The 288,358-nt window shown below is 41.4% G+C and overlaps 2 protein-coding genes, 1 long non-coding RNA gene and 3 other non-coding genes across 10 annotated transcripts; 3 read left to right on the top strand and 3 right to left on the bottom strand.

The window, feature by feature from the left end:
- Positions 1 to 14,164: 14,164 nt before the first annotated feature.
- On the top strand, positions 14,165 to 24,458 carry LOC123574078 (uncharacterized). Its single transcript, XR_006698941.3, has 3 exons — positions 14,165 to 14,328; positions 23,583 to 23,667; positions 23,786 to 24,458. It is a non-coding gene; the product is annotated as an uncharacterized lncRNA (long non-coding RNA).
- A 28,993-nt stretch (positions 24,459 to 53,451) lies between these two features.
- LOC102120535 (cyclin-Q-like) lies at positions 53,452 to 54,246 on the bottom strand. Its single transcript, XM_065541698.2, has 2 exons — positions 53,680 to 54,246; positions 53,452 to 53,619 (listed from the first exon to the last, which is right to left on the bottom strand). The coding sequence occupies exons 1-2, from the start codon at positions 54,229 to 54,231 to the stop codon at positions 53,452 to 53,454; spliced, it is 720 nt and encodes a 239-aa protein (XP_065397770.1). The 5' UTR covers positions 54,232 to 54,246.
- A 29,878-nt stretch (positions 54,247 to 84,124) lies between these two features.
- Positions 84,125 to 232,085, bottom strand: NR5A2 (nuclear receptor subfamily 5 group A member 2). 5 transcript variants are annotated; one of them, XM_005540335.5, is made up of 8 exons: positions 231,806 to 231,975; positions 219,931 to 220,068; positions 215,824 to 215,942; positions 214,108 to 214,249; positions 210,832 to 211,478; positions 149,937 to 150,056; positions 140,284 to 140,431; positions 84,125 to 87,568 (listed from the first exon to the last, which is right to left on the bottom strand). In XM_005540335.5, the coding sequence occupies exons 1-8, from the start codon at positions 231,867 to 231,869 to the stop codon at positions 87,321 to 87,323; spliced, it is 1,626 nt and encodes a 541-aa protein (XP_005540392.1). In that variant the 5' UTR covers positions 231,870 to 231,975; the 3' UTR covers positions 84,125 to 87,320. The 5 variants fall into 5 exon arrangements, with proteins under 5 accessions (XP_005540392.1, XP_045250421.1, XP_015303086.1 ...); XM_045394486.3 differs by lacking the exon at positions 231,806 to 231,975 and adding an exon at positions 220,955 to 221,002; XM_015447600.4 differs by lacking the exon at positions 231,806 to 231,975 and adding an exon at positions 220,627 to 220,790.
- LOC123570942 (U6 spliceosomal RNA) lies at positions 206,070 to 206,172 on the bottom strand. The gene has a single exon (XR_006695171.2). It is a non-coding gene; the product is annotated as a U6 spliceosomal RNA (small nuclear RNA).
- Positions 232,086 to 245,762: 13,677 nt separating the features above from the next.
- LOC123570834 (U6 spliceosomal RNA) lies at positions 245,763 to 245,869 on the top strand. Its single transcript, XR_006695048.1, has one exon. It is a non-coding gene; the product is annotated as a U6 spliceosomal RNA (small nuclear RNA).
- A 6,112-nt stretch (positions 245,870 to 251,981) lies between these two features.
- On the top strand, positions 251,982 to 252,091 carry LOC123570898 (U6 spliceosomal RNA). Its single transcript, XR_006695112.2, has one exon. It is a non-coding gene; the product is annotated as a U6 spliceosomal RNA (small nuclear RNA).
- Positions 252,092 to 288,358: the final 36,267 nt, after the last annotated feature.

Raw genomic sequence — 288,358 nt, 5'->3', positions numbered from 1 at the left:
ATGTTGATATATTATTCTGTTCATGAGATCTAGACACTGTTTTTAAAAAAATGTCTCTAGCTGTAGATGTGCAGACGTCATATGAGCTTTCTTACTAATGTCAAATTTATTGAGCTCTGTGTGTGTGTGAGAGACTAATGTCTCAACCTTTCTTTTAAAGTTTTTACTTGTTACAATGTTAGCTGTGGCCTTGTAAAAAATAAAATAAAATAAAATGTTTACATATCTGAAGCACCGAGTGGCTGTTTCAAACTCACAAGAGTGGTTGGGGATCAAAAAAGTATACAAGATAACGTATCCCTTTGCCAAGTCCAGTCCATTTCATTCTGTGTCCCTAGTACTCATGTGAAGGCAGCAGCCATCAGTTAAATAAACAAGCATTTCTACTGATGGCAGCAGCCTTAGTATGTTTACATCCACCATGTTACTCTCTATTGAGGGTCTTTTGCTGACGGAGCCTTAGTTGAGATTATCTAGAGAGGTTTTTCTTCTGTGTGGAGCCAATTACCATGTAACACATATGAAACTGCAACAAACAGGCATTGAAATATATTAACAAAGATCTATTTTAAATAAAAGGATGGGAAATGGTGGACAATGTCCTTGTTACTGATGCCTTTCTCACAATTTTTTTTTTACCACCACTTTAAATTAGAGTGTTTAATATGGATGGATGCAAGTCCATCACGTTTGTTTTGTATTTGTTCCAGCTTCTTTGTTTCTTTCTTCCTCCTTTCTTGCCTTCTTTTGAGTAAATTGAACATTTCTTAATATTCCATTTTATCTCTTCTATTGAGTTTTTAGCTATACACACTCACTGTGTGTGCATTCAAATTGTTGCTCTAGACATTACAATATGCATCTTTAACTTATTACAAGCCACCTTCAAATAATAATATGTTACTTCTTTACCATTACTGTAGATAGTTAATTTTACATATGATCACAAGGGAAAAAAATCAATACTATACCTATGATATTTATGTGAAGATTAGCTGTATTCAGATTTGCATTTTACAATCAATGTGGGTGCAGAGCTCTCCTCTGCCTAATCACAGAATTGATTATGCAATTCACAGACGTTTGTGTGGTTGTTGGTTGCCTGCTTACCTGAGTATTTCATTTCTTCAGAGAGAATTACTCTTTTGTTTTTCCCTTTTGAAATAACTAGTGCAAATACGAAGAAGAAAATGAGAAATGTTAAGGAGAAATCTTTTCTTTTTTTAAAGGGAAGTTGAATCAGGGCTGGTGAAGTAGCAGCCACAGTTCAATGGCCCTTTTAACAATGAAGGTGATGAGAGATTTTTACCTTTAAGTCACTGGTACCATTTTATTGAGGTTTGAGTTGACTTAACTCATAGTCTGAGAATGTGAATGGAGTTGAGAGGCTCAGCTTAGGGGTTGACTTCCCTTGGCATAGATCTGCGTGTCTTCTGCAAATAAATCCCTTCTTGCCGTCCTACATGACACATGTGCTATGTCCTATTTAGTCCCTGTGTGTCTATCACAGAAGTCAATGTTGTATGGATCAGGGGGCATAGGTGACTACTGGCCCAGTGTCATGTAGCTAACTGATTAGTACATATTAGTAATCAAAGGTGGATCTTAATGAATCCACTATTTTATTTGGATATATTGAATGCTGTCTTTGCAGACCGGTTCTCTATGGAAACCAGTTCTCTTGAGTACCAAAGGAACAAATTAAAAAAAAAAAACAAACTTTTGGTACCTATACAAACAGCATGGTGAAATACTGCCCTTGCTCATAAAAGGCTTGTTTGGAACCTCATGTTGAATCTTGTAAAATTGTATTTATTATTATTTTACAACGCACAGGAGTTCATGTTACATATCACTGTGTGTGCATTTCATTTTCAAAGTTGCATTTTAGTGGCCTGTCATATCTTATGGGAGGTTAGACATGAGTAGTTATTTTAGCTGATTAGCAGAATTAAAGGTAGGAAAAGCTGTAATTGGGATGACTAAGAAAGGAAAGAAGGGTATGCCTTATGATTCAGAACTGACTGTTAAAGCAGTTTAACACATGTGCACATGCAGGGTCCTAATGTCATCTGATTACTGTTTTGCTTTTAACTGGCTACCTGGTATAGTTGCTTTCCAGGTTCTTATCAGGAAATACAATCTCACACTCACTGCCATTAATACCTTTCAAAAGCTCTGCAGAGAGAAACAATATTTACGGAGGATTGCCTGAAGTATTTGTTGTCCATCCATTTTTTAGATAAGTCATCATCAACCTGTTGTCTTATAGACCCCTGAGAGAATGCGGAGTTATTGCCAGGTCGTCTGCAAATCCTCTACTGAAGGTATTATTATTTCTGTCATAGTTATCTTTAAGGACACAACAGTGACATTGAATATTTTGTTTAAGGGAACAGTCTTTTCCAACACCCAGGTCTTTACTTAAAAGGAGAAAATCATGTGATAAATGCATCAATAATGGGATCTGGAACGGGAGTTGCCAGGCTTTGAACTTAACTACTTGTGCTTTGAGCCTCACGTTAGCATCATAGGACCATGGAACATTAAGTGCTGGAAAGGACCCCATGGGGTCTGTTAGGCCACTGATGGCACGTCTGCATTGTGAGTGTGGGCAGTGTGGCATTGCCTACTGGTGGTGGTGCATTTTCTGGGATGCTCAAAGCTGTTTTTTGTAGTTGACAACAATAGTGATGGCAAAAACATTTGCTTTAAGCGTCGATTTTTACAACATCAGTAAGGAAAGTAATTTTGTTATTTTATTTTGCTTTGTGTTTTGAGATGGGGCCTCACTCTGTTGCCCGTGCTGGGGCTCACTTCTTCCTGTTCAGTGCCACTCACATTGGGTCCTGATGATCATCATTGCCACCAGCTAATCTAGAATTCAAGATCTTAGAATCCAAGATTGGATTATTGTTCTTTCTTCCAGCTATTCATCCTGCCTCCAGATTCTTTCCTCACTAGTCCACTCTACACTCATCTTCCAGAATAATCTTCTTTCTCTTTTTCTTTCTTGCTTTTTTTTTTTTTTTTTTTTGAGACGGAATTTCACTCTTCTTGCCCAGGCTGGAGTACAATAGCGTGATCTCGGCTCACCGCAACCTCCGCCTCCTGGCTTCAAGCAATTCCCCTGCCTCAGCCTCCCATGTAGCTGGGATTACAGGCAAGCACCACCATGCCCGGCTAAGAATAATCTTCTCAAACACATCTTTGTATGTGTTCTTTCCCATCTTGCCATCCCCTGTATGAGATAAATTCAATACCAAGATATCTGTTTTTTACTGTTTTCAAAATTGTACACTAACCTTTCCACTTTATCCCTACATGTGTGCATTCCAACTCATTCCGCTGTTTTGAAGAACTGACATTTTAGTTATTGGTTGTTGAATATGCCAATTGCATTTCAGCTGCTTAGGCTTTGCAAACGCCATTGCCCTGATGTAAATTTTTTACTCCACGTGACTGCTTACTTGCAACCTGTTCTTTCTGTATGAATCATATCAAATTCTAAATACTCCAAAAACCATTGTTGAAATGAAACTTTCTCTCTGAACACTTGTACCATTTTTAGGCATATATCGTCTAATAGTCTTGTATATTTCCACTCTCACATCTAGGTCAGTATGTGCCATGGTGCCCTAATGAAAGCCTTAACTTCTTGGGGCCAGGGATGGTAGATATTTGGCAAATATTTCTTGCTGATGACCAGAGCGTGATGTACTTTAGAGTGGGGCACTCCCTGATGGGGTTGTGTTGTTTGACCCATTAGTTTCAATACATTTCTTTCCCTTACTGTTTATTTCTTCATCCTTAGCTTCTCTTTGTAATGGATGGAAATATGAGGCTTCTTTGCACAGTGCCCTTTGTATCAGTCTACTTGGGCTGCCCTAACAAGAGACCATGGACTGGGTGGCTTAAACAACAGACATTTATTTTCTCACAGTTCCAGAGGCTGGAAGTCCAAGGTCAGGGTGTTGATGGGGTTGGTATCTGGTAAGGGCTCTCTTACTGGCTTGCAGACAGCTGCCTTCTCACTCTGTCCTCACATGGCCTTTCTTCTGTATTTGTGAAGAGAGAGAAGTCCCTGGTGTCTCTCCCTCTATTTTTGTTGTTGTTGTTCATTTTTTTCCTGTTTTTTTTTTTTCTCTCTTAGCAGAATCAACTTCCTCTTTTTATAAGGACACCCATCCTATCAACTTAGGCCCACTCTTTTGACCTCATTTAAACCTAACTACCTCCTTAAAGTCCCTCTCTCCAAATACAGTCACACTGGAGGCTAGGGCTTCAACATACGTATTTTAGGGGGGTATTATTTAGTCCATAACACCTTTAAAATTGAGTTTGTATTTTTTCAAAATAGCATTTTATTTCCCTTTGATTATAAAATGATACTGTATCTTCCTCTCTTCTACCCTCGAAACATAAACCAAACAACTGAGTGAATTTATTATTAAAATCAAGAACAGAAAGGCCCTGGTTGTGGGGGCAGCTGCTGTGCACCAGTAGCAGCAGGGAGGCAGTCACATGGTGGTTTGGAGCACAGGCCTCCAAGCCGCACTGCTGTGGTTTCAACCTGACTCTGCCATTTGGCAGCTGTGTGACTTGGAGCATGTTACTTAACCTCTCTTTGTTTCTGTTTCCTTCTGTCCAAAATGGGAATGATAACAATGGTTCTACCTCATAGAAAAGTGTTGCGTGTTGTAGGGGAGATTAAATGAGTTAATATGCGTAAAGCCCCTGCAACATTAGCTATTGTTATATTTACCTTAGATCTCTCTTCATTTTAAATGCCTGTAGAAGTATGTGTCTCTATAGCACCCCAGTCAGGCAAGCAATAGTAAGGGAACATCAATGAATGCTTGTGTTGATTCAAGGGTACCATATTGCTTTCAAAAAAGAGCCAGTCTAAATCAGTAGAAGCCCTATGAAGAGGATTCTGGCCAAGGTCACACAGGCTTCGCCTGCCATGTGTGCCCAATTCCCCTGAGTTCAACAACTGTTTATTTATAACTAACATGAAAGACTATGGCCAGTGCAAACAAACAAACAAACAAACAAAAAGGGTATGTACAGTTATTGCTGTGAGCACAAAAGAGGGGCTCTTGGGCTTAGGTTGAAGGTGCTGGTGGCATCTGGAAGGACTTTCTGGAAGTGGTGGTGTCCGAGCTGAAGTTTGAAGAATGAGTAGAAATTGGGATTAAAGTATCCATTACCAATAATATGCTGAGTTGATACTGTTTTCAGAAAAAAATTCAACAGTAAAAAATTCAACAGTATTTCTTTGCAGTGAAAATTCTTATATTAGAATTAGCAGTTGTTTAGAAGTAGACAGCAGAAGATCCCAGCAAAAATAGCAGACACCATGACTTTAAAAATATTCCTAATTTTGGCCGGGCACGGTGGCTCACGCCTGTAACCCCAGTACTTTGGGAGGCTGAGGTGGGCGGATCATGAGGTCAGGAGTTTGAGACCAGCCTGGCCAATATGGTGAAACCCTGTCTCTACTAAAAATACAAAAATTAGCTGGGCGTGGTGACGCGTGCCTGTAATCCCAGCTACTTGGGAGGCTGAGGCAGAAGAATCGCTTGAACTCAGGAGGTGGAGGTTGCAGTGAGCCGAGATCGCGCCACTGAACTCAACCCTGGGCAACAGAGCAAGACTCCATCTCAAAAAAAAAAAAAAAAAAAAAAATCCTAATTTTAAAATTGATTTATTAAAAATGAGTCAAAATCCTATTTTTACAGGACAAACAGGAGAAAGTAATCCATTATTTAGTTGATAATTTTAGATGTCATCCAACTATGAATTTCATTTATTCATTCCATGAATATTTTTGGCCACCTACTGTGTGCCAAGGGACTGAGGATAGAGTGGGGACTGCATCAGACTTGTGGTCTTTGCCTTCATGAGTATATAGGAACTAGAAGAAGACAGATTTAAAAAAAAAAAAAAAGTATGACAGGAGAAGCAGAGGACATAGCAGGAGAAGGTCCTGGAAGCCTTCAAAACATATAAAAATGACTCATAATTCTGTTGCTCTAACTGCACTTAATTTCTTCTCTATCCCTTCTTTTTTGCATTTTTTTTTCCTCTTTACATGCTCACTTTTTACACTCTTCCAGTAATGGTGTAAGGCTTCCTTGGCATTCATTACCGTGGTTTCATTACTATGGCTAAATAAATCCCAGCTGTTACTCACCCTGGAGCATGTTACAGAGTTGCCAAAGCGAGAAGCATCTCCATTGTACGTCAATTTTCAGTGGTGGCTCTTATTTGTGACTTTGAATTTGGGGCTTACATTTGATACCATTGTTTGTTGCCTCTGTTCACAGTGACTACATAATTGCCACTTGTCTCCCCAAGCTGGCAGTGGCTCTGGCATCTCATTTTGCCTCAGATTCAATTGCTTTGGAGCTTGACCGTCTGTGATCATTTAAATTATTGTTCAGCAAATAATCCCTCCTATCCCCTCCCACCACAGGCAGTGTATACTTCTCTGTCTTGTTGACTTTGGACTTGGCCATGTGACTTGCCTTGGCCAAAAGACTGATAGCAGATGTACCATAAGCTGATGCCGTAAATGTGCTTGCACATTGCTCTTGGATCTTGGGCTCTGGGGATCCAACCTGGGAAGCGATTGTCCCAGGTAGCCATTGGTCTAGGGAGGTTGAGAGACATGTGGAACAGGTCTCTACTCAACCCATACGCAAGTCCAGTTGATCTTACCCAGAGTGGAGTCACTTAGGGGAGCTCAACTCAGTCAGTGTTTTGCTGTAGTTTGGACAGTTTGTTCTGCAGCACTGTGTTGGCAAGAGCTGACTAAATTCAGTATCTCTTTGATGCCCCTCTCCGGGGCACCTCTCAGTGAATTTTGTATATACCATAAGGTCTGCATATTAACACTATATTTTAAATGAGTCTAACCATTTTTATATTATGTAGTACTACAAATTTATTCAACAATCATCATTTTAAACCTTTACTAGAGACAGGCACCATGGAAACAAGAGAGATGAAGAGTACAGCCCCTGATCTCTTGGACTTTAAAGTCCAGTAAGGGAGATGGGCTTAAGTGACCACAAACATAAATACATAATTACAAAGTGAGATCAACCCCCTGAACACTGTTCTGTGCGTTAACAAGGAAACCTGACCTAGACTAGAGAGTCTGAAGGTTTGCTATGGAAATCTATGGGACTAAGTTTCATATTTATCCATATGGATAAGGAATAATACTAATATTAGTAATAATAATTAATTTTAAAAATACTTTAGTTGTTGCTAGATGCTGCTCTAAGGGCTTTAAAAATATTGACTGGCTTAGTCCTCAGAACTCCTTTGTTACTGGCAATTAGTCCAGCAAAGAGCAAGGGTGGTGTCTGAGGCTACATCCTGGGCCTGAAGAAACCACAAAAGGAAAGGCCTTGGAATATGTGGGACCTCTGCACATTTGGGGCACTGAAAGATACTCAGTGTTGCTGAGGGCAGAGAGCCTGAGGGAGAAGATGAAATGGTGAGGATGGCAGGGTTAGCCTTGGAGAGCCTTTGTTTGCCTTAGCAAGGATTTTGATCTTCCTCAGAACAAGGAGAAACCACTGCAGGGTTTTAAGTAGGACTCGGAATAAGTGGTGTGATAAGATTAACGTTTAGTACAGATAGTTTAGGCTGTTCATTGGAGAATGAATCAGAGAAACTCAAGGAGGGATGAAGGGAGATCAGTAAAGGGGATCTTGCAATAAACCAGGTGTGAAATAATGATACTTACATTAGGGTGATGGACATGGAAATGAAGACAAGACAAATTTGAGTGGTATTAGAAGATGACGTTTGCAAATTTAATCATCATCATCATCATCATCCTCACTCTGTTGCCCAGGCTGGAGTGCAGTGATGTGATCATAGCCCATGTATTCTAAAACTCCTGAGCTCAAGTGATCCTTCCACCTCAGCCTCGTGAGTAGTTCAGACTACAAGTGCATGCCACCATACCCAGCTAATTTTTAATTTAGTCTATTTATTTATTTTTTGTAGAGACAGGGTCTCACTTTGTTGACCAGGCTAGTCTCAAACTCCTGGCTTCAAGTGATCCTACTGCCTTGGCCTCGCAATGTCCTGGGATTACAAGCATGAACCATCGTGCCCAGCCGGAGTTTAATTATTTACTAGAAAGTCTCAGTATTATTTGTTAGATTCTCTGTTGAATGTCAACATTTTGCACATATCTGTGTAATCTCCATGTTAGACTTCCCATGGGAGGCACAGAGCTTGGAGAAAGAAGTGGTTTTCTGGTTGCTCTTCAGAGGATGGAGAGGAGACCTGCCTGCAGTGAAGGTCGATGCTGGTGGCATTGAAGGTAGTGAATCTCTGACTGGAGAGAACATGTTCTGTGTTTGCCCCTAGTGGTCACCACTTGGAAATGATACAAACCAGACATACAGAAGTGCATAACATTTCCACAATTCAGTATTGAAAGCTCCATCTGTGTTTTTTTTTTTTTTTTTTTTTTTGAGACAGAGTCTCGTGCTGTCACCCAGGCTGGAGTGCAAAGGCTCAATCTCAGCTCACTGCAACCTCTGCCTCCCGGGTTCACGCGATTCTCCTGTTTCAGCCTCCCAAGTAGCTGACATTACAGACGCCCGCCACCACGCTCAGCTAATTTTTGTATTTTTAGTAGAGATGGGGGTTTCATCATGTTGCCCAGGCTGGTCTCAAACTCCTGACCTCAAGTGATCCACCTGCCTCGGCCTCTCAGAGTGCTGGGATTACAGGTGTGAGCCACCGTACCTGGCCTGTTCTTGAAATATTATCATTTTAGATTTTGGTGAAGGAATCAAAGGCTTAAGTGAAGAATACTGAATAATCTTGAAGGATGTTTTCAGTGCTGAGGCTTCCCACAGTGATTTAGGATGGACTTCACGTTGCTTTTCCAAGGTTTGGGAGGGTATTCAGCTTTTCTGTGGGAGCTAAGTGTTTGTCCACTTCGTGTTCCCTAGTCTTAAAAGTGTTCTTACCTGAGCGTAAGCGCTAAACCTAAAATAAATGCAAATTTAAGGGCATTTAACTCCATTCTGTTTGCCTTCTCCATCTAAAAAGAAATCTGATTTTGGATTAAAAGGCATTTTGGAGTATATTAGAATATTTTAGGTGATACATAGGTTATGAATAGCTTGCTTCTGGTAGGTTTTTCCTGAGCATTTAAAAATTGAACTTCCAAGTAGAGTTATTTGATTATAATTCCGAGATACCAATACCATGTCATATAACACCTTTAATACAAAGCTTTCTACGAAAAAAATGGGAATGTACCTAATATACTAGGCATTTTGTATCAAAAACATAGTTTTAATACTGAAATATGATATTTGTTCTATAAATAGATGAGCATCATGTATGTATTAGTTTCCTGTTTCTACGACAACACATTCCTGCACGTTTGGTGGCTTAAAACTAATACACATTTGTTCTTTTACAGTTCTGGAGGTCATAAGTCTGAGGTCAGTTTCCCTGGGCCAAGATCAAGGTGTCGGCAGGGCTGCACTGGCTCCGGAGGCTAAGGGGAAGCATCCATTTCTTGCCTTTTCCGGCTTCTAGACCCACATTCCTTGCATTCCCTGGCGCTGTCCCCGTTCTCCATCTTCAAAGCCAGCAGCGTGGAACCCATTCTCTCTGACTGCACTTCCGCTGGCTGGCATCTCACAGCTTTCTTCTCTTCTGTGTCAAATCTCCTGCCACCTCTCTTATAAGGACACTTGGATTGCAATTAGGTCCCAGCGAGATTATCCTGGATCATCTTCCCACTTCAAGATCCCTAATCACATCTGCTAACTGTATTCCACGATGAATGGTAACATTCACACGTTCCGGGGATCGGGACGGGATGCTTTTGCAGGCCATTACTCAGCCTGCTGCAAGGTCTGAAGGCAGTGCTGTCCGATTCCATTGGCTAGTTTATGACTCTGTGCACTGAGGCAGACTCGACAACTAGATGCCTTTTTATAAAAATGTGGTAACATGCACACAAAATTTCCTATTTTTATTGTTTTTAGGTGTAAATTCAGTGGCATTAAGTGCTTTCACATTGTCGTGTAACCATCACCACCATCCACCTCCACAACTTTCTCACCATCTCAGACTGACACTCTGTACCGATTAAACAACCATTCTCCGTTCTCCCCTCCCCCAGCCGCTGGCAACCACCATTCTACTTTCTGTTTCCATGAATTTGCCTATTCTAGGTACCACATATAAGAGGAATCATAATATTTAGCCTCTTGTAGACACATTTTTAAAAGATTTTTTTGAACTTTGTTCCCTAGTCTTAGAAGTGTTCTTACCTGAGTGTAGGTGTTAAACCTAAAATCTATATGTAGATCTTTTTTTTTTTTTTTTTGAGACGGAGTCTCGCTCTGTCGCCCAGCCCAGGCTGGAGTGCAGTGGCGCGATCTCGGCTCACTGCAAGCTCCGCCTCCCGGGTTCACGCCATTCTCCTGCCTCAGCCTCCCGAGTAGCTGGGACTACAGGCGCCCACAACCGCGCCCGGCTAATTTTTTGTAATTTTTAGTAGAGACGGGGTTTCACCGTGGTCTCGATCTCCTGACCTTGTGATCCGCCCGCCTCGGCCTCCCAAAGTATATGTAGATCTATACTACAAATATTCTCAAATCATTTCATTTGTGACATGCCTGTGGTTCAGGGCAACATCTAATGTAAAAGTTAGATGCAACTGAAAAGAGCCACCAACATTCCTGCCTATTGGAATTTCCAAGGATAGGCAGGGTGTGGTGGCTCATGTCTGTAATCCCAGCACTTTGGGAGGCCAAGGCAGGCAGATTACCTGAGGTCAGGAGTTCGAGACCAGCCTGGCCACATGGTGAAACCCTCGTTTCTACTAAAAATACAAAAATTAGCCGAGTGTGGTGGCACGTGTCTGTAGTCCCAGCTACATGGGAGGCTGAGGCAAGAGAATTGCTTGAATCCAGGAGGTGGAGGTTGCAATGAGCAGAGATCGTGCCACTGCATTCCAGCCTGGGTGACACAGCAAGACTCCGTCTAAAAAAAAAAAAAAAAAAAAAAAAGAATTTCCAAGGATAATTTCTAGAATCCACAGGAGGCCCTGACTTTTATTATCCCAAAAAAGAGAAGGAATGTCAAAATTTCCTTTCCTTTTATTTTATTTTTTGAGAGTCTCGCTCTGTCACCCAGGCTGGAGTACAGTGGCTTGATATCGGCTCACTGCTACCTCCACCTCCTGGGTTCAAGTGATTCTCCTGCCTCAGCCTCCCAGTAGCTGGGATTACAGGCACTCACAGCCATTCCTAGCTAATTTTCCTATTTCTAGTTAAAGCTAGGGTTTCGCCATGTTGGCCAGGCTGGTCTCGAACTCCTGACCTCAAATGATTCACCCACCTCGGCCTCCCAAAGTGTTGGGATTACAGGCATGAGCCAACATGCCAGGCCCAAATTTCCTTTTAAAGACAGGATTGATGACAATGGCAAATACTATTTGTGAAAACATTGCCAGGTTTCCCGTAATCTACTTTTGCTTTCTCTGTTAAAAGAATTGGATGAGGATGGGATTGGCCTACAGCACAGGTGCAAAACAAGTAGCTCCAAAATAAACACAAACTATTTCAGTATTCTTCACACTCAGTAGAAGTGTGGAATAATGATGTAAGCATAGGTGGTAATGAAAACTCTTGACAACTGTTTATCTGGTGAAAGGAGAGATAGGCAAAATTTCCTCACCTTTTGACTACACAATTTACACAACTAGAGAGAACACGTTCCATCTACCCTCACCAATAAAAAAGTTATTAGTGGTGAATTTGTTGAACTAGAACGTCACATTGTAGGTTATTTAAAAATAAAAAGTGGGTATCAATAGATTGATTGGCTGCTCATCCATTCATTGATTCTTTTATCACACATGTATTGAGAGTCCACTCTGCCAGGTTTTCTGTTCTAGCTCTGAGGATTCAGCAGTAGAGAGACAGGCAAGGTCATGGCCCTCATGGAGCTTACATCCTTTTAAGGTAGAGAAAGATAGATAAATAAGTAGGCAATAATTGAACATATTATGCCAGACTGAGATAAGAGCGGTGAAGGAAGTAGGGTAGAATACCAGGAACCGTGTGGGTTGAGAGGTGAGGGATTCTGTTATAAAAAGAACAGTCCCACATCATCCAAAGGAACCAGCCAAGCATGAGGAGAAACAGCAACCCCAATGGCCATGAAATGGGAGGAGCTTGGTGTGTTGGAAGAACCAGGGCAGCGTGTCTGGAGCAGTGAGAAAAGAGTGGCATAAGACAAGTTGGAGAGGTTGGCTGCAGTCAGATCCATCTATTCATCTGTCCATCTGCCTATATTTAGCCCCCGTCCATTTATTTATCGACTCCCCCCATCAAAAATCATTTGGGACAACTTATAAAAATACACAAGATAAAACAGACAAATGAGAGAAGGGGAGGCCAACTGGAAAAATAAAGTTCGGAGAAGATTAACATGTAAACACGTCATGATACCTGTAGTTACGAAAAGTAGTCTGAAAATTCAGTTCTGAGTTTCTCAGCGGTCAAAACAAAAGAAAAATGCCATCAGATATGTGATTCACAGTGTTCATGAGATAAAAATAAACTATTTTCTTGGAAGAAACATTTCACCCCGTCCTGAGAGTTGAGAGAAACTTCTTTACAGCATCCGTGGTGGTTTTGTATTGTGTCAGCTTGGCTAAGTGGAACCACTGTTCCCAGGACCCCCTTCCCTCTGTGGCTCTGGGCAGAATTGGCTGAAAGAGAAAATGGTGGAAGATTGAGAAGGTAGAAGTGAATCAACAGTGATTTTCTGTAGGTTAACAGAGATAGATGTAGTTGAGAAAGAGACACAGAGATGCCAGTAGGTTCCAACTTATTTTTGCTCTCCTCTCTCTCTGCATCTGGCTCTTCGTGTCTGAAGACAAGAGCAAACCCATCTTACCACCAGGTGCAGCAGCAACAGCCTTCTGTAGTGTCTCCATGCCAACCTCTAGCATCTAGATGTTCCCAGCTTTCTACAGTGCCCTGTAAGCTCCCACTCTCCCCCTCTGCTAGTGTCACAGGAGGGTCGGTTAGTGACACATCCCTGATCTTTCAACCTCCTGCCTCCCTCATCCGTGTAATGTCCAAATCCTATAATAGATCCCTCAATCTATGATGCTTATCATGGTTTTGCTTCCCATTTCAAATCCTGACTGAGACGTGGTCTCATGAGGGGACATTGCGTGGTGTGGTGAAAGTCACCCCACAATATCCCCATGGTAAACATAAAATAGCTGTGAATTTCTCTTAGAGAGCCGAGGACACGAGCAAAACTGGATTGTCTGCCAGGCTGAAGAGACCCCAAGGTGAACAGAAAAGGATGGAAGCTGTTCTCTGGCCTGCCAGCCTTTTACATATTCCTTTAGGACTACCTACCATGACAGTTCCGAACTCAGCCGTAGGCAGCCATCAGGTACTTACAAAGTAGCTGTCATGACTAGGGAACTGAATTTTAAATTTTAATTAAGTTTAAATGTAAAAACTGATAACTTGAGTCTGTTATTGAAAAACCTTTAGGTATGGTTCAGAACAACTTGGGTATATTTTCAACTTGCAATTTTATGAAACTTAAATCGGCTGGGTGCAGTGGCTCACGCCTGTAATCCCAGCACTCTGGGAGGCCAAGGCAGGTGGATCACTTGAGGTCGGGAGTTCAAGACCAGTCTGGGCAACATGGTGAAACCCCATCTCCACCAAAAAATAAAAAAATTAGCCAGGCATGGTGGTGTGTGCCTGTATTCTCAGCTACTCAGGAGGCTGAGGCAGGAGAATTGCTTGAACCCGGGAGGCAGAGTTGCAGTGAGCTGAGATCATGCCATTGCACTCCAGCCTAGGCAACAGAGTGCGACTCTGTCTCAAAAAAAAAAAAAAAAAAAAAAAGAAAGAAAGAAACCTAAATCGATATCAACTATTTCTGATGAAAAAGTTGAGATGGCCTGTGAGTGTAAAATAAATTCTGTATTTTGAAAACTTTGCATGAAAAAATATTATAAAATATCTAATTCATAATTTTGTATATACATACTTTTAATTAAATAAAATATATTGGTAAAAATTCAACAGTTTCTTTTTACCTTTTTACAAGAAAACTTACATTATGTACATGGCTGGCATTGTATTTCTACCGGACAGACCTACTGTGGAACTCAAGGCACCCTGGGTGAGATGACTCGTTATTTGTACATCTTTCTGTCATCCGTGGGGACTGACTCGCCTCCTGAAAATATGGCTGGAATGAGTCTGACACCGTAAAGAGGTACTGTAACTATGGGCTATCCAGTTTGGGTCAGACCTTATCTGCACACTGTGGGTAATATTTTCGCTGAACCTAAGACATGAGTGAGAGACAAAAATACAAGCTAATAGACACATTCACGATGGAGGCAAAAAAAAAAAAAAAAAAAAGAAAAAAGATAGCTCACTTTTTTTTTCCTAGGAAAATTTTTTTGGGGAACTTAAATCTCTGTATTCATTGCTATTTGAGAGTGATCAGGCCTCTATGGGGACATCTCAAAATTCTGGTATAAAAAGCCCTTCTTTGTTGAAAAGGAGACAGAGGACATTTTTATAATTGCTGACATTAAGTAAGCACAAATTATATGCAAATAGAATTCCTTCGGGTATGTAATATTGAGTCTAGAGTTGAAATAGCTTTGGTAACGTGGCTACATTAATTGGTGCTTGTGAGGGGCAAACTGAGGTACTTTTGGATAAGAACACAGCTGATGTGACTTCTAAAACTTTCTGCATTCATCAACAGACTTTTCTGGTCCATTAGGCCCAGGTCCCGGCAGGGTGGTTGGAGGAGGGGCTTAGGGGAACCACCCTGATCATTGATTGCTCTGATTTTTTACCATACTTACCTGTGAGCTCTTTTTTTTTTTTTTCTTTTTGGGATGGACTCTTGCTCTGTGGCCCAGGCTGGAGTGCAGTGGCCTGATCTTGGCTCACTGCAATCTCTACTTTCCGGGTTCATGTGATTCTCCTGCCTCAGCCTCCCAAGTAGCTGGGATTACAGGTGTCCGCCACCATGCCCGGCTAATTTTTATATTTTTAGTGGAGACAGGGTTTCCCCATGTTGGCTAGGCTGGTCTCGAACGCATGACCTGATGATCTGCCCGCCTCGGCCTCCCAAAGTGCTGGGAGCCACCACACTCGACTTCTCCTCTTTCTTCCCAAATATCTGTGCGAGTGTACCTATAAAGGCATTGCACACCCCTAAGGAGTTACGGGGTGGCAGGGCTGGCTTGGGTCTTGGCTCTTAACTGTAGATAATTTGTAGTTTTGTGTTTTCTGTAAGAGGAGAGAAGGGTACTATGAAGTCTGATTCTGTGTCTGACCCAAACTGGATGGCCCATAGTTACGGGATAGGAATGAGTGAGGAGGGGTGGGTGGTCAGGGCATCTGTTCTGCTTGGGTTTCTGGCATTGTCACTGGGAGAGCAATCAATGATCAGAAAAGCACCACCCATCTCTTCTACGTGAGCCAAAATAAATATAAGCCAAAGGAAAAATTTAGAGAAAAGGAAATTATAACACTTAGGAATAGTCTAGGTGTTCCCTGACATCATTAATCATTTATTTGGCTTCCTTATGGTTCTTCTCACTTTAAAAAAACAAGTGAGTGAGAGTGAACAAGGAACTGGCCATCGGGGTTGAAGGAAGAGCCACTTATGATGAATGGTGGCTCCTTGTGGAAAGTGCTTTATGTTACAATTTTAAACTTATTTCACTGAAGATTTCAAGCAAAAAATACACCCTTTATCAATGTGCTTCAGCCTCTTTTGCTTCTTTATTCACCTGGCTCCTTGGGGGTAACAGAGGTCACTCTGGGAAATAGATTATTGACTTGTACTAAAATGTTACTACCAGAAATGGTAAGGCTGGGTCAATTCTAGTGAATGCTGGTCACTCGGAAGAGTTTTAACAAACACAAAATGTAAACTTTGTGAGTGTAGTCCCCTAGGTGATTCATCAACAATCAGTTTGGCAAAGGAATTGTTTTCTTCAATTCATCGTATTTACCTGCAAGTCATGATATCCTCTTCTCTTTCTTCCCAATTATGGGTGTGAGTCTACTTATAAAGGCATTGCACACCCTAAGGAGTTAGGGGGCTGGCAGGGCTGCCTTGGGTATTGGCTCTTCACTGTAGACAATTTGCAGTTTTGTGTTTTCTGTAAGAGGAGGAAGGGGAACTATGAAGTCTGGCTCTGTGGCACTGCCTCCTGAATGGCACTGCTCATTCTGCTCGGGGCAGATTTAAACTGTGCTTACACCTCTTGTAGCCTTGCTTAGGAATTAGCGTGGAGTAGTTTCTGAAATACAATGTCTGCACTGTGGGCATACAAGAGGAAAATGTTAGAATTTCCTTTTCTATTTTTATCTCATTCCCTTTTTTTTTTTTTTTTAGCAAATGTTTTATGCTGTACCTAATCTAGTAGAGTACAGGTTCACAATCCCTTATCCACAATCCCGGTGTTTAAAAAGCTCTGAAAATCTGAAGCTATTTTGTAATTCATTTGGCCATTCAGCCTGAACTGACCTGAACTGAAGTGTGGCAATAGTCTTTATTTAATGCAATTGGTAGGAATAATTAGAATAATCATGCATTTCTTTGTAGAACTCTTAATGTGTTTCATTATGTGACGCTGCCCTGGATCCCCACTGGGGTGTTACATAATGTGTGGTATTTGCACCCTATTATCTTGCTAAAATTGGAAAAATCTGAAGCATATTTTGTTCTAAGGATTTTGGGTAATTATTGTGGACATGCAGTTGAATATAACTTATAGATGAAAAAATAGACATATGTTGTGGATGCAAGCTCAAGGGTTTTTTGTTTGTTTGTTTGTTTTTTACTAACACGGCATGTGAATCTTGGAGCCCACTGCACCAGACCACGGTGACTCTGACATTAACCTCATCAGGACCCAGGTCTCCTAACTCATCTAGCAGGCCAGGCCAGGCAGTGACTCTTACTGCGCGCTCTTTGCTTACCCACCTTGGTTAAAGATGGGTGGGAGAAGGACAGATGTGAGGTGCAAACCAAAGACAAAAAGAATAAAAGGTTCTATGTATCTTTATCAGAAGAGTCTCATGGACTAGAGCCTGACAAGACATTTCTTAGGATGGGGAACTCATGGCTGAATTCTAGAAATTAAGATTTATTTTCTGCCCATGTAAAATATTGTGATACTTTTGGACAATTAATGGAAGCAATTGTTAATATTTTGAATGAGAGAGAGAAAGAGACAGAGAGTGAGAGAACAAGAATATAGGTTTGTAAATTATGAATTATAAATTAGAAATTTCCAGTTCCTTAACTCTCATGATGTAATGATGAAATCATAGTAACAAGAGGAATCAAATGATTTAAAGCAATGTGAACAATTGCTACAGCATCTCAAAAATGTTTTTGTTGTTGTTGCTGTTTTTTTTCTTTTTTTTTTTTTGAGACGGAGTCTTGCTCTGTCACTCAGGCTGGAGTGCAGGGGCACCATTTCGGCTCACTGCAAGCTCTGCCTCCCGGGTTCACACCATTCTCCTGTCTCAGCCTCCCAAGTAGCTGGGACTACAAGCGCCTGCCACCACGCCCGGCTAATTTTTTTGTATTTTTTCTTTTTTTTTTAAGTAGAGACGGGATTTCACCGTGTTAGCCAGGATGGTCTCGATCTCCTGACCTCATGATCTGCCTGCCTTAGCCTCCCACAGTGCTGGGATTACAGGGGTGAGCCACCATGCCCGGTCTCAGAAGTGTTTTTAAGGAGACTTCGTCAGTTTTTTCATAAGTCATCAGAATGTTTATTTTATATTAAGTGCCTAACAAAAGAAACTTGGTACAATTCTGAAGGATTTTGCCTACAAACTTTTGCATTTGCCCTTGTGGCCAGGATGCAAAATCCTTTCTGCTAAGGGGCTTGGACATTTGTCATGGTATTTACTCCATAGTAGCAGAATGCCTGGTGTAGTGTTTGCTCCTGGAGATTTTTGGTTGACTCTGGGGACACCGAGTGTCACTCTGACTCCAGTAAGTAATGCCAATGGCACAGGTAGATGGATCTGACAGGCCTGAGGACTAACAGCATCTCAGCCGCCCTTCTCCAATGAAGGCTATACATCAGCACTTGGAATCTGCTGGAGCCGAAGAGGGTGACAAGGGAATAACATCCCTTTCTCTTCCATCGACAGGGGTAATAACTCCTCACTCCCTAGGGACAGATTGTAAAAGCCAATAGCCAGGAGCTGTGAAGCAGGGAGGGTAGAAGAATTGAAAATTAAAGAGGGAGTGGAAATTTTGCGTAAGGCTTTAGTGAGATGGAATAAACCATCAAACGTCAATCTTTTAATTGCCTTGTTGACACAGGGGTTTGCAAATGTTCCTTTTGATTGCTTATTTTAAGCCGATTGTTAAAAGTCATGTATATTACATAAAGGTGGGTTTATGCTTTATTGTGTATGTTTTACTAGTGAATGTTATAATATCCTGATATTTAATATCTAAATTTCTTCAAGTCATCGTTTTAAAGTCCTTATTGACAATATATTTTAAAATATCTTTCTGAAGATGCACCAAATGCATTAGACTGCTTAATTATTTAATCTGATGTCTTTATTTCCTCTTGCATACCTGTGTATTTATTACAGCTGAACATGAGGGTATTCGGTGTATGCATATTACATACAGTATTTCCTGAAGGTTAATAAGAATTTCTATTTTCAAGTAACCATCACAATGACTTAAATGCCCTGTGGACATCAGTCTTCTGGTGGCAACCAATAGCAAACAGATAGTTCTTAAGGTCTGTAGTGCTAAGGAGAGTTTCACATTCATGGCACCACATGAATAAGTGAGTTTCAGGACCCAAATGTTGCTTTGAATTAAATGTGGTGCAAAGAAAAATTTGACTTTTTAGAATATCATACTGTTTGGAAACAGATGCCTTTGGACACCGCCTGCTTTACAGGAAACACACTTATTTAGTTTTTAAACTAGGACTGGTGTTTAGTTAAATCTCCTGCGGACTCAGTTCACTGAAGGTGACAGAAGTACTCACTCGAGCTCAATGAGAAGTCGACGCGACTGTAAATTTTTCAGGCAGCGACAGGAGATCTTGTTATAGGAGTCAGAACGGGGGTCAGGGCAGAGCCTGTTGATGATTGAGGAAAAGAGAAGTAAATTCATTCTGCTTCAGGCACTTTGTCAAGTGCCAGTAGCTTACCATTGAGAGCTAGTCACCCGTTCTAGTCTTCCAGCCCTAGAGGTCACTCATTTGATATAAATCATAGCACCGCATAGGTGCGGCAACCTATTGCCACTCGGGATGAAATAAAAAAGAGGAATGCTGCTTTCAGAATGGAAATGACTATGAATATCCCACCACATGTTGCTGTTTAATGCAATATGTGGTTAGATATTGATCTCCCGAATCAAGTCATTAAAATGTGCAGTTTTTGTTTATTGGAATGAAGCAATTAAATGGTTCAGTTATGCCAGACCTTACCTTTTCTGATGAAAACTATTGATTTCTTGCCACAGCTTTATAAGCGACAATGTTTTTGATTACTCTTGACAAACCTCCTTGGAGTGTTAATTAAAATCGTACCAGATGAGCAGGTGTGGGAGATCATTAGATCGCCCGGATCACACATCTCCACTTCATATTCTGCAGCCTTGCATAATGAATAGGGCACAAGAGGGGAAAAACAATATCTTCATCAGCAGAATTAGCATCTTCACTTTTTAAAAAACTAGGTGACATTCCATGTTATAGTACAGATGCTGTTGAATCATTGGCTCATTCCTACCACTGCATTTGATCAACATTTGCTTTTTATGTTTTGCTTTAATTTTTTTAAGTATCTAATGAGTTGCTGTTGTTGGTTCTGAGGTAGAAAATATTTAAACACTTATTTATACAGAAAATTGAGGAATCAAATAAAGCTCTTTCATTGCTTATGCAGATAAGGTCATGAATATTAATGCAGTTCATTTAACACTTTAAAAAATCCCCTCAGTAAGATAGCCTAGATGTGATTTTTAAAAATCTTTTACTACTTATTTTTGGGACCTGTATAAAATATGATTATATAGAAATACGCTCTCTTGAAGACTGCAGTCTGTTGATTTATAATAGAGCTTTTTTTGTGTGTGTGGCTATTAAAAGATTGTTACATTTGAAAAATCAAAAATACTTAAATGATAATTTATAAAATCAGAAGCAAATGATATTCAGTTTTTGAGAAATGAATAATCTTTACATTGATGCCGTTTATTATGGAAGATGATTTAATTATTACTTCATTAATATGGGCATTGAAATGGACTTTTTTTCGTTTTTGTATAATGCAAAGAATTTAGATAATTGGAATTAGATTTAAAATCCTCTCTGAACTGGTGTCTATAGATAGCAAGACAGCTTGTATTTCTCAGATTCATAGGACCTGAAGAGAACTTTAAGAGGTCATCTAATCCAATCCCCTGCTGCCAAAGTAGCTGTTTAAAAATGCACTATTTTTCATTAGTCTGGAATTTTAAAAAGGATTAATGAATTTATAAATGTATTATTTACAATGTTCTGATCATGTACGTCTAACTGGAGCTGTTAGATGTTGAAATAATAAGTTGTATGTGTGTGTTTTAAAATATTGACTTCTAGCAGAATGATTTATGGTTTATAAAGTGTTTTTCCATTTATATTCTTTCATTTGATTAATAACCAAGTTTTACATCTCAGGAAATGTCTCATAATTTTTAAAATGAAACTCTGGCTCAGTTTACCCAACTGACTTAGAAATATTTATATAATCAAGTTATTTGATGTTACATTGTTGTTTCATAGCTGCTGTTATGGATAGCTCTAGAAAGCATAAAGAAACCCTAAATTGTTATTTCTATCTTATAGGTGAAGGTTATTTATGTTTTGTAGGTGAAATATAAAGTTCAGATAAAGCTTCAATCCAATTTTTTAGTACTAAAATCTCATTTACTATTTCTAACAAGTCCCACAAGTAGTAATTGTGCTCTACCAACCACTTAAGCAAAATATTACAAATAATATACATATAACTTTGTAGAATCTCAGAATTCTAAGCTTAGAAACTATGTGTGCTTTGTATTTCTGCATAAAAAGCCACCACAAAACATAGCAGTCTATAAGAAAGAAATTGTTTATTTTGCTCATGAATCTTCAGCTTGGAGCTCATCTCTGCCCCATGTGGCATTGGTGGGTCAGCTGACTTGGGGCTAGAGAATCCGTTTTCAAGATGGCTCACTCTGATGGTTGGTGAGTTGGTGCTGAATGTCATCTAGGAACCAAACCAGAGCTGGGGCCAGGGACTTTCCATGTGGGCCTATCTCTGAGGCAGCTTACGTCTCCTCCCAGCCTGATGGCCGGATTCCAACAGAACAAAGCAAAAGTACATGGCATTTAAAAAAATATACCCTTAGAAGGTGCATAGCGTCATTCTCACTATATTGTTGGCTGAGATCATTGTAAATGTCTTCTCAGGTTCAAAGAAAGGGAGCATAGACCCCAGCACTTGAAGAGAGGAGCACCAAGATCAGAGAGTCAGAAGAGCTTCTGGAATGGGCGATGTTATGGCCGTGTTTTGAAGACACAATTTGCCACAGAAACTATTTGTTCACTCCTTTCATATTACATATATTATCTTGGATATGGCTTAATTTGAGAGAAGTAAAAGTAAATGAAAAAAAACCAAACATGATTCTAATAATTCAACTATAGTTATTCTTTAAAACTATATGCTTTAAGTTGTGTTTTATTTCAGAGAAAAGGCATAAAGATAGGTCATTTTAAATAAGTTTTGAGTATAAAAACACTTTGAAATCTACTATGTTAGATACAATGGGCAATAAAGACTATAAATTTTTTTTAAAATCATAATAATTATTTAATCCACATCTACTTCACCATCCTTTGGAAAATCAGTTAAGTTCTGATGAACATTTCTGTTTCAGAAAATTTTAACTATTTTGTCACTTGTTATTGTTGTTGTTTATTGTTATATTAGAAACTCATCGTGGTTTTCTGGTTGTGACAATTGTGTTTGATGTTTGCTAAGACTCAAGATTGCTGTATCGTAGAATTACAGATGTGGAACCCTTACGGGTTTTTTCATTCATTCAGTGAACATTTATTGTGCTTCTATGATGTACTGTTCTAGGTACTTCAAAAGTTATCCTGAGAGTGGTACACAATACATGCAATGATACACATATATATTTTATTTACCAGATGTAATAGAGAATACACTTCCAGTAATCTTCTCTGTTCTCTTTTTCTTTTGAACTGTCGAATAGGGTTTTTTGCTTAATTTGTAATCATGAAAAAATTAGCAGAGAAACGCAATCTTTAGAAACTCTTGGAAAACTTATCTTGCTCTTGATACGTAATTAATCCATAAATGGAACTAAGAATCTTTGGTATAATTTGTTCAATACAACATAGAGATCTCTCTCAAAAATAACTTATCTGTTTATTAATGTATCTTAAAAATATATGGCCATAGATCCTTATTTGCCTATATAATGACTTTATATAATTAAATTTTCAGTAGATTTTTGTCTAGTGACCAATTTTGTTCAACAACCATTTGTTGAAACATTTCACTGTAGCAGGCATCTTTGCATGCACTATCTCGTTTAATCCTTAGATGAAATCTATGATGGAATATTAGTATCCCCATTTCATAGATTAGTCTATCTGGTTCTCAAAATTTCCCCTTTTCCTACAGGCTTTTCCTTACCTGTTTTGTGCCACCTAAGATAAAGAAGGAAAGGGTGACGATTATGGTACTTGTTAGAACCACATGTTATCTAAATCATGTGCCCAGAGTTAAATCACGTGCCCAGAGTTGTATCAATCATAGATTTCACCTATACATAAAATTTCTGCCCTTCATTTAGACTTTTCATTCAGATCCGGCAGGACACCAAACACAAGAGGTATTGTTATGTTTCCAGCATGAACAAGAATCTGAGATCAAGTTGTTAAGGTTGAGCATTCTGAATCTGAAAACCTGAAGTTCAAAATCCTCCAAAATCTGAAACTTTTTGAGCACTGACCTGATGTTGCAACTAGGAAATTTCACACCTGACCTCATGTGACAGGTTGCAATCAAAACTTTTGTTTTATGCACAAAAGTATTAAAAATATTGTATAAAATTGCCTTCAGGCTATCTGTATAAAGTGTATGTGAAACATAAATGAAGTGTGTGTTTAGACTTGGGTCCCATCCCCAAGATATCTCATTATGTATATGAAATATTCCAAAATCCAAAAGAATCTGAAATCCTAAACACCTCTGGTCCCAAATATTTCACATAAGGGATACTCAACTTGGACATTATCTAGTTTCTATGTTTTCTGTAGCGAAGTAAAATGCATTTATTAAATCATTTTTAAATGATGTAGTAAAGAAAAGAAGCCAGGAATATATTTGTTTCTCAAGTGATCCCAGCTCCATCATGCCTCATCTGTGTTTCACCAGGCAGCAGCAACAGCAGTGGATTCGAAGAGCTCCAGAAGTGCAAATTTAGCATTTCACAGATGTTCCAATAAAGGCAAACTGGCTGGTAAGTGAGTCAGGGCAGATTTTTAAGCCCTTTTTTTGCTCTGCAGGGCACCAACTGTGCTTGTGTAATCTTTATACAAAGTAATGTTGATCTGTTTTGTTCTCTGTCTTTTTTGCAGTGGCATTTTTCACTTGAATGATTCTGCTTCATGCAACATCAGGATGAGCACGCGGAGGCTGCTTTGCATTAGAAAGTAAACATACGTATGCACAATTGCACACCACACAGTGGTTTGTGCGGGTGGAGGAGAATGTGCTTTTAAGGAATAATCTCTCCTCTTCAGAAAACCAACCGCTTTATGTGTTTATTGGCCAGATTTTCTTTGGTGGTGTTTTAATGGCTTGTTTGTCAGACATGTCGCATATTAAACTAGCAAAGCCTGGATTCTCTTAGGATCCAAGGTCCTCTTTATTCTCTCCTCCATATTGGAAATCATTCCTGTCAGCTCGTGCTCTCCAAGCTGCCTGGAAGAACTTTGGCATAGTTTTCCTAACCTTTCAAACAGTAAAAGCAAAACTCTCCTTTGATAAAAAAGCCGGAGGACTTTGGCATGTAGCCATAAAGGATGCAGGCGACTCGGCTGCGATCTGATAGAATAATCCACAAAACACTGAAAAGTTCTCGTTAAGGTCCCCAGAGTGGGCTGAGGCACTTTGCTTGTACTTAACATATATCAACTGTCACCCGGCGGCAGTCAGTGTTGAACTGAACACAATGGAACATCCAGATGGTCTAAACAAAGCGAACAAATGTTCACTGCTATTAAAAGCTGTTTACATCAACTTCCAGGATTTCATGTAGTGAAGTTTATATTGTGTCACTACTGAGGTGCTTAGCTCTGTCTGCATCGAAGACCGGCCTTTTAAAAACTCCTGTTGCTTGTATGCTCATGCTCTCAGCACCTAGTGGAAAGCGAAGTTGAATAATAAATTAGGAAATTCATAATGTCAACTAGTCATGCAATTTCAGACATTTTAAGTGATTTGCCCCCATTCTGTTATATTGGTTGTCTATTGCAGCCTCAGCTCCAGACCCAATAAACACAAAGCAGACCCTCTTCTCTGATGGGGGTGTGTCACGGATGGATGGATAGAAGGGGTGACCGCTATCTGCCTCTGCAGGCAGGGCCTCCGAGTCTTGTTGGCTCCGCACTGGGGATGTTTACGCAGTAATGGTCTTGTTTTCTTCCTCCAAGATGCGGCGATATCAGGTCCTGTCTTTTTGGGGATTAATATACATGAGCGATAAACCCACACTTTTTCTGTCTTCTTCCTTTGACCTCTTTATGGCATCTCTTTTACAAATTCCAGACACACTGCCTACATTGTTAAAGATTTGTTGTTGCCATTAATAACAATACTCATATAAAAGGTGTCCAGCTTATTTATTGTTAAAGAAAAACCTACAAAAGCTGTCCTTCTTTATTAATCACTACCAATTCCTCTTGGCATAACATAGCTAAACAAATAAGTAAATACTAAGAGAATACTATTTATTAATTTGCTCTACAATTCATAGTATAACAAAATAGAAAAGACCCTCATACATGCAAGTTCATTACTTAATTAAAATAATTATTTTCTATATAAACATCATTTTAACTCAATTTTATATTACATTTGTGTTAAATTTTACACATACGGCCGGACGCGGTGGCTCACGCCTGTAATCCCAGCACTTTGGGAGGCCGAGGCGGGTGGATCATGAGGTCAGGAAATCGAGACCATCCTGGCGAACACGGTGAAACCCCGTCTCTACTAAAAATACAAAAAAATTAGCCGGGCGTGGTGGTGGGCGCCTGTAGTCCCAGCTACTGGGGAGGCTGAGGCAGGAGAATGGCATGAATCCAGGTGGCAGAGCTTGCAGTGAGCTGAGATGGCGCCACTGTACTCCAGCCTGGGCAACAGAGCAAGACTCCATCTCAAAAAAAAAAAAAAAATTTTACACACACACCCCAAAATAATTGTATATCATTTGTTGTGTCATTTTTGTTGTTACCATACTTTTTTGTTACCAAGAAGACTTTTTAAAGAGAGATCTCGTAAATGATTAAACTCAAATGTTTAAGAAAATATGATTTGTTGGCCTTATTTTCTCCAGAAATGAACTTCTGTTTTAAGATCAAATTGGATATTGAATAATGTCGTATGCCATGACACAGAGCTGAATTTTAGTGATGATATGTATGTCCTCAAAGAAAGATTGATGCGGGCCTTATGAGCCCAGTAAAAGTGGGTTGATCTCTAATGCATGGGGAAACTTCTGTCTTCACAGTTGTTCTGGGAAATGGGATCCTTTCAATACATTTGGTAAGGAACAGGTTTGGATCTATATTTTTTATAGGGTTATAAGCCTTCTTCCTTGCATAATCACATGAGATTCAAAGTTACAGATCCCTTGTTTAAGTTTAGAGAAAAATACATTGTCTATAAAAAGCCAACCTAGTATAGTAAGCTGCATGTACACAATGATACTAATACACAAGGAACAGCACAGCCCTCTCTAAGAAGCTTTTAAGAGTTGGAAACTTTTCGCTGACAGTAATTTTGTTAAATACTGTGTCAAGAGGCAACATGAAAGCTAGGAAAACATCATGTGCACCTCTATAATTTGGATTAGGGAGATACTTTTATTGGTTGTTGGTATGTGTGGTATTTTTCACAGATGTCTCAGAGCAATTGGATAGGATTTTGGAAATATGGATCGTACAGATGTGAAAATAAAATGCAACAAAACAAGAGCTTCAACTTTTGCCAGGGGTCAAGCACTATGCCCACTTCAGACGAGCCCTTCCAAGCCTGTCTGTCAGTCCCAACGCAAGCTGCTCCATTTCCTGTTTATGCCTGTGCAGAGTTCCACATCCGGGCGAGCTTGCCTTCAGCGGCAGGTTTTTCCGCACACCCCAGGAGAGCTCTTCCTTAAAATGGTTCATTATTTATCATCTAAGTAAGCCATTGGAATTTTGTTAATTCCTGTTTTACTTAGCACATGCAAAATGCTATCATTATCTAGGAGAAGATAATGTTAACTTAAAATTGTTACCCAGAGTACTAATTAAGTGACCTTTGCAAAACAAATCTGGTCAGGGAGTCTATGAAGTAGAGAAGATGGATGCCAAGTTTATTGCCTTCCAGGCCTTTGGTTATATAACCTAGGGGTAACAGCAATTAAAACCTGGCTAGTTATTTGACGGAATGCTAACACTTTATCTTTACTAAATTGCTTAAAATGTAGAAATCTCTTTGGCTTTGGCCAAATACTGAATTAGCTGAAATTTACCTGGCATCCTCCTGGTTCATCTAGTCTCTTTCTAACTCATAGGTATCCAGGTTCTTCATTACTTTTGTCCCATCAACACGGGGGGAGAGATTAAGATAAACTAGTTCACACCCTGGTGTAAATGACCCTTGGCTTAATAGCCCTTCCTAGAGATATTTGTATTTTAAAAGAAGACAAAAGTCTAAGCTAAGAAAATAAAATTCTCAAATTTTAGGCTTTAGCTGGCTTGGTAGGAGAGGTATTTCTGAGGGTAAGTAGAAACTTCCTAGCATCCCCTGTATATCAGTCCCCCTGTAGATCAGCCCCTGAAATTAATCCTTAAAGCCAGATCTATATTGTATTGCCTTCCATTCATTAGATGGTATGGCACACTTAAAAAAAAATCAGATTTAGAATTTAGTACTTGTTTATGTAGTGAGAAGCTACACACTTGAGGTTTCTGCTTTTTTCTCCCCTGAAAATCTTCTGATAACCTAATTTCTTATTTATTTATTTATTTAATTTTTTTAGAGATGAGGTCTCCGTATGCTGCCCAGGCTAACTTGAACTCCTAGCCTCAAGCAGTCCTTCTGCGTAGCTGGAACTAGTAGAGGGCACCACCTCACCTGGCTTATTTCTTAATTCTATCCCAACAGAAGGAATACCTTGTTTGCCTTTTTTTTCTTATTCTTTCTAAAACATACTACTTATTTTCAAACAGTTTTTGAATTACATAAAATCATTTTTATGAATGTTACATTTTATTTTAAATTTTATTGACTCTTTAAAAAAAGTACCACAAGAAGCTGAATTATCACCCCAGTTTCCAATTTTTCTCTTTTCACTGATTCCTGTGAGCCAACCATGGGTGTTTTGAGCAACATGTGGCATTCAAAAATTTGGGGAATGAAAAAGTATGAAGTATGTAAAATATTTGCTGATAGGCTATTATTGAAAAGCAGACCAAAATGAACATTCTGATTGAAGATTATTGCTTATTAATGATTTTGATTCTATGACATTTGCAATATTTATTTATAGCTTCTGCCTTAATTATTACACTAAGAAACATTTCTGCTTTGTGGTAATTGATGGAGAAATCTTTCAACACATTGCACTCTGATTTATAAAAGAGCACAAGATTAAAGTTGGGAAGATTGTATTAATCTGACACTAGGTCTCCCTGTAACATACCTGATATATGGTGCGATCACAGTAAACATGTAATAAAAAGTCAAGGGAGTATATCCCAATATAGTTGGAAAAAAAAAAAAACACACCAAAGATTTAGTGGCTTTGCAAAGAATTAAAAATGCAATCCTTACTTATCTTTTTTCTCTTTCTTTCTTAATTTTTTGTTTGTTTTACTTTGCCTTTTTCCACACATTCTAACACTTACTTATTTTATTAGGGCTGAAACACATCGAAGTCCAAATATAAGATTTGATGGAATTAAAAAGCTTGTAGCTAGAATATTATGGTACCTGTTTTTACTGGGCCTTGAGAATGTATTTAGTAATCAAAGGCTTGTGGTCTGTAAGGGGTCTTCTAGTTCTAATACTGTATGATTTGGCCACTTCCCCCATTACTTCCCCGCTCATCTGTAGACCTTTTTTCTGACAGTCCTTATTGTACCAACGTTGCCCCATTATCTACAGCTCAGAACTATTTACACTTAGAACACTGGGCAATATTGCTTACTGTAATATTACTTACTGAGTAATATTGCTTACAATATTACTCTCTGTTTCTTTCAAAAAAATTGTTCATGAATTGTCATGATTCTGTGTTATATGGCTAATTGATTAGAAGGCAGTAAAAATTCAGTATCTCAATGAGTACTCCACAATCAGCCATACTTATAAACATAGTTTCATAAAAATAGCGTAGGAGACTCTGTTGGCCATAGAATGACTAAACACTGAAATCTTTCGAGCATCACACTCATGTTGCGTGACGCATCAGCACACGTTTTATCTATCATCAAAAGGGCATCCCATTTAAGGCTCTTCCCCATGGTAATCAAGGTTAAAGTCAGAGAAAAATTGTATTCCCTTCAGAGGGTACATCAAGATGAGCTGAATAGTTTCAGAAGACTGGCCTACTGGGCCAATTCCTTTTTATGATAATATCATTTTAACTAAATTTGACTTTCCCAACTCACTGCCAAGATGTTTGTTGACTCTTTTTTTTGGAGAAAGCCTTGATTTCTAGTAACTTCAGCATGGAGGCAGGAGTATAATAAATATTTCTCTTATTATTACAATTTCTTTTTTCAATTGCTTGTTAAAAAGATTATCATAAGATTTATTTGGTTCATCGCTCACAGTTTCAACAGATTTTTAGTATTTTAAAATCATTGTAATCAATTCATTCTTTAAATGTTAGAAACTGTAAAATAAGTTGTGGTATTCACAGGTCAATTCTTAGAAATGGCCAATTCTCCTAATTTTGCTTCTGACACTTCACACTTCTTGTCCTTTGGAAAGCCATGAACATTTGTTCAGTCCACGAATAGTTATTTAGACCTATTATGTGTCATTCACTGGGCACACAGTGCACAGTGGAGTAAGTCACAGTTTGGGAGGCTAATGTTTAATTAGGGGAGGCAACAACATCCACATTACAGTGTGGAGTGCAGAGGAGCAAGTAGGTGCTAGGTGCTGGTTTTTAGAGCAGGTTGAGTAGCCCTAATCAGGAAATCCCAAGTCTAAGGCACTCCGTAACTATTTGATCTCCAACATGATCCTCAAAGGAAATGCTCATTGGAGTATAATGAAAACATTCCAGGGGCCAGGCGCGGTGGCTCACTCCTGTAATCCCAGCACTTTGGGAGGTCGAGGCAGGCAGGTCACCTGAGGTCAGGAGTTCGAGACCAGCCTGGCTAACATGGCGAAACCCCGTCTCTTCTAAAAGTACAAAAATTAGCCAGGTGTGGTGGTGGGTGCCTGTAATCCCAGCTACTCGGGGGGATAAGGCAGGAGAATCGCTTGAACCCAGGGGGCAGAGATTGTAGTGAGCTGAGATGGCTCCACTGCACGCCAACCTGGATGACAGAGTAATAAGACTCTGGTCTCAAAAAAAAAAAAAAAAAAAAAAAGATCCTGAAATCAGAATTCTGAAGCACTTCTGATCCCAGGCATTTCAGGTAAGGGATACTCAGCCTGTACCTGGAAGAATCGAGGAGGAAGTGAAACCTGATCGAGTCAGTAAAAATTAGTCATATGAGTGTGCACAATATGGAATAAAATTTTCTGGCGGAAGGAGCAGCCTGTACAAAAGCAAGAAGGTAGAGTGCAATGTAAAGAACTAACTGTGGTGCATGTGGGAGAAGAGGGAGAAAGGGCTTCAGTCAGCAAGTCAGGGCTTTAATTGTGAAGCCTCTTTCAGCAAAATAAGGAGCCCCTGAAGGATTTTAGGTGATCAAGTGATGTGATTAGACAGAGGAAGGTTGTAGTTAAGAATTACACCATGTGGATTTGAATCCTATCCCTGCCTATCACGCTAAATACTTTTGTTTTCCTACTTGTATACAGGGTATAACACTGACTCGAAGGGCTGGTGTGGGGATTAAATGAGTTAATACATGTAAAATACTTTAATAGTGCCTGACACACATGTTCAAGAATTCTGTTGTTATTGTTATAACTCTGGATTGGGTGGCGAGAAGCTAGGGTGGGGCAATGGACTACCCTTTTGTATTAATCCAGGGGAGAAACGATGAGGATATTACTAAGGCAATGGCAGTGAGGATGGGAAGAGATGTTAACGATGGATTAGTGATGTAGGAGGCACAAGCAGCAGGATCTGGTGATCCACTGGACATGGTGGGGGCTGGCAGGGAGAAGATCTACTGCAAGAGAAGAAGGGGTCGCAGCTGGTGCCTAGGATTCTGGCTAGGGTTTCTGGGTGGGTGGTGGTGTTAATTGACTGAGATCGAGAACATAGGAGCAGGAGCAGGTTTTTGAAGAAAGATACTGAGCTCAGTTTCTCTTTGATGTGTTGGTGCTTTGTCACTTAGTATCTGGTATACAGGATTGAAGCTTAGGAAAAAGGTTCTTGCTGGAGATGTAAATTTGAACTCATCAGCTGTAGGTGGCAATTGAAGCCCTGTGCATCAGTCAGAGTACTTTGGACCTCAAGTAATTGCAGAAATACAACTCAAAAAACGGAAGAGATTTATCAACTCAGAAAAGTTAAAGGGCCCAGAGGTAAGGTGCTGGTCAGTCTTATTTCACTGGGGGCTCCAGCCTTGCTTTTCTCATGTCGTCTTGCCTCTGCATGCCTTCTCTGTGTTGCCTTCTCCTCTGGCTGGGGGCTGATCATTCCATTAGCTCCAAGCCTCATCCATGGGTGCATTCAACAATACCCCACAGAAAAGAGACCATATTTTGAAATGTCTCTCTTAAAAGAACAAAGCACAGAAGACTTTTCCAGGACACGCCTATTTATGGGTCCCATGCCTATTTCTGAATCAATTCCCTGGATCACCAGATCACTGCGGTTCCCAAACCCGTCACTGGCAAAGAAGACAAATTAGCCTAAGGCCAGGCCCACCTCCCAAGCTCTGGGTGGGCCCACTGTTCTAGGTACATGAGGGAGAGACGAATGGTTGAATGAGAACTGGCATTCTGTCAGGAAAAGGAACAAGATAGCTAACTCACAAGGCACACCATACTGTGGAAGTGGATGAGTTTCCCAAAGACACCGTGAAGCATGAGAAGAAAAGAAGGGCTAAGACTGAATCCATAAAAGAGTCAAGCTTCAGGGGTGTTTGGAGAAAGAATCTTGGGTCATTTGGAAAACACACCTTAACTTTTGTTTGACTCTCTGGTTATCAAGCAGGGTTATCTTGCATACTACAGAGTGGGTTGAGAAAATTCACACAGGGGCTGGGCGGGGTGGCTTACGTCCATAATCCTAGCACTTTGGGAGGCTGAAGCGGGAGGATTTCTTGAGCCCAGGAGTTGGAGACCAGCCTGGGCAACCTAGGGAGACCGCTTTTCTATGGAAAATTAAAAAAAATTAGCTGGGTGTGGTGGCACATGCCTGTGGTCCCATCTACATGGGAGGCTGAGGTGGGAGGATTCCTTGAGCCCAAGAGTTTGAGGCTCCAGTGAGCCACTGTACTCTAGCATGGGTGACAAAGCAAAATCCTGTCTCAGAAAAAAAAAAGAAGAAGAAAGAAAGAAAAGAAAAGTAACATAAGAAATAGGTCATTGAGAAGAAAGGGTACTATTGAGTACAGTGAATCATGATAACTGCTAGGAAATCTTGTTAGGTCGTGTGCTAGTATATGAGTAATAACTGCATTTATTGAACTTATGTGTTTACAATATTAGTGATACCTGCATTTGTTGAGCTCTCTCTGCTAGGTTTGATGTCAAGTCCTTATTTAGTCTTTCCAGTAACCTTTGTGAATTTTGCACTCTTAGGAACACCGTCATTTACAAGTGACAAGACTAAGACTCACAGATTAAGTAGGTAGCTCAAGGCCTCATACTTAGTAGATGGCAGAGGAGGTCTTGAACCCAGGTCTGACTGCCACCAGCATGTGTTCCTAAGGACTGCTCTTCTGCATTTTGGTAGGAGGAAATTAGCTCGTTATTTAGGATCTGCTGTGTCTTCCTAACTCTTTCATCTCCTTGGAGCATTTGCCTTGGTCACCTGTAGGGTCTTTACGTTGATGCTTACATGTTGGTGGAGTTTCTAGGCATTCTGCTTCTTCCTCTGATAGGTCACTACAGTTCTTAAAGTCAAAAGGGAGGCAGAGACTATTGGCAAAGGAAAGATAGTGTGTAGGTTTCAGAGTTCCTTGCCATTTGTTATATTTTCAATCTGAACTGAAACCAAACTGAAGTCTCCAAATCCCAGGATTCGAGAGGGAGGCATTTTTGCAAGGAGTGCGTGATTCCCTATGTTTGCCAAGCATTTTATGTGGAAAACCAAAAACCCATGGCTTGGTGTATACAGAGCTTTCAGGAAATGGCAGCTATAGGCCCATGACTGAGAAGTTTGACTTCCCACAAAACTAGGCCTTGCCCTGAATGTGACTGATACTGACGGAGTTTCAGAAGGATTGCAGTGGAGAGGAGTGTATGGTCAGAATTACATTTTTTAGCCAGATCATCAGAGTTTATTATGCATTTATATGGCCAAGAAGGGAGGCAGAAAGAACAGTTGGGAAGCAATTTGTGATAGTGTAGGAGAGATTCTGGGGGCTATTGTGTTGATTGTCAAGATGGAATCGGTGATCAGGAGTAGGGTGGGGGGAGAGGGTACAGATTCATGCAACATTTGGAAGGTAAGAGGATTCTAGGCTGGCTTTCAGATTTCTGGCCCAAGTTACCAGGGGAATGGCAGTAATAACACTGAACTATCTGTAGAGAGAGGCTGAGGAGACGACGCCGAGGTCAGGTTTGGACAAACTGAGTGTGAGGAACCCACAGGGCAGCCATGTGTAGGGGTCCGGGCGGAGGTGGTCTCGTGCACAGATCCTGGGCTCAGGGGAGCAGGTGAAAAACAGGGCTGTGCGGAGTGTTTGCCATTCAGTGAATCTGGGCAGGATGAGAAGCTGGGCCTCTAAAACTAGTTCTTGACTCAGTTATTGAATTAACCTGAATTTTCTGTTTAAAAATTTTTGGAAGCCAATCCAGTACCATTCGGAGAGGAAGCAGAGGAAGAGAAGCGTTTACGTTGTTGACAGGCAAAGTGATAAGAGACAGCCTGTCATTTCTTCTTTAAAAATGCGAACCTTTAAAAAAGCCCTCCAGAGGAAGTGGTGGGTAAGGTGGGGAGGTATGTGTCTGAGCTCCTCAGCATGGTGTGTCCCTTAGGCTCCAGGACAGTTTCTTTCTCTTCTTGAAGCAGATCAGCAGGTCTCTCTCTTTTTCTTGAGTGACTCAGCTGTCTCGGCATGTCGGCTTCCTGAGTTCTCTGTGGTCCAGAGAGTACTGCGTTATGCTGGAGAGAGGCCGTGAGCACGTTAAAGAAAGACAGAAGATTGAAAACTGGCTGTTTTTGTTTTCCCTTCAGGCCCATTTTTACAAGGTTGCAATTCTTTAAAATGCTATATTTTAGAAAAATAAAATAATTTCCTACGTAGTGGAGCCTAGCTTGTAAATAAGTACCTCTCCTCCAGATTTGGGGATAAATAGACTTCTCCACTCACACCGACAACTGTGTGAGGAAGAGCCTCGTGAGATGATGGAACTCCATTGATTTTTCATAAAAGTTTAATAAGATGAGACAGGTCAAAAGCTTTGTAAAGTTTGCTATAAATTGTAGTGAGGAATTGAGCAAGATGTAATTGGATAAGAAAATGCAAACGTAACTTGTACAAGTGTGGCAGAGTTGATGGAGAATAATGAGAACAAGGCCCCTCTTGACAATTTCAGTGGTATTTTTCTAAGCAGGTGTCTGACCCTTAAGTGTGGGAGCTTTGACTCCAGTCAGCCCCTTGTCACTGATGGGTTAATATATTGTTACCCATGGGTTTTTTGAATGTCATTGAAATTCATCAGATACAGTTTATGGGTGCAGATCAGATAGGACAGTCAGTGTGTTTGTTTCTGACTCAATTTTCAGGTCGTGCTTGTGGTGATGCTGTTCAATACCATGTTAAAGAATAGTGTAAATGCTCTTTTGTTAACCAGTTACTGCTCAATTCCAGTACCTGTAATTGATGTAGTATTGATTTACTTTAGATTCTCTGAATAAATGCAAATATGTTTCATTTTTATATGATACTATTTCTTTTTTAAATGATTGCTATGCTTTTTGCTTTCATAATGTATGTTTTTAAGATTTTCAAAAGTCTATTTTCTTGCAATGGCATTGAGAGTGATATCAATCCTAGCATTCCTTTTTTTCTTCTTATTAAAAAGTGATGCTGCTCTCTTTAAAGATTGTTGGATAGTGTCTGTCATTGATTTAAATTGTATTGCTCAACTGTGTACACTGTACCTAATCAATGTCTTTATAATCAATTTAACATGAAATGTCATGCACCAACTAATGATATTTCTTACACACACAAACTAATGATATTTCTTACAACTGTGTTTCTGAGGAGGTATGAAAAAGACTTGTTAGAGTCAATTCCATGTGAATTTGTTTGCCATACTCTTTCTCGATTGTCACATAAACTTTCTCTTTCCCTTGTTGGTGAAATTTAGGATATCGTAATATGGATGATTTCAGAATCTGTTCTCTGATCTGTAAAAGGCAGCTAGTTCATATTCTAGTTTAAGAGACCCAGACTTAAGTGAGACTGAGAGGGAAAAATGACTCAGGCAAAAACATTTTCAAATAGCAGCCTTATAATTTAGGCTACCAGTAAATTACTAGGAAGTTGTGCAACTGCTATTTAATGGACATGAACTAATTATAGCCCAAGAGTGGTGAGTCTCATCCTGCGGATATACAATATAATTCCTTTTAGAGAAGCAATAACATATTGTTCATAACATGCCATATTAGCTCATATACCCAAAATTTCAAAGAGATTTCTCAAAAAGGGGTATGGCAAAGAATTAGCATGTAGCAATCTGAGCTTTGGACTTTGAACTATTCGTTGGTAGCTCTTTTGTAAATGGGTTCACATAACTAAAAGTTCCGAGCCACAGTTCTCTAGTCTCTAATATTTGTAGCTCTATAACAACCACTTTTATTAATAAATGACAGCAATAATTACAATAGTCACCAATGATTAAGCCTTTTCCCTTTGCAAAGGGCCTGATACACCTTGGTTCACTTAGCCCTGCCAATAACCGTGAAAGAGTATTATTCCATTATTTTATAACCGATGGAAAAAATAGTAGCTCTGAGAGGTTAAGGAACTTGCCCAAGTTCACACAGTAAGTGGAGGAGTCTGGATTCAAACCCAGGTCAGTCCGTGCAATATCACTCATTTCAGCCTGGGATGGGTAATTGTACCATTACCAGTTCGGGGGTGTGACAGTGACTTTTCCTGTGCCTTGTAACTTTCAAGGGTTTTGGATGATTTCGGAGGGATAGAGGAAGGTTTCCTCTGAAGCTCCAAAAGTGATGTGCTCTGTAATCTTGATCTAAGATTGTCCTCAGAGCAGGAGTTTCATGCCATTGTGTCTCCTGGGTGCTGCTCTAGGTCTTGGAACCTGCGGACAGGTTGCAAGAGGAGAAAGGTTTCCAATGTCTCCCTAGTGGAAGGCGTATGTGTCCAGCCATTGCATTTATGTCTCACAAAATCCAGGAAATACGTAGGAGTACAAGTTTCTGAACCTGTTGGTTGATTTGAGATATTCTGGTAAAACTCAAGTCCTTTTGGCTCTTCTAAGAACTCAACTTCTCCATCGTTCTTCTTGCTAAAAAACTTGTCCATTCTAGACATCAGTCCTTTGCAGAAAATGAGATTCTTTTTTGCTGCTTTGGGTAGACCCTCAGTTCTTTATGTGCTCAGGTACAGGTAGAAGATCCTTTCTCCAAGGAGTGCTCCCCTCTACACCAGGTCAGCTCCTCAGCCATCACCTGGACAGCTGCTGAATGCCCCCTAGAGTTTATTCCTTCCTTTCAGGGTGTAACGGCCTTAGTATACTCCAGGGTGACTTGGATGTAAAAGAATGCAAAGTGAATAATGTTATTATCAATAGCTGTCATGTAAACCTAGTGGTTTTTCTAGCTGATTTTTAAGCATGTCCGGAATTTTTCATGACTTTATATATTTATTATTTTTATTTTTGTAGAAATGGGGTCTTGCTTCACTGTCCTGGTTGGTCTCAAACTCCTGGCCTGAAGTGATCCTCCTGCCTTGGCCTCTCAGACTGCTGGGATTATAGGCAAGAGCCACCACAGCTGGTCTCATGTGTTTTTTTTTTTTTTTTTTTTTTTTTGAGACAGGATGTTACTCTGTCACCCAGACTGGAGTGCAGTGGCATAGTCATAGCTTACTGCAGTCTTGAACTTGGGCTCAGACAAATCTCCCACCTCGGCCTCCAAGTAGTTGGGACTACGGGCACATGCCACCACACCCGGGGGATTTTTTTTTTGTATTTTTAATAGAGATGAGGTTCCTCCATATTGCCCACAATGGTCTCAAACTCCTGAGCTCAAGTGATCCACCTGCCTCGGCCTCCCACAGTGCTGGGTCATGATTTTAATTGTTTACATTTTTAAATATTTTAATCCTTCATTCATTCATTCATCCATTCAGCATCTACTATGTGCCAATGAAGTTTTAGGCTCTGCGGACATGGCTGTGAATAAGAGAAGCCTCCACCCTCATTGAGCTAACATTCGAATGATGGTGGAGTGACACAATAAAGGTAGAAATAAAGATCAGGTAGTAGTATGAGCCATGCAGAGAAGTGTGACAGGCAAAACAACATCCAATGCTTAGGAAGCACGTTTAGACTGAAAGGCCAGGTGAGGCCTCACTGACCTTTAAGCTGAGATATGAATGGCAAGAAGCATCCAGCCATATGAAGACCTGGAGGTTGAAATTTTAGGCAAGAAACAGCCATGTCTCTCTTTTTCTTTTTCTTTTTTTTCTTTTTTTCTTTGAGATGGAGTCTTGCTCTGTCACCCAGGCTGGAGTGCAGTGGCATGATCTCGGCTCACTGCAACCTCTGCCTCCCGGGTTCAAGAGATTCTTCTGCCTCAGCCTCCCGAGTAGCTGGGACTACAGGTGCGTGTGACCATGCCCGGCTAAGTTTTGTATTTTTAGTAGGGACAGGGTTTTATCGTATTGTCCAGACTGGTCTCGAACTCCTGATCTCAGGTGATCTGCCCGCCTTGGCCTCCCAAAGTGCTGGGATGACAGGCGTGAGCCTCCGCACCCGGCCACCCATGTCTCTTTAAGGAATGGAGAGAGGACGGGGAAATGGAACATGCTGGATGACAGGGAGCAGAATTTAATAGAGGTTCAGCTATTTGTGTAGGAATAATTCCCCACTCCTTTAATTGTATGTACCAAAAATTTAGTACATCATGTTCACTTATTCCACAAAAATGCAATGAGTGTGTCTGCTATGTGCCAAGCGCTGTTAAGTGCTGAGTGTATAGTGGTAAGAAAGATGGAGTCCCTGTCCCCAAGAAACCTCAGTCTTGGAAGGGGGCTTGAGAAGGAAGCAGATATTTACAATGAAGGGTGATAGATGGTATGATAAGGAAAAGTGCAGTGGGCTGTAGGAAAAGCATCTACCCTCGTCAAGTGCTGCGCTATCGAGAGAGGCTTCCTGGGGTAAGCAAAGCCTAATCTGAGACTTGAGGTACAAGTAATAGTTGGCCAGGCAAAGGATGGAAAGAGAGTATTTTGGTGAGGAATCACCTAAGCCAGGGTCAGGATTAGAATGAGAACAGAACTTATTTTGGGGATTGCATAGTGCAGTGTGAATGGAGCAAAGTGGGTGGGTTTTACAAGATGTGTTAATTGCACTTAATAATGTAATATATGGATTTTTTTTTTTTCTTTTTGAGGCAGAGCCTCACTCAGTCAGCCAGCTGGAGTGCAGTGGCATCATCTCAGCTCACTGCAACCTCCACCTCCTGGGTTCAAGCGATTCTGGTGCCTCAGCCTCTTGAGTAGCTGGGACTGCAGGCATGTGCCAAGGTTTCACTATGTTGGCCAGGCTGGTCTCAAACTCCTGACCTCAAGTGATCTTGGCCTCCCAAAGTCCCAGGATTATAGGCATGAGCCACCGTGCCCAGCCCATGAATCCATTTTTAAATTCCAGAAACAGTGTGACATCACAAGAGATTACAGAGCTTAAAAGGAGGAAAGAAATTTAAAATATTTGTAGTTTTCATAGCAAAACTTTTACTCTGGGGTAATTCTTGTATCCTAGTGACAGTTCTATAGGCTCAAATTTTCTTCATGATAGAAGTCAATGTTCAGAAAGGAGAGTCTTCTTTAGCTTCTTGCTCGATCCTGGCATTTACTTTTGTAATACACCCCAGGTAAATCATGTGTCACTTGTTTTCAGTAACTGATACAAGCACTTTTATAAACAAGTTATCTTGGTAACAAAGGATATAGCACCAGCAGGAAGGAAGGTCAAGAAGAGACGAGGGTAACTGGGGAAACATATAATGCCTGACCACGTTTTTTTTTTTTTTTTTTCCTTGGGAGAAGTGTTTTGCCTCAGAAAAGCGTCACGTGGGCATCACTTTGTTTCATTTAATGTATGCACTGATGCTGAGATTTCGGAAGTACAGAGTTCTATTGTTTGTATCTGCCTGACACACACAATCATTGGAAAGTGAAAAAGGAAAGGAATCTGTTCACTGCATGTAAAGCAAAAATGCAACATCCTGACCCGGACGGGAAACTCAATTTTCGTGTTGTTCTTGTCAAGCATTTGAGTGCATTGGAATACTCCAAGGGCTGAAGGCACACATTCGGTGTGGTGAATGGAATTAGGTTTAGTGAAACTGATTCATTGTGCAGTCTTGCAGATTGAAAAACCATGGTATTTAGTCTTCTGTTAATATATGCAATACATTAAGAGAGTAGCTGGCAGATCCTTTTTGAAAATGTTGTCTCACAAGGACATGTTTTACAAATTTAAAGATGAATGCTTTGCAGTTAATATGCCTTTTCTTATATAATGAAAATTCAGTTGACTCTGAATGATTATCTGAATGGTTTGCAGAAAAAGTTGGAATTAAGGTAGAGTCTTCTGTTGATGAGTGTGAACTTGTGTTTACTAGAAGTAATTATTAGTTTATGTGTGTACAAAAGGACAAGTCTCCTTATGAGACTGCATATAGAAATATCTGTTTCCTAATAAGAGTTCCAGGCCAGGCGCGGTGGCTCATGCCTGTAATCCCAGCACTATGGGAGGCCGAGATGGGCGGATCATGAGGTCAGGAGATCGAGACCATCCTGGCTAACACGGTGAAACCCCATTTCTACTAAAAATACCAAAAAAAATTAGCCAGGTGTGGTGGCAGGCTCCTGTAATCCCAGCTACTCAGGAGGCTGAGGCAGGAGAATGGCGTGAACCTGGCAATCGGAGCTTGCAGTGAGCTGAGATCATGCCACTGCACTCCAGCTTGGGTGACTGAGCGAGACTCCATCTCAAAAAAAAAAAAAAAAGAGTTCAAAAAAAATCCATTGGTTTGTAATTTTCTATGAAGAGTCCAGACAAACATTACCAAGTATTTTGTAGTCTTTATTTTAGTGTGTATTTTAAACTATTATTTATGGAAGATAAAACTGCAGTTTTGTATATATCTCTATATATCTAACTATAACTACATATATCTGACTATATAAAAAGGTGATACGGTACCAATTCAACCTAGAACTTTAGAAAGAAATGATTATAGTAGAATGATGAAAAGAAGAGCCAGAAGTTCTGGGACTCAAACATTTTCTTTTGCACTCTGATTTCAGGGACTTATGTCAGAGCTTCCTTCATTTGTACAAATAACTAACATAGTCAGGTGGTCCATAAAGTCTGGACCCAGGCAAAAATACAGGACGGCATTAGGAACATCTTCAGTCCTTACTAAGAATTGTATTATATGATTTGTTTCCTGACTTTATGAACACCCTGTATTAAACAGCTGCTTTGTGAAGGTGCTTTGCAAGGGAAGCACACAGCATGCTGCAGGCCTGCTCCTCCAACCCAAAGGCTGTGCCTTCACCCGCTCCCACCACTCTTCTCCCTGCCCGGGGCAGGTGCATGTGCCCTTTCCAAAGTTTCTGAAGTTGAAATTATCAGGCAAATACATCTTAGAAAGGGAAAATGATAATACAAAGTAGCAGATAATGAAAACGAAGGGACAGTCAACTATAGGGAATCAGAGGCAGGGGGAAGTCATCACAGGCTTGGGGGAGTCAGGAAGGCTTCCTGGAGAAGGTGGGACTTAGACTGAGCATTTTGGGCCAAGTGCAGATGATGAGGATGGGGTGGTCCTTCTGGGCAGAGAAAAACGTACGCTCCTGTTTGATCGCCACTGAATGTAATTTGTGAACTTCTCTAAAGGTGCTCCAGGAATCGCAAGTGCTACCCAGCACTTCCTGTGCCTCATTTGTAAAATCAGGGATCGAGTCTAATCTCAGAGGCCCCTTGTAGCTCTGTGGTTAATTGTGATTTATAAGCAGCAAGGCTTCCTGCCTCTGGTTACCTTCAAGAACAGAAACCATTTGACACTTTTTTTTCTTCAGTCTCATCTTATTGCAAACCTCACATTTCTGATGTGAAGATCTTTGTCATTCTTCCCTTTTCCAGGGCGAATCTTCTTGTCCCTTCCCCGGGCCTTTTCTTTATCTGCTGATTGAGACTAAACTGATCATTTAGCACATGGCAGGAAGCCGTGGGTGCTGAATCATCATTTCTCGCCTAATCTATTCTCATGCAGCTGGCTCCCTTGCAGTCCTTCAGCCTAGATGAAGAGAGAAAAGAGGGTGAGAGAATTCAATTCCCAAGTCAGGCACTCGAAATGAGAAAAGGCTTTCCTGCCTGAGAGGTGTTCAGAGGAATCTGGGATGACAGATTTGAGCCAAAGCTGTGAAAAGAATGAACGACACCATGATAGAGAAATCGGGGTGTTGCAGAGTGGTTGATGGGGCGCTTCTAAATTTCACAACGTGAAAAACACTGACAGTATAAAGCTATGTCTTAGAAATTTCAGAAGTAGACTCTCACGTCTGTCTAGAACTGCATTACCCCTCCCTAAATAACACGAATTCTGAATTTTCTGAAGAGTTAAACCTTTTTTTTTTTTTTTTGAGACAAGGTCTCACTCTGTCACCCAGGCTGGAGTGCAGTGGTGCAATCTTGGCTCACTGCAGCCTCGACCTCCTCAGGTGATTCTCCCACCTTAGCCTCCCAAGTAGCTGGGACTATAGGCAAGTGCCACCATGCCTGGCTAATTTTTGTATTTTTTGTAGAGATGAGGTTTTGCCATGGTGCCCAGACTGGAGAATTAAATTTTAAAAGTTGAATCCAAGGGAGTGTGAGTATTTGAATATTAGGGCCTTCTTAAGAAGGCTTGCTTTGGGGTGAGATCTCTGGCCCCAATGTCTTGTTCCCCCATTTTGTGTGTGTGTGTGTGTGCGCGCACACACACAGGAAGCATGTGCTTGCTCTTCAAACCATTTTCAAGTGAGTGGAACTCTTGTTAGACAGTCAGGATTTGTCATGAGGATATGGACTAAAACATTTTCCTGTTTTTATTGATACTGATACTGTTGCAATTGGTGCAACCCCACTAATCTAATTTCTTGGTCAATTTTCATTGTGCTAAAAATAGTGAATGCTCAAGGCTGTCAAACATGGAAGATTTGAGATTTAGGTCTAGCTCTAAATCCGTCTTACATATTGGAAATCTCTCAGAGAGGACATACAATGTGATATACAACACACACACACACACACACACACACACACACACTCTGATATGCCAACAAGGAGGAGAAGTTAGAGATACAGGGGATTCAGACATCTTATTATACAAAAAATCAAACTTGCCCAAGAGTTTCTTGAAGGACATTTTGGCCTGGACAGTGTAGAATCCTTTGGAAAGGTGGGTAGAAAATGCTCAAGCTACCATTGGAAAAACAACTGCTCTATAAATGGGCAGCTGTAACATTCAATTGGAGATCCCTGGGACACTTATAGAATCATAAATTCAGTAGCAATATTACTTTTAGGAGATTTGGATAAAGTAGTTTAAAATGAACTTATGAGCCAGGTACGTAGTACCTGTGGGAGGAGGATGACCAAGGAAGCATCTCGATGCTTACTTATCAGGAGGCCTTGCATCCTCCTATTTCATTTGAACACATATTTTATTGTGGAAACTTAAAAAAAAATTATATTTACTGAGAATAAGTTTTAAAAATACAAAACTTATCTTGATCTTTCTAGCTGTTGCTATGGTTTTGAGTAATACATCATTAAAGCTGTGGCACTCCAATGATGTATTAAAGTAATATATCATAACAATGCCATGGCTTTGATGATATATTAATGTAATACATCGTTAAGGCGCCATTGGCCTCATGATGTATTACTCAAAACACTACCAATTGGTTAGATCAACACACAGAGACCTGTGTGTTAGGAACAGAAGAATGGCAAATGATTTTGGTCCAAAGCACAATTGAACTTCTTAGAGATGTCTCACCCACAAAAGCAGTTCTGTTAAGATTGGATGGGCTTCAAAGGCTTGCTCAAGAATGGCGGGGTTGAATCGCAGTGAAGGGCAACGAAGACATCTGCTCTGACTATATTAGAAACCTGTGCCTGGGGCCAAGTTTTCACGCGGGGGAAGAACATGCCTATGTTTTACCTAGCAACAAACAATGTGGTTTACTTGCATGATTTCAGTAAATCCCCACTGAAATACCATAAACAAACTCTATTTTAGAGATCAGGAAGCTGAGGTGCCGAGAAGTAAAGTGAGGTCTCATAGCTGATAAGTAGTGGAGCCAGGACTTGAGTCTGTGTCTGCCTAACTGTAGAGCTGGGTTGGATGGGGTCATTCTAATTTTGTGCCCCCAATTTAGAAAATTATTTTTTCTATCTTTAAAGAAAAACTTGGGAGTAAGTTGGCCTCCTGTCTTCCCCCATACCCTCCCTCATCCTCCATCCTTTTGTGTATACAATACGCAGAGAAGGTACTTGGAAAAGTAGATCTGGGAAAACATAGGCAATGCTAGACAGGTATTTGGCAGTTGTTTTTGTGTTTTTCTCAGGGTCCTACGAAATGCCTGAAATGTGGTTGAGGGAGGAGTGGCCTCTGGTAGGGGAGGCTCTGCTGGTGACCAAAAGCATACCTTTGCCCCAAGCTCCCCTATTGTTCAATAGAAAGGCCTCCTCCCTAGCTTCCTGGCTTCCACTCTTGCTCCCACTACAAATCCATCCTCTACACAGTAGCCAGAGTGATTACTTAAAAATGTAAAATGTCATGTCATCATATTTTCCTAGTTCTTTTCAGAAACTTCCCACTGCACTTTGAATAAAATCCAAACTCATGACCCTGGCCTCCGAAGCCTGGACTTTCTTGTGGGGCTTCACTGGTCTTCTTTCTGCTCCTTGAACAGGCTCGTTGCTTTTGCACAAATCAACGGACTTTTGCACTAATCTGTTAAACTGACCAGCTTTGTATGGTGTTTCTTTCTTGTCACTAAGGTGCCACTGAAATGCCACCTTTTCAGAGAGGCTGTCCCAGATCACCTGTTCAGTCTTGACCACATTTCCTGCTGTTCCCGTCTTCTCACTTCCTAATATTTGATAGTTTACTTATCTGTTTATTGTCTTTCTCCTGCAACCACCAGTGGAAAGCTTGGACCCTGCCCTTCTTGTTCCTGGCTGTATCCCCAGGGCCTATCGCAGCCTGCTACATAGGAGGGGCTCAACAAAGATGACTAAAACCAGAGACTCTACGTTTATTGTGTGATTGACCATAGTGAAGATAACCAGTGGGTGAGAAGATTCAAACATGAGGTGTTACAGAGCTAAACAAAAATGAGATAGAAAATAATACAAAAGGAGTCTGAAACAGACATTTGACACATCTGTATAAAATAAGAAATGGGCCCCCTCCACAGGAATTAGAAGAGACTGAGAACTGAACTAGGATTTAGTGAATGCCAAAGCAGACTTTGCAGGGCTCCTTCCATGCAGGGCCCATTCGGAGCCTCTGGGGGAAGGGTGTGTGTGTGTCACATGGTTGTATGTGATTACAGTGCGAAATTTGGTGAGAAATTTTACCCATACCACTCCACTCTCATACTTCTTCTCATGTTGGGTGATATTGGGATAGCTGTGGGTATTTTGTACCCGTAACCATCACGGGTATTTTGTATTCGTACTTTTATACATGTTTCTTAAACAAGATCCCTGAATTATACTAGTTTCAGGCCCCCCCAATTTAGATCTATTCCTGGTTGAAAGTACGTTATGGAAAGGTTGGAATGGGAAAAAGGAATATGGTTGCTAACATTTTGATCAACCTATATGGTAGAAACTTAGTTAATTTTAAGTAACTGTTTCATTTTACAGTGAAAAGGAATTATAGCTTATGACTTATTGTAACTATACCTTGCTGGAGAAAAAGCTCAAAGCCTGGAAAATATTGGGAGGTTTCTAGAACTTTCTTCCCCTTTACAACTCACATGTTCTTTGCCTTATTTTCTGGGGGTCTTGTAAAGCAATTGACTTTTTAATCTTGGATAAATTAACTCACATTAAGATGTTATTGATTTAGTGTTTCCTTTCCCAGAGGAATTTGTGGTTAGGGAATACTCGAGGGATGACAATGGAGTATGAGTAATTTAGGGCAAGTTGGTACTTAGAGGCAAGAAACATTTAGACAGTCCTCAAATTAAGATAAGTCCTGACTGAACTGGCCCTTAATTACTAAATGAACTAATTAAGGCAATATATGCTGAGTGTCTTCCCTATGCTAACTGTTGGGGATTCAATGGTGACCTAAATCAGAAGCTGCCCTGTTCTCATGGAGTATCCAGTATAAACTACCATCCCCACCCCCTCACCTCCCCAAGACAAAAACCAAAAACTGTGTGACACAGACCTAGGCCGAGCTTGGGAGGCAGAGCCCAGGCAGGACTTTATTGGACAGTAATCTGGGCCAGGCACCTTTGTGCAGGGCACAAACCCAGTAGGGTTGGCTCTGCCTACAGCCAGCTGTGGGAGACACAAAAATCAGATAATTGCTCATTCAGCCAAAGCTTGGAGCAAAAGGTATAGGGTCCCTACTAGTTTATGACCGAGATCCTTTCCTGGACAAGGGCATCAGCAAAGGGGTCCCTGAGAGGCTGCCCTGGCACGGAGATTTGGGAGATCAGGATGAGAGTCTGAGGAGAGTTCAAGGGGAGGATGTGGTTTAGAGGTGATACCTGGGGGGTATACCAGACAGAGGGAATAGCATGTGCAAAGGCCCAGAGGTGGGAGGGAGCATGACAAACTTGGGGGACTTCCAGAAAGCCTGTAGAGCTGGAGGGCACAGAGAGAACACGGAGGCTGGGGGAGAAGGCAGGGCCACAGTGTGCAGTCCTGAAGCCCTACTCGAGACCTTGGGCTTCATCTGAGGAGCAAGGGAATATTTTTTGAAGGAATGGTGACATTCAGCAGACATTAAAAAGATATATCTGGGCCGGGCGCGGTGGCTCAAGCCTGTAATCCCAGCACTTTGGGAGGCCGAGACGGGCGGATCACGAGGTCAGGAGATCGAGACCATCCTGGCGAACACGGTGAAACCCCGTCTCTACTAAAAAATACAAAAAACTAGCCGGGCGAGGCGGCGGGCGCCTGTAGTCCCAGCTACTCCGGAGGCTGAGGCAGGAGAATGGCGTAAACCCGGGGGGCGGAGCTTGCAGTGAGCTGAGATCCGGCCACCGCACTCCAGCCCGGGCGACAGAGCCAGACTCCGTCTCAAAAATGGAAAAAAAAAAAAAAAAAAAAAAGATATATCTGGACCGGGCACAGTGGCTCATGTCTGTAATCTCAGCACTTTGGGAGGCCAAGATGGAAGGATTGCTTGAGGCCAGGAGTTCGAGACCAGCCTGGTCAACGTAGCAAGAGCCCATCTCTAAAAAATAAAAAAAAAAAATTTAAAAAAGACGTTTCTGGCTTCAGTGTGGACATGTGGGGGCACAGGTTGTGGGGAGACTAGTGGGAGGCTCTTACTGTATCATGGTTTGGGTGAGAACACTGGCTTGGACCAGGGCAGTAATACAGGCAACCCCTTCAGCTTTTTGTGGTTACCTGTCATGGTCATTATGTGTATCCTGGACTCTTTTTGCAAACCAAACAAATCAATAAGACCTCAAATCATGAAGTCTTCAATATTATGTTCTTTTTTTGCTTGAGTTTTAAAGTATTTTTTCATATTTCAGATATAAGTTCACTCAATCCATCTCACTACAAGAAACTCATTTTTCCCTGGTCGTCTTTTCACGAGCCTCTTTGATCTATACTTACAGCATTCTAGTTTGTCATAGAAACTCTCTTTTTATTGTTTACATTAAGTAAATAGTTCTATCTTCAGATGTATTAGTCATATAGTAAAATACAGCAAATTACTCTAAAACTTGGTAGTTTAAAATAACAGTGAACATGCATGATATACAATTCTGTGGGTTAGGAACACAAATGGTTCTGGCTCCAGTTCTTTCAAAGTGATGTTAGTCGGGCACCGTGACTCATGCCTGTAATCCCAGCACTTTGGGAGGCCGAGGCGGGCGGATCACCTGAGGTCAAGAGTTTGAGACCAGCCTGGCCAACATGGCAAAATCCCGTCTCTACTAAAATTACAAAAATGAGCTGGGCGTGGTGGCAGACGCCTGTAATCCCAGCCACTTGGGAGGCTGAGGCAGGAGAATCACTTGAACCCTGGAGGTGGAGGTTATAGTGAGTTGAGATTGTGCCACTGAACTCCAGCCTGGGAGACAGAGCGAGACTCCATCTCAAAAAAAAAAAAAAAAAGTGATGTCAAGTACAGTTGAGGCCACTGACATCCACAGATGTGGAGGGTCAGCTTCCAAGTAGCTTGCTCACACGTTTGGCCATTCAGTGCTGGCTGTTGGGAAGAGGCCTCAGCTTCCTGTCCTGTGGACCCCTTATTTGCATGTCCTCATGACATGGCACCTAGCTCCCCAGAGTGAGTGGCCCAAGAGAGAGTAAGGGAGAAGCTGCAATGTCTTTTCTTTTATGATCTGGCCTTGGAAGTCACACTTCATCATTTGTACGATACCCTATTGGTGATGTAGGCCAGCCCTACTCAATGTGGGAAGAGACTATGGACTACTTGGAGCATGAGTACCAGAAGGCAAGAATCCCTGGGGGCCATCTTGAAGGCCGGCCACCATAAAAAGTGAGACACAAAATAATACATCTTCGTATGCACATGGACAGATATCAAAGACCAATTAGACAGCGTATCTTTCCTAATCTTAGGAATTACATTTCAATTTCTGAATTGTATATAAAGTACTCAATTTAGAAAAAAATTAGTACTATAATTAGCACCATTTATAGTACTACAATTAGTATTATAAATTTAATACTATAAAGTACTAAGTTCAGTACCAAAAGGTCATGTTTCATGTGTCATTCACAATTGCTAAAAGATGTAAAGAAACAGCTTGACTTTCCAGTGTAAAACAATGTGAAGTTACAAAATTCTAGTGTGCAGAAATAAACCTATCTGGTTGTAATTAATAATGAATATCAATTACCTATAATTAAACAATATACATAATTAGAATTAATTTTGGCAAATCATAATGGACGAATATTGTTTGTACTTTTTGTGAGACCTATTTAAGACTTTAGAGATTGAGGTAGGGAAAAAAAATTGTATGGTCCCTGAAGAGATTAGCATAAACCCATAAAAAATAGAAATAACATACCCACAAACATTTTCCATTTTTTTTTTTAAATTTAAAAGGCACAATACAGTAACAAAAGAATGATATCTCATGGTTTGTTGCTGAATGGATTGCACAGCCAATAGGTGCCAGTTCAAAAGAGGAAGGGATCCCTGCAGGTAGGAGGGCGATGAGCTCCTATGGAAGCGATGGACTCTGAACTGTGTCTCACAAGGCTGAAGAGAAGTCATCAATCAGTCAATCCAAGAATTTAATTAATCACCTATTATTCTCAAACATCAAGTTAGATGGGTATAAAATGATTCCTCCCTTCAAGGTGCTTTCAGTTCAGTACTGATGTAAATAAAAAAGAGAAGACTTTCTGGGCAAATGGAGTAGTATGAGCTGCAGTACAGCGGAATGGGGGCTTCATGAGTGATGAGGGAGAATGAGGTAGTGAATTGACAAGGGACTTTGAGATTTTTTTCTGCAGATGCTGAGGAATCAGTTACATAATATGATCAATATATACTTTTTTTTATAATATATATACACACAGACTTTTTATATATATATATGCATACACACACACTCTTTTAAGTGCTCTCACCAGGTGGTGACCTGCTGACCATGATGCTAACATATATTATGTGTTGAGGAGAGTAACATGAATAAATACAGGTCTGCCTGATTCCATGTATTCAGATGAGGGGCTGTTCAGGTAGAGGTGGCGGTGTGCAGGGTGAACCTAAGTAGGGAAGAACTGACAGCACAGAGGGCAGGTGCAACACCGCATGTGAGGGAAGGAGGAGTGGATTCAAGAAACTATATGCAGAGCAGAACTGAGAAAAGCATACCTTTGAGCTAAATAGCGTTAACAAAATAATTTTCAAATCTTGATCCTGAAAACAAGATCAAGGCTCACTTGCCAGTGGCTTTGCCTTGTAGGCCACCATGGCCAATATTTCATCATTATTCTTGGGTTCAATGTTTTCTCCAGCCATCACTGGGAATACACAACTGGAATCCACTGGGCTGCCACCAAGGCCAGGCTTAGCCTTGTATAAGTATCATGGAGAGTTATGGACTGAATGTTTGCGTCCCCCCTCCAATTTCTTTTTTGAAATATTACCCCCAATGTGATAGTATTAAGATGTGGGGCCTTTGAGAGGTAGTTTAAGTCATAAGGGTGCAGCCTTCATGACTGGGATTAGTACCCTTATAAAAGAAATCCCAGAGAGCTCTCTAGCCGCTTACCACCATATGAGGATACAATGAGAAGATGGCTCTCTGCAACCTGGAAGATGGCCCTCCCAGAACCCTACCATGAGGGCACTCTGATCTCAGATTTTCAGCCTCCAGAACTGTGAGAAATCAATTGTTATTCATAAGTCACTCAGTCTGTGGCACTTTGTTACAGCAGCCTGAATGGACTAAGGCGTGGAGCCATAGGAACAGCTGAGTGAAATGTACCAGTGGTATTTTCCTCTTGCGTTTTCCAATTCCCTTTTCTGTCTGCCTTTGATTTTACTGATACCAAAAGATCGAACACTGAAAGGCGAAGCCTACAGCCTTTTTGGTCCCCTGCAAGTCTTGACAGCCAGACAGAGTCAAGGCTGCTGTTACATACTGTATTTGCTGTGGGTCATCGCCAATTTGTCCTGCAGCGAAGGGATGAGAGGCGTGTCCAGAACTAACAGATGCCTCTTCACCGTGCACTGCACACACTACACCCGCTTGTAAGGTGTCTCGTTGTAACTGTCACTTTCTGTTTCAGGTCTTGTTGGATAAATCTGAGTCTGTGGTAGGTGTGGCAAGGAAGTGTGATGTCAACTTAGGGTGGGTCCCAGGTAGACCCCCCAAATCTCCCAAGATTTATGGACAGTTTGAGGAGGCGGCTAGCAGTGAACTTTCACAGTGAGAGAGTGAGCGGGTGCAGGGTGCCCAGAGCCAGCGCTGACCCTGGGCTTGATGAATTAACGTGATGAGCAGTGTGTCACTGAGCTCCTGGCCACTAAGTAGCACGTGTGGTGGTGACATCTGTGAGGAGAAAAACGGGAACATCTTCCAATGAGGGATAAGGGTTCCTCCTGCCAGTCATGTTTCTGGGATGGTTATGTTTGCAAATGGGTTAGAAATTCACATTTGAGGCTGGGTGTAGTGGCTCACGCCTGTAATTCCAGCACCTCTGGGAGGCCAAGGTGAGTGGATTACTTGAGGCCAGGAGTTCAAGACTAGCCTGACCAATATGGTGAAACCCCATTTCTACTAAAAATACAAAAATTAGCCAGGTGTGGTGGTGGCTGCCTGTAATCCCAGCTACTCAAGAGGCTGAGGTGGGAGGATCACTTGAACCTGGGAGGAGGAGGCTGCAGTGAGCTGAGACTGCACCACTGCACTCCAGCCTGAGTGACAGAGTGAGACTCCGTCTCCAAAAAAGAGAAAAAATTCACATTTGAGTGATAAGTAGTGAATATGCTGTTTCAGATGCAATGGACTGATGTGCACCTTGGTTACTGAATTTCCCTGTGACATACAGCAGTTTCTCGGGTAGTAAGAGAATATTTAGTGGGTGTTGATCACTGAAACAGGATCAGGATTTGTACACCTGGCACTAGAGTTATCGTATGGCTAGAAGAAGATGTTGAACAGCTATTACAACTACGAACCAGGAACTTTCAGAGAACAGGCCATTTTCAATTTTTTCCATTTCTAACATATTTTAAATTGCTAATGTTGTTTAAGAATTTGGTAACAAACTAGAAAGAAATCAAGGAGAGAAATAAAAGAAAAAATAAATGGGGCTGCTCATTTAAAGGTTTCTTCTGTCCTTATAATTCTCACCTTAGTATAGTAATTTATAAATATACAGACATCAAGCATTAGAGTAGTAGGTTTGAGTAAGGCTTTGTGTGTTCTGCGGTAGAGGGCTAAGTTTGGTCCTTCAAGTTTTGCAAGAAGAGTTGAGGCTTAGGAATCTATGCTCTGCATCATCTATTCCAAGTTTTAATATTCCAAAATGTAAGAAAAAATGGGCACAAAAAGTATTCATGTCTTGCATATATTTAAGACATATTTGTGTCTTACGCAGAGACAATGTTAGAATATTGAAAATTAGAATGATTGCCCCATGCAACAAACATTTCAAGGAGTTTCTGCTCTCTGCTCGACCTTGTACTAGGACTGGGTGGGAGCATAAGGAAACCACAAGCAAAATGATGAAAAATATTTATGGTAAGTGCTGCTGCTTGGGAGTCCACACTGTTGGGCAAAGGCTTAAAAAGGCACTATGGGCACTGCTAGCTGTAGAAGAAATTACTAAGGTGTTTACATTTATAGAGACTCTTGGATGAAATTAATAGAATAATTCAAACCAGCTCAAGGAAAAACGAGAATTTAACTCATGTAAAGTTTAAGATAACAGAAAAGCAATTAAGAAGGTTTCTTCATGGCTGGATCCAGGTGCTCTGTGTCCACAGGAATCTGTCTCTCATCACATAAGCTCTGCTTTCCTCTGTTTTGCTTTATTTTCAGGAAAATCTCCACCCAGTGGTGGTAACAATGGTCAAAGCATTTCCAGACATTTGTTCTAGTACTCCTGCACTTAGAGGGAAGGGGAGAGCCTTGGTCCAAGAGCACTAGCCGAAGTACTGGAGGATGTTCTTATTGGTCATGTTTGAGCCAATGCCCCTCCTTGAAGCCATTGTGATAGTACTTTGGTGCCCTGGCCAGCCCAAGGTCAAGGCCCACTTTTGGAACTGGAGGTCAAGGTCCAATTCCCAACCTGAAACATGGACTGAGGCATGGAAGAAAAGCAGTTGCAGAAAGGAAAATGGGTCTTGTTACCAAAAGAAGGGGAAAGGAATACTGGGAAGGGAAACCATAAAAGATGTGCACCAGAAGAGAGGTCTTAGTGTGTTTTCTGTTGCTGTAACAGAATGCCTGAGACTAGGTAATTTATAAAGGAGAGTTTACTGGGCTCATAGTTCTGGAGGCTGTAAAGTCCAAGAGCACAGCATTAGCATACCACATGGCAGAAAGGAAGAAGTCAGAGGCAAAACATAGGGACCACCTCACTGTATAACAACATGCTCTTGAGATAACTAATCCAGTCCTGAAAGAGAGTGAGAGCTCACTTACTCTCATGAGAAATAACGCATTCCATGAAGAGTAGCATTAATTCCTCTTAATGACCTAATCACCTCTTAAAGTCCCTACCTTTCCAACTGCCACACTGGGGACCACATTTCCAGCACATGAACTCTGAGGGACATGCTCAAACCACAGTAGTGCTTGTGTTCACAGAGTCCCATCATCTCCTGTATGCCACACTGGCAGCCAGGGTCCAGACTGGCCTTAGGGCCAACATCCCCCACCAAGGCATCAGGGTGCATGTGGTCATTCTGCAACACTTCCCCGCTACCATTTCTCAAGGCTGTTTCATGTTTTCAGTAGGTCTTTTAAAAATTACAAATGTAAATGATCATGGTAAAAAAATTCAAATAGAAAGTAAAATAATATAAAATCAGAAAGAAAAGATGTCTCCCCCATCCTCTAACTACCAGTCCCAAGTCTTTAACATGACCAAAAAGGTATATAGTTCTAGAAAATTTCTCTTTGAAAACAATCATCCATCCATCCATCCATCCATCCATCCATCCATCCATCCATGAATCCTCCTGCTTCAGCCCCCTTAGTAACTGGGATTACAGACACGCACCACCAGACTCTGCTAATTTTTGTATTTTTAGTAGAGACAGGGTTTCACCATGTTGGCTAGGCTGGTCTCAAACTCCTGACCTCAGGTAATCCACCAGCTTCTAGCTCCCAAAGTGCTGGGTTTGCAGGCATGAGCCACCGCACCTGGTCCTTTTCTTTCTTTCTTTCTCTTTTTCTTTTTTTGACTTGCCTCACCTTGTATTACACAAAATAGATTTCAGTCACTTTGCATATTCATTCTTGCTATAAATCTGGCTTAAAAAAATTCCTAGGGATTCAGTGTCGTCGATGTCATGATTTTCCTTTTATTGGCATCATGCCTCTATTGTATTCAGAGTCCTCTCAAAGAACAAAGGCAGATGTGGCTGCCTTGGGTCACCTGCACCCAGTGTGCTCCCAGCCTGCCCGCTGGAGGCGCAGCTCCCATTATCATCTGGACCGCGACTGCTACGGATGGTCAAAGCGGCAGCATGTCATCGCCTTCACCAGCCCTTCTCCAGCAGCACAACCAGTCCTCCCAGCTGGTCCTCTGGGGACCAGCCATCATGGCGATGTGGTGGCAGTGTCCCCAGGCAGCTGACCATCCTGGGCTTCTCTTTGGGCAGGCCTGGCCAGGGCCTTAGGGGAATCTCTGTGTCTATAGTATAAATCTGAATGAGATCAGACACAATATTATCAATGATTGGCCTGGTAAGGTCGTCACTAAACACCTGCCACCACGGCTTCTCAGCCTCGACCTCGGCAGGCACCTCGACTCCACAGGCCTGCAGGGCCAGGTAGAGCACCGCCACGGCGATGTGCTGGGCCTGGAAGCGGAGGCACAGCACCCGGTGGTAGCTGTCCTGCAGCAGGGCCCAGACAGTGACGGCAACGGGGGTCTGCTGCCAGCTGTGGTGGTTCAGCCAATTCGTGAGGGAAACCAGGTAGTGGAGCAGGTACTTGTGTGGATGCTGGAAGACCTGGAAGTGCATACTTCTCAGTATGAGAAGCTCACACTGCACAATGCTGTCCCGGAGCTCCCAGAAGTGGGAGTCCAATTCCAGGGGCTCACCGCTTGGGTTGAAGTACCTGTTGGACACATTGATGATGTCACGAGTCCGCAGGCGCTGCTCTTCCACTTTGCCGGCCAAGTAAATGGAAGACATGGCAATCAGGTAAGAGTCATAGGCGTCCAGATTGGTCTCGCAGAAAAACTTACGGTAAATGGTGCAAGCAGTGGCAATGGGAATGGACCGCGTCCCTAGCTTGATACCTGCCTCCATGATGAACCTCGCCACGTGGAAGTGCACCCTGGCTTCCGGCGCCGGCCGCCCCTCGGGGCCCTGCGCTGCGGCGCCCCCTCTGCGGTCCTCCCCGCCTTCCATGAGGCCCCGCGGCTGCGGCGGGAGAGGCGGTCAGCTGCGCAGACTGGCCGTTCTCTTCCTTTCTTTTGTTTCCTTTTCTTTCTTTCTTTTTTTTTTTAACAAGTTGTATCATATTATGCATATTGCTGTCCAACATAAGTTTTCACTTAATAATATTCTTGGCATCTTTCCCTATCAGCACACAAAGTTTAAAAACAAGCAAACAAACAAAAAACAAACAGCTGCATAATATCCCATAAAATGGGCCAGGCACAGTGGCTCACGCCTGTAATCCCAGCACTTTGGGAGGCCGAGGTGGGCAGATCACGAGGTCAGAAGATCTAGACCATCCTGGCTAACATGGTGAAACCCTGTCTCTACTAAAAATACGAAAAATTAGCCGGGGATGGTGGCGGGCGCCTGCAGTCCCAGCTACTCGGGTGGCTGAGGCGGGAGAATGGCGTGAACCCGGGAGGCGGAGCTTGCAGTGAGCTGAGATCGCGCCCCTGCTCCACGTGGCGGTGCATGCTGTAATCCCAGCTACTCAGGAGGCTGAGACACAAAAATCCCTTGAATTTGGGAGGCAGAGGTTGCAATGAGCCGAGATCGCGCTACTGCACTCCAGCCTGGGTAACAGAGCGAGACCCTGTCTCAAAAAAAAAAAAAAAAAAAAAAAATCATAAAATGGATGTACTATAATTTATTTAATCATTTTTCTGTTAATGAACATTTATGTTATATTCATGGTTGTTTTTCAAACAATTCTGTCCTGTCAATTTATTTTATGGATATACTTGCAAAAACACACTAAGCTATGTGTACAGGAATATAACCACCAGTCCCAAGTCTTTAACATGACCAAAATGATATAAAGCTGTAGACAATTTCTCTTTGAAAATGTACAGGAAGGTACACACAGCTTAGTGTGTTTTTGCAAGTATATCCCTAAGCTAAATTCCCAGAAGTGAAATTGTGTGTTCAAGGATATGTTGCTGTCATGCGCTGCATAACAATGTTTTGGTCAATGACAGTCCTCATATACAATGGTGATCCCACAAGATTATAATGGAGCTAAAAATATTCCTATCGCTGGGTGAAGTCACAGCCTTCGTAATGCCATAGCCCATGATAGACTCACACAAATCTAATATGAAAAAATAAACAAACCACCATGAGCATCTTTCTGAAAAGAGTGATTCCTCCTTAAGAACAGCCTCAGATTGGTCCTTCAGGAGGCATCCAGAAGAAGACATTGTTATCGTAGGAGACGACAGCTCCATGTGTGTTCCTGCCCGCTGAAATTCATCTAGTAGGATAAGATATAAAGGTGGAAGACGGTGATATTGATGAGCCTCACCCCGTGTAGGCATAGGCTAATGTGTGTGTTGGTGTATTCATTTTTAAACAAAAAATTTGGCCAGGCATAGTGGCTCACACCTGTAATCCCAGCACTTCTGGAGGCCGAGGCAGGAGGGTCACTTGAGGACAGCAGCTCAAGACCAGCCTGGGCAACAAAGTGAGACTCTGTCCTTACAATTTTTTTTAAAAAAATCAAGCAGGCATGGTGGCTCATGACTGTAGTCCCAGCTACTGGGGAGGCTGAGGTGAGCGGATTGCTTGAACCTTGGAGGTTGAGGTTACAGTGAGTCTTGATTGTGCCACTTGCATTCCAGCCTGGAAGACAGAGCAGACCCTGTAGCTAAAACAAAACAAAAAAACAAAACAACAAAAAGTTTAAAAAGTAAAAAATAATTAAAATGTCTAAAAACAGAAAAAGGTATATAGAATAAAGATATAGTGAAAGAAAATATTTTTGTATAGCTGTGTAATGTGTTTGTGTTTTAAGCTAAGTGTCATTACAAAGAGTCAAATGTCTGAAAAAAGTAAAATTTATAAAGTAAAAAAGTGATAGTAAGCTAAGGTTAATTTATTATTGAAGAAAGAACATTTAAAAAATTTAGTGTAACCTAAGTATACAGTGTTTATAAAATGTACAGCAATGTACAGTAATGTCCTAGGCCTTCACATTCACTCACCACTCACTCATTGACTCACCCAGGGCAACTTCCAGTCCTGCAAGCTCCACTCCTGGTAAGTGCCCTATACTATACAGATATACCATTTTTAACTTTTTTATTTTATTTTATTTAGATGGAGTCTCACTCTGTCACCCAGGCTGGCGTGCAGTGGCACGATCTTGGCTCACTGCAACCTCCGCCTCCTGGATTCAAGCGATTCTTCTGCCTCAGCGTCCCGAGTAGCTGGGATTACAGGCACCTGCCACCACAGTCAGCTAATTTTTTTTTTGTATTTTTGGTAGAGACAGGGTTTCACCATGTTGGCCAGACTAGTCTTGAACTCCTGACCTCAGGTGATCCACCTGCCTTGGCCTCCCAAAGTGCTGGGATTACAGGCGTGAGCCACCACGCCCGACCTCCATTTTTAATCTTTTACAGGGTATTTTTTATCATATATTTTCTATTTTTAGATATACAAATAATTACCTGCAATATTAGTACAGTAACATGCTGCACAGGTCTGTAGCCTAAGAGGAATAGGTTATACAATACAGCCTATATGTATATAATATATAGTAAGCTGTATCATTTAGGCTTAAGTACACTATGACGTTCACACAATGATGAAATCACACAAGGATGTATCTCTCAGACATATCTTAGTTGTTATGTGAGTGTGACTGTATTTTAACTTTGGATACATATTGATACAAGTTGACCTTTGAGAAGACCACCAATTTCCGTTCATACAAATAGCATTAAAAGTACCAATTTCCCCACACTCAATCACTACTGGATATCTTTAAACTTTATGTTGTTGCTAATTTGATAGGTGAAAATGGTATTTCATTGTTTTTATTTGCATTTTAAAGTTACAAATGAAGTTGAGCTTCTTTTAATATGTCTGGTCTGTTTTGATTTCATTTTTGGTGAACTTAAAATCTGTTCTTTCCCCACATTACAATATTAGCATTTGGATGACTAAATCATGCGTTTTGCCCATTAGAGTTCATTTAATCCTGGTCATGAAATGTATTTGTAGATTTACCAGTGGTTGAATCCCAGAACAGTAGAGTTCTAGACACACTTGAGATGATCCCATGATACATTCTCATTTTCAGATGAAAAAACTGGGGTGTCTAGGGAAGCAAAATTAGCTGTCCAAGGTCACACAAGTAGAGGCTGGGCCAATACCAGAATGTGCACTGCCTGAGGTATTATGTAAGTCTTTTACTCTGCTGTTTACTAAAGCGAGAGGTCTGTCTTGGAAATTTAAACCACTCATCTTAATCTATTAGCATCCCAAGGAGCTACTTATAACTGTAACCGCCGACCCAATGAGCCAGCTTCTCATCCAATGTTTCACTTAATGGTGTAGTTTATTACAGTTCAGCAGTCCCAGAGACTGGACGTCTGAGGCACGTGTTAAACTCCTCTTCAACGGCTGCAGTAAAACTTTCCGTTTTACTGGCGGTGCCCAGTTCAGGGAACGGGAGTTTCTTATGCTCAGTCAACGCGAACTCAGGACAAATCAAGCAAGAAAAATCAGTAGTCTCATCTCTGCCATTACTTACAGTTTTTATGGATTGTTTAATATAATGAAACAGTCACAGGGAAGAAATTCAGTACCTCCATATTACATTCTCATACTTTCAAAGAGCTTTTTCAAATTCCTCATGAAATGATACCCATTTAATTTCAGTCTTGGAATTAGGGTTTTATCTTTCTGACACTCCTTACGGGGCCCTTAAACAATTACTAAAATCCACATTAGTCATTAGGGAACTTTGAAGATGAGAATTGCTCTGTCACAGGCTTTAATCCAGGGAGCCCTAAGTGCAGGGGTCCCAGCCTTCACTGTCTCTACACTATCACCTGGGCTTTTTTTCCCTATGGAAACACTAAGACTTTATTATGCTTATAATTTGGATACATCCATGTCTTTTCAAAATTTAGTTTTTAAGAAAATATTTAAAGAGTATCTAAATGATTTTTCTTCTTCTTCTTCTTCTTGTTTTGAGACAGGGTCTCTCTCTCCCAGGGTGGAGTACAGTGGTGCTGTCACAGCTCACTGCAACCTCGGTCTTTTTGGGCTCAAGTGATCCTCCCACCTCAGCCCCCCGAATAGCTGGGACTACAGGCATGTGCCACGATGCCTGGCTAATTTTTGTATATTTTTTAGAGACAGGGTCTCACTGTGTTACTCAGACTGGTCTCAAACTCCAGGACTCAAGCAATCCTCCCACCTTGGCCTCCCAATGTGTTGGGATTATAGGTGTAAGCCACTGTACCAGGCTCAACTCTAAAGTTATAGTTTGATAGAACTTCCCAAATGATGGAAAAGACATAAGATTTTGAAGAGAAGAATCAAGAGAAACAAAAATAACTGGCAATTTAAGAGTTAACCTACATGTTGCCACATCATCCATGTTAGGAAACCAAAAAAAAACCCAATTACATTAATAAAAATGAAAAATAGGTTTAAATATCAAAATAGGGGACATGTATCTTCTAAACACTGTAATTAATAGAAAATGCTTTAGTACATGGTCTTTATTTTTTTTCTTTTTCAGCCAAGTATATGCAGCTAACTGCAGTTCAGCTGTGAATCTGTTTTGAAGGACCTAAGTGCACTATTTCTGTTTTCCGAGAGAGTTTTAAGAAAATTTTCCCCGCTTTTTCATTTGCAGGTTATGTTCAGTTAATTATTAGAATGCGGAACATTCTGTCCTTACTACGCAAAAGTTCCTGACTTCTGGGTAGGCAAAGGGAAGCATAATGGATCCAAGGGAAATTCTTCCAGCCCTATTTTACTGGCCTTCTCTTCAAGTACATCGTAAGAAATTGTGTTTAAATAAATTGGATTGTACTTTCAATTTCAGGTAAATGCAGTTTGGAACTGGCTTATTAGATTACTCATGAAAATGTTCCGGCTTTCGGAAGTTAACTTTCTGTGAAAATAATAGCAAAAAATGGGTTATGTTAACTATGTGTTTGGGGAGAACTGTTTTCTAACACAGAGGCTCAGGGAGGATGGAGTAAGGGGGTGCACACCACTGTCCTAGGGTGCTGCTTTTGACTGGGGTAGAGCAGCACAGAGCCGACCTGGGAGTTGTGGGAATGCAGAATGTTTTGGCCTAAGACAATGCTTAGTCAAGGTGCTGACAGGGTTGGTTTCCTTCTGAGACACCTCTCTTTGGCTTGCAGATGGCCGCCTTCTTGCTGCTGCTTCACATGGTCATCCCTCTGTGCGTGCACATCCCTCTTGTCTTTCATGTGTTCAAATTTCTTCTTATAAGAATACCAGTCAGAGTGAACTAGGGCCCGCCAAATGACCTTATTTAACCTGAACTATCTCTGTAAAGCCCCTAGCTCCAAATATAGTCATATTCTGAGGTTTTGGCGGTTAGGGCTTCAACATACGAGTCTTGGGGTGATATAATTCAGCCCTTAACAACAGTAAAAGTGATTTTACATGGTGTGTGTCGGATTTCAAAGCCTGTGGTCTTAACAACATTACAGTCACTACTTGCGTATGTGTAAAGCTATTAAGGAGGTTGAAGGAAAGGGAATTTAAGCACATCTTTAATCATCAAGAAAGGTTTAGGCTGGGCGCTGTGCCTGTGATCCCAGCACTTTGGGAGGCTGAGGCGGGCAGATCACCTGAGGTCACGAGTTTGAGACCAGCCTGGCCAACATGGCGAAACCCCGTCTCTATTAAAAATACAAAAACTAGGCGGGTGAGGTGGCACATGCTTGTAATCCCAGCTACTTGGGAGGCTAAGGCAGGAGAATCGCTTGAACCCGGGCGGTGGAGGTTGCAGTCATCCAAGACTGTGCCATTGTACTCCAGTCTGGGCAACAAGAGTGAAACTCCATCTCAGAAAAACAGAAAGGTTTAGCAAAGGAGGTGTACATATGAGTAGAGCTTTGAAGGATGGACATGCTTTTTTTCCATTTAAATTGTAGTTGTTTAAAAACTTAATACAAATTTTTCTTTTTTTTTTTTTTTAACTTTTTAACACTTTTTCTTTTTACTACACTTTGTCCAAAACAAGGAAGAATTTTTCTTACTATAAATGTAAATGTGTTCTTTGTATAAAAATTAGAGAATTAGATAATAAAATGAAAAAAGACACTCAGAATTGTGCCACCAAGAAAAATCTCCTTTTAACAACTTGGTGTATATCTTTTAAAATCCAGTTTTCTTTATTTCAGATAGATTGATGGGTAGACAGATGGAAAAAGCAAGAAAGAAGAAGCGGGATTCTACCATTGTACTCACATATTCATTTTTGTTTTTTGGGTTTTTTTACTCAATGTAACATGATGGAAATAGACCACGGATTTTGAGGGGTGGGGAGGGCAGAGATATTTTTGGCAGAGGATTAGTTTGCACAGGACCATGGACACAGAAGGATTGTAAGGTCTGACTCAGGAGGAGTGGTGCAATTTGGGCTGGCATTTAGGATGAAGGGCCATAAATTCTAGACCACTGACTTGGTTAGTTTAATGCCCTACAAAACATGGAGCCACATTTGTAGGGCTTTAAACTATCCAAGTTAGGGGTCTAGAATTTATTTGGTAGTAAAGATGAAACATAAAACTATTTTTGAACTTTCTAAAGCTCTGCTCTTTGTATAAAAATTAAAGAATTAGAAAATAATTTAAGGTTAATTTGTGGTAGAATGCCCAGTGGATAAGAATGTGACGAGATTCAAGGGTTAAGAGCTTGCCAGAAAACTATTGTTTAGGGGAGAGGAATCAGGAATAAAAACTAGGTAGAGACAGTAGGAAGACAAATGAGTCACAGACAAGGAAGAATTCACACAACTGGGTAACTGACTCGTATGTATGATGGGGAAGGGCAAAATCCAAGATGGGCGAGGGCAACAAGTGACAGGCCAGCAATCACCGTGGGGAGGTCGGAGGAAGAGTTGACCCCTGGTGTAATAGGATAAGGTGTTGTCTTTGAGAGGTCAGTGACACATCCAGAGAAGAGGTGTCTGTCAGGCCATCACAAATATGAGTGTGTGGTAAAATGGCACATGTCTCTCAATTATCCATAAAGAGCCTCTCAAAGCCAATGGTGGACAATATACCAAAACCTTCAGTCCAGATCTTTGATTTTTGTTGAACTTTCTAAGAGACTGCCTCTTACAGCGTGTCCATGCCACCCATCCAATTCACTTGACCCCAGCGAACCCAATAACTGGTCATGTTTAACTGAAATCTACATTCACACTTGGTTCTGGACTATAATTTCATTTTCAGATCCCTTTTTTGGAATAAATAGATCATTTTGCTCTTCTTGAAAGTAGTGAAGGAACTAAATCCCAATTACTTACCTAAATGAGAAAGAAATATTATTTGAGCAAAAAGAGAGCGTGTTAACTTGCTGGCCCTGCGTTAAGCACCAGACGGTCCACTTTCTGGAATGATCATGTCTCTCTCTTACTCTCCCTATCATAACACCCCTCAGCCAACTTTCTGCTTATAAAAATGGCATGAAATCTTATCTCAAGCCATTAAAAAGATTTCATACTATAAACCCCATGTTTAATGAATCACTGTGAGATTTGAGATTATACTGGTGTCAACAAGGAAGATGTCATTAACTCTTTAAGGCCTTAGGGTCTGAACTAGCAAATGACAAGCTGTAAAATGCTTCCACCATATCTCTGGAAAAAGATTCTCAAGGCCTTGTTTCCAGAAACACTGGCTGTGTGCAGCCAGTCCGTTTACAGATTTGGCCACTGAATCTAAAGACCGGAGTTATGCTTTCTGTGGATTCTTAAGACCCAACCTCATATACAAAAGGTTTCTTGAATCTGTTTTTATGTTTTCCAGTGATCACTGCTCTCTAGTTTAATTCAATCCTCTTAACTCTTCTTGACCTTGACTACTGCAATAGCAATAGCTTAACTGGCCTCTCTGCCTCTAGTCTCAGCCCACTTCATTCCATCCTCCATACTGCTGCCAGCATGATCTTTCTAAAACACAGCTCTCAACATGTCCCTTCCCTACTCAAAATCTTTAAAGACTCATGTTGCTTGTAGAGGAGAATGCACATTTGTTAGCATATCAAGGCAAAACTTTCCGTGTCTTTAGTTACCTGTCCAACCTCGTCTCCCCCACTCCCTTGTGGTTTTTCACCCTTGTCATTCCTCTATGCCTTTGTGCACACTGATTTCTGGGTCAGTGATGCCTTCTGCTTGGTGAACTTTTCATTCTTCAAAGTCCAGCTTGCATGTCATTTCCGTGAATCTTTTTGTTTCCTCTTCCTCTCCCTCTCTGTGTTGGCTGAATGAATTCCTCTTTCATCCATGTTCCATTAGCTCTTTATTTACCTTATAATAATACACCTCATGTTGTGGTGTATGGTTAGCTATTTACATGTCTTTTTCTCTGGCTAAGCTCTGAGTTCCTCAGGGGCAAGAACTACATTATATTTAGCCCTTCACCTTTGATTTCACCTTTGATTTCATTTCCTTTTCGGAGACTTAAAGTAAGAGTTGTTAGAAAAGGCAGGAGGATCATATCTTGAGTAAACCTCAATCTGTAGTTTGAAGTTTGTTAGTTACAAGGCAAACTGAATGAAAGGGTTAAGAATTCTGCTTAACAGCAAGCACACATATTTATAATGATCACCTTTCTATAAAACTGAGATTTTTTTTTAGAATTTAGAAAATGGGATATAATCTGAATTTTTTTCTCAACTTAATTCCAAAATCCCCTCTCCAACCATTCATTTAAAAATGTTATTATATTTTTAAAATGAAGATAAAATTTTATTGTGTACATTTAAGTTATACAATATAATGTTATAAGATACAGGAAGGTAGTAAAATGGCTACTATAGTGAAGCAAATTAGCATATCCGTCACGGTTACCTATTTTTTTGTGACAAGAGCAGATAAAATATATTCATTTAGTAAACTTTTAATATAATACAATGTTATCATCCATAGTCCTCATGTTGTACATTAGATTTCTAGACCTACATATCCTACACATGTACTGTTTTGTATCCTTTAACCTACATTTCCCCCATTTCCTCCCTCTCCCTCCCCGTCACCCCAGTTAACCACTGTTTTATTATCTGTTTTTGCGTACTTAACATTTAAAAAATGATTTCACATATAAGTGAGATTATGCAGTATTTTTCCTTCTGTGTCTGGTTTATTTCACTTAGCATCATGTTTTCTAAGTTTACACACTTGGCAAATGGCAGGATCTCCTTTTTAAAGGTTGAATAATATTCCATCATAGATATGTAATATATATATTACATAAATATACATACATATTTCACACATACCCCACAGTTTCTTGTTCATTCATCCATTGATGGACATTTCACCTGTTTCCATATTTTGGCTTCTGTGAATATAGTTGCAATGAACAAGGGAGTGCAGGTACCTTGACATGGTGGTGATTTCATTTCCTTTGGGAATACGCCCTGAAGTAGGATTGCTGGGTCATATGGTACTTTCTATTTGTACTTTCTTTAGGAATCCATACCATTTTCCACCATTTCTACCAATGACCACACTAGTCTACATTGCCACCAACCCCATGCAAGGGTCCCTTTTCTCCACAGGCTTGCCAACACTTGTTACCTGTTGTCTTTTTGATAATAGCCATCCCAACACATGTGAGCCCACCCTTCCTTTTAACTGTCATTTTAAACGTAGCACAGTGGTTGGGTGCGGTGGTTCACGCCTATATTCCCAGCACTTTGGGAAGCCGAGGCAGGCAGATCACCTGAGGTTAAGAATTCAAGACTAGTCTGGCCAATATGGTGAAACCCCATCTCTACTAAAAATACAAAAATTGGCTGGGTGTGGTGGCGGGTGCCTGTAGTCCCAGCTACTTGGGGTGCTGAGGCAAGAGAATCTCTTGAACCTGGGAGATGGAGGTTGCAGTGAGCTAAGATCGCATCACTGCACTCCAGACTAGGCTACAGAACAAAGTAATTTAGTCTTTTGTCAATGATTGAGAATTTTGATCATATGTATTAAGAATCTTTAAAATGTTTCTACATCTTGGTGTAATCTAAGGAATCAACTTTAAACACAGGAAAACATTTTTTTTCAAATAGACACAAAGTTTGAGCTTAGGTCTTGTGGCAGGCATGGAGGTGCCACATGAGAGAACCTGGTGAGGGAAGTGAGTTGGCCGGCAGCCTCCAGCTCCTGCACCTTTGGCATCCAGCACAACATTCACGCCAAGGCCACACGGATGCTCATAGCCATCAACCTGGCTGAGACTTTCTCAAAGCAGTTTGCTGCTCTTTGTATCCAGCCGTCCTTCCTCCCTTCTTTCCTTTCCCAAGCATCAGACCTTCATCATGCTCAAAGGCTCTCTTGGTTTATGCCAGCTCCCTCTCCTTCATCCTTAACAGAAGTTTTCCCTGTTAATTCTCCTGTACTTCTAAATCCATCTTGGCCTCCACTTCCTAGAGGATGTGAACTAGCAGGCCTATAGGATGAATAGGATTTACACAGGCAAAGAGGGGAGTCTGAGAAGTCCACGTAGAGTGGAGCACATGATAACCTCGAGGGACTGAGAGATGCCAGTGTGTTGAAGCGGAGTGAGTGGAGGGAGGGCAGGATGTGAATCAAGCTGGAAAGGGGAGGCAGGGCCACACAAGGATTTTTCACTTTATTCTGTCAGCAAAATCCATTAAGGATATTCATTAGAGATAATCAGACTTGCATTTTGAAAAGATTATTTGGGCACCCATGTAGCAAAGGCGCCATTTTGAGAGGCCAATGAAGTAGTCTAAGTCAGAGTGAATGGTAGCCTATACTAGGTTGTTGGTGGGGAGATGAAGCCATTTAGTTTTATTTGAGAGATATTTATGAAATCAAATCCATGAGATTTGGTGATGAGTCAGAAATAAGGGGATGAGGGAGAGGAAGCTTAAAGGCTTCCATGTTTAGGCTTTCATAGCTTGATAGGTGGATGTGCCATACGCTGAACTTGGGAACCCTTGAAAAGAACTGGGAATAGAGGGAAGACTATGCCCACTGAATCTGAACAAACTGTATTTGAGGTGTTCAAAAGGTAACATTCAAGAAAGGAGTCAAGTAGGCATTTGGTGTTGGACCAGGACTGGTGAACAAAACATGCGCCTGCAAACATAATTGTAGTTTTTGCCATTGAAAGTAATGGCAAAAGCCACAATTATGTTTGCACCAACCTAATACACCTGTAGATCATTGGTGCTGCTGCAGAAGCTTGTGATCCAGGAGCCAGAGTCTTTTTTCCTGAGAGCTGGGGAGTGACCGAGAAGCTGGTAGAGGACAGTAGCTCCTCTGCAAGCAGGTGCATGGCAGGGGTGAAGAACTAGCCCTGGAGGAATAGGTGTTTGTCCTTGATGTGTTTTGTGGCTTGGCAAAAGGATGAATAAGTAAAGGTCTGAAAGTGACTATGAGGAACAGACACTCACACACACACATGCGCACATGCACGCACACCCTAAAAGATTTATTTTAAGGAATTGCTCATGCACTTGGAGCTGGCAAATCCAAAATGTGTAGGGTAGGCCAACAAGCTCAGGCAGGAGTTGATATGACAGTCTTGAGGCAGAATTTCTTATTTTCCTGGGAAACCTCTATTTTTGCTGTTAAGGCCTTCCAACTGATTTGATGAGGCCCGCCCACGTGATTGAGGGTGATTTCTTTACATGAAGTCAATTGATTGTAGATGTTTACCACATCTACAAAATACATTCACAGAAACACTTAGATCAATGTTACTAAGTACCTGGACACTACAGCCTAGCCAAGTTGACACATGAAACTAACCAACACAGGAACTGTGGTGGCTCTGGGGAAGTGGAACTCTTGACCTCAAGGTTCCAGTGAAGGCCAGTGGGAGGGAAGAACATTCTGCTAAGTTTGAGGACTCAGGGAGTGTGCCAGGTAAGGATTAACAGTTCCAGAAAGCCTAGTGCACTGTGAACTCAGTTCTCAGGATCTGTGAACTCAGTGAAAACTGAAGGCTAGGGAAGGAAAAGGGGTCGCAGTGGAACCTCCATTCCAAGCCATCACAATGGCTATGGAGAGAAAAGTGTGTCCAGGCTCCCCACTTCATCTTCATGCCTGCAGGTGGACTGAAGTCCAGCCTGCCTTATCTGAGGTCTGGCCTGTCTTCAGGGGATTCTTCTCTGGACATAGTGAAATGGAGAGTTCCCTGACCCCCCTTGAAAGACATGCAACAGGGGTGTGGCTCACTGTTCAGTTTCTGTGCACGCTCGAACACCTTAGAGGAGAGGAAGCATGCAGATGGGCAGGTGCAGGAACCGGGGAGAGTGCTTTTTGGACTCCGGCCCCACAGTAGTGTCTAGAGGTGGATCCCTGTGACTCCTGAAACCCTAGTGGGTGGGCATGATCCAGTGCTCTTTTAGCTCTGCTGTTCACAGGTGGCTTAAGTGGTAACCAACTCAGTGTCCTCTTGGTACCCGGGTTCTTGTCCAGCATCCAGAAGGAATCAGGTCACATATGGACTTGAAGGATGGTGAATGCAGGGGTTTTACTGAGTGGTGGAGGTGGCTTTCAGTGGGATGGATGGGGAGCTGGAAAGGAGATGGAATGGGAAGATACTCTTCCCCTGAAATTTGGCCGTCCAGTGGCTGATTTCCTCTCTGACTGTCCCCAGCAGAACTCCTCTCAACGTTCAGATGCTCCTTCTCTTCTCTCCTCTCAGTTGCACCGTCTTGCCACTCTTTTGCTCTCCTGTTCATCTGCCCATCTGCTTGTCTGCCCATGGAGCCTGGGGTTTGGGGTTTATATGGGTACAGGATAGGGGGATGTGGCAGGAGAAAAGGCAACTTCTGGGTGCAAAACAGGAATGCCTGTTCCCATTTAGGGCCATGGGTTTCCAGGCTTGAGGGTGGGGCCTTTGCTGAGGAACCGCCCTCTTCTACCCAGTATTTCCGTGTCTCCTGTCTGTATCAATAGTGCCCCATGCCATGCCACCCTCCATCTACTACTGCCCTCATCATGTCTATTAGGCTGGACTCATAATTCTGCCATGCTGATTTTTTAGCACAGACGGCTGTGTTTTTATATGACATTCTAAATTGTTTATTAACTATTGCCAACTATGCTATGATTCATAAAGGAAATGGCTTTCAGGAGTGTGGAAGCCAATCAATCTAAGCAGGAATTGCCACCTGTGGGAATACAGAAGTAAAATCTGCCAATACTTTTGGTGGTATAAATGTTTATACTTGAAAAGCACAAACTTCTTTAGAAGGAATGAAGGTTTGCTCTATAATTTCTCAAGAACTAAATGTCACACAGAGTGGGAAATAAAAAAAGTCTATTAACATGATGGATTTGGTGCAAATTTCTTGTCTTTAAACCCCAACTTTAAATTTTTATTATTTATTTATTTATTTGTTTGTTTGTTTGTTTTTAGAGACAGGGTCCAAGCTGGTCTCGAACTCCTGAGCTCAAGTAATCCTCCTACCTCAGCCTCCTGAGTATCAGTTTTCCTCTCTGTAAAATGGGTGGAGAATCACTCCTGCCTGGATTATTCTAGATTATTCTCCAGAATAGATCAAATTAACTGATAAAATTAATCCATTAGAAGAGTTTAAAATATTAGGTAAATGGGAGCAATGGTTGTTATTACAACGGTTGTTGCTACTCTTATTATTATCCTCCTTATTTTCATAGAATCAAAACGCAATTTGGAATTTTAATGTGACCTCAACACAAGGGAAAACAGAATGCATGGAGTAGTGCTTGGATCTTTCCATATTAAAAATCGCTTATCATTGATTTAGACGTCTGATTTTTTAAATCAGTCTAACGTTTATTTAGATTTTCTCTCCACAGTTTGATTCTCACCCTGTTGGATTAAAGCCCAGGGTGACCAGGCTTTTTGACTCGAGGACCACACAGTGATTTCTGATTGAGCCTCTGGGCCTCCCTGTCCCAAGGCTGCTCCTGTCTGCTGCGGACAAATTGCACTGCCTCAGGATATTGACCATTTGCCTGCCGATTCTTTTTACTCTCTCTTGGTTCAGGAGGCAGAATTTGTCTATCGCTTCCAATTTGGAGGCAAATTTCAGTCTTGGAATTATTAACCCTCATCTAAATTCATTACACTGAAAGTTCACAGGAATTCAAACGGTGACGTAAGTGTTAAAACAGTTTCACTGGCCCCACAGTTACCTGGGCTGCTTGCAATCTTTAGCTGATGCTGCAGGCTCTTAGTGCTAAGAGCAAACCATGCATCCACCCACCCTAGCACCTGCTTATACACAATGTCTCGACACAGCAGTATGAAGGGCAGGCAGGAAGTTATCATTTGCGTCATGCTTGATTTGATTTATCCATTTGGAATTTGTGATTTTTTAGGGCAGAGATTGTATTGAATTTTACTCTTAAAGCTTTACAAAGCAAATTAATTGTGTTGGGTTAAACATTTTTGTCTGTATAGAATAAACCTTTTTTCCTCAAGCACTAGTAGATGACTATTTGGAAATCACTGATACGTTAATTCCATACCAGGTACTGGATGTACTATTCATGCAAGCAAGGTCATTTAAGCTGCTTACTTGTTTTAAAATGTGTACGTTTCATCTCGCGAGTTAGATACAAGCCTCCGGTGTTTCAATAGTTCTTAGAGTATCTGCCCCTCTCCTTTACCCCGTTATCCTAGATTGTGGCCAGAGTGGCCTTTCCAAGATACAAACCTGATTCTCTTCTGGAAGAAAATAGTTCAGGGTTGCTTCACCACCTTCAGGCGCCTCCAGCCTCTCAGTCCTCCTTGCTGCCCACCCTCTGCCTCATTTTCCACCCTCCCCCCAGGCACTTGCCTTCCAGTCTTGCTGAACAACCTGCAATTACAGAGGGATTTATGAGCTATCAGAGCTGTGCCTGCGCTCCTGCAGCTTTCTACATAGGAACATCTTTCCCTTCCGTGGCCTCTTCCTCCTGTGTTTCAAGGCACAACTCACATGCCAGTTTTTCAGGATGGTCTTTCTAGTTACATGCCTCATCCTGCCCCACCCTTTCTTTGGTCCCCAAGAGCCTATCTATCCTGGCACCCATGGCTGCTATAATTGTTTTTTAATGAAGTTTCTCCCCTAGAGGGAGAAAGTCCAGCATCTATCACACTTTGTGACTCTTAACAGGTACTCAACAAATATTCCTTGAATTAGTGGTTCTTAACTATTTACTAAACTTTTTTGTAAAAAAAAAAAGTCTCTTCTTAGCCTTCACTTATACGTATGTCTGCTTATTAAAGCGTAGTTTGAGAACCAGCAGCATCAGCATCACCTGGGAGCTTGTGAAAAATGCAGAAAGTTGGCCCCACCCCAGACCTGCTCATCAGAATCTGCATCTTAATAAGGTCTCCAGATGATCTATGCCCACCTTCAGGTTTGAAAAGCACCACTATAAGTAACTGGAAGGAATGCAATTTTATTTCACTTAAAATAATTTAACCAGGCACAGTGGCTCACGCTTGTAATCCCAGCGCTTTGGGAGGCCAAGGCCGGTAGATCACTTGAGGTCAGGAGTTCGAGACTAGCCTGGCCAACATTGTTCAATCCCATCTCTACCAAAAATACAAAAATTAGCCAGGCATGGTGCCGGGCACTTATAGTCCCAGCTACTCGGGACGCTGAGGCAGGAGAATGGCTTGAACCTGGGAGGCGGATGTTGCAGTGAGCTGAGATCACGCCATTGCACTCCAGCCTGGGCGTCGCAGAGAGACTCCATCTCAAAAAAATAATAATAATAAAAAATAAAATAAATAAAATAATTTAGTCATTCTTTTTTTTTTTTTTTTTAATGCAGATTCTCATTCCATTGCCAATGCCCCATGCCATCGTACAGTGGCATGGTCTCTGCTCACTGCAACTTGTGCCTCCCAAGTTCAAGCAGTTCTCCTGTCTCAGTCTCCCAGGTGGCTAAGATTATAGGTGCTCACCACTATGACCAACTAATTTTTGTATTTTTAGTAGAGATGGGGTTTCGGCCATGTTGGCGAGACTGGTCTCGAAGTCCTGGCCTCAAGTGATCTGCCTGCCTCGGCCTCCCAAAGTGCTGAGATTACAGGCATGAGCCACAGCGACCGACCTAGTCATTCAATTTTTAATGCCTTTTCTGAATATTAACGTATTCTAAGGCAATTTTAAAAGTTTATTAGAACTCTAGTATGCTAATTTTAGGAGTAATTTGTAATGAAAAATACAAATTGTCATTTGCATTTGATACTACTGCAGATACAGGAAACCTTGCTCATAAGAGGGACATAAAGACCATGAGGATGAGTGAAGTATGCCTAATAACAAAATTCCCAGAATTTCCAGGATCTCCAGAATTTCCTCATAGAAGGAAGGGCTTAGGGAAGGCCACGGTTGGAAAAGCAGGCTGAACAATTGGCCTTGAAGTTGTATCTGTATGACAAGCATGCATTTTTGCTTAGATTATGTTACTAAGTTCATATACAATTTTTCTAAACATGAATTTATCCATATCTTATATAGAAACGAGCAAATGTCAATTGCCCATAACAAAGAATGAGTTAACTTCCTCGCCTCTTTAACTGTGAAACTCTACATCCAATTCATTAGCAGATCCTCTAGGCATTACCTTTGGAATATACCCAGAATGTGACTACTTTTTGCCATTTTTCTCATGGTCACTCTACGCCAAGCCACCTTTATCTCTTGCCTGAATTATTACACTAGCCTTCTCTTGTTTTCCTCCTTCCACCCGACTTCCCAACAGTCTCTTCCCCACTCCGTTGCCAGATCATGCCCTCCTCTGCCCAAAACCATCCAATGGCTTCCCCTCTTACACTGAAGGACACTGAGGCCTTTGCTGAGGACTACAAATGTTCCATGGCCTGGCCTCTGACCCCCTCCAACTTTATCCTCTTATTTCCCCATGTTTTCCTTCCTTCTTTCCTTCCCTCCTTCCTTCCTTCCTTCCTTCCTTCCTTCCTTCCTTCCTTCCTTCCTTCCTTCCTTCCTTCTTTCCTTTTTTTGAGATGGAGTCTTGCTTTGTCACCCAGGCTGGAGTGCAGTGGTGCGATCTCGGCTTACTGCAACTTTTGCCTCCTGGATTCAAGTGATTCTCCTGCTTCAGCCTCCAGGAGTAGCTGGGATTACAGGCACCCTCCACCACACCCAGCTAATTTTTGTATTTTTGATAGAGACGGGGTTTCACCGTGTTGGTCAGGCTGATCTTGAACTCCTGACCTCAGGTGATCTGCCCTCCTTGGCGTCCCAAAGTGCCGAGATTATAGGCATGAGCCACTGCGCCTGGCCTGCCTTGCTGTCTTTTACTTTTGTGCTTGCACACAGGCTTCCTGGACGTTTCTCAAGCCTGGCCACAATGCTTCTGCCTCAAGGCCTTTGCATGGATTCATTCCACTGCCAGAAAGCGTTCCAGGTATCCTAATGGCCTAGTCCCTCCTTCTTCAGGTTTCCCTAAAACGGCAGAGAGTCCTTCCCTGGTCTCCTGCCACCCCTTTCACCTACCCCTCCACTGTCACTTTTTGTCTCTTTATCCTGCTTTATGTTTTATCATGGCAGTTATCACCATCATCTGATACAGTACTTAGTTATTTTACCTATTTTTGTATCTTTCCACTAAAATTCAAACTCCGTAAAGTAGGGGATTTGTCTTATTCACTGTTTTATCCCCAGTGCCCAGAACAGCCTTGCATATAGTAATTGCTTAATAAATATTGGTTGTATAAAGCCATGAATGACAGCACGGAGGGTCGGTGTTGAGAGGATGTCACTGATGAAGATTAGTGGAGGATGGCTCAAGTTCATTGTCACTACATCAGATGTTACCTACAAGTGTTCAATTCTTTCTTTGTAAACCTGAATACCGGAGTTGCTAATAAATTGCAATATTGTCAGGTTAACAGATCTTTCTCTCCTTATCAATGTCATGTAATACTCAGAAGACTGTATGTTAGAGGCAAAGAGAAAGAAAGAAAAGGTCTTCAATAATCCCTAGTGCTTAGCCTCTGTATGTCCTATAGTCCTTGTTTATTCTCTTTCCTGCCTAGTTTATCTTTTTATTTTATTATTTTATTTTTATTTTATTTTATGTTTGAGATGGAGTCTTGCTCTTGTCGCCTAGGCTGAAGTGCAGTAGCATGATCTCGGCTCACTGCAACCTCCACCTCCTGAGTTCAAGCGATTCTCCTGCCTCAGCCTTCCCAGTAGCTGGGATTACAGGTGCCCGCCACCATGCCTGGCAAAGTTTTGTACTTTTAGTAGAGATGGGGTTTCACCATGTTGGCCAGGCTGGTCTCGAACTCCTGACCTCAGGTGATCCAGCTGCCTTGGCCTCCCAAAGTGCTGGGATTACAGGCGTGAGCCACTGCACCCAGCCCAGTTTATCTTCTTAAACAGTCTGTGCCACTTTGAATGGATAGGATATTTGTTTTAAATTGAAGGTTGTTAAAGTGACCCAACTATAGTCCCAAACTATTAGCCTACACCAAAGATCAGCAAACTTTTTCTGTAAAAGGTCAGATTGAAAATATTTCAGGCTTTCCAGGCAACATGTAGTTTTTGTGGTGACAACACTGTCATTGCACTAGAAAAGGAGACATAGGCACTACTTAAACATACGGGTGTGGTTTTGTTACAAAAGTTTACAAAAACAGGCCTGCTGGAGTTGGCACATGGCCATGGTTTGCTGATCCCTGGCCTAAACCAAAGTCATGCATTTCTAGACTGTTAACACTTGCGGGTATGACAGTGTCTAACACGTATGCTAGGTACAAAGAAATATCTGTCGAATAAGGAAATAAATAGACACAACCTAAGAAATCCATTGGTAATTTTAGATACTGTTAGTCATGGTTGAAATGGTTGGTGCCTGATCCTGCCATGGCCTAAGCATTCGGGCTTCCGGAACGTGGCTGTGAAGAACCCTTAGCCAGGGAAATAGTGCTTCATCTCACCACTCTTAAGACACATTTTTCACCATTTACCTTCCTTCAAGTCAGGATATATCGTGTATCTTTCAATGATACCAGAAGCACGTTTCCTTTTCAGTGGTGGAGAAGATAATGGTGTGTCTCACAATTGTTGGTATCTTAGATTTGAAGAAATAAGGTATATCTGGTCACTTGGATTTTCAGATTAACAAGTGACCAAACAAAATGTCCAACTAAGAAAGAACTATGTTGTCTGTGATGTAATAATTGCCAGGGCTGATGAAGGTAATAGTGTCTGGATCTAGGTGCAAAGGCTCTTGCTTACTCTCTTTCAAGCAATATAGACTTTCATGGTGAATGGATAGACAATGAAAAGGAGGTTTCCATGTTTTGGACCTTAGTGGTTTTCAGAGTTATTTTTCAAGTCATATCTTCTTTATCCTAGATAATCAAGAATTTACTGACCCAGAAATTATCAGTGAAAGTATAATTTTAAATGATTGCATTATCTTTTAAAGTAGGTATAAGAAAGGTAAAGAGGAAGATTTTAATACAAATCAGATCTTTTCATGGTGACAGAGACCATTAATACTGCTTTTCAAATTATTTGCTTTCAAATACACATTAAAACAGGATAAAAGCAATTAACTATTGGATTTAATCTGAGAAATGTTTTTTGAGCACCTGTTATGAGTAAGCATCGAGTTAAAAGAAGCTAAAGTTGGGAGCAGGTTTCAGATCCCTGGTGGAGCGCCTGGCTCCCCAAAGCTTCACGATGGAAGAAACAGGGGACATTCAGTAGACTTGTAATGCCCTTTTAATTCTTCCCATGCGCTGACACATTACACTACTGAGATGTGCATCTTATTTATGCTAGATTTGTGACGTATTCTGTAAGCTTGGCTCTCTCTCTCTGAAAGCAAAGCAATTCTTAGAAAATAAGGAGGGAGAATGCAGGGGTGAGGGAGGGAAGGAAGGATTACTGCTTTTGGGCATCTGGGCCAGGTGTTCATTTCCTGGCCGTAGATGGATAACTACCTGTTTACTTTCCTCTGACTAAGAAGAGTAGATACCTGAAATTGTCTAAGCGAAGACATAGAGTAGGATTTGGTAACCTGGGAATAGGCAGGGTACTTGATTTTGGGGCATAATAACCTGATTTCAGGATGGCTGGCAACACAGTGGAGGGCAGGGGAAGAGGAGAGCCTTACCTGTTGCCTCTCCTTCCTCTTACCCTCCATCCCTGGGAACCTTATGGTTTCTCTGGGGTGTTCCCAGATATACAAGTGGCAGATGCCCCTCCTCCGTGTTTACAAAGCCACTGCCACTCCCATCTTCCACACTCCCAGCCAACGGCTGAAGGAGGCCTTGACCATCTGAGCTGCTGAGGTCACAACCCACGTCCCACCCCCATGTAGGTACTGATGGGATGGAAGACTGGAGCTGTTTTCCATTCCCAAACACCTGATGGACGGACAGAAGGAAGGGCACATGGCTTTATTCTGTTTGGAGAACTCAAAAGCAAACAGATTATTAATAACAGGTATTTTACTAACCGATAACAAAATTAGTAGATTTTGACTTTCCCTATTCCTATGTAATCATAATGAATTGTGTTCAAACATATAAAAAACGTTTGTAGTCCCACGTTCCCCTGAAGTCTCTTTCTTTTTTTATTTTTATTTATTTATTTTTTGAGACGGAGTTTTGCTCTTGTTGCGCAGGCTGGAGTGCATGACATGATCTCAGCTCACTGTAACCTCTGCCTCCCGGGTTCAAGTGATTCTCCTGCCTCAGCCTCCCGAGTAGCTGGGATTGCAGGTGCCCACCACCACACCCAGCTAATTTTTGTATTTTTAGTAGAGACAGGGTTTTACCATGTTGGCCAGGCTGGTCTCCAACTCCTGACCTCAGGTGTTCTGCCCACCTTGGCCTCCCAAAGTGCTGGGATTATAGGCGTAAGCCACCACGCCCAGCTAGGGTGTTTCAATGTTGCAGCCTCATCTTTTTTTTTTTTTAAGCCCTATATGCTTTCAGCTCATCTTCTTACCCCTTCCAGGCCCTTGTCTTCTAGTATCTTCTTTTCCATATCTGTGGATCGCCCTTGGGTTTCTGGTTCCCACTTCTCATCTCCCAGCAGTCACCTGTTACTCAGTCTTTTATGCCTTTGTCAGCAGCATCCACATTTAAATCTTGTACCTTCTGTAAAATTCTCTTTGGCTAATAACACTTCAGGCACAAATATGGCTGGATAAAGAGGCTGCATGTTGTGTTGAAGACAAATAAGCTCCTCATTTTAGTTTCTTTTATATTAAAATGAAACAAAGCAAAAAACAAACAAACAAACAAAAAACAGAAAAAGAGCACTAAAAGCAGAAACCACTGTCATGCTCCTTTTACTTTTTGCTTAGTTATGCCAAGATGATTATTTTTAAAGACGTGAAATAAACCCACGATAATGGTGTGTTTTATTGCGTTTTCTTTTATTGAGGTTGAAAAAAGGAAGGTTCTTCCCAAAAATCAGATGATGAAACAAAAAGGAAGAGGTGGGGTTTAACAATCCATCTCTTGCATGGTTTGTTTCCTAGATTCTGCATTAATCCATTACATGCCTGCAATCCTCGCACTTTGGGAGGCTGAGGTGGGAGGATCTCTTGAGCAAAGGAGTTTGAGACCAGCCTGGGCAACATAGGGAGACCCTGTCTCTGCAGAAAACAAAACAAAACAAAACATTAGCTGTGCATGGTGGTGCACACCTGTGGTCTTATCTATTCAGGAGGCTAAGGTGGGAGAATTACTTGAGCCTGGGAGGTCAAGGCTGCAGTGAGCCATGATCCTGCTATTGCACTCCAGTCTGGGCAACAGAGCAAGACCTTGTCTCAATTAAAAAAAAAAAGAGAGAGAGAGACACACACACAGATGAGAGGCCTTCTCTCTCTCCCCAGGTGGTTGTGCCACTTTAAGACTTCTTTAAGGGAAGTAGAGAGGATGAGGGAGCACTGATCAGGCATTGCCCAAGGAGCTTGGCTGGAATCCAGGCCACACAATAGTTGCAGGAACATTTGACACTCAAATAACACAAGGCCACAAGGCAAGAGCAGAGGCGAAATAAAACCTGTTACAGCAACACTCAGGGGGAATGTAACACGTGTTTCCACACTTATTTATAGAAGCTTGTTCCACCTCTACAGCAGAGACCTTTTGGCAGTCTTCATTTATTTCTGGGGAAAATCTTTGGTACAAAATTGTTTTAAACAACCAGTACTTTACTAACTGCACTGACGGCAAAGGAATGTGAGCAGAAATGATCAACACAACATGTTTTCTCTTCATAACATGATTGCTTTGTATTTGCATAGTCTCTAATAATCAATGTATAGATAACATGGCTCAAGTGATTTTGTGATAAAATAAACAGGGAAACTATTAATCAAACCAAGGTATAAAAATTAGTATAGTTCTTATAGTTGCAGCATAGTCAGGGCTAATAAGTGGTGGTTATGCCAATGTTTCCCGTTGAGGTGGTATAGAAAATAAAGGTCACCACCTCAAAATTCTCGTTTATGTAAGACTCAAAGAATGTCTGTGTTGTCGATACTCCCACGGCACTGAGCAGCTGACCCTTGTTTTAAATGTCTGTGGTTATAACTGCGCTTGTCTAGGCTCTTGTTAAGATCAAGAAAATTTCTAGTTATTTGGTGTTGCAGTTATTAGAAATGTATCTGTCACTATTGCTTCTTTTCTTTTTAATTTGTTATTACTATTTTTTTGAGACAGAGTCTCACTCTGTTGCCCAGGCTGGAGTGCTGTGGTATGATCTCGGCTCACTGCAACCTCCGTCTCCCGGGTTCAAGTGATTCTCCTGCCTCGGTCTCCCAAGTATCTGGGATTACAGGCATGTGCCACCACACCTGGCTAATTTTTGTGTTTTTAGTAGAGACGGGGTTTTGCCATGTTGGCCAGGCTGGTCTCGAACTCCTGACCTCAGGTCATCTGCCCACAAAGTTCTGGGATTACAGGTGTGAACTACCGTGCCCAGCCTGCTTCTTTTCGGTCCTAAAGAAAATGCTCAGTTGTTGCAGTGAATGTTGACCCTACAGGATACCTTGGTATGTGCTTTCAGGAAGACACTGTAGCTAAGTTGTTCAGGTTCCCAACTCCTGAGGTTTAGAATCAGAACTGTTTTTGAACCCTCCCTCTGTCACTTTCTAGCTGCAGGACTTTGAACAAGTTATGTACCTCTGGAAGTTTCAGTTTTCATAGTCACAAGGAGGGGTTGTTATGAGGATTAAATGAAATCATGTTTGCAGAGTAAGGTAAATGCTAAGCTTTGGAAATAAAAAGAAAGCCCAATATGTAGTGGCTTAAATAAGAGAGGAGTTTATTTGTCTCTCACCTGAGGCTGACCTGTAGGCACTATCAGGCCATTCAGGGATCCAGGTTACACAGCCCTCTTGTTGCTCTTCAATCACTGGTCTTCTTGGATTGCTGTCTGCACCTCGGGTCCGGCCAGGGAAAGGGCTAGGAGCCAAAGACTAAGGAAAGTGACTCGTTTTTACCAATGGAGAAGACTGAGAGGTATGCTTGTCACTTCAGCTCACATCCCATTACTGCAGACCCATCTTACTCACTTGGTCATGCCTCGCTGTAAAGGAAGCTGGAAAATGTAGTCTTCGGCTGGGCGCCATGTGTCCAGGGAAAAAAGAGAAGATACATTTTGGGGAGATAACTGTCTGTCATAGCATATAGCACTCAAAACTCAGCACATAGTGCTTAAACATAGATGCTATTATTTTCATGAATTCTCTCTAGTATGTGTTCTTTGGGTATATTTCCTCAATTAGATCATTGCCTGGAACAATTATTATTTCTTGGATATGGAATAAATTGTTTTTATTCTATTAATTAATAAAAGTAAAATTAATACAAATATTAAGTCATTTTTATGGATGTTCTGGGTTTCTCCAGTGCAACTTTTTCTTTTCTTTCTTTCTTTCTTTTTTTTTTTTTGAGATGGAGTCTCGCTCTGTCGCCCAGGCTGGAGTGCAGTGGCTGGATCTCAGCTCACTGCAAGCTCCGCTTCCCTGGGTTCACGCCATTCTCCTGCCTCAGCCTCCCGAGTAGCTGGGACTACAGGCGCCCGCCAACTCACCCGGCTAGTTTTTTGTATTTTTTAGTAGAGACGGGGTTTCGCCATGTTAGCCAGGATGGTCTTGATCTCCTGACCTTGTGATCCGCCTGTCTCGGCCTCCCAAAGTGCTGGGATTACAGGCTTGAGCCACCATGCCCGGCCTTTCTTTCTTTCTTTCTTTCTTTCTTTCTTTCTTTCTTTCTTTCTTTCTTTCTTTCTTTCTTTCTTTCTTTCTTTCTTTCTTTCTTTCTTTCCTTCCTTCCTTCCTTCCTTCCTTCCTTCCTTCCTTCCTTCCTTCCTTCCTTCCTTCCTTCCTTCCTTCCTTCCTTCCTTCCTTCCTTCCTTCTTTCTTTCTTTCTTTCTTTCTTTCTTTCTTTCTTTCTTTCTTTCTTTCTTTCTTTCTTTCTTTCTTTTTTTAGAAGGAGTCTTGCACTGTTGCCTAGGCTGAAGTACAGTGGTGCTGTCTCGGCTCCCTGTAACCTCTGCCTGCTGGGTTCAAGCAATTCTCCTGTGTCAGCCTCCCCAGTAGCTGGGACTACAGGTGCATACCACCATGCCCGGCTAATTTTTGTATTTTTAGTATAGGCGAGGTTTCACCATATTGGTCAGGCTGGTCTCGAACTCTTGACTCTAGGTAATCTACCTGCCTCAGCCTCCCAAAGTGCTGGAATTACAGGCATAAGCCACTGCACCCAGCCCAGTGCAACTTTTTCAACTGGCTCTCTTTCATCAGATGGTGGGGTGAGCTGTGAGGAAGGGCTGGGAGGACAAGTACCAGCAATGTTCCTAGGTGACATCGTCTAACCAGAGAATGTTTTTGATCCTCACACAGAGGAGGTATATGCATGTGGGAACCAGCACCTTGACCATGAGCTTCTTCCAACTACATACCAGATGCTGGAGAAGCAGAGGCAAAGGGAGAAATGCAATTTTTCCAAAAGGTAGATACATTTTCGGAATGCTAACTCTTGCCTGTTTGTAAGCATGAGTCGGTCTAACATGTTTGGCAGCCTGTGATTTTTCTCCTGCATCATAAAGAAATACCAAAACAAGCTTCATAAATTTCTCTCTTACATACTTAGGTCTCTGGAGTTGGCTGGATTTCTCCTCTCAGTATCTTGTCATTCTAGCAGACTCTAACAGCACAAGCAAATCTTCCCTGTGGGGAGAAGTGAGGAAAGAGGTCCTTCCTGAAGGTGTAGACCTGTCTGTTTGGTTGGCCCTGCTGGAATCCTGGACTGTCAGTTCTGGAGGGTCATTAAAGATTACCCAGCCAGCCATTCCATGTAGGAGTCACATCCCCAAAACTGTTGTCAGGTCCAGCCTTAGGTGGAGCAGTTTCTAGAAGGTCACCAGCCTGTAATATAGTTAGTTCCATTTTTGGACAGCTTTGACCATGAAACTTTTTTTTTTCCCCCACATTGTGTCAAAATCTTCCTCTTCATAATATTTACCTACCTTACTACTACGGGTTTCTACTCTCTGAGCCACAGAGCACAGTTCTAATTCCCTTTGCAGCTCTTTCTTCTGATGTTGGGTAATGACGCTAAACGCCTCATATGAATGGCGTGATGCCACTTTCACTGCCTAGTTCTTGGATGAACAACACACGTAGAGTGGGAGCTGACGTGCGTCACACATGCGAATCACCTCTGAAGCAAACATAAAGTACGTTTGTGTTACGGGATGGCATAGAAGAGCGTATTGGATGGGTACTGGACTATCCCAGTCTGGGCCTGATGAAGATGCACGTGGTCAAGTCAAGGAGACCACTGTGGGGCAATGTGGTCCACAACTCAGGAAACTTTGATTCTTTTGTGGACGTCATGTGCCGTGCCTGCTCTATGCCAGGCACTGGGCCAGTGGTTTATAAATGACTGAGTCACTGCCCTTGCTCTTTCGCTCACAGTTTAGAGGAGCCACCCTGGGAAACAAACACAATGAAACCAGAGCATAATGAACATCAGAGGTCTGGGAGCCCCAGAGATGGGGGTGTGCTGGATGGGGAGGGGCAGCCTCCTTGCCTTGGCTTCTCTAAGCCTGGTTTTTGTTGGCTAGACCATTGGAGAACAGTGAACAGGAAGGAGCAGGCTGTGCTTATGGTGTGGTCGATGCATGAGTGGGCCTGGACAGGAGGCTGGAAAAGCAGGCGGAGGCTGGGAAGGCAGGCATAGGCTGTGCCAGGAAAGACCTGGATGCCATGGTGAGAGTTGACTTTTTCCTGAAGATACCAGGTATTGGAGGACTGTAAGCAAGAGAATGACATGATCAGCTCTGGGTTAGGGAGATGGGTCTGGGTGCTCTATGGAGTGAGATTTGGAGTACGTTCAGACTGATAGCAGATCAGCCCGGAGTCTACTGCATAATTCCAGGCAAGAAATGCCAAAGGCCTGCTCTAAATCTGCAGGGAAGGAAGGGGCAGACTGACAGGGGAGAAAAATAGGAAAAGTAACTGGTGGGGCTTGGATATTGAGGCCACGCGGGGAGGAAGGAGAGGTGAGGAAGAACAGCCTGCGACGGCTTCCACACAGGAGATGCCCATGGTGGCAGGGGAGCTGGAGGGACTTCAATTCCTGTCGCGAAAGTACTGAGAGGCCCCAGCCCAGGCACAGCTCCTGGGCTGGGCTTCTCCCTCTGAGGGGTAGGGTGCCCAAGCCCACTGAGGACAGGGGGCTGCTGCTGGGTCCGCTGAGACCAGAGAGTGGGCGTGCTCTGCAAAGTAAGAAGCACGAATCAGAGTCCACACATTGTCTCCTTGGAAGGACGACTCCTGTCTCCCCTTGGCTCTAACATGATCCTAAGAATAGTCTGGGATCTGATCTAGTGTCTATGGAGCCTGGACCAGGATCCCCAGTGCCTCCTGGGGCCGACTCAGGTCTGATCTGTGCTCACATCAGCTCAGGAAGGGCATGGAGACTCCAGTGCTTTCAAGCCTCCTCCCTTCTTGATAGTTTAGTTTCAAACTCACTCAAGGGAATACTCAACAATTAGTCTAATTTCATCCCCCTTTGCCCCTTTCTCTCTTTTCCAGCAACACACGTACAATGTTTCTTAGATTGGTTCTTAGCTTTTCTACAAACAAAACCACAATCACAGTCTGTTAGTCACCGAATTATTAATTCCTAACTTAACATAAAACAAATGCCTACGTGAAACAGTAATAAAGCATTGCAAGAATATTTATTTTGAGTGACTAAACTATACACTTCCTGTTCAGTGTTAGGGAAAATTGGTCTTTATTATTCCAGGGAAATGTCAAAATCACTAAGTATTGTAGCATTTTGACCTGCATTATATTGAACAAACTTTCCACATGTTTCTCATAAAAATATACATCAGAGATGGCTTCAAACTGAACGTCAAACTTAGTTAAAAGTACAAACCTCTTCAAAGTTATTTTGAAGATCACATATAACAATCAAATCCACATCAGCATGGGCTGGTTTTTCTTAGAGGCTGCCTCATGCTGATGGATTTAGCATCTCAGTGAGTGGAAGGGAGGCCTCTGCACTCATCAGAATGAGCCCTGCCAATCGCCAGGTTGGGCTTTGGAGAAACGCTCTCTCCACCAATTTTTGTTTTAAAGTATATAACTGCTTATAAAAACATTTTTAAAAATCCATATGCTTTATCTTGCTTGACACTGTGTGATGATCACCTGGGTGTATACATATGTAAATATTTATCAAATGCTACACTCTTCTGTATGGTAATTATAGTTCATTTAAATATGAATATATATTTTCATATTTCATGGAATGTCAGCAAGAATAATTTAAAAAGTTCTTTCTAGTTAGAGGTTGAAAAGGGGGATGTATTTTGTAGGCCGCTATTTAGTTGCTTAAAAATCTTAGTTTTGGCCAGGGACAGTGGCTCAGGCCTGTCATCCCAGCACTTTGGGAGGCCAAGGCGGAAGGATCACTTGAGCCCAGGAGTTCGAGACCAACCTGGGCAATATAAGAAGATCTCATCTCTACAAAAAATAAAAAATTAGCTGAGTGTGGTGGCGCATGCCTATGGTTCCAGCTATTTGGGAGGTGGAGGTAGGAGAATTGCTTGAGCTCTGGAGGCAGAGGTTGTTGAACTGAGATCGTGCCACTGCACTCCAGCCTAGGCAAAAATAAAAATAAAAATAATAGTAAGTTTAAGTTTCATACTCACTAGACTCTAAGTGAAGTATTTTGGGTTGGACTCCATGGTATCTTTTTGTAGGATCCTAAGAAAAATTGGCATCTGCTTGGGAAAGAATGAGCACTTCCTGCTTATCTTGGCCCAGGGTAGGGATGGGAAGGGTGGAGTGTGAAGTGGGAGGCTGGACCATAATGTTTCCTAAACACCGTTAAGTGTTTTGTGGCTCTTATACTATTTTGTAATAGAGGTTTTATTAATTTTGAAAATGGATTTCGTAGTTATTTCATTGCCTTAAACATCTGCAAAGCCACAATGGTACTGAAGGAGGCTAATTTCTAGAACATGGGCATCTTACTTTTTAGGATTAACATCCATAAAGTATAAGCGCTTTTATGTTTGGGTTATTGATAAATATCTATATACTTTGAGGTGACCTAATGTCTGATTTTCTCCAATATCTTTGCCCCCCCCCCTTTTTTTTTTTTTGACGGAGTTTCGCTCTTACTGCCCAGGCTAGAGTGCAATGGCGCAATCTCAGCTCACCACAACCTCCGCCTCCCTGGTTCAAGCGATTCTCCTGCCTCAGCCTCCTGAATAGCTGAAACTACAGGCATGTGCCACCACGCCCAGCTAATTTTGTATTTTGAGGAGAGACAGGGTTTCTCCATGTTGGTCAGGCTGGTCTTGAACTCCCGACCTTAGGTGATCCGCCCGCCTCGGCCTCCCAAAGTGCTGGGATTGCCGGCGTGAGCCATTGCGCCTGGCCTGTCTTTGCCTTTTAAAGCAAATCTGAAGTGTCCTCCTGGTCTAGAGACAGAGTGGTATAGTGTTTAAGAGTGTTGATTCTGGAGTCAAACTACCTAGGTTCAAATTCCCGCTCCTCCTCTGACTAGTGTTTCGAATAATTTTGTGCAAGGGGCTTTAAGATGAGAATAATACCTCCTGGATCTGTTCTGAAGACCCAGTGAATTAATAAATCACTTGGGAAAGTTCTCAGGGCACCATAAGCTCTACAAAAAAGTGAGAGGCTATTAAGATTTTTCTGCTCATTGATTATAACAGTAAATGATATAAAATACTTTGTTTCACATGTAGAGATGATGTGCAGATTGAATTTAATGCTTCAGGTATCCATGGAAGGACAGTCAACCACTCTAGAAGATATCTAGAGGGAAAAGTATCTATTCCTATGGGATTCTTTTGCTCTTTCTCAGAAGCTTTAGTTGGCCAGGCGCGGTGGCTCACGCCTGTAATCCCAGCACTTTAGGAGGCTGAGGCGGGTGGATCACGAGGTCAGGAGATCCAGACCGTCCTGGCTAACACAGTGAAACCCCGTCTCTACTAAAGAATACAAAAAATTAGCCAGGCGTAGTGGCGAGCGCCTGTAGTCCCAGCTACTCAGGAGGCTGAGGCAGGAGAATGGTGTGAACCCGGGAGGCGGAGCTTGCAGTGAGCCGAGATTGCGACGCTGCACTCCAGCCTGGGCGACAGAGCAAGACTCCGTCTCAAAAAAAAAAAAAAAAAAAAAAGCAAAACAAAAAAAAAGCTTTAGTACCCAATAGAATGAGGACAACATAAAAACTTTTAAAAATTATCAGGCTGGGCATATCAATATTTATTGAAATACTGAAAAAAAATTCCATTTTGTTGAGAAATTCCTGGCAAGAACTGACATGACAATATGTATTTGATTGATACAGTAAGAAAACATCAACAAGTATCCGACTTCACACTCTAAGCATGGATTCAAGTCCAAGGCAGCTGCAGATCTGTGATACAAATAATCAGACATTACGGATTGTCTGTTTACAAACATAGAGCAACTATAATAAACCAAGTTAAGCCAAAAACTTTTATATTTGAGTCTGCTGTTACCGGTAAATCCTGTAATTGATAAGGCAGTTGCTAAGTAAATGTCAGGTTACAAATTGGCTAACAATTAACACTAGAGAAACTTCACTTGTCAACCTTGGGTGAACAGACGCTGGCTGTGATGCTTTCTTGCTTATCAGCTCCTGTCGTTGGTGTGATCAGCAGTGTGGATGTAACCCGCTGTGTTGCCCATCTTTCTAATCGTTCTCATGATTTAATCTACCAGGTTAACAACATACCAATAAGTGACATTTTTTAGGTTTGATTTTCAGTGGGGAGTACTGTATCTTTAAAATAAGAGAACATAGATTTTAAGAGTCAATGTAGCCAGGCGTGCTGGCGTGCATCCCTAGTCCAGCTACTGGGGAGGCTGAAGTGGGAGGAATGCTTGAGCCCAGGAGTTCGAGGCCAGCCTGGGCAGCATATGAGATCAAGATCTTGCCTCTTAAAATACAAAATAAAATAAAATAAAAATCAACATATTTGGTTTTTTGGCAATGTTAAAGACCCTCCAAATAGTTATAGTCAAATCTTATAATTGTCTCCACCCACATTACATATGCATGATAGGACCGTTTCATTAACTGTTGACAACACCATTCCTCTCCGTGTATCTTCTAGCCAACTTGTTTTTCAGCTGGAGAGGGCAATGATGCTGCTGTTCTCTGTAATGCTTTGGATATGCGCTCTGGTCGGTGATTTTGCATTGTCCTTTGAGCCATGAAGATAACACGGGTGACTGAGATTGTGCATGAGCCAATGCCCAGCTTATCTAATGTGTACCCTTCATGTGGATGAGTATTAGAGGTGATTACTAAAAGTAATAAAATAATCCTCTTTGTACGCACGGAAGTAATAACTAATATCTTTGGTATACAACTTACAATGCTTGGAAAGGAAAACCAGGTAAGACTTCACCTTGTTAAGTTTACTTGAAAACAAGAGGAAGCTACAAGTCACATAATTTACAATAGATATTAAATAAACTACAGTAGGAATGATGAAGATTTACAGACATTTAATGAAGTGAATGATTTAAATTCATTAAGACTCTTCTATGTCCCTGAACTAAGTTCCACTAACTTGAAGACATGCTACAGTAAACACATATATTTGGTTTCTTCAGTCTTGGCTATATCTTATACAAAGTTGAAACCAAGGAACAATAAATTAGCATCATAATTGTCTACAGTTGAAACTATGATATACAATATAAATACACTATTCAAAAGCCAGAAACATTTATGAAAAAATTAAGGGACTAGGAGATACTTTCATTTTTTACAGTTTCTACAAGTGATTGTGCCGCCGATAATCTCAAAAAAATTAAAGTCTAAATGAGATTCCCGTTTTTGATTTTAGTGTCTCACGACATAGAATAATTAAGTACTGTTAAAAATAATTACCAATCAGAAAAATAACATTAAGGAAATAACTGCTTTTGCTATTTTGTTATATCACAGATCCCCCTGCCCCTCAGGACCTAAAGAATGTAAACACTATATCTTATTTGACTTTAAAGTATTAATACTTTATTTTAAACAAATGTTGATCCACATCTGCACAGCTACCTTTTAAAATTGTGAAATAAGGCAAGACTTTCATACCTGTGGCATCGCATGTTAATAATACTGATAATAGTCATTTGAAGAATTTGCGATTCTTTGTCCTCCCATATTTGTTCTACAGCAGACTTTGGTCTATGACTTAGAAAGGTCAGTATCACTCTCTTCCTTTCCCCTTTGGAGAAGATTTGAATTACTTTAATATCTTTCCAGGCCACATGTAAAAATCACCATTTCCATCCAAGTTTTGAGGATGTACAATTGCAGCAAGAATGAACCTTGAGTCAATACATCACCTCATCCTTTCCTTTCTCTTTGCATAGATTAACATGCATCAATTTTGTTTCCAACGACTTAGAACTGTGACTATTTGACATCCTAGCAAAATATGTTTAATGTTTTATTTTTAAATGAACTACAAACTTGGATGATGAAAAAGACTGACGTATCCTAACAAGACTTCCTGCCAGAAATTTTTTATGAAACCCAACAACGCCAAAGCCACATTTCAGCAACAGTAGCAGAAATAAGGTCTAAGTTACTTTAGCTATGGAGCATTTTCTTTGAAAGTTTGTAGTCATTTCCCTTAATATTAATTAACACTTATATAAGATAGAAGAGAGATACTGCCTGCATTTTCTTAACATCATGAACACGTGACAAAACAAACCTCAGAACATATTTAAAATGGCAAGCTAACATATTAATAGAATTTCCTATTAGCTGTTTGCAGGTCTAAGACACAGACACTCAAAATTAGGCTGTTCATGATTTGGTGGAGCTACTACTGGGTGTGGCTGAACATAGGTCCTTAGTACAGATTCGGTGACCACAGGGCAGAGGTGCTGGGGCCTTCAAAGCAGGAGGGAGGGGCTATTGTAGGTACAGCTGATGCATTCTTGAGAATTGTTTCAGTTCAGCTTTACCATGGAGGAATCCTGTAAGCTCAAATCCCCCGCTGTATCAGCCTAATTAATAAGATTAGTTCCTAAATTTCTTCATAGCGGAGATCAGTTTAAATATACAAGAATTGTTCTGTCCGTTTTTATTCTGACGGTGTTGCTATCCATCTGTGAGTTCAATCCACTCCATTACAATGTCTTTTCTATGGAATCCTCTGGGGATGTGAAGCCTTTGATTCACAGTTTGCAATACAAATACCCTGATACATCATTTATTTGCTATTAAGTATTTGATTATTATGCCTTTTTAAATTCAATATCTTTAAAGCAAGTTTTTAATTAGTGTTGCTTGGAGCAGTTCAGAGTACTTTTTTTCTTCCTGTTCTTCCCCCTCCCCACTCCCCCAGTCTCTTTTTGTTTTGAAAGCAGAGCTCCTAGGGGTTGTAACTTATGCTCTTTTTGCATGCAACATTTCAATGAGAAGGTTATTATAGGGCACATCCCCGTTCAGGTGCTTGTAGTAGAGGTATTCTTCAGCCTGCATGCTGATGGCCCGGATTTCGGGTAGTCGAAGAAGTAGCTGTCCAAATTTCTCTGTCTGCTGCGGGTAGTTACACATTGTGTAGTCCAGCAGGGCGGCATTGACTTGTTCCTGGACACCTTCTACCAGCTGGAAGTTTTCAAGGTTTTTGACATCTGCATTAAAAAAAAAAAGCAACATTTCAATAGCATTTTAATTCCTGTTTACTAAAGCAGTGTGTTCAATTAATGGATATATTTTCCTTTTGACATAAAGCATACTTTACGTGCTGCTGAATAACCCCACTCACCGAGCTTCCTGGGAAAAGGATCACAAAAGAGCTTTAGAAGAATGTCTTGTTGAAATTCTGCATATACCTCAAATCAATTAGACACCAATGGATTTTGAGCAAGGTCAACTCTTTTCATATCTTACAAAAGGAAAGGTTTGAGGATTCCTAAAGTAGAGGGATCTTAATATATTGCCAGCAAATGAGTCCCTGGAGAAAGACCTATCTTAACCCAGTATATTACACAATTCATATAATTCTGTATTAATTTTTCTGACCCAAGGTGAAATCTGTGTCCAGGGTATGATGTAGTTAATTCTAATAAAAAGTGACAGGATTCTTGTTTCTGTTTGACATTTTCTAAATGATTCTGAAAGTCTTTGACTTGTCTAGCCTATGCTAATGAACCATCTGGTACACTCCAGTGACTGCCAACGGAATATTCGCTACTGGGAACTCTCTAAAATATATATCTTGGTGACTAATGATCTTTATCAAATGAAAGCCTTGTCCTTTAGGCAGAACACAAGCCAGGATGGTCGGTGCCCTTTAACCTGCATGTGGTTTCTAAAGTCTGATACTTTGTGTTTCTTTTTTTCTTCTGGTCACTCATGTAGAGATGAGCGAAGGCATTTCATTCCGCCTAACTCCTGATGACTATGCAGTTGTTTTTAGACATCTGCCCTAAAGGTCCTTATAAATACTGAATAAGAGAGAAAGCCAGAATAAAAAGACAGACTGACATACAAACACACACACAGACAATAGGCAAGGGAAAATGGTATGCTGGAATTTGTCTTCTGGGGTTGATTTATGTTAACAGTATGACTTTTATACGATGTGTACATAGAAGCCTCTGGAAAAAATAGACAGATACATGTGTGTGTTTACATACACCCATGCTCACAAAGTAAACAGATGCAGCCACCCTGCCCTGCTTTATTTTCTAATTGGATAAAAATAAATGAGAAAGAGATTCAGAAGAAAACCACACAGTACCATGACTAAAAGGATAAAGGTATTAAACTCGGTTAAAGTAACTCATACCCACTATACTGTTTTTGGCATTATATGCTGTTGAACTTAACCTACATATGTGTACATGTCCATCTTGTTATTTCTAAATGGCTTTACACTAGGCTGTCATACATTTGCTGTTGAAGTGTGTTCAGGACGATTTCAGTGTTTACATTTGGGCCATAGCTTTGCATTAAACATGCTTTCCCTTTCAATCCCCAAGTCTCTGACCCAAATTAAAAACAGTGAGGAATTAGTACTGCAATAGCTATGTCGAGAGTTGGTACCACATCTCTTTCAAAGCGAGATGGGAGACTCAAACATATTTGATTATTCATTAATGAGTTTTACAGACAGATAAATACTACAAATAAGGAGCTTTGTGTCTTCTGGTGGCTTTTAAATTGGCAACCACATTGGTGTGCTCTGGACATTTTACACATGCGACACTTTACAGTTAGTAAAGCATTTTCCACCTGTCTTATTTAATATATTTTTAAAATGATTTTAAGTTACTTAAAAATATTTATAAATATGACTATGTATCCAGTCATACTTGGTTCAAAATTACATAATATAAACAATCAGAAATACCTTCAATATGTTGTACCTTGGTACATGATAGAAAAATCTACATTTGTGTTGCATTATAGTGATTAAAACATGACTATTAAAACAATTTGAAATGGAGTATTACTTTACGCTACAGTGAAAAATACTCTCACCAGCAAGCAAAGCTATTAATAGTCACAGAGATTAATAGAGAGGATGTAGAAATTTGCATAGAATTAATATAAAATGTAAGAAAATGAAGAATAGCCTTTTTTTCGAAAGTTGCTTGAAACTTTCCTTTTTTGATAAAAGTATTTTTTTGAGAAGTAGGTTTAACATTCTGTGATAAACTATGCTGCTCTGTTAAGGAAAAAAAAAAAAGGAAAGAAAACTACCAACAGACATAAAACAAAGACTAGATCATAAGTTTTGGTTTATCCACTTACTATTAAAAATTTAGAGTCTTCAGCTCAGCATTTGATGGTTAATTTCCTTCTTTTTTTCTTTCTTTTCTTTTTTTTTTTTTTTGTCGAGACAAAGTCTTGCTCTGTTGCCTAGGCTGTAGTACAGTGGTGCATCTCGGCTCACTGTAACCTCCACCTCCCGGGTTCAAGCAATTCTCCTGCCTCAGCCTCCCGAGTAGCTGGGATTACAGACATGCGCCGCCACGCACAGTTGAGTTTTGTATTTTTAGTAGAGACCAGTTTCACCATGTTGACTAGGGTGGTCTCGAACTTCTGACTTCCAGTGATCCACCCACCTTGGCCTCCCAAAGTGCTGGGATTACAGGCGTGAGCTACTGCGTCCAGCCTCGATGGTTAATTTCTACGAATAGTGGTTCATACTGACACCCTTTTCCCTCAAAAGTTTGGAAATACATGCAATTTTCCTTCTGGCAGGAAAATATATAGGTTTCTCATACTTGGGCTAAATATACTATTTTTTGCTAAAGCTTATCAGAATTGAATCCACATGCCTGAATTAATTATCCCATCAAGCTATTTTGATGAATGTTATCATGAAGTAATAAAATGTATGCTGCTAATTGTCCCAAAGATTCTTACTTGCTGAACATCATTTTGTTTTTACATCTATACACATGGCAGTGATCCTGAAGAAGTTCTGATTGAATTCCTCTCATTTACTGACCATGCTGTTCCAGGATCATTGCTCTGCTGCCTGCCTCGGTGCTGGCTTCTGTCTATTTAATCATCCATTTCCCTATGCAGACTGTAAGCTCCTGGGGATAAGGGATATGCTTTAGTCCAGCCATCCTCAGGGAATCCACCAGTAACTCTTTGCTTCACATTCTTGTTGTATTTGTCCAAGATTGACACAATTGTGAATTTGACCTGTTAAATTATTTCACAAGCCAATTTCCTTTCTTTTTCTAACTAGAAACTGATTTTCAAAAATTTGGCGTATATGTAATGGATCTCTCCCTGAAATAAAATACCATACTTTACATGTAATCGTGTTTTCTATTCAGAAAGTCCTCTGATGAATCCTTTTGTAATCTGAATAATCAAGTTCTAATTTACGTGTTTTGCAAATGAGGATTTTCACTGGTCAGTTTTGTGGTAAGTAAAACCTGCCTATGATCTCATTCGGATTGGAGTCAGTCCCTGGGATGCTGTGGACTGGACCTGACAGACAGGTAGACCCTGGATTTTCCACTATAATCGAGGTAGTTCACAGACAGTTCACAAGGACCTAAAAGCAACGGAAAATATTAAGTGCCAAAATACAAATGATACCACCTCCCAAAGACCTGGAATTTTCACTCGTTTATGTGGTTCACTTGTATTTACTTTTTAGGAAGAGTTTAGAAACTTCAGTGTGTTTCCTCAGTACTCATGGAATTAGTTTTGATGAAAATGCATGCCTTTTCATAAAAATTAAAACATGAATCCCATTAAAATAGAAATTTAAATTCTCAGGACTTGGGGATGGAAAGGGGAAGCATGTTTAATGCAAAGCTATGGCCCAGATGTAAACGCTGAAATCGTCCTGATTTCCATTTTCTCTGTAACGTCCCTCCAATAAAAATCAAGCCCTATTCCATATTAAGTAATGAATGGTAGCTGCAGCTTGGGAATCTGAACTCATCTATAGCAGGAGTCTCTAACAACAGAAATATACAAGTGAATTGATATTAAATTATATGAAGAAAACAAAATCTAGACAAATGATTACATGTTCTGGAGTTCCCAGAAATATGTGTTTTCGAAATGTGCTGTTTGATTCTCATATTAAATAGCATTGTCCCGCATCTGGATTTTAGCAAAAAACCCCCAAGCTGGAGGAAAAGAGATTGATATGAGATCAAAATCCCCACCAGTTTTTCTGTGGCATTTTAGGCTGGATTGCAAAGGCTCCTGCATTTGGCACTCCGTGTGTTCCTTTGAAATTTATACAAGCTTCATTTTCATACAATTTAAAAACACCAGTTTTTACAAACACCAGTCATTACAAATTCTGAGTTGGAAATAGTATGTAAACAGACAGAGGCATCCCCAACCCATTCTCTATAGCCTTTAAATTTTGATGACTGGCAAGAGCATTTTGTGCTTCTCCTCTTAGTATCAATCTCTTATCATCTATTCTACTTTATTCACTCAGGGACTAATTACCAACTTTTTATATGAAGCGCATTACGATAAGCTCACAGTGGGGTGCTCAGATTTTTTTCCATCCTTATTGGAAAGTAAACCCTTAGGTCTTCTTGAATATATTACAGGGCTGACTTTTCAGTCATACACAACATTCACGCTCTCTGAAGAGGAAGATACTCATCTCTGCCTCCCTGGTAGCTGCCATAATGGTGCAGCCTATAAACCTTGTCATTCAACACACTTTTTCAGAAATGGGTCCTCTGCTGAGCCAGGGGGCTGGGGGCTGTGAGGCTCACATGGAATGTGTTGGCTTTTGCTGGTAATGTAATTATATTCGTTAATTTTTCACAAGTGGGAAAAAAATTCCTTAGTCTTTTTTGTCTTTGTAAAGATTTTAATTTTTTAAATTACTAATATTATTGTCTGATTTTTTTTTTTAAATAAATAGGGACAGAGTCTCATTCTGCCACCCAGACAGGAATGCAGTGGTGACATCATAACTCACTGTAGCCTTGAACTCCTGGGCTCGAGTGATCCTCCGGCCTCAGCTACTCCTGGTCCCAGTAACTGGGAATATCTTGGATTAATTATAGTTGCGAGCTGGCTTATCTAATCTTTTAAAAGACATAAAGGTGGAAAAAGAGGTACCATTTTGCACATAGAAAATACTTATTTTCTTTGATGTCTTTAGAGAGATGACAATCTATAAACTGCCGCACGATTTGCCCTCAGAAGGGCCCTTCCTCTAGAAAAGGAGAAGGAAAATAGATTTTCTGTAAAGAGCTAATGTTCAAAATTATTTTTTAAAGGGCCAAATTTGGATAATCTGTATAACTAATTTTGTAAGAACTTCTGGAAGTTGGAGAACATGTTAGTTCTTTTCATAAGAACAAAGTTCACGTTTAAAAAGAAATCAGGGCTGTTTAGGGATTGGGGAGGGGAGGGCAGGATAATTTTGATGCTGACACCTAAACTTAGATTCTATCTCCAGTTTCCAGCAAAATCCAAAACTCAAGGTTTTAAATTCATTCCCATGAGTCCCTTAGAATAATATAGGTGTGTACACACACACACACACACACACACTAACCCAAGAGTTATTTTTACCAACTAGAACATACAATTTTATGCTTTCATGGGCAAATTAATAAGAAAATGCAGCCCTTGGCAGGAGCTATCTACAAAAATGGAGGATCACTTCAGCCCAGGAGTTCGAGACCAGCCTAGGCACCACAGCAAGACTCCTGTCTCCCCAAAAATTAGAAATAAAAAGTTGGCTGGACATGGTGGTGTTTGCCTGTAGTCTCAGTTACTTGAGAGGCTGAAGTAGGAGCATCACTTGAGCCCAGGAGCTCAAGGTTGCAGTAGGCTATAATTGTGCCACTGCACTCCAGCCTGGGCAACAGAGTGAGACCCTGTCTCTTAAAAAAAAAAAAAAAGTGGATATAAAGTGTATATACTATGTATGTACACAGAAATAACAAGCCCTTACAACTGATTGGTGCTTTGTAGTTTGCAAAACATTCTTAACATGCTTTATTTATTATTTCATACCTTTGTGTATACACAATGTATACACATTCATTCATTCAGTCTGTCAGTCAGTCTTACAGCTCTGGTCTGGGTGCTGGAGATATGGAAATAAAGGCACAGTCTCTGTATACAGTAGCTCAATTAACGTGATACAGATAAGCAGTGCCCTCACAGGATGGGCAGCTAACATAGGGTTCAAGAGAAAAGAGGGGTCCCTGGGGGAGGTGACACCTGAGGAGTTTTGAAAGATGAGTTAGAATGAGCTGAGCAACACATGAAAGAGAACGCATATCCTAGCAGACAGTGGCCTATATCTCTCTTTCCTAGAGAAGGAAAGAACAGAGGTCTTTGGTACACTGTTAAACAGCTCAGCCTTTGTGGCGAAGGAATAGGTGGGCCAGATGAAGATGGGCCGTAAGGTTTAAGACTGTGAAGACCATTGCATGTCAGATGGTCTGGATTTTGTTGTGGAATGCAAGGCAGAAACGCCGAATAGTTTTAGGAAACAGGGAAACGATCAGCTTTGTGATTTAAAGAAAGCATTCTGCCAGAAGTGTGTAGAAGGGACTAGTGTGTGCAGGAGGGTGAGGGGAGAGCAGGCTCATGGAGGGAGACCAGCCAGGAGGCTGCTGCAGGAACACAGAAGAGAAATATGGCGGCCAAGGAGGTGGGGAGGGACTTGAAAGGCATCAAGATGGTTGATGTAACAGGCTTTGTTGGCCTTGGGTTAATATAAAGTAGGAGAGACAGAGAGAACGAGTGAGGGTCCTGGATGGCTTCCAGGTGTCTGTTAAGGGAGGAAGGTGGTGGCCACCACCAAGGCAAGAGGAGCAGCAAATTTGAGAAGCAATATTTAAGGAGTCTTGGTATGGCCATGTTGAATTTAAGGGGCACATGGAATATTGGGTGAAGATGTCCAGGAAATGGCCAGACATCAAGGTCCAGACCTCAAGAGAAAGGCTTGAGCTGGGGTATAGATTTGGGACTTATCAATGTACAACTGTTGGGTGATGGGTGAAATCCCAGGAGTTAGTAAGAATGTGTAGAAAACAACTGGCCTAGGAGTGGGATTCAGGAGAAGTTAAATTATAAAGGATTCTATCCTAGAAGGTGTTATAGGTATTAATGAAATTAAGAATCAGAGGGATTCAATGGCTTTCCCAAGATCTCAAAGTTAGTAAGAATGAGGGAGGAAATAACATTTACCAAACACCAATTAATGTGACAAGTGTCTTTAACATATTTAAGCCTCTTAAGAATCTTATGGGGAAGTTATTATTAATACTATTTTCCCGATGAAAAACCAGAGACCTACAGGGGTTGAGAAACTCATCTAGGATTTTAATGCTAGTAAGAAGATCTTGAATTTATGATCAGGCCTGTCTCACTCTAAAGTCTTTGTATCCTCTACCACAAGACTTCTCTCTGGCAGAACAGGAATCTGGACCCTGCAGAGCTCATTACTTTAAAGTCCTGGAGATTTTTTCCCCTTATTGTGTCAATGCCTGCAAGTTTCTGTCACTTGCTGGAGTTGGAGAATGGGACGTGCTGGTTAGTCAAATAGTTCCATTTCTAAAGGATCTCATGATATGCGAATGAATGGTTTTCAGATAATTTGAATGAAATAATATACATTTGACATTTATATTGGCATGTAACACAACTTAATGTTTGAGATTTTGAAGGAAATTTAACATCTTAAGTGCTACAAATCAATATTATAAATAATAGTCTCACGATGGAGACTGAGCACGGTCTAGTGTCATGGGGCACCTTTGTGGGGACTTCTCTGGACAAGCCCCACCCCAACCCCTTCCAATTGTATTGTACAGGTGCCAAGGCTAAGAAATAAGAATTTCTCCATTTTTGCCTCTTTTTGTATACATGGTTTAGAAAAAAGGTCCCACGTGGTGGTGTACACCTGTAATCCCGGCTACTCGGGAGGCTGAGGCAGGAGAATCACTTGAATCCAGGAGGCAGAGGTTGCAGTGAGCTGAGATTGTGCCATTGCACTCCACCCTGGGTGACAAGAATGAGACTCTGTCTTTAAAAAAAAAAAAAAATTGCTATAAAAAAATAAAGTTTGCCAGGTGCAGTGGCTCACGCCTGTAATCCTAGCACTTTGAGAGGCTGAAGTGGGTGAATCACTTGAGGTCAGGTGTTTAAGACCAGCCTGGCCAACATGTGGAAACTCCATCTCTTCTAAAAATACAAAAATTAGCCAGGCATGGTGGCATGCACCTGTAATCCCAGCTACTCAGGAGGCTGAGGCAGGAGAATCACTTGAACACAGGAGACGGAGGTTGCAGTGAGCTGAGATCATGCCACTGTATATGTGCCATACAGATTATACTCAAGCCTGGGCAACAGAGCGAAACTGTCTCAAAAAAAAAAAAAAAAAAAAAAGTCTATTAAAATCGATGGAAAAGTGGTTAAGATGGTAAATTTTACATTTTGCATATTTTACTATAATTAATTTTTTAAATGTAATGTATATTTCAGTTTTTAAACATAGTATAGTGAATACCTATGAATCCACTACTCATCAGGAAAACCAGAACATGGTCAGCACTCTTCAGGCTATCTGTGTGTTCCTCCCAAGAACGAATTCCTGATGCCCCAGAGGTGATCATAATCCAGAATTCTGTATTTCCTCTAGGCTGTTCTTGCACTGCTATAAATACCTAAGACTGGGTAATTTATAAAGAAAGGAGGTTTAATTGGTTCTGAACCTGCAGGTTTTACAGGAAGCATGGTGTTGGCATCTGCTCAGCTTCTGGGGAGGTCTCAAGAAGATTAAAACCATGGCGGAGGGTGATCACAGGGCAGGCATATCACACGGTGAAAGCAGGAGCCAGAGAGAGAGAGAATGTAGGGAGGTGATACACGTTTCTAAATTTACCAGATCTGGCAAGAACTCACCATTACTGAGACAACACCAGGCCCTGAGGAACCTGGTGTTTTGGGTCATGACCCCATGGTCCAAATACATCTTACCAGGCCCCACCTCCAGCATCGGGGATTACAGTTCAACATGAGATTTGGGCAGGGACAAAGATCCAAACAATATCACCATTTTCTTCTATCCCTAAATGATGTATTCTTATTTTTGCTTGTTCATGACTGACCTTACATTATACATACATTTGTCTAATTTTATTTTATTTATTTTATTTATTTTTATTTTTTATTTTTTTTGAGATAGAATCTCATTCTGTCACCCCAGGCTGGAGTGCAGTAGTGCGATCTTGGCTCACTGCCAGCTCCGCCTCCTGGGTTCACGCCATTCTCCTGCCTCGGCCTCCCGAGTAGCTGGGACTACAGGTGCCCGCCACCATGCCTGGCTAATTTTTTGTATTTTTAGCAGAGACGGGGGTTTCACCACGTTAGCCAGGATGGTCTCGATCTCCTGACCCGGTGATCTGCCCGCCTCAGCCTCCCAAAGTGCTGGGATTACAGGCGTGAGCCACGGGGCCCGGCCCATTTGTCTAATTTTAAAAACTGCCAAGCTGAGTGCAGTGGCTCACGCTTGTAATCCCAGCACTTTGGCAGGCCAAGGTTGGAGGACCTCTTGAACCCAGGAGTTCAAGGCCAGCCTGGCCAACATGGCAAAACCCTGTCTCTACAAAAATTAGTGAGTGTGGTGGTCTGCGTCTACAGTTCAGCTACTTGGGACGCTGAGGTGGGAGAATCACTTGACCCCAGGAAGTTGGGGCTGCAGTGAAGCAAGATAGTGCCACTGCACTCCAGCTGGGGAAACAGAGTAAGATCTTGTCTCCAAAAGGAAAAAAAAAAACCAAAAAAACCCCAAAATTGCCCATCACCCCCACTAGAATGAAAGCCGTGTATGCTTGCTTGCTTGCTTGCTTGCTTGCTTGCTTGCTTTCTTTCTTTCTTTCTTTCTTTCTTTCTTTCTTTCTTTCTTTCTTTCTTTCTCTCTCTCTCTCTCTCTCTCTCTCTCTCTCTCTCTCTTTCTTTCTTTCTTTCTTTCTTTCTTTCTTTCTTTCTCTCTCTCTCTCTCTCTCTCTCTCTCTCTCTTTCTTTTTTGGGCTTTGACATGTTGCTATTCTTCCATATAAAATTCATGGCCGACTTTATTTTTATTTTGTGTAGAATTGTTTTATAACAGCAAGTGAAACGCACAAACTCCATTATAGATTGTGCTTTCTCGGGAAATGGATTCAAAGAGGACTTTTTGGCAGGGTCATTTGGCTTGTAATGCCAAGCCTGCTTGTTTTTCTCAAATCCTTTGGACTTTTCCATGTGTCGAACATTTTATTTCAGTGTGTTCAATGCTTTCACCAGCTCACTCAGTGACCCATGTGGAAGATTGCAGAATATAACTTCATTTGGTTCTATCCATATGACTGTTTATTAGATCTCTCACCTGATAGCTAGGGGGCATCTCAAACTCACAGTGTCTAAAATGTAGCTCAATCTGTCTGGTTTTCTAAACCTGCTCCTTCTGCTTTTCTTATACCAGTGATTGGACTGAGAATCCACCCCGTTACCCAATATCTACCTGGGATTTCAAGCCCGAGACCCAGATTCATTCATGACTCCTCCCTCTCCTTTTCGTTTCCAGTCCATTCATCACCAAGTTGCTGCCTCTGCTTTCTAATTGCTTCTTGCATCTCTCCTTTATTCTCCATTGCTGCAACCGTAACTCGCCTCTGTTACTTATAACTGATTCCTCCAATGTTGTCCCCTCCTCCAAATGCATTTTCCTCACAACAGCATGAGTGATAACTTTAAATGTGAATCCAATTATGTCCTCCAGTACCCTCTACTTAAAATCATTCAATGGCCCCCCACTACCCTGGGTTAAAGATTAAAGACATTTATTTGGCCTGTTTATCCCATTTTATTTCACCCCAGCCACCAACTTCTTTCAGTTTTTTGAATGTGCCTGGGCCAGTGCCTGGAACTTTCTTCCCCTAATCTTTATTTGGATAATTTTGACTAATCTCCTGGGCCTCAGCACAGACATTATTACGTCCAGGAAGCCTCCCTGAAGTCCTCTCTGCTGTGATTCTACAGCACATTCTACTTGCCCATCATGCAGGGCACTTGGTATTACATGGTTATTTCACTGTCAATTGTGAGGACAGGGATATGTCTCTCTTGTTAATTATAACCTTTCCCAGGCTTAGCATAACCTCTGGACAAAGGAGGAGCTCAGTTCACATTTGTCGAATAAGAGAATCCTTTTTCTCACTTATTTCACACGCCGGTCTTCCCCATTGTTTGTACATGGAACATCTTCCACATATTTGCAATCGCATCTTCCTGGGCAAGCTTTTCTGGATTCTCTGGTCACTGGTTTATGCCTTGCCTCTCCTGCTAGATTTCATTCTCTCAGAGGGCAGAGATTCTGACTTACGTTTCTTATTTCCCACACCTCACAGGTATAGCACCACACACATAAAAGACAACCAATGCATTTATTATTGAACTGGCTAATTTGTATTCAGTGCCCATGAATACAAAGCATAAGCAAATTAATTCAATAAAAATATATTGAGCACTTTCTATGTGTCAATACCCCCAGCTATTAGACTCTTAAGCAATTTTAAAGTTCTTCACTGTGTTAAATTCCTAACCAATTTCAAATATAACAAAACTCTCTTCCTATAATGTATCTCTAGAAAAGGTGTAATTTGATTCAAAATTGAAGTAATTGAGTTCAATGAGTAGAAGGAAAACATTTGATATGCTTGATGTTGTGAAGTGGTAGTCTGAGCATTTTCAGGAAACCTGTATTTTGGGGCTGTGTGCTGTGTTAGGGACCACATCACGGTGTGGAGCACCTTCATTTTCCCTCTGTATACACATTTGCAATTTGCTTTCTAGAATTCTTAGGGATAAAAATGAAAACAGAATGCTATACCAAAGGAGTTTATGAAACAGACTGTATATTATATCAACTTCTGCATATCAGATGATAGTGAAAACTACATTAAAATACACGGAAAATCAAAGAAAAATGAGGACTCTGGCTGGAAATTGATGGGATATTCTGAGCCAGGAAACAGAATTTAAAGGGATATAGGATGAGGCAATTTCCTAGTTTGCCCCTAAACCTCAAATAAAGTTGTATTTAAAGTAGATTTAACAATAAAGACAAATACATACAGTGTTTGATAAAATAGGTAGCACGCAGCATTCCAAGCCTGAGACACAACTGCAGCTGCCTTGGCTGGTCTTGGGGTCTTAGTCCTTATCCTGCTATAAAGACCATCTGTTCCCAAAGTGTAGGAAATATCCACATTTATAAAGAGCAGCCCTCCCTCAGAGAAAAACTCTTTGCTACATTTTTTTTTTTTTTTTGTACTCACGTCCTGAAACAGTTTTTGAGCCATAACTTTGTATTTGATTTCCATTCAGAAACTTTGGTGGTTTTTGCAAAGTTTTATTCTCTTAGAATAAGATATGAGGTTCAGTTTGTTCAGGTGGCAAGTCAAGACTATGAATAAACCAACGTTATCATATGAAAGAGAATTAAACAGGCAGATCCAAGTGGGGATATATTAAGCCAAATTTAAGCTCCAGTTGTTGAATTTAGCCCATACTAGATGCCTGGTTTGCCTCGGGATAAATTCAGCTTTCCAGCTAATCGAATGAGGAAAACTGCCTCAGGTATGATAAAATTTACAAGAGAGCGCTGTGGAACAGTTCTTGTTAAAAATATTAGCTTAAAGGCATTCTTATCGTCTTTGGGATGAAGACTGTATTTGCATTTAATTATTTGATTTCAAACTTTTATGAACTTGGATCAAATATTAGCTTAGCCAATTAAAATATTATTTTGTGTGAGTGAGGCTAAGAACCTGATTCAGCTCAACTTTCTCAGCTTTGGTAGTGCTTGACATGTTTCTTACTGACTTTTGGAGAGATTATTTCAAAGAGAATTTTTAAAAAGGTAAATTTGAGAATATAAGTGTGCATTTAGTGGGCAAGGTGCTATCTTCAGAATAAACTGTTGACTGGAAACACTTCTCCATGTTAGAGCATTAGTCTAGAAGACAAAAGATGTAGTCTTCTAGATATTTCTACTCACACAATCAATACTCCTTCATAATTCAGCATTTTAAAGAAATCCTCTTCGTGTAAACTATTCATGATACTCCATGGACACAGTGCAGATGGGATTGCCAGGAGCAGCTTCCTGTTTCTAGGTTTTGTTCCCTGCAGAAGGCAGGCTAGAGCCCGTTGTTTTCTATCCCCTAGGTCTTAAGAGGGTAGCAAGGGATACCAGCTCACGGAGAAAAGGGACATGGACGATAGTGAGGAGGGTGCCATGGGGAAAATAAGTTTACATGAAACTAAAGAGCAGCAGAACACTCTTTTAAAAAAATCTTCTCAGACCAGGCGTGGTGGCTCACACCTGTAATTAGGAGTTTGAGACCAGCTTGGGCACATGGTGAAACCCTGTCTCTACTAAAAATACAAAAATTAGCCGGGTGCTGGTGGCTCACACCTGTAATTCCAGCTACTTGGTAGGCTGGGGCATGAGAATTGCTTAAACCTGGGAGGCAGAGGTTGCAGTGAGCCGAGATCACACCCCTGCACTCCAGCCTAGAGGACAGAGCGAGACTCTTTGTCTCAAAAATAATAATAGTAATAACAATAATAGCAAATAATTTAAAAAATCTTTTCAAAATGAAAATGTTGAATGAGAGCATTCAATAATCTCTACAAAATAACCAGTTTATTTGGTATAATGTGTATTACTCAGATCTCAATGCCAGCAGTTGACTGGGCAGGAAACTTTATAAAACGTTTGCTTGAACTTAGTACTCAGGCACCAAGACAAAGTTATGATAGGACTGTCTGGTGCCAGAAAGACACAGGTGAGGTCTCTACTGTCACGTTGTGCTCTCACCAAACCTCAGTATCCCTGGGTGATGTGGCCCTGGGTGACATCTTTGCAATGAGTTGGCTTCATACCCCCTGTGGAGGGGTAGGATTAGATGTGAATGAAAGGAAACATCTGGAGAACCTCTGCTTCCCTGGGCCTCAATTCTTATCTTGAGAAATTGGAAACCAAGACATGACTATAATATATTTGTTGTTTGAAAGAATAAGTAGGCTGGGCGCGGTGGCTCAAGCCTGTAATCCCAGCACTTTGGGAGGCCGAGACGGGCGGATCACGAGGTCAGGAGATCGAGACCATCCTGGCTAACACGGTGAAACCCCGTCTCTACTACAAAATACAAAAAAACTAGCCAGGCGAGGTGGCGGGCGCCTGTAGTCCCAGCTACTCGGGAGGCTGAGGCAGGAGAATGGCATAAACCTGGGAGACAGAGCTTGCAGTGAGCTGAGATCCGGCCACTGTACTCCAGCCTGGGTGACAGAGCGAGACTCCGTCTCAAAAAAAAAAAAAAAAAAAAAAAAAGAATAAGTATTCATGATTTTAAAAGCATCAAATACATGGCCAGACACAGTGAGTGGCTCACACCCGTAATCCCAGCACTTTGGGAAGCTGAGGCAGGAGGATTGCTTGAGGCCAGGAGCTGGAGACCAGTCTGATATAGTGAGATACCATTTTGACAAAAAATTTAAAAATTAAAAAAAAAATTAGCTGGATGTGGTGTCATGCAGCTTCTCAGGAGTCTGAGGCAGGGGGACTGCTTGAGCCCAGGAGTTTGAGGCTGCAATGAACTGTGATCGGGCCATTCTAGCCTGGGTGACAGATACCCTGTCCCTATTAAAGAAAAAAAAAAAGAATCAAACATATTAAGGTCAGGTCAATACCAGAATGCAAAATAAAATAGGGAATTTTGCCTTCCTAACAGCAAGAAATATACTATATGGCAGCACCATGATGTTCTACAGTGTTGGTTGATGGTTCACTAATTAAGACTCGGCAACTTGAACTCTATGCTACTTCAGAAATTGTATTTGGGTTTATTTTGGATAAGAAGTTTAAAGAATGCCTTTCTGTGGAGGTTGCAGGGAGCTGAGATCACGCCGCTGCACTTCAACCTGGGTGACATAGTGAGATTCGGTCTCAAAAAAGAATGCCTTCCTGTTTCAGCCTTTGAGTACACAACTGATGAAAAATAAATTCTATCTAAAGTCAGCAACAGAATCAGAAATTCAAGGAATGAAGAGTATTATTAATGTAGCACCAATTTTAACATACAATTTTTAAATGTTGAAGACATTTTAGAGGTATTTTATAAAATGTAGGCTTATTGTGGATTGTAATTTCTGAGAATAATACTTTATATTTATGTCATTCTTTGAGTTTTTGTCAAACCGCTTGCATCTACTTTATCTCACTTCCGCCAACAACTTTGGCAGGTCTGGTACTATCCTTTCTGAGACAGACACACAAAACAGATTAATCAGATTGGAAAAAAACTAGGTATTTTAATATTATATCTGACGCGCCCAACTCCTTTTAAATTGTGCCCCACTGTGTTAACCATGTTACTTTAGATAAAGCATTAGACTGAGATTACTAAAATTGCATTTCTTTAAGTACATATAAATTCAGCTTTTTGTTGCCAAGTTGAAATGTTCTGAATTAGTGAAGTTTATTGTACTTGGTACATTCTGTTTCTATTTGTGCTAAAAGTAATACATCACAATCAGCAAAATTCTTGCAATTTTATGCCCATATGAGAACTGTTACTATCTACATTCACTCTAAATATCCAAGATTTTATTAGTTTGTAGAGTTAAATTAAAGCTACTCTTTAAGAGCTGACATACTTGTTACTTATTATTACATCATTTCCCTTAGCCTATTAAAATTCTGCTTAGTAAGATCGGAGGTTGAAATGAACGGGGGAAAATCATGCAATGGATCAACACTGATTCTGAATTATTTGCTTGAAAAATGAAAAGAGAGGGTCTTTGGAGTTGAGAACTATAAGGGAAGGGAAACTAGTTACCTAACAAGATCATTAAAGCCAAATATTTATCCATTTTTGGACAAAACAAATTAATAATTCATTCAATTGCTCAGGGATATGTATTTGTATATGAAAGACAGAAAATCCATATTTCCAATTTGTTTTGTATTTGTGTAACCATGTGGCAGAGAAAATAACAAGAAAGATTATTCTAAGAACTTTTGAAGCTTGAAACATTTTGCAAAATAAGCTATCACATTTTTTTTTCAGTGTAATGATAGATTTTGCTAAGACAGTGATAGTAGTGATATTAAGGTATCTTATATCTGATCATATTGGTTTTGTAAGTGCTATGCTCAGTTCTAAGGCTTGCATAGAAGGAAACTAAGAATGTGTGGTCACCATTCCCTTTCACACCCATAAATCATTAATTCAAGTGTGGAAAATTGTTTGGTATTTTGCAGTTTAACTATAGTCAACTCGTGATTATTAAGGGAAATTACTGATACTTGCATTTCCACAGCTCCGAAGAATAAAAAAGAAAGTGATTTTAAATCTGTGAATACTGCACTGGCCATAAGACCTTGAAATTAGTAAATTGCTCTAAGTCTCAGTTTCCTCATGTGTTAAATGTGTTCTAATAGGAATTACCACAAGGTAGAATAGTGCCTGGCTTATAAAGTACCATCTGTTTCATCTTCTTTCAATGACGACTTAGTTGAACAAGAAATATCTCTTCTACCTTCAAAGTCCACCCAATGCTATTCTAAAGGAAAGGTCAGATATGATTTATCCCAAGCCTAATGTATCAGTCAGCTTACACAGAAAGCGGCTCTGTTAAGATGTCAGCAATACAAGTGTTAAGACATCGGCAATACAGGTGTTAAGACGTCGGCAATACAGGTGCTCCGACTTACGATGGGGTTATGCCCCCAATAAGTCCATCATAAGTTGAAAATATTATCACAAATTCATTTAATACACCCAACCTTCTGAACATCATAGCTTAGCGTAGCCTGCCTTAAATGTGCTCAGAACACTTACATTAGCCCACAGATGGACAAAATCATCTAACAAAAGGCTTATTTTATAATAAAGTGTTGAGTATCTCATGTAATTTATTGAATACTGTACTGAAACTAAAAAACAGAATAGGCCAGGCATGGTGGCTCACGCCTGTAATCCCAGCACTTTGGGAGGCCCAGGTGGGTGGATCGTGAGGTCAGGAGTTCAGGACCAGCCTGGCCAAGATGGTGAACCCCCGTCTCTACTAAAAATACAAAAATTAGCCTGGCGTGGTGGTGGGCACCTGTAATCCCAGCTACTTGGGAGGCTGAGGCAGGAGAATTGGTTAAACGCGGGAGGGAGAGGTTGCAGTGAGCAGAGATCGCTCCACTGTACTCCAGCCTGGGTGACAGTGAGAATCCATCTCAAAAAAACCCAGAATGGTTGTATGGATACTTGAAGTATGGTTTCTACTGGATGTGGATTGCTTTGTTCCATCGTAAAGTCAAAAAGTCGTTTCAGTAGTCATAATATTCTGAGTCGCTCTGACCTCTCCCCTGAGGGAGGATGCAGGTTTGTGACATTCCTACAACTCTGGGTGCCACTCCTATGCCCCCTACAGAAGCCCTCTGTGGAGTTTACCCTATAGAACTATTACTGTCTTATGGGGATTTTCAAAACTGAAGTGTTAAGGTTGTAAAACAAAACCCCAGACTCTTCACATGAGCCCTATGGTGGCTCAGTAAATATACCCACAGCAAGTTCAGGGGCAGCCCAGGACCACTCTTAGTTCTCTGTTTCAGTTGGTAATAAAGCTTTCATCTTGGGAAGTAGTGGATTTAAATAACTGTTGAAAATTTGATCTTTGGGCCGGGCCCGGTGGCTCACCTCTGTAATCCCAGCACTTGGGGAGACTGAGAGGGTGGATCACTTGAGGTCAGGAGTTTGAGACCAGCCTGGCCAACACGATGAAACCCCGTCTCTACTAAAAATACAAAAATTAGCTGGACGTGGTGGCTGGCACCTGTAATCCCAGCTACTTGGGAGGCTGAGGCAGGAGAATCGCTTGAACCCAAAAGGTGGAGGTTGCAGTGAGCCAAAATCGCACCACTGTACTGCAGCCTGGGTGACAGAGTGAGACTGTCTCCAAAAAAAAAAAAAATAATAATTTTTGTATTCTCTGTGGATTCAGCATTGTCCCCTTAATCCTCCATAACAGAAGGAAATCGGGAATAGCTTTGTAAGTTCCAAAATAGTGAAATACATCACAAATAGCAAACTGGTAGTCAATCTGGCAGCGGCCAAAGCCAATGATTATTTTACAACATCTCACTTCTACATGAGGCTTTTTCAAGATTTTAAAGCAAACACTTATTTAAGGCATTAGACACATCTCTAAAAACCGATTCTTGAGATGCCTGTCTTTCTCCAAGTCTACTGTATAATTATTAAGTGACAACTCTATCTTTTGAGCTTCACTTTAAACTTTATGAATGTGCCATTTGGATGTAGAAAGGTTTTTTAAAGAAAAAATGCATAAATCTTAGATTGTGTGAACAGAACAACTGTTTATCTGATGTGATTATTATGGGTTGCATCAAAACATTTAATGGTATCTCAGTATTATTAATCTTAATCCCACTTCTGCATTGGTTGGTGGTGGACATGGGATAAGAGCCTAGTACTTACTCTCACTGTCCAGATGACCTTAAGAAGTCCACTGGATTCTAAAGTTTTGCCCTCATAAGCTGCACTTCCACCCTCCCGAAGCTTTACTGAATCTTCGTCCCGGAGTTGTGAACATAGATATTCCTAAATCTCAGTTCCACCCCTCCCTGGAGGCTGGAATGTGTAGAAACTTTGATGGGCAGGTAAAATAAAAGGATCTTTTTAAGCTTCTGAGAGAGCTTCCAGTCACTAAGGCATGTGCCAGAAGAGGAGACATGTGGGTACATAGCAGTCAACATGAACTGGGCATTAGTGTGTGAACAAGCAGCTTACTGTTGTCCATCATCATCATCGTCTCTTAGAAGACCCTTCCTAAATGTTTTGCTGAAACTCTCATAATGCCTTTCTTTTTAAAAATTTACTTATTTATTTATTTTTAGAGTTGGGGGGTCTAACTATGTTGCCCAGGTCAGATTCAAACTCCTGGCCTCAGGTGTTCCTCCCACCTAAGCCTCTGTAGTAGCTGGGGCCACAGGCATGTGCCACTGCATCTGGCTCTTCACAGCTCCTTTAATGACTTTATCTACTTGCAAAGGGTGGACAGTGGTGGGACCACCAGAGACCACCACCATCTCTCTTGTACTTAAGTATCACCCCATTGCTCTCTGGTGACTCACAAGGGCTGGTGATTATTCTTATCAATTGAACCCAATGCACAGCCACAGGTTCCCTCCCACACTGCAAGACTTTGCCTGTTTTTGAACTAGAGGCAGTTAAGAGAGGATGTCAAGTGTGAGCCCAGCTATCAGTGAGTAGGAAGTCTAGCACAGGAAATAACACCATCTGTGAGGCTGGCAATAGCACACTGCCACATAAGTACTCTTACTCATGCTTACACACACACAACTTCAGGACTGCTGAAACAAACTTGAAAGGTACATATATTGAGGAGCTGGAGGAAGCAAGAGCAGACAGGGAACCCCTGTGGAAGGAAAGATACTTCTGGAAATAATGTGGTGAAAGTAAAAAATATATTTGTAAAACAAAAATATCCAAAATCATTTTTCTTACCATAATTTGCATAAATAACAGCAATTTAAGAATGCAACTGGATCACAGAATAACATTTATGTCAGTGCAATTCTAGAATCCTTTTTTTGACATATGAACTTATTTTGTTTTTTTCTTTATTAGAAAGAAAATTCAAATCTTATATGATTAGAGAAGGAAATAATTATAATCATAATTGTTTTCATCTGTGTTTGATTTTCTATCTACTTCTCTTTCCTTTTCTTTTCCCTCCATCCCTCTATCTCCCTCTCCATCCCTTTCCTCCTTCCTTTCATTTTTTTTTCATTTTTTTCTTACTTAAAGTAAGAAACAAAGTAAGTGCTTGCTCATACATTATTGTCTCATTCTTAGTACATTTTCAATTCTTGTTTAAAATGCATTCTTTCACTATACCTGTTTTAAAAAATGTATTAAACACCTACTGGATGTATAGATGTCTAACCAGCAACCTCTCTGGCAGGGAGCCATAAAGTTGATGGCATAATTACTGTCATTCTGGATTTCCCCATTATTTTGACCCTACAGGGCTTGGAACAGCTGGGTTGGAAAGCCCCTACTGTGCATAATATCCTGTTCTGGGTTTTCTGCCAGAGTTCGTACCCTCTGTCGACTGCACATCACAGCAGTGCAGGGATGCTGCGACATTCTCAGAGTGAACATTCTCCTATGTGGCTCAGGGGAAGCACCAGCTTATTTGGTATTAGGGTTCAGTATGTCATGGAAGGATTTTTTTTTCACTATGTGAAAAAAAGCACGTGGAAAGAATATACTTTTAACAGGAGCATGAGTGCTACCCTGAGGAAAGTGTTAGCTGAATTCACAGAGAATCTGTAATCATCCAAATGCTATTCCACTCTACTTAGACTTCCATTTATTGTAAGGACAACTACTCTAAAGTAGGCTTTAGATAAGTACTACTGCATATAAGTAACATGCAAAACACCAGCCAGGAAAGTAGCAAAAAGAATAAATGAAAGCAAGAATGTAATTAAGATTGGCAATGCATGAATTATTTTCACTGTTTTAATTGTCAGGGACACTGGCAAATAGAAAGGCTAACCCTGCAGATGTCATTGCTAATGGGGAAAAGAGGATCTTCCTTTTGGGCTGTGGTGCAGGAGAGAACCTGTTGCTAGCTTCTCAGCATCCTCTAATGAAACCAGTAAAGACTAATTAATCTTTTCACAGTCCTTGCAGAGAAAACCTTTTGGAGCATTAAACTCTCAATGTAGTGACCGTAGCTGAATGGCAGTTCATTCTGTTGTTAGAATGTCAAAGGCAAATACAAAATTCTCACATAATTTTTGGGTGCATAGAAACATGAAATGGAAAAAAAAATCCACAAAAGTTGGGAAAACTATGAAAGAAAATGGGATATTTGAAAATTTTATCATTTAAATATTCCTCCCTCCCCCCCTAAAACAAAACAGACCTCCCCAAAATCAAAGTACTTGTTCAAATTCATCAGTATTTTAAAATGGTATTTTGGGGAAGCTGACCTGGTACTCAAGGTTTTAGTTTGTTTCCTGTTTGTTACTGTAATATTTCAAAACACATTTTTGTAGTTTCTTAACATTCTTATATGAACATAAAAATTATCAGGCACAAATTTTTGCCCTCTTGCTAAATATATTATCTCTAAAGATAAAAAATAACTGGAGTTTGGACTTGGATCATAATAGTAACATATGAAAACCCTTTATGTAGATCATGACTATCAGAAAGTAATGAACTAATTACTTAAATATATAGATCTGAATACATTCATTCCACATGTTAAGATTGGGAATTCCATGGGATTTATTATTGTACATTGTTCAGATTCAGGACTTGTTAGGATTTGCTTTGGAAATCTCCACTTTATGTTGCCCAAATTGATGCTGAAATGCTAGAGAACTTCTGAGGCCTTGAGAGATCCCCCCAGACTATCAGGGCACACGTTCTCTTTTTCAGCATTCTCAATTTACATGCACTAATTGGTAGCTAATGTGCTCCCAAAGGCAAATAAAGGTATTTGTTGCTTTAAAATCCTAAGTCTTTTTCTTTTTCCAACGTGTGTTTGGAAAGAGAATAAAACTTTACATATGTATGTCTGGGACTCCTGGATCTGATTAAGACCCTGGCGATATTACCCTTATATTCACACAGTTCCTAGGGTCCTCATTGCTTGGATGGGTGTTGAGCACATGACTATTGTAGCACACACTTTAGCCAGTGGTGACTTTCTGCTTACGAAGTCAATCTAGTAAATACTAATTTAGTACTTGCTCCCACTATCCTGATGACCTTAAGAAGACAAATGCAAAAGAAAACTGGAAAAAAAACCCACATGGGAATCGCATTAAATACCTTTATAATCATTTTGGAAATGCTGTTCTCATTTTGAAACACGATAATGCCTCCTGTCCATGCCCTTTGAGAGATTTTATAGGGTCTCTGTGCTTCCATGTAGAATATGACACTATTTTAAATTTTTTCTATAGTTGATTTTGCTAATGCAGTCTGGGAAAAAACAGTTGAGTGTTGTGCACCTTCCTCAGTGAGCATCTAACAAGGTGTGCTCTTGCAGCGGGGGGCTCTTTGCTTGATGTACACAGTAATGAAAGCTCGCTATTGATTTTTCTGTAGCTGCTTGTAACTATTATAGTTGATACATCAATAGAAAAGGAAAGCACAATGTTTCACAGGAGGCAGAAAATCAGAGAATACATGATGCTCTGACAGTAAATCATGGCATAATCTTAAGAATTGATAGATGCTTCCTGCTAACTTGAAACCCATGGCTTTCTCTAAAAAGACAGTCCTATAATCGCCCAATATGTCCTAACAGACTGACTGCCCAGAACGATGCTAAAGGACACAAGACAATGTTTCATCTTCTAAAGAAGGCTTTTTTCCCCCTTCCAGTGGCATGAGTGGAGGTCATTTCAGCTAGATGGTTTGCAGTCAGGGGGACCATTTTCCTCCCTGCTCCACCTTTCTAGAATTGAAATGCCTTACACTCCAAGAAAGCTCAGAAAGCAGGTCATTTCTGAGAACAGCAAACAACAGGGAGGAAAAACAAACAAATGAACCAATGAAAAAAATCAACTATCTTTAATTCTTAACTCCCACGGGTCCTGGAATGAAACAGAGCACTCCTGTGGAACCTGGGCATTGCTAGTGAAGAGGTGACTAGGCTGAAAGGACTTGGACTCCAGCGGTTTCTGAGTTCTAAGAGTACCCAGAGTCCTATGACTCACGAGTGATGTTCTTCTTATGTGATTAGAGACATGGTTGGAAAATGCCTGGGGCATTAGAAAGACCTGCATTCTGCCTTTCCAGAGACTTTTTAGAAATCTTAAATCAATAGTGAAGACTTCTAAACTGGTGTGATATCTTATGATCTCTCTTCTCTCTCTCCCAAGCCTCTACCCATCTTCACTGAATAGTTTTTTGACATTTAAATACACAGGGTTAACTCTATAACAATTACACCTACACTGAACTTCTAGCGTTTAAGCCATTTTACAAGCATCTCATAATTAGCCCATTAATTACTGGAGCTTTGAGCATTGTTTGACGCTCTTCTCCATCAAATGTATGAATTATTTAACAAGAAGCTCTAATTCTAAGTGGTACTGATAATCATCCAGAGTCTTACTGTTGTAGCACAGAGGCATTAAATATAGATGATAGTTACTAGAGTTCAAGATTGTTTTTGTCTTTACACCAGGTTGATGCTATAAAAACAAGTTAGTGATGGATAAACTGGTTTATCTATTAACTCCTTGAATGAATAGTACAATTTCATATTTCCTCCACTAAGTGTCTACCAAGGATGACACAAGATTGTTTAGGTTCATCAGTTTTAATTTGATTTTGGTTTCCTTTTATGTGTCATTCTGAGGATTTCATGAATTGGCATAACAAAACAAAAAGTATAGGAGAGAGTGCTTCTTCAGATTGCTCCACCTGACTTCTAAGCAATTAATGTTTATCCATCCATCCATCCATCCATCCATCCATCCATCCATCCATTATATGCTACTTGAACACCTATTGCAAAGCTTTGGAGTTATACACTTTATAAAAGTGATATAAACTCTGGTACGAATGACTTGGATATTATCATTACTGCATGGAGGTAACTACAAAATGCCATAGGGGAGTCAAGCAAATGTCTTCAAAGAAGCAACATTTAGTGAGACCCTAAGTGATGAATAGTAATCCATATGTAGAAATATTGGTTAAATAATTATAGGCAGGGATACCTATTGTATGGTTAGTCTTGTGCTAAGTATAGTTGGGATATAAAAGCAACTCAGGATGAGTTCCCTGTTGATGAGGAGCCCACAATATGTGAACTCCCGGCATTGTGATGCATACACACTGCTGGCGTATGGTTTTCTGAGTGTGTGCTATTACCTCCTACAGTTGGCCTCAGGTGCTACTGCTGACAGCTGTCAGGTTCCTTTATGCATGGGCCTTTCCTGGATCTTACCCTAATTTGCTGTGTGTTGAGGGGAACACGTGGATGTGACAACATAGCTGTGAGTTGCTTCCAAGTACTAGTGAGTCAGTGGCCAACAAGCTAATGTAATGGGTCACAATCAGAATAAAAAAGAGGCTGTTAGCCTCAGCAGCAGTCAAGTAATCCCAGGACCCAGGAAGGGCAAGGCATAACTATACTGTAGCCAGTGCTGAAGATACACAGTGAATCAAAGCCAACTGTTGTGGGAAACACCTTTGGCCACACATCAGTTATTGCAACTCACACTCATCAGCTATGGTCACTCTTTCGAATTATGTGTGCCAGTAAACAGCACCAAGAAGTGCAAAGTAGACCCTGTCTAAAAGTGTACTGCGTGTGGCTGGGCGAGGTGGCTCATGCGTGTAATCCCAGCACTTTGGGAGGCCGAGGCAGATGGATCACCTGAGGTCAGGAGTTGGAGACCAGTCTGGCCAATGTGGTGAAACCCTGTCTCTACTAAAACACAAAAATTAGCTAGGCATGGTGGCAGGTGCCTGTAATCCCAGCTACTCTGGAGGCTGAGGCAGGAGAATCGCTTGAACCCAAGAGTCTTTGGTTGTTGCGAGTCGAGATTGCGCCACTGCGCTCCAGCGTGGAAACAGAGCGAGACTTGGTTTCAAAAAAAAAAAAAAAAAAAAAAAAAAGTGTACTGCATGCCAAAGACTGGGCTAGGAGCTGGAGACAAAAAGATGAAGAAGAAAACACCTTCACCCTTATGAGAACAGAAAATGCTCATAGGATCCTTCATGTTTCCATTTGTCTGGGGGTCCATTTTTAAATCTCATTTGTGTAGATTATTTAGCTACTAAAATATATTAAAAGAGAAAATCATCCACATAGAAATGATTTTAGTGAATTTGAAGTTTACCAGGGAGATTTTTATTTAAAAGTTTTTTTCCCCCCCTCAAATTTGTGCTTCACTTAACTTCTTTATTTTTGACTAATTTTCCCCTACATATCCTTATGTATGTATCCTCTCTGACTCCCTGGCCTGGGGAAAGCCTCCAGACTTAACCGCAAGTCTTATCTAGAGTCCGAGTTTGTGAGATTACTGGGGGAAAAGTGGGCGAGTTGCTGGCAGGCGACCTCCAGGAGGAGGCTGCCTGGGGCTGGTGTCTTCTCCTAGCTGCTGCTTCCAGTGGGCCTGGGCCCAGGACTGGACTCCTGCTGGTAGCCCCTGAGTGCCTCCCTGCCAGGCCATGGAGTAGACCCTAACTGCGTGTCTTCCTGGCCAAGAAAAGCCTGTCCCCAAGAACAGGAGAGCCATGGCCGCCCTCCGAGGGAATGCTGGGGCCAGCTTCCTTTGGATGCTGCTGCTGTGGAGTGGGGGCGGCGGCTGCCAGGCCCAGTGGACAGGTTGCAAAAGTGTCCACTACAATCTGGTCTTCCTCTTGGACACCTCCTCCAGCGTGGGCAAGGAGGACTTTGAGAAGGTGCAGCAGTGGGTGGCCAACCAGGTGGATACCTTTGAGGTGGGCCCCGACTGCATGGGGGTCGTGCATTCCTTTAACCTGCCCAACGTGGCCTTCATACTGGGCGTTTTGGGCTCGCGGGAGGAGGTCAAGGCGGCCGCCTGGTGCATCGCCTACCACCGGCAACACCGACACCGGCGACGCGCTGCACCACATCACAGCCCGCAGCTTCTCCCTGCGCGCCGGCCGCTGCCCCCCGGACTGCGCCTACAAGCAGGTGGCCATACTGCTCACGGATGGCCCCAGCCAGGACCTGGTGCTGGACGCCACGGCGGCTGCCCACCACGCCGGCATCCGCATCTTCACGTGGACATGGGAGAGGCGTTTAAGGAGGAGCTGGAGGAGATCGCCTCGGAGCCCAAGTCCACCCATGTCTTCCACGTGTCCGACTTAAACGCCATCGACAAGATCCAGGGCAAGCTGCGGCGCTGCCTGTGCGAAGATGTGCTCTGCCCTAGCGTTGGTGTAGAGGAGATCGCTTTAAGCACACCAATGGAGGAGCCAAGGAAATCACAGGAACAGCAAAAGCAGCAGACATTTAAAGGATGAAGAAACAGATCAAATCATCCCTTGCCTCAAAGAGCTCTCCGTATACTGGAGGAGGCAACCCCGTAAACAGATAAGCTGCCTGCATCTTGCCCAGATCCATACAGTCTCCTGGGAGGAACTAAGGTGGCCTGGGGAGTCGGCAAACCTCCATGTCGGCCGACCTTTGCTGGATTAGGAGAGGAGCGCATAGTAGGCGCCTGGCACAGCAGGTGCAGCCAATGAACCTGGGCCATTGCTAAGGTCTCCTGACACCACGTGGTCCAGCGGCCTCGCTGGCTTCAGCGAGGTGCCCCCTCTATCTTTTTGCATGAAACAATTGCTTCTTTATCTCACAGTACCTTGCATCACAGTCCACTTTTTTTCGGAAACATTTTTTATTTTCCTTCCCAGTCCTTATTTATTTTGGGCAATTTATCTTTTCTTTTGGTGCCCTTTGCTGCCACCCCAGTTAATTCCTTGTTGTTCCAAGTTTTGTTGTGTTCAACTCTTTGTTTTTATTCACTGAAACCAATAAAAGTGGAACCAGAAAAAAAAAAAGGACACAAGGATAAGGATACAAACGTAAGGATACATTTTCCCTTCTGTATCCTTATGTGTCCTTACAAGGGAATATAAGTCATATTATGTAATTTTTTGATAAGCAAATTGTTATGTAAATTTTTGATAAGTAAAAACTTATTTAGCCTTTGCAACTTTATTGCAGACAAATGTGTAATTTCCAAATAAATTTTTGAAAGTACTAAAAATATTTGGGGTAATTTGTTTATTAATTTTGGCTTCCAGTCCCAGTTTGAGAACCATAGGTCTGGAAACCATGATTCCCAGAGAGCTAGAGAAAGGGCCTAACCTAGTAATTTGCTATTTAATAATTATTTCTGGTTTAATTTTATTTAACGTTTAAAATGCACAAAGACCTTTTGTATTACTTGAAAAGATCTTAAATATGTCTTAAGTTGCTGTACAAAACCTCCAGTACTTTCTAGGGCAGAGATAAAGAATTCCAGGTGGTTTCCATGGTACCTACTGATGGCTATTTATACAGCCTGTTGAAATTACAACTGTATCACGTTAAAAAAACCGACTATCCTGTGATGGCCTCCACAGAAAATTTCTGACAGTGGTCACAGCTGAACAAGTAGAGCAACAGAATCCACTGAGTAGGTGAATTTCTGCAAGTGAATGGCAAATTAGGAACTCAAGAATCTCACGGTTGATATTTAGTAACCTTGTTAATACTTACTAATCTTGTATCTTGTACCTAGTAGTCTTTAATATTTAGGAATCCTATAATTTTATTTCATTTATATTTTATTTTATGCTTTATTAAAGGGAAGAGATTATATATGAGTATCTTCAATATATTTTTGATAAGTAAAATTTTTGAAGAGTAAATTTATATTTGGTAATCAATTTTTAGTAAAGCTTATATCCATTTATCTGGTACCCTTATCTCATATCTGTGTACAGCGTTCTTCTAATATATGAATTTTTCCTTATGTTCAGGCATAAACTGACTGCCCTTCTTGCAGTTACGTTCATTATTAGGGACATAAAAGTATCAAGGCACCTAGAAACCTGCAACATGATAGCCTACAGGTGTGGTGGCATGCACCTGTGGTCCCAGCTACTCAGGAGGCTGAGGCTGATTGCTTGAGCTCAGGGGTTCAGAGCTGCAGTGAGCTACGGCCACTGCCACTGCACTCCAGCCTGGACAACAGAGCAAGACCCTGCCTTTAAAAAATAATCAAACAAACCTGCAACATAAGAACCTAGTGTAACCAGACCTTCTAATTTTTCAGAAAGAACCTGGAATTCATATTTTATGTGGATTCTCTTGATTTTAAATGTTGGGTCACCTTTAAAACACACACACACACACACACAAATTTTATCAATGGACTACCAGTTTATGACATTTACCTAGGTATTTTTCACATAGGAATTGGTGAACCACCTGCTTCATACTCATCTGAGAAACTGTTAAAAAAAAATTGCCATTACTCTGGAAATCCCAATTTGGTAGTTCCAAATTTTTTTTTTTTTTTTTCAGACAGAGTCTTGCTCTGTCACCTAGGCTGGAGTGCAGTGGCTCGATCTCAGCTCACTGCAATCTCTGCCTCCCGGGTTCAGGCGATTCTCCTGCCTCAGCCTCCTGAACGGCTGGGACTACAGACACGTGCCACCACGCCCGGCTAATTTTTGTATTTTTAGTAGAGACCGGGTTTCACCATATTGATCAGGTTGGTCTTGAACTCCTGACCTTGTGATCCGCCTGCCTCAGCCTCCCAAAGTGCTGGGATTACAGGTGTGAGCCACCGCACCCGTCCAGTTCTGAATGTTTTTAAGCCACCTCCCTCCACCCCCAGATGATTCTGATGAGCAAAGAGGTTTAAAGACTAGGAGTGCTAGAGAATCATATAAAGAGGTGGTTAAAAATGCAGATTGCTGGGCCCTGTCCTTAGCAATTCCTATTTAGTAGGTCTCAGTGAGGTCTTAGGAATCTGCTAGTTTCATAAGGACCTGGGTAAGACTCACTCACTCACGCTCAATTTCCTCATCTGTTAAAATAAGCAAATTTCACCTCATATCATAATTGGTGAAGGAATTAAATGAGATAACAATGTATCTAAAAAGGCCTTGGACAGCATCTAGTACATAAGAGTTTCTTAATAAACAGTTAGTATCTTCAATATAAGACTATGTTAAGTGTTTGAGACTGGGTAACATGTTTTAAAATGGTATTTGATCATGGCAAATGTAATAAAAATTGGAAACAATGTGATGGGTTAACAGTAGAGGGAAATTCTTTCACAAATGGCAGATTTGGTAGGGTCTTTCCATGGAGGAGGAGTTTGTCTGAGCTTAAAAGACTGGGGGTTGTTTCAAATGGCATTTCAAGAAGACAGGCAGAACACGAAGTAGCGCCAAGGTAGTAAGACATAGCATACGCTCCAGGAAGATCAAATTGCTCAGTTTACTGGGCAACAGTGTGCTGCCATGGGCAAGGAGAGCAGTGAGACATAAACTTGGAAAGGCAGACTGAAGACCCACGGCACAGGGCTTTAGGAGATCCTGGCCTTGAGTGTTGTTCTGTATACATGTGTGAGTGTGTGTGTGTGTGTGTGTGTGTGTGAGAGAGAGAGAGAGAGAGAGAGAGAACAGTGGTGAGATGGTGATGGCGGTGGTGGTTGGTGGTGGTGGGAGGATTGAAACATTTCAGGCTCTTTGGAAACAGAAGAGTTTTGCTGTGCTTCTAGTCAAAATGTTGCGGTGAATTCTCATTTTGGTGCACCTTTTCTGTTACAAACATATCGATGACAGAAAAATACAAAGGGAGAGAAAATGACATAGCTAGGCTCAATCAATGTCAAGATCTCTGTCAGAAACACAGCAGAAATACAGAGCAGTGGCCAGGACTTAAATGGTGAACAGTAGCCGGGCCCGCGCCTGTAATCCCAGCACTTTGGGAGGCCGAGGTGGGTGGATCATGAGGTCAAGAGTTCAAGACTAGCCTGACCAACATGGTGAAACCCTGTCTCTACTAAAAATACAAAAATTAGCCGGGCCTCATGGTGTGCGCCTGTAATCCCAGCTACTCAGGAGGCTGAGACAGGAGAATCGCTTGAACCCAGGAGGTGGAGGTTGCAGGAGCCAAGATCACACCATTGCACTCCAGCCTGGGCAACAGAGTGAGACTCCGTCTCAAAAACAAACAAACAAACAAACAATCAAACAAAATGGTGAACAACAGCTGGAGTCCAGATTCTGAAGGGTGTTGGGGCCTAAAGTGTGGCAACCATGCATGTGGCAACCAGAGCTGGGTCTTGCTTAAAGAAAAGCATGGTGCAGGACTGGGGCAGGAGTTCCACACTTCCCCTCCTTTTGTAAAAGGAGGCTAATAGAAGGAACGAAAGAAGGAAAAAAAAATAGTAATCCTGATTTACCGCCCAAGCTATAGATTTGGTAAGCTGTGGACCTAGGCAAGGTAGCAGGGCAAAAATATATCCCTAGACTGGGAGCTAAAGCAGGGTCCCTACTGCCTCTGTGACTGGATCTAAAGTATCTTCAATATGACCACAGTGCAGAAGCATAAATATCGTATAGGACCTGCCTCTGGACTCAGGATCTCAGAGTCAGACAGAAGCTAAGACAGAAATGCTAAATACGGAGGAGTGAGCACAAAGTGGGTAGCAAAGCAAACATAAGACAAGAGAAAGAGACAGAAACAAGAGCAGCCACTAAAAGCCACCAAAAGTCTTACTCAAAGTGAGTCTGCAACTAATAATGTGAAAAACCACACACGCACACACGCACGCACACACACACTTTTTACATATAGCATATACAGCAAGATATATATTGCTAAGGAAAAAGTCAGCAAAAATAAAACATCAACTCACTCCAGAAGAAATTATTTCTATGGAAGAATCTGACAAAAACCTCAAAATCAGTTTGCTTGAGGTGTTTAAGAGAGAAATAGAGGTATTATTCATTAAAAAGAAAGATATCAGCACCATAAGACAAGGCAAGAAGAAAAAAATTTTAATAAACAAATAAATTAATTAAAAAGGAAAAAAATGAAGAAAAATTTTAAAAGATGCGTAATGAAACAACAGAGGCCAAATTTAAACATTAATGGGAAAACGGGTCTATTAGAAATATTTAAAGCAAGACAGACATGGTGGCAGGCACTTGCAGTCCCAGCTATGTGGGAGACTGAGGTGGGAGGATTACTTGAGCCCAGAAGTTTGAGGCCGTAGTGAGCCATGATCGTGCCATAGCATTCTAGGCTGGGTGACAGAGTGAGACCCTGTCTCTAAAAATAATAATGATAATAATAATTTTTTTTTAAAAAAGAAGTCTTTAGGCTGGGCGCGGTGGCTCACACCTATAATCCCAGCACTTTGGGAGGCCGTGGCGGGTGGATCATGAGGTCAGGGGTTCGAGACCAACCTGGCCAAGATGGTGAAAGCCCATCTCTATAAAAATACAAAAATTAGCTGGGTGTGGTGGCAGGCATCTGTAATATCAGCTACTCAGGAGGCTGAGGCAGGAGAATCACTTGAACCCGGGAGGCAGAGGTTGCAGTGAGCCGAGATCATGTCACTGCACTCTAGCCTAGGTGACAGAGCAAGGCTCCGACTTTAAAAAAAAAAAAAAAAGAAGAAGAAGCCTTTAAAACAAAAAACAAGTATTCAAATACAAACTAAGTTAATGGAATATGTGCTAAACTGGATATAGTTGAAAAGGGAATTATGCAAAAAGCAGCACAGTGAGATAAAAGGGAGAAAAAGGCTTAAAAACTAGAAGACACAGTAGACCATGAGGCTCCAACATATGCCTGACAGGAGTCAGCAGAGAGATTTGCATAGAAGCGACCTATGAAAAGAGAATAGCAGAATTCTTCAGTTCCCTCTAATTGGATGTGCACTTCCAGTATACTCAGACCCCTTGTAGTAAAATTCTATGAGACATTGGCAATAAAGAAAAACCTTAAAAACTATCAAAAAGAAAAGACGGCTGGGCGCGGTGGCTCAAGCCTGTAATCCCAGCACTTTGGGAGGCCGAGACGGGTGGATCACGAGGTCAGGAGATCGAGACCATCCTGGCTAACACGGTGAAACCCCGTCTCTACTAAAAAAATACAAAAAAATTAGCCGGGCGAGGTGGCGGGCGCCTGTAGTCCCAGCTACTCGGGAGGCTGAGGCAGGAGAATGGCGGGAACCCGGGAGGCGGAGCTTGCACTGAGCCGAGATCACGCCACTGCACTCCAGCCCGGGCGACAGAGCGAGACTCCGTCTCAAAAAAAAAAAAAAAAAAAAAGAAAAGACAGTAGACTTCCAAAAGACTTCCCAAGTGTTAAGAGACTATATTGTCAATTTCAAGTTTTATATTCACCTAAACTATCATCCAAGAAGTGGCCAAATTTAAAACATTTCATACATACAAAAACTATGATGGCTTATTAGTAAATGGATCAAACTCACCTCTTAAAAAGTAGATTATAGACATATGTTTGCCATATGACCCAACAAATGCATTCTTGGGCATTTATCCAAGAGAAATGAAAACGTATATTTACATAAAAAACCCATACATGATATTCATAGCAGCTTTATTTGTAGTACCCCAAAACTGAATGGATACAACTCAAATGTCTTTCAATAAGTGAAGGGTTAAACAAACTGTGGTATATCCATACCAAAGAACACTACACAATCATAAAAATGAACAAACTATTGATACACTTATGGATGAATCTTAGGGGAATATTGCTGAGTGAAAGATGCCAATTCCAAAAGGTTACACACTATATACTTATATAACATTCTTGAAATATCAAAATTACAGAGATGGAGAAGAGATTAGTGATTGTCAGGTATTAAGAATGGAGGGAGGGGTGGGTGCTATAAAAGAGCCAGCACGAAGGAACCTTGTGGTGATGAAAAAGTTCTGTATCTTGATTATGCTGGTAGTAACACAAACCTACATGTGATAAAACTGCCAGAACCCACCCCCTAACCCACACAAACACACAAATGAGTGCATGTAAAACTGGTGGGATTATAAGTGCTGGGATTATAAGTGTTAGCCACTGTGCCCCGCCTTTCCTGGTTTTTATATTGAGGATAGTTATGTGAGATGTTGCCACTGGAGAAATTGGATGAAGGGTACTTGGGACTCCCCTATATGTGTTTTAACATCCAGCTTCCTGTAGATCTAAAATGATCTCAAATTTAAAAGTTAAAAGGGATTGTAGGCTAGATTAAAGAAAAGCAAAATAAAATATAGTCATCTGCTGCTTACAGAAAAACCACCTAAATCACAGAAACACAAGAAACCCCACTAAATCAACTGAACAGGAGAAAACAAAGAGAATGGGAAAAAAGATATCAATCTGAATTTTAAAAAGCTGATAAAACATTCTTAATACCAGACAAAGCAGATTTAAAAGATCAAACCATTAAAAAAAAATAAGTGGCGAGGTGTGGTGGTGCTCGCCTGTGATCCCAGCACTTTGGGAGGCCGAGGTGGGAGGATCACTTGAGCTCAGGAGTTCGAGACCAGCCTGGGCAACAGAGTGAGACCTTGTCTCTACAAAAAGAGAAGAAAGAAAGAAAATAAGCACACGATAATAATAAAAGAAATAATCTACATAGAAGATATAACAAATTTATCAATAATGGTGTAAAGAAGTAAATATTGATACCTAAAATAGAGACTGTGTCATATATGCCATATTTATTAAAATTAACTAAATATCACATCAAAGGAAAGTTTCAGTAATATGCATAACCTCATAGTGAAATTATAACCCAAACATAAAAAGATAATCAAAACCTCCATTTGTTTGGAAATTTTAAAACCCTTTGTGAAATAAATCTCGATCACAATCGAGATCACAAAATATTTAGCACTGGACATAGGCCTACCAGATAGGGCTACTGGTGTTGTGTACCTCACAACTCTTAGGGATGCATTTATGTATACTATAGTGTGAGTGGTGCCCCCTAGAGTTCTGTAGAGTGACTTGCATAACCCCAAAGCAGCCTTGAATGTCAGTCTCCCTCCCACATCAAAACTTCCACAGATACAACTATGGCTGTGCCAAGAGGCAACTTTCTAATACTAAATTCTTTCATCACACGAGAAACAAAACAAAACAAAAAATGAAAGAACAATGAAAATGTATGACTGAAAATTAGGTGAACAAAATCTTCAACTGAAGAAGCTAGAACCAGAACAATAAAATAACAAAAGATAAAGAGGAGAATTTGTTGAAATAAAAGGCAAAGAAAAAAAAGCTGTTGGATCTCTCTCCAAGACCAACAGCTTCTTCTCTTTTTTCTATAAGAAGGTTACTAAAATAGACGACACTTTTCATATCAAGTCATTAGACTTTAGAATGATTCTCATAAAAGACTGAAATAAGGCAAGAGTACCTGTTATCACACCTTCAAGTCAATATTGTCTAACCAACAAAATGAGATCAGAAATGGAATCCAGAAAAGCAAAGATAAATCTGTATTTATTTTCAGACTATGAATGTCTACACAGAAGGTTGAAGATAAACTACAGAAAAGCCATTTCAAATAATAAGGGCATTTAGTAGGTTTGTTAAATAAAAATGTGATTTAAAAATATCCAGTCACATGGATATTAACTACAGAAAAGGTTTGCATTGTAAAAACCAACTCTATAAAATAGCTAGAATAAATTAGTAACAAATGATGTGCAATACCTCTGTGGAGAAAATTGTATGACTTTATTGAAGGGCATCAGAGTACACCTGACTAAAGGAAAGATAAACTATGTTCATGAATGGGAAAGTCTCAATTCTCCCAAGAAAATTATTTTTCTCCAAATTAATCTCTAAATACAATGCAATTTTACTCAAGACCCCACTGGGTTCTTTGTGGAGCAACAGCAAGCCAAACCTAAAATTCATACGGAAAAGCAAAAGCCTAAGACTAATTAAGACTATTTTGAAATAAAAAGTGGAGGGACTACTCAAGCAGATATCAAGATTTATTATAAAAATGCTTAAAACATGTGAGATCAGCACTGAGATAATCAAATAGGCCAAAGGAACAAAGTAGAAATCCAGAAAGAGACCCACACATATACAGATCTTGAATACCTAAGAGAGGTGGCATTAAAAATGGTGGGAAAGACAAGCGATTCAATAAGTAGTGTTGGGACAACTGACTACTCTTAAGAAAAATAAAATAAAATAAAAACTAGATGTCCCCCTCACACCATACACAAAATTAAATTCTGGACATTAAAGATTCATATAAGAAAAGCAACGCTTTAATACACTTGGAAAAAAACTAAAGGAGAATGTACTTTAAGACCTCCAAAGTTGGGAAGGATTTCTTAAAAAAACTGAAAAAGCAGAAGTTATATGGAAAAATATTCATAAACAGGTACTTCAAAGAAACAGATAGAAAGATGTTCAATATCACTGGTAATTAGAAATACAAATTAAAACAATAATGACAGCAACTGTATTATGGTGCTGGTGATGATATGGAAAAATAGGAGCTCTCATTTACTATGCCTAGAAATGTAATTTGGCACAGTTACTTTGGAGAACACTGACAATTTCTAGAGTTGCAAGTGATTGTCCAACAGTATAGTGATTGTCCAACAATATATTACAGGAAGACATGGAGAAAAATGTTCTTTTAACATTGTTTGTAATAAATATCCACCAATTGGAGAATGAATCAATAAACCATGGGGTACATTATATAATGAAATACCATTGATCAGTGAAAATCAAAATAGAATCTAAAATACATAAGTTGGAGGCAAAATGGCACATTAAGCTGTATTTAAATCCTAAAAACCCTATTCTTTTGTAAGATAAGAATAAGTTTCTTAGCTACCTCTTTGAGAAAGGAATTTCCTTGAAGTTATAATTAGAAATGATACTGTTACAGTATCATGGACCCCAATCCCTTTTGATATGGGCTGTCCTGGACAAATGCCAGCACATGTGGTTATCCAATTTGTCCCATAATTTCTTGTAGCAAGTAACAACAATAACCTTTTAAAAAAAATTTAGAAGAAATTGCTAATTACTAAACTCTATCCTGACTGTATCAGAAACATACTAAGAAATTCACGATGACACTTTTATTTTGGTATCCTTAAAATACTTAAAAACATACATAAATTGATGTTTTAGTCTTCATTCTTTTACTCTATTGAGTTTGACGCTGGCAATATTAGGAAAGGGAGAATCTGCTAATAATCTAGGCTAATAATCTGGTAATAATTTTCAATCAATTATCAAATTATGTTCCCAGTAAAAATTTCTAAGAGGATAGGAATTAGACAGCAGATGTTTCTTTACATTAAAAATAAAATCTGGGCCACTTGTGGTGGCTCACGCCTGTAATCTCAGCACTTTGGGAGGCCAAGGTGGGCAGATCATTTCAGGTCAGGAGTTCGAGACCAGTTTGGCCAACATGGTGAACCCTCATCTCTACCAAAAACATTAAAAAAAAAAAATTAGCCAGGTGTGGTGGTGCACATCTGTAATATCAGCTATTTGGGAGGCTGAGGCAGGAGAATTGCCTGAACTTAGGAGACGGAGGTTGCAGTGAGCTGAGATCATGCCACTGTACTCCAGCCTGGGTAACAGAGCAAGACTGTGTCTCAAAAATAAACAAATAAATAAAACTAAAAATAAATAAATAAATAAATAAATAAAATCTGGCCAGGCACAGTGGCTCATGCCTGTAATCCCAGCACTTTGGGTGGCTGAGGCTGGAGGACTGCTTGAGCCAGGGAGGTTGAGGCTGCAGTGAGCCATGATCGTGCCACTGCATTCCAGCCTGGGTAACAGAGTGAGGCTCTGTCTCAAAAAAAGAGAAAAGAAAATCTGCTTAGAGTCAGTAGGCCAGCATAAAGGATTAAATACCCTATAATTTCAGCAGTGCTTCTGACCGTGGTGATAAAAGCCGTGATAATTCTTAAAACCGATCAATAGAAAGCAGCTCTGACTGAAACCATGGCATGTTGATGAGGGAGGGATTATTAAGCATTTAAGAAGGTAGGATTGTTACTCAGTCCTTGTACTTTCAAGTAAAATTAAGATCTAGAAGAATCAGATTTAGAATGGGTTATCTTCATCATAAATGACAAGCACTTGTATAGTGCCTTCTGGTCTACATACTTAATCAATGAACCAGAAAAGTAGCAGTGAATAGTGGAGAAAACCTAGACTTGATGTCTGAAGTATGCAAATCTCAGTTCTACTACTTACTACCTGAGTAATTTTGTATAGCTGTTTGACTTCTCTGATCTCAGGGAAAGACAGTAAAACAGGAATGGCAAATGATACTTTCATCAAAGGCTTGCTTATGAAGATTAGAAACAACAGGTATAATGTACTCTGTTCACACAGGACAATAAGATGTAGTTATTATAATTGAACATACTGAGTATTGTTTTTTAATATGAACTGTATTCCAGGCATGATGTTAAGTGAAATCCATATCTGTGCTCTTTCTTGTGTGTGTTCAAATTGCCTGAACCCAGGAAGCAGAGGTTGTGGTGAGCAGAGATCGCACCACTGCTCTCCAGCCTGGGTGACAGAGTGAGATTCCGTCTCAAAAGAAAAAAAAAAGTTTCCTAGCATAGGCATCCCCCAGAGGGCAGGTGTGAGCCCAGCCATTCCACTTTGTCATCGTCTAGGGCCTGCACCAACCTAGAAAGAGGACTAATTGTTTATTATTAGACTTTGGCTTGATTTTGGGACTTATGATAGATGAATTGAAGTGAAGTGGCTTGAGTTTTCTAACTCTGACATATTTCAAAACATCAAGAATAATAATGATGCCTTTGGTTAGTGGATCAAAGATTTTAAACTATGGCTTGGTACTGAATTAATGTATCAGTTATTGCTGACATGAGAAAGATCTTTTTCGTAGAATCTGTATACCAAAGATTGTATCTGAGAAGAGGCATTTCCCAATAAGCAGCCTTCATGTCTATGACTTTCACAGATGTTTTGAGTAATAATCACTTATTAGCACTATGTGCCAGGCATTATGGTAAGTTCTTCCTAATAATTATTGCATGTAACCATCACAATGATGCTTCAGGTAGATCATTATTATTTCAAGTTTACAGATGGAAAAAAGTGAGGTGATACACGTTCCTAAGGATAGAATAGAACAAGAATCTGAATTCAAGTTTGCAGTCTTTACCACTAGGACATATCACCTCAATAGTAAGAAACTTGTCATGAATGCCTCCCTTTTTCCTCATTCATGCATTCTCCTTCTCCTCCTCCTCCTCCTCCTCCTCTTCCTCCTTCTCCTTCTTCTTCCTTTTTTTTTTGAGACGAAGTTTTGCTCTGTTGCTCAGGCTGGAGTGCAGGGGTGCAATCTTGGCTCACCACAGCCTCCACCTCCCAGGTTCAAGTGATTCTCCTGTCTCAGCCTCCCTAGTAGCTGGGATTACAGGCACACGCCACCACACCCAGCTAATTTTTATATTTTTAGTACAGATGGGGTTTCACCACGTTGGCCAGGCTGGTCTCAAACTCCCGACCTCAGGTGATCCACCTGCCTTGGCCTCCCAAAGTGCTGGGATTACAGGCATGAGCCGCCAAGCCTCATGCTTTATTATTTCAGGCCCAAGTCAAAAGACTTCCTTGCCTGTGAGTGAGGACAACAGATCTGGAATCAGTGGCCCTGGCTTGGAGCATGTGCTCTCTCAGATGACTAGCTGAGTGGTCATGAGCACATTAGTCATGCTCTCTGAGTCCAGTCACATTTTGTATTATAAAATCACTAAACTTTCAGTGTTGTGTTATATGTAAAGGATAATGTTATAAAGAGAGGGTACTTTGTAAATAAAATGTTCTCTACAGAAAACAGAATGGCAACTGCAGGGGCTGAGCAGTGGGTGAATTGGGGATTTACTGTTTCATAAGCACAGTTTTAATTTTGAAAGACAGGAAGTTCTAGAGACAAATGGTGGTAACAGTTGCAATGTGTGTGGACTTAATGCTACTAAACTGCATACTTAAAAATTGTTAAAATGGTAAATTTTGTGTTATGTAGATTTTATCAGAATTTTAAAAATTAAAAATTAAAAAAATCTGCACTTAAAAAAAATTCCTGGCTGGGCGCGGTGGCTCACGCCTGTAATCCCAGCACTTTGGGAGGCCGAGACGGGCAGATCACGAGGTCAGGAGATCGAGACCATCCTGGCTAACACGGTGAAACTCCATCTCTACTAAAATACAAAAAAAAAAAAAAACTTAGCCAGGCGTGGTGGCGGGCGCCTGTAGTCCCAGCTACTCGGGAGGCTGAGGCAGGAGAATGGCGTAAACCCGGGAGGCGGAGCTTGCAGTGAGCCGAGATCGCGCCGCTGCACTCCATCCTGGGCGACAGAGTGAGACTCCGTCTCAAAAAAAAAAAAAATTCCTACATAGATGTTAGTAATATTGATACTACTACAATAATTATTTTCTCTTAGGATAAATAGTACAGAGAAAGGATTATTTCAGGTGTGCTATCAGTTCTTATATATACAGGCACGTATATATAACTTGCTTAATAACAAGGACACATCCTGAGAAGTGCACTGATAGGTGATTTCGTTGCGCGATCATCATAGAGTGTACTTACACAAACTTACTACACACCCAGGATATGTGGTAAAGCCTATTGCTCCTAGGTTACAAACCTATACGGCATGCCACTGTACTGAATATCGAAGGCAGTTGTAACACAGCGAGTATTTGTGCATCTAAACATAGAAAAAAGATACAGTAAAAATACAGTCTACAAGATAAAAAATAGCACACCTGTATGGAACACTTGTCATGTGTGGAGCCTGCAGGACTGGAAGTTGCTCTGGGTGAGTCAGTGAATGAGTGAGTGGTAGGTGAGTGGGAAGGTACAGGACATTCCTGTAGACGACTGCAGACGTCATACACAGTGTACACATAGGCTACATTAAATTTATAAAAAATATTTTTCTTTCTTCAGTAATAAATTAACTATAGCTTACTATACCTTTGTTACTTTATAAACTTTTCAATTTCTTTAAGCTTTTTGACTCTTTTGTAATAACACAGCTTAAAACACAAATACCTTGTACAGCTGTATGAAAATTTTCTTTGTATGCTTATTCGATAAGCTTTTTTCTATTTTTAAGTTTATTTATTTACTTTTTGAACTTTTTTTGTTAAAGATGAAGACACAAACACACACATTAGCCTCTAAGCCTATACAAGGTCAGGATCATCAATATCACTGTCTTCCACCTCCTTATCTTGTCCCATTGGAAGGTCTTCAGGGGCAGTAACACACATAGAGCTGTCACCTCCTATAACAATGCCTTCTTCTGGATACATCCACAGTGACCTGCCTGAGACTACTTTATAGTAAGTTATCTTTTATATACATAGGTACAAAGAATATGCTCTAAAATAACTTCAAAGTGTATAGTAGAGTAAATACTAGGCAATAGGAATTTTTCACCTCCATTATAGTCTTCTATCATATATATGACCATATATATATATACACACAGTCCATATATATATGTGTGTGTGTATATACATATATATATATATATATATATACACAGTCCATCTGTGACCAAAACATCATTATGTAAAGCATGACTATATAACCAAGATAGGACAAAATGAATATGATCATTCCTGCTGAGGGATAAGGCAGAATTATCCAATTTGAGTCCAGCATAGCCACTCAGGACACACTGACCTTTATGGATGGCAGAGAGCCCCATGTACCTAGAGTGAAGTGGAGAGAGCGTGAGTGACTGTAGGAGAGATTCATTCTGCCCTCCAAAGTTCAGGGTAACCAGCATGCAGCATGGACAGCTGAGTCCTAAGGTAGCAAAAGACAATGTACATTCTCCACGTTTCTGGGAAATCACTTTTACACTTCACAATGAAAATTTTAGATTTAGTTGAAAAGGATGGCCAAGAAATAGGAAGGTCTAATTTTGAAACAAATGCAAAAGCACTATTTCTGTAATATGGAAATCCGTATCTGTGCTCTTTTCCTGTGTGTGGAGTTCAAAAATTTCAGTTCAAATCCTGACTCTACATGACTGTGTACAAGTCACTCAACCTCCATTAGCCTAAATTTTCTTACTCAGAAATAAGACGTGTTTGTACTCAGCAACAACATAGGTTCTTTTCCATGCTGATGTTCTGGGACTCAGTTCCTCCAGGACTGAGGCCACATTGGTGCTGTCCAAAATGCAGGTAACTTGGGATGTGGGTGTTAGGGACAGTGCCCCTTGCTAAAGCTCCTAGAGGTGATCCCACACAGTTTCCCAGCTCCTTTCAGAGGAGTTGAACAGAGTGGTTGACACAGTTAAAGCAGCAAGAAGCATCAACCAAGAGCACGTGGCATTCTTACTAGATTTTTCTTGCTGGTTATTCGTAGCTTGCCTGGCCAATATATCTCTGAAAAATCATCTCCTTTCAGAGGAGTTGGGAAATTGAAAAGGCATGAAGTCTCTGATTGCTGTGAGATTTATGTAACATGAGGGTTGACAAAGGCTTTCTGATTGATAAAATATAATCAAGGAGAATAACGTGTGTGGAACATGCGTTAGTTCAGTGAAAACAAGGAACAGAAAGAAAGACAAGAGATGCATGCAGCATTGCTGACAGCATGGCATGTTTTGGACTCTTTGCTTGGTGTACCACGCCTTATTCAGAACAGTGTCCTGGGGATCCAAAGTGCAGCTCTCTATCATAGGAGTTTCCTTCTCTTTGGAAAGACTATATATTGCCAGTTCCGGCTGGGCACATTGGCTCACGCCTGTAATTCCAGCACTTTGGGAGGCCGAGGCGGGCAGATCACTTGAGGTCAGGAGTTCAAGACCAGCCTGGCCAACATGGTGAAATCCTGTCTCTACTAAAAATACAAAAATTAGCCAGGGCTGGTGATGGGCACCTGTAATCCTAGCTACTCAGAAGGCTTAGGCAGGAGAATTGCTCAAACCCAGGAGGTGGAGGTTGCGGTGAGCCAAAATCGCACCACTGTATTCCAGCCTGGGTGACAGAGTGAGACTCCACCTCAAAAAAAAAAAAAAAAAAAAAAAGGACTCTATGTTGTTATTTCATAGCTTGCCTAGTACAATGGTTCTGCATAGTGGCCACTCAATATATTTTGTGTGATTCAATGTTTCAATACCGATCCTTTCACTTCTATTTGTTCATGTCTCCTGGCTTTGGATTGGTCTGTTTGAAATTTAACCTTCTTAACCAAACACAGCCACAACTCAAGATAAGACTCGTCAGATTTTTATCAGTAAACTAGAAAGAAGATCTAATGCAAGACTCAGATGTGAGTCACTGATTTGGTCCATTGTAGAATAGACCTGAGGTCCTGGGGTGTCCACAGTCCACTACAGTGCAGCATCTGGGCTGACCACATTAACCAACTACCCTCTTCTGAGCCAGTACTAAGATAGCCACTCTATTCTCAGGTTTGAACAGAGTAGTTGACACAGTTAAAGCAGCGAGAAACATCAACCAAGAGCACGTGGCATTCTTACTTGATTTTTCTTGCTGGTTATTCCTAGCTTGCCTGGCCAATATGTCTCTGAAAAAAATCATCTTACTAAATAGCAGTAGTTAGCAAAATGACAATATTAGCATTAACAGCTAAACTATGACAAATATTTTTAGGCATAAGGTATTCAGAAATATGCTTAAATAAATGCTATTTAGGCAATTATATTCTTGTGCCAGCAAATAACAAATGATAATCACTTCTTCCATGACTGTAAGTACGTATTGATTAAGCTCAAACTTAGAACTCCAAAATGAATTATATCTGGTCATTGCTAAAATGCTTTGCTCACTGGAAGAAAAAAAAAATTCACAACACCTATTATACTGCATTTAATTAAGACAAGCATCAACTTTATGTGCCATTATTTGCTTCTGCCAAATCTCTATGGTGTAAATATTGAACAGTGGCATCTCTTGAATGCTAATCAATCCTTTCTGAATTTCAAATGATTACATAAATTTTAGGAAATGCTTATTTGCCAGCATTACCCTCAGCTGCATATATATCAGCAAGGCATTAGTATGAAGATATGCACAGTTATTTGACAAGTGTCTAGTGGGTGTTTTTCTAAATTACAATATCACATATGAAAAGGTAAAAACTGAGAGCGAATGCTAATTGTAAGAAGAACCTGGGATATTTCTTTTGCTTATCTGACTTCATAAAGAACAATTTAACCAATGCTCTTGGGTAAAGATGTGAGGTAAATGTTCTGCTTCAGTAGGCTTTGCAGTCCAGCCAGTGGCAGTGTGTGTGTGGGTGAGTGTGTAATCATATTTAGAGGAAGCCAGCAATAAAGCAAATATTGTGACCAGCTTTAGGAAGGAGAATTGCCACATAATAGGAAGATTAGGTTTTGCTGTTTCAAAACCAACTTTTATGCAGCTACCAAGTAAAAAGAATTTTATGACACTTAGACTATCATGCTTATTTCAGAATTAATAGGCATAAATTTTGATGCACAATTGGAAATTTTTTACTGGTTTTCCACCCTTCTGAAGCTCTTACGGCACTTCCAGCGATGAGGTAGTCAAATAAGGGATAAGAACAGGCACTCCTATTTCACTTTCTAGAGTAGCTGTAGATTTGCCATATAGCAAATGGTACGCTTGGTACTGTCATCTTCTGACTTATAGTGAATGAATTGTTCATCTTGCTTTAGGCACTGCAAACACAATTTAAATCAGTAATCAAATTTCTCTGTTGGATTTTTTTTTTCTCTTTCTCCTTCTCCTTCTTATTCCTAGTTAGTTCCTACAAGCAGATCTCTGTTGGATTTGTAAGCTTCTTTTATTAACTGGATGTAATGTTGCAAAAAAAGCAAAATAGGGATTCATTTTTCCCTTTGTTTCAGTTGCTTTACTTATTAATAGATTTGTGCTCTCTTTTTCATCTCCCACACAATAGGAACACCTAGTTTGGTGGCAGAAAAACAACACAACACAACACAAACTCAACAAGTTGCTGTCCATCTTCTAGAGAAGTGGACAAAAAAGTACCTCTTTTTGTAAGCCCTTTGAATTCTCTTCTCCAAAACTGTGTCTACAATATTTCCAGGCTTCTCCAGAAGTACTGAGGGAAGCGAGCACTCAAACTCCAATGGTTCCCCCATACACTTCCTTTCTGGGGGGTTCATCGCTTAGGAAAGGCAAAATGCAGGCATCCCAAACACAGCACAGGTCAGGATAACTTTTCTTTTTCAAAAAGACAACCCCACAATGGCCAATCATCAGGTGATCCTGCAAAACTATTTTCTCTCCACAGGAAGTGGCAGAAAAACCCCTTCATGATTTACACCACAATGTCACACTGACATCACGACTCCGATTAGCTAATGGAACTGCAGTTAAAGCAACCCGTTTATACCCTCCACTGCACAATTAGAATCCCTTGCCAGGGGTAGCAAACAACTGAGCAGTTAGGGTGAAGAGGCTAGGTGAAGTCTCTTCCTTTTATAGGACAGCACACGCCAACCTTGCTGGTAGATTCAGAATAGTACTTCCTATCGAACAAAAAGGAAGCGTCCTCTTTTAAAGAAAAATAGACAAGCAGAAAGAGGTTCTGATTGAAGTGTCGTAGTTTTTTGAACTATGTTAACACAGGAACCTTTTGTAGGCCTCACTTAATGGCTGAATGTTTGCTATTCCTACAAATCTCTGTTGTCTGTTAAGTGAGATATGAGATCAATAGTTGCTCTGCAATTCTTTGCTTACTTATAAAGCCTTCATTTTCAAATGAAGTGTGTGTGTATGTATGTATGTGTGTGTGTATATATATATATGTATATACAGAGAGAGAGAGAGAGAGAGAGAGAGAGAGAGAGAGAGAGTCTCAAAAGTGATGGGACAGAGTTCCCGTATATGATGGCTTGTGCTGGAGTTGTAAGCTCTGTGCAGAAGTCCTGACTGGGCTTGGGGATATGGGGCTAGTCTCCCTATTTGCATTTTGCCTTACCAACCACTCTATGGGGAGCTTTGACAGCAAACCTCTGCCAGGTTCTGATATTGAGTGCCAGAGGACAAATGGCATACACTTAAGGGAAAAGAAGCATTAGATCTTTCTTTAAATGTCAAAGCAGAAGAAATAACGGACAAAATTCAAATAAGAAAAAAATTCCTATTCCAGAAACTAAAGACAATTGGAAAACTAACCACTGCAAATAAATTTCCCTACCTAAAAAACTTTTATCCACATCTTTCAGCTAATAAGCATTTTATTTACTATTAACAATGTCAGCGTCATATCGCAAGAGCAGAGTTATGGTTGAACCCTTCAGGAAAGCAGACGGCTGTACTTGAAAACAGAATGTACAAACTTACTACACTCCTCTCTGCCTGCCCACCACCCACACTCCACCCTGCCCTGCCCCAAGGAGTTCGTCCACCTAAGCCTTAGAGATGCAATTGGCTACTTTAGGATTTTTAATGCCGGTGACTGCCAGAGGGGAAAAGAACGACTATTCGTTTTGTTACTATTTTTCCTTTTACCATCACAAGCAGTTAAAATACATCCTAAAATAGACATATATGTAATGAAAGCTATGATCATTTACCTTTCCTAATGTCTAGTGAATGGTCCAAAGAAAATGTCACACCTAAGAGGTGATAATCGGCTACAAGGAGGAAGTCTTTAAGAAAGAGGTAACGAAGCTGTGAGGTAAATGTGTTCTGGGAGTTCGCTGGAACTCTGAAACCCAGAGTTCACGTAGCGAAAAACAAAACTTACAATATCCAGCTGACCCTTGCACAACACAGGTTTGAACTATGTGGGTCCACATCGCATGCAGACTTTTTTCAGCCAAACACAGATGAGAACACAGTATTCACAGATACAAAACCTGCCTATACGGAGGACCAATGTTTTGGACGCTCGGGTTCTGCAGGGCCCACTGCGGGACTTGAGTGTGTGCAGATTTTAGTATACACAGGGGTCCTGGAACTGATTCCCCGCATATACTGAGGGATGACGGTGTTTAGAAACTGAGTGAATTAAGACCTCCATAATTACTTAGCATATTCAATAAAAATTGGAAATTCAGGTAAAGTATTTCCCTGCTTTTACCAATAGACATTGCTTTTCTTTTTGTCCACATTCTTCAGATGACTGTCCCAATTTCTTATATCATTTTGCCTTAATAAATAAATAAATAGTGTCTTAGTAAGTACAGTCCTCCCTTGGTATACAAGAGGGATCAGCTCCAGGGCACCTGCCTATACTCAAATCTGCAAACACTCAAGTCCTGCCATCTACCCCGTGAAACCTTCAGATCTGAAAAGTCAGCACTCTGTATATGTGGATTTTGCATCCAATGGATACTGTACTTTGTTTTGTTTTGTCTTGTTTTTTTGAGACAGAGTTTCTCTCTGAAGCCCAGGCTGGTGTGCAATGGCACAATCTCGGCTCACTGCAAACTCTGCCTCCTGGGTTCAAGCGATTCTCCTGCCTCAGCCTTCAAAATAGCTGGGATTACAGGCACCCGCCACCATGCCTGGCTAATTTTTGTATTTTTAGTAGAGACGAGGTTTCACCATGTTGGCCAGGCTGGTTTCAAACTCTTGACCTCAGGTGATCCACTCGCCTTGGCCTCTCAAAGCGTTAGGATTACAGGTGTGAGCCACTGCGCCCAGCCTTTTGGATATTGTATTTTGGACTTGCATTTGTACACAGAACCTGCAGATACAGAGGGCTGACTGTATTTATTGAAAAAAAAAAAAAATTTGAGCAGAAGTGGATCTACACAGTTCAAACCTGTCTCTTCAAAGGTTTTCTTTATATAGTATTTTTAATATGCTGATTGATGAGATCAAATGTCTCCAAAGAGGAAAGCAGGCTGAATCAGAGAAAGTACTGACTGGCATTTGGTGTTATTAGTTCTAGACCTGGATCTGAGCCTAAAATGTTGGATAAATCATCTAGTTTTGTTTTTTTAACGACAAAACTGGAGGGGAATGTTCTTTTAGGTCTCTTCATTCTGTAAGAGAGAAGCTAAGTGATTTATTCACCTGAGAACATTTTATTATGAACATTACCGAAGAAAAGCATTACCACCACTTCCTTCTATGGCTCATTTTGGTGTTTGACACTCTTAGTGTTACAACTTCAAATAGAGCCTAAATGCTGATCATCAGTAATTAATTTCATTTATTATTTTATTTGCAAAGAAGAGGGACTCAGTTTAGTCTCTATATTACTTATACTAATCCCCTTCATAGGCTGGGCACAGTGGCTCATGCATGTAATCTCAGCACTTTGGGAGGCTTAGGCAGGCAGATCACTTGAGGTCAGGAGTTCGAGACCAGCCTGACAACATAGCGAGACTCCGTCTGTACTAAAAATTAAAAAAAATTAAAAATCCCCTTCATAATGTGAAGACTTATCTCCCTACTTTCTAAAGGGGAAAAGAAGATGCCAAATCCTCTAATAGTTATCCATAGAATCTATTTTCTAGGCTCTCTTTCTTCAAATTTTGTGCTTGCATTTTTTTAACTAATTCTTTTCAATTCCCATTTTTTTTTTTTTGAATCTAGAAGTTGGGAGGAAAGGCATTCTTTCATTCATGAATGCAATAAATATTTATTAAAAGCCTATATGCCAGGGAGTACATGAGGAGTAAAACATACACTGTGTTCATTGACCTTACAGTTTATAAATTTGACAGATAAAAGACCTTTGCTTCACTAAGAAAACAAGAACATTTCACTTAGCACATACAAAATAAAAGAACAAAAAAAGAAAAGAAAACCAGAACAACCATAGAGCCCTGCCCCCCAGCTTTGTTTAGGGTCAGACTTGTATAGTTTAAAGGAGCCACAACAAAGAGAAAAGTGTTCTGCTGTGCCTTAGAAATACTGTTTTTTTCCTTCCAAATTACGATTTTAAAGGCTTTTCAAGGGAGGGCCAGATGTTATGACTCATGGCTGCAATCCCAGCACTTTGAGAGGCCAAGGAGGGAGGATTGCTTGAGGCCAGGAGTTCGAGACCAGCTTGGGCAACATAGTGAGACTCTGTCTCTATAAAAAAAATTAAAAATTAGCCAGGCAATGGGTGTGACCTGTAGCCCCAGCTACTCAGGAGGCTGAGGCGAGAGGATCATTTGAGTCTAGGAGTTAGAAGCTGCAGAAAGTTATGGTCATGCCACTACACTCCAGCCTGGGCAACAGAGCAGGACCCTGTCTCTAAAATTAAGAAGAAGAAATCATAAAATAAAATTCTTTCAACCCCTGAAGGTCTTACCCATCCATTTTGAAAATCCCTTTCAACTTGTGTTCAAGTCATATTGTTTAATTAATAAACAATACTGTTTATTCTGAGACATTATAGTAATTGCTTAGATGACCTTTTATATTTAAGATAATGTTCTTAATTTTTTTAAGATAAAGAAATCATGACTAGACACTACAGAATGCCTGAACTGAACCTGTGGGTGAAACAAGCAACTCTTCATCCAGTTTTATTCTTGAATTATGCCCGTTGCTTCTCTGCAGATGAGGATCAGGTGACAGGTTGGTGAGGACATTCAGCAGGCAGTAGGTTTTTCTGTCTGGGCCAGTTGAGTCATTCCCTGAGGCAACCACAACCCATCTTCTTTGGGATGTTTGTCTCCATGAGGACAAAACTTACCTGGGATGTGTTATGGTATAATCAAGTGTCACATTCAAAATTTGGAAATTTAGTATGAAGCAAAGAGCTATCATGATGAACAAATATAATATTTTCTCCATTCATTTTGCTGGAAACAGGATTCTATCAATGCCAAGAAAGAATTGTACAACATTGTCTTAACTACTATTACTTAACATGGGCTGAAAGCCTATCATCTTGCATTTGCTTGGAACAGAAATGCATTTGCCACCTGGTTTTAGCCAGTAATATTTTTTCTAATCTTTTTTCATGTTAGCTTTCCCAAAGAGCTTATAAATAAACATCTCCTCTCATAAACTGGGAGAATGCAAACTGACAACAGAAATAATTTAATTTTGAGGAGATATTTATTAGAGAGTTCTTTGGAAAAACTGGTCTCAGAAAAATAACCTGTATTTGAATATGGCTTTTAGTTAAACTACCTCCTATTGCCTATCACGAGTTGCTTTGGTAAAGGCTTTGCTTTAAGTTTCAAACTATTTGTTTATTTTTATTTTTTAATTTTCTAAGACAGGATCTTAATCTGTCACCCAGGCTGGAGTGCAGTAGTATGATCTTGGCTCCCTGCAGCCTTGATGCCCCCAGGCCCCAGTGATCCTCCCACCTCATCCTCCCAAGTGGCTGAAACCACAGGTGTCTGCCACCACACCTGGCTAATTATTTTGTAGAGATGGGGTCTCACTCTGTTGCCCAGGCTGGTCTCAAACCCCTGGGGCTCAATCATTTCTCTCACCTTGGCCTCCAAAGTGCTGAGATTACAGGTGTGAGCCACTATACCTGGCCTATTTATTAAACATTTTGTAAGTCATACTATGTACCAAGCAATGTGCTAGAAATGTAACAAAAACATTACAACTAACAACTAATAGAGACTGGGCATACAGAATGGGCATACAGAATCTATTATGTTATACACAGAGAAATGTGCTGAGAGGGCATTTTTTTACTTATTTCCTTTCCTGACCGATTTACCCAACTGATGTGTGCTCATGGATACAATCCGAAGGGGGAAACGTAAGACAGCAAACTAGAAGGACTTGAGTCCACTGTACTTTTCTTTTGAGTCCTGTCACAAGCTTTTTGTGCCATCAGTAATAAACTTTAGTGAAGAATGATGACTTTTAGATTAGAAAGTGAATGACTGCTATTGGGACCCGCTTTGAATCAACTGATCAGTTACTGTTCCTGCAGATATTTCTATTCCAGCTAGACATCCAGAAACCCCAAACACACCCTAGACTTTTCCCTCTCAACTCTGCCACATCTTGTGGCTTGAAACCTGTAACTGGTTTATATCCATCTCAGTCCAACCACATGGAATATTAAAACCACCTCTAGGCCAGGTGTGGTGGCTCACGCCTGTAATCCTAGCACTTTGAGAGGCCAAGGCAGGTGAATCACCTGAGGTCAGGAGTTCAAGACCAGCCTGGCCAACATGGAGAAACCCTGTCTCTATTAAAAATACAAAAAAATTAGCTGGGCGTGGTGGCAGGCACCTGCAATCCCAGCTAATCAGGAGGCTGAGACAGGAGAATCACTTGAACCCGGGGGGTGCAGGTTGCAGTAAACTGAGATCACGCCATTGCACTCCAGCCTGGGCACCAAGAGCGAAACTCTGTTTCAAAAAAAGAAACAACAACAACAACAACAAACCCTCTAAAAATAATAAAATAAAATAAATCACAGCATGCCAGGAATAAAAGCAAAAAAAAAAAAAAAAAATTAAGTAAAATAAAAATAAAACCTCTGAACACAGGGTTTCTAGCACTGTTCTTGGTCAAGTCCACTTTCCATGCTGCTACCAGAAACTGAAGTTACTCACTGTATCCCCGTCCCCTTAAGAACACTGCTATACTTCCTAATTGTTTAGAGAATGAAAACCATGGCACCTCCTTCTTCTTGCCACTACAGCCCCAGTGCCTACTTCACTGCCGGACACATAGTAAGCACTCAGTGAGTATGTGTTGAATGCATCTGAGGCTTTCACGTCCATGTCCAGGCTCCTGTCTATGTCTCCAGCCACATCTGCTGCTTCCCTCAAACCATATCCATCAACGAACAGTTCAGCAAACTCATTTTGCTCTCTCTTGCCTTTAAGCTTTCACACTGGCCATGCTTCTAGCTTGGAATGCTGCACCTGCTTGGGACCACACCCTACCTTCTCTCACCAAATCTATCTGGAAAACACTGTTCCATCTCTCACAGGAGAATACTGCTGCAGTCATCTCTCAACACAGCCCCCGGCCTCTGACCAGTCCACAAAATCTTCATTTATCTCCAGGACCAAAGAGTCTCAAGGCTGGGCTGAGATAAAAACAGCAGGCTTCAGACTCAGGGGACTCGAGGCTCAGGAGGAAGGTCTGGGACAGCAGATACCGGCTTAGGACTTGGCCTTAACTTTCAAGAGTGATTCTGGTATGATTTCACCCTTAATCACAGGTAAAACCAGCACTTGGGGCTAGCTGGGGCACCTAAAGTTAATTATCTATACACCTCAATAAAGGCGACATTTAAAAAATTGATTAGCCACCGTTTCTATAGAGTAAAAAGTTTTTCCACTCATAAATGAGAAACTATTTGAATTTTACTGCCGGTTACTTTTCTCCTGCTTCTCTGAAAAAATAGACTCTCGGCCAGAATTCTATTTACCTCTGATCTGAAAGCCATGCTTTCCTTTCTTCCTTAAGCAACAAATAGACATGGATTTAATGGACATTTAGGTCAGCTATTCACTGGTGCACTGGGCTCCTGAAACAATCCAGGTGCTCATTAAACAACAGAGTGTGTGACTAAAGTTCTGGTAAATACATGGCCCAGGTGTTCAGGAAGATATTTTTGAGGTTCAAAGGTTGAAAGCATCTCAGATCTATCCCAACCCCCTACCCACAGTCTTAGCAGAGAATATAATAATTTTGGAAAATGATGAAGGAAAGATAAAAGTGCTGAAAACTAAAGATGGCTCATCGTTAATACGTACATCTTCAAATGTAATATATTTCTTCAACTAATTTAAAATACCATTGAAGTGAGATGACCCTCTCTAAATATTTTATCACTAAGATGCTATAAGATTTCTTACACATATATTACCACATTTTCCATTTAATTACTGATCAAATGTACTAGTTTAAAAGGCTAAGATCTTACCATAAACCAGAATAATTTGTGCGATTACAGCAAGCAGGCCTATGCTTGCTATCTTCCTTTTTAACATTCTAAACACTGTTCTCGGGTAAAAGATGCAGACTTAACTTGAACAGAACTTTCCTTTTTATTGTGGTTAATATAGAAACCACACAGGATCTAGTCTTGGCATTGTAGACCTTTGAACGTTACATCTATGAAATTCTGTTGTCCGTTTAAATTTTCAGTAACATTTCTCTTTGCTATATTTATCACATTTTCCAAAATATGAAAATGCTCTTTTTATTTTAAATGTTGACTATACGTGAAAAATTAACTCTGGTTCTATTACTTCAAACTACCCCTTTATTAGCAACAGTTGTGCAGTCCTGTCAAGAAGAATTTTTAAAATAAAGTACCAAATTTGGAGAGTAGACACATCTGTTTTACTTTGCAGTTTTTTTATTGTTTTATTCCTTAGAATATGAATTCACAACTATCTTATAACTGAAGACTAAAGAAAAAGCATATGTTGGTGAATCTGATTTCTGCATTTTTTTCATTCAAGGGAAGTTGCCTCCCTCAGCTGTCTGCCAATAAGTAATAAATGGACTTGGCAAAAAGTTTATTTAAGTTGGCTTTATTAAGCCAACAAAATACAGAAATCAAGTAAGGGACAGGCAGGAAAATCTGTTCCTTTGAAGTCAATAAAAATCCATCTCCTTAATCCTTTTTTTATTCCAAGCAGTGGTGATTTTTCTCAACTGACTCACTGAGAACCTTGATTTAGCTAATCTGTCTTGCTTAGTTATCTTTCTTTTCCAAAGCTTTCCTAAAGAAGCATCCTTTCCCCTTGACAACTGTCATCTTTTATACTTGCATAGTGGTGCATCGGGTTATAAACATTCTCTAGTTAATCCCGATAGAGATTTAAATACAGGTTTTTAATTACAATTCACATTTTAGAAGAATAAAAACAGAAGTAAGTAGCAAGATGAAACAAAAGGCACATAGAAATTATCAATGGGAGAAAGATGGCTAAAATTTGATACCATACATCTTTCCTAAGCTGTCTGTTTTAAACCTTTGTCATAGCTTTATTTGGTTATTGCTTATCTGTACATTATGGAAGAAAAACAGGACTCATTTGAATGAGTCAATTGAATAAACTCATTTTTCCATTCCCCAACCTATCCACGGAAGGGCTATGCATCATGTACAAACATATATGAAAATATATTCATGTTTGAAGATTTCATAATTTGAAAGGAAGGGCATTATATTGATAGAACAAAAACATACATGGACCACAAGATATTTGAACTTCAGCATCATTTAGCAATCGTTGGTTGAGCACAGCATGAGAAAAGGATTTCTTACCTAAACTAAAGAGCACCAAGAATTTCAGACACACAAACTCTCGTTGATCAAACTGGAGAGAACGAAGTTTTGCCACTAGCTCCTGTGCATGACTCATGAGGTTGTTGAGGGTGGCCCCGGCTTGTGATGCTATTATAGAATAGTCCACCTGCAACACAGAATCACAGTTTTAAGGACTATCAGAATCAGCAATACATATTTCACCTGAGATTGTTAAGAACTATGGGTAAAATCAGATTGAATACAGGTTTTTAAAATAGAATAGAGATGGGGGGGTCTCACTATTTGACCAGACTGGTCTTGAACTCCTGAGTTGAAGTGATCCTCTGGCCTCAGCCTCCCAAAGTGCTGGGATTGCAGGCCTAAGCCACTGCGTGCCTGGCCACAATACAGACTGGTAACAGAAGAGATTTTCCCCATGAAAGTAGTTTGAAGCGCATTCCATGATTCTAAAATGCATCAGAATTAGTATGTCTGATAAATATAATCACCTTTGATAAGTTTTGTAGGAAACAGGTTTTGGCTACCTAAATTTTTCAAGTATATATGCCTTCTTTATATTATAAAATTACATCACCACATAAGATAAAAAAATTTAACTCTCATGAATAAGGTGAAAGAAAAACATACTGTCCATGAAAAGTGAATCCAGAAGAGTGTTCTATGTATATACAATATTAACTAGTGCATGAGGAAAATAAAGGCAGATACGTTTCCATTTGTATTATGAGACCACATTTTAAAGTAATCATGGTTCAAGATTGCATGTTTGTGGATGATGAAAGAATCACATTTAAATTATTCTTTATAGAACAGCAGAAGTGTTCATTTAAAAATTTAAAATAAATACAAATAAATTATTCTTTAGTTTTCTGTTTCCTAAAAAGCATGACATAAAACCGCTATTCTCAGATGATTACATTAGATTACATCAGATTAATGTGTTTCTAAACACAGCAATAATTTTATTTAGGAGAATAATTCCGTTATCTGGAAGCAAAAAAAGAAAAGGCTTATTTTCCTTTTCATTAAAAAAAAAAAAGTAGGGGCTGAGTATGGTGGCGCTTACATACAAAGCACTTTGGGAGGCTGAGGTGGGTGGATCACTTGAGGCCAGGAGTTCGAGGCCAGCCTGGCCAACGTGGTGAAATCCCATCTCTACTAAAAATACAAAAATTAGCTGGGCGTGGTGGCACATGCCTGTAATCCCAGCTACTGGGGAGGCTGAGGCAGGAGAATTACTTGAACCTGGGAGGCGGAAGTTGTAGTGAGCCCAGGTCGTGCCATTGCACTCCAGCCTGGGTGAATAAGCGAGAATCCATCTCAAAAAAAAAAAGTGCTGCTAGCCTCCAATCTTAGATTATTCATGGGGACATAAGAAGTTCAAATTATAATAAGTTAAGATGTTGGGAAGACTGTCAGTGATAGCACTGACTTTGCTGCTGCGATTACAGCGTAATGGGAAAGCCCAGTTGGTACCTGACGCTCCCATCCTTTTTTTACTGGAGAGCTCTCAGGCAACCAGATACTCTTTTAGGTGCATTTAATATTTGCAGCAGCAGCAAATTTGTCTGGGAGGCAAGTCCTCATCTGCCACTCACCCAGAGCAGACTGTATTAGATTTTTATATTTATTGACATTTCATTACCATAATTGACTGCACTTGCTTCTCTAGGAGAAGGCACAGGGCTGCCTCCTAAGCAGGAGAACTAGTCCCCTGAGTAGAATTTGCAATTAAAAACAAGGCAGAATGGATTTTTTTTATTGTGTAAATATGATGAGTTGAATTTTCAGCTTTAACTAGAGAATACTGGGTGTACAGAAACCTTTTTCAAGAGTGAGAAAAATTATGAGTCAGTGGAAAGATGACCCCCAAAGGTGTCAATCAGTTTATATAGAGTCAACTATGCATGAAAAAGCCACAGTTAATGTGTGTTAGAGGAAAGCTCTTGCATCATGTACAGCACTGTCTACCTGCTTTAGCCAGGTGCTGGCATCTGCGCACTAAATTTAAACATCAAGTGTTGTAAGAACTCCTGTGGTTTCTGTTTCAGAGTGTGTGAAAGAAGGGTCAGTACCAGGGCAACCTGAACCCTGAACTGGAAGGAGGCAGGACAAGCTGTTGAACTCTGTGGAGCACGTTGGGATTATTTGCAGAGCACACAAAGTGACGTCTCAACTATCATTTCGCCAGTTCTCTTACAGGGGAACTTTCTACTTCAAGGGAAGTCCTTACTTTACAAAGGTGCCTATGCTATAAATTCTTTAAAAACTGCACATAGTCAACTACTTCAGATAATAATAATACAAATTTTACTGGGACGAATGGGATAGATGAGTGAATGAGAGCAGCAAGGCCTGATGGTACAGCAGTGGTGGCAAAAGCCTGAGACTAGGTATGAGACCTAAGTCAATGCTGCCTCTTACATACGAAGAGCCTTGGGCAAGTACGTATAAATCTCCAACCTTGGTGTCCTCATCTTTAAATAAATCACTTAACTAAGCTAGGTGATGATAATAAGGTACTTCTCACTTCTGTGATTATCAAGAACTAATCAAAGATGGGACAAGACTATCAATTTAAGCTTGGAATCAATGGAATAAATTGTAGCTATAGCTTAAAATATACAAGGATATTGTAGTAAATATCACTAGTTAAGATCTGGGCGTGGTGGCTCACTCCTGTAATCCCAGTGCTTCGGGAGGCCGAGGTGGGTGGATCACCTGAGGTCGAGACTTCAAGACCAGCCTGGCCAATATGGTGAAACCCTGTCTGTACTAAAAATACAGAAATTAGCTGGGCATGGTGGTACACACCTGTAATCCCAGCTACTCAGGAGGCTGAGGCAGGAAAAACGCTTGAACCCGGGAGGCAGAGGTTGCAGTGAGCTGAGAATGCACTACTGCACTCCAGCCTGGGTGACAGAGTAAGACTCTGTCTCAAAAAAAAAAAAAAAAAAGAAAAGAAAAAGAAAAAAAGGCGAGGTGTGGTGGCCCACGCCTGTAATCCCCGCACTGTGGGAGGCTGAGGCTGGTGGATCACCTGAAGTCAGGAGTTCGAGACCAGCCTGGCCAACATGGAGAAACCCCGTCTCTACTAAAAATACAAAAATTAGCCAGGCGTGGTGGCAGGTGCCTGTAATCCCAGCTACTTGGGAGGCTGAGGCAGGAAAATCGTTTGAACCCAGGAGGCGGAGGTTGCAGTGAGCCAAGATTCTGCCACTGCACTCCAGTCTAGGGGACAAGAGCTAGACTTCTCTCAAAAGGGAAAAAAAAAGGAAAAAAAGAAAAGAAAAGAAAAGAAAAAAATCACTAGTTAAGGCCTGAACCAGGAAGACCATAGTAAAATGAAACACAAATATGTTGGTATTAATTTTCCATTATTAAGATGGAGTTAATTAAATATTGATGTATGTAGTTCTAACAGGTGTATAATAATAAGTTCAAATACTAGAATTTCATACTTGAAAATGTAGTACACTATAACGGAAAGGAATCTAATTTGTTTCATAGGGTTACATATTTAGTGAGAGACCATTAGTGAGGTGGACCTCAAAAAATCAATTGGTTTACTAACAACTTTATAGCTATACATTTATTTACATGCTAATCTGAAAGCTCAAACATGCTTATTAAATGGGGGCTTAGACAACATTTCTTTCAAGGATAATTTATCAAATTGCACAGCTCTTAAGAAGGATGGGTGATTTATTCTTGAAACAACATAGAGATCTGCAACTTCCTTACATTTTATTACAAACATAATTATATTTTCATTGTTGAATGCAGAGTTTGTGCTCATTTCAGGAGCAGCTGGTCTTATCTTTTATGTACTTAGTAAAATTAATTTATTGCTCTCTTACATGTAACCTTTGTGTCATTAAATTCAAGGGAGGTATTGAAGAAATACTCTAAACTGATGTCCCCTTTGGATAAATTTCACTCATCATGAAAATAGAAACAGTTTTAGCTAAATTGCTTTTAATTCTAATCACTGAAATTTTGATGACTTGTATAAGATGCCTGTCATTTTAATATGATACACAATGATAGAAGATAATAAGTTGCCAGTAGACCTTTCCCTTAGGATGATGTTACAGTGGCTGTTAATTAGCAACAATATGCAAATACTAAAACCTGACCCTACTTCAAAGTACATTATTATTTTATACATACATAGATATATGTGTGCATATGTGCGTGTATAGTTTTTAAAATATTGGATAGGAAAGAATTCTTTTCATAACTGTAAGTTGTGACTATATAGAATATTTAAAGTGCTTAATCTTATTGATAATTATAATTTCCTTTTTGCTTAATAAGGCTATTTAATATACATTTATGTAGATGCCTGATTCAAAGACACAATTAAAACATAATAGCTAACTTATAGGGTTAAGTGAAACACTGAATCCTCATTTTAATATACAATGTACTGGTGTCCTGGGCTGTTTTTTGCAGTGGGGCTATTTTAGTTTCTCTAGTTCTCAATGAACTATGAACAGATTCAATTCTGCAAACATTTATTGAGCAAACTTGTGAGCCACTGGGCTTAAGAGAAAGGCTTTGCTATTTTATTTATCTTTCTTCTCTTTTCAAGCTCCAAGGAGCAGTTTCCTGGATAGTCACTCATTTTTTAAAATCCAGGCTAGTCTTATTCTTTTTCCTCTGCTATGACAAATTCACCACATTATTTACAGTGAGCTGTATTTAGTAAGAAAAAGCCAGAAGATTGGGCTATGGAGCACCTGGGGTCTTGCATTCCTCTGTTTGTCCAAAAGGTCACTATAAAGCAATGTGTAGACATGACACACATGCTTTCAAGGGGATACAAAATCACTGTCTGGCGTTCCCTTTGTGTTGGGACTTCATTCCTGATATTGTGGACTAAGGCACTTTTAATATTCCTATTTGCCAATCTCAAAATAGTCAGTATAAACATTTTCATTTGTTCCAGAAGTAATCATTTTCTCAATAGGGCAGTTAAGAAAATACTATAAGTAAACCTGGAAATCTATAATGAGTGAATTGTATTTCTTCTGGCTGAGGCTGAAAATGGTGGCGAGTTTAAAGTTTCATCCAGTAATTGCTTGTCACTGTTCCTCTGACCTAGAAGGATTTTAAGCAATGGTGTCTTCCTCAACTTGCAAAGGAGAGTACAATCAAATATCCTCACTTTAGGGGTAAGGCACTTCCTTATAGAAGCTGAATCATCTGGACAGCTTTGAACACCCATCTTATTCTCTTTGCACTTCCTCCTCTGAAATTTCCCCACACTTTCTCTGACTCTGTGTAATAGGGCTTACCTGTGAAAGTACACAGTGAAAAGCACTATGCAAAGGGCAGTCATTACAGTCATTAATTAGGTGGATGAATTATGCCTCTTATCACTATTGGCTGCAGAGCTGTGTCTAATGTTTTTCTCCTTACATCTTTGATTTCCCCTCATTTATCAGGTGATCAGAAGCATTTGTTTTAACTAAATTAAAAAACGTATTTATCTCCTACAGGTGAGTACCAAGCTGCCTTTACGGGAATTTTGTATGCTGTATTGAGGTAATACCATTTACTTTTTTTCCCGTGCTATCAACAACATGGCCTTAATACAGTGCTTCATGGAAACATACTTGTAGCAGCGTTTGAAAGTTCACATTCCACACAAATCCATGATAGCACGTCAATATGTCTCTGGGGCAGGCAAGTTATTTTACTTAGAAAAATGAGAAAAATCCTCTTTTAAGATATACGTTTTCCCCCAAAGATTGGAAGAGAATTCAAGAAAAAGTTGATTCAAGAGGTGGCATTATGAGTGATTTTTTCTTAGTTTTAGTTTTTTCTTAATATTAAAATAATTTTAAAACACTAAGCAACAATCACATTAAAATTGCTTGTGAATAACTTAAATTTACTGTAACAATGTGCTTACAATGCCATATAGAAAACTCCCCCCAAAAACAAACTACTAACTAACCAAACCACAAAAAAAGTGTATGCATTTAGTCTCAACAAAAAAGGAAATGAATTTGTTTTGCTTGGAATTTCCGTAGAGTCTGTCATGCACTGGAATTACACATGAAGACCAAATTAAATGCCGGCGTGAAGGCAAGCTCTGCAGCATCTCTGAGTTATCCAGATAAACAGTATGGCATGTTGGTAAAGAACACAAACTCTGGTACCAGTCGGCCTCGATCTGACCATCTGTTCTACCACTTACTGGATGCGTCTTGACCTTGAATCAACCACTTCATCTCTCTTTGCCTTGGTTCCTCATCTGCCAAAGTGGGATAATAGTCCTTTCTTCATGGGGTTGTTGACTCCATAAATGTCACCCTTGCACTGGCCTAGTTTTGATGACTTCTAATTTTTATGTCAGCATTTCACAGAATACTTCCTGTAATTCCTACTGCAATTCTCTCTGGTAGATACCATCATAGTTGCCACTGGACAGGCGAGGACACTGAATCTCAAAAGGTAAAGTGACTTGCTAAAGACGACGTAGCCAGGAAGTTTTGGAATGGAGACACGAAAACAGGTTAATTCCAATTCCAGATTACACTGTATGTGTGAATTTTACACACACACACCAGAGAGCATATAGTCTGCGCCAGCAAAGAAAATACACTCTCACCACAGCTCAGTTGTTATTGGATTATAAACATAAAAGGAAGCAGTTCTTTCTTTTTTTTTTTTTTGCTTCCTTCAACTACTTTCATATCATATATATGTGTATATATGTGTATATATGTATGTATATATGTAGATATATATGTGTGTGTGTGTGTGTATATATATCTCCTAGCTTCCCACCTCTTTTCTTTTATATTTTTTATTTTTTTTGAGATGGAGTCTCGCTCTGTCGCCAAGGCTGGAGTGCAGTGGCACAATCTTGGTTTACTGCAGCCTCTGCCTCCCAGGTTCAAGCGATTCTCCTGCCTCAGCCTCTCAAGTAGCTGGGACCACAGGCGCATGCCACCATGCTTGGCTAATATTTTTGTATTTTTAGTGGATTTCACCATGCTGGCCAGGCTGGTCTCGAACTCCTGACCTCAAATGACCCCCCCCCGCCTCAGCCTCCCAAAGCACTGGGATCACAGGCGTGAGCCACTGTGCCTGGCCTCTTTTCTTTTTTATAAATCATCTTTTCTTCTAGCATGTTGCTTTATTTACTCTTACACTTAATATATTCCTTTCCTTCCATTCATCATTGTTTTAACTACCTTCTTAAAATTGGTGTACACTAAGTAATGTATTGTTGTTGTAGCAAAAATCTAATTTTCCCATCTTTACACTCAGAGAAGTATTTATAATTCTCAAAAAAATTATACTTAATTTGTTTTAATCAAGCAACCAGGGGAGAGATACAATAGTTCTCATTTAGTTCAATCAGGTAATATTTATCGTGTGCCTAACATATTTAGCTTTGTGCTAGGTACTGTGAGGATATAAAAGAAGTACATGTATATGACCCTGCTTTAAGATATCTATCTAATTCTGATAGAGAGGTTATAAGCTTTTGAAGTCTTCCTTTGTAGCACTTTTGCTTCCATCCTATGAAATGCAAGAAGCACAGAGATAAAGTCAAAACATTTTGTCTAGATATTCCACAAAATAAAATAAAGACGTCTACCATAATTGCCATAAATGAGAATGTCTGATTACAATTAATCATTACTAGGGTAGTCACTGGACTGGATGAAAAAAGTGAAGGGAGGGGATCAGACAGATCTGTGGCACACTTTAAAGGGTGGGGAGGGGAGCTGGAAGAATCCAGGCTGCAGGAAACATATAAGGAAATGACTATTTCTCCACCACCGAGTTCCTCATTCAGTTCTGATGACAAAACACAAAGCACTAGTAATTGATCTGAAAAACTATAATACCATCCATTCCTTGATTGTTCTTGGTTTTGAAAATCAGACAGCAAGAAATGCACTTTTCTCTACTTTTTAAATAGTAATTACCCTCACCCACGGGCAGCACTTAAGGCAAAATGAAATGTGAAATAAGAAGTATTTCTAAAGAGCAGGAATGGAAGTGCTTTGAGAAAAAGAACGGCACAACCCATTTCATTTCTGAAACTCAGAAGGAAATGAAATCAAATTAATTTGTGAGCCCAGTCTTGTGCTTCCAATGCAGCTCCTAATTGGGTGGAGGTGGGAGGCACACCCAATGACTAGACTCTGAAAATGGGTACATTTCCTCCAAAGACTTGGGTCCCAGAATGAAAATGCCAAACAAAAATTTGAAAGCACAGAAAGTCAAACCCATTGAGACTGTATTTTCTCCTCTACAAAGCTTTTCTCCTGAGAGGTGCATTTAGTAAGGACCAGATAGTGATGGAGATGCTTGAATTGACCCAGTTTGCAAAAACTCTGAAATAGTGCTTGCTTTTAATTTGATTGGGAAATTTTGATTTATTAATAATACAGCAAATGATGTAGAGACAGCCCTTCATTTCCAAATAGCACTGCTGTGGTTTCACAGCACATAAACATTTATGGCTGGACGTAAAAGATCATGGTGCCTGAGTACTGAAGTCACCATTGCTGAACAAAGCAGTGGTGCCCTGAATAGGTATGATCCAAAGGACTGAAGGAATCACTGTGTTCCACACATTTATTTAAATAGCACATCAGCGGTAGAATGGAAGGTAAGAAACTGGACAGACTTGCCTACATTCCTGTAAAGTTGCATGTAGGTCCATTAAGTAGACTCTCTCTGAAGACATTCACAAAGCTGCCTCTCCTCCCTTAAGACTTTGCTCAAATGTTACATTTTCAATAAAGCCAAACCAACCATTCCTATTTCACAGTGCAACATATGGTCACACTGCAACACACATCTATGCATGAGTGTTGATTTTCCTTTCATTGGTTCTTTCTTTTTTGTTTTTTTCCTTTTATTCAATAGCACTTTGACTTTTAACATATTACAGGCTTGTTTCTTAGGATTATTGTTTAATGTCAGCTCCTTCCTGCTACAACATTAAGTTCCGTGAGGGCAGGAACCTTTTTATTTTGTTCACTAATATATACCAAAGCCCCGGAAAAGTAACTAGCACAGAGTTGGATGTTCAATAAATATTTGTTGATAGAACAAATATCTGTTCAGAAAGGTGTAGGACCTAACAGTAATTTTTTTCTTTCTATCTTTCATTTGAATGACTGGATCCTGAAAACTGAAATTCTTCTCCCTCTCATTTGCCTTTATACCAACTATTTCAATTATTCGTGACATCCAAATCCATCTTGTTCACCAATATTGTTCCAAAATAGTTAGGACTCCACAAGTTATAAGGTTTTAAAATAGCCGACAAACAAGTGTCGTAGGTTAAAGCAGAAGCTCGAGGAAAAAAAAAACCTAGGTACTAATCATTACGTTTGATTTACCAGTTCTTCGGACCCTTATAAGCAGGACTTTCAGTCCCAGCAGACTGGAAGCAGCAGAATGTTCATGATTATGTTTGCTTTTACAAGTTTAACTATAATCATCGGAGCAGGAACAGAGTGCACCAAGTCATCTTTTCTAAATTATTGGCAGCCAATCTCTCCCTTTCAAAGCACAAGAGTGCTTCTGACCTAGTTAAATTCCGGCCATTCTGAACATGCTTAATAAAAAGACGCTTTTTTTTTTTTTCCGGTCTCTACACTTACTTGTTGCCCAGTAACCAGGAAGATGGATCCTTCCTTTCCATGTACTACTTGTCGGTAAATGTGGTCGAGGATTAAGAGCTCACTCCAGCAGTTCTGAAGCAGCTTCATTTGGTCATCAACCTGCAAAAGAAATAGAAAAAGACAAACAAACAAACAAAAAAACACAAAATATGACACTGTTATTCACTACTTTTTGGTTTTTGTGTAGTTTTCAACATAAGAGGACTACCTATAAATAAGAAAGTCTCCACCCATGGTCACTGAAGCACAGGTGCTCACAATTCATATCACTGTTCCTAAAAGTCATGATTTTCATTTGGACAAATTTTTTTTTAGGACACACGTAGGTACGTAAGCTAAGTATTTATAATCAATGAACTGCTAGGAAAATGCACTCGGAAAATGCACTCCATTAAATTGGTCTACCTAACATTAATAGAGTTATTAGAGTTAGGTCCAGGTGCCTCAGGTTGTCCTGAGTAGGCCCCATCAGAATGACCCCAGATTGCCTATGCTTATGTATCTAAAAATGAATACAGTACATTAAAGTGAAGCTGAAATAGTATATAGATATTAGCAAACTGCCAAGCCAAAAGAATGCATATAAAAGAAAACTAGCATTACAACCCATTTGACTTTTGGAGACAAAGACACACTGCCAATTTTGTAACCAGTGTTAACTGAAAGTCCAATTGTGCTGGACTGAAGAGAACACTCACCAAGCAAGATGTTGGTGCTAACTGGAGCTTCTTTTATAATTTGGACAATTTTCCCACCAACTCTCTAAACTTCAGTTTTCTGATCTGAATAACGGGCCCAAGAACAGTAAGTATCTTCCTGACAAGGTTGCTATGAGGGTTACAGTGAAAAGCACTACATTATAACAGGGATCTTACACGTGTTTCACGTTCCCCTCCAGGGAACTGCATTCTTCAATGACAAATGCACATCTGTCTCATGTCCAGTCCTCATATTTAAATATGGACAGCATATTTATCCATTTCTATAGCTATCTGTATCAGTTTACTTTTTGTTTTGTGATGTTTACCAGACAAAAACCTTGGTGTACCCAAATGTGATGGCCATGTTTAGATACACACTATACATTATTTAAAAAGCAACTGACATTTATATGTTGTTTAATATTTTTAAGAGTTTTTGTGTATTTTAGATTTGACTTGCAAAACATGTCTTTGAAGTTAGGAGAACTGGTACCCATTTTTTCAGATGAGAAAACAGGAGTGTCAGAGAGGTTCAGGGGTATGTCTAAAGATTTGTTGGCCAGGCACAATGGCTCATGCCTGTAATCCTAGCACTTTGGGAGGCTGAGGCCGGCAGATGACTGAGGTCAGGAGTTTGAGACCAGCCTGGCCAACATGGCGAAACCCTGGCTCTACTAAAAATACAAAATTAGCTGGGCGTCGTTGTGCACACCTGTAATCCCAGCTACCTGGGAGGCTGAGGCAGGAGAATCACTTGAATCTGGCAGGCAGAGACTGCAGTGAGCAGAGATCACGCCACTGCACTCCAGCCTGGGTGACAGAGCAAGACTCCATCTCAAAATAAGAATTCTCTTTCTCCCTCTCACAATCTAGGCTGTCTCCAAATTATATCAAGAGACTCTAGAATTTTATAAAACAAATACATTTAATTTACTTTATCAAATTCATTTTTATGTGGCCATTCCATAAGACTCTGAACAGCTGTCACCGATATATTAGTAGTGATAAGAGTTTCTGGCTAACTTTATTTCCACAATTTCAGGACACAGTGAGCTCAAGAAAGCACCAAATGAAGAGCAAAAACAAGGATTTGAGGCACAATTCCACACTTTCTAGCTATGAGAGCTTGGCCAAGCTGCTTAATTCTCCAGCCTTATATTTTCTCAGCTAAAAATACGTGGGGCACGTTTTGTGAAGATGCAATGAGATAATGGATGGGAAAGCCCTTTGTGAAGTGTAAAGCAATACACAAACGCAGAAATAACATCTAACAGAAGGCTCCCAACTGGAGGACCACGTAAGTGCTGTTTAGAAGAGAAAAAGAAATTACTTACAGAAATCGAAGTATAATCAAGCTCTGTGATCAGGAAAAGGCATCCCTGAGCACATCTCCATCAGAAATGTTTCAAACCAGTAAGTACATTCTGACCAAAACAGTTACATTCATTAAGTAAATAGCTATTGTTGAGAGCCAATTCTTTGATGGTTATAAGTGCCAGGCCCTAGCAGATAAGGGTGGACAAGACAAATGCAGTCACTGCCTTTTTGAAAATGACTCTGGTGCGGGAGAATGTTCACCCAAACGGTATTTAGTGGTTTAGTTGACAGTGAGAGTTCATATTTTTCTTTAAAGGAAAGTCTCCAGAATGTCATGTGGTATTACAATCCATTGGCGGTGGGCAGCAGCTTATGCAGATCTGCCCAAATGTTCTCTGCCAACAGCTGACCCAAGGAACTGTGGCCTAACGTCCTAGCAATTTGCATGTCATTGCATGCAGAGCAGATTCCAGGAAGTGATCCCCTCAGGTGCTAAGGAGTGATTTCAAAGCCAGGTGCACTTTGCTCTCTCTGGGTTTTATTGTATTCTCATACACTATCAACATCTTATTTCAGATTTATTAGTCTATGATGGTAATTTGGTTTTGTTATGTTGTTCTTCTGTGATGTGAAGTATTAGTTATTTATTTAGCACTTATTTCAGGAAAGCCCAAAATACTTTACTTTGAAATTGGCTTTCTAGAAACAATTACCATACATGTTAATGTTGCATCGAATTTCCAAGTGGGTGGGGGACTATAGAATCCCCAAAGTCTATTTATGGACACCTAAAAAGGATTCCAGCTTAAGAACCTATTTACACAACAAGAAAATTTATTATTCCCATTTTGCAGGTGGAAAAATGGAAGAACTGAGACTTATCTGCTGGCCATGAACAAAAGGAGAAAAGGTGAGTGAAAATTAAGAGAAGTATGTCAGCCAAGTGTGGTGGCTCATACCCATAATCCTAACACTTTCTGAGGCCGAGGTGGGAGGATCACTTGAGTGCAGGAGTTCAAGATCAGCCTGGGCAACACAGGGAGATTACAAAAAATGTAAAAATTAGCCAAGTGTGGTGGCACACACCTGCTACTCTGGAGCTGAGGTGGGAGGACTGCTTGAGCCCAGGAGGTTGAGGCTGAAGTAAGGCATGACTGCGCCACTGCATTCCAGGCTGGATGACAGAGCAAGACCCTCACACACACACACACACACACACACACACACACACTCACACACAGAAGTATGTCTTCTAGAGCCATCTCATCAAGGGGTCTTCCTTTTTATTTGCATTCGATGGTTCCTGTCCTTCACATATAGCTTGACAGAAATAGTTATGGTGACAAGACCTTGCCACAATTAAGGCATACTAAAATTGTGAGACAACAATCTGCGGCCGGGTGCCATGGCTCATGCCTGTAGTCCCAGCACTTTGGGAGGCCTAGGTGGGCGGATTCCTTGAGGCCAGGAGTTCGAGACCAGTCTGGCTAACATGGTGAAACCCCATCTCTTAAAAAATTAGCCAGGTCTGGTGGCAGCCGCCTGTAATCCCAGCTACTCGGGAGGCTGAGACGGGAGAATTGCTTGAACCCAGGAGGCAGAGGTTGCAGTGAGCCGAGATCGCGCCACTGCACTTCAGCCTGGGTGACAGAACAAGACTCTGTCTCAAAACAAACAAAAAACAGTCTGATTTTTCCTAGCTTTCTTTTCTTTTAGGATGCTGAGGACACACTTCAAAATCTGCATATCCCCTGTTCCTCTGCTTCTCTAAAAATTGCAGGAAGAGGTGAAATTGAGCCTGTTACCTGTAATTAGTACTTCATTTTTGTTTTATATTCTGTGCTGTTCACATTATCCTGTCTTCCTTTGTGTCTAACAGGGCATCTCCTATAACCTCCCCGCTTTCACAAAGTATTATGATTGGTTGCTTATTTTTCTGCCTTCCTTGAGGGCAGGGACAGATTCTGAAGCTACAGCTCCCAAGTGCCTTCCTTGGTGTCTGGTAGAGAAAAAAGCCACTTAATAAATGCTTGCTAAATGAAGGAACAAATGACTGAATTACTTTTACTTCTGCAGTTTTCTGTGTACCTTGTGCACCTAGCCCACAGCATCAGCAAACGACTCTTTCATTGTAGAATTAATGACAATCTTTACAGGGCAGTGACTACCTCAGCAACTTGTATCTGACCCCTCTCACACATGCCCTGCAGGTCTGCACCCACAGCTGGCCATTGGTAAAGACTTGACTGATTGTAATTTTAACACCCAACCCCCCCACCCGAGCAATTGATTCCTTGTTTTAATACTCTCCGAGGAGGTTTTCTATGCCAACATTCCATTTCATTATTTTCCATAATTGATTATGTGATATTTTATATTATCTTGAAATTGGTGAGCGTGCAGCTTCATGGTGCTTTGGATAACATAGTTTTTATGCAGCTCTATGAATAAAAAAATAGGGTAAATATGATGGCTGACTTGTTCCCTTGTTCTCAACAATTGAGCAATGTTGGCAATTTTGAGGATTTTTTATTTTTTAAGAAAAACAGTTATGGGGGTGTGGGTAGAAGAAGGAAGGGGAGAAAAATAATCTATTTCTTTTAAGCAAACTCTCCAGGTATTAATGCTGTCAATAAACAATTTAGAGTGGCATCTAGGGTGTTCTGGGAAGACCAATGAAGTGTAAGTTCCACATTATATAGCAAAACCTCTCACTAGTGGTTAGCAATACTACCTCATATAATCTTGCGTTATCAGCTATAATAAAAGCAAGGACTTATCTCAGAAACCTACTTACTCATCAGAGAAAGTATTTATATTGATATTATAGATGAGAGTGTAAAGGAATACAAGTCCCATATTGTTATGAAGCACAACTTCCCACAACCCAGAAAGTTAATCATTAGAAACTTGTGCTTTTTCATAAGAAGAGTGAATCAGTCCATGGCCAGGCGCGGTGGCTCATACCTGTAATCCCAGCACTGTGGGAGGCCGAGTCAGGCGGATCACAAGGTCAGGAGTTCGAGACCAGCCTGGCCAACATAGTGAAACCCCATCTCTACTAAAAATACAAAAAATTAGACAGGCATGGTAGCGAGCGCCTGTAATCCCAGCTATTTAGGAGGCTGAGGCAGGAGAATCACTGGAACCCAGGAGGCAGAGGCTGCAATGAGCCAAGATGGCACCACTGCACTCTAGCCTGGGCCACAGAACAACAGAACAAGATTCTGTCTCAAAAAAAAAAAAAAAAAAAAAAAAAAAGGAAAGAAAAAGAGTGAATCTGGCCAACAATGAGAAGAAAAATGTGTAGATCTTTGTCAAGCCCACATTTAGCCTATCAAAACCTTTTTGTGGCCTCCTCCCATTTGCCTTTTAATAGTCTAGCAAGTGAGCTGTTATTTTACTTTCCTTATTGCAAAGGCTTTTTAAAATTGATGTCATGGATTCTTGACCTCTTGGGCTCAAGTGATTCTCCCATCTCAGCCTCTTGAGTAGCTAGGACCACCAGAACTCACCACCATGCCTGGCCAATTGTTTTTCTTTTTTGTAGAGATGAGGTCTCACTATGTTGCACAGCCTGGTTTCGAACTCCTGGACTCAAGGTATCCTCTTGCATTGGTGTCCCAAAGTGCTGGGACTATGGGTATGAGCCACGGAGCCTGGCCAGTGATTAAACTTTTAAAAAGAGATTTTTAAAGAAAACATTCTACAATATGGACTGGTAGTTTTGTTTGTTTGTTTTTGAGACAGTCTCACTCTGTCGCCCAGGCTGGAGTACTGTGGCGCTATCTCTGCTCACTGCAAGCTCCGCCTCCCGGGTTCACACCATCCTCCTGCCTCAGCCTCCCGAGTAGCTGGGACTACAGGCGCCCGCCACCACGCCTGGCTAATTTTTTGTATTTTTAGTAGAGACGGGGTTTCACCGCATTAGCCAGGATGGTCTTGATCTCCTGACCTTGTGATCCACCGGCCTCGGCCTTCCAAAGTGCTGGGATTACAGGCATGAGCCACCGCACCCGGCCATGAACTGGTGGTTTTAAGTAGACATGAACTAATTTCTTATTCATGATCGTTAATTTTGATGTGTCAGGTCTTGTGTTAGAAACGTGAGGGAAAACAGATTATTGAAATACAATCCTTGCCTTCAAGAAACTCACACTCCAATGAGAGGAGACAGAATATGCACAAGAAAAACAGGAGTAGTTTACACCATTCCATTTCTTGGGGAGGCTTCCTGGGGGTCAGAGAAGAATGTGCTGAAGCAGGTTTTAACTTGTAGATCACTTCTTTTTCTTTCTTTCTCAGTGTTTCCTGTTAGAATGCTCTTGGAACAAAGTATAATGTAGGAAAAAAAAAATGAGGCTAGGTGAGGTGGCCCACATGCCTGTAATCCCAACACTTTGGGAGGCTGAGGTAGGAGGATCAGTTGCATCCAGGAATTTAAGACCAACCTGGGCAACATAGTAAGATCCCATCTCTACAAAAAAATAAAATAAAAAGTTAGCCAGGCATAGTGGCATATGCATATGGTTCAAGCTACTCAGGAGGCTGAGGCTGGAGGATCACTTGAGCCCAGTAGGTAAAGATGGCAGTAAACCATGACCATGCCACTGCACTCGGCCTGGGCAACAGAGCAAAACTCTGTCACTAAAAAGAAAAAAAGGCCAGGCACGGGGACTCACGCCTGTAATCCCAGCATTTTGGAAGGCCGAGGCCGGCAGACGACTTGAGGGCAGGAATTCAAGACCAGCTTGGCCAACATGGTGAAATTCCATCTCTACTAAAAATACAAAAATTAGCTGGACATGGTGGCACGTGCCTGCAATTCCAGCTACTCGGGAGGCTGAGACAGGAGAATCGCTTGAATCCGGAAGGCGGAGGTTGCAGCGAGCCAAGATCGCGGCACTGCACTCCAGCCTGGGCGACAGAGTGAGACTCTGTCTCAAAAAAACAGGAAAGGAAAGAAGATGATTTTGAAGATGCTTCAGAATCATTACAAATTAAGTCCAGCTATTATTCCTTCTTTTTTTCTTTCCGACAAAAACAAAAACAAAAACAAATCCCTGAAGATGAATTTCCATCTCTTTTTGTAACAATGATGATATTTATAGAAGTTTGTTCTGAAGACGGAGAGAAAAATTAAAACCCAAACAAATCAAAATCGACTTATCTTAATGAGAACCTGCTCTGGGCAGGACAGACACACAATTGCATTAATCCTTTACTGTTTTCATAAAAAACACTGATGATTATCTGCAACCTCTATAATAAACTGCTACAAAGTCCAAGAAAAAATGATTTCACATTAACAATGATTAAACAAGCACTAAAAACACTACTGTACAAGAGAACAAGAGCCAGTAAAACACTCTAGTCAATTGTTGCAATACTCAATAGATTTATAACCAGAAGTTCTTCCCTGCCCAGAGATAACTGGGGGTGATTCCAATGTGCTTTCTAATTGTGCTGCTGCTGTTCCATAATACAAAGTCCTGTTTATCAACACTTCCTCGAATAACTGAGCTATTCTGGCCCCTTTCCATGTTTCTCCAATGGAGCAACAAAGGACCTCCCCCTAACCTCCTTTTGCCAGATCTGGACTCAGGAGGAAAGCAGGAGGCCGAGGGGTTTAACTTCCTATCTGCCTCTTTTCTATTCCCACCAAACCCTAGTTTTCATTCATTTCATCTCCCATCTATGTCACGCCCAATAGGCTCGCAGAATCTGGACCTACACTGTCTCCATACTTCTCCCTCTTGGTCTGTTTTATTACATTACAGTTACTACAACTATCTCTTTTGGTCACACTGTTCCTTTGGACAATAACCTGTTCCAAATTCCCTAGACTTCTCTTCGAAAATCTTCACCAAACAAGATCTCCCTAATCAGTGTATGCTGGGAATAGATTATCCATGTACCTACTTCTCCTCCAGCCTAGGTTGGCCTGTGGCAGCCAGAAACTGGGGGCAGTTGCCTCTGACTGCAAGCAACCCGCTTTTTTGATACCGCTGTGACATGTAAACATCATTTTTAAAAATGTGAGCCATATAATGAAAAAGATGGAGAAGTTTTTCTTTAAATATCCTTTCCCATGTCAACTTCAGCTATTATTACATCCTAGTTCTTTGGTAAGCATTGTCTGTTTGCTGTAGGTATCTTGCTTATAACTTGTTACTTCTACTACCACTATTGGAAACCCTTACATCGTACTCTCAGGCACTGTCCTAAAAGCTTTACGGGCTGGGAACAGTGGTTCACGCCTGTAATCCCAGCATTTTGGGAGTCCAAAGCGGGTGGATCACCTGAGGTCAGGGGTTTGAGACCAGCCTGGCCAACATGGTGAAACCCCCTCTCTACCAAAAATACAAAAAATTAGCCGGGCATGGCAGCATGAGCCTGTAATCCCAGCTACTCAGGAGGCTGAGGCAGGAGAATGGCTTGGACCTGGGAGGCAGAGGTGGCAGTGAGCCGAGACCACTCCATTGCACTCCAGCCTGGGTGACAGAGCGAGACTCCAACTCAAAAAACAGAAAGAAAGAAAGAAAGGAAGAAAGAAAGAAAGAAAGGAAGGAAAGAAGGAAGAAAGGAAGGAAGGAAGGAAGGAAGGAAGGAAGGAAGGTGAGCTTTACATGCATGAACTCATTTAATCCTCAAAACAACTTGATGAAGCAGAACTTATTATAATCCTCATTTTACCAGTGAGGAAACTGAGGGAGAAAGGTTAAGTAACTTGCCAAATGTAACACAGCAAATAAGCAGCAGAGCCAATATTTGAAGAGTTCATCGTCCTAGCAAGAAGACAATATAGCATTATACCTTACCTAAAATATCCATCAATGCATTGAGAAACCATTCTAAAAGCCGCCTCCTTCAGGAAGTCTTCCCTGATCAACTCCATCCCATACTATCATTCCTACATTCATGTAACCTTTTGTAATATGTTAACCTGCATTAATCAATTTGGGTTGTGCAAAATTCTTAGAGTAAGGGGTTCAAAACTTGCAAACTTCTTTGAGTAAGGGGTCCAAAAATATGCACTCAAGTTAAAATTAAATTGTACACAATAAGCTTTCATTGTCTTGGGGGCTAGATTTTTGGAACTTCATAAACTGGGAATGGGAGGAAAGGGAAGTAAAACTGGAAGTAAAGCAGAGGTAGGGGTGGTGGTTAGTGGTTGTCATTCAGCTGACATCCTTAATCTCCAGGGAAGCAGGGCCTCCTTGGTCCTGCCCAATGTTCACATGTTTACGTGTAAAGTGAACGAGTAGAGCAGCAGTTGGGAAATGAACACGATAGCTGTCAGCAGAAGGGGAAGACAGGAAACAAAACAGGCTGGTCCTCTACTTCTTGAATAGCTCAATCCAGAGTCACTCAGTACAGGAAATCAGAGGCCTAGACTTCAGGAACCCCTAAAGGAACCGCTCTGTAACCCAGGGTCCCACAGTGAGCATTCGCAACCATGAAAAGTCATCAGGAACAGGCTTATCAAATCCTCTGTTTAAGAAGTCATGGAATGGTGCGATTTGTATTACAGAATCTTTATCAAAAAATTTTAAAATTATTTCAAAGTGCAATGTTTCCAAAGTTAAGTTTCATTTATCCAGAACATCCATCCGCATGGTATCCATGGTATACCTAGTCCCCAGGGATGTTAAATGTAACATGACATTATATAAAGATATGCTAGTGTCACTTATTAAATGTCAGTTTTTTCATTTATATAACTGTGAGGTAATTACATAAGTGAGAGATCTCTTTGAGGTTTACAGTATTGTATGTAAATGTTAAACAGCACTGTGAAGAAACATATAATCACCAGGACATATAATGTAATTTAGTCTGATTCTTTTGCTTAGAATTACAGTTACCTTCTCAAAATTTGTCAAACCAAAGGACAAAGTTTGGCCAGCTTTTATTCTTCCTCTTAACCACGTTTCAAAAAGCTTCTTGTTGAAATATCAATTAATTACAAACTAATGATAAGTTCATCATATCTGGGGACTCAGAAATTTTGTCACCGCAGTCCTGGTAGACTTTTCTGTTTCTTAAGTTTCCATATATAGCCACATATAATTTATATGATCTGATTAAGGTGAGCACTAATGTGGCTTATGGAATCAATCACATTCCATTGCTTCAAAGTCAAAGCATGTACCCAAGTTAAGATAGAGGAGGAAAAGGAGGTCTCTGCCATTCCTAGGTTAGCTTTCTCATACTTCCCTTAAGAGTTGTGCTCAACATGATGATTCAGCTAGTGTGGTAGGGTGACTCATGAAGTTGCAAAGTAAAGAACATAGGAATTCGTGTACTGACAAACTTCATAGCCAACCTAGCCCCTGATTTTTTGACACTGTTATGAAAAAGGATGATTTGTACAAGGGCATGCTTAACCTAGGAATCACTTACCTTCTCAGATTGTGGATATTCCCCAATCAACAATAAATCAAACAACATATATTAGTGCTGGGGACTCTCAAGACTTGAATGAATGTAACACCTAGTTGTTATCCTCAAGGAACTTATAAATGAATTGGACCAACAAGACATAGCCCTGCAAAATACTTAGTGCATCAGGAAGCATACAAAGTATTACAGTCTGTGGAACCAATAATTCAACAGTAAATATCTGTATGTATACATATATAGATATGGATAATGTCACATCCTTAAGAAAAGATTTGGAAGCAGTTTACATGTGAGATGATACTATATTCAGCCTCATACAGAGTGTTCCTTTGAATGCCCTCAGTGTACACTGATGGCAATGTTAAGAAGAGCCAAGATAATTTGGTCCTAGAGCTCAACTTTCTAACGGTCTGCTTTATGACAAAGATAAACCAAGACAATACAGAAATGGAGAGAATGCATATATTTTAGGCTCCATTATAGCAGATGCCAGGGCTGTTAAACACTATAAGGAAATGCATAGCTTTGGAGCTCAGAGACCTGGATACCCATCTTGGTATTCTCACTAACCAAGTAACTTTGGGCAAAGAACTAAAACTTAACAGACACCCTATTAAAAACACCACATAGCAGACATCCTGTTAAAAATACTTAAACTGAAATCCAAATAAATAAATAAAGGCAAAATATGGAAGGTGCTAAATGAAGTACGAAGGAAAATATTTCAGGTGATGCAAAAGTTTCACGAACTAGAAAAGAAATATTTTAAAGTAGATTACTAAGAAATATTTTCCAGTGCCTTCTCTTTCTGGGTATTGTTTTCATTTATGACCACTACCTGTTTCCTGTTCTCCAGTTTAGAAATCTCTTATGTATAATTAAAGCAATGTTCTCACATGTCTAACCTGGCAGATAATATTCAAGTAATGACAACAGAATCCTTCTCAGCTTGATATATTTTTTTTGGGTTGCTTGGAACGTCAAGAAAGCAGTTGTGAATATGATGGTCATTTTTCTAATAGCATAATGAGGTTCCGTTTGGAATTCTCATTTTCTAGACACCGCCTTAAAGGCAACAATGCCACCAGCCAAAAAAGAATTCCATGTGTGGCCAGGCACAGTGGCTCACGCCTGTAATCCCAGCACTTTGGGAGGCCGAGGTGAGTGGATCACGAGGTCAGGAGATCAAGATCATCCTGGCTAACACAGTGAATCTCCATCTCTACTAAAAATACAAACATTAGCTGGGTGTGGTGGCGGGTGCCTGTAGTCCCAGCTATTCAGGAGGCTGGGGCAGGAGAATTGCTTGAACCTTGGAGGCAGAGGTTGCAGATAGCCGAAATAGTGCCAATGCACTCCAGCCTGGGTGACAGAGCAAGATTCCATCTCAAAAAATAAAGTAAAATAAAATAAAATAAAATAATTCCAGGTGTGCAGCAGACCCATCATCTGGATATCAGTGATTACGGCATAAATTAAGGAAGATTTTGGTTGCCCTCCAGCTTGTAAAATAGATGCACAATTAAGGTCTTTGGCATAGTAGGGTTAAGAAGAAAGGGAGAAGGTGAGGGATATTCCAGAGGGCATGCTCTGTGGCTCCCTTGAGATCATTTAATGCAAATTCTTCCTTTATAGATTGCTTTACAAAGCCGGGTGGGGGGGGGGGGGGGGGAAGAAAGCTTATAGAGGCTAAAATGTCCTTGGGTCCTTTTTGGCTGGCTGCTTCCATCAGGCAGTTGGCCAAAGAAAGGAGAAAAGAATTTGAGTGGCCTAAATATTACTCACCAAAAGTACAACCGAAATTAGGGCAGAGGTAAAGGAGAGGTCCCTAAGGACCGTTCAGTGATGGGAATTCTCTGGGTACAAAGGCTCCTGGGAGAATTCCTCTGCTCAGTTCCCCAGGGACAAGAAGAGGACTTGTCCCTTCACACAATTTAAATTTCCCCTTAATGTCACCGTGCTAAGTGTACAGTCAGTCTATGCCTTCAGCGATTCCCAGAAATGGATTCATAGAAAATAGTAGCAATTAAAGATGGAGCTCCAACAGTTGAAATTTGGCCCTAAACTACAGAAAGCTTAAGTTTAGGTTAAAACAACACAATTTTTGCTTTGTTAAAAATTTCTTAATAGTGTAGAATGGGAAATATTTATGCCAGTGCCCTAAACACAGCATGCTAACAGTAATAGGTCCTCTCTAATTTTCTGTCTTTGACACTGTGAATGGTCTCCCCTTTCATTACCTGGACTGGGGACACCCCCCTCCTGTTACGTGCTGAATCACACCCTGGTACTAGGCTCACAGCATGTGCTTAAGTAATATTTGCTGAATCAATGCTGAAAGTATCTGATAGCTACATTTTGTTAAACTACATTTTATAGAAGAGGAAACTCAGGCTAGGTGGGCTGTGGTTCATAGAAGGCTACTTAAGTGTCAGAAACAGGATGGGAATCCAGGTGTTCTGAATCGAAGCCCAGTGCTCTTTCACTATGCCTCTTTCATAGAAGAGTAAGAACAATCTTATTTTTTTTCTGTAAGTTATTTTTTAAAAATATAATATTGCCCAGTTTCTTTCCTGCAAGAAAATACATCATGGTAATTTGATTTCTCTATTTCAAATGCAAAGAAATTTGTGATTTGGGAAATGAAGTCCTTTGGAAGTTTACAAAATACAAAACCATAGATACCAAATGATAGAACCTTAGAATTATCTGGACATAAAATCTACATAGATGATCCTTCTGATTTGGGGGAAAGACAGAGAAAGTGATTCTGGATGGGAGATGAACTGAGGCCTAACATTTATTCTGAGAAGACTCAGAGGTGAAGTTGTCAGTGGCCCTCTTATAATTGCTTACAGCTCGGCAGGGTGGAGTATAGGCACCCATCCCCACTAGATAGCTTAAATCTCGAAAGGACGGACACTGATATCATGGAAACACCATTCACGATATTGTAAGGCACAAGTTTTGACCAATATTTTGGTTTCCCTGTCCTGGCCGGTTAAACAGGGGAAAACATTCTACACAAGCTGCAAGGTAACGATTTTGAAATCAGAGTCACATTAGCTAAATTTTTAGCAAAACCACACCTAGCTCTTTTGCACTGTCTGAAGAGGGTGTGTCTTATGGCATATTTCCTATTACCTCTACTTTCATATTCTTCCTATTCTAGATTAAAGGAGAAGAATATGCAGGCTATGATACTGTACTGCCTCTCCCATTCCCACCCAACATACACACCCCCTACACACTCCTTTCCTACATCAGCATTGCCCTGTTGAATCTGTCCCCATGAGGCAAGGACTCTGTAGGTCAGTCCCAAGACAATCCCTTTATGTCTTACATATTTCTAGATAGGCTTTCCTTTACTCACTGTTAGTAATCTCTACAACTATTGGGTTTATATATGAATATAATGATGAAAGATAGCACATCAAGATCTGTAAGAAATTATGCATAGCACAGCCATCCTGATATACAAAATATAAGTACCCCAAAGGTGGCTGAGAAGTGAAAGACAAAGTATTGAATTTCTTTTTCCCAATTATTCTCATCATAAAATGAGAGAAATACTCTTTGTATTAAAGGAATGCATTTCTAACAGAGGTGAGTGACGAACGGAGTTCTTTTTTCTCCCTTGTAAGAAGGGAGAAAGAGAACTGTATCCCTTCCCATTGCCTTTGGATTTCACACAATAGGAATAATATTCTGGAGAGGAGGAGTGGCAATAAAAAGAAAAAAAGAAGAAATAATATTCTGACAAAGGTTTATTTAAAAAAGAAATAATATCCAATTTAAGTGGTTGATCTCGTGTGTGTTTTATTTGAAATATGAATCACACAGAAAATGGGTTTGATATTTATAGAAAAAAATTGTTTACATTTTCCATGAGCATGCACTGTTCTTTGAGGGAAAGCATTTTTCAGAGAAAGAAGAATTGTATTTCTAGAGGTATTCTCATGGCTTCTCACACACATGCTTACTCATGCATGTAGGTCATGCTTCGCTTAATGACGGGGACATGTTCTGAGAAATGCATCATTAGGTGATTTCATCCTTGTGTGAACAGCAGAGAGTGAACGTACACAAACCTAGATGGTAGCGCCTACTATGTACCTAGGCTATATGGAATAGTCTATCGCTCCTGGGCTACAAACCTGTACAGCATGTTACTGTGCTACAGTACAATACTTACAATGGTAAGTATTTGTGTAACTAGAAAACGGCCAGTAAAAATACATTATTCTAATATGTTGGGACCACCATCATATATGTAGTCCATCATTTATGAAACATCATTATGCTGTGCACAATGAACTTACGTTTGGTTGTTCAATGACACGCTGCTTCTACAGAGTGAGTGAGTTGGTTGACCGTTTTGCTGGAGGGGGCTGGTTGATTCATGTCAAACAAGAAGGTAATTCAGCTAACTCATTAAATCACTTAATTTTTTAATTGAACTGACCAACAGTTCCTGGCTTGTGTAGCTCGATACAGGGCTAGAGAAGGGTTGTTACCACATATCAGTCATATATACATACCACAGTCTGTTTTCCATAGCTGATCATACAACTCATACCCTGCTGTGTTTGAGTGTCAGGAAGGCAGCACAGGCCAGGCATGGTGGCTCATGCCTGCAATCTCAGCACTTTGGGAGGCTGACATAGGTAGATCACCTGAGGTCAGGAGTTCAAGGCCAGCCTGGCCAACATGGTGAAACCCCATCTCTATTAAAAATACAAAAATTAGTCAGGCATGGTACCGCACACCTGTAGTCCTAGCTACTGAGAAGGCTGAGGCAGGAGAATCACTTGAACCCCAGAGGCAGAGGTAGCCATGAGCTGAGATCCTGCCACTGCACTCCAGCGTGGGCGACAGAGTGAGACTCCACCTCAAAAACAAACAAACAAACAAAATAAAGCAGCATTGTGGTATGGGCGCAGATTGATAATCAGAATAACAAAAATGCAGCAACATGAGAATAAATTTTCAAAATTAGTCTGTCACATGTCCTTGTCTTAGTGATGTTGGCCATTACACACAAGTTAGAGAACCAAAGCATTTCTAGGCCCATCTAGTAGTACTTTTCCTATTATTTCTTTATGTCCCATTAGTACTTTTCACTGCCACCAAATTTTTAAAAAAATATTACTTGCTGGCCGGGCGCAGTGGCTCACGCCTGTAATTCCAGCACTTTGGGAGGCTGAGGCAGTCAGATCACAAGGTCAGGAGATCGAGACCATCCTGGCTAACATGGTGAAACCCCGTCTCTACTAAAAATACAAAAAATTAGCCGGGTGTGGTAGCCAGCACCTGTAGTCCCAGCTACTTAGGAGGTTGAGGCAGGAGAATGGCGTGAACTCGGGAGGCGGAGCTTGCAGTGAGTCGAGATGGCGCCATTGCACTCCAGCCTGGATGAGAGTGCGAGACTTCGTCTCAAAAAAAAAAAAAAAATTACTTGATGATGGTTAAGGACCTTTATTTAGAAGATACAGAATAGTAATCATAACCCACTCATAGGAGAGAATATCTAACAACATTCACCAATGGACATCCAGCCAGGTGCTCAAGGTCAGGTGAATTTGTGCAGCATTGTTCTATATTTGTTCCCTGAAGTCTCACGCCACTTTACCTGAAGTACCTATGCATTTCTCACTAGGCCTGAACACAACAGTTCAAATTGAGGACTCTGGGCAACTCATTGCTATTTCAACTACTCAAAAAGCTCAGCCAGGCATGATGGCACATGCCTACAGTCCCACTTACTCAGGAGGCTGATGTAGGAGGGTTGCTTGAGGATAGGAGTTTGAGGATGCAATGAGCTATGAGCACACCACTGTACTCCAGCCTGGGCAACACAGTGAGATCCTTTTTTTTTTCTTTTTATTAAAAAGGAGGTCAGACAGAGCCTGATTGAAGGGTAAACTACACCCTCTTCCTCATTGTGACCATCTGCCTTCACAAAGGCTGGGGATAGAATTATATCCTAAGATTTGGAATCTTATAAATATGTCCAGTCTTCTTGTTATATTTAACATATTCCTTTGTGTTCTTTTCTGTCTATGAGAACTCTAGAAGAACACTACTTTTTCTGAAAGTTATTTTGGTGCCTGGTGTCTAAAAAGGCTATTTTTTTCATCTGAAGAACAGTCATATTTTGACATTCAAAGTGGCATTTAATAGATGTATATTTTAGAAATGCCCATCCAGGCTGGGCGTGGTGGCTCACACCTGTAATCCCAGCACTTTCGGAGGCTGAAAAAAAATGGATTGCTTGAGTCCAGGAGTTCAAGACCAGCCTGGGCAACATGGCGAAACTCCATTTCTACTAAAAACACAAAAATTAGGCGGGTGTGATGGCCCGCGCCTGTAACCCCAGCTACTCTGGAGACTGAGGCACAAGACTCACTTATATCCCTTGCTTAAAGGTTGCAGTGAACAGAGATCGCATCACTGCACTCCAGCCTGGGCAAGAGATCAAGACTCTATCTCCAAAAAAAAAAAAAACAATTTTTTTTTGAGACAGCATCTCACTCTGTTGCCCAGGCTGGAGTGCAGTGGCACGATCTTGGCTCACTGCAACCTCCACCTCCTCGGTTCAAGTGATTCTCTTGCCTCAGCCTCCTGAGTAGCTGGGACTACAGGCATGCACCACCACGCCTGGCTAATTTTTGTATTTTTATTTTTGTATTTTTAGTAGAGACGGAGTTTCACCATATTGGCCAGGCTGATCTCGAACTCCTAACCTCCCAAAGTGCTGGGATTACAGGCGTGAGCCACCGTGCCCAGCCAAGAAATTTTTAAAAATTTAGAAATACCCATCCAGAGAATGAGGTTAATTAAATTTTGCGAAAGTTTGGGCTAGGTGCTTGTCTCAGACTCAAGCTTCAAACTCTTCCTCGAGGCAAAATTTGATTTAAAATCTAGGAAAAGGAAGTCTAGGAGGAGTCCATAGACTACAAAGCCACCTGCTCATGTGCATAGCATTGTGCTTAGATTGGAAGAGATTCAGGGATGAACAGGAAACACTTTTCAATGAGCTTGTAACCAAGCATAATGAAAATACCGAGTCTTGGGGGCTTTGGAGGCTGCTGTTTTCTCAATATTCACAGTTTCTCTGGAAAACTGTGTTTGAAAGTTAGAAGGGATCTGAGTCTGCTTTTGTCCAGTTTGCATTTGGAATCTATACATCTTTTAAAAATTGGAAATATTTGGCCTGTTGGCTTGTTTCTACCTCATTTCTAGAATTATTTTGGCCCATTTCTTCAAGGAATTAGTACCCATGTATGTGTTTTATGAGCTGGATTCACCAAGCCCTACTTCCTCGGTGTTCCTGCAATTAAATGACTACATATATACATCAATAGCATTGAGTATTGACAAAAAGGAACATAGGGGAGACTCCTGAGTCCTGAAGATTGCACTGAGCGGTATCTTTTCATTAAGAAATGACCTATGTTGGCCAGGTGCAGTGGCTCACGCCTGTAATCCCAGCACTTTGGGAGGCCAAGGTGGGTGGATCATGAGGTCAGGTGTTCAAGACCAGCCTGATCAACATGGTGAAATCCCTAAAAATACAAGGGAGTCTAATTGTACTAAAAATACAAAATACAAAACTTAGCTGGGCATGGTGGCGTGTGCCTATAATCCCAGCTACTCAGGAGGCTGAGGCAGGAGAATCGCTTGAACCTGGGAGGCGGAGGTCGCAGTGAGCCAAGACTGTGCCACCGCACTCCAGCCTGGGTGACAGAGCAAGACTCCGTCTCAAAGAAAAAAAAAAAAAAAGTAATGACCTGTCTTTTAGTAATATCAATGTTACACTTTAAAGCAAATCATCTGCCCTATTCAGATAAATGTAATCCATACTTTTGAGCACACATGATTCATAAAAACTACAGAAGAAAAAGAATAAACACATGGTAGAAAAGCAACTTACTTGTTTTAAAAACCTTTTTTTCTGACTAACTGGTATACCAGCATGAGAACCTAACACCAGAAACCAAAAGGACCACCCAAATGAGGATATAAAAACATCCACCTTTTGCCCTGGATGGCACCCCAGATAGAATTCTCAGGCCCGGAAAGCTATCTATCTGTCTCCATTTACACGTGAGCTAACCAGTTCATGGAGGGAAGCGCCAATGAGCTATCAGATCAATATGGTGAAGTATGGAGATTGATTTCATCGCAGAGTAAGTGCATTAACGAGCTCCTCTGTGTGACCTTTGCCTAGTGGTACAAATTAGACTCCACCGCAGACCACATACTTAAATGGGATCCTTCAGTATTTGCTCGCTTTTAATAAAGCACACTGCAGACAGACCTCAAAGATGACTACAAAAACTTGTAGTGCATCTTTTTACACAGGGGAGGAGGTCTTGCAGAGTTACTATATTATGTCTGAAATTATGGACAAGATAGCATAAATGCAAACTTTCAAAGTAAAGCATATTCTCTTAAGAAGCAGGCTTTTTGTTTGTTTTTTACTAAAGGTGCTGAATATGTGTCTATGCAGGAAACCCTACTAATGGCTTCACTTAATTCTCCAAAAAAAGTTCAGGTAGATACAACTGTGCTAAAGATCCATGCTTCTCAAACTTGAACACACTTAGAGTTCACATGGGGGTCCTGTTAAAATACGCAGTGATCCAGCAGGTCTGGGGACTGTGATTCTACATGTCTAACAAGCTGACTAATGAAACCAATGCTGGTGGTTCATGTATCATTTGAATAAAAAGCTCTAGAAAATTCTGGCAAATCAATGCTCCCCACTCCACATGTACACATCAGTCCCACACACACTCACACACCAAAATGTTAGACACAGGAATATGGGATGAGAACAATAACTAAGATGGCAAAGGGGGCCAGGCACAGTGGCTTACGCCTGTAATCCCAGCACTTCGGGAGGCTGAGGTGGGTGGATCATGAGGTCAGGAGACCGAGACTATCCTGGCCAAAATGGTGAAACCCTGTCTCTATTAAAAATACAAAAACTAGCTGGGCATGGTGGTGTGTACCTGTAGTCCCAGCTACTCAGGAGGCTGAGGCAGGAGAAGCACTTGAACCCGGGAGGTGGAGGTTGCAGTGAGCAGAGATCGCTCCACTGCACTCCAACCTGGGTGACAGAGCGAGACTCCATCTCAAAATAAATAAATAAATAAATAAGATGGCAAAGGGTAAGGAGGTGCAAAATCAGACAGGTCTGGTGTAGAAACAGCCTCCACCAGTGGCCAGCAGATCAGTGTGAACTCGGGCAAATAACTGAACCCCCTGGGATTTAGCTTATTCTGGCTGCAGTCAAATTCTAATTAATATTGACCCTCTCTACTCCCTTTGTTGTAAGTGTTAATTGAGCTAATACATGAATAGAACTTAAGGCTTGAGCTCAATAAATAGTAGTCACTGTTAGAGAGCATCACTCTTCTATGAAAGTCAGATCTAATCCCTAACCCCCTAGCTTGATCAAATATTACAAAGCAAATAATAATGTAATGCAAATACTGGAGTTGCTGAAGTTAAGGCAACAACTCCAGTCTTTTATTTGGACATGGTCTCCCATTAATTCTTAATTTTCTTGAGGCCAAGCAGAAAGAGACCATAGCTGCTGGGGAGACCCAGAGGGATATTGATCTCGAAGAATGAATGCAGTGGCACCTACTTTAAAAGCAAGTCAATGTGGTCAAGGCTCAGGATGGCACCAGAACACAGGTTAAGACAATGCTGAAGTTCTGGGAATTTTCTTCGCACTCCAGGGTGATTTCTTGTGTGCGTGAGTGTGAGTGTGTGCTAGGGAGGGGGCAGAGGCTGACATGCAGGGACACCTGTGTCTGTGTGTCAGTTACCTAGAGACATCTGTGCTGCCCTCAAACTGGCCCTGGTCTCGCCGATGCCCCCTACCTCCAGGAGTACAGCCTCACAACCACTGGGAGAGAAAGCCCAGGACACTGAGAAGGGTTTTTGTTCCCCTGGATGTCCCTGACCTTACTTACTGATCTGAAAATTCAAGGTTAGAAAATGTATTCATTTGGCATCAATCTGTAATCCTAATGAAAGAGTAGACACCCACAGGAATGATAATATTTAAATCAGTGGCTTCACAAGTATGGTCCAGGGAGTGAAGAAGTTACAACTATTTTTCCAATTACTCCAAGATGTTATTTGCCCTTTTCACCCTCCATTTCTCAGGAGTGTGCAGAGACTACGGGACGTAATGACATCATCACTCTGGTGACAAATGGAATGTGTACTTGTGGATGCTTGATTTGTCACCATTTCTCTGTTTTTAACTCCTAATGCATTAATATTAATAGTTAAAACTCATATAAACTAAAGGTCTCCATAGTCCTCATTTTCAGAAGTGCAAAGGGTCCTGAGACCAAAAGGTGTAGGAACCACTGCTTTAAATCAACACAAATCATTTGCATATAATCATAAATGAATTTCTGACAGGTTGAAAATTTAGTGGTGTAACTACCTAATTCAAAACTCTGTGCTAGAGTTTGTGGGAGGAAATGGTGACAAGAAAGAGGTTGGAAATAGTTGAGGGTGTAGACATATAACTAACACAAACCAGGCTAGGAGAAAGTGTGCAATTGCCATCATCATACATCCCATCCCAGATTTTGCCAGATAGTCCCCACTTCAAATAGTCCCCATTTCAAATTGGTCCAGGCCTATATTTAGACTAGTCAAATCAATGGCTTTGGGTTTGGCAGGTGGGATGAGATGGAGAGGAAGACAGTGATGATGAGATACGTGGTTGAGGAATTCTAACTTTTTCTGCATATGCAATAGAAAGTTGTGAGTGATATGATCAAACCAGACAAACCAGGATAATAACTGCAGAGATCTCAAACTGATGTTTGAGAGTGCAAGAAAGAAACAGGGCCGGGTGCAGTGGCTCACACCTGTAATCCCAGCATTTTGGGAGGCCGAGGAGGATGGATCCCTTGAGCCCAGGAGTTCAAGACCAGCCTGGGCAACATGGTGAAACCCTATCTCTACTAAAAATACAAGAAGTAGCTGGGCATGGTGGCACGTGCCTATAGTCCCAGCTACTTGAGAGGCTGAGGCAAGAGAGTAGCTTGAATCTGGGCGTGGAGGCTGCAGTGAGCCGAGATGGTGCCACTGCACTCCAGCCTGGGTGACAGAGTGAGATTCCTTCTCAAAAGAAAGAAAGAAAGTTGTACAAAGTTGCAGGCCAGGTGTGGTGGCTCATTCTTGTAATCCCAGCACTTTGGGAGGCTGAGACAGATCACTTGAGGCCAGGAGTTCGAGACCAGTCTGCCCAACATGGTGAAAGCCACTCTACTCAGGAGGCTGTAACATGAGAATCTCTTGAGCCCAGGAGGTGGAGGTTGCAGTAAGCCAAGATGGTGCCACTGCACTCCAGTCTGGGTGACAGTGCAAGACTCTGTCACAAACAAACAAACAAACAAAAAACCAAAGTTGCAGAACTAAATGCTGCTTCTTGGAGGTGATGATCATTTATGTTTCAGCAAGCAATTCACAATGCTGCTGCGGAGTTTGTGAGACAAGGTATGGCATAATTGTGTTTGTGGGAGAAATCACTAAGAACGTGTGGATGAGAAAGTAAGGAAACCAACAGGAGAAAACTAGAAAAAAACCATTTAAGATTGGGTAGAGGGAGAGGAGCTAGTGAAGAAACCTAGCAAGGTGCACTCAGAGAGGAGTACTGAGTAGTGACCAAAAAGTCTATGCCAGAAGGAATTTCAAGGATGGCCAAGGATGAAAATAGTGAGAGAGGATGAGGGCTGAGAAGATGTGGCTAAGGTCCTTGATGATGTTTAAGATTCACAAGAGGCATTTCTCATGGAGAAGCACAAGTGCAGTCAGCTTGCTGCCTGGCTTTAGCACTGCGGTCCTACAGTGTGGGCTGTGGTAATACCAAAAAAAGGAGGTGGAGCAAAGGGCAAAGCTGTCATGATGAGAAAAGGCGGGACCATGACAGACAGGGAGACCCATGTAATGCAGTGTTGTGTATTATTTTCAGGAGGGGAGCTTTGCACATACATGTGGACTGAGGAGGCCAGTGGAAGAGGAAAGATTTAAATAACAAGGGGCTGGGCGGTCGGGTGTAGTGGCTCACGCCTGTAATCCCAGCACTTTGGGAGGCCGAGGTGGGCAGATCACCTGAGGTCGGGAGTTCAAGACCAGCCTGATCAACATGGAGAAACCCTGTCTCTACTAAAAATACAAAATTAACTGGGCATGGTGACGCATGCCTGTAATCCCGGCTACTCAGGAGGCTGAGGCAGGGGAATCACTTGAACCTGGGAGGCAGAGGTTGTGGTGAGCCAAGATCGCGCCATTGCACTCCAGCCTGGGCAACAAGAGCAAAACTCCGTTTCAATAAAAAAAACAAAAACAAAAACAAAACAAGGAGCTGGGCACCATGGCTCACGCCTCTAATGCCACCACTTTGGGAGGCCAAGGCAGGAGGACTGCTTGAGGCTAGGAGTTCAAGACCAGCCGGGGCCACATGTGAGACTCCATCTCTAATTACAATAAGCAAACAAAATTAAAATGTTAGCAAGGGGCCTGGCGTGGTGGCTCACGCTTATAATCCCAGCATTTTGGGAGGCCCAGGTGGGTGGATCACCTGAGATCAGGAGTTCAAGACCAGCCTGGCCAACATGGTGAAACTCCGTCTCTACAAAAATACAAAAATTAGCTGAGCATGATGGTGGGTGCCTGTAATCCCAGCTACTCAGGAGGCTGAGACGGGAGAATTGCTTGAACCCGGGAGGCAGGTTGCAGTGATCCGAGATCACACCATTGTATCCAGCCTGGGAGACAGAGGGAGACTCCATCTCAAAAAATATATAAAAAATAAAAATAAAACAATAAAATGTTAGCAAGGGATGAAACAACAGATAAAAGGGAAATAAAGTGGATGGAGAGTACAAGTAGGAGAATTACAAAAGAAGGGATCCAACAAACTCCATGAGGAAAGATGGCTATTGAACTGAAAGGACAAACTTAAACCTTTCTTGAGAATAAGCTTTAAGAGGAAGGGTGTGTGTGTGTGTGTGTGTTGGTGAAGAAGGGTGTATGTGTTCAAGGGAGAGGGACATTTGTGGGTATATGAATATTGGAAAAGGAAGAGTATGCATGTGGCTGCAACAAGGCAGATAAAGGTCAAAGCTGAAAAGCAGAAACCACCTGAATAAAGCCCCTTCAGCTACTTTAGAAACTAAAATTTGTTTACCTGATATTGTCCCCAATTTTTTATTTTTATTTTTGAGGAGTCTCACTGAGTATCCCAGGCTGGAGTACAGTGGCACAATCTCGGCTCATGGCAACCTCCACCTCCCAGGTTCAAGTGATTCTCCTACCTCAGCCTCCTGAGTAGCTGGGATTACAGGCATGCGCTACTGTGCCCAGCTTATTTTTGTATTTTTAGTAGAGAAGGGGTTTCACTATGTAGGTCAGGCTGGTCTCGAACTCCCTACCTCAGTTAATCCACCCACCTTGGCCTCCCAAAGTGCTGGAATTAGAGGCGTGAGCCATCTTGCCCGGCCTTGTCCCCAGGTCAGGACTGCAGAGATAAAGAGGACTCACATTTGTTGAGATTTTACTCTCCTTAGGGAACTTCTATCACTGCACTAAACATATTGTAGTGTAATTAGCTGAGCCTTTTATTTCTAAAAAAGTTTCCGGAAGCGTTTAATCCCAGCATTTTGGGAGGCCGAGGTGGGCAGATCACCTGAGGCTGGGAGTTTGAGACCAGCCTGAGCAACATGGAGAAACCTCGTCTCTACTAAAAATACAAAATTAGCTGGGTGTGGTGGCGCATACCTGTAATCCCAGCTACTCGGGAAGCTGAGACAGAAGAATCGCTTGAACCCAGGAGGCGGAGGTTGCGGTGAGCCGAGATTGTGCCATTGCACTCCAGCCTGGGCGACAAGAGCAAAACTCCGTCTCAAAAAAAAAAAAAAAAAATTTTCTGGAATTCATTCTCTCCCCACCCTCTTACCCCTCCATTAATAACAGACTTAATTGTTTGGCATAAATAAGGCTTGTTTGACATAGTAAAGAAAGGAAGTCAGAAAGTCTTAACAACAGTAAGAGAATCATATTGGATTCTTGGAGTTCGTCACATGTTTTCCACCCTAACTCGAACCAGTGTTTCAGCATCTTTTATTACATAGTTAGCCTGATAATCTCCAAATGACTCGTGAGTAAAAACACCACCCCCATCTCTCCACCCTCTATTCTAGGATGGACAGAGGTGACTATGGACCAAGCAGCTCTTACATTAGACCCAAGGGAAATGAGCGCTACACAGACTTAAAAAAATTGTCTCCTAGAATCCTGTGTAAGTATAGAGATATCAAATGTACATAGGTCAACACATTTATTAGTTTGAACAATGAATTGTTTTGGTCTTTTGCAGATGTTTCTTTATATTGAGTTTCTGAAATGTAATTCTCGTTTTGGAAATGCTGAGATACGTGTTCAGGAACAGCATTCTAACACATGCCCCGTAAAAATCTCATTGGGACTCAGTTTTGTACGTGTGTACCCCCCACTTTAGGGGGAGAGACCCTTTCTTTCTTTCTTTCTCTTTTTTCTTTTTTTGAGATAGGGCTTCATTCTGTTTGCTCTAGACACCATCTCTAATCCATCTCTGTGTATCCAGATATTCTAGCACACTGCACTCTACAAATATTTAATTTTTAGATACCACATAAGTTATACGTTATCTGTATTTTATAGAGAAGGACAGTGAAGCTACATGCTGAGCTTATGGGAAGCAAATGGAAGGGGATTTGAAGCCAAGTGTGACTCCAAGGCCTGCCCAATTTCCACATCAGGAGGCCTCTATGATGATAAGAGGGAAGTAACTATACAGCCAGTGCCTTGTGCCAAGCCCAAGTATTTGCTGAATGAATCAAATACAGCACCAGGGGCTTTTAAGCATCAATAAAGGAAGGAGGAAATTGACTTTTCTTGAATATATACTATCTACCAAGGACTTAATTTGTGTTAAGTCATTTAATCCCCAGTAAAATACTTGAAAGAGGTAATGCCATGTTTTACAGATGAGGACACTGAGCCTGAAACGAGCTAAGTAAATAATCTACAAGTAAAAAAGGGTACATACGTGTCACTTCTGATCCTTCTCCTCTTATCTCCACTAGACAGAAGCATTAGTCCCCCACTGGCAGTAACCCACTCTGGAGCCTCCTGGGGGTAGAGCCTGGGATATTTCTGCCTGTCTCTCATCTTCAAGTTTCAACAAGTCATTTCATGTGGAACAACCAGATCTGGTACAAATGGCTCACAATGCGGCACTAAGATGGAGTTCTTAATGTATTAGATTGTAGCAGTATTCAACCATAGCACTATTCATGGGTGGGAAACCTGATCCTCCTTTGGTAAGCGTGTTTGTTTTCCTGTTACATTTTGTATTCATGGATACAGTACGCTTTGATACCACAGTTTTGTTATGCCAGAAATGTTTACTGTTCTTGTATTGTCGAATCAATGAATTAGGGAGAGGTTACTACAAGGGATTAATGCATTTTTAATGAAAATGCATGATAAAACTTGTTATTCATTACGAATAATGGCAGATCTATGAGATTTACATGGGTAAGAGCTTTGTGAGTTTATCTGAAAGCATACATAATGGGTTTCATTTAGCTGTAACATGGAAAAAAATATTCTTAGAGATTCTAGTAAGTGTTAAAATCCATTGTTTATTCAGATGATTTCCACCCTTCTCTGTGATCAGTTCACCTACATAAAGTTACTAACTATAAACTTACCTTTAAAAAATTATTATTTTTCACTAAATCATTATTGTTCTTTTTCTCCCTTGATTCCAGCTTCAGAAATGAATATTATTAAGATAATCCCTGAGCATATGTGGGAAATGTACTTGAACTCACCATATGCTGGTTGGGAAAACTGGTACGGTCTCCTGAAGGCTTAAACGGAAGGAGAGCAGAAACATTCCATTGCTAAGATTAGGCTAGTTTGCCAGATTATAAGTACTTTTTAATTACGTGAGTGCAATTTTCTTAAATAAATGTTCATAATCACTAAAATAGATACACAATAAATATGATCCTCAAAAGCAGGGATTTTGTCTATGCTTTTCATGTTGAATCTCTAAGTCCTATAATGTTACCTGGCACACAACTAACACTTGATAAGTATTTACTGAACGAAAGAAGGAATCTTAAGAATATCTGACCAACCCTATGGTATTTAAACTGTACTTTATTATTATTATTTTGAGATGGAGTTTTGCTCTTGTTGCCCAGGCTGGAATGCAATGGCACAATCTCAGCTCACCGCCAACCTCCGCCTCCTAGGTTTGAGCAATTCTCCGGCCTCAGCCTCCCAAGTAGCAGGGATTATAGCCATATACCACCACACCCAGCTAATTTTGTATTTTTAGTAGAGATGGGGTTTCTCCATGTTGGTCACGCTGGTCTCGAACTCCTGACCTCAGGTGATCCACCTACCTGCCTCAGCCTCCCAAAGCGTTGGGATTACAAGCATGAGCCACTGCACCCAGCAATACTGTACATTATTACTTCACTGTATAAATGTAAGGCAATCTGGAGAGTTTCATATTGCTTAGTAGGTCTTTATGATATACACATGATGAAGCCTTTCATTATCTAATGACAATGAAGAGGCTGTACAGGAATCCATAAAATGCACAAAAATTCTTATCATCTCACCATTTGAAATAGTTTTTAAAATGTACACTTATATGTAAATTATGAATTACTTACTACTTGTGTGATAAGAAATTTAGAGGCAACATCAAATGAGCATTGTATTGAAAATTACTTGGACAGCAGATGACATTTGTTACTTAAGAAAAGGCAGTTGGAGTTAACTTTTTAGGATGAAATGAATTGATTTAAATTTCAGAAATAAGTAAGCTGAGTATTATAAATTTTTCTTTAAATTATTTTTCTTATTCCTTGCCTACCACATTTGTAGGTAAACCCAGAAAAATAAAATTGCTTATACAGTAATGACAGTGAGGTCACAAAAACTGCTTTACATTGTTGATAGTTTGATATCTGTAACCCATTGTCTTGCTTAACCTTACTATTAGAAATCTGAGTTCTGAAAAACTTACGCAGAAAAACTGTGACATTTTTATCTTTAAATAAAGATAAATGTTACGATTTTTTAAAAATCAGAATTTCAGCCCCAAAGCTTCTAGACTGAAAAACTCAGAGACATACAGTCTTAGTTTTTTAGGGCATATGTTGGAAGGGTCATCTTAGTTCCAGAAAAAAAATTAAATGGTTTTCAGGTAGGTTGCATGCCTTTTTAGATTAAAAATAGTAATAAATATGTAAGACCTTTGTAGATTCACAGCACGTGTTTTGAGGGCTTTACATTGAAAAGCTGACAACTAATTATAAAAGCCTGACTGGACTAATCAATTATTCAGATCAACATTAGATGCCTATTATATACAGAAACATGGGAATTATATCTCCCTTAATATCTCCCTTAATTAATATACTAAAATCATGAGTTTAAAATATTCTAATGTGAAATTTGAAGACATGTAAGTCTGAATACTAAGACACATTCCAAATAATAAGTATTTGTAATTTGTTGCCTCTCATTCAAGAATTAAATTCCTATTGACCCTACATTAGTCACACAAAAGACATGTTTTTCAGTTTGACTCATATGTTTGTAATTTGTTTTATATTCTTAAAATGACAAATGTGAACCAAATAATTGATATAGAGTACCCTGTACAAAGGCACCAACGGCCAGATGATGCAAAACACCTAACGTGACGCTCTTCTCATAACAGCAGCAACAAAATATATTTTTTGTTCTTCAAGGAACTTCTAGAATTGTATTCAAAAATGATAGTTTTTATAATGTAAACCTATTCATCTTTTAAATAGTGCATCTGTTTTATCCAGGTCTGTTTTAAGCATCTTTCCCCTAATCAGGAGATTTTTCTAGAGTAATGAAAACAAAAATTTCCTCTTACAAACAAGCTTTTGGGAAGCAGTTGCCTGTCAAATAGATACTGCTTCTTCCCTCCAATGAGAATGCTCTCTCTGGCATTTGGGGTTGGTTGGGGTGCGGGGCGGGGGGTGTATAGTGAGTTCTTAAATAGATTCAAACCATAGGAAAACCAGAAATAGATGCAACCAGACACCTGCTGACAAACAGTGACAAATCCCACTGACACTGCAGTGACCCCCTGTTAGCTGAGATTTAATTAAGGGGCATAATTAAGTCAGTGGAACAGAACACTAATGAGTGTGTTTTTTTTTTATATGGGTAATTACACGTAAAAATACAAAGTGTTATGGAGACCTAAATATATCATTAAAATGAACGGTATAGAATAACAAACAAAGTGCTAAGTATGCCTCTTCTATTGCTGTTTAAAAAAAAAAAAGGTAGACTATGTTTCAGGTTGAATAATACTCAGGCAAGTTTATGCTGGCCTCATGCTGGGAACATTTGTTATTCTAATTTTGCAACAATAAGCGACTATGTGTATTGAGATCCTGTTTTCAATGCAGATTCCATTGGCTTTGAAGTCTTTCTGCATTTAGCATTTTGTCCAACTGCAAATGAGCAATTAAGAGTCTGTTTGCAAGTATTTGGCTTCCTATGGATCAGCTTATGGAGGTGTCCATCTGAGCTGGAAGACTTTGACAGATGTGGAAGACAGGCGGGCATTATTTACTAGTTCAGAATGAGCTTTCATTTTAACCAGTTATGTGGTATGCTTTGATTTGATCTTTGCTTTACGCATTGATATAACCCACAGGACTGCGGTCTACTGACTGGGAAATACCACAGAAGAAGGGAAATAGGACTGAAATAAAGTTGGTAACTTTTCAAACATGAAAATGAGGCATTTAGATCACAAGTTGAAATGATGAAAACAACTACGTTTTATTCTGTGATTGAAAAGCATGCCTGTGTGGTTTGGGACCTGCCCTTCTGTTGGGAGTATTTTAGCTATGGTACCCTCAGCTGGTGGACTGAGGTCTTTGGCAGGCTTTTATCCATTTATCCATGCAACAAGTGGAAAAACAGATTCTTTTGATGGCTAATGCTCCTCATTCAACTCAATGTAATTAGTAATTCTGAATCTTTCCTCTAAGAAAGTTATGAAATTTCTTCTTGCAGGTACTAAACATGCTTCTCGAGTCTTCTTGCTTCTGGTCTAACCTCTACTTTGCAATATTCCAGAAGAAAAGAAAAGGACATCTGTGTAATCATTATTAACAGGGGCCAATGGCCAGATGCTGCATGTTCCTACTGAGGGCAATATGAATAGGGATTGTGATAAGGATCCCTTGTAAATATATGTGAAAAGTATTTGTAATTTGTTGCCTCTCATCCAAGAATGAAATTCCTATTGATACTCATATATTATCTGATCATCTGTCCAATATTAACGTCTTGTAGTTAAATGCCAATGTATCTGTGATGATAATGGAAAGTTTCTCCAGGTGAAGAATTTGTTTTTGACAAAGCTATTTAAGATAAAATGTTCACAAATAGGATTTTGATATTTCATACAGTGCTGTGAGAATTCACCAAACACAAGGGTAATGGAAAAAAAAGAGCTGGAAAGAAAACTCACCTTTTGTTTAGATAGTGAGTTACAGAGCTCATTTTTCCTTAGTGCTTGCCATAAAATAAGCACTATCTCTCTCACAAAGCTAGTATCACAATTACCAGGAACTATAAAATCAAAGATTTTATATATATATATCTCTCAAACCAGAGTTAATAATTAAATTTCAAAATACTATAAATCAAAGCATAATAGAATCCAAATATTTTCATGAATATTAAGTCTATGAACATTAAGAGGCTGAGGCAAAGTGATTTTTGCAGTCTTAGACTATAGTACAACTTTTGAGAGGCCACACTAGGTTAATTCAAGTGACTGGTTCCATTAATCTAGTGACCAGTTCTATTCGATTGTAACATTTGAGCCATTAGACATATTTCTTGGTAGCATTGCCTGATGGTTCGTTCTTGTTAGGCAAATTAATCATGGATCTCTGTGTCAAGCACCTTTTTCCAGCTGTCTGTTCTCCTTCTTTCTCCAAATCACCTCAAACTTTTTGGAAACAATAAAGAAAAATAGAGTAAGCCATTTGCTAAAAGCCTGGGGAGTGCAAAACAGTAATAAAGTCAAAAGCTGTTTGATAGTATCTAGCTTTTATGTGAGCAACTTTTTGAAACACAAATGATTATATTTTGGACGGAGCCCATCTTCCCAAAATGACACATATGTTTGATTCCCAACATCCCTTTCACCATTTTTTTTTTTTTTAACAAGGCCACCCTTATCAAGTCATGTATGAATGAACAGAAGTGTCTTTCATTCCCCACTTGCCTCACGGTTCAAAAGGAACTACTAAAATAGCAGCAACAAAAATCCAACAGCCTGCCAGCGGGCTTGCACCGGTCCCATTCCTAAAGGCATGCAAAAGGTTGGAGAGCTCAGCAAAATTTTTATGTACGGGAGCAGGCCCAAGGAAAACTCACACGCCATAACCAATTGTGGACAGAGGATCATCTATCAGCAGACAAATGCAGGAACTCCAGAATGTCTCTTCTCAAATGAAATAATATATCTTTGAAAGCCAATGCCCGTTTTAGGCCCGAGGCCCATATATCAAGCCTGAGAGGCTTGTGGAATCGCTCCAGGGCCATTAACCTTCCACCTGTTTCCCCTTGTCCTTCAGGATGAGACCCTGCCCTTGATTTTACTCCCTTCCCCTGTTCATCTTCCGACAGAGTGTAAATGTAAAGCAGCGGGCCTGTGAAATAATTCAAAGGCAATGGACCAGGGGCATGGTTACAAATCTCTGCCACTGGCACTGTGACTTATGCAGGCAGTTTGTCACACATGAGCCAGGTGACCTCAGTGACATAACAGAGAAAAATATCGCCAGAGATCAAAGATGGGATTCGGAGCGCTCTAAGTAACTCTGCTCCATAGAGTGAGCAGGTTACATGGTATCCAAGGATTTCCCCTTATATCAATAACATTTGTTCTGGCGAAACAGAAAAGGTAGCCCAGAGACTCCCTAATTGAAATCATTTCTGTCAAGTAGACCATTTCTGTAACATGAGACCATTTCTGTAACATGAGAATTCGAATTTCTGTTTTCTTGATCATGCCTTATAGTTGCTTGCTATAGTTATGAATGCCAGGAATAGGCAACATAAATCCATCTAATTCAGCTTTAATACAGAGAAATTAATAGAATTTGAAAAACATAAAAGTGAGACCATGAAGAATTTGTCAGCCTAAGTACTTAAAAGCTATTATTGTAAAGGTAAAAGGAAAGTTTTACCATCGCTTATAAATTTACTAGATCAAAGTGGTTAAGTAAAATTTTTGAGGCTTACACTACTTACTAAAATGAATTTTACATGTTTATTATGTATTATGTGTAACATTAAAGGTAGTAAATAAAGGATCTTATGAGATCACATACATGAAGTTACTTTTAAAAAGTCCAAGACATTCTCCAGATCATATTAGAACTTAGGAAAATGTAGAATGACCCTTGAATGGTTAAAAAAAGTAGAGGGGTATATTGGAAGAAAATTAATAGTTGAAATAGTCTTAATTATGAATGAGAATTAATTTCTAGTTTGTATTTGTTACTTAAAGTATGACTTTCATCAGTTTTTTTGTGCATTCAAATATTCTCTGTTGGGTCTAGAAAATGAACAAGACCTTAACATAGTCCTCCCTAGACCCACTGTCTTTTCCGTAGCATTACATTTTGAATTTTTCATAAATTAAAGTAACTAACAACAATCAGTCTTGATTCACTGGTTGAGAGAGGCAAATACACCTTAGTTCATTCCTTCCCTGTTCTAAAGCAAGGTAGCTGAGATGTAAGTAACTTCCCTTGAGATGCTGTACGTACACACACGAGTGTCTCTTTCCAAGTGCTGTTGCAGTCTTTAGTGGACCAACACATGTGTTTTTGCCTTCTCCATGCGTGCTGATACCAATGCCAAATTTCTAACGTGGATATGTTGGAAAATAAAAACAATCAACTTTGTTTAATAATCAGAAAGTTCTGATGCCCACGTTTGGAGCAATTTGAAATTCTTGCTTGAATCTTGACAGAAATGTGAGGATACTAACTTTCTTTAACTAGCTTCGTTACCTGGAACCATCACTAGGCTTCAATGGGTCCATGAAGCCCTGGGATTGCATGCAAAATTTTCTGTTTTATGCATTTTTCTGGGAAAATTAGTACAAGCTATCATCAGATACTCAAAGAATGTTAACAGTGACTGCTAGAGAACAGGATTCAAAACCCTAAACTAGAATCAAAAACTGTAAGAGCCCTAAAGGGTCATCCAGACTGATGTACCATCTTGCAAATGAGAAAAAGCAGTCCGAGGAAGAGGGTGTCACACAACTATTAAGTTGATGCAAAATTAATTGCGGGTTTGTTTGTGTTTTTGTTTCTGTTTGAGACCAAGTCTTGCTCTGTCACCCAGGCTGGAGTGCAGTGGCACGATCTCGGCTCACTGCAACCTTTGCCTCCCAGGTTCAAGCGATTCTCCTGCCTCAGCCTCCAGAGTAACTGTGATTGATTACAGGCACCCACTACCGTGGCTGGCTAATTTTTGTATTTTTAGAAGAGACGAGGTTTCACTATTTTGGCCAGGCTGGTCTTGAACTCCTAACCTTAGGTGATCCACCTGCCTTGGCCTCCCAATGTGCTGGGATTACAGGCTTGAGTCATCCAGCCCAACCTAATTGTGGTTTTAATGTCAAAAACCACAATTAATTTTGCACTAACCTAATACAATTTATTAAACAATAGCTAGTGAAAATGAGTTACTGAAACTCCAGAATTTGCTTCTTCAGGGCCTCTTCCTCTACATGTATACCAATCTTTCCTTTGGCTGTTGTTTAAAAGTCAGATTTTGTTGTATGTCCCTTAAAATAATTTTTCTGTGATGCCAAAACCTAATTATGAGAAACACATATATTTTTAAAAGAACATAAAACATTTTATAATTCTGGCCTTAGGCATCTGTTGGTATGAATAAATGTTTAAAAGACTTTCATTTGTAGATTAAAATTTGTGTTTTATGAAAACAGCACTAAAGTAGTAGATATTATGCCCTAAATGCTTGTTAGGATTTTTTTCTTGAAAAAGGATAGTTTGTATACATGTCACATGACATGGTCTGCCTAACTTTTAAGTAGCTTTGTTGTATCAAATTCTTGTAAGTACGTTTTAAACTTCTCTAAAATTAATATTTAATTTATACAAATTAATTCACTATCTCTCACAGTGAGTGAATTAGTGGATGTTCCTTTGTAATATTTATGAAAACCTCAAACCAAGATCATGCAATGCCACCTATTACCAAAAAATATGTTTCTACTTAATGTTTATTTTGAATTCTCCATACCTCCAAATTATTAACTAAAATGCTAAGCAAGTCATGCTCTTCATTTAAATGTCTACTCTGTACCTACTCAATAGTAAAAACACTAAATCTGAAAAGATATCAACTGCTTTTGAATTCTCAAATCAAGTAAGGCATTTAATATTCTCAGTAAGCTACCTAAATTAGTCACTCCTTTTAGAAGTACAGGACAAAAAATGAAAAAGATACTATAATAGTAAGTTAACCTAAAATTTTTAATCCACTAATGCTCTGCGATTTAAAACAAATAAGATACGGTTAGCCTGCAGAGAAAAAAAAAAAAAAAATTCCTGGGCATGAATCACTGCTTACATTCTTTTCCATCCACAAACAATTTCATTTGGGAAAGTTGCCACATAGTATCGACAGTGACAACAAATGGCATTGTCCGGTGAACATCTGTTTCCGACTCCCACACTGATACTGCAGGCTGGGTACTTAGGACTTAGTTGGTCTTCACAAGTTGCTGAGCCACAAAGGAACTGGAAATCACTGGTACGTTGAGGTTTTATTATTGGAACACAGGAAAACTTTATCATCATGCTGGGAAGTTCTGTATCTTTTGAAATATTGGAACCGGGGTTATGTTAGCACATTAAACCATGCGGAAGACTACTTCTGAAGAAAGGGGAGGAAAAAAACTGTTTCTTGTCTATTATGTCCTTGGGTTGAGGTTCCCACTCAATCTTCATATAACTTCCTCACCCACCCTCAACCGAAAATTGTTTTGTTTTTAAAAGATGTTATTGAGTTTAGCTTCTTGTTAAAATCGAGAGAACAGAATACCAAAGGAATTCTAAGCAAAACATGATAAATAAACACTATTGTTTCTTAACAAAAAAAAAAAAAAAAAAAGAAACCAGAAGAGCTTTTGTATACACTTTTATTTTTTCTAAATTCACACTACCTTGCTTCACATTTTCTGAAAGCCTGGCGATATAAGGCTCGTAAAGACTCTTGACTAGGACATCCTCACCTCAGCCCACAGTGTTAAAAGGAGGAGGGCAAAGAGCTGCCGGGAGAAAAGCCAGTATGAGTGGTTAAGTGGAGAGGTGGCGACAAGACACAGATGTGTGACTTTGGCCTTTGCTGCTCAACTTCTGCTACAAGGGTAATGGTTTATGCACATCTTTCAAGAACCCTTCAAGTGCACACAACAGATTACTACTACTCTGTTTTACACTTCTTCTCTGTGTGGCACTTATTTTTAACAAAAGTCTAATTCTAAACTATTTGCATGCTCCAACTATTTGCATGCTCCAAATTAATTTGCATATTGCTGAAGCAAAAAAGCCTCCTTTTTTTGCAAAGTGGCTTTCCTTTTTCCACTTATATTAATGGAAATGTTCAGTGCGATATGCAGTCAATGTCTGACTTATGTATACTTGGTAAACGGTTCATTCTAAAAAATATATATTGGAACATATTATATAAAACACTGTTTACTTCATTTGGCATCACACAAAATAGGCACTCAAAAAATATTTGTTAAAGAAATCACCAAATGAAATTACCACAGAGCTGTCTGGCTGAAGATAGGACAATAATAAATTCCTACTGGAGAGAAATAATTCTAAGACTTATTTTTCCTAGAGGATGATCTTTCAGCAGAATACACATATAGTTTATAAATAATATATGTTTTTAAAAAGAATTATTACTAACTACCATATCTTCATAATTTTACATGCTGTAAACCCCTAAAAATGTAACTATTTAAAAAATAATCATTCAGTCTATCATGACTATTTATGGGAAAATATATCCATATTTGGAGAACTTTTTTTTGTTTGAATTCCAGTCTATAGTGATAAAAAAAAAAAAAAAAAAAATCAAAGTGTTTGAGATTTGTGTTTCTCATGTTTTTTTTCTTTTCTTTCTTTCTTTTTTTTTTTTTTTTGAGTCGGAGTCTCTCTCTGTCACCCAGGCTGGAGTGCAGTGGTACCATCTCGGCTCTCTGCAAACTCCGCCTCCTGGGTTCACACCATTTTCCTGCCTCAAGTAGCTGGGACTACAGGCTCCTGCCACCATGCCCAGCTAATTTTTTGTATTTTTAGTAGAGATGGGGTTTCACCGTGTTAGCCAGGATGGTCTCGATCTCCTGACCTCGTGATCCGCCCGCCTCGGCCTCCCAAAGTGCTGGGATCACAGGCGTGAGCCACCACACCTGGCCCCTTTTTCTTTTCTGTCTTCTTCCTTCCTTCCTTCCTTCCTTCCTTCCTTCCTTCCTTCCTTTCATTTTTTTTCCTTTTCTTTTAGATTAAAGACAGGGTCTTGCTATGTTGGTCTTGAATCTTCCCACCTCAGCCTCCCAAAGTGCTAAGATTTCAGGTGTGAGCCACTGTAGCTGGCCTCTCCCACTTTTAATTACAGTCTTATAATCAGTTCTCAAATAACTGCACTCATAATTAGTTATCAAAAAGAAAAAAACATTAACAAACAGGTAATCAAAAATTAGAACTAGATCTGTAATATTCATGACCATGAATCATTTCATTACTAATAGCCTATTTATATTGTTTTTTATGCTTTTTAGCATACTTTTATTTCCTCATGAGGCCCAAGTTTAACCATTTTCATCCAAATCAGTCTTGAAGAAAAATTCAAGAGGAATTCTTTAAGATTGAATTGACTCAAATGGCACCATCTCTGCAAGGTTTTCCCTGGTGCCCCCTCCACAGACAGAAAAGCTCTGCTCTGTGTTCTTATAACAGCTATCATCTCCATTGTACACCCATTGTCAATTCTAATTACAAATTCAAAACTCTGTCTCCCAGCAGTGCGAGGCCACTGTGCAAGGACTGGGTATCTTAACTGACTTCGTATCCCTACTGCTTAGCAATGTGCCTGGCATATTGAGGCTCTCCATATATGTTTGCTATATTAATTAATCAAGAAACTGTGGCTCAGAGAAGATGTGTGTGTGTGGTGTGTGGTGTGTGTATCAGTGGGGCCTGCGTATCTGTGATTCTGTATCTTCTACATCCGTGAGTTCAACCATGGATCAAAAGGATTTGGGGAAAAAAAACTGTGTCTGTACTAAACATATACAGACTTTTTTGGTCATTATTCCCTAACAATACAGTGTAATAACTACTTATACCCTATTAGGTATTATAATTTTAAGATGATTTAAAGTACATGGGAGGTTATATGTAAATACTGTGCCATTTTTATACCAGAGACTTGAACATTCTCAGATGTTAATATCTGTAGAAGGTCCTGGAACCAATCCCCCACAGATATCAAGGGACAACAGTATGTGTGTGTGTGTGTGTGTGTGTGTGTGTGTGTGTGTGTGTGTGTGTGTGTGTGTTTGTGTGTGTATATATATATATATATATGTAAACGCTTTGACCAAAGTCATAGAGCACATTAGTGGCTCAGATGAAACTGAAACCTGACTTTTGGTTCAGGGCTGTTCACAATAAACTACTTCTTCCAATTTCAACTATGTTAACCGATGCTCTGTAGATGCAAACTAATAGCAACCAAATAAGTTAACAAAAAGGCAGGCAATCAATGCTGATTTTCGTAAGGAAGTAAAGATAAAATTCTTCATCACATCTTGTGTCACCTAGAGGAAACATCAGCCTGCCAATTTTACAAACATGCCGGTAAAAGAATTTCCTTGGCAAATTGACAGCATGGAAATGTCCTTTCTAAAAATCAATTAACCCTCTAAATTCATGGGCTTGCTAGAAACATTTCCTATGCCATGGAATACAAGGCTCATGGAGATGCTCTTCCCCTTTCTATTTCTGGACATCTTCTTTTGTTCATACTTGCTAATAATAGTAGCAGAGATGGAGGTGCTATTTATAGTCCTGAAAGCAGCATGACTCTGTGCACACTTTATTCATTTATACTTCCCGTGTTTATTGTAACCTTACCTTTTTAGTAATTAAAAGTGTTCATCCAAGATTTTATTTAGCAACAAATCAGTTGTAAATAGCTTTTCTTTTAATACATGAAAGCCTATATATAGGCTCATTCAAATATTTTACTCCCACTTCCTTATTAACTAAAAACAGATTTCAATGGTGGGTAGGGGTATAAAACTGTGTTTTCTTTCCAAGTTTTATACAAGATCTAATTATTTGGCCTTCAGGTGTTTTGATTAAAAGAGTGTCACATTATGAGGTAAACCGTGCATTCTCAAATCATTCAAATTTTGTCTTAGATACTGAAGCAAAATTGCTATTATAGCCAACCCACCATGAATTTATTAATCAACAGACTATAACTTTAAATTTATCTGATTGCTATATAATATGGTTAAAATATATAATAGTTAAAAATGTTTCCTGTGCTCCATAAAAAATTGCTTGCTGGAGTACAAGTTCTCTAAAAATAGTCCTAGCACCTAGGAGTTCCCTTTGAAACCAATAGGGTTTTCCAGTATTAGAAGCACCCAAAAACAGAAAAATTAATATTCCTAGATTTACTCCTGGTATTCCTTTACCTTGATTTATATAAATGAGTTAGGTCCTACCCCTTTATAAGCAATTCCTTGTGAAGATAATCATACCAAACATGAATCAATTTCCTCACTAAATCTAAGACAACAAAAGTGCATATTTTGTCAGCTTCAACCAGTATTCCATATCTATCATGTTCTTTATCACATAGTATAGATTGTTTTCATCAGAAAGTAAAGCTCAAGGTAGTTTGTGTGCATCTATTTTAAAACTGATCAATTTTTAAGACTTTCAGGAAAAAAAATCTCCTAAATATTATAATTGGTTCTGTCTCTGAGCAGAGAAATACTGAGTAACACAGGCAGTGCTGGATCCTGTGGTCCCACTGAATATCGGCTCTGCTCTTCATCACAACCTCAAAATCCACTAGAATTGAGACAATTAGGTTTTTAATCTAAAATAGCCTAGTTAGAGAAATAATTAGCAGTTAATTAGAGCATTCAATCTCAAAAGATCTCTTTTAATAAATACATTTTTGCTCTTCTGCTCTAAACCTGATCAAACCAAAACATTCAGCAAAAGTGGGAGCAATTATGTAAACATTTATTCAGTCATTCTCAATAGGGGACAATTTAACTTCTAGATTTGCCTCATACTCATGTGTAATGAAACAACAGATTTTGGGCACTGTTGTTGCTTTAAGTGCCATTTCAATGTGTTTTTACCTAGGGTTTTGTTCCAATAAAGTTGATGCTACATAAACACCTCTTAGCTCAGAAACCATTGTGAAACATTACAGCTGTGAAGCAGAGTGTTTTCAGGTCTAAACTAATTATTGATGTGTTAGTTATTTTTCTCTAACTCCTAAGGTGAAATGAGACAGGGCTGGAAGCTGTGGGAAAACCTAGAGCAAAAGCATATGAAATAATATTTTGTGGATATTAATTCCTCTCTCTGAAAGTGGTCTGGTATATTTGATTTAGAAATCAAAGAACATTAATCAAAATAGTCCTGTAAATGATTTGACCTAATCTCAAATTCTTGTTAGGCAGCCATCTGGGTGAATAATTTAAAACTAAAGAAGTCAATTGCCCTAAAAAGGATGTCTTGTAAAAGGACATACATATATATTTATATATGGAAAAATAGGTAGTTTTACGCCCATTTCAAAAGATAAATTCATTTTTACTCTCTCTTATAAAGTATTGCCAACATGCTTCTAGTATTCCCTACAGATTCTTCCAGAATTCTCCCTTTTACCTGAGAGCCTGCACACACAGACTGAAACTCTGCTATGCATCCCAACTGCTCAGGTACATACACAGGTAACTTAAACCAGCTCTCAATCAGGTTTGTGTATGTATTTGGTGGTGGGGGGAAGGGAGGTTGGAACGGATTTTTGATTAAATGTTATTATGCAGTAACAGTGAGTAATTTTTTTTTTTTTTTTTTTTTGAGACAGAGTTTCACGCTGTCACCTAGGCTGGAGTGCAGTGTTGCTATCTCAGTTTACTGTAGCCTGGACCTCCTCAGCTCAAGCGATCATCCTGCCTCAGCCTCCCAAGTAACTAAGACCTCAGATGCATGTAACTACAGCTGGCTAATTTTTACATTTTTTGTAGAGACAGGGTCACTATGCTGAGACTCCTTGTCTTAGGCTCAAGTAATCCTCCTGATTTGACATCCCAAAGTGCTGGGATTACAGGTGTGAGCCACAGCACCTGGCTGATCATTTCATTTAAAATATATATTCTTGACTTATAGATGATTTAAAAATAAAAATCATCAGACACTACAGAATATGACTGGCTCATAAGATTTCTAGGCTACCTTCTCTGTTTGCCTTAACTATTTCTCAAACCAAAAGACTGAGAAAGCCCACGTCCACAGCAAATGCACAAAGGGGCTCTGCCATCCATTCATTTAACTAACATATACTGACAGCTTATTATGAACAGGAAAGTAGATGCCTGGGAAAAATTACCTAAAACCAACTGTGTACAAAACTACTACCCTGTACAATTTATATCAGTCAAACTACCTCACAAATGAAAAGTACTTAAGAATGTCACTTTATTTTTCAGGGAAAATTGGAAGTGAATAAAGATGACTTAAAAAAAACAAACTTTCCCTCAGCCTTCTAAATTTATGTTGAACTTCGAGCTCTGGAGAGCAAACTTTTCATAAAAATATCTCTAACATCCCATTTTAAAGCCAACTAGAGTTCATCTTAGAGATAACTATTCATGGATACATATGTAATATTGAGACATAATTAGAGATTATGTTTTCCAATGTTCCTCCTAATTAGTCACTTAAGAGTTCTAATCTTTTTACTTTGACATGAAGGGCAAAACTGGGTAAATAAAATCAAATAGGAAATGTAAGATAATTTAGTAGTTTTTAATGGGATTCCTTTTTTTACAAATAGAAAAATTAAGTTTCTGCAGTATGAGGACCTCCAAAACCTTTATAACATACTTTATAATATTACCATAGGAAACCCCACATTTTCCTAATTAGATAACAGTAAAACTTGTATCTATATGCAATACTATTGCTATTTTGAATCCGAATTGTTTGGCCGAGTGTGGTGGCTCACGCCTGTAATCCCAGCACTTTGGGAGGCTGAGGTGGGTGGATCATTTGAGGTTTGAGACTGACCTTACCAATATGGTGAAACCCCGTCTCTACTAAAAATACAAAAATTAGCCAAGCGTGGCAGCACGTGCCTGTAATCCGTGCTATTCGGGGCACTGAGGCAGGAGAATTACTTAACTCGGGAGGCGGAGGTTGCAGTGAGCTGAGATCGTGCCATTGCACTCCAGCCTGGGTGACAAGAGCAAAACTCCGTCTCAAAAGAAAAAAAAAAAGAAGATGAATTGTTCACAAATTCTTCATCAGAACTGAAAGAGAACTTACAGCATTTTCCATTTAAAGTTGTTTGATATACATATTAGAAATTTCTTAGGGTAAGGAGAGTGAAATTGAACTAATGGAACTATGCCTGGTATCAGCCAGTCTAGGTGAGCTTAGGAGAAGGTGGAATGCTTAAGGCCGAATAACCAGAGAGTGTGTAATGAGGCTATAAATGTTGAGCTTAGCTCAGAGAAAAATTACTTCTTTAGTTTCCAGGCATGACTTTCTTGATAGTCCCTGGGTCAATGAGAAATTATTTTGAGAAAGAAAAACTCACTACAGATGTCTGGGGTTAATATTTATTTTCAGTCAATTTGGGTAGTACAGACAAATCCTATTTTATCAAATTTTAAAATTTCATCATCTGTGTAGGTTTCTATCTTTATTTCCACCTCCTCCTACACTAAATGATATTCTACACAAGAAATACCTTAGCAGAACTGCAAATCGGAAGCAGAAGCAGATTTACCTGAAACTAATGAGCTTCAGCTTCAGCAGCCTTTACTTGCACAGAAAATTCCACGGCTTTTTGAGGGACTCAAGACATGTGTATGCTCCAGGTCTAATGTTTTTGTAAAATTTGCAAAAGAAAGAGATTTTTGTGGTCTTTTTCACTGAGAGCTTCCTAAATTGTATAAAATTTAGGGTCCACAAAGCTGGGATTAATCTCTGCTGCAAGTGACCACTGACTTGGGCTAATAAGTAAACTGGCAAGAAACCTTTTCAACTTCAAAGATATCAGACCAAATATTATCAATTTTTTTTTTTTTCAAATGACTAGAAGTAAATTAAGTAAGGTTCGAAGTAGTGGGAAACTAAGTCCTGTTGGAAGATTGGGAGACTGAAGAATTATAATAGATGAAACACTCACTGCTATTAGCAGGGTTATTGATTCTGATATGTATGACATATTTATGCTCATCTGTAATTTTGTAGATAAATCCCTGGATTTGTTTTCTAATCCAAACCCTGACACTGCTCTGCCCCAGGAGGAGAGAAGCCTTGGAAAGACTATAGCTTGGATTCTTGTGCTACTACAGAAAAGAAAGTTGAAAGAGTTCTTTAAAAAGCAACAAAGATCATTAAAGAAATGAAGATAAAGCTTACAAAAAATATTTAAAATAACTAGCAACTTTACCCTCATAAAAAGGACAACAGAGGAAAACAAATTGGGTCTATGCCAAGGCACTGATGCAAACATCAGATGAAATTCATCTATAGGTTTCATACTGAAGGAGAAAAATACCTTTAAATGTAACATTTCACACTTTAAATTCAAGAAATCCAGTTTCCTAAGCTCAGAGCCAGCCTCAGAATCAGGAACGTCAAGGGAGGAAGCACTAAATGTTCTCAGCCATTATTTCTCTGCATATGTAGCCAACTGAATTTGCACACTGGTGTCTGCATAGGCGCTTAGTTTTTTTGTGTGGTTTTCAACATTTATTTTAGGTTCGGGGGTACATGTGAAGGTTTATTACCTAGGTGAACTCGTGTCATGGGGGTCTGTTGTACAGATTATTTTATCACCCAGGTATTAAGTCCAGCACCCAGTAGTTATGTTTTCTGCTCTCTCCCTCCTCCCACCCTCCAGCCCCAAGCAGACTCCAGTGTCTGTTGTTCCCCTCTTTGTGTTTGTGAGTTCTCATCATTTAGCTCCCACTTTTGTTTTTTGAGACAGAGTTTTGTTCTTGTTGCCCAGGCTGGAGTGCAATGGCGCGATCTTGGCTCAGTGCAACCTGCACCTCCCAGGTTCAAGCAATTCTCCTGCCTCAGCCTCCTGAGTAGCTGGGATTACAGGTACCTGCCACCACGCCGGGCTAATTTTGTATTTTTAGTAGAGATGGGGTTTCTCATGTTGGTTAGGCTGGTCTCGAACTCCCGACCTCAGGTGATCCACCCGCCTTGGCCTCCCAAAGTGCTGGGATTACAGGTGTGAGCCAACGTGCCCAGCCAGCTCCCACTTATAAGTGATAATATGCAGTATTTGGTTTTCTGTTCCTGCATTCATTTGCTAAGGATAATGGCCTCCAGCCCCATCCATGTTCCTGCAAAAGACATTATCTCGCTCTTTTTTATGGCTACATAGATAGGTGATCAGTCTTAGACTCCTCTGTCTTAAATACTGAAATAAATTTAGATTCCCTAATGTCTAAAGTTTTTAGGTTTTCACATAGCTGCAATTCAGCAAGTCATCATGTAAAGGGTTATGATGAAGCAAGGGGTAGCCACGTGTTCCATCTCTACTGACAGGGCCCACAGGGAATGACACTTGGTGCAGAAGGAAAGATTTAAGTTGTACATAAAAGAATGTCTTGACTACTGACAAACTTTAAAATAGATGGCAGGGGCCAGGTGTGGTGGCTCATGCCTGTAATCCCGAGGCTGAGGCGGACGGATCACTGGAGGTCAGAAGTTCGAGACCAGCCTGACCAACATGGTGAAACCCCGTCTCTACTAAAAATACAAAAATTAGCTGGGCATGGTGGTGGGTGCCTGTAATCCCAGCTACTCGGGAGGCTGAGGCAGGAGGATCACTTGAGCCCGGGAGGCAGAGGTTGCAGTGAGCCAAGATCATGCCATTGTACTCCAGCCTAGGTGACAGAGTGAGATTCCCTCTCAAAAATAATAATAATAATAATAATAATTAATTAATTAATTAATTAAATAGATGGCAGGGAACGTGTAGAGGATCCCCACCCCTGAGAAATCTTTGGGAAGAGCTTGAATTTATATCTCCATGGAGTGGTTTAGCTGTGCCTTCTTAAATAAAAATAAGAATTAGAATAAATGAATAGCTCCCAAAGGTGACGTCTGAGAACTGGCTCTGGCACCTGGATCTATCTGTTTAGGGAAATTTTAGAACATGTGCATGATTTTCCCCTAGATTTTCCCCTAGATGGTCTGGTTCCCCTTCTCTACAATGGCTCCCAAAGGCTTAAGCCAAAAACCTGAGTCCACCTGCCTCATCTTCTCTCAAAGTCCTTTTGGCAAATTCTGTCAGCTTTACCTCAACATATATCCTGGGTCCATCAACTTCTCCCCCATCTCCATTCTCATGCCCTGACCTAAGCCACCATCTTTCCATCTCTCCCCTGGGCTTGACACATACTGGATATTTAATTAACGTATGTTGAATTAATAAATATATGAATGGATGAACAATTCATTAGTTCTGGGGTGGAACTTGGGAATATGTAATTTTAAAAAGCTAGTGTGGAATCACTTTAGGCACACTGGGCTAGATTGCCCCCTCAATGTGTGCATATACTGGAAGGATGATTTGGTGTCATTAAAATAATAACTATGAAATAATCCGCAATAAATCAGTTCTAGGTTAAAAAGAAAAACTTGGCTGGGCATGTAATCCCAACACTTTGGAAGGCCTAAGCGGTGGATCACCTGAGGTCAGGAGTTCGAGATCAGCCTGGCTAACATGGTGAAATCCCGTCTCTACTAAAAATACAAAAGTTAACTGGGCGTGGTGGTGCACACCTATAGTCCCAGCTACTCAGGAAGCTGAGACTAGAGAATCGCTTGAACCCAGGCAGAGGTTGCAGTGAGCCAAGATTGCACCACTGTACTCCAGCCTGGGGGACAGAGTGAGACTCTGTCTCAAAAAAATAAATAAAAATTGAAATTAAAAAAGAAAAAGAAAACTTTCTGGTCAAAAAGAATGTTATACTGAAGAAATCTGAAGGCTGGGCATGGTGGCTCATGCCTGTATCCCCAACACTTTGGGAGGCTGAGGCAGAAGAATTGCTTGAGCCTAGGAGTTTGAGACTAGCCTGGGCAACATAGCTAGGCCCCATATCTACAATAAATAAATACATAATTTTTAAAACATTACATTTGTTTAAATTAAATATGAAACAAGGACTAGGACCTCAAATACATACATGTCATCAATAACCAAAATTTACCTAGAGGAAAAAGGTCTGTTGGAGACAGTGACAAAAATAACCAAGCACATAAAAGATACCAACTCCTTTAGTATGAGTTTAGATAGTAAATTAAAAACAAAACAATATCGAAATGCACTTTCAGCTAAATGCTGGCAATTAAGGGAAATCCTATACCAGGACCGAAATCATGACATTATGTGGCAGGCATATGTCCCTGGTACATTTTCAATCCTTCTGGCCCCCAATGCTTAAGTTTTTCCAGTGGCTCCCCTTTGCCCTGAATAAAATCCGTATGAGAACCGTATATATAAATGATCTGCTCACCTGTCCAGCTTTACCTCTTGCCCCTTCCCTACCTTTGACCTTCCAGCCATAGGAATTACTTGAAGTTTCCAAGAAGTGCAATGCCAATGCCTCTGTTTTTTAACATGAGCTGTTCTCTCCTAGTGATGCTTTCCTGAACCCTCCCTTACTCCCACCTTGTTGTCTATAAGAATTAAGTTGTACTTTCCAGTTCAAACATAATCTTAAACATAGCTGGGGCTATTTGTGTGCTGTCATAACCAAGTTTTTGCACAAGATTTCAGGGTCAGAGTTTGCCATTGTGTTTAGTGCTGCATCAATGTCAGGAGGGGTTCCACTTTGAGAAAACTGCCATGGAGACTTGTAAAGTGAAGACAGCTTCCATCTATTTTTTTTTTTTTTTTTGAAATGGAGTCTCGCTCTGTCCCCTAGGCTGGAGTGCAATGGGTGATCTTGGTTCACTGTAACCTCCACCTCCCAGGTTCAAGCAATTCTCCTGCCTCAGACTCCTGAGTAGCTGGGATTACAGGCATGAGCCACCACACCCAGCTACGTCCTGTATTTTTAGTAGAGATGGGGTTTTGCCATGTTCGCCAGGCTGGTCTTGAACTCCTGACCTCAGGTGATCCTCCTGCCTTGGCCTCCCAAAGTGCTGGGATTACAGCACTTGATTCTGTTATATCTCCAGCAATTTAGCATACGGACTGACACACAATACAAATTTGATAAATGTTTGATGAATGTGTGAGTGAATAAATGAATATGTGAATAAAATCTGACTCTGGCCTGATCCTAGGTCAGGACTACCCATTTATGGCTGAAATGTTTTAGGGGCAGCTTTGAGAGTGTGATTCAACAATAAAGAAAAATACTACACCCCAGTAAAACGCAGGTGTAATGTGTTTTGATCTTTTCAAAAGCTAAAAATCGCAGTTGGACCCTTCCAAATATGACTGAAATGAAGTTATGTTTACTAGATTGTAACACTTCATTGATAAAATCATGAAAGCAATTCTCAATGGTCAAATAAAACTCCTTCAATAACACTCATAAGCAGGAATACCAACAGATGAGTGCAATATAGTAATGCTTTTAGGCCAGGCACAGTGGCTCACGCCTGTAATTACAGCACTTTGGGAGTGGTGGGTGGATCACAAGGTCAGGAGTTCGAGACCAGCCTGACCAAATGGTGAAACCCCATCTCTACTAAAAATACAAAAATTAGGCTGGGCGTGGTGGCTCACATCTGTAATCCCAGCACTTTGGGAGGCTGAGGCAGGCGGATCATGAGGTCAGGAGCTCGAGACCAGCCTGACCAACATGGTAAAACACTGTTTCCACTAAAAAAAACAAAAATTAGCTGGGCATGGTGGCATGCGCCTGTAATCTCAGCTACTCAGGAGGCTGAGGCAGGAGAATTGCTTGAACATGGGAGGCAGGGGTTGCAGTGAGCCGAGATCGCGACACTGCACTCCAGCCTGGGTGACAGAACAAGACTCTATCTCAAAAAAAAAAAAAAAAAAAAACCAAAAGTGAACCAGGGCCATTGTTTACACTGCAGATATCTGATGTTACTTGAACTGAGTGTTAATAGCAATATTGCTGTTATTGCACTCAGGTGTCTTCCCCCAACCTTAATTTACGTGCCAAACAGATCCATAATTTTTTTCTCCAAAGCTGGAGCAAGAATCAATTAAAGTACATAATAATGTGTTAACTAGCTAATACAGCAGTTAACATTAAGGGGCATTTCAAGCCTCTGAGTTTTTAGCAGTAGAGCTTTTCTTTCATTTGCTCTGTAAGATCTATAATTGAAAGAATACCATGAGAGATGCCTTTCATCAGCTCCGCGAGTTACATTTCCTGCTTTGATAACTGTACAAGGAAAATCTAAGGCACTTCAAGCTCCCCAATTACGTTTGATTAGCTAGTCAAAATAATATAACAGCTTTTCATCACCCAAAGGAAAACTTTTGAAGAATTCTATTGCCAACACTTCTGCACAAACACTAATCTATATCATTATTTTATAAGGGGAAATGTAATATTTAGTAAGTTTTTTAAAAATTAGGCAACAAGTAAAGCCTCTTATTCATCACAACTTTAGATCAAAAAGGCACACAACTGTGATGATAAGATGTGTGGTAAAGAAGCATTTGTAGCAGTTTCAGAGTCCACAGGATACAGTGATCAAAATGAAACAACAGGCCTTAGAATGAGCCAACATTTCAGAGAATGTGTGTGAAAACAGGATATGCACTCCAAACACTGTGATACACACACACAGACACAGATACACACACACACACACATACACAATCTGCCAGGGAGACTTATTTGGGACCCGGAACTTGTGCATGCAGGTAACTGTTTTCTAGCAAATGAATATGAGTGTGCCTATATGAAAATAAGGAACACTAAGAAGTCATTTAAAACATTATTCTGAGAATTTTCAGGTTATTGACGGTATCTACAGAATGTTGCTTAAAAGTAAAGCAAAGATGTCTACATATTGCCTTTACCATTGATAAATCTGTATCTGTCCTTTAAGTCTTGAGCACATTAATTCAACATGTATCCAGTGTCTACCACGGGTCATTCTCATAAAAATATGTTTTTAATTTAAATGAAATAATTATCCTGCTCTCTCAGGTAAAACATGCTATAAACAGCATGTAGACATGTGATAGTCAATTCATAGGAGGTGGTTCTGTTGTAGCATTTAATAACGAACACTACTAAACCACTGATGAAAGGCCAGTTACATCCGTGCTACCAAGATGAAAGACAAAGACCAGGACCTTAAGATCTCAGGTTGCATTTCACCTTTGCGAGGCTTTTATTGCACAATAAATGATAGAATTTAGACCTATTGGCCAATTACTCCATCTGTCATGTAAAGAAATGATATTCTTACAGAATTAGAAGCTGGATCAAGTTTGGTTGTAAAGTTATCCCGGGTTGGGTGCGGTGGCTCACGCCGGTAATCCCAGCACTTTGGGAGGCGGAGGTGGGCGATCACCTGAGGTCAGGAGTTCGAGACCAGCCTGACCAATATGGAGAAACCTTGTCTCTACTAAAAATACAAAATTAGCCAGGTGTGACAGCACATGCCTATAATCCCAGCTACTTTGGAGGTTGAAGCAGGAGAATAGCTTGAACCCAGGAGGCAGAGGTTGCAGTGAGCTGAGATCATACCATTACACTCCAGCATGGGCAACAAGAGCAAAACCCTGTCTCCAAAAAAAAAAAAAGTTAATCCCGAATGTTGTGCACTCTGAGTGACACTGACATTTCCAAATATTCAAAATAATGTGGTTTTCTGTTAGTTGTCTGAGAGAAATGATAAGGCAGCATTTCAACAAGTCCTGGGTACTTCAGACTTATTATTTATTTATTTATTTATTTGAGACAGAGTTTCACTCTGTCGGCCAGGCTAGAGCACAGTGGCACAATCTTGCTCACTGCAACCTCCGCCTCCTGGGTTCAAGCAATTCTCCTGCCTCAGCCTCCTGAGTAGCTGGGATTATGGTGCCCACCAACATGCCAGGCTAATTTTCTTTTTTTTGTTGTTTGTTTTAGTAGAGACGGGGTTTCACCATCTTGGCCAGGCTGGTCTCGAACTCCTGACCTCGTGATCCACCTGCCTTGGCCTCCCAAAGTGTTGGGATTATAGGCATGAGCCACCGCACCCGGCCCAGACTTAATTCTTCTTGTCAAAGCTTTTGGCTATTTCTTCCCAGGACATAGTACTTGAAGAATTCATAGAATTGGTCCTGGTAGGTCAAGAACATAGCATGTGAAAATTATTTCCAAGGAGGAAGTTAAAGGTGAAGAAGACACTGGTGACCATCTGTGGGACTGTGTGGAGACATGGTTAAAAGACTGAAGTAGAACAGCCTTGTCATGGACAGAAACCCTTACACCTATTTAAAAAGCAGGGATTTTCAAGTTGCTTTTGCATTGACTTCATGGGATTTATGCATACTCACCTTGCTAAGCCTGCAGCCCCAGTATTCTGTCCTGCCCATACCCATCCAAGCTGAGCAGCTACTTTCTCTGCACCCACCCTTGGAAAATGCCACTGTGTGGAAGTCACCTGGCACAGTGGAAGGACAGATATAAATCCTATTATCATTAACTGCAGCCCATCTCTGGGGTCTATTTAACCATTTCTCTTGCCTGCTCCACCCATTCTCAGACTTGTAGGGAATGAGTTGCCTTCCTTGCTCAACCACATCTCACCTGAAGGGTAAATGCAGATACAGCTGAGGACAAAGTAATACCTAAGGGTGCTTCTTGAGGTATAAGAAGGAAAGGAAAAATAGTTAATTAAGAAAAGAAAAAAGCAAATTGGGATGGAAGAAAAGTGGACAAGGAGGACAGAAGAGAAGATAAAGAAAATGATGTACAAGGTTAATATCCCCCATGGAGCCAGCCAAGATGCCCATGCCACTGGCTGCCTGATTTTAGCCTACTATATGGAGAGGACACAGGTGTACAGGGGAGTTAGGTTTTAAGTATCAGACATTCAAGAAATACCTAGCTGCTAGGTTAGGTGATGTGGTTTATGTCATTTTTGTTGTTCTTGGCTGTGGGTGGTTTTCTTGGGTTAGAGCTTAATGTCTTTAGCATGAAGAATAGTTTAAATGGCCAATTTCCATGGAGCCATTCTACAAATAGATGTTGAACTCTCAAAGATTTGTATGATCTACTTCCCAAGGTACAGAAGAATAAGTCAGAGCAAAATCATTCTTTATTTATCCTGGAAAATAAAAAAGATGTATTTTACCTTATAGGTTCAGAGGGCAAAGTCCTTCAAAAGTGTGTTGAGGGATGTCACATATGAGTCATGTTTTCTGTGTGTGGTTTTCTTTTTTTAACCCATTCTGTGACTTTGTATGACAGTGTGCTGAGAGGGAGCCGGGGGCTCAGGCTCAGTGGGCTCTACCTCCCCCACACTGAGGAAGTAACACTGGCAGCTTTTCCATAAGATCTCTGAGCAATCTGTGTGCCTGCTGGGGAAGCATAAGTACTGGAATAAGCAGGGACCCTAATTATTCTCAGCAAACAAGCATGCGGCTACTTCTAGGCAGACAAGCTGACAAAACTGCTTCTACCGATTGTTCAGTAGGAACCGGTGCTGAGCACCGAGAGGTTGGAGGAGGTAAGGTAAGCCTACCCAGGTATTCACAAGCTGGGGAGGACCACACTGCTGCTGCATACCTGACTGCCTCATTCTGTGCCCCTCCAATTACATATAGCCTGGTTTTGCAAAAGGAGGCTTAAGTTTCTGCAACCAACAGCAAGACCCTGTTCCTGTTCTGATGGGGACGTAATGAATTATTTTGTCTTCAGTTTCCCACGATGGTCTCCTTTTTTTTTTTTTAAAAAAGATAAAGTCTCACTCTGCCACCCAGGCTGGAGTGTAGTAGTGCGATCTCGGCTCACTGCAACCTCTGCCTCCTGAGGTCAAGTGATTCTCCTGCCTCAGCCTCCCAGGTAGCTGAGATTACAGGCAAGCGTCACCACACCTGGCTAATTTTTGTATTTTTTGTAGAGAAGGGGTTTCACCATGTTGGCCAGGCTGATCTCAAACTCCTGACCTCATGTGATCCTCCCACCTCGGCCTCCTAAAGTGCTGGGATCACAGGCATGAGCCACCGTGCCTGGTTGGGCCTCCTCTAGTTAAAAAAAAAAAAAAAAAATCCCGGCCCAGCGCGGTGGTTCATGCTTATAATCCCAGCACTTTGGGAGGCCGAGGCAGGTGGATCACCTGAGGTCAAGAGTTGAAGACCAGCCTGGCCAACGTGGTGAAACCCCATCTCTACTAAAAATACAAAAATTAGATGGGCATGGTGGCATGTGCCTGTAATCTCAGCAACTTGGGAGGTTGATGCAGGAGAATCGCTTGAACCTGGGAGGCAGAGGTTGCAGTGAGCTGAGATCGCGACACTGCACTCCTGCCTGGGCAACAGAGTGAGACTCTGTCTCAAAAACAAAAACAAAAACAAAACAAAAAACCAGCATAACAAATGTATGTATCTTTGGGTAAATTTATGAAAAACCACTCTCTTCAGTAAAAAACAATACGAGTCCTTTAAGACCTGTTGGAATATGATACAGAGGTGAGCATATTGATAATGGCAATTATCAATTATAAAGTATTTTATATATCCTGCTCTTTCAGGTAAAACATCCTGTAAACAGGGCATTTAGACATGTGATAGTCAATTCATAGGAGATGGTTCTGTTGTAGGCTTTAAAAAACAACACTACTGAACCACTGATGAAAGGCCAGTTACCTCCATGCTTCCAAAATGAAAGACAGAGACCAGGACCAAAAAAATGTATATGGCAGTTCTTTGTAAACAGTCAAGTACTTTACTGAAAGTACAATTTGGTTGAGCATGGTGGCTCACACCTGTAATCCCAGCACTTTGGGAAGCTGAGACGGTGGATCATCTGAGGTCAGGAGTTTGAGACCAGCCTGGCCAACATAGTGAAACATCGTTTCTACTGATAATACAAAAATTAGCCAGGCACGGTGGCGCACACCTGTAATCCCAGCTACTTGGGAGGCTGAGGCAGAAGAATTGCTTGAATGCAGGAGAATTGCTTGAACCCAGGAGGCAGAGGTTGCAGTGAGCCAAGATCACACCATTGCACTCCAGCCCAGGTGACAAGAGTGAAACTCCGTCTCAAAAAAAAAAGAGAAAGAAAGAAAGTACAATTACGGCCAGGTGAAGTGGCTCATGCCCGAAATCCCAGCACTTTGGGAGGCCGATGCAGGCAGATCACCCTGAGGTCAGGAGTTCGAGACCAGCCTGGCCAACATGGCGAAACCCCATCTCTACTAAAAATACAAAAATTAGATGGGCGTGGTGATGCCTGCCTGTAATCCCAGCTACTCAGGAGGCTGAGGCAGGCGAATCACTTGAACGCAGGAGGCGAGGTTGCCGTGAGCCAAGACCGTGCCACTGCACTCCAGCCTGGGTGACAGAGTGAGACCCTGTCTAAAAAAAAAAAAAAAAAATTGATTTAACAAACTTTTACTAATAAATTAACTTGACATTGCTATGGGTCATTATGACTGATGGACGTATCCTCTACAGAGAATGTTATATGAGAGCGATGGTCTTTTACTCCTACTCTGACCAAATGACCATACACTGTGCTCACATCATAGGACTGTCCTAAAGATCAAACTAGAAAATGGCCTGAAAGCATCTAGCACTAGAGCAGGTGCTTAGTGGGTGCCCAAGAAAAGTTACTTCTCTTCTCCTTTACCATATGACCTTGAGCAGAGCAAGGAAAATGTTCACGTCTGTACCATTTTCCAACAGGCCTTAAAGGACTTATATTACTGAAGAGAATGGTTTTTCATAAATTGACCCAAAGATATGTAAATTCATTATGTTTTCTTTTGTGTAATTAGAGAAGGTCATCATAGGAAACTGAATACAAAATAATTCAGTACATCCTTATCAGAATAGGAATAAGGGCTTGCTCTTGGCTGCCGAGGCTTAAGTCTCAGTTTGCAAAACCAGGCTATATTGAACTGGAGGGGCACAGAATGAGGCAGTCAGGTGTGCAGTAGCAGTGTGGTCCTACTCTCACTGTTCAGATTCAGACACCTGACGATGGTCAAGCTAGTTAAACATGGATTTCTTGGGTGTGCCTCGCTATTCTCATGTTCTCCCCATGGTTCCAGTAGATAACATACAAGTTAATACGAACAGGAAGCTCATAAGGCATGTGAACAAGCAGACCCAGTGTGAAGTTACGATCATCACTACTCTCTTACCAAATATCCCAGTGCCCCATGGAGGATATGTTTCCATGGAAACTCTTAGTGCTCAACTATGCTGAAACCAAGCTTCAGGGAGCTTAAACTGAGTCTACAGTTTGTAAATGTATACTCAACAAATAAAGCAAATTTACTTATTTTTAAAAGTATCAAAAACAACTCTAAGGACAAAAACAGATCAGGATTGGCAGGGACTGGGATGGGGAGAGGAGCTTATTACAAAGCGACACGGGGTAATTTTAAAGTGGGAAAGAGTTGTTCTATTATTTGTACATTAAAAACAGTAAATTTTAGGGAAAGTAAATTTTATCTTAGTAGAAGTAACTATTGTATGGGAGTTTTGAGGTGACTGGTGTACTTTCAAGATATCCCGGTAAAGAACAATACATATCCCCATAGTAAATGGGCATGTTCCACTGCCCCATGACAGGCATTGACTGAGAAGAGCTGATTCTTTCAGTGAACTGTGAGCAAGAAGAAAGCTCAGAAGAAAGCAAGAAGAAAGATAATGGCTTTCTGAGTCTACAACAGACACATGCAATATACATATATAAGCAAGAAAGGCTGAAATAACATAAATTCTCATCCAACACTGTCAGCCACACCAAAGCCTTCTGTTTCAGGTCTGCTTGGAAAAAGGTATAAAAGCAGATGCCTAACACCTTAAGACACCTTAGAGACCATGTATCAAACCTGCTGATTGCAACATTCTCTCCAAATTCACAAAGACAGAACACTTTTTTTGTTTTTGTTTTTGAAACGGAGTCTCGCTCTGTCACCCACGCTGGAGTGCAGTGACCCGATCTCGGCTCACTGCAAGCTCCGCCTCCCGGGTTCTCACGCCATTCTCCTGCCTCAGCCTCCTGAGTAGCTGGGACTACAGGCGCCGGCCACCAAGCCCGGCTAATTTTTGTATTTTTAGCAGAGATGGGGTTTCACCGTGTTAGCCAGAATGGTCTTGATCTCCTGACCTTGTGATCCACCCACCTCTGCCTCCCAAAGTGCTAGGATTACAGGCGTGAGCCACCGCGCCCGGCCAACACTTTGATATCTACTTTCAGCGGAAGAAACACTAGTTTTATCATTTCCTTGTAAACCTATGCAGGTTCAATTTATTTCATTCTGGTAACTTTGTGATGAGTATGAGAACTGGCAATAGATGGCTTAATGTGTCTTGAGATAAAATTTTGATTGGAAAATATTCATTGAAAAATTTAACTGGAAAACAAACTTTAATGTTTATTTTCTTTGTGTCATCCTTGTGCTTCCCAGATTAGCTACTTTGCATCCAGAGAAGTGAAAACAAAGATAAGCAAAGTGGCTATCACTCTGTGACATCACAGTCAATGAGGAGTGCTGGTGTTGGACCCATGATTCCCGACCACAACTCTCAGGAAAAGGCAAAGGAGAGTCACATGGCAAGTAACTGTGGTAGACACCGAGCAGGATCCTCTCTCTCAGTTTCTCTTTCTCTCCCATAGAAAAGTAGGGCTGGCCGGGCACAATGGTTCATGCCTGTAAACTTTGGGATGCCGAGGCGGGTGGATCACCTGAGGTCAGGAGTTTGAGACCAGCCTGACCAACATGGAGAAACCCCATCTCTCCTAAAAAATACAAAAATAAGCCAGGCGTGGTGGTGGGTGCTATTCAGCTACTCGGGAGGCTGAGGCAGGAGAATCACTTGAACCTGGGAGGCAGAGGTTGCAGTGAGCTGAGATCGCACCATTGCACTCTAGGCTGGGCAGCAAGAGCAAAACTCCATCTCAAAAAAAAAAAAAAAAAAAAAAAAAAAGGAGGGCTGCCAAGTACAGTGGGTTATGCCTGTAATTCCAGCGCTTTGGGAGGCTGACGTGAGAGTATCACCTGAACCCAGGAGTTCCAGACCAGTCTGGGCAACATCACAAGACCCCATCTCTACAAAAAATAAAAAATTAGCCAGCATGGTTGCACGCACCTGTGGTCCCAGCTATTTGGGAAGCTAAAGTGGGAAGATGGCTTGAGACCACAAGGTCAAGGCTGCAGTGAGCTATGATCATGCCACTGCACTCCAGCCTGGGCAAAAGAGAGACATTCTGTCTTAAAAAAAAAAAAAAAAAAAAAAGTAGGGCTAATTAAATTTACAAAAGAATATAGCTTAAAATTGGGGCAGAGTCAATAAAGTCTAAGATTACAGGCCTGTATTGGGAAAGGTAACTGTGATTTAGGAAAAAGGATCTAGAAGGTTAAAAATAAATAAATAACGCTGCTCAAATAGCTTCTATAATGGGCTAGAGAAAAAAGGAGGTTTGCTCCTCCCTTGTGCCCTCGCTTTAGATAAAGCTACACTTAAAAACTGACTTCAGCATGGCTGCTAAATTCCTTTGGCACAAACTCCCTGAGTCTCTGAGACCTATTTTCCACAGAAATGCTAGTTGGGAGCTTCAGTCAGGATTAATTTAGATTTTTTTAAATACTTACATGTATCAGAATCATTCATCGAGGGGAAGTTCTGATATATCCATTCCCAGAATTCTCTTAAGACATCTGGTCTCATTAGAAGATCAAATAGATCCTCCAGATTCATTAGCTGTTTAACAAAGTGGGAATTATTTTCTCACTGCTCTTGTGTTTGTGAGATATTCAAGACACAGGTGGAAAAAAATAACAGAAAAAAAAAGTCAATCTTCTTGACTCACAAGGACAGCTCTTTCAGCAGAATACAAAAGTCTGGAATTAGCTCTTAATTTCTAAAAACACAAGGAAACAGCCAAGAGCATAGGTCACTTAACAGATTTGGTTTAAAGATCAGAAAATTTTATAATTAGTGGTTCACCTATCACCCGGTTACAATCCTGTGTTCTCTTTTTTTTATGGACAGTTTCATGAATGCGTGTGTCATCTTTGTGCAGGGGGTCATGCTAATCTCTGTATCTTTCCAATTTTATTGTATGTTCCACCAAAGTGAGCACCCTGCATTCTCTTTCTGCTATCTCAACAAGCATACATAACAAGAAACCTATACTGAACATGCCCAGCCTCTGGTAGAGCACAGGATATAATCCTGTTTGGCTGCTTTAACTGCAGAGCACAGCCCATATGCTGTCACTGAACCAGATTCTCCAGGAGAGTAAACTATCCACAGAGGGTAAGGCACTAGAGAATGCTTCAGAAACTCTTTCAAGGCCCAGAAGTGCTGAATCCACTGTACTGAATGATACCCCAGGGGCCTGAAAGAATTATCGTAGCTTTTTTAAGTGTCTCATTCACTCCCAGGTGGTCATCTGGACTCAGGGAAAATCTGTCTCACTGATTATTGGTGATTTGGTAATTGGATGGTAGTGATGGACTTCTGATAACCTCGAGATTTGCTTTAGCTTCACTGGCAAAGGACTGTTTTTTTTTGGAGTCAAAGGTTACACTGTCTATTTGTGTGTGTGTGTGTGTGTGTGTGTGTGTGTGTGTGTGTGTGCGCGCGCGCACGCGCACTGGGGGGGATGAGGGAATGCACACAAGAGGACTGCTTCTTTGAACCTGAATCTACCAGTCCCAGTTCTGCCATTCAGTAGCTGTATAATCCTAGGCAGATTACATTCCCTTCTGCCTCAGTTTCTTCATATGTAAAAAGAAGTGGGGTCAAATGATCTCAAACATCTCTTCTAGTTCTGAAAAACCTTGTGATTTCTAGGCAATAAGTATCTTTTGATGCACATCTGCTGTTGCAAAAGCTACAAGTTTCAGAGTATTAATTTCATCTTTCTCAAGCCATTATTTTGGATGAAGACCAGAATTGTCCTTTATAAGTGTGTTAAAAAAACAGAGCAGCTCACTTATATGTGTCCTCTACCCTTTTCCCTTTCATCTTCCAGCTCTGAAATTCCATGGTTTCTATGAGAGTTGGCGAGTTGTAATTTCCTCTTTTTCATTCCAATATTTTGAATGAAAACCAGAATATCTTTTTTTACACCTTGTAGATGTATAGAAAAACAAAACAACCCACCAAATTTCCTGGCCCTACTGTTCCCTTAACTAGCAAACAAATGAAATCGGTATTCTCTTTTTTTCCTACATGGTAGAGAGTGTAATTTGTCCTGAGAGAGTGAGCAAGAGGTCATTTCAAAATTGCCTAATTAGGAGCAAATATGTGACTTTTCATCTTTGGGTTTTAGAGGTATAAAAAAACTGTCCAATAAGTATATCACTTGATAGGTAATTTGCTGTGAAGTTACCAAGAAAAGGACAGATATTTAATGAATAAGACAGGCACAATGGCTCCTGTCTGTAATCCCAGCACTTTGGAAAGCCAAGGCAGGAGGATTGCTTGAGCCCAGGAGTTTAAGACTAGCCTGGGCAACATAGTGAGACCCCTGTCTCTACAAAAATAATTAAAATCAAATTGAAAAAAAAAAGAGCATTTATCTTCCTAAATGGTATTTTTAAATTACAACCTTTACAGAAAGATAGGGTGGGGACTCAGACTGTGGGTTTCAAGGATGTCTTATAGGCCATGCCAGGAGGAAGAGACCTTTTTTTCAGAGTTATTATCCTTAATCGTAGCAGGTAGGCAATGCCAATGGATGGCCGATAAAACCTCCTCTACAGCAGCAAGTTTCCTGCAGGTCATGCCTCATTAATGGGCCATGAAATCAATTTAGTGAGTCGTGACCAGAATTTTGTAAAAAACAAAAAATAAATTAGACTAAATTAGAATACATAGAAAACATCAGAGTGCATCACTTGTAGGTTATGTACTATCTGGTGAAACTTTGGTTTAGTTGTGTGTATGTGTCTGGGTGTTTGTGCATCTCTGTGTGTGTGCGCCCGTGTGATGTGTTTGGTATGCTATGTCCCACCCACCGTAAAATACATTTCCTACTGCGGGTCACGGTTAAAAAATGTGAAAGCCACAGCCCTACAGATGTCTCAAGGTTGGCTTCAAATGAGTTGGTTTGCTTTCTGACAAAGTAAATTTATAAATGAAAAGAAAAGGAATTCTTCCAAATGTCAATAGTCACCTCCCAACTTTCTACTGAAACTATCCTTAAGTCTTTCTGAATTCTACTCTTTGTTCACTGAAAAATACTTGAATCACTCCTGTTTAATGTAAGCCGAAGGCAAACTGTGAAGTGGGTCAAAATTATCTTTCTCTTCTGGGAGCATCTCCCACCCCTTGTAGATGACCCTCATGTTTGTACTTTTTTCCTTTTTGCTTTTTCATAATTTATGAAAGACTGATAAATGCATTAAACAACACCATAATTGATTGAAAATGCTTTTATATGCCCCATTCTCAAAGATATTTATATTTTAGCCAAATATTTAACCTCATGCTATATAAAAAAGCTCACTGTAAAATTTATCTGCAGGAGGGAAAAGAGAGGAATAGTGGAAAAAGCAAATCTTCCCAGCCCTCTTTATGCCTTACCTGCCGATAGCTATATTTACTTCATAATGTTTCCTTTTTACATAAAGTAATATGCATTATTTCTTTCCTTGTTGATTTGTAAAATATTATTTTTTTCTCTGCAGCTGTCTTTATTTTTTAAAATAATTATTTATGAAACTGTCTTATTATAACTCTGAGAGGAAACATGTTGCTTTATTCAACGTTATATTTACCTTATACCCAACTTACCACTTGGCCAATTTCAGGTCCTTAATTAGTACTGATTAAAAACTTAATTATAATACAATCATACTACTCTATAACACATGTAATAGTTTTTGCCAATGTTAAACTAAGAGACTACAATTGCATGTTTTTGATCCTGAATATAAAAATTATGTAGATTCTGCACATTTTTCATAAAACAGCAATGATAATATCAATTTAAAACAACACCACTTATTGAGTATGTAGTACATGCCATACTCCCGTACTGGGTACTTAATCTACATATTCTCATTGTCCTTTGAAAACCTCCTCAATATAAGCACTGTTACATCTATGCTCCCAATACTCCTCCACAAACACCACATATGCAAGTTACACATGAGAAAAACCAAGGCTCAGAGAGTCTAACAACCTGCCTATGAAGACATCATTATTAAGGGGTTAAGATAGAGTTCAGATCAAGTTCATTCGATTGTAAAAAGTCTGTGTTTTCCTCGTTTTTACATTACCTAACCTTTCAACGGTATCTAAAATTATCATTTAAATTTTCATTTTCAAATACTTTACCTGTTCTAAGAAGGACACAGTTTTGAATGTAAGAATATCAGGAAAGTGTTGGCGTGGTTTGTTTTTTCATGAAAAATGTTCTGATTATCATAAAGTGGTTACAGACACTAACACATACTCGGAAAAGATCTGGCCTAATTGTGCTAACACAGTGCGTTCTGCTTGCCCTTTGCAGCCTGAGGTATCCTTCAGCCATTTTTAAGTGTAGCAATAAAGGACATGGGAATAAAGAGCTGGATGTGTCCACAGTCTTAACAGCGTGCTGATGGAATTTTATCAACTTATTTAGGTCTGTTCAGGTAACTTTTTTGCTTCCATATACAAAGAGCAGTGCTTAATGTAGACTGCTATGAAAGCATTATTTTCCATTTGCATGGCTTCCACATTCCCCAGACCATCTACTTACACAGACGATATTTAACAGTAACTCTTAAAATTAAAAGTCGGGTTTGCATTTTCCTTCTCTCAGAAATTTTACAATCAATCTCCTGTCCTAGGTAATCACAAGCTACAGATATTTAGCAGCCACATCTCTCCCTGTGACAGCAAAAAGAAGAAATTGATTTTGTGACAAAATATACTTGGAAATCAAATCCAAGACTCACTTTTAAAATAGGAACGAAACCACTGACTACCAAATGTGTTTTGGTAGCCACTCTTAGATTCCAAACTTCTAAATAACTTTCCCACATTAATTCAGACTTAAGTTTCAGGAAATAAAATAATTATGAATTTAAACATAGATCCCTATACAAACAAGTACTATGTTTACAATGTACCAGTCCACTAAAATCAACAAGACATAGATTATGAGAACTACAACCCAAGCCAAGTAAACTAGCACTCACCATTTGCCCATTCCCCATCCAATGACAGTAAACATCCTATTGGAATCTGCTCCGAAAACAAAGGCTTTACCAACCTAATGTCAAGGTAAACAGTAGTAAATACCTACTTGATACTACTAACCAGTGGTATCATTTTCATTCCTTAGTCTAAATACTACTAAATGTTGGCATTTTTTCCTTTGAAAGAAACCTTCAAGATGACACCATTATAACATAGCTCTTTACTTGGTAATTTTTAAGGAAAATCGTTTACTAGGTGCTATTTCACATTGACACATTGACTTGAAATGTTTTAAGCCACAAACCATCTGAATTAAAAGGAATACAGATATTCTACTATTTAGGAAAAAAAGCCCGAGTTTCCTGTACTTTATGTTAAATGCCACCCCCCTAAATTAAGAGCTACACAGAATCAAAGCCCCATAAAGTTAAGCTGCCATAGTCCTGAAGTCAAGGTAATAAAATTACGTCTACTCTGTAAATCATACAAAGTAGAAAATTAAGGAAAACGTATTTTCAGCACCAAGAATGTATTAATTAGGAACATAGTTAGGTCTCTCTTAAAAGGGGTACTGTACGTTGTAACAGCTGGTGGCATACCTTAAGTTCTCTGAAGAAGATACTACTTCTGGCCCACTCGACAATGGAGAAGAGAGTTTGATCTGCCATTTTGCACATAAGCCCAAAGGTGCTCAGCTTTTCGTGCTTGCTTCGGTTAGCCTGCTCTTGCTGCAAATAAGCCATGATTTTAGCCTGGACTTGAGGCTCATCTGGCTCACACTTCAAAAGTTCCAGTATCAGATGTGGAATGCTTGCTGGAGAGCTGGTCTGGTAACTATCCATATACGAATAGCCCATTATGGACTCGGGTGAGCTGGTATAAGGGTCTGGGTACTCAGACTTGATGGCCCGGCTAGGAAAGTGGCCATATGTTTGGTAACCTTGCAGGCTGCCGTGAGGGGGCATTGTCATGCTAATGGGGGATGTTACAAAGGGACTTCTGTCGTAGTCTGTAGGAGGCAAGGCAGCATGGTTCAGAGGTAGGCCTTTGGAGGCAGAATGGATGTTTTGAATTGCAGAGGAAATGGTCAGGTCAGAGGGCATAGCTTGGATCACCTGAGACATGGCTTCCAGCTTAAGTCCATTGGCTCGGATGAGGGCTTTCTTCTGTTGCTTCAGGGCCCTGTCTCTCTTGTACATTGGCCCAAACTTATTCCTTCCTCCACGCATTCGGTCGGCCCTTACAGCTGTTGGGGGTGGGGTGGGGGGAAGGAAGGAAAGGTATAAATAAGGTGCAAATTATTAGCATTCTTCAGATATTTAGAAATGTAAATCGACAAGAAGTGGTATGTGTGTGGTTGTTTTCGTTACAATAGCCCACAAAGATTTCCCAAAAAACCATGTCCTCTTTATTTATGAATTCCTTCCTCCAAGTGTGTGTTGTCATCAAAAAAATATTTTGACTACGTAGGGACATATTAACCCTTTTGTGGACTGAGAAGAGTTCATAATTTTTGTTAGACATAGAAATATTTCACATAGGCCTGGTGCAGTGGCTTACACCTGTAATCCCTGCACCTTGGGAGGCCAAGACGGGTGGATCACCTGAGGTCAGGAGTTCAAGACCACCCTGGCCAACATGATGAAACCCAGTCTCTACTAAAAATGCAAAATATTAGCCAGGCGTGGTGGTGGGTGCCTGTAATCCCACCTATTCAGGAGGCTGAGACAGGAGAATCGCTTGAACCCAGGAGGTGGAGGTTGCAGTGAGCCAAGATCACACCAATGCACTCCAGCCTGGGCAATAAGAGCGAAATTCCTGTCTCAAAAAAAAAAAAAAAAAAAAAAAAGAAAAGAAAAGAAAAAGACAATAAATATTTCACATTGCTAAGAAAGAGTATCAGTTGTTCTACTAAGAGTATATGCTTTTATTATGCCAGTTCCTTATGGAAACCCAAACTGCTTTGGGGTTTTCTTTTGCGGGGGTGTGGAATTGAGTTACCCATTTTTGGATTAAATTGTGAATACCTTCCCACAAGATACCTTCCTCCCTGAAAGCCATTTTGGCTACCTTGTTGCAATTACAAAAGGGTTGGGGACATGTTCTTCTTGGAAAATCATTTTCACCTGGACTTGATGAGCCCACATCGGATGACGACCAGTTACTGCTTTTAATTTAAGTAGAATTGGACATAATTAAAACAAACTCATTTCAGAAGCTGTCAAGACAGTCTTTGGCCACAGTGGTGTGTGGAGTCTGCGGCCATGACTAATAAGTTAGTTAGCAGTTCCCTCTAAGTCCATAGTGGCCAATGGCAATTAGACAGAAACTAGAGACCTTTGATAGCTTGTGACATATTGAACTTGCTGGAGGTTAAGTTTTTCAGCTTTTTATCTTAGGACTAGTATCACATTAAAAATTTATTGTGAATTCTAGGTATACAGAATATTGCACAAGATTATAAAGAGTTTTTCATCTGGATGATAATTTATTGAATATTCAGTTGTTTCATATCACTCCTAAGGAAGCATGAGCATGTACCACAAGTGATTTACAATTATGAAAGCTTAATTTAAAAAAAAGAAAGAAAGTTTAATTATTTAAGGTAAAGAAATGCAGCCTTATTATTTTTGTTGAAAAGGAATTAAATGACATGCAAAATCACAACATTTACTTATCTTCTGAGTCTCTTACTGTAGTAAGCATCTACCACAATATTTTGCTATTTGGGAAATAATAGTGATTGATAATAAGAAAATTAATAAGTATCAATTATTTCCTTTCATGATCTCTTAAAAATGATACTGGCATTAACAGTCCTCATAATAACCAAAGTGGCTACCTCTATTCGGAAGAAGTGTGTTAGCTATTCAGCAGATTTATATGATTTTTTTTTTTTTTTTAGTATTTCTATCAAGTATGAGTTCCATATAACAGAAAAGTTCCAAATAAAAATAGCCTGTGCCTCATTGATCAAATAAAATGCACTCTTGTATCTAGCACCATCGGTGATATGTATCCCTTGTTATTGCTTTATTTGCAGTATATTTAATCCATGAAAAGCCAGTAGGTCAGAGGCTAGAAAGCAGCAACATACCATAGTAGTACATGAACTACAAATTATTTACAGCAGTCACATATTAACTTTACTGGCTGCCAATCTGTACATTGTAGTATAGGGTCTGCCCTTTCAACAAAGTTCAAGTGTGGTTTTTGAGGAGCCACTTTCTTGTTCTTGTCAAATCTTTGCTAATGATTTAATAGTTCATTATTTTTCATGTTTCCTGATTCTCAATTTTTTATTTTGCAGCCTCAGTCATTATCTTTTAAAAAAATACATTTCTACACTACCAAAAATATCCTACATGAGAAACTCCTTTTCACCATTAAAGGCTTTAACTCTTGCTTAAGAATCATGAAATTAGTAGTTAACACTTATGACAAGCACACCTATTTTAAAAAGGATTGAAATCAAACTTTTCCTAGGGTATCTTGATTTAAAAACTTAAAGGATATTTTACTTTTAATAGTTTTACAAATTATTCTTGTTTTCAGTTGGATTGTTTTAGTCTTATTTTCATAACCTGATCTTTTTTCCTTTTTTGTGTCAAATGAATCTGCTCCCAAACTAAAAAAAAAGGGGGTGGGGGGGGGGGGAAGACAACTAATATTTTAAATTTTCTTCCTAGTAGATGTCACCATGATTAAATGAGACTCAGACTATTCTGCAGACGAAACAGAGAAAGATCTTACAGTATTGTCAGTAGTGTTAAAATGCTAGGAAAATAATGTTACCATGCTATAAGTACAATGTTGTTTTAAAGTCCATGTCGTTGGAGAGTTTTAATAGGCAGTAGTCTTTAGAAGAATCTTACCTTCTAGCTTCATTCCAACACTTAGACATTTTTGAAAACGACAGTAAGGACAACGCTTTCTCTGTGTTTTGTCAATTTGGCAGTTCTGGTTTTCTATACATGTGTACCTTTTATTATTTTGGACTGTTCGCTTAAAAAATCCCTATAAGACAGAGAAAATAGTGAGACGTATTATAAATCTAACATCCATCTTTTCCATTGTTTCATTTTAAGAAAATCACCAGTAAATCCTTTCATTGCACTATTTGAGCCCTTATGTGGTTCTGTGGTTTATTTTACATTTCAGCAACATCAACCTTCCCAAACTGTGCCAGGCCATGGTGGAGATTTTTCTGGTATCAGTTATATTCTTGAAGAATTAAGTCAAATCTTGGGGAGATTTGGCTACACACCATTTCATCCCAACAGTCAGAAAAAATACAATCTATATTGATCAATTTTTTTAAAAATCTGTTTTCCTATTATCCCACGTGTTCCAGATAGGGGTACTCATAAAGTTCTGGCATTGTTTTTAAGTAGTCTGATATAATTTCAGTGATAAACCATTGAAAAATGCCAGTGGAAAAAAATGAATAGCAAAACACCTCAGATTTTTTTTTTTTTTTTTTTTTTGGTTAACAAATGTCAACACTGGATAGTTAAAAGCAAAAGGATGTAAAGAGTAAAATGGGAAAATGCTCATAATTCCACTGGAATACATTCAAATATAGGGACTGTTTTTAAAAAGGCAAAACTAATGGAAAGAAAAAGCATGTATCACAGATAGCTGAATTGTAGCACACAGGGTATGTGCTTTCCTTATATTTTATATAAAAGAGTTAATCAAAAGTAAAATGTGTGGCTTTATAATATAATAAGAGCTTTACCAGGATAGTATTCATATTTAACCTACTCGCCACAAAGAGAAACATTCTTACTTTGTTATAGAGAATGGAGGGATTTTCCTGGTGGTGGTTTAAGTAATTGTACTGAGTTTTCCACTTAAAAACAAAAACAAACAAACAAACAAAAAACTTTGAAAACTAGTGAATACTGAATTTACTGGGAATATATTAAAAAGTTCTGAGATAAATTCTTAAAGTATAATTTATATTAACAATATAGCATATTTTACATATTAAAATCCATGTATTTAAATAGGTTATACGATATATTTGTAAAAATTATTATATTAAAAACTAAAATCTGATTTCTTGGTCTTTATGATATAAATTTCAAAAAAATCCTTAAAATTATTTTGGAATAAATCAAGATGAAATCACACAGTTGGGAATTTAGGCTTTTATGTCTGTGGATAAAAAATGTTTAGACTTGTAGCACAGAAATACTCTGAAGTTAAAATGTATTTGGGAAATACTTTGTCATATTCCCTCTCAAGAACAACGATGCTTTAAATATATATAAGTCAAGCAAAATCAATATTTAGGACCGTTAGAAATGGAAGTCTTTCTACAGCTGTATCACTTTACTACAATGAAGTATTTTAGAACCATGAGACTGGCAAAGTTTTCTAAACAGCATAAATTTCTTTGCCTTTTGAACTAAATCAGACACACACTTTTAAGAATCATCTCCCTAAGACTTTCTTTTTCCCTCTTTGTCATTTTTAGTTGAGTCTTTAAAAAGGAAGCCTAAATTTGGCTTAAAAAAAATTAATCCACTGGTTTATCTTGGTGTTGGACATTATATTTTTCAGGTAGCAATGTGTGAGCAAACCTTGCAGCTTTCACAGGTGAGGAGCCCATAATGGTACCCAGACACTTTATCTCCACACACGGGACAAAGCTCTTCCAGATCTTCATCATAGGAGTAATTCACCATTTTAAATTGAGACACTGAAACAAAAAGACAAATGTATACACATATTCAATTAATTTACATGTAGGTGTTAATCCCGCAACAGAAAGCATTTTGGTGATTGCTGGGCAAATATCACATGGTAAAATATAAAATAAAAACAATTTTTAGCAAGGTCTTACTGAACTATTTTTACAAGTAAAACATCTTTTGCCATCCATGAGCATGCACCTTATACAATTCCATGTGCCACAAACAATTCCAACTTCTTCTATTAACATTTTAAACTGACCACTTTTAAACACAAGTCTCATAACTCCACAAAGCAACAAATAGAGAAATGAATTGCATAAAGTAACAGTTTCGAATTTCTTTTAAATCCCTATGAAGTTAAGTTCCAAAATGTCACCTTCGCCTAAGGTAGAGAAACAAGCGCAGGCTTTATTCCCTCCCTCTTGAAGTGGTTTGCTGCAAGTGCACCTTGCTTACAGAGACAGCAGCACCAATTTGCAAACTGTCCGACAGAGAAACTGAAGCCCCAGAAACCCGCTTCTCAGGAGCAGCCCACTTGAACTAAACAACCTGAGGCTCCCAACGTTCAGATCTGTTAGAATAATCGAAACATTCAGTTCCGTATTGACAGTACTTTTCTATTCTGGATACTTTCATCTCCTCACGTTTGAAAATCTGTGAAAATAAAAGGAAGGAAAAAGAAAATAGAGGACGCCCGTACGGGGAAAAATACCAGAAGAGTAAAAGGCACACGGGAGGGTTTTGGTTTCAAAGTATTGAAGCCCTGTAATGAACCTCACATGTTTCCGATCATCATAGCAAAATATAAACACCTCGAGATCGCCCTGTTAAAGTTAAACAGAAATCAGGCCGCGACGACGCGCGGCTCGGCTCACTGCCGGGATCGGGTAACCGCCTTGCTCCGGACGCAGACCCGCGAAGGCGTCTTCGCAGCTGAAAAGATGACAAACTATGCACAGGAAGGGCAGTGACCAGGAGACCCCAGGAAGTGCCTGATCCGGTATTTCCCGGAGACTCCACATCCACACAGGTCAAGTATGGGAGCGCCGGGCGCGGGTGGGCGGGCACCCGCAGGTCTGCGCAGCCGGGACCGTGCCCGCATTCCCCTGGGCACTCTTCGGCCAAACCCGTGGACGCACCAGGCTCTCGCCCAGGCTCTACCTCCTGCTACCCAACGGCGCACAAACACGAAGCCGAGTTTGTTTTAAGTTAATCAGTGGCGTTTGCAGGGGGTGGGGCAGGTGGGGGATGGGAAACCCACGGCCGGACAGAAGTTTCCTCTGATTTGTTTACCAAAAAGGAAAGAGAAATAGCCCCCACCCCATCGCCAAAGTCCTCGGCCACAGTATCGCCGCAGTGATGACTTGTTCTTCTGAAAATAAAGTTTTTTTTTTCTCTTTGGTTCCAGAGCGCTTCTGTCGGAAAGGGCCGTCGAGGGGGTCACTTGCAGCGCTGCGGCTCAGGACTGCGCGCAGACCCGCGGAGTTGACGCGTCTCTTCCTGGGACACAGAGCCCTAGGGTGGCGCTTACAGGGGAGTGAGTTAACCAGAGTTTGGGAAAATTTCGAGAAAAGAGGCTCCAGAGGAGGCAGGACCCTGCTTTCGTGAAATATTAATAAAGGGATGCTAGGCGCGGTCCTCCCAGCAGTACCAGCCTGAATCCCAGCTCCAAGAGACCCCCGCCTAGGGTTTTAGGAACCTGGGGGTTTGGGAAGGGCCGAGGGTTCAGAAATTCCTTTATAGCCCCTAGACATTGATCGCTCTCCTAACAATCGCGATGACAGTCTTGAGGCATGTTTTAGGAATAAGGCGAACAGCGCACTTTCCCAAGTGTGATCTTTTCTACCTCCCCTTCCCCCAACAAAGTAAACTCTAACTTTACACCAAAGGGGCACAGATAGGTAACTGCTTTCAGAGGGACTCCGTGCCTACCTCGGGGACCCGACATCGAAAAAAGACCGAGGGATGAGGTAGAAACCCTCTTGAAAAAACCCAAAGACAGAGGCCGAGTAGGGAGACGCTGCTGTGTGAGGCCTGGGCACCTTTCAGAATTTCCCAGGTGCCCTGGTGCAGCCGACGTAGGCGTTTGGGGAAGCGAACCTATCGGGGCAAAGAAGCGCCCACACTCTTCCCCAGTTTCGGTCTAGAGAAAGAACGGACGGCGGTGCCTTGGAAAGCTGGGGCCTCAGAGAGGAGCACAAAGTTCCCTCAAAGTTGGGCGCGCTGCGCTGTCCCGGGGCTAAGTTGTGAATCGTCTTTCTGGGCTCCCCCACGAGTCGGACTACGGAGGCGTCCCAGGTGGGAAACAGAGCAAGCAAGAGAATGGGGTCCCCATCCCCACGGGCTCCTCCCAACAGGCAGGCCTCTAGTCTCCGACGAAGCCTTGCCCCGCGCGTCCCATGCTGATTTCGAACCATAGGCTGAGGGAGTGGCGACTTCTGAGCCCAGGCACCAAAGAAAAACTACTTCTCTGGTTTGGGGGCAGTAGGTAGTGTGTACAGAAGACCCCTCTCGAACTTTCCAAAGAAAACGTTACCAATAATATTTCTCTCTCCGCTCTCAAAATAAGCCTCTGGTTTCTCCCGCCAGAACAAGAAGCAGAAACTTCCCTTTTGGAGCCAAGAACCGTGCCGGCCTCACCCAGCGACCCCAAGGGTAGGCGCTCTCCAGAGCTGCCGGCTGAGGCCCCCAGCTCAGCCTCCCCGCGCCACATCCCCGATGCCTCACACTAAGCTGGAATTCCAGGTGCCCAGAAGAAAGCCTGCTTTGGACCAGCCGGGTTCCCATAGCAGCCAGACCCACAGGTCAGCCTCTGGGGCCTCAGCTCCCGGGGACTCTCACAGCCCTACCTAGAGGCCTGGAGAGACCCCAGGATGACCGATGGGGTAACGGATCACACCCGCACGGCGCACGCCCTCCAGCTACGTATTTTCCCCTCCGCGGTAGGGCGACGACAGGTCCCCGGGCCTGAGCGCCCGGGCGCGCCGCCCACTCAGCACCGCAGAGTGCACAGCCCTGAACTCTGCTCTCAACACCTCCCAGCCCTTTCAAGTTCGCGCAAGGGGATGGCAGGAAGCGTTCCGGGATCACAGGCCCGCCGGCCCGCACATCCTGCACCCTGGAAGGGGCGAGGATGGAAGAGCACCGGTGACTTTTCCTAGCATTGTTCCCTCCCCGGCCCAGAGCAAATGAGATAAACTTCTGAAGGGCTTAATACAAGCCAGATCTAGAGTTGCTATTTTGGAATGCGGAGAAAATATAGCCAGCGGGATTTGTTTTTTGTTGGCAATCAAGAGCTGGGAAAACGAATGGGACTTCCATATTTTCAGATTTCAGATTTTAAAAAGGGGCAATAAACGAACCACTGCCCACCCCCCCCCCCAACTCACTCAGCACTACGCGTACAGGGGATGGGGTTGGGGTAACTTGTTCCCTTCATTTCTGCCAGCAGTTTTGAATTGTCCAAATCCGAGCTGGCTACGGGTGCCTCCTGGGTTTTTGGGGTGGTCACATGCATTCTAATACCGATAAGACAATCCTTTCGGGGGTCACCTCTTTCTGTAGTTGACTCTCCTAGACTGGGTCGCCTCCCTCCACACAAGAGTACTGGTTGAAGTACCACACAAACCAATTCCAATGACGGAGAACCTGTTCGGGCGTCCAGTGAGCCGTTCCATTTCTTAGAATGATATTACTATTCTAAAGTACCTTTAGCCTGAAGCTGCCCTGCTTGGGTTGCCATAGAGCTGGAAGCCTCTTTTTCCTTAATTAGAAGCGGCCAATTAGACGTTGCTTGGACAAACCTCTGCCCCACATTGTTCAAGAGCCATAAACTTTTATGCCTGCACCTGGGGAGGGGGCTTGACTCCCGCGCCTGCGAGCGCCCAGCGGGGCTACTCCCGCGCCCGCGCGGGGCGGGAGGCTGAAGCCTGCAGGGCGAGCCCGGGGGTGGGGAAGCCGCGGGAGCCGGAGCGCCGCGCGGCGCCTCCTTACCTTGCATGTTTTCCGGCATCTGGCCCTGTTCCCCATGCGATCGAGCCAGTCCCAGGGCTTCCGTCTCCACTTTGGGCAGCATGACAAGGCGACCACGGGCGGGGACGGGGGATCCGTGTCGGTCCGGAAGCCCAGCACCTGGACACGGGCAGCACGGATTCAACTCCGGCGAAAAGAAGGAAGGCGCGACCGGGGTGCCCGCTCACCCAACACTCTCGCCTCGCCAGAGCGTGCCTCCGCCTCCTCGGGGCTGCCGGGCAGGACCTCTGAGCCCTGTCCGGTCTCACAGCTCCGGAGCCGCCCCCGAGCTGCGAGGAGGAGGTCGGGGTTAAGAAAGGAGGCGAGGAAGACAGCTTCCCGGCACTCTGGCTCGGCTCCGCAAGGGCGCAGGCGGCGGCGGTGGCGAGGACGCAGCTGCCCGGGGCGCGGAGCGGTGAACCGCCGAGCTCCCGGCGGGCAGCGAAGGCGACCGCGGGGCTGCTATTGCCGCCTCGGCTGTGCCGCTGCCACTGCTCCCGGACGGCTCGGGCGACTCCTTCCCCTCCCTCCACCGCCCGCTGGCTCTGGATCGGCAGGGGTCTCTCTCCTCTTTCTCTCGCCTCCCTTCTCTCTCCCCTCCTCTCCGCCCCTTCCCCCTATCACTCTCTGCCTCCCTCTTGCTCACTATCGCCAAGTGTGGAGTTGTGAAGTTCCAACCTCCCTCTCCTGCCTGGTCCACTCCCCGCGCGGGTCCGAGAACGGCCCTTCCCAGCCCCGAGGGTGACGGTGCTGGGAAGGACGGGGGGAAGACGAGGGGGAGAAGGAGGTAAGTGGGGCCAGGGGTAGGGGAAAGGCTGGATTGAGGGGTGAAGACAGTGAATGGGGACGCGGGTTCCGGACTCAGGTCGGACCCTAGCCGCCAGCCAATAAGGATGAGGCTCAGGCTCCAGTCCCCCGGCCTGCCCCAACCTCTTCACCCCGCCTCGCCCCCTCCCACCCCACCCTGGCCCGGGGCGGGGGGGATGTAAATGCAGCCGGGTCTTACAGCTAGTCAGAAGCGACCTCTGTCTGAGCGTGGCGGAGAAGGAGAAGCAGCCAGAGCGGCAATTTCCTCCAGCTGAGGGGAAGCAAGAAGGGATGGGGGCGCGTGTGGGCGTGTGCCCTAGCTAGTGTGTCGGATGAGGAGATGAAGGGGAGTTAAACGCCCATTTAAATCACTGAAAGGAGAAAATTCAGCTGACCGTTCTTACGTGCAGAGTTGGTCCGCGGTCAAGGGTCCTCCAGCTTCAACTCCCCAGGGCACTGAGACCCTGGAGAGGCGACACGTGGGCTCCGGCGCCCTGAAGGGGCCGAGGGTCCTGGCTCAATGAGAGGCGGGCCACAAGCCAAGAGCTCACTCATTAGAATTAGAGGAAGGGGCAGCCACTCCTATTTCCCCAGCCTGCGCCCTAGTCCCTTCGCTTACTTTTAAAAGACCCTGGACTGGAGCCCAAGATCATCTAAGCGACAGACTTTCCAGTTTTAGTGACCTGTGTTTCCACACAGAATACAAGGATCAGTCCAGGCTGTACTTTTTCATTCTGTTGTCTGATGGGACCATCCACTTGAGGCCGAGGCCCAGCCTCGGTTCCTCAAATGTTTTGAAGAACCATCTGTTATGCAAGCTCTTCGACCACCAGCCCAGCCGCATTTTCAAAGTTTTCAGATCTCCTCCCAACAAGATGAAAAACATTCTTTCCAGCCTCCTGACTGCATGCGAAATGCCTCATATTCAGGGTCTGCTGTGCAACGAAGTAATTATCAGAGTCCACCCACAAGGGGGTGAATTTGAATCTCAAAAGATCTAAGTTTATTCTATTTGAATGGTATAGAGATTACACATTGAAACTGCTCAGTCCGGTATTTGGTGAATTGGAAATTATTTCAATCTTTGCAGTGCATAATTTATATAAAATGGGTTGTTTATCACCCACTCACACCTGGCAATTCAGGTACTACTGACTCTCTTAACTGATTTGTCATTTTGCTCTTCAGTATATATTCAGGATCAAAGTTATTTAGGCTTCAGCTTTAGTAGCAACTTCAGGTTTCATGGAAACGTTTAAACTTATGAAGGCCTGTCCATTAGTTTGTATGGAGAAGTGGGCTGAAGTTGCCAAAAGTTCCAATTTTCATGATAGTATCAAGTATCACTGTCACCACATTTCAGTATTCCTGGTTGTTTTAAATATCACTGAGAACTAAGAAAATAAAGAAAGGGAGTTAGTTTCAGGGCTTATTGCAGTGGTTGCCCTGCTTTGCTTGTGAACTCTGAAAATCAGTTTATTTCAAAGCCTTAATTAAGAAGAACTTCCTACTACAGCAGTTCGAAGAATTTATGGGGGCACTTATGATACAGCACCTTTCCCAGATCCTAGCCTGGCAAGCATGCAGGACTCTAGACCCTTGGTCCTAGAGGAAGCCTCCAACCCTGTGTGTGATGGTGATTTCACCTCTGCTTGGTGAAGCAGGGGGAAGTTAGGAGAATTGAAAGAAGTTGAAAAAGGGTCTGACAGGACCTTGAAATTGTAGTGTATCAAGAAACCCTGCCTTGACTTGAGGCTGAGACTGAGGCTGAGGCTGATCTAGTGAGGCAAGCTTTGTGACCATGCTCATAACGCCAGCTGCCAGGGCCAGAAGGGACTTGCTTAGGCCACACTAGCGACTTCTCGGTCCATGCCAGTGTACCCTCCCACCACATCCCCGAAAGATGGAGAGTGGTGGTGGCAAAAGGCCAGCTGGCACTCATTTATCTCTCCACAGGTAGACTTTCCAGGAAAGAAAAATCCTCACAAAATGGGAGGGGTGCGGGAGGGAATAGTGGCTGGGGACGGGGTTTTAAAAATCCATGCTTTAAAAAAATTCACGGAGGAACTTATATCACGGAGGGAAGCCCTTTCCTTTGCTTTGAAAGTCTAGTCCAGGCCGACACCTAAGCATAGCAGCGAACTGGAGGGGGAATGAAAGAGCAGAAAGTCTCAAGCGAGAGAAAACGGCCTTTCCTAAGAACCAAGTGAACTCCTAGCTCAGAAGCCTAAGCCCTCGGCGCTCCAGGCCTCCACCCCGACGACGGGAAAAGCTCCCTGGGGGCAACCCTATTTCAGATCCCCTGGAAGGATGTCAAGATCCCCTCCAGCAGTGGACGAGGCAAGGAATGTTCCACAGGAATTGATTATTGCCAGAGACCTGAGGGCACACAAACCTTCCTCAGGTACCTCCGCCAGGGATTTAAGGAAGCAGCGGGGTCTCCACCCTGGAGGCAGATGCAGAGGAAGGGGAGGCAGCACCAGACTTCCAGCGTCAAGCTCATTACTGCCCTCCAAGTGCACCCTTTCTTAGCCCTCAGAACTCCCTCCTCCTTCCGAGCACTCACTCTGGTCCTTTGACCCTTCAATTCTGCTGGGTGAGGGACCCCTATTGAAGCCGGGGACCCGCTAGCTCAGTGACCTTGGATGGGCCTGGGCGTCCCCCAGAAAGCCCTCTCCGAAAGGAAGTTGTGGGAGGAGGAACCCGAGTTCGCGGAGTCTAAGACGGAATACTTGGGAATGGTTCTGGGTTCCCGAGGCCGCAGTGTGAAGACAGCCAAGTGGCTGCGGGAAGGGAAAGCAGTTGAGATGTAAGTAGGTGGAACGGGGTCTGTGTGGTCTAAACGCTGGCGCCAGCAGTGGTCTGGACCTACCCATAAATGCACCTATCGCGGGCGGACAGACGCATCTCATCCTCCGTCAGGGACATCTTAGCAACTGCCACTCTACCTGTTAGTGGAAGCACATTTAGGAACCCACCCCGTACTTGCCGCTGCGGGAATTGTAACTGGTGGCGGAGGCCAGAGACTAGAACCCGGGAGGTCTGGGAGTCGGTGGTGGGACCGGGGGACAGCTCTGCTCAACTACCTTGTGCGTTCTCAATTTCTTTGCACTCCCTCTGTCAACTTCTGGCAAACTTCTCTCCTTTCCCCCCACCTCCCCTCTACCTCCTTCTTTCCGACAAGACTGGTCTCCAGGGCTCGCCCTTCCGGATTCTGACTTTGTCTTGAAGTGTTGATTGACGGTTGCAATTACGAAGGATGATGGCTCGGGGAGGCTCCCGCAACCTTGATGAGCCCGAGAAGCGCAGTCCTAGCATATTTTATCCACGCTCGGCGTTACGGGGCCGTGCGCGCCCCATTCACCCAGCTGGCTGGAGCTGAGGATGTCTCGCACTCCCCACTCGCGAGGATGCAACTGCCTGCCCTCCTCCCCACCTCCTCCTTCCCTTGGTTCAGCACCGCATTTCGGAGCGCGAGCTGGGAGCAATCAGCTCGACCTGACCTGGCAAGTGTTGGTCGGCCCCCGCGCGCTTGACCCGTGCGGGCTACAAAGGAAAAAAAATAATCAGGATCTTCAGGAGCGGTTCAGGTTTCCTGGGCTCGCAAAAGGTGTGGCAGACACACCTTTCCCGCGCGCCTGGGTAGATGACCCACCCAAACTCGTACAAAACTTGCAAAACCTTCCTCCTTGGAAACAATTTCTCCCGTCTACTCTTCCATTCCCACTTTTTGGTGCTTTTTAAGAAACCAGGACAACTACTTTTTTCGTCCCACCTATCTACTTTTTAGACCCCAGAATAAGTCTAGGTTCTTTTCAGGTCTCCGTTACCAGGCCGGGATAGCCCAAGGGGGAAGAGGAGCAAGTTTATCAGCCTACGGAAACTCCGGGTCTGCCTAATTTTTCCGCCGCTCCCAGCCGAAAAGCCCATCAGAAGTCGCTTTTGCCTTTCTCTGAAAAGTTTAGCCAGAACTCCGGTTTCATTCCTGGGCTCAGAGGGCTGGGCTACCCGCCCACGCCCGTAGGCTCCACCCGCCCGCATCCCGAGCGCTTTGTATTAAAAAGAGACGGGTTAAATTTCAGTACAGCCAAAGTAATTACCAGGGAGCGTCGTGTTGACCGAAGCTTTAAAAAAGCAAACGTGAATAGGTGAGTAGTCGTGCCTCGTTTAAAAAAAAAAAGCCTTTCTGCTGCACGTGTAAATAACTACTTAAGACGTCAACATCAGCCCCTAGAGCAGGAGGATGGCGATTGATTCACAATCACTATGAGAATATCTTGATCTGGCGTGGCGCGGTTTTTATCGCAGAGGAAAACGAAAGCCAAAGCAATTATCTGGGTAATCCAACCTACCCCACCCACCCCCCAGGCAACCTCCCACCCTTGCCCCAAAGGAAAGGAGGGGTTTTTGGAGAGTTTGGCCTGGATATCGGAATCTACGGCTCTTTGTATGAAAAGAGTTCACTGAAGAACCTTTTCACTTATTTTCTTTGCAGCATGTTGTCCCAAACCAAGGGTCCTGGCGCGCCCCACCAGGGTATAGTCGATTCCCTCAGAAGAGTGTAACAGGGAGATCTGGTCTTGAGAAAAGAGCGGGGCAGGGGAAATAATCTTGGGTAGGTGGTCCAGTCTAATCTATCTCTTCCTCTCTGTAATTGAAATGGAAATTTGAGCCAGCTCCAGTTCAAAACTATTGAGACTCCATCCATTGGAACCAATCCTGTCCAGCCTGGGGGCCAACAGAACGACGATCCCGGCGCTAGCAGGCCACAAAGCACCTTGTGAAACTAGCTGAACACGTGAAGTTGCCTCCTTTACACCCTCTCCTCCGCCTCAACCTGGGTCAGGAACAAAATCCTTAGCACGAGATTATTCTAGGCTGCCATTTAAATGTATCCGGCGATACTGGAAACTTCTTGATGGAAGGGGTAACGTCCTGCATTGCTTCAGAATTCCTTGGCTTTTGCAGCGAGGGGATGAATCCAACCAAACCTCTTCCTTCAGAAAAGCCCCTGCCTGAGCTACGAGCTTCTGATTCTTAACGTCAAAGAGTGCAGGGACCGCAGGGTGCGGGGTCCAGCAATTTGGATCTCACTTGGTTAACAAAGAAAATGGGAGCTTGGAAAGGCAAGACTTAACAGTGGTACGGTCACACTCAAGCATGGAGCGTGGAACTAGGGAAAGTGTTACGGTCTGGGCAGTTACAGAGGTTGCACAATTAGAAGGGGGTGGGCTCTTCCAACATGGAGATAACTTTTGCGATTAAGAGATGGCGTACAGTGTGTGCCAAGGCTTGAGAGAGATTCACTTGTTTTCTCCGGAGTTTCTTGTCTGGAAACTGGGAAGTTGATTCCAGGACCAAGCAGTGGATTCCGACCAATTTTCTTTCCATTCCTGTAGAGGCCGCTGGAGCAGGTGAAGCTTGCAGGGGGCCGGGAAGCAGAGGCTGCAGGCATCCAAACCCTGAGCAAGGAATCCAGCACTTACCGTGAAAAATGCTACCATGGGTGTGGGACTAGCCTATCTCGCTGCAGGAGGCACAGCTAGGTTTGTCAAAAGTGCTTTTTTTTTTTTTAAATTGACACCTAAATTGTCTTTCCCTATCCCCTTCTTTCATGGGACAACAGTATGTTTGTTTATGCTATCTAATTCAGTCACTCAATTTGAGTGATTTCCCTGCCCTCCTCATACCCACTGACTCTATAACAAGTACATGCTCTGAATTTCCTCTCAGTTCCTTCTCACCGTCTGTTGGCAGCCCTGCGAGTTGCTACCATACACCACAAATTCACAAGCTAAACTTCATCCAAACTCCAGAGATCCTTTCCAGGAAACTCCAGAGTAGGGGACCAGAAGTGCCTTCATCCCACCCCACTCAAATCTCAGTCCTCCCAGATGCGATTTCCACTCTGCTCTCCATACACTACTCCCTATGCCACCCTTCTGAATTCTAGAAGGATCCAAATCTGATTTCTACTGTAGAATGGAAAGGAAGATTAAAAAGCCACTTATAAATGTGTTTCTTAAGCTCGAAATGTCTCTTGGAGGAAAGTTTACATAGACCAACATTGTATTAAATCATAATTCCTTTATATCAACAAGAACAAGTAGTTACTACCTTGGAGAAAGAGTATGTATTTCAGAATATTTCTTGGGCTCTGTTTACAGTTCATTCTCTTGACAAGCTGAGTAAATTACTTGACCTCTGATTCCATTCTTTAAATCAGTAAAATTGGGTTAACAAAGTAAGCTTTATAGTTAAATGAGATAGTGCCAGGAAAGAAATATACTATGCTGGAGATACACACACACACACACACACACACACACACACACATCTCAGTTCCCCTTTGTCCTGCTTTCCCCTTAGCTTCACTCAAACTCATCATTCTGTAAGAAAACTAAAAAGGGAATCACTAACCATTCTAGGACCACCTTCCAGTGGGATGTGCTTGTTAACTTGATTGTCTTGCAGGACTTGACAAAGTCCTTGGAGACAATTACATTTATCACCAGATAAAACTGCTCATGTAAGTGCTCATGGTCATCTGCATTCAGGTTATTTGGTGTTTAAAAGTTAAACTCCAAATATCTTTTCTTACTTAGCAACCACACAAAAACATACATAACAGCTTCCCAAAAGACTAAAGAAGAGGCAACCTTTATCAACTGGCCTGGTCAGTTTTAGTTCACATGGTTTTCTCAAGCTTGACCTCTCCAGATCATATTGGTCATATTTCAACTCTTCCCCAGGGCCTCCCCAGAGCACAATGCCCTCCAAACTCCTGAAGTTCCTTGAAGCTAACTGGATTTATCTGAGAAGTGTCTTCCAATAAGGTGAAGCGTGAAGAAGTGCAACTCAAAGAACTAGCTTTATCCTAAGGTAGACTCTAGACCTGTAGAGTGAAGTTGTCTTGCCTGCCTAGTGCATCCCTGGGGGTGGGGATTGGGTTGGCCTGTAGGTGGAAGTCTGACAACATGCCCTTCTCTAGCTCAGCTCATGTTCAAGGCTGAATCCAAGATAATCCTAGACATTGTGTCTGGTGGAGGGGTCAAGTAAAGGAGAGAAGCATTAACAAGCCTCTGTTCTCCGTTCCTCTATAAATCTCTCTTGGTTTATTAGAAGAGGTGTTAAAGATGCCGGGTGCAGTGGCTCACGCCTGTAATCCCAGCACTTTGAGAGGCCGAGGCGGGTGGATCACTTGAGGTCAGGAGTTCGAGACCAGCCTGGATAACATGGTGAAACCCCATTTCTTCTAAAAATACAAAAAATTAGCCAGGCGTGGTGGCATGCACCTGTAATTCCAGCTGCTCGGGAGGCTGAAGCAGGAGAATTGCTTGAATCCCAGGAGGCTGAGGTTGCAGTGAGCCAAGATCATGCCATTGCACTCCAGCTTGGGCAACAAGAGTGAAACTATGCCTCAAAAAAAAAAAAAAAAAAAAAAAAAATTTCCTTTTTTTTTTTTTGAGATAGGGTCTCACTTTGTTACCCAGGCTGGAGTTCAAGGCATAATCACAGCATCCTCGACCTCCCTGGCTCAAGTGATCTTCCCACCTCCACCCCCAAGCCCTAGTCACTGGGACTACAGACACATGCCACCACAACCACACACAGCTAATTTTTTTTTTTTTTTGTAGAGACTGGTTCTATGTTGCCTAGGCTGGTCTCGATCTCCTGGGCTCAAGTGATACTCCAGCCTCAGTCTCCCAAAGTGTTGGGATTACCAGTTTGAGACACTGTGCCTGGCCTAAGAACTCTTTTAACTCTGGTCACAACCTGTGGATCCAGGCCAGAAAAGAGGAATCTGAGAAGCGCTGTTTTGGAGATGGACTGGGGCATGGAAAGAAGGGAGGCTCCGGAGTTTAGCTTCCCAGAAGAAACTGGCAGCCTAAGCCCGAGCTGCGAGAATCAGAACATGGGCTTGGGTGGTTAGCATTCTAAATAAAGCTGGCTGGAGGTTAGGGTGACATAACGGCTATCACACTTTCCACTGATGACGTCTACTTTCAGAGATCCTTATGAGCGCAGAGCTTGGTGGAGGTTATCACTGAAATAAAATCAGACTCAGAGTGTTCAGGGGACCAGATAGCAAGCCTCATATTACAGACTCAATACAGTGTTTGCACTGTGTATCATGTACCCCTAAGTATGCAGACATAACCTTCTGTGGATAATATGCAATATTATAATGAATGCATAAAATATTCTGCAAATGCAGTTAATTTGAAGAATTATGGAAATTTAATATGAATCAAAGCACAATATTGGGCACATTGTGGGAGTTGTCAATAAATACTTGTTTCATGTATAACATATTTCCTACCACACAGATAAGGCTCTTTTCTTAATATAGGTAAATATAAAAAGCCTCTAAAGTTAGTACTGCATATTATTCAATAGAATCATCCTATCTGGGAGAAAGAAGAAAACAGAGACGAGAAACCAAGAGTTTGACCAGCGTCCCAGAGTTAGTTAACTTTAAGGGAGCAATCTAGTTATAACCTGAGAGTGCTGCTCTTACACTACATTGAATGATTATCTTGCAGGTAGGCAGAAGGAACAACTTTATCTCAATTCTGCTTTTCTATACAAGCACAGACATCTACACAAAACTTTCATGTAACCATGAGTGTGCATACAAGATGTAGTCCCTAGTTAAAAACCATGGAGTCGCTTTTTAAATAAAACGAGGCCCATTTCCTAGTACAACACAACTGAATTAAATGTAGAATTGTAAACCCTGACTGATGTCTACATACACCGGGCTCAGTTTTGTGAACGACTCAACACAACCCAACTTGCAATTTGCCATCTGAAAGCTACTCTCGAGACCCTCAGTCACTCTCTACAGCTGCACCCGTGGGTTCTTCCCAGTGGGGCTGCCCTGGGCAAATCAGAAAGACCCATTCAAAGAGCATCTCTCCTTCAGGAATCGGGTCAGGCCCTTCAATGCAACAGTTCAGTCTGATGGCTCCTCACCGCCCTCTCTTCCTCTGCCTCAGCCCTTTGGATGGCTCTGTCCAGCCATTCACCCTGGGAACGACGGTCAGCACCCTCCTGGAGGCTACGAGGTTAAACAGACGATCTCTCGGTGCCAAAGTCGCCTCGGGGTCACTAAGATGTTGCAGATGCGGACACCTCACAACCACCTGCGGGGCTGCAATACCAGGAGGCGGAGGGGGTGTGCTTGAGTTGGGAAGGGGCGGGTGGCTGCGAATAAGATCCTGAAAGAGGTCTCTTTTACCGGAAACTGGAATTTTGTTATCCCGGAATCCGGCGCCCGGAAGTGCCTGCACAGGTTTAGGATGTTGGGGTAGGCTCGCTGAGGCCAGGGGAGAGCCTTCTTCGGTACTTTTCTTGAGGCTTAGTCCCCAGCAGCCTCTCATGGGCTGGACCGACAGTCCTCCGGTTCCCAGCCCTCTGCGGTGGGACGGATTCCAAAGCTGCAGGTGTTCTCTGTTTACGCTCAGCGTGTACCCGCCTCGGTTCCTTGCTATGTGAGTTGCGGGTGCGGTCGGTGGAAATACAGTTCTTCCCGGGTTGCAGAGAGAAGTGCAACAGCGTCTCCTTCCCCTACCTTACCCTCTTTAATTCACCCTTGGGGTCTGGGGGAGACAGCGGGGGATCGGCGTGTGTGGTCTCCCGACCCAGCTCAACTCTATTTTGGCAGCGACCAGCTGGGGCTGCGCGCGGCAAGAGCCCAAGACCGCCCGCGCGGGCGCGAGCCCCCGAGCGCGCGTCCCCCGTGCGCGCTCAGTCCGCGTCTCCCGCCCGAGCGCGCTCTAGCTGCGGCCCTCGCCGCGGAGCGGGAGCTGCGCGGAGCTGCCGGGAAGGACTCCTCGCCTGCACACCGCGGCGGTTCAGACCGACGAAAAAGATGCGAAATCGTTTTGTGCTTCTCTCTCATCTTTCTTGTGCCTGTATTTTCTGTGTTATCTGCAGAACAATTGATTGTGTGTTACACCCTGCTTGCCTTCCCCGTGTTTTCTTTTTCGTAAGTATAGAACATTTTTGGTAAACATTTCCTCAAGTGATATACTTTAGGGTGTAGTTGGCCCATAAAAAAAAGCAATCACTGCATTCTGTGGAGTCAGCTGACTCGGAAGGAAAAAAGAGGAAAAACTCAAGCCTGGGTTTTTCTTTCTTGTTACAATGGAGCTGAGACTCAGAGCTCATGACAGGCCCCTGCAAATTCGGAGGGAAGTTCCAGTCCGAAAGCCTAGGAAAATGCTACCAGAAAAGACACAGGTCCTTCAAAAACCGGGGGAAAGGCAGAAGGGCATGACTTCCAACAGACAATTACAGACCACTGAGAATCACTTCCCTTTAGTCCTTTACTTTTAGGATTAATTGAATGTAGTCTTGCTATAAAATTCACAAGTTTGTAACTCTATTTTTTAAATGAAAAGTAGCTTTATTTACTTATTTCTGTTTGTAAAAACAAAATATACTAATTGTTGCAAAAAAAAAAAAAAACAGTAGCTCTTAACTTCAAATCCTTTATTAGTGATGGTCTAGTTTTTTGGGTTTTATTTTTTGGCGGGGGGGCATGGCTTTCATTCCCCAGGAAGATAAAATGAAAAGTTTTTACAGTATAAGCAGAGAATGAGACACCATACTTTTGTGTGGGTTGAAAAGTAACAAATACTTGACAGCTATCTGTTAAAGTTTGATCAGTGATCAGTCAATATGATTAACTTGTTTCAAATTGTTCAAATTTTAGCTTATTATTTCTGATTAAAATTATCAGCAAATATTAAAGTTGAAATTGTTAAATTATAAATTATATTTTCTCGCTGTTTAGGCTAATAGAATGCCACCAGTAAACACTAGATATAATGAATAATATTCATATGTTGAAATATTCATTTGCTTTTTTTGAACTGCAAGAAAGATAAATGTGTGATACACATACATGGGCTTATTATGTGCTTTTAATAAACATAATAGGAAAAGCCATGACTTAAAATGCAAAATCCATCAATGAGATTAAATTATATGTATGTACTAGCAGAATAAATAGATGATCAATAGAGCAACTCCTACTTACCAATAGGTGTAAGTCCGTGCTTTAAAGACTCTTGTAAATCCCCAGTATCCGAATTAGAAGACATTCTTAGTGAAATTATAGGCAGTTCTTTGGCCTAAAGCAGAAATCATTGAGCAAAAGAAAAGTGCAGCTTGTCAAATTTCGTGGCCTTGGGAAGGACACATCAGACTACGGTAACCCTTAGTGAAAGTTAAGAAAAAGCAAAGGGAAAAAAAAATCCAGAATTCATAAAGTTACAAGCAAGTCTTTCCCTGGACTCTGTACTTTTTCCAACATTAGTGACCTGCTGTAAACCATGTATCCAGTTTCATGATGATTTCTAATCAGAAGAGTGGAAACTTTTGATAGGCTTTGACTCATCACATGACTCTATGCAGGTTGATAAGAGGACCCTGTTATAAAGTGACAGCAAAAGAGATAAGAATTCTTGCCAGATAATGGCAAAGAAATGATTAACTCAGAAGTGGAGAGGTGCTGTGCAGCACAGAGTGGAAAGTTGTAAAACTGAGGGGTCAGAAGATCAGACTTAGTGGATAAAACTACAAACCAGCTAACTAACTTAGTCTAACTAAACTTTGGCTTGTGACATACCCCTTGATGTCGTCACCTCTTTGCATAGAGGAGGACGGACATAGCTCTTCTGACCTCTGTAAATATATTTTAGATGAAAACATTGGCAGACATTAATTCTTTAAGTGATGACTACAAATGTGATCGACACTCTGAAACACTAGAGGTAGCATTTCCAAGCTTATGGTCATTTATTTATTCATGTTGTGGTCAACCAACTTTTTTATCGGGCCTATTCATTAGATGAGGAGTTAACCTTAGCTTGTTTCTACATTGGTCATATGGCTAAAACACAATCTATCTCTTTATCCCCAAAAAGTAAAACTTATGCTTTGAGATTAATGCTGGCAAACTGATGAATATGTAATAGATTTTTCATAATTATAAAGTTATTATTCTTAGGCCGGGCATGGTCACTCACACCTGTAATCCCAGCACTTTGGGAAGCCAAGGCAGGCAGATCACCTGAGGTCAGGAGTTCAAGACCAGCCTGGCCAACATGGTGAAACCCCATCTCTACTAAAAATGCAAAAATTAGCCAGGCGTGGTGGTGCAGCCCTGTAATCCCAGCTACTTGGGAGGCTGAGGCGGGAGAATTGCTTGAACCTGGGAGGCAGAGGTTGCGGCGATCTGAGATCGTGCCACTGCACTCCAACCTGGGTGACAGAGTGAGACTCCATCTTCAAAAACAATAACAACAACAAAAAAACAAAAAATGATTTTTGTTTTTGAGACAGGGTCTCACTCTGTTGCCCAGGCTGGTGTGCAGTGGCATGAACTCAGCTCACTGCAGCCTCCGCCTCCCGGGTTCAAGCAATTCTCCTGCCTCAGCCTCCCGAGTAGCTGGGATAACAGGGGCGAACCACCATGCCCGGCTAATTTTTGCATTTTTAGTAGGGACAGGTTTTCACCAGGTTGGCCAGTCTGGTCTCAAACTTCTGACCTCAGATGATCTACCCGGCCTCCCAAAGTGCTGGAATTACAGGCATGAGCCACTGCACCCAAATTGGCCAAAATCCCTAATTTTAATATTGACACTCCTTTTAAACTAAGTAAATGCAGGTTGTGTGTATGTGTACAGATAATTTTTAACTCAATATATAAACATTTGTTGTAACAAAACTTCATATATCATTTGATGGATTTAGTAGTCTTTGTCTAAAGATTCACTTTACAGAATTTATGGTCTATTTATTTATTTAGAGATGGGATCTCACTCTGTAGCCCAGGCTGGAATGGAGTCGTATAGTCATAGCTCACCACAACCTCAGACTCCTGGACTTAAGCAATCTTCCTGCCTTAGCCTCCTGAGTTAGGACTACAGGTGTGTATCACTACACTTGGCTGATTTTTAAAATTTTTTGTAGAGACAGTGTATTGCTGTATTGCCCAGATTGGTCTCCTGGGCTCAAGCAATCCTCCTGCCTCAGCCTCCCAAAGTGCTGGGATTACAGGTGTGAGCTACCTGTAAACCCAGGACAGTCATTTTTTTTCCTTTTTCTTTTCTTTTTTTTTTTTTTTTTTGAGACAGAGTCTCACTCCATTGCCCAGGCTGGAGTACAGTGGCACAATCTTGGTTCACTGCAACCTCTGCCTACCAGGTTCAAGCGATCCTCCTGCCTCAGTCTCGCTAGTAGCTGGGATTACAGGTACATGCCACCATGCCCGGCTAATTTTTGTATTTTTAGTAGAGACGGAGTTTCGCCACATTGGCCAGGCTGGTCTTGAACTCCTGGCCTCAGGTGATTCACCTGCCTCAGCCTCCCAAACTGCTGGGATTACAGGTGTAAGCCACCACATCCGGCCCTTTTTTTTTCTTTTGTTTTTTATTCAGATTATTGTTAGTTATTTCCCCTCTTGCTTCACTTCATGTCAGTTGAAATATAGCATCTGAAAGTGCTCTCCACTACCTTTCAGCTGTGCTGCTGGCTCTGAACCTTGCCCAAGATCAACTTGCCTTTATCAGGTTTGGGTGGCTTGGGGTCTGGGTGACCCCTGAAGTCAGAATCAGAAGTGGCCACAGCCATGACTTGTGGTCCTCTGAGTATAAGAAATGTCCCCAGTTGTATATCCTCACAGTCTCATGAAAGTAAGATTTGGTTGAGTAGACCTGCTCATGGAAGGTGGGTAGTTTCCAAGTGGCACTGGTACACACCAAGTGAAATAACTGGTAATCCTGGCTGTCAGCGGAGCCAGGTCAACATGCTGATATGCATGCTGTTTTTCCTTTGAACTTTAAGTTCTTATGTACACATAAACAATCCATCCTACTTTTCATTAACACCATGTTAGGTATTATTTTCTTAGATCGATATTTTTCTTTTAAAGAAAAAAAAAGTTATACGGTGGATTTTAAAATATTGTTATTGAAAACAATGATTTCTTCTTTGATTTTAGATGGAAACCCAGAAAGGACCTTCCTCCCTCCCTCCCTCCCTCCCTCCCTCCCTCCCTCCCTCCCTCCCTTCCTTCCTTCCTTCCTTCCTTCCTTCCTTCCTTCCTTCCTTGTTTCCTTGTTTCGCTTTTCTTTCTTTCTTTCTTGACAGAGTCTCACTCTGTCACCCAGACTGGAGTGCAGTGACACGATCTCGGTTCACGGCAACCTCCACCTCCCGGGTTCAAGTGATCCTCCTGCCTCAGTCCCCCTAGTAGCTGGGATTACAGGTACATGCCACCATGCCCAGCTGATTTTTGTATTTTTAGTAAAGATGAGGTTTCACCATGTTGGCCAGGATGGTCTCAAACTCCTGACCTCAGGTGATCCACCCGCCCCGGCCTCCCAAAGTGCTGGGATTACAGATGTGAGCCACTGCACCCAGCTAATTTTTGTATTTTTTTGTAGGGACAGTGTATCACCATGTTACCCAGGTTGGTCTCAAACTCCTGGGCTCAAGCGATTGTCCTGCCTCTGCCTTCCAAGTATATGGAACATATATTTCTATGGATATATTTTGCATCTGTAACTGCTTTGAAATACGTAGGTCTTCTTTTACACATGCCAAAGTGTTGGATACATATTTCTTGAGGCCTTTCATATCATTCAGTCCATAGAATTACATTGTCCATCAGATCCTCTCAATGCACTGGTTATAGCTCTAACTGTTTTCCTGAGGAAACCACTCAGTTTTGGTTGCTGAATGCAGCCTATATAAGCACAAATCATGAGATCATGGTAAGAATGAAGGCAGGGTAGCAGGGTGGTTAAGAGCCTAGGATTTGAGGTCAGAAAGCTCAGGGCTTCCATTTGTGCTTTGCCCCCTTCTCGGTGGCAAAGTAATGCTTGGCTTTTTTTTAAGCCTTGAATTCCTCATAAGTAAAAATGACAAAAATGATGAAATCCAGTAGTTTTTGTGGTAAGATGTAAATGAGAAATAAAGTACTCAGTGTCATGTCAGAGAAAGAAAGCACTCAACGTGTCATCAAAAGTGAATATGGAGGCTGGGCGCAGTGGCTTACACCTGTAATCCCAGCACTTTGGGAGGTTGAGGCAGGTGGATCACTTGACGTCAGGAGTTCAAGACCAGCCTGGCCAACATGGTGAAACCCTGTCTCTACTAAAAATACAAAAAATTAACTGGGCAAAGTGGTGCACGCCTGTAATCCCAGCTACTCAGGAGGTTGGGGCAAGAGAATTGCTTGAACCCAGGAGACGGAGGTTGCAATGAGCCAAGTTCATGCCACTGCACTCCAGTCTGGGCGACAGAGTGATACTCCATCTCAAAAAACAAAAAACAAAAAACAAAAAACAAAAAAAAGTGATTATGGGCTATGTGACTTGGGATCTTAAGTGAAAGACACATCTTCCTTAGTGGAATTTTAGAAGACATACTAAAGTTTCTGTTTTTGGGTTTTGTTTCTGACACCAATTCTATCTTAGTCACGTACACTATTAGAGACCTTATAGAAGACCTCATAGGATTCATATAATTAAACAACACCATAAAGTGATTTGTGGCTGGGCACGGTGGCTTAACACCTGAAATCCCAGCATTTTGAAAGGCTGAAGCAAGAGGTTCACTTGAAGGCACGGGTTTGAGACCAGCCTGGGCAATATAATGACACTTCATCTCTTAAATAATAAATGAAATAATGATAAATAATAAGGAATAAGGAATAAATAAGTATTTATTAATAATAATAAATACAGGCCAGGCGCGGTGGCTCACACCTGTAATCCCAGCACTTTGGGAGGCCGAGACGGGAGGATCACAAGGTCAGGAGATCAAGACCATCTTGGCTAACATGGTGAAACCCTGTCTCTACTAAAAATACAAAAAAATTAGCCAGGCGTGGTGGTGGGCGCCTGTAGTCCCAGCTACTCGGGAGGCTGAGGCAGGAGAATGGCATGAACCTGGGAGGCAGAGCTTGCAGTGAGCTGAGATTGCACCAGTGCACTCCAGCCTGGGCAATAGAGTGAGACTCTGTCTCAAAAAATAAAATAAAATAAATAATAATAATAATGAATACAAATAGTAAAGTGATTTACTTTTCTTCTTGTCCTTTCTGTATATGGTTAACAAAGCATGTAACAGCACAAAGATTGAATTTCATGCTATACTGTCTGCCTCTAATCAGACATAATTGTTTTTAAGAATGTACAAAAAATTGGGAATGGTAGTATTACCAGCTTGCCTAATAACTCCTAACAGAATCTTTAAAAGATACTATTTGCGATTTGTCACTCTCTTGCTTTCCTATAAAACTCACTGGCTTGTTGAGGAAACATTATATTAATGAGTTACTTTGGTCCTTTGAAGCTTATCCATCAGGCTGATTGAATAGAAATAGGTACTCAGTACTTTGTGAGAAATGAACATATTTTTCTGAAAGTGAGGCTAGAGTAATGTTCACATGTGGTACAAATAACAGATGCTTGGAACTCAGCCTCAGTGACAGTTAACAAGCAATTTATGTTCTGGACATGCTGTGGGGAGGACAAAAAACAAATCACACCCTGAATTTTTGTGTTTATTTTTTCTCAATCAAGGTATCATCTGACCCTTTCCATTTGGCAAGTGTGGGCATTTTCCATTACAACATTCTGTTTTAAGTACCTTCACTACCTCACTTGATACCACAACATAGAATACTTATAATGACTCACATTTACAAGAATATGTTTATAATGATAAAAAATATTTGCTAACAGATTTCAGAAACGATTTGTAAATTATTGACAGATAACTAATGACTCTAAGGCATCTTTGCCAAAATCCAAAAAGTATTCAACAATGTCACCTGAACCCATATTGCATGATGATGTTAAAGTGTAGTTAATGAATTACAGTCACTGTAAACTTCCTGACAACACTATTCCAAGACATTATGACATATCTATTAGGAATTGATATTCCTGCAAAATTGGATTTATCATGAACCCCTTGCATGAGCAAACTGGAAAGGCCCTTTCAGTATGTTTATAATATGGGTTTATTAAGAGCAAACACCTTAAAATTTTCATCATTCAAATAGACTGATTGCATCAGATCTGGGGGAGTTTTTAACAGAAGGCTTGTAAGTACTGAACCACTTAGTTACTTCCAAACCATTGCTTAATAGTGCATTTTTGCTTGTACTCTTTGCTAACAAAGGCATTTGTCACTGATTTTGTATAGAATCTGAGCTAGGGTTGGCACTTTTTTTTTTTTTAATCAACTTTATTAATAATCCTCTCCTCTGCCAAATTATATAAGATGATGGAATGGTACATTTTGGAAAGGAGTGACTAAGTAAAGATTTCTTCTCATTCTTTTAAATAACTGTGAGAAATGTGGCACCTGGCGGAAAAGATAAGTGACTTTTACACAATACTATTATGGCCAGGTAAATATTACTCACTTTTTGTAACACTAATAATTAAACAGAGCCTTAGTCAATCTTTTGGCAATTGAAATGTTTAAGACTTTACTCTCCTGTAGGCTTGTGCTGAGTTCCCCACGTTTATCACAATCTATGATCTGTGTCTGATGGCTCATAGTTTATATCTTTATTTAGAGTAAAAGAAATACACTCGGTAGCATTTTGTTTCAATTTAAGGCCTTTAAAGACATTTAAGCAAACAACTAAGTGATCTAAATTGTTTTTAAAAGAGGAAACTGTAGCATATCCAAAGTGATTTCCCTAGGAATCACAGCATAATTATTATTAAAACACAATTATTATTAAAACACGAAGCTACAAAATAGATCTCAGGCATTCTTTTTTTTTTTTTTTTTTTTTTAGACAGAGTCTTGTTCTGTTGTCTAGGCTGCAGTGCAGTGGCACAATCTTGGCTCACTGCAACCTCCACCTCCTGGGTTCAAGCTATTCTCCAGCCTCAGTCTCCCAAGTAGCTAGGACTACAGTCACATGTCACCACACCCGGCTAATTTTTGTATTTTTAGTGGAGATAGGGTTTTGCCATGTTGGCCAAGCTGGTCTCGAACTCCTGACCTCAGGTTATCCACCTGCCTTGGCCTCACAAAGTGCTGGGATTACAGGCATGAGCCACCACACCCAGCCATCTCAGGCATTCTTAATTCTTGAAATTGAATGTTATGTGTTACCTAACAGTCTGGCAGACTACATAAATAAAACAATCATTCAAATAATAGATTTTCCTCTAGACTGAAATATTTTATGTGGGTGAAACTCACATGGAGCTATATAACTCAATTTCGATTTATGTTTCAGTTATTTTAATGAACTTTTTCTTTCCCCTCTCACTCTTTTGTGAAATAAGAAAATACAAATAATATTATTTTTAATAAAAAATAAAAATAAAGTATCTGGGCGTGGTGGCTCACACCTGTAATCCCAGCACTTTGGGAGGCTTAGGCAGGAGAATCACTTGAGCTCAGGGGTTCAAGACCAGCCTGAACAACATAATAAGACCTCATCTCTATGAAAAATAAACAAAATTAGCTATATGGTGGCATACACCTGTAGATCTGTGATTAGTCAAAATATCAATCTACTAACTGTAATAGGATAATAGCATAAATGCATATATGTTACATGTTCTATTATATTTGAGAAAGAAAGAATAAAACCAAAATGGAAAGAGTTAATTGGCTGGGCTTGTTGGCTCACACCTGTTATCCTAGCACTTTGGGAGGCTGAGGATGGCAGATCACGTGAGGTCAGGAGTTTGAGACCAGCCTGGCCAACATGGTGAAACCCTGTCTCTACTAAAAATACAAAAATTAACCAGTATGGTGGCATGCACCTGTAATCCCAGCCATTTGGGAGGCTGAGGCATGAGAACTGCTTGAACACAGGAGGCAGATGTGGCCACTGCACTCCAGCCTGGGTGACAAAGCTTCTCAAAAAAAAGAAAAAAGAAAGAGTTAATTAAAAGACACTGAGGATACTTAAAAAGGTCACTTTGTACTATATGAATTTGTAAAAACAAAAAAAGTTTTTAAAAGATAGCCTCACTTTCTACCTTTTTTATTTCCATGAATCTGACAATTTACACCCTCAAGCATTATTTTGATACTAAATATTAGCATTTTAGATTTTCCTGATCCGTTTGCATTTTTCAGAAGGCCATGACCTATCCACTTTTTCTATATTTACCTAATAATTAAAAAAAAAAAGAGGCTTATGTGGTGGCTCACGCCTGTAATCCCAGCACTTTGGGAGGCCAAAGTGGGCAGATCACGTGAGTTGGGAGTTTGAGACCAGCCTGACCAACATGGAGAAACCCCATCTCTACTAAAAATACAAAATTAGCCAGGCGTGGTGGCACATGCCTGTAATCCCAGCTACTCGGAAGGCTGAGGCAGGAGAATCGCTTGAACCCGGCAGAGGTTGCGGTGAGCCAAGATCGTGCCATTGCACTCCAGCCTGGGAAACAAGAGTGCAACTCTGTCTCAAAAAAAAAAAAAAAAAAAAAAAAATTGTGCCTTTTTGCTTTAAGATCATTTAGTATAATCTCAAGCTTTAAGATCATACAAAATCATCCTAAAACTTTATTTTACTTATACTAATATTAGGATACATTAGAATTAGAACAGCTGTGTTATTAGAAATGTGATTTTTGACTACATTTTCAAGCCTTCTTTACGTCTATACACTCACATATTATTTCTACATGTTCACTTTTTTATCTTCATTTTTTCTTTTTGCGTTTTTAAAAAATAGAGATGGGGGTCTCACTGTGTTGCCCAGGTTTGTCTCGAACTCCTGGCCTCAAGTGATCCTCCCATCTCAGCCTCCCAGAGGGCTAAATTACAGGCATGAGCCACTGTGCCTGGCCATTTCTACACTTATTCAGCACATGATTATGCTAGACACTCTCTTAAGTGCTTTACATGCATTCTATCACTTAGTTTTTAAAAATATTTTATTTACCTCTATTTTATACATGAGAAAAATTAACGCTTGAAAACTTTAAGTAATTTGACCAATGCTACACAGATGGTATATGATTGATAGAGCTGGACTCAAATCCATGCCTGACTTCAATGCTATTATACTGCTTGAAATGCTATTATAATGCTTGACAAATTATTTTGTGAATGTAATGATACGTATGCCTGGCACATGACAGCCAATACATTTGCTACCAATATTAATATTGCTGGTATACAGCACAGAAACTCAAAGAACTGTAAACAGAGTTGGTAATGCATTGTGTCCTTATATATGTCTTTCAGTAAACATATGCATAATGCCCCAAATGAAACTCATTCTTTTTCTTTTTGAGATGGGATCTCCCCCTTGTTGTCCAGGCTGGAGTGCAGTGGCACGATTTCAGCTCACTGCAACCTCTGCCTCCCAGGTTCAAATGATTCTCCTGCCTCAGCCTCCCGAGTAACTAGGATTACAGGCTCCCGCCAGCACACCTGGCTAATTTTTTGTATTTTTAGTAGAGATAGGGTTTCACCATGTTGGGCAGGCTGGTCTTGAACTTTTGACCTCAGGTGATCCACCTGCCTTGGCCTCCCAAAGTGCTGGGATTACAGGTGTGAGCCACCATGCCTGGCCAGATATTTTTCATTTTGAATGCCGCTTAAAAAAAAAAAAAAAAAAAAAAAAAGATAGACCAAGCACAGTGCCTCATGTCTGTAATCTTAGCACTTTGGGAGGCTGAGGTGGGAGGATCACTTGAGCTCAGGAGTTCGAGGCTACAGTGAGCTACAGTGAGTACAGTGATTATGCTACTGTACTCCAGCCTGGGGGACATTGAGACCTTGTGTTGGCACAACAAAAGAGTGAAATATCAGAATTCATAGTCTAGAAGGAAAAAAAGTGAAGTATTCATGGGAAGAATTTATTGTTGCATGAGCAATCAAGGCAACTATATGAGTGAAAGAATCAAGCAAAAAAGGAGAAAATAAAGTATAAACATATGATCACATTTGTGCATTTATATAAAAGTCTGTATGCAAAAAGAGATTAAAACAATTTAGTGGACAAGCAAAAGGAAAGATATATGAATCACCTGTAATTCTGACATTCTGAGATCATGTTTTAAAGTATTTTCTTCTAGTAGATATCTATGTATTTAAATATTTAAATATTGGCTGGTCCTGTAATTCCAGCACTTTGGGAGGCCAAAGCAGGATGACCACTTGAACCCAGGAGTTCAAGAGCAGCCTGGACAGCAAAATGAGACCCCATCTCTACAAAAAATAAAAAAATTAACCAGGCGTGATGGCATGAATGTGTGGTCCCAGTTAGGCAGGGGCCTGAGGCAGGAAGATTTTTTGAGCCTGGGAGGTTGAGGCTGCAGTGAGCCCTGTTCCCTCCACTGCATTCTAGCCTAGGAGACAGAGTGAGACGTTGTCTCAAAACAAAAAACAAAAGCAAAATCCCAAGTTAAATATAGACAAAATTGTAACATATTGTGTATATTGTTTTATATCCTGCTGTTTAAAACCATTACCATGACTGGGCTGGATGGCTCATGTCTCTAATCCTAGCACTTTGAGAAGCTGAGGCAGGAGGATCACTTGAGCCCAGAAGTTTGATACCAGCCGGGGCAACATAGAGAGAGCTCCTCTCTATTAAAGAAATTTTAGGCTGAGCACGCTGACTTACACCTGTAATCCCACTACTTTGGGAGGCCAAGGCTGGCAGATCATTTGAGGTCAGGAGTTTGAGACCAGCCTAGCCAACATGGTGAAACCCTGTCTCTACTAAAAATACAAAACTGAGCCAGTTGTGGTGGCGCACACCTGTAGTCCCAGCTACTTGGGAGGCTGAGGTTGCTTGAGCCCAGGAGTTGGAGGCTGTAGTGAGCTATGATTGTGCTACTGCACCCTAGTCTAGGTGACAGAGTGAGACGCCGTCTCAGAAAAAAAAGAAAGAAAAAAGAAAAAAAGGGACAAGAAAAGCAGAGAGTTGTAAAGTTAAATTATTTTCCCAAGGTCCACTGGCCAGGAGGGACTGGGGCTGAGATTCGTGGGTCTATCTAATCCTAGAGCTTGAGTGCTCATCACTCTGCAGTACTGTCTTCTTTATTGACCTGGGACCAGATCTGGCTTCAGGGTTTGTCAAATAAGGTCAGTGTGTCCTGTCACTCACCAGGGTAAATTACATAGCCAGTATGGTTGCTAGTCTTTTCTCCTTTTATAGTTTGGCAGATGGTTATTGACATTCTTGTAGTACTATACGGTGATCTCAGACAAATCCTGTAGTAGGAAACCAAATCAAAAAGGTCAGAATGTCCTCTGAGAGACAGTAGAAAGAGCCTGGTTTCTGTGTACCATGCTAAAGGTATGAAGTGGTCATGCCCTTTTTCCTCCCCAGTTGTGAGGCTTAGACTGTCTGAGAGTTACATCCATCATCTCTTTGCTTCTGAGTCATCAGTGAACAGAAAATTGAGGACAATCAGTAGACACAGGGGACAAGGAGTGGGATGTTCTATAATAAATGGTGGAAAGGAAGCACAATGTCCATTAAACAGGCAGGTGATATTAACCAGGTACATGACAACACTGAAACCTATTTTATTTTTAAATAAGAGATGTGAACCCTGAAACTCCAACAGTTGAGAAGCTAAAAGTTAAAAGGCATGAGAATATATTTTGTGCAATCCCAAATTTATAGGCTTGAAGAGAACCACAACCTAGAGTGCCAGGAGCAAACAAACTACTTTAAAGACACAAGCTTTTTATTTTTATTTTTTCTTTAGAGGCAAGATCTCACTTTGTCACCCAGGCTGGTGTGCAGTAGTGTGATCACAGCTCACTGCAGCCTCAAATTCCTGGCCTCAAGCAATCCTCCTGCTTCAGCCTCCCAAGTAGCTGGGACTACAAGCAAGCAACTGACACATCTGGCTAATGTTTTTATATTTGTAGAGATGGGGTAGTCTCACTATGTTGCCCAGGCTGGTCTCAAACCCCTGGCCTCAAGTTATCCTCTTGCCTTGGCCTCCCAAATTTCTGGGATTACAGGTGAGAGCCCCTGCACCTGGCCAATGTGCCCTTTTTTTTTTTTTTTTTTTTTTGAGACGGAGTCTCGCTTTGTCGCCCAGGCTGGAGTGCAGGGGCGCAATCTCAGCTCACTGCAAGCTCTGCCTCCCGGGTTCACGCCATTCTCCTGCCTCAGCCTCCCAAGTAGCCGGGACTACAGGCGCCCACCACCCCGCCCGGCTAGTTTTTTGTATTTTTTAGTAGAGACGGGGTTTCACCGTGTTAGCCAGGATGGTCTCGATCTTCTGACCTCGTGATCCGCCCGTCTCGGCCTCCCAAAGTGCTGGGATTACAGGCTTGAGCCACCGCGCCTGGCCTAATGTGCACTTTTTAACTGAGATGCCCAAGCTTTCTAATCACAGTTCTAGTAAAATGGCCATGAAGAGTCCATTTTGGTAGGGGAATTAGAGCAGAATGACAAATAACTGCACATTCTTGCTGGCCCAGATTCTACATTTCTTTGTTCTGATGATGAAATTTTAAAATTTTTATAAAGTGGCTGCCCAGCTGGAGGGAGGTTTAAGGAATGCTTTCCCTTTAGTTAGTTCATTAAAAGTAAACACAGTTTTGTGTTCTTTCCTAAATCCAGTCCCAGTACTGTGGTTAGTTAGGCTTGTCTGCAGCTAATCATTGTATCAGAGATTTGGGGTGTCAGTTAATGGGCTAATGATTTGAACAACTGACATTGAATTTCTTTTCATAGTAACACCTAAGGTAAGCTCCATTCCTTTATGATTAGGATGGATGCCAGATTTGACTTCTGATTTGGCTATCTGATGAACTAGAGGCATTTAACAAAAAAATTAATGTGACTTTGCTCTACACCATCTTTGGATAAAGTCCTCAGTTTTGTATTCAGTACAGCACTAAATATTCTTTACACAGTTTGTTGAGAGACTATTTTTAAAAATCAGCCTTTATGTAAGAAAAGTATAGGTTATTCTTTCTTTCTTTTTTTTTTTTTTTTTTTGAGATGGAGTTTTGCTCTTGTCACTCAGGCTGGAGTGCAATAGTGTGACCTCCGCCTTCCGGGTTCAAGCAATTCTCCTGCCTCAGCCTCCTGAGTAGCTGGGATTACAGGTGCCTGCCACCACGCCTGACTAGTTTTTGTATTTTTAGTAGAGATGGGGTTTCACCATGTTGGCCAGGCTGGTTTCGAACTCCTGACCTTAGGTAATCCGCCCACCTTGGCCTCCCAAAGTTCTGGGATTACAGGTGTGAGCCACTGCGCCTGGCCAGGTTATTCCTTCTTTCTTTCTTCCCTCTCTCCTTCCCTCTCTCTCTTCCTCTTTCTCTCTTTCTTTCTCTCTCTCTCTCTCTCTCTCTCTTTCTTTCTTTCTTTTCTTTCCTTTCTTTTTGATGGAGTCTCACTCTGTCACCCAGGCTGGAGTGCAGTGGCAGAATCATAGTCCACTACAGCCTTGAACTCCTGGGCTGAAGCAATCCTCTCACCTCAACCTCCCAAGTAGCTGGGATTACAGGTGCGTGCCATCACACCTGGCTACTTTTTGCATTTTTAGTAGAGACGGGGTTTCACTATGTTGGCCAGGCTGGTGGTGAACTCCCAATCTCAAATGATCCACCTACCTCAGCCTCCCAAAGTGCTGAGATTACAGGTGTGAGCCACCTTGCCTGGACAGGTTATATTTTCTTTTTTTTTCTTTTTGAGATGGAGTCTCGCTCTGTCACCCAGGCTGGAGTGCAGTGGTGCGATCTCGGCTCACTGCAAGCTCAGCCTCCTGGGTTCACGCCATTCTCCTGCCTCAGCCTCCCGAGTAGCTGGGACTACAGGCGCCCACCACCACGCCCGGCTAATTTTTTGTATTTTTGGTAGAGATGGGGTTTTACCATGTTAGCCAGGATGGTCTCGATCTCCTGACCTCGTGATCCACCCGCCTCGGCCTCCCAAAGTGCTGGGATTACAGGCGTGAGCCACCGCGCCCGGATGACAGGTTATTTTTTCAATTAAAACAATAGATTAAGTGCTCGCTTCAGCAGCACATATACCAAAATTGAAACAATACAGAGAAGATTAGCATGGCTCCTGTGCAAGGATGACATACAACTTCATGAAGCATTCCATATTTTAAAAATTAACACAAAGAAAACACACACACACACACACACAAACCCCTATAGATTAAAATATATTCTGAATCCGGCAGGTGTGGTGGCACACACCTGTAATCCCATCACTCTTGGGGGCTGGAGCAGGCAGATTGCTTGAGCTCAGGAATTCCAGACCAGCCTGGGCAACATGATGAAACCCCTTCTCTTTTTTTGTTAAAAAATTTTTTGTTAAAAATTTTAATTTAAAATGTGTATTTAAAATTAAAAAATATATATATCCTGAATCCATCATTAAGCAGCTCATGTTCTATCTCTGTCTTACTCTGCGGGCATATCATTAGGTTATTGTCCTCTTGAAGACATTTCTTTTGGTTTTCTTTTTTCTTTCTGAGACAGGGCCTCCTATTGCCCAGTTTGGAGTGCAGTGTTGCAGTCTTGGCTGGACCTCCTGAGTTCAGGTAATCCTCCTACCTCAGCCTGCCTAGTAGCTGGGCTACAGGCACGCACCACCATGTCTGACTAATTTTTGTATTTTTCTGTAGAGACAGAGTTTCACCATGTTCCCTAGGCTGGTGTTGATCTCTTGAGCCCAAACGATCTGCCTGCCTCTGCCTCCCAAAGTGCTGCGATTATCCTCATGAGCCACTCTGTTCAGTTGCCCTTGGTTTTCTTAAGTCTCAAGTAACAGAAAGCCCAGACAACTGTCTTCAACAATAAGAAAAATATACTCTCCCTCACCCAATAAGAGATTCAAAGGTGGGGCAGCCCCAGTGCTGCTTAATCCATGGCTCAGTGACCTCATCAGGGCCCCATTTCTTTCTATCACTGTCATTGTCAACGTGTTGACTTATCCTGTGACAGCTTTCGTTGTTGCGGGGTGGCTGCAGCAATTTTAGGAATCACATTGGAATAACAACAACAACAAAAGCAATGTCCAATGCAAGAAATTAGGGTATTCTGTTTACTCTTTCTTTTCTCTCTGTCTCTCTCTCTCTCTCTCTTTCTTTCTTTTCCTTTTTTTTTGAGACGGAGTCTCGCTCTGTTGCCCAGGCTGAAGTGCAGTGGCCGGATCTCAGCTCACTGCAAGCTCCGCCTCCCGGGTTTATGCCATTCTCCTGCCTCAGCCTCCCGAGTAGCTGGGACTACAGGCGCCCGCCACCTCGCCCAGCTAGTTTTTTTTTTTTTTTTTTTTTTTTAATAGAGGCAAGGTTTCACCGTGTTAGCCAGGATAGTCTTGATCTCCTGACCTCGTGATCCGCCTGTCTCAGCCTCCCAAAGTGCTGGGATTACAGGCTTGAGCCACAGCACCCGGCTCTTTCTCTCTTTCGTAGACAGAGTCTTGCTCTGTCACCAGGCTGGAGTGCACTGGCACAATCTCGGCTCACTGCAACCTCCTCCTCCCAGGTTCAAGTGATTCCCCTGTCTCAGCCTCCTGAGTAGCTGGGTCTACAGGCATGCACCACCATGCCCAGCTAATTTTTTGTATTGTAGTAGAGACTGGGTTTCACCATGTTGGCCAGGAAGGTCTTGATCTCCTGACCTCGTGATCCACTTACCTTGACCTTCCAAAGTGCTGGGGTTACAGGCATAAGCCACTGCGCCAGACCCTCTTTTTTCATTCCAGAAAAGAAATACTCCAAATAAAGCCCCTGGAAGTTTTCTCTTTTTTTTTTTTTTTTGATGGAGTCTCTCTCTGTCACCCTAGAGTGCAGTGGCACAATCTCGGCTTACTGCAACCTCTGCCTCCCAGGTTCAAGGGATTTTCCTGCCTCAGATTCCCGAGTAGCTGGGATTACAGGTGCCTGGCACCATGCCTGGTTGATTTTTTTTTTTTTTTTTTGTATTTTTAGTAGAGTTGGGGTTTCACCATGTTGGCCAGGCTGGTTTCAAACTCCTGGCCTCAAGTGATCCACCTGCCTTGGCCTCCCAAAGTGTTAGGATTACAGCGGTGAGCCACCATGTCCAGCCAGGTTCCTCTTTATGTCATTGATGAGATACTAGTCACATGCCCACCCCATAAATCAGTCACTGGGAACGGGAATGGAATGGCCATTAGAATATTCAGGATTTATCCTTGAGCTGAGCTCACTATAGGGTTACTTTTCGTTTTCTTTTCCTTTTTTTTTTTGAAACGGAGTCTTGCTTTGTTGCCCAGGCTGGAGTGCAGTGGTGCAATCTTGGCTCACTGCGGCTTCTGCCTCCCGGGTTCAAGCTGTTCTCCTGTCAGCCTCACGAGTAGCTGGGACTACAGGCACACGCCACTATGCCTAGATAATTTTTGTATTTTTAGTAGAGGGGTTAGACTATGTTGGTCAGGCTGGTCTCAAACTGCTGACCTGATGATCCACCCGCCTCAGCCTCCCAAGGTGTTGGGATTACAGGCGTGAGCCACCGCACCTGGCCTTATAGGGTTACTTTTTTAGAGAGGAAAAATTGGGTGTCTGTTGGCAAGGAAGAAAGAGAATAGGTTGGGGTAAGCAATCAATACTGCGTGCCATGTCCCTTAAATGTTTTTCTCTTGCCCTCGGTAACACCTATGACATTTTAGCAATCATTAATTTCACGTAAGTAGGCAGGACAGAGTTTGCAGAGTTGGAATGGGACAGTCTGTTTGTGGAGGACTTAATATCCTGAGGCAGAAAGGAGGCTTACATGCAATGAGGCAAGAGAAATGTACGTGGATCATTTAGCTTGAGTTCAAACCTATCAGCAAACCATTTCTTAACCAACTGTGTTAAGATATGATGTACAACAGGTGAAAGCCCTGGTAACCAGAAATAAACCTGAATCCATACAAAAAGCTTAGAAAGCCTGTATTTCCCCAGGATTTTATGCCAGCAATACAGAAGCTATAAAAACTGCCACCAACTGACCAGGGCACCTTAATGACCTGGGCAGTCATTATCATAATGCACCGAGAGATTGCAGAAAGAAAACAAAATTGGTCTCTGGGTATGGTGGCTCATGCCTATAATCCTAGCACTTTGGGAAGTCAAGGCAGGAAGATTACTAGAGTGCAGGAGTTTGAGACCAGCCTGGGCAACGTAACAAGATTCTGTCTCTACAAAGAAAAGAAGAAAAATTAGCCACGTGTAGTGGCAATCGCCTGTGGTTCCAGCTACTTGGAAGGTTGAGGTGGGAGGATGGCTTGAGCCTGGGAGATGGAGGCACAGTGAGCTGTGATTGGGCCACTGTACTCTGCCTGTGTGACAGGGTGAGACCTTGTCACAAAAACAAAAATAAAAACAAGAAAGAGAAAAGAAAATTGAGCTTGTCAGAACATTCACAGAGAACTGGCAGAAGGTAGAATAAAAATGTATGTGGTCCTCATATATAGATATTATCTCATTTGAAAATTCCACTCCTGTCTTCTATCTAATAATAATAGCAAACATTGGCTGGGCTCAGTGGCTCACGCCTGTAATCCCAGCACTTTGGGAGGCCGAGGCGGGTGGATCACGAGGTCAGGAGATCGAGACCATCCTGGCCAACATGGTGAAACCCTGTCTTTATTAAAAATAGAAAAATTAGCTGGGCATGGTGACCTGCGCCTGTAGTCACAGTTACTCAGGAGGCTGAGACAACAGAATCACTTGAACCCAGGAGGCGGAGGTTGCAATGAGTCGAGATTGCACCATTGCACACCAGCCTGGGTGACAGAGGGAGACTCTGTCTCAAAAAAAAAAAAAAAAAAAAGCAAAAAAAGCAAACATTTAAATAGGAATTACTGGGGACCTAACCCTGTCCTACACACTTTATATTAACTAATTTGTTCAACAACCCTGTAAGGTACTATTATTATCATCACTCCCATTTTAAAAATGAAAGAAGAACTGAGGAACAGCCAGGCATGGTGGCTCATGCCTATAATCCCAGCATTTTGGGAGGCCAAGGTGTGCAGATCACTTGAGGTCAGGAGTTCGAGACCAGCCTGGCCAACACTGTGAAACCCCATCTCTACTAAAAATACAAAAATTAGCCAAACGTGGTGGTGCGTGCCTGTGGTCCCAGCTATTCCGGAGGCTGAGGCATGAGAATCGCTTGAACCCAGGAGACGGAGACTGCAGTGAGCTGAGATCATGCCACTAAACTCCAGCCTAGGCAACAGAACAAGACCCTGTCTTAAAAAAAAGAAAGAAAAGAAAAAAACTGAGGCACAGAGAGATTGTGAAGAGATTGTAAGTGGAAGAAACAGAGACTCCATTATTTATTTTTTGCCCCTAGCCACTATTCCCTATGGCTTCTTTTAGGAAGCTTGAGCCTGTCAAAGATGCCACTTTGATAAGCTTTTGCCTTAACAAGTTATTTCACTTAACTCTAGTAAAGAATGTTATACTACATGAGCATGTTAAATAATTCTTTGACCATTAGTTTTCTTACTAGTTTTTTTTAATGATTGTTTTGTGTTTAACAACATTCTCTAAGTTTAAATAGAAAATTCAAGCAAGACTTCAGTTAACACCACTGACAAAGAGCTAGAAATCATACATTGTTCATTTGTATGTGTGTATGTGTGTGTGTTACAAGGGGACCTTCTACTGTGACAATAAATAATCTTAGAGGCAATGATAATTATATTTGAATGTGCAAGTCACTGTTTTTTTAGAATACCCTTAAACACATAATTAGGTCTTTTATTCTTATATTCTAAAAATGTTTAATTAGAAAAGGTCTGTTCATCAATGGATGAATGGATAAACAAAATACGGCCTATATACACAATGGAATATTATCTAGCCATTAAAAAGAGTAAAGTTGGCCGGGCGTGGTGGCTCATGCTTGTAATCCCAGCACTTCGGGAGGCTGAGGTGGGCAGATCATCTGAGGTCAGGAGTTTGAGACCAGCCTGGTCAACATGGAGAAACCTTGTCTCTACTAAAACTACAAAAATTAGCCGGGCGTAGTGGTGGGCGCCTGTAATTCTAGCTACTTGGGAGACTGAGGCAGGAGAATTGCTTGAACCCAGGAGGCAGAGGTTGCAGTGAGCTGAAATCATACAGCTGCATTCCAGTCTGGGTGACAGAGCAAGATTCCATCTCAAAAAAAAAAAAAAAAAAAAAAAAGTGAAGTTGTGCTATTTGCAGCAACATGGATGGAACTGGAGGTCATTATGTTAAGTGAAATACGGCAGGCATAGAGAGACAAATATCTCATGTTCTCACTCATACGAGGGAGCTAAAAAGTAGATCTTATAAAGATAGAGAGTAGATTAGTGGTTACCAGAGGCTGGGAAGGGTAACAGGGAAAGGGGGATAAACAGAGGTCGATTAATGGGTACAAATACACTTAAAAGAAATAAGACCTGGTGTTCGATAGATCAGTAGAGTAACTACAGTTAACATTAATTGACTGCCCATTTAAGTTTGTTTCTGTTTCCGTTTGAGACAGGGTCTCCCTCTGTCACTCAGGCTGCAGTCCAGTGGCACAGTCAGGCCTCACTGCAACAACTTCCCACACTCAAGCAATTTTCCAGCCTCAGCTTCCCAAGTAGCTGGGACTACAGGGTGTGCACCACCAAGCCTGGCTAATTTCTGTATTTTTTTTTTGTAGAGAAGGGGTTTCACCATGTTGTCCAAGCTGGTCTCAAACTCCTGGGCTCAAGTAATCTGCCCTCCTTGGCCTCTCAAAGTGCTGGGATAACAGGGGTGAGCCATCACACCCGGCCAGGATAGAATAATTAAAATAGCTATAAGAGAATAACTTGAATGCTCCTAGTATAAAGCAAAAATAAATATTTAAGGTGATGAATATCCCAGTTATCCTGATTTGATGGTGTAAATGTATCAAGTTATCCCATGTACTCCAAAATATGCGTCTCTAATATGTATCAATTAAAAAGTAGTGCTCGGGCCAGGTGTGATGGCTCACGCCTGTAATCTCAGCACTTTAGGAGGCCAAGGAGAGTGGATCATTTGAAGTCAGGAGTTCAAGACCAGCCTGGCCAACATCGCGAAACCCCATCTCTACTAAAAATACAAAAATTAGCCAGGTGTGGTGGTGCACACCTGTAATCCCAGCTACTCGGGAGGCTGAGGCATGAGAATCACTTAAACTCGGGAGGTGGAGGTTGCAATGAGCCAAGATCCCACCACTGTACTCCAGCCTGGGTGGTAAAGTGAGACTCTGTCTCAGAAAAAAAAAAAAAAGTTCTCATATACTAAAAGCTGGAACAATACAGAGCAGATTAGCATGGCCCCTGTGCAAAGATGACACACAAATTTGTGAGGTGTCCCATATTTATTAAAAATTTTTAAATATGTATTTAAAAAAAAAAAAGGTAGAGAACAGTGGCTCACACCTGTAATTCTACCACCTTGGGAGGTTGAAGCAGGAGGATCGCTTAAAGCCAGGAGTTTGAGACCAGCCTGCGTAATATAAAGAGAACCCATTTCTAAAAAACATTGTTTTAAATTAGCCAGATATGGTGGCACATGCCTGTAGGATCAGCTACTCAGGAGGCTGAGGCAGGAGGATTGCTTGAGCCCAGGAGTTTGAGGCTGCAGTGAGCTATAATTGTGCCACTGCACTCCATCCTGGGTGACAGAGCGAGACCCTATTTAAAAAAAAAAAAAAGATAAATAAATAAAATGACTGTCAAATTGAAAAAATAAATAAATAAAATATCCCCCAAAAACACACAGAAGGTTTTTAAGTGACCTAGCAGTACAATGGAGCTATGGCATGGGACTCATGGCAGCTATTCCAAAACCTGGAAATAATTCAGATAATCTTTTGCAAATGGAATTAAATACATACTTTGCTTTATTTGATGGATTTGTTTTTAAAAAGTTAGATGTAAGCCAAATTTATCAAAATAAAAACATCCTATTTACTGTTCAATGCAAGCTTGCATTCCTTGTGTAAAATGGAAAATCCTTCTGCAGTGTTGATATCTACTGTTCAATTGATTTGTCTTAAAGTTTGCAACTTTGAATCCTTTCTCCTCCTTTCTTCTCTCATTTTCTATCCCTCTCCAACTTTGTTTTGTGTGTTCGCTCACTTACTTGAACAAAGTGCATATCCAAATAAGTTACCTAAGATTGACTGCCATAAATCTGAAGCCTTTGGGCCATATTTTAAAAATTATTAGGTTGGGTGCGGTGGCTCACGCCTGTAATCCCAGCAATTTGGGAGGCGGTGGTGAGTGGATCACCTGAGATCAGGAGTTCAAGACCAGCCTGGGGAATATGGTGAAAACCAGTCTCTACTAAAAATACCAAAATTAGCCGGGCACGGTGGGGTGTCCCTGTAATCCCAGCTATTCGGGAGACTGAGGCAGGAGAATTCCTTGAGCCTGGGAGGCAGAGGTTGCAGTGAGCCGAGATTGCACCACTGCACTCCAGCCTGCGCAACAGAGCGAGACTCCGTCTCAAAAAAAAAAAATAAATAAAGAAAGAAAGAAATAAAATAAAAAAATTCTTAAACTGCAACAAAAGCAACTCTGCAGTCACATCTTACTTCCTTGCTCCCAGGATATTCTGTCCCCACTGTGTCTGTTGTCCAGAGTATCTAGCTGGACTCCCAGCAACTGCAGAAAATTTTAGCGTTAGGCTGATTTTTGTTTTTTAAGTCCATCATCCACTATCCAGTACTACTACAGTCAAATGAATAGACATTTACTGAGAACCTACTATGTCCTTCCAGAGTTGTCCTAGGTTTTGTGGGAGACACAAAGAATCAGAATGACAGAGCAGTGGGACTTTGGAGCTGAAAGGGTCATCACAGTTTTAGTTCAGCCTCCTTGATTTGGAGTTAAAGAACCTGATAGCCAGAGCGGTGTAGGGCCTCACTGAAAAGCCCACATGCAGTCACAGAGCCAGGAGTGGAGCCTGCAGCTCTGAACTCTCACATGGTTATTTATTACCTGATTACAGGAACAAAGTTAGGCGTTTGCTTCATGGCGTGCACTGTGTAAGGCACTGGAGGTTCAGAAATAAATAAAAGCCTTCCGGGAGAAAGGTAAGAACTTTCCTTCCTTGAGGAAAACAGGAGGCAAGTGAAATCAGTGCAGTGGGGTTTTTTTTTTTTTAATTGTTGTTGTTTTATGTTTTTTATTTTTATATTTCTTTTTTGAGGTGGAGCCTGGCTCTGTCGCCCATGCTGCAGTGCAGTGGTGCGATCTTGGCTCACTGCAACCTCCACCTCCCAGGTTCAAGCGATTCTTCCACCTCAGCCTCCTGAGTAGCTGGGATTACAGGCATGCGCTACCATGCCTGGCTAATTTTTGTATTTTTACTAGAGACGGGGTTTCATCATGTTCACCAGGCTGGTCTCAAACTCCTGACCTCAAGTGATCCACCTGCCTCGGCCTCCCAAAGTTCTTGGATTACAGGTCTGAGCCACCACGCCCAGCCTATTTTGTTTTTGAGACAGAGTCTTGTTCTGTCACCCAGGCTGGAGTGTGGTTGCATGATCACGGCTCACTGCAGCCTCAACCTCCCAGGCTCAAGTGATCTTCCTACTTTAGTCTCCCAAGTAGCTGGGACTATAGGTGTGTGCCACCACATCCAGCTACTTTTTGTATTTTTAGTAGAGACGGGTTTCTGTCACAAGTTGAAGCAAGTCTGCGAAATCAGTGATACTCTCCAAGGCAGCCCCCCCAAAAAATCCCAGGATACACTGTCCTCCTTCATCAGACCACTCTCTATATTTCATTTTATGCTGTGTCAACTTGATATCAAAAAAGGACTGTAAAAATATTCTTTACATATATATATGTGTGTGTGTGTGTGTGTGTGTGTGTGTGTGTGTGTGTATATGAGTTTTGCCATGTTGGCCGGGCTGGTCTCAAACTCCTGTGCTCAAATGATTGACCCACCTTAGCCTCCCAAAGTGCTGGGATTACAGGCATGAACCACTGTGCCTGGCCTTATGAGGATAAACTCAGGTGACTGCAGAGGCCCAGAAAGTGCACCAAACACAAATTCAAGGTGGGGATGAGGCAAGGAAGCATTCTGGGAGTAAGTAATGTAAGACCTGAGTCTTGTGGGATGGGTGAAAACTGGAAAAAGCCAAGTGAGGAATGGTGTGCTACTTATTACTGAGAGGGTAATAATATACACACATGTAAATTAAGTGGCAATAAAATAATAGAGGTGGTACACCAAGGCCATATATAGCTAACTTCCAAATGAATTGAAAACCAGTCATTTTTCATGGAATTCAGGAGAGGAATATGTGGACTGATTAAAAATATGGGCAGAGGGCCAGGCGTGGTGGCTCATGCCTGTAATCCCAGCACTCCGGGAGGCTGAGGCAGGCGGATCACGAGGACAGGAGATTGAGACCATCCTGGCTAACACAGTGAAACCCCGTATCTACTAAAAAAGACAAAAAAGTTAGCCAGGCGTGGTGGTGGGCGCCTGTAGTCCCAGCTACTCGGGAGGCTGAGCCAGGAGAATGGCGTGAACCCAGGAGGTGGAGCTTGCAGTGAGCTGTGATTGCGCCACTGCACTCTAGCCTGGGCGACAGAGCGAGACTCCATCTCAAAAAAAAAAAAAAAAAAAAAAGGCAGAACAGATGCTCCAAGTTGTTTTGTTACATGGTTTTGGTTTTTTGTTTTTCTGTCACAGTAAGTCCTGTGGTGAAGGGAAAACCCACTTTGGAGGTAGAAGGCAGGAATCCCAGTTTTTCTGTGTACTGGACAATATGGTCTGTCTGTACCCCGAGTATAATAATGCTGAGCTCGCTGGACGAATGGTGGTGGTGATGAAATGAGATGCCGAAGTTCTGAGTGCTCCATTACGACCCATCAGCTGTGATGTGTCATCTGTATGTCATTAGCATATAGCCAGATAAACCCATCTTTAATCAGAGCACTGGACTGTAAACACCCCTTCTGGTGTTTTCTTCTCAATGTCTAAGACTGTGTAGTAAGGAGAGATTATGAGGGAATCTGTCAAGGAACCAGAGACATTTGCTCTAGGAGAAAATGGCCAATTCCTCATGACCAAGGAATGGCTGGGGCTATTCTAGATCTATATCTGTATTTTGATTTAATTTAATTTAATTTTTTTTTAGAGATGAGGCTCTTGCTATGTTGACCAGGCTGGTCTTGAACTCCTGGCCTCAAGCAATCCTCTCATCTTGGCCTCCCAAAGTGCTGGGATTTAGGCATGAACCACGATGCCCAGCCCTATGTCTATATCTTTTTAGAGACAGGGATCTCACTCTGTCACCCAGGCTGGAGTGCAAGTGGTGTAATCATAATTCACTGCAGGCACTACTTCCTGGGCTCAAGAGATCCTCCTGCCTCAGCCTCCGAAAGTGCTGGGATTATAGGCATGAGCCGCTGCACCCAGCCCTATAGTATATATTAATTAACTTTGTCTCTACTTGTGTTTTGTGTGTTTAGAGTCCATTGTCCCCTGCATGTCCACGAAGAAGTTACATTGCTAGTATCAAACAGGAAAGAGAGTGCTAGTTTGGAGTTGAAGAACTCTCTCTCTCTCTCTCTCTCTCTCTGTGTGTGTGTGTGTGTGTGTGTATGTGTGTGTGTCTACAAACAGTGCCTGGGTTCAGGAGGCTGGCTCTGGAGGGCTGCTGCATTGATTTAAGCTAAGCTTTGTTGGATGACCTTGGGCAAGTTACTTAACTGCTCCGTGCCTCAATTTATTTGCAAAATAAGGATAGTAATTGTACCTATGTCCCAGAGTTGTGAGGATTAAATGAGTGAATTTTATCAAAAGCCTGGCACATAGTGTCAGTGAATGTTAGTCATTACTTTCTCCCCATTGTTTGCACATTACTTATGTATCCTAAGGTGAAAGTTTTTTTTTTTTTTTACTAGAGCTAGAAAACTATTGATTGAAATTCATTTAAGCAATTATTTATTTATTTTAAACCTGCATATGTTTTAATAAGAAAAAAAACCCTAATATTTGCTTGGAAAAGACAATTTTGGTAAAGACCATTTTTGCAGTTCTTTTCTTGATATCAAGTTGATATAACATAAAACGAAATATAGAGAGTGGGCTGGTGAAGGAGGACAGTGTATACTGGGATTTTTTTTTTTAGAGTCTTGGAGAGTGTCACTGACTTCACAGACTTGGCCTCAGCTTGTGAGAAGTAGGTGTGGTTGGCAAAGCATAGTAGGCATCCACATGTACTCTGGGCTATACATGTATCTCTCATCTACAAACGCTGAAGTTATATTTTCTTTTTCTTTTTTTTGAGATGAAGTCTCGCTCTGTCGCTCAGGCTGGAGTGCAATGGTGCTATCTCGGCTCACTGCAACCTCGGCCTCCCGGGTTCAAGCGATTGTCCTGCTTCAGCCTCCTGAGTACTTGGGATTACAGGTCTGTGCCACCACATCTGGCTCATTTTCATATTTTTGGTAAAGACGGGGTTTCAGCATGTTGGTCAAGCTGGTCTCGAACTCTTGACCTCGTGATCCACCTGCCCCAGCCTCCCAAAGTTCTGGGATTACAGACGTGAGCCACTGAGCCCGGCCTGAAGTTATATTTTCTTTCTTTTTCTTTTCTTTTTTTTTTGAAACGGAATCTCACTCTGTTGCCCAGGCTGGAGTGCAGTGGCATGATCTTGGTTAACCACAAACTCCACCTCCCGGATTCAAGTAATTCTCTTGCCTCAACCTCCTGAGTAGCTGGGACTACAGGCGCACCCTATCATGCCCAGCTAATTTTTGTATTTTTAGTAGAGAGGAGATTTCACCATGCTGGCCAGGCTGGTCTCGAACTCCTGACCTCGTGATCTGCCTGCCTTAGCCTCCCAAAGTGCTGGGATTACAGGGGTGAGCCACCGCGCCCGGCGCACCCAGCCTGAAGTTATATTTTCTATAGAAAGTACCCATCCATTAATTATTTGATCAATGAAGCCATGTGAGATTTGTCTAAGTATAAAAGTGGAAGGCAAAAGGCAACCAGTCTGCAGGAAATGCTTGCACATGTGAAATGACTTAGGAGACAAAAATTATTTTCCTAAAGAGTGGGTTTCAAAATAGTTTGATAACAAATGAGGTGTTTTGTCTATATCTTATCTGACATCAGTAAAAGCATTATCAAAAGTTGGCCCAATTTAGGGATTCAAAGTACTTTGTACCTCATTTTAAGCCTGAGTTGGATAACTGTCATTGTTCTAGAAGACGGTTGGACAATGTTTTCTTTTTTTTGAGACAGGGTCTCACTCTGTCGCCCAGGCTGGAGTGCAATGGCACCATCTCGTCTCACTGCAACTTCCACCTCCCGGTTTCAAGTGATCCTCCCACTTCAGCCTCCCAAGCAGCTGGGACTACAGACATATGCCACCATGCCTGGCTAATTTTCATTTTTTTAGTAGAGACAGCATTTCGCCATGTTGCCCAGGCTGGTCTTGAACTGTTGGCCTCAAGTGATCCACCTTCCTAGGCCTCCCAAAGTGCTAGGATTACAGGTGTGAGCCACCGTGCCACACTAAGTTGGACAATTTTGAATTGTTACAATGATCTGTGTTAGTCCTAAAGTCACTAAGAGGCACAAGAGACCTATCGTGCTGACAACTTTTAAAGTTTTATGGTAATTGCTATTATGTTAACCTTTCAAAATACTTCATTACATATAATGTGCTTCAAGTGAAGCTTCTTTAAAAAATACAGGGTTTAAAATCATTTCCAAACCAAGTTCCAACTATCTAGTCTCTTATTTGAATTTGCAATAAATTGGTAAGTTTGAAAGTAAACTTCATTTGTTATACCCAGAGACTGAGAAATAGAATTCAAAAGCTTGTTTGAATTCTTTTCATGATGATATTTTTTCCTCTATTCAACTTCAGTTACCTCATGTATAACTGATTGCAATTATAAATCTGCCTTATCAGATCTCTGAAAGGGATGATAGAGAAAAATGATTCTAAAGCCCTTTATGGAATATTTAATACTTCTCTACATCCAACATAAAACGTATTATGCTTTATAATTTTAGAGAATTTTTCTGTATAGCTCTTGTAATCTACATTAAATATTTTCCTCTCTGTGACTTACCTTAAGATCTGTCTCTATGGCTAGCACATGCCCCCCCATACGTGTGTGTTAAAAACACTTAAAATACTCTCTTGGAATTTTACAATTTTATCATTTTGAAAAATAGCTAGTGTTTAATTTTTATCATTGTTTTTCTTTTCTATTTTTATTTTGGGAATGAAAATCTTACCTAATGTTGCTCTGGATGACTTGATTTGGATTATGTATATTTTACACATTTTCTACTGAGATGTTTTCTAGGGAGCCTGAAGAATATCCTTTAGATTGCCAAGATTTCAAAACTTCCCTTCCATTTGCTTACACTCCTCACTGTACTATGCAGAAAAGACAAATATTATTACCTCCACTTAACGAATAGAAAAACTCAGGTGTGAGGAGTGATGTTGTAAAAGTCAGAGTAACGAATCAACAACAGAGCTGAGATTGAGTGGGTGATGACCCCATAGGGGAATGGCCATGCTCAGCTATCTCTGCCCCGCCATCTGGATAGGCCTCTCCAAAGGCGGTGGCCTCCCAGAGAAGGCTTGCCTCACCACACTGCAGGAAAAGCCCGTACCCTGAAATTGATTTGGCTGAGTTTTTATACTGGCTTAATGTTAAGAATTTGGTTATTGCTTGCCATTTCATCTCAAAACCAGCAGATGTAAATTCCCCCCTAATGGCTTTCAAAGAGCAAACAACTCCCATCAAATCTTTCATGCCCAAACTGTCACATTAAAACAAAATTATCTTGCGCCAACAACACATTTAAACAGCTCAACGTTTCTCTTAGTGGAAACGTGTTTGTATCTCTGCCTCGAATCTTCTAAAATCTTGTTCAAGATATTGCTGGGTATCAGGCTTTTGGGAAAGTTCACTATGATTTGTTAAAGAGACTTTCATAGTCCCAGAGTCCCCCCATCATTTTATCAGGAGATTTGCAAGGTTTCCCATTTTGTTGCACCAGGTTTAAGATTTCTCCTTTTTATTTTTCTATTGTTAAGAGAAACCACAGAAAAGAGAAGACCATTGTGCCTTCCCTATGTCTTCAGGACCTGAATGAGTCTTTTGGCATTTGGGACTGGCTAACAACAAGGCCCATTTTCTCCCTGAGATGTGGCCAAGTTGGTCCCAATTTTTATTGCCTGTCCAGAAGAGAGAAAGTCCATCACATGGCACATCCAGCTGCCTGTGGTTTTTTTCTTCCCTCCTTCCCTCCCTTCCTTCTTTCTTTTCTTTTCTTCCCTTCTTTTCCTTGAGACTCTGTTGCCCAGGCCAGAGTGCAGTGGCGAGATCATGGCTCACTGCATACAGCCTTGATCTGCTGGGCTCAATGAATCCTCCTACCTCTGCCTCCTGAGTAGCTGGGACTACAGGTGTGTGCCACCATGACCGGCTAGTTTTTGCACTTTTTTATAGAGACGAGGTTTTACCATGTTGCCCAGGCTAGTCTCGAACTCCTGGGCTCAACTGATCCTCCCATCTCAGCCTCCCAAAGTCCTAGGATTACAAGCATGAGCCACTGCTCCCAGCCTGCCTGTGTTTCAATCTCTACAGTATCTTGATTTTGACTTGGGTAGTCAAAAAACGGACAGATAAAATATCCAGAATTTTTAAGCCACTGGGGAAGAACCATTGTGCATAAAAAGAAAAACCCTAGCATTTTAGAAAAATGGGCATAGGGCTGGGTGTGGTGGCTCATGTCTACAATCCCAGGAATTTGCAAGGCCAAGGTGGTGGATCACTTGAGGCCAGGAATTTGAGAGCAACCTGACCAACATGAGGAAACCCCATCTCTACTAAAAATACATAAATTAGCTGGGTGAGATAGTGCACGGCTGTAATTCCAGCTGCTCCGGAGGCTGAGGCACAAGGATCGCTTAAACCTGGGAAGGGAAGCTGCAGTGAGCCAAGATTGAGCCACTGTACTGCAGCCTGGGTGACAGAGGGCATGGTGGCTCATGCCTGTAATCCCAGCACTTTGGGAGGCTGAGGCGGGCGGATCACGAGATCAAGAGATCGAGACCATCCTGGCCAACATGGTGAAACCCCGTCTCTACTGAAAACACAAAAATTAGCTGGGTGTGGTGGTGCATGCCTGTAGTCCCAGGTACTCGGGAGACTAAGGCAGGAGAATCACTTGAACCCGGGAGGCAGAGGTTGCAGTGAGCTGAGATCGCGCCACTGCACTCTAGCCTGGTGACAGAGTGAGATTCCGTCTCAATAAATAAATAAATAAGTAAAATTTTTAAAAAAGAAAAATAGGTATAGTAGTATAATTTTTTTTAAGATCAAAGCATTCCTGTAACTTTGGAAGCAGAAAAATGTATTAGGCATAATTAAAATTGCTCGTAAAATTATTATTTCTGATTTATTTTAAAATGAAAGGCTAGACAGTATAATCCAGGACAAAAAAAGAATCCTTAATTGCTTTAATCTCTCTACTATTCTCTCATATTTTTGACAAAATATCAATAGCTCCCTGCACCTTCCTCCTCCATGTTTCTGGGTTCATTCATTTGTTTGTTTATTTATTTATTTATTTATTTATTATTTTTTGAGACGGAGTTTCGCTCTTGTTGTCCAGACTGGTGTGCAATGGCGCGATCTCGGCGCACTACAACCTCCGCCTCCCGGGTTCAAGCGATTCTCCTGCCTCAGCTTCCCCAGTAGCTGGAATTACAGGCGCCTGCCACCACACCCAGCTATTTTTTTTTTTTTGAGACAGAGTTTTGCTCTTGTTGCCCAGGCTGGAGTGCAATGGCAGCAATCTCGGCTCGCCGCAACCTCCGCCTCCCGGGTTCAAGTGATTGTCCCGCTTCAGCCTTCCAAGTACATGGGATTACAGGCATACACTACCGCTCCAGGCTAATTTTGTATTTTCAGTAGAGACGGGGTTTCTCCATGTTGTTCAGGCTTGTCTGGGACTCCCGACCTCAGATGATTCGCCTGCCTTGGCCTCCCAAAGTGCTGGGATTACAGGCGTGAGCCACCACGCCCAGCCATAATATTTTGTATTTTTAGTAGAGACGGTGTTTCACTATGTTGGCCAGGCTGGTCTGAAACTCCTGACCTCCTCAGGTGAACCACCAGCCTCGGCCTCCCAAAGTGCTGGGATTACAGGGATGAGCCACCGTGCCTGGCTTGATTATTATTATTTTTTGAGACAGAGTCCCTCTCTGTCGCCTAGGCTAGAGTGTAGTGGTGAGATCTCGGATCACTGCAACATCCGCCTCCCAGGTTCAAGTGATTCTCCTGCCTCAGCCTCCTGAGTAGCTGGGATTACAGGCGTGTACCACCATGCCCAGCTAATTTGAGTTCTTTCTCATAGACTTTTATACCACACCACCAATCTGGGGATCTCAGTTTTCTCAAGTTATGAAAGTTGTTTTTTGTGGATTTTTTTTTTTTTTTTAAGACAGAGTTTCGCTCTTGTTGCCCAGGCTGGAGTGCAATGCCATCTCGGCTCACCGCAACCTCTGCCTCCTGGGTTCAAGCGATTCTTCTGCCTCAGCCTCCTGAGTTACTGGGATTACAGGCATGTGCCACCATGCCTGGCTAATTTTGGATTTTTAGTAGAGACGGGGTTTCTACATATTGGTCAGGCTGGTCTCAAATTACCGACCTCAGGTGATCCACCCTCCTTGGCCTCCCAAAGTTCTGGGATTACAGGCATGAGCCGCCGCACCTAGCCAGTTTTTTTTTTTTAATGATAGCATTTGATAGCCTTGTGATATTTCAGTGCCAAAAGCAAGCAAGAGAGAGAAAGTGAAATCCAAAAAAGATAGGTGTTCAATTTATTAGAACTGATAACCAAGCTGTTGATATTTAAGTATTTATTCTTTGATATTGTTCATATTTATCGAGTAATTTGTTTTTTGTTTTTACTTTTTTTTGATACAGAGTCTCACTCTGTCGCCCAGGCTGGAGTGCAGTGGTGTGATCTTGACTCACTGCAACCACTGCCTCCCAGGTTCAAGCAATTCTCCTGCCTCAGCCTCCCAAGTAGCTGGGATTACAGGCACCCGCCACCATACCAGGCTTATTTTTTTGTATTTTAGTAGAGACAGGGTTTAGACCTGTACCCTGTCTAAGTTGGCCAGGCTGGTCTTGAACTCCTAACCTCAGGTGATCTGTCTGCGTCGGCCTTGCTAAGTGCTGGGATTACAGGCATAAGCCACTGTGCCTGGCCCAAGTACTCTATAATTTGTGCAAGATGCTGCAAACAAAATGGAAACCAAGATGCACCCGTGCCACTGGAGCATCATTGAGAGCATTATCCTCACCTGACCATCAATCCTTATAGTTTATCACCGCCACAAAGTGTCACGGTAAGAATCTCTGTGTTTGAAGTAATTCTTTTTTTTTTTGAATGGAGTCTCACTCTTTTGCCTGGCCTTATTTATTTGATTTTGAGACAGGGTCTTGCTCTGTCACCCAGGCTGGAGTGCAGTGGTGCGATCTTGGCTCACTGCAGCCTCAACCTCCCAGCTCAAGCAATCCTCCCACCTTAGCCTCCGGAGCACTTGGGACTACAAGCGTGCACCATCACACCCAGGTAATTTTTGTATTTTTTGTACACATGGGGTCTCACTGTGTTGCTCAGGCTGGTCTTGAACTTCTGGGATCAAGCTGTCCTCCCACCTTGGCTTCCCAAAGTGCTGAGATTACGGACTCAAACCATCACGCCTGACCCTGATGCTGTAATTTTATTTCCCAAACTAATATTACATCTAAAGTCACTCAATACCAGCCATTTGAATTATCTGAAGCCTGTTGGTAATACAATGGGTGGCTTGTATCAGCATATTGTTGTCTCCTACATAACCATGGAGGGTTCCCTTGCTCTTCCCTTCCTTAGCACCACATCCAGTATGTGTCATACAAGAGGTGCTTAGTAATTCAATGAATAGCTCGAAGGCTGGGCTGGTTTAGACACAGCTAGTCAGAGCATAAGCTGAGTGACCAGTCTACTATATTTAAAAATATAACTTGCATCTAGTTCTATGAACATATCCCTATGTAAATGTTTGTTACACTGATTTTTGTTTTTTTGTTTGTTTGTTTGTTTTCGAGGCAGAGTCTTGCTCTGTCACCCAGGCTGGAATGCAGTTGTTTGATCTTGGCTTACTGCAACCTCCGCCTCCCAGGCTCAAGTGATTCTTGTTCCTCCGCCTCTGGAGTAGCTGAGATTACAAGCATGTACCACCACACCTGGCTAATTTTTGTATTTTTAATACAGATGAGGTTTTATCATGCTGACCAGGCTGGTCTCAAGCTCCTGGCCTCAAATAACCTGCCCACCTAGACTTCCCAAAGTGCTAGAATTACAGGCATGTGTCACCACGCCTGGCCTATACTGTTTCTTTAAATGTGAATGATTCCCTTTGATTAATGGTTAATTGAAAAAATAAATAAAAATTTAAAATATGATTTAAAATTTAAAATATGATTAAAATGAGTAAACTTGAGAGGATTTAATGTCTTTTAAAATATATAGCCAGGCACAGTTGTGTGAGTACGTAGTCCCAGTTACTCAGGAGACTGAGGCAGGGTGATCACTTGAGGGCAGGAGTTTGAGACCAGCCTGGACGACATAGTGGAACCCAATCTCTGAAAGCAATTTTTTTTTTTTTTGAGACAGAGTCTTGCTCTGTTGCCCAGGTTGGAGTACAGTGGCACAATCTCGACTCACTGCAACCTCTGCTGCCCGGGTTCAAGCGATTCTCCTGCCCCAGCCTCCCGAGTAGCTGGGATTACTGGTGTCCACCACCACACTCTGCTTTTTGTATTTTTGTGGAGACAGGGTTTCACCATGTTGGCCAGGTTAGTCTCCAGCTCCTGACCTCATGTGATCCACCCACCTCGGCCTCCCAAAATGCTGGGATTATAGGAGTGAGCCACCGCACCTGACCTCTACAAAACAATTTTTAAAATTAGCTGAGAGTGGTGGTGTGCACCTGTACTCCCAGCTACTGAGGAGGCTGAGGTGGGAGGATTGTTGGAGCCCAGGAGTTTGAAACTATAGTGAGCTATGATTACACCTGTGAATAACCATGGACTCCAGCCTGAGCAACATAGCAAGACCCTGTCTCTAAAAAAATATTTTTCGCCGGGCACGGTGGCTCACGCCTGTAATCCCAGCGCTTTGGGAGGCCGAGGCGGGCGGATCACAAGGTCAGGAGATCGAGACCACGGTGAAACCCCGTCTCTACTAAAAATACAAAAAAAATTAGCCGGGCGCGGTTGTGGGCGCCTGTAGTTCCCAGCTACTCGGGAGGCTGAGGCAGGAGAATGGCGTGAACCCGGGAGGCGGAGATTGCAGTGAGCCGAGATCGCGCCACTGCACTCCAGCCTAGGCAACAGAGCGAGACTCCGTCTCAAAAAATAAAAAATAAAAAATAAAATTAAAAAAAAAATAAATAAAAAATAAAAAAATATTTTTCTGCCAGGCACAGTGGTTCAAGCCTATAATCCTAGCACTTTGGGAGGTCAAGGTGGGTGGATTACCTGAGGTTGGAAGTTCAAGACCAGCCTGGCCAACATAGTGAAATCCTGTCTCTACTAAGAACACAAAAAATTAGCCGGGTACAGTGGCACGTGCCTATGATCCCAGCTACTCTGGAGGCTGAGACAGGAGAATCGCTTGAAACAGGGAGGCGGACGTTGTGGTGAGCTGAGATCATGCCACTGCACTCCAGCCTGGGTTACAGAGTGAGACTTGGTCTCAAAAAAAAAAAAAAAAAAAAAATTCAAATGAATAAATAAATATGGAAGTGTGTTGCTACGGGCACAGTAGGTGGGTCTTGTTTTATTCTCCCTAAGTCTACCCATCCTTGGGATAGTTTATATTTCTGGATCTCAAACAGCTGAACCTGTGGGAGGAAGGAAGAGAATCTTGAATGTAACTGTGACTTTTGCCCGTAAGAAAGGTGGTCCTGGGGAGTTGAATCAAGAAAGCTTTTGCTGGCCGGGTGCGGTGGCTCAAGCCTGTAATCCCAGCACTTTGGGAGGCCGAGACGGGCGGATCACGAGGTCAGGAGATCAAGACCATCCTGGCTAACACGGTGAAACCCCGTCTCTACTAAAAAATACAAAAAACTAGCCAGTCCCAGCTACTCGGGAGGCTGAGGCAGGAGAATGGCGTAAACCCGGGAGGTGGAGCTTGCAGTGAGCCCAGATCGCGCCACTGCACTCCAGCCTGGGCGACAGAGTGAGACTCCATCTCAAAAAAAAAAAAAAAAAAAAAAGAAAGCTTTTGCTTCAACTTCCAGTCTTAATTTGGGGCAAGGTTTAGAAGCTAGTGGCTTAATGAGAGCTGAGCTGTCTGCCAGATTCCCCCCTTTAAAAAAAAATCAATCAGACACATTGTTTGCCCCTTTGGGCTTGACAGACATGTTGTAATAAGGTCCTGAACTGTTCACTACCTCTTTATGTACTTTCTGTCTAAAGGCTTGTTACTATTGTGACCTATATTCATGGAACCACAAACAATGGGTTTAACCATTAACTTTCAAACCGCCTTTAAATGAATTCTTTTATAAGATGAGAATTATATAGGCTTCCACTGGTTGCTCAGAGGAAACAAGAAAAGGACTCAGTTGAACTCAGTTATTAAGGAACTGGGAGTTGATGGTTAGGATGCCCCTAGACCAAGCAGATAATTTGCCTTGACCTGACTATGTCAGATAACACTGTTTAGTTGACATTCCGGTGTCCCTGAAAAACATAATGCATTCCTAAGTTGGTTTGGCTGAAAATAGAGTTGAATTGTGGCAATCCCTTGTACTCATTGAGGAAAATCCCTAGATCTATCTCGATATTTAGTGTCTATTAAGGCATCATTTGATGTTAGGTATCTATTTCCACGACACTTCCTGGAGGTCCTTGAGAAAGTTACAAGCTGTAAAGGATACATTATTTTCTCAAGTGATAGACAGGACTAAAGAGAGTAACTGAAACCCTGCCCACTTAAATTCATAATTACTTTGATGAATTTTCTCTTCCATTTTTTTAATTGAGTGACAATCAGAAGAAAAAAAGTAGCTTTCTAGTAAGCTCTACAATCTAGATAATGTCTGGGTGCTTAATTAATTTTAAAAAGATTTAATGTAAAATAAAAGGATTATCTAATTGGAGTAGTGAACTGATTCTTATTTGGATTACTTTATGAAATGCTATCAGTCGGCTGGGCGTGGTGGCTCATACCTGTACTTTGGGAGGCCAAGGTGGGTGTCGCCTCCGAGCACTTCGGGAGGCCAAGGTGGGCGGATCACTTGAGGTCAGGAGTTTGAGACCAGCCTGGCTAACATGGTGAAACCCTGTCTCTACTAAAAATACAAAAATTAGCTGGAAATTGCTTGAACCTAGGAGACGGAGGTTGCAGTGAGTCGAGATCATGTCACTGCACTCCAGCCTGGGCGACAGAATGAGACTTCTCCCAAAAAAAAAAAAAAAAAAAAAAGAAATGCTGTCAATAACATAGTAGCCTATTTGGGGTCTTTCATAGTTACTGATTTTTACTTTTTCATGGAGTTTAATTTCCACATCCTGTTTTGAATCACTTGAACTCATGGCATAGTGTCAGTTTTTTTCTTTAATGTTAGAAAAGCCTTTTTCTGTCTTTCTAATACATTAATTATTTTTCAGTGTCTATCTGTAGGCTGACTTAACCTACTGAGCTCAGTCTTCGGATCAAGAAATAGAAACAGTGAGACTAAGTGAGAGGTTCTGCACCATCTAGAAGTTAGCAAAAGCCACAGTCTCTTGGTTCCAATCCTGACTTTACTCTCTGAGTCATGAGGCTTTTCCCCAGTAATTGTTTTTAGAGCCAAATCTCTGATTCACAAATATATGAGCTGCTTTTGATTAAATTATTTAATATACACTTCATTACTATTTTGTCAACCTGATTGTGCCTCTCATCTAGCAATTAATTACACAATGTGCTATTTTGATATTCTTTTGTATTGTTATTTATTCTTATATATTTAAAATTGAATTTCTTAAGAAAGCCTCTGCTATTTGTGAATTTCAGGAGAAAAGGGTCCACAGCTTGTAATTCTGTGCAGCCTCTCAAATGCATAGCACCTCATACACAGTTGTGCTGAAATTTGAATTGATCTCATTTGTAGTTTGGGAAAACCTGGGTTGTTCGTTTGTTTTGTTTTTTCAGACAAGGTCTCAGTTTTTCACCCAGGCTGGAGTGCAGTGGCAAGATAATGGCTCACTGCAGCCTCGACTTCCTCAGCTCAAGTGATCCTCCCACCTCAGCCATCTGAATAGCTGAAACCATAGGCTGCACCACCATGCTCAGCTAATTTTTAATTTTTTTGTAAAGATGGGGTGTCACCATGTTGCCTAGGCTGGTCTTGAAGTCCTGGGCTCAAGTGATCCTCCTGCCTGAGCCTCCCAAAGTGCTGGGATTACAGGCATGAGCCATCACACCCAGCCAAAATTGGTATGATTTTTAAGTGAAAAATTTAGAGCAGATGAATGAATTCACCTGATTGTCTTAAACACTTCAGGGTGGATTTCATGTTTAGGAGTAGAAAATAAAAATGAAAGCCAGGTGTGGTGGCTTACGCCTGTAATCCCAGCACTTTGGGAGGCCTAGCTGAGCGGATCACGAGGTCTGGAGATAGAGATCATCCTGGCCAACATGGTGAAACCCCATCTCTACCAAAAATATGAAAATTAGCCGGGCGTGGTGGTGTGTGCCTGTAGTCCCAGCTACTCAGGAGGCTGAGGCAGGAGAATTGCTTGAACCAGGGAGTCAGAGGTTGCAGTTAACGGAGATCGTGCACTGCACTCCAGCCTGGTGACAGAGCAAGACTCCATCTCCAAAAAGAAGAAAAGAAAAATGAAATAAAGAGAAGGAAAAATATCTAGAAGCCTGATTCATTTGGCAAGTTTTCCGGTTATTATTATATGAAGTTGAGCAGTTACAGTAGTAAAGGGTGTGCTATGAACTGTTGCCTTCAACTTTGCTTCGGTTAAGCTTCCCATACATGGAATTTCCATCCCCAACTGAAATGACTATATGTTTGCTATTTAAACATTTAGTTCATTTTGTCTTTTTCCTGCTGTATCTGCTGGAGGGACTATGGGATGAGAAATGGAATCAGAATCTCCTCCTTTGGGTCATTTACTGCTATAGGTTGAGCATCTGTAATCCAAAAATAAAAAATCCAAAATACTCCAAAATCCAGAACTTTGTAAGTAAGTGCCAACTTGACACTCAAAAGAAATACTCATTGGAACATTTTGGATTTCAGATTTTCAGATTAGAAATGCTTAACTAGTAAGTATGTAATGCAAATATTCCAAAATCTGAAAAAAATCCAAAATTTGAAACACCTCAGGTCCCAAGTATTTCAGGTAAGAGCTACTCAACACATACCAGCAAAAACGTTGTTACTAATAAAAAAATACAAGGCTGGATGGGGTGGTTCATGCCTGTAATCCCAACACTTTGGGAGGCTGAGGCAGGCAGATCACTTGAGCTCAGGAGTTCAAGACCAGCCTGGGCAACATGGTGAAACCCCATCTTTACAGAAAATACAGAAATTAATTGGGCATGGTGGTGCATGTCTGTGGTCCCAGCAACTCAGAAGGCTGAGGTGGCAGGATTGCTTGAGCTCGGGAGGTTGAGGCTGCAGTGAGCCATGATCGCACCACTGTACTCCAGCCTGAGTGACAGAGTGAGACTCTGTCTCAAGACAACAAAAACAAATGAAAAACCTATATCACATTCTGGAAAGACCTGACTTCCTCTCATCACATGGCTTTGTCTATCTTAGGGCTGACCCTAAGGGAATATATCATGGCTAAAAATTCTGTCCTAAACAAAATTCAGAGGATATTGAGGGTAGGTCAAGCTTTATCTCTGCTTTCAGCGTCCTCTGTTTCCCATTCTCTCTCAAATGTTGTGCTTTTCAGAATGTGAAACTCTGACCCTGGAACCAGACTGCCTGATTACTAGCTTTGTGGTCTCAGGTAAATTGCTTAGCATCTCTGAGCTTCTGTTTCTTTATGTGTAAAATGACACAATAGCAATAAAGGTTGAGTATTCTTTATCTGAAATGCTTGGAACCAGAAGTGTTTCAGATTTTGGATTTTTAAAAAAGTTTTGGAATATTTGCATATATATATAAAATGAAATATCTTGGGGAAAAGATCAAAGTCTAAACACAAAGTGTAGTTATGTTTCATATACACCTTATACACATAGCCTGAAAGTAATTTTATAAAATATTTTAAATAATTTTATTCATTAAACAAAGTTTTGTCTGTGTTTTGACTACAACCTCATCACATGAGGTCAGTTGTAGAATTTTCCACTTGTAGCATGACATCGGAACTCAAAAAGTTTCAAATTTGGTCAGGCATGGTGGCTCACGCCTGTAATCCCAGCACTTTGGGAGGCCAAGGCGGGTGGATCACAAGGTCAGGAGTTCGAGACCAGCCTGGCCAACATGGTGAAACCCCAACTCTCCTAAAAATACAAAAATTAACTGGTCATGGTGGTGGGTGCCTGTAATCCCAGCTACTCCTGAGGCTGAGGCAGGAGAATTGCTTGAACCCAGGAGGCAGAGGTTGCAGTGAGCCAAGATCGTGCCGCCATTGCACTACAGCCTGGGCAACAAGAGTGAAACTCAGTCTCAAAAAATAAATAAATAAATAAATAAAGTCACTTTTTATTACTTTGATGCTAACTAGGCAACTAAGGAGCTGTATTTCAGTGATGCATCAATTAATACTAGCAGAGAAATACTTCAAAACATGTTTTTTCACAGGGCACTATGGCTCATGCTTGCAGTCCTAGCACTCTGGGAGGTCAAGGTGGAAAGATTGCTTGAGCTCAGGAGTTTGAGACCAGCCTGGGCAACAGTGAGATCCTGTCTGTACAAACAATTTTTTAAAAGGCCGGTCATGGTGGCTCATGCTTGTAATCCAGCACTGTTGGAGACTGAGGTGGGCAGATCACTTAAGGTCAGGAGTTCGAGACCAGCCTGACCAAGATGGTGAAACCCCATCTCTACTAAAAATACAAAAATTAGTCAGGCGTGGTGGCGAGAGCCTGTAGTCCCAGCTATTCAGGAGGCTGAACCAGGAGAATTGCTTGAACCCAGGAGGCAGAGGTTACAGTGAGCTGAGATCATGCCATGCACTGCAGCTTGGGCAACAGAGTAAGATGCTGTCTCCAAAAAAAATTAGGCATAGCGGTCCATGACTGTAGTCCTGGCTACTCCAGACGCTGATGGGAGGACTGCTTGAGCCAGGAGGTTGAGGCTGCAGTGAGCCATGATTGCGCTACTACTCTCCAGCCTGGTCAACAGTGTGAAACCCTGTCTCTGAAAAAATCTTTTTTTTCTTTTTATAAACAGAATTTTTTCTTTTTTAATAGAGAGGGAATCTCACTATTTTGGCTAGGTTGGTCTTAAACTACTGGCCTCAAGTAATCCTCCCACCTTGGCCTTCCACATTGCTAGAATTATAGGCATAAGCCAGCATGCCCAGCTATAAATACTTTTTTTTCTTTTTGAGATGGAGTTTCACTCTTGTTGCCCAGGCTGGAGTGCAATGGCACGATCTCAGCTCACTATAACCTCCGCCTCCCGGGTTCAAGCAATTCTCCTGCCTCAGCCTCCCGAGTAGCTGGGATTACAGGCATGTGCCACCACCCAGGCTAATTTTGTATTTTTAGTAGAGACGGGGTTTCTCCATGTTGGTCAGGCTGGTCTTGAACTCCTGACCTCAGGTGATCTGCCCACCTCGGCCTCCTAAAGTGCTGGGGTTACAAGTGTGAACCACTGTGCCCAGCCAATAATTTTTTTTTTTTTAAAAGAATCAGTTGGGCCGGGCGCGGTGGCTCAAGCCTGTAATCCCAGCACTTTGGGAGGCCGAGACGGGCGGATCACAAGGTCAGGAGATCGAGACCATCCTGGCTAACATGGTGAAACCCCGTCTCTACTAAAAATACAAAAAACTAGCCGGGCGAGGTGGCGGGCGCCTGTAGTCCCAGCTACTCCGGAGGCTGAGGCAGGAGAATGGCGTGAACCCGGGAGGCGGAGCTTGCAATGAGCTGAGACCCGGCCACTGCACTCCAGCCTGGGCGACAGAGCGAGACTCTGTCTCAAAAAAAAAAAAAAAAAAAAGAAAGAAAAAGAATCAGTTGATCCCATAAGCATTCTGTAGAGTGTCTCCTGTGTTTTTTCTTTTTCTTTTTCTTTTTTTTTTTTTTGCGACAGAGTCTTGCTCTGTCACCCGGGCTGGAGTGCAATGGCACAATCTCAGCTCACCGCAACCTCCGCCTCCCAAGTTCAAGCGATTCTCCTGGCTCAGCCTCCCGAGTAGCTGGGATTACAGGCACACACCACCAGGCCCAGGTCTCACTCTGTCACCCAGGCTGGAGTGCAGTGGCACAATCATGGTTCAGTGCAGCCTCAACCCCCGCAGGCTCAAGTGATCCTCCCATTTCAGCTTCCTGAGTAGCAGGGACCACAGGTGCATGCCATTGTGTTCAGCTAATTTTTTCAAAAATAATTTTTTGGGGCCGGGCATGGTGGCTCATGCCTATAATCCCAGCACTTTGGGAGGCCGAGCCAGGCGGATCACCTGAGGTCAGGAGTTTGAGAGAAGCCTGATCACCATAGAGAAACCCTGTCTCTACTAAAGATACAAAATTAGCCGGGCATGGTGGCACGTGCCTGTAATCCCAGCTACTTGGGAGGCTGAGGCAGGAGAATCGCTTGAACTTGGGAGGCGGAGGTTGCAGTGAACTGAGATCGCGCCACTGCACTCCAGCCTGGGCAACAAGAGTGAAACTCCATCTCTAAATAAATAAATAAATAAAAAATAAAAAATAAAAATAATTTTTTGTAGAGACAGGGTCTCCCTATGTTGCCCAGGCTGGTCTCAAAGTCCTGGGCTGAAGGCATCCACCTGCCTTGGCCTCCCAAAGTGCTAAAATTACAGATGTGAGCCATTGTGCCCAGCCAGTGAGGTTGTTTTAATATGTATTTGTTTAATAAAGATAATTTTTTTAGTTCTGGAGATGAGAAGCTCAAGTATGAAAAGATAACAAGTACTCAATCTAGCAATGAATAAGAATTCTTTAAATGTGTACTGTCCAGTAAGATGGCCATTAGCTATTTAAATTTAAAGTAGGGCAGGGCGGGCCTAGTGGCTCAGGCCTATAATCCCGGCACTTTAGGAGGCCAAGTAGAGGATCACTTGAGGCCAGGAGTTGGAGACCAGCCCAGGCAACAAAGCGAGACCCCCATCTCTACAAAAATAAAGAATAAAAAGTTAGCTAGCAATGATGGTATGTGCCTATAGTCCCAGCTACCTGGAAGACTGAGGCAGGAGGATCACTTAAGCCCAGAAATCGAGGCTGCAGTGAGCCGTGATCGCACCACTGTACTCCATCCAGCCTGGTTGACAGAGCAAGATCCTGTCTCAAAAATAAGTAAATAGGCTGGGTGCAGTGGCTTATGTCTGTAATCCCAGCATTTTGGGAGGCCAAAGTGGGTGGATCACAAGGTCAAGAGGTCGAGACCATTCTGTCCAACATGGTGAAACCCCATCTCTACTAAAAATACAAAAATTAGCTAGGTGTGGTGGGGGTCGCCTGTAGTTTCAACTACTTGGGAGGCTGAGGCAGAACAATTGCTTGAACTCGGGAGGTGGAGGTTGCAGTGAGCTGAGATCGAGCCACTGCACTTCACCCTGGGTGACAGAATGAGACTTTGTCTCAAAAAAAAAAAAAAAAAAAAAAGACAAGGCCTTGCTATGTTGCCCAGACGAGCTTGCAGTGAATATTTATAAGCACAGTCATAACACACTGCAGCCTTAAACTCTTTTTTTTGTTGTTGTTGTTTTGTTTTGTTTTGAGATGGAGTCTCACTCTGTTGCCTAGACTGGAGTGCAGTGGCAGGATCTTGGCTCACTGCAACCTCAGCCTCCCGGGTTCATGCAATTTTTCTGCCTCAGCCTCCCAAGTAGCTGAGACTACGGGCACCCCCTACCACGCCCAGCTAATTTTTGTATTTTTAGTGGAGATGGGGTTTCACCATATTGGTCAGGCTGGTCTTGAACTTCTGACCTCAGGTGTTCTGCCCACCTCAGCCCCCAAAGTGCTGGGACTGCAGGCATGAGCCACCTGTAATCCTTAAACTACAGCTACTCTTGAGCTCAAGTGAGGCTCCTGTCTCAGCCTCCTCAATAGCTAACTCTTATTTGTTACTCTTTTTAAATTTCATTTTATTTTATCTTGAGACAGGGTCTGTCTTTGTTGCCCAGGCTTGAGTGCAGTGGTGAAACATCAGCTTACTGCAACCTCTACCTCTCAGGCTCAAGCCATCCTCCCACGTCAGCCTCCGGAGTAGCTGGGACTATAGGCAAATGCCACCACACCCAGCTAATTTTTGTGTTTTCTGTAGAGACAAGGTTTTTCCATGTTGCCCAGGATGGTCTCAAACTCCTGAGCTCAAATGATCCACCCACTTGGGCTTCCCAAAGTGCTGGTGTTACAGGCATGAGCCACCACGTCTGGTCATTTGTTACTTTTTTTATTTTATATTTTTTGAGATGGAGTCTCAAAGCCTGGTGCCTGCCACCACACCTGGCTAATTTTTTGTATTTTCAGTAGAGACAGGGTTTCACCACGTTGGCCAGGCTGGTTTCAAACTCCTGACTTCAAGTGGTCCACCTGCCTTGGCCTCCCAAAGTGGACATTTGTTATTCTTAAACATTAAGATGAAATATTGATAACACTCTTTTTTGAGATTTATCTGATTTTCCTCTAATCTTGAACTTTTTATTATCTAGAAATTTAAATAGTTTATTTGATCTCATTTTCTGTCATTTACATTTTCTTCTATTCCATCAGCTCTAAGGAACTTATTATTTCCAAATATGTGTTTAGTTTTGTGCTATTTTTATTTATTTATTTATTTATTTATTTATTTATTTTAGACAGAGTCTCGCTCTGTCACCAAGGCTGGAGTGCAGTGGCATCACCTCGGTTCACTGCAACCTCTGCCTCCAGGGTTGAAGCAATTCTCCTGCCTCAGCCTCCCGAGTAACTGGGACTACAGGTGCCCGCCACTATGTCTGGCTAATTTTGTATTTTTTTTTCTTTTTTTTTTTTTTTTTTTTGAGAGGGAGTCTCGCTCTGCCACCCAGGCTGGAGTGCAGTGGCGGGATCTTGGCTCACTGCAAGCTCCGCCTCCCGGGTTCAGGCCATTCTCCTGCCTCAGCCTCTCCAGTTGCTGGGACTACAGGCACCCGCCACCACGCCCGGCTAATTTTTTGTATTTTTAATAGAGACGGGGTTTCACCATGGTCTGGATCTCCTGACCTCGTGATCTGCCCGCCTTGGCCTCCCAAAGTGCTGGGATTACAGGCTTGAGCCACTGTGCCCAGCTTGGTTTTCTGCTAATTTTTAAGGATTTAAAACTATTTTAAGTATCCTGTTTTGGTGTCTGATTTTTTGTAGTAAGATAGATAAATCATTGTCTTTTCTCCTATCCACCAAGTTATCTAGTTATCTTAATGCCATTTAAAGATAATTGTCCTTTTTCTTTTTTAAAAAAAGCAAACACTTTATTTATTTATTTATTTATTTGAGACAGGGTTTCACTCTGTTGCTCAGGCTGGAGTGCAGTGGTGCGATATTGGCTCACTGCAACCTCTGCCCCCCTGGGCTCAAGCAATTCTAGTGCCTCAGCCTCCCAAGTAGCTGGGATTACAGGCATGTGCCAATCACGCCCAGTTAAATTTTGTATTTTTAGTAGAGGGGGTTTTGCCCTCTACTAAAAATGGGGTTGGCCAGGCTGTTCTCAAACTCTTGACCTCAAGTGATCTGCCTGCCTCGGCTTGCCAAAGTGCGGGGATTACAGGCATGAGCCACTGTGCCTGGCCGGTAATTCTTATTTTTAAGGAAAACCCTAGAAAGTAAGTAATTTTGATTATCTATTAGATGTGGAGCCCAGGACAAAGGACAAAGCTGTAGAGATAATACCAGACTTTTTTAGTACAGCCAGGAGGCACAGCTGGGCCAGGTAAGATCTTATATGTCCCCAGGCCTTATCACGGCCATGTATTTAGAGCGTGTGCCACATTCGGCCCAGAATGGCTTTGAATGCGGCCCAACACAAATTCATAAACTTCCTTAAAATTTTATGAAATTGTTCTGCAATTTTTTTTTTTTTTTTAGCTCATCACCTGTCGTTAGTGTTAGTGTATTTTATGTGAGGCTCAAGACAATTCTTCTTCCAATGTGGCCCAGGGAAGCCAAAAGATTGGACACCCCTGCTTTATAGCCTAAAATCTAATGACTCTAAAATGTAAGTTCATAAACAAGCCAAACAATTATTAGAAACATTACAGAAGTCATAGTTTATGGCCTTAAAATATTCAGTAGAGATAGTACTTGACCTGTCTGAATAATAAAGGGACTAAATGTTTAAATTAAGTTTTGAAAATTTTAAAAATTTTATTAATAACTTAAAAATTATCTTTACTAACGATTATTAAAGTTGTCGATGAAAAGAGTCAAACTCTGTAAAATATTTGAAGAGATTTTAAAATATTTGAAGAGATTTATTCCAAGCCAAATATGAGCGATAATGGCCCACGACACAGCCCTCAGGAGATCCTGAGAACATGTGCCCCAATCTTCCTTTTTCTATTGTTTTATGACAATTTATTTTTCAAACACTACCTTCTGTTAAGCAACTGTTATATTCAGTAATGAACTGTGATTCAGACATTTCTTTGAGGTCATTAGAACCAGTGGTGTCCAGGAATTTTCACTGTCTTGAAAGAGTCCAGCTTTAACAGCGAAGCTTGGTATCCTTATTCTCTGTCACAAGGTAATTGTGGGTAGTGCACAGGAGTTTAGTTTTACTTGAAAGCTATAAATCTTATCTTAGTAAATAAAATAAAACTGGCTAATGATCACCAACCATATTTTCTTTTCTTCTAAGGAATGGGCTTGAAAAAGAAGAGGGGGTTTCTCACAACTGCACTAAAACAGCTTTTAAGCAGAAAGTGATCTTCGTCAACCAAGACAGATTCTCCTCATTAAACAATCACCTTCCTCAATTGAATCCTTTTATGTTACAATTGTTTCCACATCTAAAGAGCTCCATGAGAGATTATACCAAAAATATATTTGTGGCATGTTGCGGTGGCTCACGCCTGTAATCCCAGCACTTTGGGAGGCCGAGGTGGGTGGCCTTGAGGCCAGGAGTTCGAGACTGGCCTGGCCAACATGACGATACCCTGTCTGTACTAAAAATACAAAAAAAATTAGCTGGGTGTGGTGGCGGGTGCCCGGAATCCCAACTACTCAGGAGGGTGAGGCAGGAGAATCACTTGAACCCGGGAGGTGGAGGTTGTCGAGATTGTGCCACTGCACTCCAGCCTGTGCAACAAGAGTGAAACTCCACCTAAAATATATATATTTTTTATTTTATAAAATATAAAGAGAGAGAGAGAGAGTTGTTGTTTATACAAACAACAGTATAAAAGTACTTTATTTTCTAGAACAACCAAGAGTTGGCTTTCATTAAAGTGTGTCAGGGCGGGTTGGTGTCAGAGGAAATTTGCCCTAGTGCTGATCGTTTGTCCTCCATATACAGATCCAATAATCATTTGTAGAACATGGTAAAGCAGCTGGATGTATTGCTGAGGGAAGCCTAGCCTGGATAGCTGTAGATCATGTAATCACCTAGTGAAGGTAGAATTAGTGTGTTTAGATCTTAGTTGGGAAGCTTTGTTTGGAGATAAGTCTGGATTAGCCATAGTGAATTGATGTGATCCAGGTTTTTGGCTCTGTTTGAGTTCAGCTGAAGCATAAAGGGATGGTCTTCATGGTTTCCTGAGGTTATCTACTTTTTTTTTCTTTTTTTGAAGAGATGGGGGTCTCGCTATGTTCCCCAGGCTGTACTTGAATTCCTGGGCTCAGGCAATTCTACTTCAGCATCCTGAGGAGCTGGGAGGACAGGTGTACACCACTGCACTCATCCAGCTTACTTTTCTTTTCTTTCTTTCTTTTTTTTTTTTTTTTTTTGAGACAGTTTTGCTCTGTCGCCCAGGCTAGAATACGGTGGTGCAATCTCGGCTCACTGAAACCTCTGCCTCCTATGTTCAAGTGATTCTCCTGCCTCAGCCTCCCAATTAGCTGGGATTACAGGTGCCTGCCACCATGCCTGGCTAATTTTTTTGTATTTTTAGTAGAGATGGGGTCTTACCATGTTGGCCAGGCTGGTCTTAGACTCCTAGACTCAAGTGATCCACCTGCCTCAGCCTCCCAACATGCTGAGATTACAGGCATGAGCCACTGCACCCGGCCGCTTTCCTACTTTTCTTATAGTGGAAATATCATAGACTCAGGTAGGTACCACTTAGTCAAAAGTGCCAGGAATTTAGTGAGCTACATCTCTTTGCATGAAACTGTGACTTCCTTTGAGAGGAGAACAGAGCCCCTGTGTTTTAGGTGTTTACAATTCAGCTGGAGAGACAAGACTTACACATATGAAAATTTAACTAGCAGTAAAAACTGTTTTATAAACTGGAACCAAATGATGGAACAGTGAGAGTTCAGAGAACACAGGGAGGGGTGTCAGTGTGGATTGGAGGAATCAGTAGCAGCTTCCTAGGTGAAGCTGCACACGACAGGCTCTTAAAAGATGAATGAGTGGGGAGGAGGGAAGAATGGAGAGCATTCAGGTGAGAAGTAGTCTAAAGGAGTATAAAGGAGGCCAGGGCCCGGCGCGGTGGCTCGCGCCTGTAATCCCAGCGCACTGGGAGGCTGAGACAGGTGGATCACCTGAGGTGAGGAGTTCGAGACCAGCCTGACCAACATGAAGAAATCCCGTTTCTACTAAAAATACAAAATTAGCCAGGCGTGGTGGTGCATGCCTGTAATCCCAGCTATACGGGAGGCCGAGGCAGGAGAATCGCTTGAACACGAGAGGTGGAGGTTGCGGTGAGCCGAGATCGTGCCATTGCACTCTAGCCTGGGGCAACAAGAGTGAAACTCCATCTCAAAAAAAAAAAAAAAAAAAAAAAAAAAGCATAAAGGAGGCCAGGCATGGTGGCTCATGCCTGAAACCCGGTGCTTTGAGAGGCCAGGGTGGGGTGATCACTTGAAGCCAGGAGTTTGAGCCCAGCCTGAGCAAAATAACAGGACCCATCTCTACAAAATAAAATAAAATAAAATAAAATTAGCTGGGTGTGGTGGTGTGCACCTGTAGTCCTAGCTGCTCGAGAGGCCTAGGTGGGAGGATCGCTTGAGCCCAAGAGTTCAAGGCTGCAGTGAGCTAAGATCACACCACTGCACCCCAACCTGGGCAACAGAGTGAGACCCTGTCTAAAAAAATAAAAATGGAAAAAATAAAGGGACATGGAAGAACAAAATGTGCTGAAACAGCATCAATTTAGCTAAGGCTGGTGTAGGAAGATTAGAGGGAGGAACTTTGAGAGTAACTACAAATAGCCTTAAATACCAGACTTTTTCCCTGAATAATGAAAGGAAAACTAAGTTTATTCCCTTATTAATCTTATTCAACAGCTCTTTGAAATTGAAAGCCAGATATCATTTTAGATTCATTGGAATTTTGCCCTGTTTTTTTCTTCAGCGGGATAACAGTGAGAGGTTCATTTGGATTTTTTAAGAACACAAGAAAGGTGAAACACAGAGGACTCTGAGGGCACTGAAACTACTCTGTATGATACTATACAGGTGGATACCTGTCACATTTGTCCAAACCCACAGAATGTACAACACCAAGAGTGAACGCTGGTATAAACTATGTTTGTGTAATAATAATGTATCAATGTTGGTTCATTGATTATAACAAATGTACCACTCTGGTGGGGGATATTAATAATGGGAAGTTTGTGCAGGTGTGAGGGAAGAAAGTATATGAGAAATCTCTGTACTTACTCAATTTTGCTGTGAACCTAAAACTGCTCTTAAAAAAAAAAAGGCTTTTAATCAATTGATGAACCAACACTGATTATCATTATTGTGCAAACATAGGTTATACCAGGGTTCACTCTTGATGTTGTTACATTCTGTGGGTTTGGACAAATGGGACAGGTATCCACCTGTATAACATTATATACTAATAAAGTAGTTTCACTGCCCTCAAATAGATAGTAAAAATAGCCTGTAACCCCAGCACCTTGGGAAGTCGAGGCTGGTGGATTGCTTGCATCCAGGAGTTTGAGACCAGCCTGGGCAACACAGCGAGACTCTGTCTCTACCAGAAAATAAAAATAAAATAGTCTGGTGCAGTGGCGCATGCCTGTAGTCCCTGCTACTCAGAGGCTGAGGTGGGAGGATCACTTGAGCCCAGGAGGTTGAGGCTGCAGTGAACCATGATCACACTACTGCACTTGGCCTGGGTGACAGAGCAAGACCCTGTCAGAGAAGAAAAGAAAAGAAAAGAAAAGAAGAAAAGAAAAGAGAAAAGGAAAGGAAAGGAGGAAGGAAGAGAGGGAAAGTAGGAAGGAAGAGGGAGAAAGAAGAAAGAAAGAGAGAGAAAAACGGAAGAAAGAAAGAAAGGAAAGAAAGAAAAAAAGAGAAAAAGAAAGAAAAAGAAAGAAAACACAAGAGACTAATAGATCTATATAGGTTTCTTTCTCTTAAAAATTTAAATCAAGGAAGTAACCTCTTCAGGTAGGCCCATGTGTAGTGGGGAAAACGGGAGCTTGAATGGCTGGAGGGGTTATCCACCAGTTGAAGATAGGCCGTGATTCCCTCTACCCCTGCAACGTGACTGACCCCTTGAGGACTGCTTTTGAGGATTAAAAATTGCCCTCAGTTGAGAACCACTGGTCTAGACATGCACTGTCCGGTATGCTAACCACTAAATACATGTGGCTATTTAAACAAATTTAAATTAAGATTAGAAAGCTCAGTTTCTTAGTCACACTAGACACATTTCAAGTGCTCAAATAGCCACATGAGGGGACAGTGCAGCTGTAGGCTATTCCATCATGCCAGAAAGTTCTGTTTGTTGGACAATGCTGGTCTGCACTGACTTCTATTTGTTTCTCAGGAAGATCACAACTTGAATAAACCAGATACCTTTTCAAAGAAAAAAATTAAATTGAGATAACCAAGGTGAACTTTTATTTTAATTTTTTTTGAGATAAGGTCTTGCTCTGTCGCCATGCTGGAGTGCGATGGTGGGATCATAGCTCACTGCAACCTCAGCCTCCTCAGCTGGGACTATAGGCATGTGTCACCATGTCTGGCTAATTTTTACATGTTTAAAAATTTTTATGTATGTAGAATCAGGGATTTACCATGTTGCCCGGGCTGGTCTCCAAGTCCTGGCCTCAAGCGTTCTTCTCACAGTGACCTCCCAAAGTGCTGGAATTATCGGTGTGAGCCACTACCCAGGTGTGGCCTCATTTTTTAATCTGTGATTTAAAAGCTAATCTCTGCCCGTTTTTTTTTTTTTTTTTTTGAGACAGGGTCTTGCTCTGTTGCCCAGGCTGGAGTGCAGTGACACGATCCCGGCTCACTGCAACCTCCACCTGCTGGTTTCAAGCCATTCTCCTGCAGGTGTGTGCCATCATGCCCAGCTAACTTGTTTGTTTGTTTGTTTGTTTTTGTTTTTGGTAGAGATGGAGTTTTACCATGATGTTGCCCAGCCTGGTCTTAAACTCAAGAGATTCGCCTGCCTCGGCCTCCCAAAATGCTGGGATTATAGGTGTGAGCCACTGCATCTGGCCTAAAAGCTCATCTCTGCTTCTTTAAAACCATACTCTTAGAAATAATTTGACTGGGCTGGGCGCAGTGGGTCACACCTGTAATCCCAGCACTTCGGGAGGCAGAGACGGGCGGTTCACGAGGTCAGGAAATCGAAACACGGTGAAACCCATCTCTACTAAAAATACAAAAAAAAAAAAAAAAAAAAATTAACCGGGCGTGGTGGCGGGCGCCTGTAGTCCCAGCTACTCAGGAGGCTGAGGAAGGAGATTGGCATGAACCCGGGAGGCGGAGCTTGCAGTGAGCCGAGTTCGCACCACTGCACTCCAGCCTGGGCGACAGAGCGAGACTCTGTCTCAAAAAAATAAAAATAAAAAAAGAAATAATTTGACTAGTGGTAGCCTAAAAATTATATTTCTGTTATTTGTTAACTGGGTTGTCATCTTTCAAATATACCTTAAAATATATCATCTCAGCCATGATGCGTCCTTCACTCACCAAGTTCTATTTGTCAACTAGTCACATATGTCAGTGTTTTACTCTGCAAAGCAAGTTACAGTGCTTCTATTTCCTGCCACCTGGGCACTTACAGTTCTACATTTGGCAAGCTGATGCAGAGATCCCTGGAAACTCAACAGCTGGAGGCAGCAGGTTAGATCTCAGGCAGGATGAGGTTTTCCTTACGTTTTTGATGTTAGTTTTTGGTTCACCTCAATTCTCTCCCTGGTTGAGAAAATTCAGGCGCACAGTTCAGGAACTCAAGGAGTTTGTAATGAGACCTAAGAGGTGGCAAAGGACTACATTTGTTTATTTTGTCTAACTGTCTTGTGTCACAAAGTTCTCTCATCTCAGACTTCTTATAAACATTTTGACATTCTGTTGAATTGTTCCAAATTTCTTCCATCTGGGAAAGTGGAGTATTTTCGAGACAACTGTGACCATCTTGTCCACCTTCAAACTCTGAATAGTCAGTTGCTAACCAGAGAAAAAAGTATAACATACACTTGCTGAGTTGAGTTATGCAGATTTTCTGTTTTGAAAGAACATTAACAAACAAAGTGGTCACTGATACTAAGGAGAAATGATTATTTCTGTCACCAGCTGTCAAAATTATTTTTGTTGTTTATAAAGTCTCAATCCTCCAGGGACTGTTCCATAATCATGCAATATGTTCAAGAGGAAAAGCCCGCATGCTCACACATGGGCTGCCGGCCAGTGTTCTCCCATGGGGCTCTTATCTGCAAAGGCTATTGAAGCTAAGTGACATCACCTGTGGCCAGCAGGACCCTATTGTCCTGCAGAGGCTTGACACATTGTTTTCATATGGTACCCCTAAGCCATTGGAACTTGGAGTCTATAATGCCTTCTTTTGATCAAATGCCATATTTCTAAGATTCTGGGACGTCATAAAGAAAGGAGCTCTTTCAGGAAATGTTTAAAGTTGAGTTTCAAGGTGAATGCTACATCTCATGATGTTATCATGTTTATTTTACACCTCTCGTAAGGGCACTAGCACTTTTAGGGAAACTCAGCTAATGGATTTGGATAGGATTACTTTTTACATTTTTGGTTCTCTCTCTTTCCTGCTTTTTTTTTTTTTTCTTCTCTCTACATTCAATGTTTATTTTATTATTATTATTATTATTTTACTTTATTTTTTTGAGACAGTCTCACTCTGTTGCCCAGGCTAGAGTGCAGTGGCATGATCTCGGCTCACTGCAACCTTCTCCTCCTGGGTTCAAGTGATTCTCCTGCCTCAGCCTCCTGAGTAGCTGGGACTACAGGCATGTGCCACCATAACTGGCTAATTTTTTGTATTTTTAGTAGAGACAGAGTCTCACCATGTTGGCCAGGCTGGTCTCGAATTCCTGACCTCAAGTGATCCGCCCGCCTTGGCTTCCCAAAGTGCTGGGATTACAGGTGTGAGCCGCGGCACCTGGCCTTGAAAATTCCCTAATTATTGAGGAAGGAGAAAAAATATTTTCCTCACTGTCAGTAGAAAAGAAGCTCCGCTAGCCAGATTTACACATACAAAGTAAAGTCAAGAATTTAAGGAACTGAAAGATTAACGTTCTCTTGAAACAGATATTTGAGGTCAAAGTGGGTTTTTTTTTGCATCTGAATTCTCTGGTTAATTGCCACAATACCTGCTTTTAACTTGCTCGTGGGGGATTTAACCCATTGAAATGGAGCAGCTGAGCGCGGTGACTCATGTCAGTAATCCCAGCACTTTGGGAGGCTGAGGCAGGAGTTCAAGACCAGCCTGACCAACATGGTGAAGCCCCGTCTCTATTAAAGATAAAAAAAATTAGCCAGGTGTGGTGGTGGGAACCTGTAATTCCAGCTCTTTGGGAGGCTGAGGCAGGAGAATCGCTAGAACCCCGGAGGCAGAGGTTGCAGTGAGCTGAGATCGCGCCACTGCACTCTAGCCTGGGCAACAAGAGCAAAACTCCGTCTCAAAAAAAAAAAAAAATAAAATAAAAGGAGCAATTGAGAAATGGGCTTCAGACTTCAGACTTCAGGCACTGTGGGCCCACTGCCTCGGGTTACTCAGGTCCTGCATTTGCTCATTAGATCATACATCTTTATTGGGCACCCACCTCCTGCCAGGCACTGTCTGAGACCTGGTCCTGCAACAGGGAACTAGACAAACTAGGTGCTTGCTCTCATGGGGTTTATATTCAAGTGGGATAGAGAGCAGAAAGAAATAATCAAGATTTTTAGAAGTGTGTGGTTATTATCAGATGGGTGGTTACATCACTGTGGAGAGCAGGGAGTCTGTGGATCTTGCTTTAGAAGGAGTGATCAGGGAAGGCCCCTCGAGGGAGCTCCAGTGAGAAGCAGCTGGCTATGTAAATATGTGGGGAAAACTGGGTTTCAGGCAGAGGGGACACCAAGTGTAAAGATCCTGATTCCGGAAAGGTTGGCTGTGTGATCTACTGGATTTCCTCCATTTTACTTAATCTTCTGTTTGTTAATCTAGGCAGATACAATACACAATTATCTGGGGAGTAGATTATATTAGCCATAGTCCTTGGAGATGAAAAAGGACTTTGCCTTCTTCCATTACTCTGCACAGACATCAGTCTCATCTAAGAGATGGTGGGAGGGGAAAGCTTTTAAGAGGGCCTGACAGCCTTAAGGAGCACGTTTTGATTTTCCTTGAGTGTGCTAATGTTAGCACAAATACTGGCTGTGCTGCCAGCATGTTTCCACACACGTGGCTACAGGGATGATGGAGTTAGTCATTTATTGATTTGAGTTAGTTGCAACATTTTTTCCTTTTAACTAGAAAACTCACGTTCTGACAATTTCTTTCCGGAAGTTCCCTAGGGAGGGCATTTTTATGAGAATTACCTTCTGTCTTGATTTCTCACAGGTTGATGCTCAGGAAAGCAGTCAGATTGACTAGGTGGTTCACATTCTTCATTGGGTAATTTTAAATGGGACCAATGAACAAACAAAATAGATTTTAAAATTTATTTATATTTATATTTATTTATTTATTTATTTATTTATTTATTTATTTTGAGAACGAGTCTCGCTCTGTCTCACAGGCTGGAGTGCAGTGGCACGATCTTGGCTCACTGCAACCTCTCCGCCTCCCAGGTTCAAGCAATTCTCCTGCCTCAGCCTCCCTAGTAGCTGGGACTACAGGCACGTGCTGCCGTGCCTGGCTAATTTTTTGTCTTTTTAGTAGAGACGGGGTTTCATCGTGTTAGCCAGAATGGTCTCAATCTCCTGACCTCGTGATCCACCGGCCGCAGCCTCCCAAAGTGCTGGGATTACAGGCGTGAGTCTCCACGCCTGGCTACAAAATAGATTTAAAAAAAAAACAAAAAAAACCGATCACTTATTTCTAACTAACCCTTGGGAATGCTCAGATTTCTAGGCTTTGTTTAATTTATTTGTTTTTAAGTTTTTTTTTTATTTTTATTTTTTTTTGAGATGGAGTCTCCCTCGGCTCATTGCAACCTCTGCCTCCTGGGTTCAAGTGATTCCTGTGTCTCAGCCTCAGGAGTAGTTGGGATTACAGGTGTGAGCCTTCGTGCCTGGCTTCAGATTTCCAGCCTTTGAATGGATCATTCTGCATACTCATAGTGTTGAAGAATATTAAATTTGCCTCATGCATGCAGAGTTTTTCTTCTTTGCACTTGTATGAGTACTTTCAATAAAACCTAGCAGTAAAGGTCCTTCAATAAAATAAACATCAGCTGAATAAATTAATGGCAGAAAAATCTAAAAGACAGCCTTCCTCTAACTCCTCCTCTATGTGATTTTCTCCTTCAAAAAAGACAACCCTGAGAATTCTGACTGACTCACAGTGAGGTAGCCTACTGTAGACTGCTTTTCTCCTCTTTTTTTTTTTTTTGAGATGGGGTCTCACTCTGTCACTCAAGCTGGAGTGCAGTAGCGCAATCTCAGCTTACCGCAACCTCCGCCTCCTGGGTTCAAGCAATTCTCTGCCTCAGCCTCCTGAGTAGCTGGAATTACAGGCGCCCACGACCACGTTTTTTCTTTTTCCTTTTTTAAATCTCCTTTCAAGAAAAACCCTTTTGTACTTTTACTATAGACGGACAAGTGAGCTGAGTAGTAAAGAGTGTTTGTTCTTATATTTAAGTTATGGGTGAAAATTCACCAAATCAGGAGTGAATGAAATTGTTTGCCCTCTCGGATATTTGATTTCATTAGAAATGTCAATCCTTAGCATTATTTTAATTTTTTCCTTTCATTGTTTTTTATCAGGAAGAACTGAAGCATTATTTTATTTTATTTATTTATTTTTGAGAGGGGTCTTACTTTGTTGCCCAGGCTGGAGTACAGGCATGAACATGGCTTACTGCAGCCTTGAGCTGCTGGGCTCAAGTGATCCTCCCACCTCAGCCTCCCGAGTAGCTGGGACTATGAGTATGTGCCACGGTGCCTGGTTAATTTTTTTTTTTTTTTTAAGAGACAGGATCTTTCCTTCCTTCCTCCTCCCCCCCTTCCTCCCTTTTCCTTCCTTCCTTCCTTCCTTCCTTCCTTCCTTTCTTCCTTTCTTCCTTTCTTCCTTTCTTCCTTTCTTTCTTTCTTTCTTTCTTTCTTTCTTTCTTTCTTTCTTTCTTTCTTTCTTTCTTTCTTTCTTTCTTTCTCTCTCTCTCTCTCTCTCTCTCTCTTTCTCTCTCTCTCTTTCTTTCTTTCTTCTCTCTCTCTCTCTCTCTCTTTCTTTCTTTTCATAGTCTCGCTCTGTCCCCCAGACTGGAGTACAGTGGGGTGATCTCAGCTCAATGCAAGCTCCGCCTCCCAGGTTCACGCCATTCTCCTGCCTCTGCCTCCCGAGTAGCTGGGACTACAGGCGCCCGCCACCATGCCTGGCTAATTTTTTGTATTTTTAGTAGAGAGAGGATTTCCCTGTGTTAGCCAGGATGGTCTCGTGATCCGCCCGCCTCAGCCTCCCGAAGTGCTGGGATTACAGGCGTGAGCCACCGTGCCCAGCCGAGACAGGATCTTTCTATGCTGCCCAGGCTGGCCTCAAACTCCTGGGCTCAAGTGATCCTCCTGCCTCAGCCTCCCAAAGGGCTGGGATTACAGGTGTGAGCCACAGTGCCTGGTCTGAAGTGTTATTTTAAATGATCATAAACAATGAAAATTAAATGACATGTAAAGCAAAAAGCAGAGCACCAGAAACATAGATCTTCATGTTAGTTTCTTGACCTTTTTTTCCTCCCTTAACTTGGTTTATCTCTTTATAATCTGGCTAAAATCTTCGTTCATGTCTTCTCCCTGGCCCTTGCTGCCTTCCCTTGTCGAGCCTTCGACCATGGAAGCTTATCATTCCCTGTCCCCTTCCTGACTCCTGGCTCTTCCCTCTTTCAGGAACGCCGTTTCTCCCTTCTTCACTCAGGAATCCTGCTCATTCTTCAAGATCCTAAAGCTCCATCATCCCTCCTCGGCAGAGCTCATTTATTATTCTGACCTCTGGTAGCATTTTGCTCATATCCTATAACATTCATTATTTTATTTTTTCATCCATCTTTCTCTCCACTTTTACAATTCCAAGTGAACTCTCCTGTATACTGCACAACGCCTGCTCAGCTTCTCTACTGCACAACGCCTGCTCAGCTTCTCTACTGCACAACGCCTGCTCAGCTTCTCTACTGCACAACGCCTGCTCAGCTTCTCTACTGCACAACGCCTGCTCAGCTTCTCTACTGCACAACGCCTGCTCAGCTTCTCTACTGCACAACGCCTGCTCAGCTTCTCTACTGCACAATGCCTGCTCAGCTTCTCTACTGCACAATGCCTGCTCAGCTTCTCTACTGCACAATGCCTGCTCAGCTTCTCTGCTTGAATATCTAACAGCCCCCACTTCACATGCCCAAAACTGATCTCAGGACCACCCCCACTCCCACCTCAATTCTGTCCTCTCACAGTCTTCTCTACTTGGGTTGATGCCAACCTCATTCTTTCCGTTGGTGACATCCTTCTCATCCTCTTCCCCTTATAATTTACCCCAATCTGTCAGGACATCCTGATGACTCTACCTTCCAAATACACCCAGAATCTCAGTACTTACCACTAACTCTGGTACGTATTACCATCATCTTCCATCTGTTTTGTTTTTTTTTTTAATTTTTATTTTAAATAATGGTTGCCTAACCGGTCTCCTTTCCTTACCAATTTATTATCAGGAAAACAACTGAATGGATTCTTAAATATACATCTCTATATCTACATCTCTATATATGACAGAACATGTCATTCTCCTGCTCAGCAGGGGCTCCCATTTCACCTAGTAAAAGCCAAAGCTCTCCCAATGACCTGTATCTACA

This window comes from Macaca fascicularis, chromosome 1 (genome assembly GCF_037993035.2).
Source record: "Macaca fascicularis isolate 582-1 chromosome 1, T2T-MFA8v1.1".
Taxonomy (NCBI): domain Eukaryota; kingdom Metazoa; phylum Chordata; class Mammalia; order Primates; family Cercopithecidae; genus Macaca; species Macaca fascicularis.
This window is presented reverse-complemented; position numbering and strand designations above follow the sequence as displayed.

Coding starts and splice junctions, on each gene's coding strand:
- NR5A2 (XM_005540335.5), bottom strand. CDS start 231,869: ATGTCTTCTAATTCGGATACTGGGGATTTACAAGAGTCTTTAAAGCAC. Junction 214,250..215,823: donor TCACCTGTGAAAGCTGCAAG/GTTTGCTCACAC, acceptor TCTGTCTTATAG/GGATTTTTTAAGCGAACAGT. Junction 150,057..210,831: donor TCTTCTTCAGAGAACTTAAG/GTATGCCACCAG, acceptor TTTCTTTTGCAG/GTTGATGACCAAATGAAGCT.
- LOC102120535 (XM_065541698.2), bottom strand. CDS start 54,231: ATGGAGGCAGGTATCAAGCTAGGGACGCGGTCCATTCCCATTGCCACT. Junction 53,620..53,679: donor CTGAGAAGCCGTGGTGGCAG/GTGTTTAGTGAC, acceptor GATCTCATTCAG/ATTTATACTATAGACACAGA.